Source organism: Oreochromis aureus, linkage group 7 (assembly GCF_013358895.1).
Source record: "Oreochromis aureus strain Israel breed Guangdong linkage group 7, ZZ_aureus, whole genome shotgun sequence".
NCBI classification, from domain to species: Eukaryota; Metazoa; Chordata; class Actinopteri; order Cichliformes; family Cichlidae; genus Oreochromis; species Oreochromis aureus.
The window spans coordinates 34,190,544-34,417,992 of NC_052948.1; the positions used below are offsets into that span (position 1 = coordinate 34,190,544).

A 227,449-nucleotide genomic window follows, 5' to 3' on the forward strand; every position below is an offset into this window, starting at 1 on the left:
AACCAGAAGCTTATTCCCAAATACCAAAAAGGTGCAGATATTCCCAGAAACACATCCTTCTTTCTGCTGACTCACTCTCTATTTTGTGAGGAATGCTCTGCTGTTGTGACCCACAACAATCAACCAGCAAAAATTGCTTTTCAGAGCACTGTAAGTCTGACTCACAAGTTTCCACTTACATGACACTTGCATTTTGAAATAATTCACACTGTGAACATGCATGAACTCCCACACAAACATGTTAATGTTCTCCACTGACAATGCTTTAAGCAAGTTATGCTTAACCCTGTGTGGTCTAATGATGGATTTGGTTACATTGCTTACAGTTCCTACAGACCCCTTTCTGATTTCTAATTTTTCTGCATATTTTTCAGACTTAACGTTTCAGATCATGAAATTAATTTAATATTAGTCAAAGATAACCTGAGTAAATACAAAATGCAGTTTGTAAATGATGATCTCATTTAATAAGGGGGAAAATCAATCCAACCCTATCTGCCCTCTGTGATATACCTATGTAACCCTGTATGACCCATTAATCCATGAAATAACTGTGATTAACCACATTTTTTGGAAAGCTGATAACTGCCAGACCTGTTGAATCAAGAAATCACTTAAATAGAACCTGTCTGATAAAGTGCAGCCTAAAAAAAAAAAAGACCTCAAAAAGGAGCAAAGAAGCAGCCAAGGAACAAAGTCATTGAGTTTTACAAAGCAAAATCTTTGTAAAGCTTTAAGACTCGAGCAAACCAAGGTGTGAGCAATTATCTGGAGAGATGGGCTAAAATGGCATCAATAGAGACTTCCAACGAGAAAGCCACTGCTGACCAAAAAGAACACGAAAGGAGGTCTCACATTTGCCAGTAAATATCTTGATGATCCCAAAAACTTTTGGGAAAACATTCTGTGGACTGACAAGACAAAAGCTGAACTTTTAAGAAGGTTCGAGCCCTGTTACATCTGACATAACACTAACAGGGTATTTCATAAAAAGAATATCATAGTAATAGTCAAACATGGCAGTGGTACTGTTATGGTCTTGCTGTTTTGCCAGTTTAGGACTTGGACAACTTAATGTAATTGATGGAACTATGAATTCTGCTCTCTAACTTATGGTCTGCATTCTACAGTCCTCCAGAAAAATCCGGATTAAATCAGGATTTGTATGTGTAAAAAGAAGTTGTGTGTGCGTAAAAAAGATTTGTATTTGTAAAAAGAATTTGTGTGTGTGTAAAAAAGATTTGTATGTGTAAAAAGAATTTGTGTGTGTGTGAAAAAGAATTGTATCTGTAAAAAGAATTTGTGTGTGTGTAAAAAAGATTTGTATTTGTAAAAAAGAATTTGTGTGTGTAAAAAGATTTGTATGTGTAAAAGAATTTGTTATCTGTAAAAAGATTTGTATTTGTAAAAAGAATTTGTGTGTGTGTAAAAAGAATTGTATTTGTAAAAAGAATTTTGTGTGTGTGTAAAAAGATTTGTAAGTGTAAAAAAAATTGTGTGCGTAAAAAAGATTTGTATGTGTAAAAAGAATTTGTGTGTGCGTAAAAAAGATTTGTATTTGTAAAAAGAATTTGTGTGTGCGTAAAAAAGAATTGTATTTGTAAAAAGAATTTGTGTGTGTGTAAAAAAGATTTGTAAGTGTAAAAAGAATTTGTGTGTGCGTAAAAAAGATTTGTAAGTGTAAAAAGAATTTGTGTGTGCGTAAAAAAGATTTGTAAGTGTAAAAAGAATTTGTGTGTGCGTAAAAAAGAATTGTATTTGTAAAAAGAATTTGTGTGTGTGTAAAAAATGATTTGTAAGTGTAAAAAGAATTTGTGTGTGCGTAAAAAAGATTTGTGTGTGGACTTAGCCAAAAAATATATGTGAAACATCTATTCTCTGATTGGATAGTTAAATTTGTGATTGACATGACATTGGCCAATCAGATGAAAGGAAGAAAAATAGGGTCAAAATTCGTACTTGTAACTTGAAACTTGAGTGCAGAGTTTCACACGTATTTTTTTTGGCTAAGTCCACACACAAATCTTTTTTACACACACACACAAATCTTTTTTACACACACACAAATTCTTTTTACACATACAAATCTTTTTTTTACACACACAAATTCTTTTTACACATACAAATCCTGATTTACAAGTACAAAACTGATTTACAAGTACAAAATATTTATGACCACAATTTGAGCCCATAGATTTCATCCATACCCGGCGAGTAGCATAAGAACGTGGGAGGTCACCTTTCAACGTTCCTCAGGAACGCCTCGGTACTTGACAAATCGTCACTATATTACGCCTCGGGAGTGAGAATGGGCTGACAATACGCACCACGGAAAATCACCTTGAGGTCAAACAAGCATAGAGATCAGTTGGTGACTCCCTGACAACGACTGGTGATTAGGGGAAAATATGTATTCCCCACATGTTTGGCAGTGGTTTCTCGAGGTTTCTGGCTCTCCTTGGCCGAAATTGTTTACAAAGTAGGTGCTATATCAAAAAACCTCCAAGTAATTGCCAACATGAAATAGTTTTAATTCATGTTGTTTCCCAGCAGCCAGAGCCTGATCTTTAACAGGTAAAAAAGACAGTTATGAGCAGGTAGGCTTGTAAAATTCTAGCCTCCATTTCCACCTGGTTTTAAACTTTGCTATGTGTTGTCACTTTGTGTTCAAACTTAAGCACTAAAAGAAAAGATGCCCTCGTTATTGTAGTCTATGTATCATTTTCCCAGCAACTGCAATTAACAATTGCAACTGCAATTAATCCAGTAACTACTCTGAACTGGTCAAGGAATACTCCTTTTCCCATGTAGGGAACCAGTGTTTCCCAGATTGGTACAGACTGGTCTTAGACAAGTGTCAGCCAACTCAGACAAGTTAATGTCATTAAACTAATTAAACTGAAGTTCTGGCAAAGCTTTAAAGTTGCATATTGGAGGGTTTTTTTTATGTTTGTTGAATAAATTCCAAAAGTCAATTAAAGTGTTCTCCACTATGACCCTTGAGTAACATTATCAACCCCCAAAGTCAATATTTAATAATAATTAGGTAATATTTTACTATCTCCTTTGTATGTTGAAGAGTTTCTTCTGGATTTTTTTGTTGTTTTATTTTTGTTCCCAATTTCCAAAACTTCCCACCTCATTAACAAATTATTCCTTCCACAGATTTTCAGCATGATTCAGTTTGAATGGACTTTGTTGCTGCTGATTGACTCAAAAATATATACACTTGGGATTTCTAGTCTAGACACTCCAGTCATTTAAATAATTACATACTGATGACAGCACTTTCTTGAAAATTGTAGGTCAAATAACCCACGTTTGCTGTTTCTGGCAGATGCAGAACTGTTTCACAACAACAGGACTTGCTGCTGACCCATAAGGTTTAATCTGTTTATTGTCTCATGCTGTTTTTCCTGTGATTAAATCTATCTTCTTCTTTAGTATTTTCTCAAACATGGACCACAACTGCTGTATAATCACCCAAACCATCTGCATTGAAAAATTAGGAATCCTGACTCCAACTTATTGCAATTTGTTAGTTGAGGGCAGATGTGCAGAATGTACCTGCAATGCTCTGGCATTATTATGGTGCACACCTTATGCTCCTGTACCCAAGAGCATACATTGATTCTGCAGGCAGCCAGCCAATAACCCACGTAAGGCTGCAGTCATTTACTAGTATCCAGGACGTGAGGTAACAAGCTCTTCTGTGAAAATCTGCATGTAATTTTATAAGGAAGGGTAATTGCCTGGGGATTTGTGACTTGACCAAGCAAGTCACTGGAATTAACAAAGGATTTCCTCCCATTGCAGATGTTTTACTGCAACTCCTTAGTTATTTGAATTTCCTGGAAAGACCTTTGAAGAAAAGAAGGTTACACCATTTCACTGGGTGTGTAAACCAATTTTCACACTCAATGTGACCCGGTGTTTTACTTTATGTGGGACTGAACTTCATTTTCACTTGGTGACAGTGGAGTGGAAGAGCTACCTATTAACAGGAAAAGACCTCCAGCAGTACTTTAGCCGAATAGTGCTGCTCCGATTAAAACCCTGGATTCTGAGTTTGAGTGTGTTTAACTTTTAAGTTACATATATGACATATTTCAGACTAAATCTCAGCACCCACACTCAGTTTGTTGTTGTTTTTTTATGTGGTCAGCCTAATTAAATAATACTTTAAGCTGCTTTCTAAGTCCTCTGGATGCCAAACTGAGCCCATGTGAGAATGTCCAAGATATATACCAAGTCAGAAGATGGAGTGTATCCCTCCTCACAGTGAAGCCTTTGCCAAAGCCAAACACAGTATTTCCAGAGGTGAGAATGTTTCTCACACGGTGCTTTGAAGATGTAGCATTTTGGCAAACTTGAAGGCTAAATTTAATAATACATTTAGCTTATTACAAAAACTGGAAAGTCCCAACGATAAACTTAACTGCAAACATCAACCGGTCATAGCAGATGGCTGCCCCTCTCTGAGTCTGGTTCTGCTCCCACTTAAAGGGAGTTCTTCCTCCTCACTGTGACCAACTGCTTACTCATAGGGCTAAATCACTGGGCTTCTTCTTCTGGTATTGTAAGGCCTTTACCTTATATTATGAAGGTAAAGATCCTACAATTGAGATGGCTCTTGTTGTGAACTGGTGATGACAATTACCTAGCTGAATATCCTCTATCTCTACATACACAGAGTATTATCTGGAATGTTTATCTGCCTGTATATTCAGTCTTATTTGTTGCATGATGAGCTTAACAACTCTGGACTGTTGCAGTTATCGCCTCTCTATCCTTGATGCATTATAACCTTGTGATACAATCCAGTCTTGCATCCAAAGTTTGAGACTGTTTTAAGTTTGTTCTAGTGGATAAAAGAAGCCTATTTTTTAAAAACAAATTTCTTCTTGCTGGAATCTGATTGTGAGGTTACGCCTCTCACATTATACAACATTTTTTCAAACACGACTAGACATAGAGAAAAGACGGTCAGTCAGCGGTTATTGAAAATTAAAAAGTCTGATAGATATGAATAAATCTGAACAAAAATCTTTAACCTTCACCATCTCAGTTTTTTGTCAAGAACAGTTAACAAACATATAAAAGACATAAGGTAGAATTAAATTGTTTTTATTTTTTTAGATCTCCAGTGATTTTTCTATAGATACACACATTTTTGGATTAGTTTGCAACTCAGTGTAAGGTGACTTGATAGCTATCCTCTGTTTGGACTCCTTGAGGAGAAGAGCAAACTGTCCTACACCTCCCAGCATGGCCGATACACTCGTCCCACCATGCACCTCATGGTGTCCCTCCTGAGGATGGGGATGGTCAGGTCCTGTCCGACATCTTTGTGCTCGACGACCTGGTTGTTTTCGTCGACTCTCCGCTTGTAGAGGGGTAGCCCGTTGTGCAGCACCCGCAGGTCCCTCCACAGGTTTGCATCAGCGGCGATGACGATTACCCTCGGAGCTCTGGATTTGGTCATGGAGGACAGCTCTGCATCGCCTAGGCTGTTTTCCGTGGCCTCATCGTTCAGCAGGGAGGTAAAAGCATCCTGCTCCAAGGAGCCGTCTTCAGCCTTGGCCATGGGTAATGCCACTGTCAGAGCGTAGCACTTGAAAAAGAGCGCTGCAGCAAAGATGATAGACAGGCGCGACTGCCTCATGGTGAAGATCTTCCAAAAGGTGTACCGTGTTGGCTTGCGTGGATGAGTGTCTTTCCTGAAGCCTTGCCTCACCGTTCTGGCTCGCAAATCATACCACTGGGCTTTTATACCATTTTGGACACACTGAATTGGCCACGTTGCATAGTTTGCCATCACAACTTCTCCTGTTGGGTTCTGGAAATTAGTCACAAGCATTAAAAGACAGTTGTGTGGAACTCTTGCAGTGTTCGAGTATGTTGTTTTCATTAAAAAATTAATTAAAATCTCCGATGTAGTGGCGTATATTAGACACATAACAATGAAACAGCAGGAATTCTTTGAACAGGTAACACAAAAGAAAAACTAATCCAAAATTACTGCCCTTTAAAACAACAAGGATGGATTACCCACCCGTTAAGCTCTTGTGCTCTCAGATACTCGATGTTCTCTCATGGCATTGTCACAGTGCTGTTCAATAAGAGATTTAACCTTGGATTAGTGCAGATAAGACAACCGAATGATTCTGAAGTGTTTGTGTCTTCGTGGCAGCAGCTCTTTGTTGGCATGTGAAAGAAGAGAAAAAGTTAGTTTTTTGGAGAATATACAAGACATCTGCTCCAAAGGCCCAGAGGTGGAAGCTCAACTGCCATGTGATTATAACCCAGCCTAATTATGGTTTCCAGATGGGTGCTGCAGGAAGGCTGCGCACCTGAACCTGCATAAGATCCATTAATTAATGTAATTTATGCAGGTGGCATTTGAGTGAGATCAAACCTGGTGAGAAATTGACAAAGTTTTAATTTGTTGTGTCATCTACAGTTGTACGATTATCCTTACAGCTAAGGTCCTCAGAGCAAATGCTGTTTATGTATTTATTTGGTTTTTCTATCAAAAATTGGTGAAATTCAATGATTTGTTATGTCGGGACAGCACGTTAACGATATATGATTGCGATTAGAAAATAACTGAAGAACAATAAAGAAAAAAATTTGAAAAAAAATTGAATAAAACTAAAAGGTTAAATGACTCCTTGGCTTTAAAATCCAAAGAGCATTTGGTGCGGATCAAATAATCTTGTTTTCAGATGGAGATGGGAGATAGATTTTTAAGCTACCAGTTTCCTGCAACACTGTACTGTAGGTAAGATTCTGACTGACATCTAATTACAGGTAGAAAAAGGATGTCTGCTTTTAAATAATCAAAAGGAGGCTTCCAGACACAGGACTGGTTAGCGAACTGTTCAACTCTAGCCTTTACCAGAACACATTTGATATTTTACTGACATCAATTGGCTAGACACATACTTTCATGTCTTTTTTTAAAAAGTATGCTTATTTTAGTATTGGTAATGGGCAGCGGGGCAATTCAGATGGGAAGTGCTGTGAGCCATTTCTTACTGAAAACCATGCCTGTGGTTTTGAAAAAGTCTGACATCTGAGAATTATCTACACCCTGTTTTTATTGCCATGTGAACGGCCTGAACGGAGGTTTACTGGAGACAGACAGTTTACCTTATCTTACATTCCTAGATGACTGATATTCATATATTTAACTGATGGGATGGGTGGAGCTCTTCCTATGCCGTTGGCTTTAACGGTACAAATGGGCCTATCACTATTTTTAAATGAAAACCACATGGATCTGTAAGACAGAGGTGTTTTAAGAATACAGAAAATAATAGCTGTGTTATCCCTAAAGATAATACTTTTCTGCTAACACTTCAAATCCACAAGGTCAACCGCCCAGTAAGAGGAGTATTTAATAATAAAAGTCGTATAATCTCTCGCCTTTAACATACTCAGAATAGTTTCCGATTTATGCATTCTCACCTTAGCTGCAGACACATTGTGGATTTATCATGTAGTGGCTACAGAAGTGTTAGAAACTACTGATCTAATTCATCTTCTGGAAAAACGGTATATTGTATGTATGTATGTATAACAAAGGTTTTTCAATTCAATTCGATTCAATTCAATTTTATTTATATAGCGCCAAATCACAACAAAAGTCGCCTCAAGGCGCTTTATATTGTACAGTAGATAGCACAATAATAAATACAGAGAAAAACCCAACAATCATATGACCCCTATGAGCAAGCACTTTGGCGACAGTGGGAAGGAAAAACTCCCTTTAACAGGAAGAAACCTCCGGCAGAACCAGGCTCAGGGAGGGCGGGCCATCTGCTGCGACCGGTTGGGGTGAAAGAAGGAAAACAGGATAAAGACATGCTGTGGAAGAGAGACAGAGATTAATAACAGATATGATTCGATGCAGAGAGGTCTATTAACACATAGTGAGTGAGAAAGGTGACTGGAAGGGAAAACTCAATGCATCATGGGAATCCCGGCAGCCTACGTCTATTGCAGCATAACTAAGGGAGGATTCAGGGTCACCTGGTCCAGCCCTAACTATATGCTTTAGCAAAAAGGAAAGTTTTAAGCCTAATCTTGAAAGTAGAGATAGTGTCTGTCTCCCGAATCAAACAAACTGGAACAGAAGAGGGGCCTGAAAACTGAAGGCTCTGCCTCCCATTCTACTTTTAAATACTCTAGGAACAACAAGTAAGCCTGCAGAGCGAGAGGCGAAGTGCTCTAATGGGGTGATATGGTACTACAAGGTCATTAAGATAAGATGGGGCCTGATTATTTAAGACCTTGTATGTGAGGAGCAGGATTTTGAATTCAATTCTGGATTTAACAGGAAGCCAATGAAGGAAGCCAAAACAGGAGAAATATGCTCTCTCTTTCTAGTCCCTGTCAGTACCCTTGCTGCAGCATTTTGGATCAGCTGAAGGCTTTTCAGTGAGTTTTAGGACATCCTGATAATAAAGAATTACAGTAGTCCAGCCTGGAAGTAATAAATGCATGAACTAGTTTTTCAGCATCACTCTGAGACAGGATATTTCTAATTTTAGAGATGTTGCGCAAATGGAAGAAAGCAGTCTTACATATTTGTTTAATATGTGCATTGAAGGACATGTCCTGGTCAAAAATGACTCAAGGTTCCTCACAGCATTACTGGAGGCCAAGGTAATGCCATCCAGAGTAAGAATCTGCTTAGATACCATATTTCTAAGATTTTCAGGGCCGAGTACAATAACCTCAGTTTTATCTGAATTAAGAAGCAGAAAGTTAGCGGCCATCCAGGTCTTTATGTCTTTAAGACATTCCTGCAGTTTAACTAATTGGTGTGTGTTACCTGGCTTCATGGATAGATAGAGCTGCGTGTCATCTGCATAGCAGTGAAAATTTATGCTATGTCTTCTAATGATGCTGCCTAAGGAAGCATGTATAATGTAAATAGAATTGGTCCTAGCACTGAACCCTGTGGAACACCATAATTGACCTTAGTGTGTGAAGAGGACTCTCCATTTACTTGAACAAATTGGAGTCTATTAGATAGATATGATACAAACCACTGCAGTGCAGTACCTGTAATACCTACAGCATGTTCTAATCGCTCTAATAGGATATTATGGTCAACAGTATCAAACGCAGCACTGAGGTCTAGCAGGACAAGCACAGAGATGAGTCCACTGTCAGAGGCCATAAGAAGATCATTTGTAACCTTCACTAAAGCTGTTTCTGTGCTGTGATGAGCTCTGAAACCTGACTGAAACTCTTCAAATAAGCCATTCCTCTGCAGATGATCTGTTAGCTGTTTGACAACTACTCTTTCAAGGATTTTTGATATGAAAGGAAGGTTGGAGATTGGCCTATAATTAGCTAAGACAGCTGGGTCTAGAGATGGCTTTTTAAGTAAAGGTTTAACTACAGCCAGCTTGAAGGCCTGTGGTACATAGCCGATTATTAGAGATAGGTTGATCATATTTAAGATCGAAGAATTAATTAATGGCAGGACTTCTTTTGGTTTTTGGTGTTTGAAGAACAGTGCCCTGATCCTGGGGTTCTCATGTTGAGTTTTGGATTTTTGTTTATTATTTTTGAGCCTTTTATTCCTGTTTTACATGATTATTGATTTGTTTTGGTTTTATCATTACAGTTCCCCCCCAGCGTTTCCCTGTCTGTGTTATCCCTGCATGCTCATTCTCTCTCTGTTATTACATTTAAAGTCATGCCTTTTGTCTTAGTTATCTTTTATTTTTTATTATTTTTTGAGTCTCATTTCCAAATCAATTCCCACTTCATTAGATAAACCTTAGTAACAAGTTGGACCCCTTTTGCCTTAAGAACTACTGTCTTAATTCTTCATGACATAGATTCAGCAGGGTGCTGGACATATTCCTCAGAGATTTTGGTCCATATTGACATGATATCATCACACAGTTGCCACAGATTTGTTTCCAGCTGATCCATGATGTGAATCTCCCATTCCAGCACGTCCCAAAGCTTTATTGGATAGAGAGTTGGTGGTTGGCTCACATTTCCATTAAAAGCAGTTGAACAGGTGTATCTGATAAAGTGTATGGATTCCTTTCTTCTGTTAGCGCTTCATCAGTGTGACTGGTAATGTTCCCTGTTGTGCAATCCTGTTTGTTCCTTTTTTATTGTTGTTTTAATTTATTCCCTGGCTCTTATGTTCCTGGACCTCTGTTTTATTTCACCTTCTGGCCTTTAATGTTTGCTATTTTGTATCAGCCACAGTTAAGACTGACTTTTTTGTTCTTGCATCCTGCATTTGTGTCCTCTCAATGCCACTAAGATGCCCCAGTGGTACCTTCTTTCAAGCCAAGGCAAGTAGCACTACTTGGTTAAGTTCAAGGAAAGACTGTGGCCAAGGCAAACAAATGTTGCTCGTGTTACTGTTTAGGCAGTTATGCATTTAATTAGTGGGTAGCCAAAAAGAACCAAAAGAATCATAAAAAATTTAATTTAAGATGATCAAATTTGGGGTTTTATAAGCAATTAAATCTCTGCAACTGCTAAGTTGGAGAAAGGAAACACTAGCTGCTGGATAGAGATATAACGTTAATCCTGCTCCCTTGTGTTCACATTACACAACCAACTACTCTCACCATCATTTGCTCAGATGGTTTGTCCACACTGACTATAATGCACATTTAGTCAGAGTGACTGCATGCATGCACGTAAAGTGAATGAGAAAGGACACAGGTTTGCTCTGGGCCATGTGGACTGACGCATCATAAATTTGGAAATATAAAAGCAGGGCCTGGAATAAATAAAAAAAGCTCTGCGTGTGTGTGTGTGTTTTGAGTCATGAATTTTGCTTTGGGTCAGACATTCCCAGGATAATACTGTACCTCCTCTCTCCAGTAAACAACTGTAGATTACACTGGATCATGTGAATGTTGCATCATGTCACACTAACCACCCAAACCACACATCTGCCCGGATCCACGGATAACAGTAATAATACTTGCTGATCGCTAGCAAGATGTCATCAAATGAGCACCTACCTTTTTTTCTTCTTTTAGCTAATGTTCCAACTGAAATGACTTAAAAATAGAACGGTTTTGCTTAACACGAAAGTACTTCAATAAATGCCAGTTTTGTGGCTTTTTCAGGCAACTCCGATTTCATGAAAACCTGCACGGACTGCATTTAGCATTTGTGTGGTTAATTATCATCAGCTGAGTGGCTCCAGTTCAGCATTTTTCCTCAGAAGGCCAGATTGACTATTATACAGCGAGTAAAGCACTACACACTGAAAAGCCAAATAGAAACACAAAAAGTTGAAATATAACATGAAGGATCACTTTTAAGTAAGTCGGGAACTTTGCACAGCAGACTGACAGATGCAATCATTCTAAATGGTTAATACATTTATATAATTCATGACTGCATCAGTGAACATGACCAGAAGTCATGAACGTAAATTAAATCAGTTTCTGCTCTGCGTACCTGAGCTAGACACCTCCGCATCACTTTAGCCTAATATTTACTGACACATGCACATTAAGTATATTTTGTGATTTTATTTTTTTTCTGGGATCAGTTTACGATCAGCCCAATTCCAACACTCTTATTCTGAAAGCTAACCAGTTAGCACAGAGCCTCCCTGCCTCATCTTTCCCCATCAGGAGGCTCATCAGGTTGCTGTTGTTGGACTCATCCATGAGTCTGACAGACTAGTCCGTCCGTGTGCGCATTTCCATTTGGATGGAGAAGGATTTTTACCCACCACAAACATGTTCCCATGCAGTCGTCCAAAATCTCAACTGGGAATGTTAGAAAAAAACAAAACAAAGACAGGGCACCCAGGTTGCACAGCATACCAAACACCAGGACAGGGCCACAATGTCATGAATCGAGGTTCTCACGAGAGCTGGACCCAAAAGCAGACTCAATTCACTATTGACAAGACTTTATTTACAGAATGAAGGAGATCAAAACAAAGGCAAACAAGAGTGAACGGGAGCCAGTGGAAAGGGGGATGGCCATGGGGAAGGCTGTCCGTTGAGGTCACAATTGGAACCGCAGGTGTGCTGCAACAGAGGAATTACTGGCAGGTAAGGGAGCAGGTGAGCAGGGTGAATATTATGGAGGTGCTGTTGGCTTACGTGCAGGTCCAGACTGAAGAGCTTTGGAGAGGGTTTCTGTGGGAGAATCCAGAGAGAAGAAATCTGCAGTGCGAGAGGGGAGGAATGGCTTACCAAGAGCGTCGGAGGAGGCAGGAGGACAAGCAGGCGAAGCGACAGGATGATGGTTTTCCTAGCAGGAGCAGATCACAGAGGTATAACAAAGGAGCCAGCACTGGAACGAGAGTTACCACAGGCGATGCGTCCAAGATGGGATAGTGTGGAGATCTGTACACAAGGAAACAGAGTTTAGCACGAAGAAAGGGAGCGGTAAGAGTGGCGTGCAGATGTGGCCTAGCTACCACTGTGGGTGGCAGAATGAACTGGAGACAAGTAGCAGGCAGTGCTGGCTTAAGTAGTCCTCCTGTAATTGACAGCAGATGGAGCTCAGGTGTGATGCAGAGACTCCGCCCGGGCAAGTAGCCAGGGACTCATCCTGATAACAAATGAAAACCCCTCAGCTGCTCCCACGGATCATGACACACAAGTTAATTAACACACAAAACACCACACACGCACATGAATCCTGGAAATAATGTCAGCTACTTCTGTAGTTTATCATCATAGGCTCCATGATGAATCCAACCTGGCTCTGAGGCTGTGGCTAGATCCAGCAGTACTGTTGCAAACTGCAGTTTGAGATGAACAAGCAGGAGTTTGTCCAAATGATGAAAAAACTCACTAAAGATGGCTGATATTTGCTTCATTAATTATTGTCCCATTGTTTCCTTCTTTCCACATTTTTGATTTGGGACAGATTTTTTACACCAGATACTCGACAGATTATTTTTATTATGAATTAAATAAAGTTAGGAGACCTTCTGAAATGTCTAAAAGTGCACTCCTCCATGTCATTTAACACTTTGTTCCTTGTGTTAATAAAATAAGCCAATCATTTTTATTTAAATTCCTGTAAAAGCCGAGGCAGGGAACATTTTCCGTGTTTGGCTTCATGTGGGACGGAGCAGATGTCTGCTCAAGGTGTTTTTGTTTCACAGACAGCGCTACACCTCAATGAATAGAAGAAGAAGAAGAAGAAAAAGAAAAAAAAAGAGAAAGGGGATTTTTAAAAGATGTGATGACCAGCTGACTATGCTGATGGGTGCCAGCCAAAACATAAGACCTTGGCTCAGGAGTTCGAAGGGAGCACAAAAAAAGGGCAGTGGACATAACGCCATCCCCCTTAGGCACACAGTGGCGCTTTATTATGGGCCCCATGGGCCACACGGCGCAGCCTGTAAGTGTTATTCCAGCTAGATAAACACAGGACACAGATCTGACAGTGCTGAATGTATTAAGAGGGGCAAATTGAATTATGTTGTTGAAATTCCAGGGCGCTTTGCTCTGACAGCTATTTCTGAGGTCTGACCGATTGAAATATCAGTTTTCGTTTGCTCGCAGACAGGTTAAGGATTTCTGCACCGCAACATGCTCAGAGGACTTCCTTAACGGTGCTTGTGAAATTTACAGAAACTGGCGAGGTTGGCTCTCACATCGAGGCAATAGCTGCTTATATAACGAATATTTAATTACTTTACTTGAGTAAGACAGTGGATGATGGGTCCTTCTACATATTTAGCAGTGGATTTTACATAAATATTAATCTGGATCCATTCCTTTTCCTTGCCCTGTTGTTCCATCTTTTCATTACTTTTCACTTGTTCCCGATTTACCTTTTTATATCAGCACTGTGGGGAAAAATAACCCTTGCAGTGGGGTTGGGGAAATTGTTGAGATAATCCACCTAAAATCATTCTGATTATTTTACTGAACTCAGTGGCTGACCAGCAGATGTATTGTAGTCTTGGGTCACTGCACCTCTTTCTATAGTGTATTTTAACTGCTCTATATGCTAATTGGTATGCTAGCCCCTGATTGGAGCACAGGTCCAGTCATATGCCTTAAAATGCAATCCATTATTTATTCTTTTCCTTTTTTTTTTTATCTAGAGGAGTCATGTGTAGCTGTCATGCTTCTCTTAAAAGTTGCTTTTTCTTTATTTGCTTCGTTATGTTGAGTGCAGGGCACCCCACCCCACCTCCCTGCACTCATTTCTTTTACAGTGTTTTTCATGTGTGCATTTTTAAATGAACCAAACTATAACCAAACCACGTGGACCCAGTTAATTAACACTGCTCATCTTCCCCCTAATGAGCCAAGGTCATAAAATGGTCTATTTCAGTTACAAGCTTATTTAAAAAAATACAAATAAATTTTAAAAAAGGTCCTATTCTACACATGTAAAAAGTTTAAATGGCCTTAAATTGTCTAAAGATGAGCGCAGGGTGACTCAGATTCCAGAGAAGTCTATGAGATAATTACCCTCTTGCTCACACTTTTCCTGATGGGTTAGTGGTCCTAGCTGCAAGTTTCAGGTCTTTTTTAATACAGGATGATGTTGACTTTACACATTTGGTCCCAAATTCCATAACTTTGGGGACAAGGCGTAAAACTCAAAACAGCGTTATTCCCATTTTCATGATTGGTGTGATTACATGAAAGTCTATGCAGTCCATGAATTATAATGTCTCAACTTCAGCTGCAAATCCAAACTGTGTCATCAGCTCGGACTCTGTCTATGCCACCGATATTTAGTAATGAGGGACAGGCTGTTTGAGGTTAGCTCGATCTATGTGCTGTAACTTCACTTTTAGATAGAAACAAGAGAAAAGGCCAGTAAAATCATATGACTTTATGGTAAGTTCTGAAAAATCCAAAGGTTGCACTCCAGATCTTGCTTCATGTTTGTTATAAATGCACCATTTGTCACATCCAACACTTATTTGTCACATTCGGTTACAAAACAACAAGATTATGGTGGCAAAACGCTCAACTGAGGCTTTACAACACAGCCTCACAGCAGGTGGTGAAACACAACATCTCATCAACTGACTGCCCGGTCTCGTATATACCGTACATGTCGATGTACGCAAACTTAGTATTTTCCACTTTTAAAAGCTGGAAAAGTAATCCACATCTGGAGGATGGAGGGGTTGGCGGTGGATCCCCAAGTTTAGGTAATTCACGCCACAGATTTTTTACATTTAATTTAATTCACTATCACTAAAATCAGCTTGGTTAGTCGACAAACAGATCATGGTTGGGGTTAAAAGAGAAGGGTTTCCGCTTCATTTAAAGCTCTGATTTCTTGGTTGCTATGGTGATGCATTCCCACTGGAGATTCTCGACATTATACATGCTTGTCGACATGAAAGGCATTCGTTACAAAGTCTGACGTGACGATTTCTGTCTGTAAACATGCACATGTAGATTTTTCTGAGACCAGGATGTCAGTCACAGACGTCACAGTTTGCGCTGTTGTTTCAATAAAAAACTAGACTTTTTTTTTTTTCATCAGCTTCCATAAAACAGCATTAATGTTTTAATTATTACACTGGGTGTCTGATTATATGCTCCTTTAACTTGAAGTTCTACTCTCCGATGGATCTCTGAAGGAGATATTTTATTGAACGGGAGGAAGACGATGTCCCTGTGAGTCACCACACCACTGCTGATTGATCCTCTTTAGGGTCGTGAAATAATTGCCCATCTCAGACTGGATTGTATGTGGTTATGTGCAAGGCTTTTGAAACCGTAAAACTATTGTTGCATTTTTCAGATTGTTTAGCTAAATGGTTCATTCTTTTTTTAAAAATGTTTAAAAAAAGAACAGCTTTGGCATCGCATGAAGGTATACTAAGGATGATAACGATGTCACGCAACATGACTCCATCCTTGAGGAGCCTGAAGATGAAAGCCAACGACCGCTGTTAGTTATTTGAGGCTCATATTGGGAGGGTGTGGGTCGGTCTGGGGGTCAGGATGTGACTGCAGGGGAAGATGAAAGTAACGAGATGAAAGCTGATGTGGTGCCAGGTCTTAGAGTGATTTGGCTAAAGAGAAAAACAGACCATCACTCTCATGCCTCATCAATATATCTGCAGAGATGCTGGTAGCCATGGAGATGGTCAGTCAACATGTAATCACAATGTGGTACAAAAATAGCAAGCGCTCTGCTTGCTAGTTAGAGACACAGAGAGAGAAAGCCTTGGAAGAACTTCCTTCTGCAACATGTGTTGTGGAATCATGAACTACATGAATTGGATTTGGGGAATCTGATCCGAGTCCAGCTCGCACTCCCGCCGGCGTGACCACACATGCTGTAAGCCACAACGTTAATGACGGGAGGAGGGAGAGTCCTGCTCCAGGCTCCAAGAGTTTTTATCTTCTCACATGCTTTACTTGAAAAGGTCTGAATGCCTCTGCCGTGGGAATAAATACATTTAATTTGCTTTTGGAGGTATGACGTTCCTGTAGAAGCACAGAAACGAAGGATTTCTACTACAAACACGTCACACCAGCAGTAGTTTTGTCATTTTGTATGTGTACTGTATGTGAGATTTATAACCTGTCTATACAGACCATAGACATTTATAAAATGTGACATAATTATGCCACAGAGAGCAAACAAAAAACTTCTGAGTCTGAATTATTTTCTTAGTTTTCAAAGATTTTAAAAATCCAAATAAGGCCAGATCCCCTTCAAATGATACTCGGTGGATCAGAAAACTCACATCATTTGTAGAGTACATAGCATCACCTCCTGTCCTTCTCTTCTCTTGTGGGAGAAAAAGGATGTTACAACATTGACTGATAGTCTCCACCTAGAGAGGATTCGATATATCCTCAGTGTCAGACTGGAGGACTTTGTCCATTACTCTGTTAAAAGGAGGAAAAGAACAAATTGCTATGTAAACTTGATAGGTTTTGGTCTTTGCGTGGTTATTTCTAGCATCGTTCACCGACTGTCTGGTTAAAGACCGAAGCATTAATTTCAACCTAAAGTTTAGAATCTGTATTTTGTGTGCTTCTTAATTAAGATATTTGAAACTAGACAAAAACTTCAGGACATATTATGTTACATGACCACCAAACCACCACAAGGATTACAACATTCATGCACTCACAAACAATACTTCTGTGGTTGTGGGTACGTGCAAAGGCATCAGTGAGTTTGCTGCAGTGTAATTGTCATGATCCTGGGTCTGTCTGAATTTTTGAGGTCAGATTCTGTGTTTCGTGTTCATAGTTTTGTTTATTGATCTTTACGTTTTCGTGAGCATTTCTGGAGTCTTCAGCTCTTGTTATAACTTAGTTTTAGAGGTGAATTTGTTGCCTCAGTGTTTGCTTTCCCATCCTCTGTGTCATCCCTCCAAATGCGTGTTTGCCCGTTTAATTAGAGCTCTCACTTCCTGCTTTATTTTGATAGTTACTTGTCCATAGTATCAAAGAAAAATGGGATACGGAGGTAGATAAAGAAAGCAGAAAGGGCTAGTGGGAAGCTAGGCGTATGGCAAAGAGAGAGGGGCAAAGCCACAGGAAAAGGCTTACAGCAGGGGTGTCAAACATAAGGCCTGTGGCCAGAATGAGACCGGTAAAGACTCTACTCCAGCCCACTTGATGGCTTTGGTAAATATGATGGAGGGCATACATTTTTTTGTATGAGACTGTATTGACTGTATTTTTAAGTTTTACAGCTTGTACTGCTGATAAAGACCTCAATCCATCCAGAGCCATCCATACTATATCTAAGTAGTTAAGTAATAAATAAGTAAATGACAGAAAATTTCCTGTTTTTCAGTGTCTACTGTAGAAATTTCCATTTAAAAAAAATTTCATTGAGCAACCAAAATATTGTAGGACAGTCTGTGGCCATTTAAGATCAAAGCAGGCTCTATGTGGCCCTTTATGTAGAAATGAGTTTGACATCCCTGACTTACAGTGAGTTGTATTTACAGTCTAGTAAGGAAGGAAAAAAAGGACCCGTATCAATTGAAACAGAGAGGCTGAGCTAAAAAGGAAGTGCAGAAGGTCAGGGTGACCTGGGTGACCAGACCTCCCCAAAAGGTCAGAGTTCACATGATGGAGGCTTTGGCTACTTTAAGCTATACCTCATTCTCCTCCAGTCTACTGTTGTCTAATTGGCTTTTTACTTTTATATAGTGATATTAATCCACTCTCTTTCTTTAAATTCTGTTTAAAGTACATATTCCACTTTTCCTTATCCTTGGACATTCATTGCATCACCACCAGTAGGTCCTGCATTAATTATTTTGGTTAACACCGTGACATTTTAACAATCACAAAAGTATATTTTATGCAAGAGCATCAACAAAAAGCAAATTAAAATAGTCATAGAGTGGTAAAGACTGTGTGTTGATTCAGGTGAAAAGGCACAAAATTATCATTAAATACCTTAAATCTCTGTATTTGATCTTATACCAACTATCCTCTACAGCTTGAGACGTTATTCCTTCTTGATAAGCCCAATTACTCCCATTTTATTTTTATTTTTGTATCCTTTCCTGCTCTGTTAAAGTTACTGCAGTTACATTCTTAGAGCTCGACATTTTCTTTAACTGCTTCAAATTAAATCCCCTTCAGAATTTCAGTAGACAAAAAACATTCATTTGTATACGAGGATTTTATTGTGAGGTACTTGCAGCACTTCACAAGACTGTCTGTGGATATGGCATTAAAATTAATGAGTTATTCCACAACACCTGAGAATATGTGAGGGAGAGACAGATGGAGGCAGTGGGGCATCTACCATATTGGTAAAGAAGAGGAAAACAACACATCCAGGTAGAGAAGACAGATGTGAGGAAGATTCAGCAGCTGATGAAGAGAGCCCCAAGAGCACCAAGACACATCCCTATAGCACTGCATCTTTGACTATTATATACTTGATTCTTGTTTTTATGCATATGAATGTTCCAGAAAGCAGCAGAGAGTGGGTAACCCTATGTTTTTGCTATCTTTCCTTTGTCTTTTGCCTTAGCGGAAAAAAAAAAATAAACGCAAAAAACTGAAAAGCAATAAATTCTTTAAAGTATGTCTTTCTATAAAAGTACAGTCTTTGATGACTTCATCGCTCCACTGCTGCTTTTCTTCCAGTGCAGCACATGTGGAATATGCAGCCATCATATAGTTGAATAGATATAACCTAACGGGTGGAGGACACCTATTAGTTTGCATGCCATGACGAGGCATAGTTTGACAGTCGAGCATCCATAAAACATTGATTTGCTTTCTGACTGTGCTTCATGCCGAGGGGGTAGACTGCTGCAGACACTCTGGCTGTCTAACAGTGAAAACTCCTCTCGCTGTTTCTCAGCAACACTCTCAGTGGTTTGTTTTTGTGGTTCATATCCACGGTAACAAGCACTGAGCGTTAAATTTGGCAGAGTTTGCATGAATAAATGGTCCATGATTTGATTGCTGACCAAATAACAAAAAATCAAATTGAGGTTTGAGAGGGGCTTTTTTGTTCCAGTGATGGAGTTTCTTGATTTAGAAGCAAATTGCATTCACCTTCAGATCAAAAGGGCTGCAGCATCACGTGAAAATGGGAAACAGTGTTCTGCTGTAGGTGGTGGGGAAACAGAGGCCATGCACTTACAAAGCAGTGATAGGAATGTGTTAAAGAATACCAGAAAAGTAATTAAATAGTTTTTGGGAGTCTGTGGAGCCTTAAGTGGCCATTTCAGGAGCTGCCAGGGCAACTGTAGGTACGTGCACTGCACCAGGGCCTGCCCAAGGTGTTATGGGGCCCTGAGCAGAATTCGCATTACGGCCCCCACCTCTAACTATATACATCACCAATCACCCAACTCAGCATCTCCACCATTACCTCGTTATTGCCCTTGCTTGATTAATTGTGGACTGTATGTCTTAGACGCCCTTACCATGTATTTTTATAGTGCTGGAAATTGATAAAATATACCAGCAGAGCACGACTTAAAACAACAAATTAACTATTTTAATTGATTTTGAAATGTGCAAACCTAAATACTATTACCCATTAAATAACAAAAATACAAACTATTCATTATAGCAAAGGTTCTTCACTTGACATCTGTAATCTGATCAGCTGTAGAGGCACTTTGAGACAGAATTCCACAATTCCTCATTCCTGTGCAATATCCCATCTATCCATCCATCCCATCCCATTCCGACCCTCATGCACACATATACAAATACTCGGCACTCACCCAACGTGAAGACAGACACAAATAGACCCTGTACACACGATCACACTCCCCAAACATACTCTATGCCCCAGGTCCAGGTACCCTGGACCTGGAACCACACCTAGACCCAGGAGATGTTACCCTTTTCCCTGGGGTGGAGACAAGCAGACCACCCCCGGCTCCGCAGTAACAGGGAAGCACCCCAGAACCCAATTGGACGGCCAACTCCTCCTCCCAGCCCCTCCGCCCCAGTGACTAACAGAGAACGAGAGTGTGAGAAGACCCCCAACGTCTTCACTCACACACTCACTCACACCGGTAATAGCACTGGCTACACACTTTGTGGTTAGTTTAACTTCTTTATTTGTTAATTAAATTTCAAATGAAGAGGTTTTTAATTGTCATTTGCTGTGCACCTCCCTTCCTGTCATGGTTGTGTAGCCCAGTTTGTGACACATAGCATATGTATTGTGAAACTGTCTGCTGGGCTTTGTTTATTAAATCTAGAAGTATATTGCTCTGGATGTGTGGATCAACAGGTTGTAAATGTTCCGAAAAATCAGTCGCTTGTACAAATGCAGAAATCATTATATTTTCCAAAAATGCACAACATGCCATGTACAGTTTGAAGCACCTTACTGACAATGAAAGTAAGTGCTTTCTAGTGTACTACATGACAATGTATCTGAACTGAGACACATTGAAGTATTAAGGGCTGCATTTGGAGTCTGTCAGTCTAAAAAAGATATAGATTCTTTATAAAAATCTGCCAGTATCAATCATATTAATACAACTATACTTTCTCATGTTCACTTGATGATTTATAGTTGCTGTTTCACTGTTCACAGCTGAACCAATCTCTGCCTTATGTAATGGAAGAATAAGAGAGTTCAATAGAGGGGGAGAAAAAAATTCTGACCTGAAATGTTCCTCCAATGGCAGCACAACCCTTGCTCAGCAGGATGGCTGTACCCGTAGATGGATCAATCAGCGAATGGCTGTAAAGCCATTTTACCAGGTGATCAGATGACAGGGGTGTCGTCTTCGTTCACTTTAATTGCACCCCACGGGACAGCACTTTCTTGCTCAGCTGTCTCCTGGAGACTAGAAGCTCTGCCTCTGTGCTCACCTGAAAGAATGTGAAGAAGACTGTCTTATTCACCTTTCATTCTGAAGAAAGCTTTTTAGCTCCTCTGTAACTGTGGATGATATTTGACAGACTATATATAACTTGAATAATAATAACTTTATTTATACATGGCACCTTTCAAAACAAAGTTACAAAGTGCTTCACAGGACAAGATGGGAAACGGAATGAAACAACATAAGGAATACTGGCAACAAATGGAGATAAGAGCAAGGAATAAAGAAAATTGGAAATGGAAAAATAGGTAAATTAAAAGCAAATATTAAAAAATGAATTAAAAAGGATAATTAGGAGAAGGTGATAAAACAATTATTAAGGAGAACATAAATGTAAATTAAAGTGGAGGCACAGAAAACAGCTGCGTATGTCTTTAAGATGGATTTAAAAGACGACAGTGAGCCTTCTTAGGAAGCTTGTTTAAGAGAGTGGGTCCACCGACGGAAATAGCTGGATCAGCCTTGGTTTTCAGCTGAGATTGTGGGATGACCTTGGCTGAGGACCTCAGGTTAGGACCTGGAACGTATAGTCCCACAGTTCGACAGCCATCTTAAATCTTAGCTGTTTTGAAGCATTGTCTAAATTTAATTGAATTTCAGTTGCTACTGGGCTATAAAGTAGAATCACCAGCCAAGTCTGATTAAAAATGTGGGTTTGCTAATGTTGGCCCCAAATAAGGTTTTAAAATGCATACCACCCGGAAGTTTACCTTTTCTTAGAACGTGCTACGTTGTGCATTATTGTTGTTGTCATGGCGACGCTTCCGTCGAGCTAACGCTGTTGCTAAGCGATGCTCGTAAACATTAACTTAGAAAGACGATCCCGAAGCTACCCGCAGCTCCATTCACGTGCGTTCAGTCCAATTTCATAGTTTTGTTCCCGTTATGACCGAGCAGACAGCCGCTGCGGGACATAAAGTTGGAAAACCGATGTCGCATAACTGGGTCGAAGAGGTGAGTGCCGTGAACCATTTACGAGTTTTAGCTAATGTTAAAAGTTCACGCGAGACTTCTTAATGACGTTTGCCAATTTAATTTAATAATTAATATACCTGGAGCTAATATCGGGTGTCTAGTTAACCATATTTGAAAGACAGAGTCCCTGACACAGCAAGTATATGTTATAACAGGGATTTCAAAGTCATCGTCACTCAGGGCCACACAATTAGGTACACCTTGCTAGCACTAAGTTGGATCCAATTCTACCTTCAGAATTGCCTTAATTCTTCGTATGGTCTGCTCCTGCTGTAGCCCATCTGCTTTAAGGTTTGCTATTTTGTGGAGTATTGAGAGATGTCCTTCTGCATACCTTGCTTATGACAAGTGGTTGTTTGAGTTTCTGTTGCCTTCAGCTCAAACCAGTCGGGCCATTCTCTGACCTCTGGCATCAACAAGTCATTTTACCCGTGAGAACTGCTGCTCACTGGACTTTTTTTTTTTCTTTTTGGACCATTCTCTGTAAACCCTAGAGACGGTTCTGTGGGAAAATGTGTAGATGAGCAGTTCCTGAAATACCCAGATCATCCACGCCATGTTCAAAGTCACTTAAACGACCTTTCTCCCCCATTCTTAGGCTTGATTTGAACTTGAGCAGATCATGTTGACCATGTCTGCATGTCTAAATGCAGTGAGTTACTGCAATGTAATTGGCTGATTCGATATTTGCATTAAAAAGAACAGGTGTACCTAATGGAGTGGCCAGTAATTGTGTATCAATATAGTTGTAATTCCTCAACAGATAATTCAGTGCATTTGTAAAACCATTTGAATTAAAGATGAAAGTCTGCACTTCAGTCATGTCTTGATTGTCTGAGTTATAATCCACTGTGGTGGTGTACAATTGCAAAAGTACAAAAAATTTTTACTTATCCAAAATTGTAGATTTTTATGGTTTTCCACCCAATTAAAAAATCCTGTGATTGATCACTCAGAGAGCCAAGATGGAGTCTGTGACTACGCTGAAAGCAGCTTATGTTGTTCCAAAGAGTCCAGTGGTGAGGTTACAGGGTATGTGTCTTTATCCTTCACCAGCCAGAATGTAAAAAATTGTTGAAACCCATACCATTAAGAGCTATGTAAAGAATAGAGAAGCATTTACAAAGAGCTGAAAGATTTTATTATTTGCTGCTGTGACCTCTTTTTATTTCAATTCAAAAAAGTTATTTATTTTGGGGGATGGTTTTCTATGCATGCCCTGTTCATCCTCTCTTTTATATTTTCCTCGGTTCAGGCATCAGAGGCGAGCTGCTGAAAAAACACACTGCCCAGATGATAAGGTAAATGAACTATGAACAAGTCTTTTGATGTTAAACGAATTATTTCTGGAAGTGGTTTGTTTATGGAGACGAGGAGCACTGACTGACCATGTCTTGAGGGGAAGGTGATGTAATATTTACATGTCGGGGTTTGTTTTACTGTTCAGTCGCAGCTGTGATAGCTTTTAAAACAGACTTTATGGTGTTATTTTACACAGGGGCCAGTCACCCTTATGGGGTTTATAAAGTCCATCCCCGCAGAGGTGGTTGTTAACATCCCACACACGTTAACAACTCATAAAAGCCTGCAAAGCATAATGTCTTCAATGAAAACTTTTTGACTAGTAGTAGACAGTGTGTCATCATTTGATTTTAAATCATACACTAAATTTCCTGGGTTTATAAGCAAACACCAACGGCCAATAGCCTTGTATGATTTGGCTGATTGGCTGTTATGTAAAGCACAACACTGTGTATAAATAATCCTAGCCAGATGGGAGATTGGCGGAGTATCAAGCTTTGGGTTTCATTTCAGTCCAGTATGACATATTTTATATACTATATGTAATACCACAGAGCCACTGAGTGTCGTGAAACGATACAAATAAATGATGCTTACACCAGGAGCCTTAAACGCCCTGCATACCATCAGCTCACCCACGCATGTTTGCATTTATTAGAGCTCTTCGCTAGACTGTGTGGGCATGAGCAGACTGCGCCAGGCTAATAGTGCTTCTTGCTCCTGCTAGGGCGAGACGACTTTACTATTTCCAGTGAATGCAACGCTTCAGCTTGCGTGCTATGTTCAGTCAAAAGATTTGGAAGAAAGCAAAAACCATCCTTGTATGGTCAGACATCATTCCAGGATGGCTAATCTTAATAGCAAATGAGGCAGATGGATAATTGCATATATTTTTTTTTAAAAATCACTCCTTTCAGAAGCAGTTGATTTTATTTTCATTTTATGATACTAACTTTAGCATTATGAATGAATTCTGAATATTTTCTGAGTTGCAGGCCCTACACACAGGAGTTAAAGGCAAATTTGCTTCTTAAGTACATGAAGCAGCCATGTGAAAATTTCAGGAACAGAAAAACAAATTTAAGAAAATGGAGAAAACTTGAAAAGGTGTAAACTGGGTAATTGGATGATTAAAACAAGTTCTGGTTCTTACATACATTTTGTTTCCAAAATACTTTTCTAACGTGCAGCTTATGGCTGTGAAATAGTGTTCTTTGCATGTTCTATATGATAACTTGGACATGTTACTCAGACTTCTGTCTTTGTTCAGACTGCAAGCTTTGTGTATAAAACATAAAAATATATTGCAGGTCTGCTGGATATCTCTTGTACTTGAAATGCAATGGTCTTCAGAACTTCTGGGAAACAAGAGAGAGCACAGATCTTCAACCCACATCTATGTGCTTTGCAGGCCTTTACCTCAGAAAATATTTGTAGGTTGAAGGTAAAATTTTTGTGTGGCTTATTTCAATATATTCACTCACTATAGGAAAAAAATCATCTGTTTCTGAGGAGTTCAGATGGAAAGCACTGATTGATTTTTGATGGAAAGACCTAGAACCATCCATTTTCTGCTGTTTATCTGGGTCTCGGTTGTGTGGGCAGCAGAGATGTCCAGACCTCCCTCTAGCACCTCCACCTCCTCTAGCTAATCTGGGGGAAGCCAAGGCATTTCCAAGCCAGCCAAGAGACATAGTCTCTCCTCAGCATGTACTGGTTCTGCCCAGGGGCTTCACAAACCTCTCTGAGGAGACGCCCAGGAAACATAGATGCCCAAACCACTTCAGCTGGCTCCTTTCAAGGTCCAGCAACTTTCAGTAGATTTTATAGTAAATAGGTTGTTTACAAAATCATTTAATTACATCATGCTACACTTAAAAAAAAAAAAAACTGTATATGCTGGATCACAGACAAGTGCTGCTGCTTGGTACTTAGATTCTGTCTTCTTGTTTTCACAGTGAGAAGATTCGTGCTGATCTGAACCCACAGACTCCCAAAACGGAGTACTGCTCCACAACCCAGAAGGATTTCTGTGTGGAGGGATTTGTGCCTTTTAAACCTGAAACAACACGTGTATGTAGAGTTATAAACTTTGTGTGCGTGCGTGTGTGTGTGTGTGTGTGTGTGTGTGTTTTTAATCTCCCCAAACAGCAACAATCTGATTTCAAAACTACAAAATAAATTTCCATACTTTTATTTCCTCCTCTTTGAGTTGTTTGTATTTTGGTTATGGGAAATACACAGTTGCTATGAGAAGCAGAATATCTAAAATAATAAGTAGATCATCAGCCTCTCCTATAAAAGCCTGAAAATCTTTCTGACATTTTACTGGTCTCATTTTTTTCAGGTTCATGACTACAAAACCGACCAGGCCATCACATTTTGGAGTGAAAACTGCCAGCGGATACAGGTGAGTCAGACTGCTTTATCTCTGGTAGTGGTTTCTTTTTCTCTCCTTTAAAAAAATCCGTATTTAAATTCTGTTTAAGTGATTTATTTATTGGCTAAAAGTTATATGTGATCGACAGCACAGCAATTTTCCCCGTCTGATGATGAACACTTGTGTTTGCGGTCTGTCCTTAGTGCCTGAGCAGCTGTTTTCTTCTCTTAAAAAATACCGTTTAGCCTCTAATAGCACCATGAAATATGTCAGGGAACACACAACAGCAGCAGGAGAGTCGCACTTATCCACCAAGGTCAAGAGGATGATGACTACAAACTGTGTTTGTACTCATTAATCACCTCTCTCTGCGCTGTGGATTTGCATGCTTGTTATTTTCTGTCAGATCCTTTAGTCGTCACTCTGATGAATTTAATTGACTTCTAATCAAGAAGTGATTAGTCATAGTGTATTTTTGTGTCACGTCACAGGGTGTGACTGCCGCCCGGAGCTCGAAGGGACCCTTCAGGAAGTCGGCTCTGTTCAGCACGCCCATCACCGAGCGGCTGGATGAAATTGATCTCCCACCTGACAACTGAGACAGTACACCAGTGTGCTGTTCTGCCACCTTGTTAATGATTTTTATTAAAATGGTAATCCATTTTAAAGGTTAAGTTTAGTTCTTCATGATAGTGGCACCTCAAAGGATTTGTCTTTTCTTTAAGGCTATTTTTTTTTTATTATTATTATTATTATTATTGGCACTCATGTTGGTTAAGTGAACTGCCATCGCCAAAACAGCAGTTAGAGCTGCACGACACTCACTGTGTGTACTAGACATTATAAATCCTATGCAACAGCTAGGAGACCAGCATATATTCTGTGTACCCGACTGTCAGTGTATTGACAACAAAGCTGACTTGGATGAGATGAGTCAGCAGTCAGTGTTTGAAAAGATGCTATCTAGATGCTGAGTACCATGACCGCAGCTGTATTTACATCTGCACCATGAACACGTCACAGGATTGGGAGGAAAGAAGGATGTTTTGAGTGTGTAAGTGGACCCGTGGGATGTCATTATTTTCTTATTACTGAGCAAGTATCTCCGTGCCATCAGTGGAAGAAACTTCAAGCTGCCGGGCATGACAGATTAACTCATTCTCAGTAATCTGCCAATCAGATTTAATCATTTCAGATTGTCCCTGCCCACTTTTTTCCCAGGTAACAACAACAAATTGACTAGAGGGTTTTTGAGATGCTAAAGATGGCCCCTGGCTGCAAGGAGTGAATTACTTCTAATCAGCCAATCGTATTGCGTCACTCAGCATATGAACAGGTTCATAACTGTCTGAGAAGCCAGTGTTTTCAAAGTGTGGACACTTTGTTGTGTACACCTAGCGCTGCGTTGGACCCTTTTTGACTCCAGAACTGCCTTAGAGTAATTCTTCTTCATGAAGATTTTGGTCCACGTTGATGTGATTTGTTGGCTCCCACATCCCAAAGGCGCTCTGATGGATTGAGATCTGGCGAGAAACCAGAGGCCTCTCAAGTAAAGTCTAAGAATATCTGTAATAAGTAAACCTTTCACCCTGTCTCTCTCAGACTGTTAGCTGTGGTCCCTCCATGCGGAGGATGAAGCAGGTTTCACTGATTGATGGGTGTGACAGCAACTTTAGTACTTTCTGCACCTGACTGTTGTGTTGCTGTGTGCACCTAGCCAGGGGTTTGTTTACATCTTCTGTTCATCTTTTTCTGTAATATGTCTGTGCAGCCTTTTTGCAACCTGTAATTATTGCATTCAGTTAGTGCTGAGTGGCAAAAAGACACTCTTTTCTCTGACACCGGGTAAATATGTCACCCTTAAAGAGGAACAACAGCTTCTTCACACACATGTGCTGCTACAGCATGCTGATTTAAAACAATACATCGCTGGGAGTCACACAGTGTATGCTACAGATTCATGTACGTCTTGTGTCAATCAAAGGACAATGCCGGGCTCTGCTGATCCTTTCTGGGCTTTCAGCAGGGATTAGTAGGTGGTAGCTATGGCGACAAGTAATTTTTAGCGTATATCGCTGCAGCTTTTCTCGCCAAACATTTCATTATCTCACAGCATCATACAGGAAAACCAATTTGCCTCTGAAAGACAAGGGCTTGCAGCAGATTTGTACTCAACATTTGAAATGAAATGTGATACAGCAACTGTCATTTTGTTTCAGCTGTGCTATTTATGCATGCCGAGCTATGCTGTACAATAGAAATCTACAGACAATCCAGACAGTGAAGTCATTTTTAGGTCAGAAGGTAATGTTCTGTTCCCATAAGTGTGTAACTGCTGTTTTAGCATAACTTAAGTGACTGTATCCTAGTGCTGACCAGGTCCTAACCATAGACTATGTATACTATGACATCATTTTGAGTCAGTGGCCATATTTGGACAAGAAGGCAGAGCGCTTAGTTATCAACCGAATGGCAGCAAGCTTGGTTAGAATCCATAAACTGTAAGGGTGCAACTCACAGACACATGTCTCCTAATTAGTGCAGTGATGTCTCATGATATTAATCAGCTAATTTATTTTTATAGAAGGCTTAAACTCAAACCAGTTAGCAGGGGTCAGTCCTAGGAGACACAGCAGGCTGTAGCTTTAATTAGTCCAAGCGCCGAAGCCCTGAAGCCTCAATAAAAATTGAAGGATGAGTTCCCAGACAAAAATCTAACCTGGAACAATCATTTTGAAGAGGTAAATTATATAAAGGGACCAAAACGAGTTTTTATACCACTCTGTAAACCAAGTGTTGACCTGCAGGGTTAAAAAATGAAGTCAAAGTGGAAGTGAAAACTGCAGTTTTTCTACTGGCTGCTGGAGGCACAGTCTCCATAGACTCCCATGGTAAAAGTACAGTACTAACAAATAAAAATAGTGTATAATTAGCAAGTTTATTATCATTAGCGAAAACTAAACCAAAACAATGATGTTACATCCACTTCAAAGAAAGTATCACTAATGCTAGGGAACAGCAGCTAACAAGGGTTAACAGCAGCAAGACAGAAAAGCACAGGAAAATACAAAACCAAAGCTCAACAAGAGTCCATAAAAGTTCAGGAGGTCGACCCTGACGGCCACACAGGTCTCAAACAGGTCAGGGTTCATGACACGGCAATGGCGGCGGTGCAGGCAATCATTTTCAGGAGGCCGGCCACTTGAAGGCAGTGGCGGCCACGAGGCAAACAGTTCGAGGCCGACCGTAGCACACGGCAACGGCGGCCACTGAGCAAATCCGGAGGTCTGCTGCAATGCCAGCAGCGGCGACGATCTCCCTCGGAGGCCGACCGACGGCACAGCAACGCCATCTGATAAGAGGCCTGGAAAATGGCCGGCAGAGGCGTGGCGGAACAGGATGAGCTGGGTCCCATGGCGGTGTAGCAACCGCAGGACCAGGAATATGGCAGGGCCACACGAGGCGGGCAGGCGTGGACAAGGCAGGGCCAGGCGAGGCCGGGCCAAGGGATGAGGCGTGGACTACGGGCCAGCGGGGGCGGCTGCGGCTGCATCACCGGCGTGGACGAAGCTGCGGCTGCAGGCGTCGGCGTGGGTGATGCAGCTGATGTCCTCATCAGCTGCATCAGCTTTGCAGGCGTCACGCTGAGGCCCGAGCTGGACCAGGCGACGCTGAAACTCGGAGGCTGCTGCTGGCGTGGCTGATGAGGCCGCAGGTGAGTGGATTTTTGAGGCGAAGAGGTCGCGGGTGTGTGAAGCTGAGCGAAGAGCTCGCAGGTGACGGCGTTCAGCGAAGAGGCCGCAGGTGGCGGCGTGTTCGAGGCGAACGCCAGGTGACGGCGTGGAAGCGGAGGCGAAGATCTCGCAGGTGACGGCGTGGAAGCCGGAGACGAAGAGGCCGCAGGTGACGGCGTGGAAGCCGGAGCGAAGAGGCCGCAGGTGACGGCGTGATTTTTTATTAAAATGGTGACGGCCAGCCGGAGGAGAAGTTTAGGTGACGGCATGAAGTGGGGCGCTCAGCTGGCGGCGTAGATGGTGAGGCTGCGCTGGCGTGGATGGTGATTATTGCAGCTGGCGGCGGCGTGGAAGTTGGTTAAGGCGCTGCAGCTGGCGTGAATGAAAGGCGGCAGCTGGCGTGGAAGCCGGAGACTCAGGCGCTGCAGGCGGCGGCGTGGACATTATAAAGCGGTGGCGCTGCAGGCGGCGGCAGAATATAAGCGGTGGCGCTGCTGGCGGTGGCGTGAAACCGAAGCGGTGGCGCTTGGCGGCGGCGTGAAGTCAGAAGCGGTGGCGCTGCGTGGATGGTGAGGCTGCAGCTGGCGGCGGCGTGAACCGAAGCTGAGGCGCTACGCTGGCGTGGATGGTGACGTCACAGCTGGTGGCGGCGTGGAAGAAGGAGGAGGCGTTGCAGCTGGCGGCGGCGTGGAACCCGAGGGAGGCGCTCAGCTGGCGGCTTATTACTGAGCAAGGCGCTCCGCTGGCGGCGGCGTGGAAGAAAGGCGCTGCAGCTGGCGGCGGCGTGAACAGATTAACTCGGGCGCAGTAATCTGGCGGCGGCGTGAATCGATTTCAGGCGCTGCAGCTGGCGGCGGCGTGGAAGGTGAGGCTGCAACTGGCGGCGGCGTGAAGCGGTTTTGAGGCGCTACAGATGGCGGCGGCGTGGAAGCGGAGAGGAGGCGCTTCAGCTGGCGGCGGCGTGGAAGCCGGAGACGCAGGCGCTGCAGCTGGCAGGGCGTGGAAGTCTGAGAAGGCGCTGCAGGCAACGTGCCCCTTGGACCCTCCAGCGACGACAGCAAGCAAAAGGCGGGTTGGGCCTTTTGACCCTCCAGCTGGCGAGTAAGCAAGCAAAAGGCGGAAGATTTTGGACCCTCCAGCGGCGACACGTTGATGGCGGACGGGTTGGACCCTCAGCGGCGACAGCAAGCAAAAAGGCTCGGATGGATTGACCCTCAGCGGCGACAGCAAGCAAAGGCCTCTCAAGGACCCTCCAGCGAATATCTGTAAAAAGGCGGGCGGTTTCGGACCCTGTCAGCGGAGACTGTTAAGGCGGAGCGGTGCCGGACCCTCCAGCGGAGACACGAAGCAGGTTTCACGGACCCTCCAGCGGAGACACGAGGCAAAGAGTCCACTAGCCGACATAAAGGCAGCTGGCACTGTTGAGCACTGGCTTTGCCCAGGCAACACTAACATGGAGGAGTTCTCTGAGGGCTGCTTAATCTTCAGGGGTCCAGTAATAGCTGGGGGTGAAACCTTTCTGGGAAGCCCTGGAGTGCATTAGTCGCCTGAAGCAGCTAAAGAGCAAGAATCTCCTGGGTGGAACTAAGACTTTCTCCCTGCCTAAAGCGAGGTGTGAGACTGAGCTACGGGGACCCATGTGCTGCTACAGCATGGGGCCTGAACTACAGGCGGCACAGGGGCCTGGGCTGCGGGTGAAACTGGGAGCACTGGAGGCTGGGCAGCTAAGTGAGCCACTGGAGGCTGGGCAGCTAAGTGAGCCAAGGCTGGGCAGCTAAGTGAGCCACTGGAGGCTGGGCAGCTAAGTGAGCCACTGGAGGCTGGGCAGCTAAGTGAGCCACTGGAGGCTGGGCAGCTAAGTGAGCCACTGAGGCTGGGCAGCTAAGTGAGCCACTGGAGGCTGGGCAGCTAATGAGCCACTGGAGGCTGGGCAGCTAAGTGAGCCACTGGAGGCTGGGCAGCTAAGTGAGCCACTGGAGGCTGGGCAGCTAAGTGAGCCACTGGAGGCTGGGCAGCTAAGTGAGCCACTGAGGCTGGGCAGCTAAGTGAGCCACTGGAGGCTGGGCAGCTAAGTGAGCCACTGGAGGCTGGGCAGCTAAGTGAGCCACTGGAGGCTGGGCAGCTAAGTGAGCCACTGGAGGCTGGGCAGCTAAGTGAGCTGAAGGTGTGGAAATGAAAACTACACCAGTCCGTACTACAAGGAGAGAATGTAAGTGTGGTTGGGTGATGATGGACAGGTTGCATTTCTTCTTTAAGGACGGATCAAAGCGATTTGGCGATAAACCTTGGCAAAAAATGCTGCTGTTGTTGAGAGCACCAAGTGGCGAGGGCCTCCAGGAGAACAACTGAAGACCAGGTCCTGGGCCGCCCATGCCAAACAGTTGAAATTTAGCCTCACTCTTAGAGCTGTTATAGTGTTTGAGTCCATTTATATTCAGAAAACTGATAGTCAAGGCAGTGGACGACAAAAATTATCAAAAATACTACCTCCAACAGCCTCTTGTCGGGGCTCGCTGCGTGGGCTATCCTCCAACAGTAATCCCATAGGTGCGCGAGAGGCTCTCTCCCTTGAGGCAAAATGTGAGTCCGCTGGATCCATACTGGTCGCGTCGTTCTGTCAGGGCTCTGTGTGCAGGCGGATGGAGAGGTGGATCCAATCGCAGGACTCAGACACTGAATTGTAACTTAAACCTCAGCTTTATTGCTGGCACGAAAACAAAACATAAACTGAGCAATGGTGGAGTACTGAACACTAACATGGAAACACACAGGCATAAATTACGCAACACCGGGTTGAGGAAAACACAGGGCTTAAATACACAGGGTAGTAATGAGGGAATGGGCAACGGAAGGGAGACACAGCTGGGAGAGATCAGAGCTGGAGACGGGGAACCAAGCTGCACACACTAACATAAGACAAAGACTTTCACAATAAAAGCAGGAAACATGAATTACTGAACAAGCACGCAGACTTAACACTGAGAGACAGAAAATACCACATGGAACTCAAACAATACATGAAACCACAAATCCTAAAGCAGGGGAATAAAACAGAAACATGAACTCTAATAATAACCATCATCACCACCACCACAAGAGAATGAGAAAACAATCCAAAACACCAAGATAACTGAAACACAAAGTACCAGAGAAACATAAAGAATAATCCATGATGCTCAAAAGTTTTAAAACATAATAAACTCAAAATACTTCACCCATGGACCCAGAACCGTGACATAGACTGGCAGCATTCCACAGATGGGGAAAAAACTCAAGGGCCGATCCAGTCCAAACAGTTATAGAAACACACCGGCCATAGCCAATACAGTCTAAATTTAATGTTTTTGATCTCTCTTGGCTGACTAAAACATGTTTGTCTTATAGCAGGTGCCATAGCTAGGATTATGCACTTGAATGGTGATAGGTAAGAAAACAGATCTTGGTTCACTGCAACTGGCAAACTACTGAAATCTAGTGGTGAAAACATTTAGGCATTGTAACTTTAAAAATGACCAACATGTTTACAGCCTGGAACAAACAGAAATTTATATAAGTAGTTTATGTTGGCATCCGCTTGGCTTCATCTCCATAATATTCTAGTCACTGAACTGGATGTCTCAACTGTGTTTGTGTTGTTGGTGCTGTGATATCTCTGAGTGGTGGATCAGCCAAGAAGTCTGGGCTTCAGTTTGGGTCATAGACAGTATAAAACATGGATGTAGCGTCGAGGTCAGAAAATGAGACCAACGTGAAAGTGCCTTAAACCTGCAATTTGTCTGAAGGCCATCAGATGGCAATAGTTGTGGTTGCACAAACACTTGAACCCATAAAGGTTACATGGAAAACGATTTTCTGATTTGGCAATAACAGCAGCAAAAGGAGCTTTAGTGTATGGGTGGGGATTTGACTCACTTTTGGATAAAGTCCCAAGTGGCCATCAGAGGAACTGCAGCCTTTTGCTTTTCAGCCTCAAGTTTTTCCCTTGGTAGTGGCTAGAATTGATTTTTGCTCTATATTTTAATCTGCAGAATTTTGGCTTTTACTGTTTCTGTGAAACTATCTGTAAAATCCTCAAAAGCTTTAAACCACTGAGATCAAAGAAATTCTGTGTTCAACACAACAAAACACGCTGTCATTCTTACAGAGACTGCGGCCAGAAATAGCAATCAGAAAGAGTCCCTACGAAGCTAAAAAGCTGATATTGCTCCTATTTATAGTTATATCGTTTTTTAATATGCATATATCTTGCATCTGGAAATCACCAAAGCTGTTTTCCAGCGCTTAAAGAGACACAAAGTTACTCTGTGTAAACTCGGAGCAGTTCGTGTAACAAAAGGTCTGATCTATATGTGGCAAAAGCAGAAAGTAACAGATGATAGGATGACAGCCAGGTCAGCTGAGGGAAGCTCGGCGTGGGGTTCAGTGGAGACCCTCAATTCCCTCTGTGTGGCTCTAACTGGCGTCAGGATGCGGCATGTCGCCGCAAGAAAGTGGGCGGTAATTACAGCCGTGCAGGAGGGGAAGATGCTATCCTGCAGAGATGACAACGCACGAGCGCTCGCGCACACACACACACCCGTGCACCTGCTCCAAACCTGATGAGCCTCTAATGAGCGGTGATGTCATTACAACCAAAACACAGCTGTCTGCTGCCAACTCATGTTTCCTCCTCGCTGTCTGTCCACAGGCTGCAGATACACGATGCTCTGCTTTACTGAAGCGCACTCGGTATTTTAGGGAAATGTAAAGTGATAGACTGGATGTAAAAAATGGATGCACCCATTACACCCATTATTTAGTGAAACTCAGCAATACTGCTCATTCATAGGGTAACAACCTGTCAATCATAAGGTAGTCCCGTCCTAAAGCATGCACTAATTGGGACCGCAGTTTACAAAATTAATATCAGATGTGTCCTCTCTCATCACCATCTCTTCCAGGCCATCTAGGGGAACAACAAAGCATTCCCAGGCCAGCCAAGAGATGTAATCCCACCTGTCCTGGGGGTATCCCAGGGTCACCTCCTCCTGGTGGGACATGCCCAGAACATCTCACCCTAATCAGATGCTTGAACCACCTCAGCTGGTTTATTTGAATGTGGAGGAGTAGAGGCTCTAGTCTGAGTCTGTTACAAATGGACTGGACTCCTCACCCTACCTCTAAACGAGAGCTCATGACCATAGGTCAAGGTGGGACGTAGAATAGAGGAGGAAAAGAGAACCACAGAGAAGATTCGTGGATGTAGTGAGGGACCTGCAGACGGTTGGTGTGACAGAGTAGCATGCTACAGTAGAGACAGGGTGAGGTGGAGGCAGACGATCTGCTGTGCTGACCCCTCAAGGAAAAACATGAGGTACTGCTCACCTTGGCAGGGTGGATGTATAAACATTTTCTTTGCTAAAGGGTCTGAGTATCATTGAATAATGTTGGTTTCCTAGTACAAATAAACATATATTAATAAATGAAATATGAAAAAATGTTCTTGGTCTTGGAAACAAAACTGAAAAGCTGGCCTGAGACATCTGCACACGGTCAATTACTCCGTTAGTTCCTCTGAAACTGAAACAGGAAGTCAGCTGTTTGTTTGTTACTAAACCAAATCAATAAAAAAAGTCATGTGACTGATTTCAATTTTGTTTCCAAATGACAAATTTGGAAACGAAAAAAGAAAACTCACTAGTTTGGTTGGTCTTGGGTAGACAGGAAGTAGAAGTTAAGAGAAATAAATATGAAAATAAAAGCAGACAACAGAATAACCTGCTTTGGAACAGCTTCGGTTCAACCTATCTCGTTAACCCATTAATCTTCCAAGGTTGACAGCGAAGGTTAGAGTGCCTCTCTAGTAAATTGGTTGCTGCACTTAATTTTTTTTAAAAGATGCAATGTTTTAGAGGGACACTCGATATTTTGGGAACAGTAGAAGGTCACCTATGAATTGCTCCTGAGTTGAAAGTGGGTGTTTGTCAGGAAGATGTTGTGTAATGCTGAAAATAAAGGGCTCTTTTCTCACATTACACCCTTTGTGAAAGCAAATATCAGTAACACCACAAAAGAAATCCAATAATGTAAAAATAGTCCCTGATCCATAAAGAAAAAAAAGTGTGTTTTACTGAGTTTATTGAACAAAATATTTTACAGTATCTTGGATATACATATATACATATTATCTCATACTGTGTAACACGGCTGAACCTCCTGCAGTGACATCGATTGCAGCACCGTGCCTCCACACTTCAATGGAAATAGGAATACATCATTGACTTTCAAACACATTATACAAATTTTAATATAGAAAGCACAAAAAATAAGAATTTATCAGTGAAAAGTACCCACTCTCAGGACAGAAATTCTTCATACAAAAACAACTTTACAGTTTTAATCTCTCTCTTTTTTTGCAGTTTCAGTATGCAGGTAATAAATATACCTGGAATTCCCTCTTTGTTGTTGTTGTAGGGTGTCATTCACCTTTCCTCTGCAGGGAAATCACCATTAAAGACTTATTCTAGAACAAATAAAAGAAGTGGCTCGGCCACTGGAGCTTCTGCTGGCGTCTCCACCACTGCTGCTCTCACATTATCAGCAGGCCTCTCAGATAACATACACATCAGTCTTCTCCCCAAGAAGCCAGTACGTTCTCATTTTGCCTTTGCCCTGGAAAAACACAGAAATCAATAGGTTCATCAATGGAGATGAAGAGTGGATGGGTTGGTATCCTCTGCTGACCTTTGCTTAAAAGTGACACTATAAAGCTTTTAAGTCGCCCTTTACTCACATATGACACTATAAATTATATATTCTGACTATGAATAAATGTGAAAGGATGTTTAATCCTAAATGGTTTATCTCTCAAAATTATTAAACCACTTTTGATTGCTGCTTTTACCTTCAAGTGTTCAAGTTAGCCTTACTACGAGGTAACCAGTTCATCTACATTTTATTAGGTACACGTAGGTAGTAATGGGTTGGAACACCTTTTGCACTCAGAGCTGCTTTAATTCTTCATGTCATAGATTCAACAACGACCTGGAAACATTCCTCAGAGATTTTCATCTATTCTCCATCAACTGCTGCAACCATCAAGCAGTTGCTGCAGTTTTTGCCAGCTGCGCATCCAGGATACAAAACCTGTTCTACCTCATCCCAAAGGCAGAAGAGATCTGTTGACTGTGAAGGCCATTTGAGTACAGTGAGCTTATTGTGATGTTCAAAAAAACAGTTGGAGATGATTTGAGCTTTGGCATGGCACGTTACCCTGACAGAAGCAGCCATCATAAGATGGGTACGCTCTGTTCATAAATATAAGGACATGGTCAGCAACATTACTCAGGCAGGCTGCGGTGTTTAAAAAAGGCTCAGTTGGTACTAAGGGGCCCAAGTGTGCCAAGAAAGTATCCCCCACACCATTACACCACCATCAGCAGCCTGAACTGTTGATAAAAGACAGGATGGATCCATGCTTTTATGTCATGTATGCCAAATTCTGACCCAACCACCTAAATGTAGCAGCAAAATCGAGACTCATCAGACCAGGCAATATTTTCGAATCTACTGTCGTCCCAATTTCTGTGAATGCTAGCCTCAGTTTCCTTAGCATATAGGAGTGGCATCTGGTGTGGTCTTCTGCTGCTGTAGCCCATCTACCCTAAAGTTCGATGTCATGTGCATTCAGAGATGGTCTTCTGCATACCCTGGTTGTAACAAGTGGTTATTTGAGTTACAGTTGCCTTCTTATCAGCTCGAAGCAGTCTGGAAATTCTCATCTGACATCAATAAGGCATCTTCACCTGGAGAACTGCTGCTCACTGAATATTTTCTCTTTTTAAGGCCAATCTCTGCAAACCTTAGAGATGGTTCTGTGAGAATGTCATAAGATCAGCAGTTTCTAAAATACCCACACCAACCCTTCTGGTACCACCAACCATGCCACGTTCAAACTCACTTAAATCACCATTTTTCTCTGATCCTCGGTTCAAGCTTTAGCATCTTGTATTCGCCATGTCTACATACTTAAATGCGTTGAGTTGCTGCCATGTGACTCCAGAAAATCATGATGACATTTGAACATTTAACAATACGAGTCATAGATAAAAGAAATGATATGAATATTATAAACACAAATACGCTGTTGAAAAAAGTATTCTAGTTGCTAATAAAACAGTTTTGTTGCTCGAGGGTTAAAAACACATGGAATCTGCTGTGTTTCATTTATTTACCTAAGAACTTGTCACATTTAAAGATATTGATCTCTCCTCCTCGGGATGTTAAAATCAATCCCAGCATCCTCATTAATAGTTACAGCCTTGAGTTTACAGGCTGACATATTAATCAGTTAATTAAACCAATAATCCTCGGGCTGATCTATAATGAAAATCATTTGTTGTAGGTTTATCAGTGACGTATCATGCATTGCTCTTCATTTATTTTTATTAACATTCACAATACATATGAACTCACTTTGAAGGCAAATGGTTTAACTTGGTTTCATTCAGATGACGGGTTCCTACCTTCATTTCTACGTCTCCTCGTAATTGGAGATCAAAGTAACCAAACTCATCGAGCACTTCTTTGGTGGCCGAGGACACGTGGATCTTTAAGGCTGGAAGAGACATCAAACACAGCGTGAATGACAAATAACAGCTCACATATCTGCTTTCATCTCCAACCTCAAGATAACAGCTCACAGGAAAACTGTGGAGATGAGCCAATGCATCAAAATGCTAACAGTGATGAAAATCTGTATTGTTTTGTCCTAATAATGCACACAGTGCAGGGATGTGAGATGCGATTCTTGCCCATGAAGCTTCATGCAGCACTGTTAATCGCTGGCTAAGGGCCCTTAGCTGTAAGTGCCATCAATTATTTAGCAGAGGAGGCACAAAACAGGAAGGACCTCAGCAGTTAATCGATACATCTGAAGATTCACTCGCAAAATATCCAGTCGTAGATTCATAACACTGTACTGCTGTCACTGCCAGTTAAGAAAAGAAATGTCAGCACGAACAGCATCAGACGCAGCAGGTCACCATGGCTTATAATTAGCTCACAAATCTGATTTTTTCCTCAGGAGTGCTTCCATCAAAACTCATTAAGAAATGAGTCAGAGACAGAGATGAACAGGTCCTGTGTACGGTGATAAAGGGTCTATTATTTACTGCTGTTAATTCTGGTAGTCTGGTTCTTGTTTGTTCAATGGGATATGTCCAAAATGTCAACCTTAGTGTTGTTTCTCTATTTGCCAGCCTACAGCTACAGCTAAAGCATACATGTTTAATTAATAAAAAAAATCAGTGCATAATTTAATTTTGGATTTTCTCTAAAGTAATTAAAGATGTATGCTGTACAATCATTCCACCCTGGAAAAAGAACAGTTCAAAGAAATCATTACAAGCCCAAAATCATTATGAAATTCATGCGCATGATGGTTATAAGTAAATGTTTGATTATAACTGTGTCTCACATGGTGATATGACCCTTTACAGTTTACCCAAAAGGCATGTTTTGAAGTTTGGGGAGAGTCCTCTATCTCAGAAAAAAAAACTATTCTAAAGGGGTGAGGTGGGAAGCACTGACTACTTTTTCATTACTTATAATTTAAACATCAACGGGCCCAGGATAGATCCTTGTGGGATCCCTGTGGATTTTGCAATCTGACAAATTGAGATCTATTTCGAAATATACGGTTATATCAGTTTAAGCATTAAAAAACATAAGCTAGATGTGGAAAAAAATAAAGTGAATACAAAGCCGCCAAATTTCAACCCACTACTATATACTAGGAAGGTCTATAACTTGGAAAACGTTAAAGTTATTTTACTTTTAAAAAATCAGCCTATTCTGAAGTTATATACTTCATCATATACTTATAAAAGTTCTCATTTCAGTTTCCCATTAAAAAAGCTTTTCAAATATTCAACTAAACCAAATGCAGTACCAAGTTTGGGATTTTCTATATGTACAGATGGGTGGCAAATTACAGGGAAAGCCAACCGTAAGAGTCAAAGACAAAAACAACTGGATCGCAATAATTCATCCTTAAGAGACTAATGTTGCGTTCAGACCAAACACAAAGCAAAGTTTTTCTGCAGCTTAGTTCATTTTAAGAATTTATGCAATTTTTCCCTGGCTGATGTCAACAGAAGCAAACCTCTGTTTGTGTAAATATTTCAATTTTAAATTTGCCTCACACTACAGTGTGGATTTGCCCGACACATCCGACAATCCCAAAACTTTATCTGCTTTGTTAAGCCTGGTGTGATTTCCAAAAGCCAAGAAGCACATCAAGCTAGATGTTGGCCAGTTTGTTCCTGCATTTATTTTGTGTTTCTTATTCTGTTCTTTTTCTTCTATCCAATAGTAGCTTATTTTTTTCCTGCCATCATACTGTAGCATGTTTGCACTGGTCGTCTTGGTTTTCAGTTACTTCTAGTCTTGTTTTTGCTCATCTTTTGTCTTTCTACTGTCTCTGTGGCCACGTTTAGTATTAGTAATATACCAAAACTTTCGTCTTTTTGTTATTTCCTATTTTAATTTGAAGATAAGCTTTCTTTTATTTCCTGTTTCTGTTTCCCTCCTTTGTGAATGTCCGCCCCACCTTCATTGTTTTTACTTGTGTTTAGTCTTGTGTTTCACGTGTTTATGGCATCTTTTTAAATTCAAGGGTACTTTTAATTAAATTGATAACATGGCTTGATGCTTTCTTCACACACCAACAAACAGGTAAAGAAAGTTTGCTCATCTACAATGAGTTGTTGCTATGGTTAATGTATTCCAGCTGTCTGCCACACCTCTACATTAAAGGTAAAAGGATATGCATCTGTGTCTTGCTCCTCTCTTCTCTGTCCTCATGATCCATTTAAGACATCCTTCATCCCGGAGTACTGAGATTAACTTACACAGGCACAGGGAGAAGGACGGAGGAGATGAGGAGGCACAGATTAGAGAAATGGGGAAGAAGCCTTTAGTCCTGTCTCCGGTTTTCTTTTTGTCAGAGAGTCGCCTTTCCTCCCTGCTAGCCTCCTGTTTTTAGCTTCTGTCTTCCGTGCTTTCATGTTTCCCAGTTTTTGTTTTCTCCTTTTGTTGTTTACTGTTGGACTTTGGCTTATCGGCTTTGTTTCTGTTTGAGTTTTTCTTTATGGACCTTATCACCAGCAGTGCACAGTGTTTAAAAGAAGTGAAAAGTTAATTAAATACAGAGCAGCTGCAATACAAGAATAAGAATAAGCTGCAAGTCCTTTTTAACTTCAACACTGAAAAGATTTGTACGAAGCGTGTTCCTCCTTCTGTTGAAAACCCAGATTTATGTAATGACGCCGGCTTTACATCCAACAGACAGCAGAGAGGAAAAACCCAGTGACACTCACCCTCTCCATTCGACTCCATCCGGGATGCCGTGTTGACAGTATCTCCAAACAAACAGTATCTGGGCATTTTCAGCCCCACCACGCCGGCACACACCGGGCCTGTAAAACAAACACTAAATATAGTCAGATTTTACCAAGGAAAAACAATCATCATACCTGAGGAGCTGGGAAGCTCTGTCATTACCACACCTCAGGGGAAATGTTAAATATGAAGACAGAGGTGTGAGTGAAAGGAAACTGCTCTAAATTACAGTGACGACGCTGAGTGCCAGCCTATGCATGCTGGATCGTTTCAGCTGCTGAACTAGAACATAAACAGTGCCTCTATGAGCTGACGCAGTCTAAATACTGTGCAAGAAGCTTCTTATAAGTTACGTCAAATTAAAAAGAACAAAACAAGGGGGGCTCTTGTGCTCATTTCCAGCTCCTAATTTCTACTCTTGGACTCTGACATTTTAGACATTCATCTTCTGTCTGAAATAAGACATTTTAGCTCCTCTCCTTTTAAGCCAACTTTCTTCATCAGCCACTTCGGAGCACAGAGTTCCTGAGATGACCATATTAGCAGTGTCCTTTTTCATTGACATCATACGGAGCTAAGAGTAGAAAAAATACTCTAAACAAAGCATTTAGAGCTGTTCAGCTCACAGAATCTATTTGTAAATATTTCATTGTCATGTTTAAGATGAGCCTCCACCACTCTGGCAATGCATATATGACAGAAAATGAGTAAAAGAATAACGTCCCCCCCCTTTAAACTCCATCTGTTTGGGTATTCGAAGAATGGAATTTACAAAGGCTCTGGATACTGTCAGCTAATCTCATGCCCTGGATAACACATGTTCCTTTTATAGTCCAAAACCTATTAATTTATTTTTTATGTTTTTGCCAGGATACACATGAAGAATCACTCAACAGTTATTAAAAAGCATTTAAGTGGGGGCGTTCAGAAATCAGAACCCGGAGACTTAAAGAGACACACGAGGCTGACTAATTTTATTGCATGAGAAGCAGTTACAATAATTCAGCCTTTCTACAAGCGCCTCGCTCATCTAGTTTTAGAGGAGTGAGTGTGTGGAGACAGAGAAATGTGCCTTGCTTAGTTCCCAATAATGTCTGAACAAGCTGTCATAATTGCAAGATTCAGGTAGCCTGATTCAGCTTTTTGAAGCTTTGATTTGTTCAAAAAGGTCGGGGTTGTGCTTGTTACCGGGGAGCTTCCCATCTGGGGCCAATTAACTTTCGATAGACTCAAAGAGCATTTAATAATGAGATTGTAATCTTCTGCCACGGTGGGAAAAGTAGCCACATCAATGGAATAACAGCAACAGAAAAACGGTCTCAAAAAAGCGGGCGAGCATGGAAGAAATCAATGCAACTGTACCTAGCGCTTGTTTTTATTCAGTTGTCCCATATGTGATCTGATCGGGTATTGTCGACTTATTTAACCTTTCAAGGCAAACATTTTAGGGTTTCCGATAATCACTCTGATCATCGATGACCCTCAAAGTGATCGTTAACTATTTGCTGGTTTCCTATCCATGGATTTAATCTTATTATAATTGAACTATCATTTATTATTAGCTTAGCATTAAATTTAATCTGCCAGTCTGTAGTTTCATGTTGGTGTCTACTGACTGTGATTGCCCGTTCAGTACCATTGTTTCCTCCTACGCCTTTCTTCTGCCACCAGTTGAATCGACTGGGAGAGAATGGATCATCTCAACCACCAGCAGGTGTTTTGTAGCAGTGAAACTGACAAGCAGTGCAGACACACCAGCACAAGTACAAAATGCTGGCACTGGTGGTGGTCACTTGCATGGCCTATATCACCGAAGTCATTTTATATCATAGGCCACATAAAACCCTGGACTAAAGAGACTCCCCTTTCTGTCAGCCTAAGGAAGTTTAACTACGTATTAGCTACCTATTATAAAAAAACAAGTTTCTAGATCTTTGGAAAATGTGAAGGAGAACATGCATTCTGGACTTTTAACTATATTTTCATAAATTTTACAGCTTGTCCTGTTGATGAAGGCCTCAACCATAGGTTTCCATACTAGACAGAGAAGTTCATGTTTTTTTTATTAGCTACAGTAGAAATTTAAGTTTTCATTTAAATTAAATAAATAAATAAAATATAATTTTTTGTGAATTAAAAAAACCTTTCTGTTTTATAATTAAAGGACAGTATGGGCAATGAGAACCTTTAATTTAACACATTTATTTCTTTAAATTTAAGCCCAAAGAGTCATGCTGTAACATTTCTTCCATTAAGCAGAGCAGCATTTCTTCATATAGTATCACAATATCATATAGTAAAACTGAGACGTGCTGTTGATATTGCACTTCTTTATATTGAGATATCGCAGGGATTAAATTCGCAGCTAAACGGATTTGCACGGATGGCCCTGATGTAAAATGAATTTGACTTCCCACTCTTAAATTGCAGGAAAAACATAGAAGAAACAGTAATTGCTGGCACAAATAATACTTTGATACCCCTGTGACCTCCCTGCTGCTGATAGTATTGGATATTGACTGGATATTGACTATACAGAAGCTCTCCCAACTCTAATATCGAGGATAAGGCTTCCTGTTCCATCTAGCTAACGGTCTCTGTTTAGAAAAGTACATCTAATTAAAGCAAAACTATTGCGATGACTGTTGATGGCATTTCATTGCAGATGCAGTCACTCATTTGCTCTTCATATGTTTTATGTGTACCTGCATGTCACTAAATCTTGCTGCAAATGCAAACCTTGAAGCTTCTGATACTAAAACTGGACCAAAACATGTTTTTGTGGTAAAGTAAACAAGAAAACTGGAACCCTGCAGGTTTTACATTTTCCACTGGCCACCACCTTGTGAGTTAAGACTCACCTGTGTGTATGCCTATCCTGAGTCTCAGCTGGTCGTTGGGTCTGTGTCGGATCTTGAACGTTTTGACCTGCTCTAACAGGGCCAGCGACATCCCGGCGATCTCTCTGGCGTGGAGTTTGCCGTTCCGCACCGGCAGCCCAGACACCACCATGTAGGCGTCGCCGATGGTCTCAACCTGAGGGACCAATCACAAGAAGATAAGTTTTAACCTTCAAGTAAATAAGTCAACTAATTATTTCTATGAGCTGCTGTGATGTTTTTACTTTTAACATTATCTGCTTTGATTTTTGCCTATCAAAGTTGGCTGAAAGGGAGATAAAACTGCTTATTTCAGACAGAGGATGAAGGGAGGGGCTACACACATGTCCTTCTTATGCAAAGCTACTATAGTAGACTCCTCACTGATTATCCCGACGTACCTTGTATACATCAAAGTTGTCGATGATTGCATCAAAACACGTGTACAGATCGTTGAGCAGCGTGACAACCTGTAGAGAGAGAAGTTTTCATGATTATGTGTTTTCAGTGCAGCAAGAAAAGATAAGAGGTGGAAGTTTTTAGCTCATATCCTGTTTCTCAACCCAAAGCATTATGAGTTAATGAAAAATGTAGAAGTGCACGCTGTAAATCCAGCACTGGGCGCCCTGTTTTCTTTTGTTGAAAGGCTGACAGACTGGGAGACGAGCGCGTCTGTAAAAACCTCAGAGCCGCTCGCATTATTTCTGTCCCTGGATGATTTCCAGGCTTTGAGGCTTACTGAAAAACACAAATACGAGACGATAAATCAAATCCGCAGATGGAATATTACAAACGCACAATCTGTCTTAAATTTAGGAAATTGAATTGGCTCATAATAGTCGAAATGTAGCGGTAATGTCACCGGCTGGCTGTTTATTCAGAGGCCATTATTATTATTTGTGCTTCATATTAGATGTTCGGTTTTTTATTCCTTTTTTTTTACAGCTGCTTTCTGAACCTAAAAATAAAAACCCATTTGAAGCAGGGACATTTGGTCCTGAGTGAACTGTGATGAACCAGGATATAATTTCCAACCTATTTGTTGTCAAGTTCTTGAGTTTTATAAGTATTACGTTTTGCTTGGGAAGTGGCCTGGAAGTATCTGCGTGGCAGCTGGATTAGGAGCTCGTTGAATTCTCTAAATATTAAGAAAAGGTGCTTCAGTGCTTTGTTTATCACCTCCTTTAGCAAAGGATGCATTAAACCACCCTTTATGAAAGGAAAGCTCATGCAGTTGCATAATTCAAAGACACATGAAATTAAATGACCAGTATAACCGACATCATGTAAATTACGGCTGTATTTTCCATCTTATGGTAAAACCTGATAATATGAAAATGTGCTCTCTATATAAAAACATCTTTTATACAGATTTTCTATTTGAATATTTTTTTTAAATTACATCTTATAAAGCTCCGGGTCATGGGAGCAGCAGTCTAATGGTGAATTTATGTCACAGCGCTTGTGTCCACTGTGTAGGTCTACACAGGGAGATTTGAAAACGTGCTTATGTGCAGTTTCCAAAAATCAGCAACACATAGCTCGACATTGGATGAGTGTAGGTCAGATGCTAATTGGCTGATAAGCTAAAGAGAACTGAGAAGGGAGCGACAGTGGAAGTTACCATGAAGAGAAGAAATCTCAAAGATTTTTAAAAAAGCACCTCGAGAAGCACAAATGTATGGAGGGCCACGAGTGTCAAAGTGAATTAAACTAATACATCAATAAATAGTAAATAAAATGTCTAATTAAATGATTAAAATTGGAAATTTATTAAACGTTTTAAATCAAATGAGTTTATAGTTATTTATACATGTAATTATTATTCCCAATTTTAATTAATTCAGGACATTTAATTTATTATTTAATTATGCATTAGTTTAATTCACTTTGGCACTTGTGGCCCTCCATACAATGATGATGATCTGCAGTGACAACAACAACAACAACAACAGCAGCACAATTAAGAATCGCCCAGAGATAGCCCAGAGACTACAAACAAGCAGTCTCTGGGCTACTCTTGCTCATGCTGTTTGACCTTTAGCCAGCTGTGGAGAAGACAGAAGTTACAACATCTAAAAAGACCTTCCTTGTAGTAAAGTGAAGCTGAGTGTTACAGAAACCATGATGCCAATACCTGACTGCATACCGACTTTGCTGTCGTCGTGGAAGTACAAGCGCAATGTGTGAAATATTGTGGAAAAACCTGAAAACACCCTTTGATTTATGTGTATACATGTCACTGAGTGTGCTAGTGGAGCATCAGAAACAAAACAATGACCCGTTCATCACAGCGTTGCTCTTTGCTGAGCTGCTGGTCAAAGCTCTGATAATTACAACTTTTACACTAGGAGTGAAATATTTCTTTTAACATAGTACTCCCGGGTTAATTACTGCTTTGTTTTGTCTGGAAATGTGTTTGTACTCTACTATTGTACCCATATGTAATTAATTTTATTTCATATTTTACTGTTGAGAAGCACTTTGGTGTACCTCTGGTCTTTAAATGTACTATATAAATAAAGTATTGATTACATGATTTAAATTACTGCTTATCTGTGGCATTTACACTGTAGGAAAAAAAAAAACAGCTGCCACTTAAACACCAGATTAATGATTTCTGTGGCCCAACACATATATCTGTAATCCACACACCTTTCAGCTGCATACAGTATATTTATACCATATATAGCTTCATTATAGAGAAAATCTTGTGGTAGGCAAGACAGCTGACTCCTTCATTTTACTGCAGAATCCGCACTGGCTGACTCTGGATGCAGGTGACATCCATCACATGTCCAAAAAAAGCACTTTGGGTGAATGATGATCCTCAGGAATAATCTACAGCATTCTGAAAATGGCTGTTTGGGTGCACAGAGAGCCGCTATAATTACAGGTCAAGACGAGGTGAAGAGTTTGATTGACAGGGGGATTTTGGCATTGTGTGTGTATGACCTGACAGGATTGGCTCCAGAGCTTATCCAGGGCTGGGGAAAGAAAAAAGTTCCTTCACCTCCGAAGTACATTTTTTCATTAGAAGGAATATAGATGTAATATCTGAAACTACTTCTTCTTTAACCCATGTTGTCTCCTAAGCAATGTATTTTTTCTTTATATAGAAATTAGGTGTTTGTAAGCAGTTCTAAATATTTATTGTGTAACAGGGAACAGTTTTCCTGTGGGTGTCAAGCAAAAGCCGAAGGGAATGTGTATCTGCAGTTCCTCTAGTGGCCACTTGGGGCTGGCTCCCCCCAAAAATTGAATTCCCATAGAGTCTCGTGTTGAAATGCCCAACTTTACTATTGCTTAGCGAGTAGTTGCAGCGTGTTTGCAGGAACGTCGGCATCTTTCATGCAAACTACATACGACCACGGCAGTCTACTATTGACCAAAGCAATCACAGGAATGTTTTTCCATTCTGGACCTTATAAATATACATCTTCCCCAACTGGTAACCACTTTCCAACTAGTTGGGGAATACTCATTTTTTCCTAGTGACTGGTGGTTGCCAGTAGGTTGCCAAGCAGTCTCTAGCATGACGCTAACACAGCAGGGGTAAATCCATCATCTACGAGATCCTGTAAAGGGGATGCGGCCACAATTAAAACATCTGTGCTTTCTCTGCTTTCCCTGTGAAAAGTCAAGATGTCTGCTTTGGAAAAAGGTCTACAAGTCCTTTTTTATTCTTTCTTTTTTAGCTTTGTCAAATAGCATAACCTTTTCCTCTGCACACTGGAAGAGAAACACATTTCTGTTTTTTCTCAGGGTGATTCCAGTTCATCTTAGAGTGTGAGATTGTCCATTAGCAGCAGAGACATATCTTCCAGATGAAGTCTAGAAACCACTTTGGTATTTAAGTGAGAGGGAAATATGTGGTGGCATAACGTGACTCAACTCTGAGTCAACGTACTCTACCATCTAACAACTGTACTATTTTCAGTTGCGGCCTATGTGTGGGAACACACACTATGAGACACACTGTAGATGGAGACCCGGTGAGCACTTTTCATGCATGAGTAGAGAAGGGAGAATTCACTGCAACTGCGATCACGACCACTGATTTCTTAAAAGCTTTAAGATTAGCTTGAAATTCAGAAAAAGGAGAAGTTGACACTTAAATGCTGTCTGAAGCAGACAAAACTGAGGTTTGCGATGAGGCATTGATCGGCGCGTACCTGTAGCGGCGTGCTCTCTGCAGACATGGATGTGAAGCCCACGATGTCGCTGAAGTAAATCGTGACGCTGTCGAATGCCTCTGCCTGCACAGTCTCCCCTCTTTTCAGCTGTTCTGCTACAGAGCTGCATAAACAATGACAGAGAGAAAGAGAAAGCAAGAATCAGAAAGGCAAAAACAAGATGTATATATTTTAATTATGTTAAGTGTTTGAATTAAAATATAATCAAAGATATGTTTCTTTGAATCACAATTACATCAATGCCCCGGAGGCTCAATTATAACCAGATGTCAGTTTTTCTTTGCTAATTCTGCTGACGCTAATTTCCTGTTAATCGAATGGTACCAAAGGCAAAAAAGAAAAAAAAACACAGTTTACTCAATTGACACGTATGGTGAGAAATGAAATGTGTCCTTCCTCTCAGGCCTTTCTCTGACTGTCTGGCTTTGATGGAGGGGAGGCAAGAAAAAGCAGATAAGTGGGTGAGAAAGATGGGATTTGTTCCTGTGGTGTTATCCAAATGCCTAAACTCGCTATCACGTCTGATCTGCCGGCTCACTTTAATGAGCGGTTCGCCTGTCAGTTCTCTGTGTTCCCTTTCATCTACAGTGAGATGGCACCGCGGGGAAATGTGTATTCGTTAATAAAATGCAGCACTGGGAGGAATTCGGAGTCTTTAATTAATACAGGGATTTAACACAAATGACAAAGTGTCATTGAGACACCCAATTTGCTGTGTTCGAGTTCACTGGGAGTTTTAAGCTTTTGGCTGTGAGGACAAAAATGTGAACGCTGTTTTTTTCTTTCTTACTGTGGTAAAATTTGATAGAGGAGGTTTTCAGCTTTCCGTTTCTCCTCAAGGTAGGCCTGTGTTCGCTCCTCCACCAGGTTCTCCAGGTTGTTGGCATACTGCTCCATCCTGGACAGCAGGTTGTTCAGAATACTGGTGCTGCCCTCTCTGTTGAGCACACAAACAAACACACATAACATGAACATAGCATTTAATATAGGGCCATCCATTTACTTCCCAATGCTCGTCTGGGTTTGAGTAAGCAGTCCCTCGCCCCTTGTTACCGCTGCAATCATGGCCCTTCACATTTATTTTATAATTATAGAAATCATGTATTGTATAATGTGTGTTTTTTTTTTCTTTTTTCTCTTGAGATTTTTACATTCATATGCTTACGCAAACGCGCGCACACACACACACACACACACACACACACACACACACACACACACACACACACACACACACACACACACACACACACACACACACACACACACACACGCGCGCGCACCTACACACAAGCATGCTGGTACACGCATTTACTCCGACGGAGCAAGAAGGTGAGTCAGCCACACCATCATGGCGGCTAAAAGCATCAATGTCTGGCATCCTGCCACATGTCTTCTGGGTCAAGGATCCTACACACACCCACATGTTTAAGTTTAAAGTACAAAACATCAGAGGGAGACATGAAAGACTGATGAGTATCAATGCACTGAATGCAATCACACAGGCCAAGCACTGTTTACTGCAGTGCGCATCACAGACATCCATATTTTTCCCACCATTCATCCAAAACTAACAGTAATGCTGGAAGCTGAGAAGAGCCTGGATGGCGAAGAGACAATTCAGTTTGGTTTTTAATTTTTTTTTTTTTTTTTGATGAATGTATCAAATGTTTGGCACGAGCAGGGAGCAAAATTAAATTTCACTTTAGTAAGAAGACGTCTGTTTCCATCTGCAGTCATTTACATTTGATGGCGTAGTAGAGTCTTTTCTGGCAAGTTCCGCTCAATCGCATGGAAACCCCAAGATCCTGAGTTCTTGTGACATTATCAAGTTTTAGTTCCTGTTTTGATTTTAGTGTTCCCTTCTTAGTTTGGTAGAAGCTTTTCTTTTTGTATCACCTGCACCTTAACTTCCTGCCTTTGTCTTCACAATCATTCCGGGACTCCATCACAGGCCACTTAACTCTTTCTGGTATGCACTACTTCTGAAGCTCCATAAAGTGCCCGTGCTCCACACACCACATGTTTGTCTTTAATCTTTTTTCATTTATTTTGTTATTTTATATCATTAGCGGAAACAGAGTTGGTGGAATATCATTACAGCATTAGAAAACTCATTTTCTCTATTTTTTTCCTTTGGTTGTCTAAATTCCACCCACAGTGACCCCACAGACTGAGAACCACTGGGTTTGTTTGTTTTATAGGTTAACTTTATAGCTTAACTTCTTTTTTTTTTAACAAAGCCCTCGGTTATTAAGGTATCTGCCATCTGGTAGTCTAGCCTTGATGAGCTCTGTGCAGCAGCTACAGGTGCTCCCTAAAAACCTTGCTGGTAATGATAAAACAATTAGCCTGCATCTTTTATACAAAAGATGAGAGATGTCTCTGCTTCCTGCTTGTGATTTTTTTTATTCCCTTTTTCAGACCTCCACCTTTCCTTTGACTGTCCAGTGACGCTGGGGAATTGTCTTCCATTTCGTGCAGATAAGCAGTTACATACTACGTGCCTTACTGAGATAGAGAGAGGCAGGCTCCATCTGTGTGCGTCTCGTGAGAGTTTAAGGACGCTGTGGTAAGAGCAGACAGTCTAGTCAAAGAGTCGTACCTGATGCATGGATCTGGAGATTTGTCAGCTCGATCCTGCTGCTGAAACTAACACCAGGCCAAAATGTCCCTTGAGACCGCCGCAAAACATCCATATCCACTGCCTGTGTCTTCTCCTCTCTGAGTTCCCTCCTTTGAGATTTTCCGCACGTGACCTCCCCAACTATTTCTACATGATTTTTTGATTAAATATCCTGTTCTTGTTGTAAAAACCAAAATTTTAATAATTTAGAGGTCTGGCATGTTTGATATGTAATCTTTTCCCTTGCTTTGTGACCTTTTTAAATATACAACGAAAACAAATCGCAGCAGAACTGATCCAGTGTAGCGCCAGCCTTTCAGCAATTACAGTCTCTGGGTGTTGGAGACCCTTAACTGACCATTGTCTACACCTGATTGGATAAAGGGATGCCTGAGGTTGGCTTGGTGGAGATGCCACTTCTCGCCTTCATTCTCTCTGGGCTGTCATTTTAAGCTGAGATTCTTGAGCGGTTTAAAGTGGAAGCAATGTTTCTTAAAGTCTCGTATCCGTCTCCACTTTATGTTTGAGCCGAGTTGTAACAATAAAAATTCAATGCAGAAGTAAATGTCACGTCACTTTGCTTCCTGTTTTACTTCTTCTATTCCTGTCATTCAGGAGGAGATTGCAGTGACTCCTCCTTAAGCACTGGTATAAATAGTGAGAGAGCTGTGATGATGACAGATTTAGTGCATGTGATAACCATAAACAAGGCTTGAAACTTGCCGTTCGGCGTCTGGCGCAATCAGCTCCAGCATCAGTGTCAGAACCGCCGTATTCCCGGGGTCTGGTTTGTCTGTTTGTGCTCTGCATGTTTACTTCTCAGTCCTTATGCTCCTTGTGGATTCCTTTTGTCTCATGGACTTCCTGGATCTTGTATTTGGTATCACCACGTTTTTTAAATGCACATGGAGATTAAATACAACAAGCATTTCTTTTCTTAAAACAAATGTCAATAGTTGCACAATCTTGGCTCTAGCACGTTGTCTCTGAGTGCTTTTTTGTTTGCAAAGAGGCTAAACATTCTTCGGGAAGTAACATTTTGGCTGAAAATGTGTGGCTACATTAGGGTTTGTGTGTGTGAGCAGTGTCAACAAAAGACACAGACGTGGTGGGAAACAGCGAGAGACTCGACGTGCACGGTATCGGGAATCAATGAAGAGCAGAGTGAAAAGTGGGATAAACTGAACAATTTACTGCTGAACGCCCCTCTTGTTACTACACTGTTCAAGCCCCTGGCTCTCCCCCAAACACACACACACACACACACACACACACACACACAGACCAAATATACCAGCTCATCCATCATGTCATGTCAACAACATACATTTACCTAATGAAAATAACCGGCAAACAGTGCATTAGTGTACGAGCCTCAGAGGTGAAGGGCTTCATACACGTGAGGAGGGACTGACTTTCAGCTGTCAAGAGCATCGCTGAGTGCTTCTGAGGTTATCAGTCATACAGACCTCTCTACTTCAGGCCACTTCAAATGGAAAGCTATACATCACCGGGCTCATCCTGTGCTGAATTACACTGCTAACGGAGGAAAGGTCAAACTGAGAGGAAAAACACACAACAGTCATACAGATGTTTGTGGAATCAGACCCTAAACAGCTGATTTTAGAGCATACAGATTCCATACTCATTCCATAATCCATGCTTATTTATGGCTCCATATTTTTATTCTTCGACTCAAAAATCCATATTTATCTTATGCTGGACAGTAGTGCAGCTAATGTCATCTTTAAATAAACTTTCTTCTAATTAGATGCCCCTCGTTAACAGCATGTAGGTGGAGCTTCTGTGATCGCAGAGCACCTGGGGAGACCTTTTAAGGATACCGCCTCTTTCTGACATCACACAAAGCCAGAAATAGAAAAACCTGTTTGAAATTCTTTTAAAATTCGGCAAAGTGAGCAAGACTGCAGTGATACCTAATCGAGAACTGGTTCCACATATTTCCACTGAAAAAGTAGAGAGGTGAAACTGCTGAGCTTGTAAGACAATTAGGTCCTAATTTTGTCCATTTTGGAAAATTAACTGCCCTACTCTGACTGGTCACCTTTGTGTTTTCTCCAAGTTTTCCTCTGCCAGCAGTTACTGATGTTGAAGAAAAACCCAGACAAAGGAAAGGAGAGCTTAATGATTTTTCTTTTCCATAAAGAGAATTCAACTGCACGCCCACTGCATGCTGTGACTGACGCCCTCCATTAAAGCGAATGAAAGGCTGTGAAAATGATTACTTTGGCTATTGATTACAGAGCAGCAGTCCCCCTATCGAGCAGTAAACCTTCCCACCATCACTCAATATCACAAAGTGAATTAAAGAAAGTAAAAACAGTAACCGTGAAGTCTACCGTTAAGTACACATCTGTCAAAGGGGTAACCACAGGTGAAAATCAGCACTCGCTTGTAAATCAGTTTCTTTCCTGCTGCATGGAGCGACGCCAGCTACCACACACCATGAGCTGCAGAAAGCAACGAGCTGCCTCTCAGAGTAATGAACCATGACCCGTGTTTTGATCTTTATGCCACAAGTTACAGGACGGGAGGATCGAGTGCAGTTGGCAGGCAAAACATTACAACCCCCTGACAGCTCTGCAGTCACGCAGGAGCTGTGTTTAATCTGCTGAAGCCTGATTTTTTTACTCCTTTAACACAGCACACTTTCTTACTGTATGAAATATTATCCTCACAGTGTTGCTTTGTTCACATTTTTTGAGTTAGTGAAATATTAATATGCCCAGCCGAGCAGCCTGTTAGGCCTAAGTTGACACTAACATCAGTAACTCTTTATTTTTTTATACCAGCCATTCCTATTTCTTTTCATTTTTAATTCTATAATTCAACTGAAATATCTTGTTAAGCTTGTTTCTGTTAACCATTTACCACACCCAGAAAGAGTTGGAAAACACTATAACCAAGTAAAAAAAATGGAATAACAAATCAGGGAAAAATTATGAATGACTAGTTTTACCTGATTAGCTGCACTCATGTCCACTAATTAAGGCAGGCTACATCATTCATCAGTGAGAACAAGCTTAAATTTGATTCAGTGAATTCTTGAAGGTAAATGGTGTGTGTAAAAACTCCCAAATCCCAAATATTGTTTTTCTATCTATAGTGTTTTATGGTTTCATGTGATTGAACAAGCCACATTTTCATTTGAGTACCGTGTGTGTTTGGTGTTGTCACCTCACAGCGAGGACCCAAAGTGGGCCAGGAAAATAATCTTCAAACAATTACACCACAACCACCCCCCTTTCCAGTTCTTAGCTGACAGGAGTGACACTCAGTGTGGTCTTCTGCTGCTACATTCTGTGTTCATAGATGCTCTTCTGCAAACTTTGGTAGCAACAAGCAGTTATTTGAGTTACTGTTGCAGATGGCAGCAGTCTGGCCATTGCCCTCTGACCTCTGACCTCAACAAGGGAGTTTCACTCAGAGAAATGCTGCTTTTCTCTTTTCTCATTCCTGTGCTTTAATGGCTTGCGCAGTCACAACATCTTAATCCAACAGTACAGCTTTGGGATGTGGTGAAACGGGAGATTGTTGAATCTATTCCCATGGAGCAGGGTGTGTTGAACTCCAGGCCTCGAGGGCCGGTGTCCTGCAGGTTTTAGATATAACCCTGGGTCAACACACCTGAATGAAATGCTGTTAAGTTCATTCCTCACAGCCTCTGGAAAACTGAAATAAACCAGACATGTTGAGTGGAGGTAACTTATATATAGCTCATTTAAATCAGCTGTGTTGGATCAAGTACATACCTTAATAAAAACATCTGAGAAAACCTGCAGGACACTGGCCTTCGAGGAGTTGGAGGGCCGGGGAGGGAGGGGGGCGTTCGGAGTCCGCTGTTGAGTTTTGTGCCTGGGATATAGAGAATTACACCGATGGTGATTTCACACCACTTTTTTAAAACTCCCAAAGGTTTCCTGAAAACACCAAACAAAGCACGCACAAGTACGCATATTGATAAAGGTGCAAAACTGTTAGAAAATATGTTTAAATCTTCTGGCTGTTAAATCACGTGAATGGGCCCAATATTTGATTTCACACCATTTTCCCAAAGTTAAAATAGAAAATATGTTTAAATCTTTGGCTGTTAAATCGTGAATCATATTCTCCTTTTAATTTCTTTAATCTCTGTGCTCATTTTAAGCAACAACAGGTGTTGGATCCTTTTCATTCATATATCGAGAATAAATGGACACAGTCACTCAAATACTAAAAAAAATAACTCATGATAAATGCAGTGCAATTAGGGAGCGATTATGAACCGTTAGTGGGTCGTTCAGTCACTGTCAGACAAATCTGATCAAATCACTCCCACACAGTCCAGACGAGGTTCATTTGTCACTTATATTGTTGCTTTTTTGCAACTTTTTTGGTCAAATATGCTGATTTTCATCCTAGATGTATTGCACTCGGCTGAAACCACCTCATTGCAAGCTGGCTGTGATGGATTGATGCCATCGGATGCGCTTTAGTGTCACTTCACTTGATATAATCTCACAGAGCTGCCCTGCTCAAGAGAAAACATAAGCTTCCTGTTTCAATATGAAACTCAGACCCCAAATAAGCATGTGAATGATTCACTGGAATATCGAAAACAATACCAGAAACATGGATTCACTCCCTCCCCCTTTCTTACACGAACACACACTCTCACCGATACATAAGCACTTCCTGTCGAGTGCAGTGTGTGTCATGAATTACAAACAGCTTTTTATCTGAAATTGTCTCAGCCATTTCCAGAACATGATTCTTTTTCCTGTTTGCCTTTTTGAATCTCTTAAACCTATCAGCTCTCCTGGCAGGGACTCTCAGCACAGAGCTCGCTTGTTGGGCAGGGAAGACGCTGATAGCCTGGGAAGACACGACCAGCGTCACATTCAATTTGTCCAATTATACCGGCTTCGATAAACAGGTCGGATGTGTAGAAAAGGTTGAATTTGTGAAGAGGGCTTCCAGCTTCTACTGTTTCGGTGTAATTTTATTATCCTGCGAAAGGTCAGTTTTCCCAATTACTGAAAAATATTTTCTCATTTTCCCCTTGTAGTTTGAAGCAATGCAGACAGCTTTGGCTTTGTTCACTCAAATATCTGACTTTTGAGTTTTTCTGCAATGGGTATGAACTGACCCTGTAAGCATTGTTTTCTATGCTGTATCTGGTCAGACATTAATATCCTTGAAAATGAAAACAGCTAAAAAGACTTAAATTCACATTTATCCACAGTGTTACAGTCTGATTGAAATAGTTTTTTTTATTATTATTTTGTTTCTGTTATTTCCCATGTCATAGTTCTGGAGTTGTTTAAAAAACAGAAAAAGAAAAAAGAAAATTAATTAAAATTCAGAGAAAAAGTTTTGAATTTTCTAAACTAAAATAAAAAAAATGTACAAGAAAAACAATGACCAAAAACTTTATGAAGTTTTTTTTTTGTATAAATTTGACAGTTTTTATTTTTAGAAACTTACAGAAGCATACATTTTACTATTTTTCTTCATAATTTTGAGGGTTTTTTCTTGTTAATTTGCCCTTCTCCCTGTAATTCTTTTTTTTCCTCATAAATTAGTCATTTTATTTGTTGTAAATTTGCTTTTTCTTTTTAATTTTTCCTTGTAAATGTATTTTTTTCTCCATTCTTTTCTCATAAATTTGGTATTTTATTGCTTGTACATTAGTGATTTTTACTTGTAAATTAGACAATTTTTTCTTATGTTTTACTTTAATTTTTTTTCTTTTTTTCCTGTGTCTTGTTTTGCCTTATGTTTTCATTCCTTTCTGTCCTGTTAGCTTCACCTGTTTTTGTTTTTTCTTCTACCTGTGTCTCGTCCCCAGTCACTCCTGTGTGCACTCTGTGTTTCACTCTTGAGTTCCTCATACTTCTTATCCCCCTGGTTTTGGATTCTTGTTTAGTTTTTCTGCTCTGTGCCTTTGTGTCCTAACTCCTGCCACATTACATTTGGCTTAAAAGAAAAGGGTTAGTAGACATCTACATCACACCTAGCTGTTTCAAATATGCAAAGGTATGTATCTGCAATTGAGCTGGCTGTGAAATAGGTGTGAACAGACTGCCATAGGGTGGGACTCACTTGTTGAGTTTCGCCATGTAGATCTTGATGTGGCTGAAGTCTGGCCTCTCTGCAGGGTCCTCGGCCCAGCAGCCCTCCATCAGGATGGTCAGCTCCTCTGAATGGTATCTCATGTCTGTGGTTGGCCGAAAGTATGGCTTCTGACCGTTCCTCACCTTCTGAACGATTTCTGGAGATGAGAAGAAAAAGTGTGAAACTCAGCAGGTTATTATAATAGTCAGGACACAATTGAACAGCTGAAAACCAACAGAGACAGATACAGTGATCAAATATTTGCCTCCTGATTTTATAGTTTTTTGCATAGTAGTCACATTCACATGATCATCAATTAACTGTGATTAACCACATTTTTTGGAGAGCTGAGTTCAATTTCAGCTACACCCGCTAAATCAAGAAATCAGTTGAATAGAACCTGACTGACAAAGTGAAGTAGAGTAAAAGATCTCAAAAAGCAACACATCATCCCACAATCCAAGAAAACAAATGAGATGAGATGAGAAACAAAATGACATCTATCAGTCTGGACAGGGTTACAAAGCAGTTTCTTTGGGACTTTAGTGATCCTTATCCATGAAAGGAGAAAACCTGGAACAGTGGGGAACCTTGCCAAGAGGTACTAAAATTACTACAAGATTATGACAAGAGGCCACTGATGACTCATCCAAGAGGTCACAAAAGAACCCAGAACAACATCTAAAGAACTGCAGACCTCACTTGCCTCAGTTAAGGTCTGAGTTCATGATTCAATAATAAGAAAGTAACTGGGCAAAAATCACATCCATGGGAGATGCAGAAACTAACACAGCATTTCATACAAAGAACATCACACCAAGTGTCAAACATGATTGTGGTAATGTGACAGTCTGGGGCTGCTTTGTTGCTTCGGGATGACTTGCTGTAATTGATGGAACCATGAATTCTGCTCTCTACCACAGAATTCTGAAGATGAATATCCGGCCATTAGTTCATGCCCTGCACTGATGGCCAGAGACAGAAGCACTTTGGTTATGCAGCAGGACAATGATTTGAAACGCAGCTGCAAGTCCACTGCTGAATGGCTCAAAAAGAAATAAAGGTTTCGGAGTGGCCTAATCAAAGTCTGGACTTAAATCAGATTGAGATGCTTTGGCATGGTTTTAAACAGGATAGAAAACCTCCAAGTGTGGCCGAATTAAAACAATTCTGCAAACAAGAGTGGGACAAAATTCCTCCACAGGAATTTGAAAGACTGACTGTCAGTTATCACAAACGGTTGACTGGAGTTCTTGCTGCAAATGGTGGACCAACCAGTTGTCAGTTAAGTGGAAAAATGTTTCCCTTGTTAAAGAAAATCATCTGCATTCATTTTCATTTCATTTTCATTTTCATTCATTTGCATTCATTTTCAACTGCATTTTGTATTTACTCGGGTTATCTTTGTCTAATTATTTTTATTTTATCTTAAACATTTAAATGTGAGAAACATACAAAAAATACTGGTGGCTCCCAGTGCTACCCCTCAGCCTCCTGGTAGACACACCAATAGTCTCAATTTCAAAATCTTACGTTGCCTTGTTGTCAAGTTATCACATTCACAAGTTTTCAGAAAATGTAGTTACTTGAGGTCGAAGTCACTGAGATTGACACTCATCCAAGTAGATACACCAATGGTGTCAGTTTAAAGCTCCTATGTCACCTTATTCTTGACTTATCGCATACATATGCCTTCACGTCGCCCACCCAGCGGGGTGGCAACATTACCCAAAAAACTAAGAAATCAGGAAGGAGGCAAACACTTTTTCATAGCACTGTACACCATCTCAACAAGGAGCATAAAGTGCAGCCTTTGTCAGTGCGCCCCAGGGTGGCTGTGGCTACAATGTAGCTTGCCATCACCAGTGTGTGAACGTGTGCGTGAATGGGTGGATGACTGGATGTGTAAAGCGCTTTGAGGTCCTTAGGGACTAGTAAAGCGCTATACAAATACAGGCCATTTACCATTTTTTTGGGAGCAAGTGAAATTTAATAGGCGTTTCTCTAGGTCTTATTATAATATCAGCAGAAAAATCCCCAAAAGTCCAAATTTGGTAATCGGTATTAAATGTTTTTATAAGCTGTAAGATCTAAGTCATCATCAATAATGAGAAGTAGACTCTTTTCTGAGAAACGTGGGTTGTCATCATCTGTTCTAAGAGACATAACTGGTGTGTTGGATGTTGTTATCTTTGGGCAGACCCAGGATATTTCTTCCTCTTTCCAGTTTCTCTGCAGTATTTCTCAAATTTATCTTACTTCCTAATCTTGTGAAAGTCTATAGGTCATCTCAGAAATGTGTTATTAAAGCTTAAAACAACAACTGATGTGATGTCACTTTAAGGACATCAGTTAGTAATGGTAGGATATACTCAAATGATTAAATGATTGAGAAGGAATTCATGACATAAAAAAACCAACATTACTTCATTTCACTGCTGCTCACCCAGGAGGGTTCTCTCATGTTCTTTTAATAAAATAATTTGTCACACTGCCAGTCTGGTAACTCTGGACTGTAGGGACCCCAACACTGTGCTCTTTATTTATTAATTTCATTAATAAATAAAGCAGCTAGATCTTTGGAAACAATGCTGGGCGCAGTGCAAAGAAACATCATTTATTAAAACAGTGGACTGGCCAAAAAAGAATTTATTACTTTGTAAAAGCTAAACTAAACTGCCTCGCTAGCTTCACACCACAAAAACACCCTGACTGATGACTTCGTGTTCAAAGGAGTATTTTTCATATTCTTGGTTATATTTTGTCCGCCACATGTAAACTCTACTTAAAGCTCAATGCATTGTATATTGATAACAGTTTTCTACAGTTTTAACTGAATTTGATGCTACTCTCATAATGTTTCAGATTTATCCGGAGCGGAAAATGAGGAGGACTCATTTTTTCTCCTTTCCAGTTCTAAAATTTTAATTCTTGGATCCTACTAGAGTAGCTTCACATCATTCAAACTTTATTTATGTTTACATTGGGTCTTAGTGCACGCCCTAAGTCTGCTGTCTGAAACCAGCAGTTTTAGTTGCTTTCCCTTTAAGCCATCCTTTTTCTCTGATTGGCTGCCCCTCACAAACATCAGGTTTGAACACCTTTGCTGAGGATGGCTTCACTACTCACAATATCCTCTCCCTATGACATGATACAGAGCCATAAGTAGGAAAAAGAGTGTTAGAAAGCGAGTGCTTGGAGCAGGTTAAAGTCTTTTAGCTCACAGGGATATGAAAAAGTTCTGAAAACAGGAGTTGGCGAATCCAATTCAAGATCATCTTCTTGCGCACCTCTGGATCGTTTTCAGCACAGCTGCTATTTTCAGATTTCTCATTGGCCGTCCTGTTGTGTTCCCTAAGCCTTTATTATACTTTCCACATCAGCGAGTCTACTTGGGTCCACTTGGGTTCAAGTGTGGACAGACTCGTCTGCGGAGAATTTATGCATGTGCCTAAGGTGACAGACTCCATGTGGACTTAATTAAAACAGGAATGATTACTCAGCTGCCGGGTCTACAACTGTTCATGTCTGCAACACGAGTGTAATCAAGCCTGCTGCTGGATCTCCTCCAGTGTGTCCCAAGTGCAATCCTTTAACTCAATTTTTATTTTCAAGAAGTGGACGGAGTCGTAGGGAAGCAAAGCTCATCTCATCGTGCTACGGCACACACAAACACAGTTTATATTGTTCCTGCTAAAATGTCTCCACCAGAAGTTCCCTGTTCAAACCAGGTCATGGCAGATGGCTGTCCCTCCCTGAGCCTGGTTCTGCTGGAGGTTTCTTCCTGTTAAAAGGGAGTTTTTCCTTTCCACTGTCGCCAAGTGCTTACTCATAGGAGGTCATCTGATTGTTGAGTTTTCTCTGTATTATTGTAGGGTCTTTACCTTACGACGAAAAGTATCTCGAGGCAGCTGTTGTATAAATAAAATTGAACTGAACTGAATCGAAGATTCTCGACATAAAATTCAGGTTAATTCGAAGCATAAAGTTGATGTGAGTGGTCAGAAGGTCACTTCCAGAAAGCGATCTAAAAATATCAGTCATGTTGGAGGCAATCTGAAAATGCCCAAGAGCACAACCTCGAATTTAAATCAGGTAAGGCTTTAAAAACTTTGTTCATGTTTAATATGAGCATTCACCATTGTAGCAAATGGAAAATATTCCCATTAAGACAGGATGCTATACTCAGTGAGCTAAAACAGAGTACATTTTTATTAATATTTTTAGTACACCGCTTCTTTTATTGTGTTATCCTTATGCTAATGTGCTATTTCTGTTGTATAGCATTAATTTATTCAGCAGTGCTGATTGACTCTTTATAGTTGCTGATATTTTTTCCCTCTTTTATCCATTATTCATGTCATTATAAAAGTCTGTAAGAGACATCCTTCCCCAAACGATTCTTCCACATCCGCTCTTTTGTGTTAGTATTATCATCACGAAAGAGCCCTAAGAGTAATTTGAAGACTCCACTGTTATTTTAAAACCACAAAATCACAATTTCACAACTGGCTCCAACAGATCTGAACACTAGAGAGCAGGTGCTGGCTTTCACTGCTCACAGCCTGTTACAGATGAGCGTGAGCCACTTGTACGATCAGTGTAGAGCGTGACTGTGAATAAAAGGTTAATGAAAGCCATCGCACAGAGGAGGCACTCCAGGAGGGTTTCATGCATCCACTTTGGATGCGCAGAAGTTGATCTGGAGTTGCTCTAGATGTTGTTCCTGATGTCACTAAAGCAGAAGCAGCAGAGGTGCAGGCAAAAGAGGGAAACCAGGGAAACTGGTCAAACCGCAATAGGCAGTATGTGTGCAGGAAGAGCCAATGGGTCAGCTGTGAGTAGTTCACTTCAAACCATAATAATGAAGATTTAAGATCAGTCTGAAATGGTGTCATCTAAATATATAATTTTCTGCCTGTCTTGGAGCTCAACCTGCCAATCAAGCACACAAATATATAATTTTCACACAAGCATATGAAAGTTTTCACACGGTCAGTAGTCTGAGTTTTTTCCTTTTTTTTTTTTTTTTTACTTTGCTGCTGCTTTTTTTTTTTTCTTTTTTCTTTTGTTTTTTTTAACCTGTCCCGTTTGGTTCTTTTGCCATCAGAATTATTGTCTAAAGGCGAAGAAAGATGCCCAACGGATTTACTTTACCAAATGGACCATCCCAGCCTTGCCGTAATGGTCCATTTGATTCACCTTTTATTGTTTATTTTATTTTCACTTGCTGAATACGGGACAGACTTGACTGGTGGAAAGAAAGGGGAGAAAGAAAGAGGGAAAGAAAAACAGCTGAGAAGAGGGACGGGGAAAAAGGGCAAAAACCAAAAACCAACAGAATAAGCAGACAAAAATACATATATCGATCACCTGGATCACCTGTTGAGAAAGAAAAAAAAGAAAGCAAGCAGAAGAAAACGAGAGTAATAAACAACATCACAATGATATATGGGAATATGACAGTAAATACTAAATATTAAACATTATTGTGCAGCACGTGAGATCGACAGCGCACAGTGTGCTTTGAGGTAAGAGCCAAAAAGGGGGTGTAGTTTGTGTGTGTGATCACCCGTGTGTGCACCTGTGAGCATGAACGCGCTTGTTTTTAAAAAGGTTCCTTCATGTAATGATCTGCTAGAGGGTGTGGGGGCCACTGCCCCGTCCTCCAGGGCATGAAGCAGGTATGGAGGAGATCAAAACTCCAGACATCCAGAGGCCCCCAGAACACAAGAGACCAAGGAAGACCAACAGAGGGGCAGCGCGCCACTATCCCAGAAAGAGCTGAGGAGAGTCCCAGATGAGGGGTCACTCAGCAGCCGCGGAGCAGAAGCCGGGGGGGGTTGCAGTGACGTGCCCGTGAGCTCCGCCGGCAGCCAGCTGTGCCTGAGTGACCGAGCCCCGGGCCGAGAGGCCAAGGGCACCCCATCCCCGAAGTGGCCCGAGCGAGCCCCAGGCTCCAGGCCCGATAAGCAGCCGCCAAGGAGTGAGCCGGTGGGTACCTGGGCGCCCACCCCGGACACAAAGAACCACCAACGCACCGATGTCTGAGGGCGTCTGCCACCGGCAGGGGAAGTGGTGGGGGGAGATGGGCCTCCAAACCTTGGAGGGCCTGAGATGTCCCCAGAGAGGTGGCGTCTGATACCCAACCTGACATATAGACACAGACAAACAGGCACACACAGATACAAACATCTATTCCCACCCTCATGCTCTCATATACAATTACTCAACACTCACCCAACGTGGAGACAGACATAGAGAGACACTGTACACACAATCACACTCCCCAAGCGTACTCTAAGCCCCGGGTCTAGGTACCCTTGCCCCTGGAGGGGGAAACTGCGCCCAGACCCAGGTGATGTTACCCTTTTCCCTGCGGTGGGGAGAAGCAGACTGCCCCGACTCCGCAGCAGCAGGGAGGCCCCACATTCCAGATTTGCTGCTGCTAAAAAGTAGGGTCACCTTTTTTCTAAAAAACCTGTCCTGAGGTAACACTTGTATATGTGTTTTCCTTCATCCTGATTGGAGTAGCATTAAGTCATGTGACACAAGTTTAGGATTTTATTGAGACCTATGGAGGAAACAGGTTTCCTGCAAAGTTTACAGAGACATACTTAGAGAGGAGACATCTTCATCACTCATCAAATCTATCAGATAATTATGTGACATGAAGGCTGTGTCCACAATGGAAGCGAGTCACTCGTCATGCATCGCTTTGAAGCTGACGGCCTTTCGCTTAAGGACAATCCAGGCTCTGGTTGCCTAGGCAACCCTCTAATGTATTTACTACCAGGCCGGATGTCAATCATGGGCATTCATGACTCTTACCGGTCATTCAGTCTTGCCCACTTCACGTCGACAGCAATTATTTTCCTTGTAGTCGCTCAAAATCATCAAATATTATTTCACCTTCTTTTGCCTCATGTCTCTGCGATTCACTTCCAGTGTGGTTGGAGACCACAGCATGACCAAAAAGCAAAGCAACTGTCGTGTGCCAAAATGGCCATAATATGGCAATAAGATGGAGTCTGTAACTGAAAGGGGTGAAGGTGGCAAATTATATGTAGTCTGTTTGTGATAATACGGCAATTAACTCAGATAAATCAGAAAACAAATCACAGCTTGTTTAAAATCTATTGTATTATATAACTCCTTTCATTCAAACTCCAGCCAGAACCTCACAGATTTAAAACAAAAATACATGAATTCTTCTTCTGTAGAAGAATTCCACGGGAAGCAGAGTTTTCAGCTGCTCTGCTCCCAGGCTGTGGAACTCTCTACCCTCGGACATAAGAGACATTGGTTCTCTCCCCCAGTTTAAATCCCAACTCAAAACCCATCTGTTCAAATCTGCATATTCATTGTGAACCCATTGTTTGTTTATTTTATCTTGTGCTTTTTTTGTTTTTATTGTTTTTCATTTTGTCATTTTTCTATAATGTGTTTTATTCTATTGTTAAGTGTCCTTGGGTGTCTTGAAAGGCGCTTTTAAATAATATTTATTACTATTATTATTGTTGTTATCATCATAAAGTTGCTGCAGGGTTACAACTGAACTGCAAAATTACATAAATACTTGGCAACCTTGCATTTATGTAAACAGAACACAACCAGTTGAGTTGAGTCCCTTGCTGCAAAGAGTCACCTCGCAGACGAGTTGCACTCATTCAGATTGATTGCAACATGTTGAGAGCAATGCAGTCAGTCCAACCAAAATAAAATTGTTTAGCCTCACCTCAAAACAGGTAACCTGTGCAATCACCTTCCAATCACAAGTGGTCTCCCTTGCATGCTCAGACTGTCTGGGGGCTCAGTGCCTTGTCCAAGGATACTTGGGAAATTGTTTCCCACCAACCTTCCAATTGGTGGAGGACCAAAGAGATAGCCATCCTATTTTTTTTTTTGCTTTGGTGTGACTGAACAATTATAATGACAGCTGCTCCTAAAGAGCCAATCAACAGTCAAAACAGGGGACGAATAAGCAAATCACAACCATTTAATGGGTGTGATGGGAGACAATTGTACCATTTCACAAAGTCTTGTTTTCTGTAAAATTAATGTTGTCTTGTTTTCAAGTGCACATTAATGAAGCTGTGATAGAAGTAACAGGAAGACGTGTTTCCACCCTTATGTTGAGAAAGTCACCAAATTTTGTAAACTGATTTAAGTGGTGATTTTACACATGCAGTTCAAAATGATTGAAGTAACCCACTGGTCCATCGGTGATAGTGAAAAGTTGCATGGAATTATATTTTAAGCATCATAGGCTTTGGCTGTTTTGTTATTTTCCACTTCTATCTTTATCACTGTGATGTTTTACATCGTGGCTAAGAAATCTAAAAAGTGATTCAGAGACATTCTGAATACAGCAGACATGCAGACCACTGACAAACAGGGATGTTTCAGGGATCTTTGGACACTGTTTGCGGCCCAGTTAACCAAATCCTCTCTCTCTGGTCTCTGTGTTGATGATGGCAGCTTTCAGAAGCAGGTGCTTCTAAACCAGCCAAGTCTGGCACAAAGATCTGTTAGAACCGTGACGCTAAAACACCTTTTGGCTGAAAAAACACCGACAATCATAATTGATGATATTACAGCACAATATCTGCGCTGCGATAATTAATATTGAACAGATGGGCTTTTGGATGTAGCGCTGTTTTTCTTCATACATTTAACTGTTTATTATGTTTTATTTGTTTATACTTGTGGCTCTGGCTCTGGTTATCTGTTAGTGGTGCTACCCTGTAAGAGTTGGGCATATTATTTTAATAATGACACAATAATAATAAAATAAACTCTGAAAATCATGTCGTTGCATATTGTTGACCTAAGGGAGACGTATCACAGCTAAAGCTGCTTCGAGACATAACACACATGACCGCTTGCCTTCAGTTTCCATTTCTGCACGATCTCTGGATCGCATCTTCATTTAGAGTTGACTATTTTTTTCATATCTTGGACTGATTTAACATCACATTGTGTTTTTTTTCTGCCTTGACATCTGGTCAGCACATGTTCTTTGTGTACATGGCTGCACGAAAGGGTGCTCTGACCTTTCAAAGACATTGCAAATGTATTTTAATTTTTTTTTTAATCTTTCTCAAAGAAAATGAGCTGAATTAAACTACAAGAACAAATGTTTTAGTTTACTGGACATTTGTTGCTGCAGGTGTCAGCTGACCTGTTTAAGACCCATTAAAAAAAACTGTTGTGTTTACCTTTGGGGCTGAGGTCCATGCCCTCCACATAGAAAGGTCCATTCCTCAGAGCTATTTCCTGCAGTATGATGCCAAAACTATACACATCACCCTTCTGAGTCCCCTGAGGAGGATGGTGGTCGTATATGAGCAGCTCAGGAGCCGTCCAGAGCTTCTCTAGATAAAAACAGAACAACCAAAACTTTTAGCAGAAAGTTGATGTTCTTCTTCTCAACTATGTGACTGGATAAGCATTGCTGCATTAACTTACTTGCATAGAGTGAGTGCGAGTCGTCATTTTCACTGGACGTGCGGAAGCTGACCAAGCCGAAATCTGTTATTTTCAAAACGAATCGACTGTCCACCACGCAATTAGATGACTTCAGATTTCCATGGCAGCCAAAGTAGCTGTTGTGCAGATAGTTCATACCCTGGTGCAGAGAAGTGCAAGGACAAGCATTACAGGGTGTTTTCTGTCTGTTTCTGCTACTTTCCCCATGTTTACAGTAAATCTTATGTTCAGACATGTGGAAATAATATGATCTGACAGACAAACGTATGCTGAAGAGAACATTTTTCAAGGACAGGCGCTTTCATGGGGGTTATTTCTGTAAAATTACTGTTAAACAGAAAGGCACGGTGGGTACTGAAGTACTCGCGTTGAATATTTTGTGGAAACGGTGAGTCAATCATGCCTCAGAGCTTTACCAGCGCCTCTTCTCCTGCAAAACGATGCTATCTGCGTGGAGCAATTTAGCCGAAGGGCTTCGTCGTGCATGTCGTTCGGTATCGCCCTGACAAAAAGCCTCTTTGTTGGGACAGATTAAAAAGGAGTCCTCTAAATCATGTCCATGATTAGTTTTGATTAAGCTGGAAGGAAAACTTCTGCAGAGTTTCTCTCCTGCTTTACATTATAGGATGGAAACATTTACTCCAGTTTCGTGCACTGCACTGTGCCAAAAATACATTTTTGTGCACATTTCTCTCTCCCTCTCTCCGTCTAGACTCTGAAAAACTGCCCATGAGAAACCATGGTAACCCAGACATTTTCTGTGTGCATCTCCAAAGTGCACAAAGCCTCTTTTTTCAACACTAAGAAAAAGGGACAATCTTTCAAAAACATGTGTGCCTTTTTAAATCAATGCCTGTTCACCCGGTCTGACAGCGACGTACCTTCACGATGTCATTGATCAGAGAGTAGCGGAACATCCAGTCCAGGTTGATGCTCTCATTCTCTAAAATGTCCTTAAATAAAGAAAGAATAAAAAGCAAGAACAACTCAAAGACCTTTACAGATATAAGAAATGCCTTATATATAATCTTCTGTCTGTCTTGAGGTGAGAACCTACCAATCAAACATGCAAATCTATAATTTTCACACAAAAGTACAAAATGCTCCAGAAAGACTTTTTCTTTTTCTATCATTGCTGCTAAAGTATGTCTGGAAACACTCATGTGTTTGGTATGAGTTAAGAGTCATTTGTCGTTGTTGTTATTAATTAATCTGTGCCTAAATTAGATTACAGGTAAACCAAAGCTAGTCCAAGTTTGAGTTATGGTTCTAGACTTTTAGGTTTTTTTGAGCTTTTTAAACCTGGTTTTGATTTTATTATTGTTTTAGTGACTTTTATGATATTGCTGAGCTTTTAGCTTCTGTTTTAATTCACCGTATAGTATTCCTGTGTCTCTGTATCATGTTAAGTGTGAGTTTTCCTGCCTTAGTAGGTGTGTTCTGGTTGGTTAGTTGTCTGATTGTTTTCACCTGTGATTACATGCATCTGTGTCTTATCCCTAATCACGCCCCAGTGTATATATATAGTCCTGATTAACCCTTAATCTGTGTAAAGTGTTCCTGGGACCCTGCAGTTGCTTTTACAACTTTACGCTTCATCTTTAAAGCATAAAGTCAATAAAAGTTCCAATAAAACAGACCCTGAATGCACCAAAAGTACAATTCAAAAATAATTATATATTTATAAAATAAAAAATTGATATTTTTATTCATTCATTGCCGTGTTTGCTTTTTGATTAATCCATTTTATTTTCATTTTGAATTTCTCATGTTTATTTTTAACTGTACAGGGCATGTTTATTTCAGGTGTTTTTTTTTTTTTTGAATAAAAAGACACATCAACATTTACGTGTCACCCTTTAGCTTTACTTTAAGAGTGTAAACTGTGAATTTAAAAAAAAAAATTATTCATCCCTATTCTCATTTATGAGAGATGAATTTATTTATCTATTTTTATTTGCATTTTACCCAAACCCATCTATCTGTTAATTATTTTTAATTATTTATCTACTTTAATCATCTTATTTTATTCATTATTTTTTACTGTTTTGTATTTATCTGTATTAATTACCCTAATTTTCTACATATTGTCTACTTATTTGTCACATTTATTTATTGCTACATTTTTTATGTATTTATTATATGTAATGGTTCCATAGTACAGTGGTTCACATAATCACATGGTAAGCCAAAGGTCTTGGTTTCTTTGTCTCACCCCCAACCGGTTGCACCAGATGGCCACCCCTCCCCAAGCCTGGTTCTGTTGGAGGTTTCTTCCTCTTAAAACGGAGTTTTTTCTTCCCACTGTCACCAAAAAACGTAATCATAGGGAGTTGTCTGATTGTTGGGGTTTTCTATGCTTTCTCTGTATCACTGCAGGGTCTTTACCTTACAACATAAAGTGCCTTGCGTTAACTGGGATTTGGCGTTATATTAATAAAACTGAATTCAACTGAACTGGTTCGATTCCAGACAAAGACTCAAATCCCTCTGGGGTTGGATCAGGAAGGGCATCCGGTGTGAAACTCTGCCAAAATTCAAAACATGTGGAGCTACTCTGTGTCAGCGCCTTGTGACAAAGTAGCAGCCGAAAGTAGCTTTTCATTATTTATCACATTTAGTTATTATTGCTATGACTTCATGGAACACTAATTTCTTTTTTCTTTGTTTTTTACTGATATTTACTGAAATCTGGTCGTCCATAATCAGCAGCCAAGATGGTCTTAAAGTTTATTTAAAGATTAAATGCAGAAACAATTCCAGAGCTGACAGTTTGTCCTTCCCGGCCTCTGTTTCAACATCCAGCAGCATCACATCAGTCACACATATCTGCCTTTTACGCAGAAGACTTTCTTTAAAGTGTGACTGATAAAAGTCCATGGCTCCGTTTTTCGTCATTTCCCAGCCGTCCGTTTTAAGGAAGCTTCTGGCGTGCCAGCATCTCGGGCCAAGATCAAGTTTGTTTAAAGCATCATGTATTTCTTATTGGAACAAAAAAGACAAATCGCAAATATTGAACCTGGGACAAGGACAAAAGAATGTGTGGACTTTTAATGGTTAGCTTGGTAAGTATTGTAATCTTGCTGCAGACTAAATAAGGTGATTTAAGTTGGTCTTGCAGAGCTCAACAGACACAAACACTGCCAAGAATACAGCTTAATCTAACAGTACTTCACGGAAAAATCCATCAGCTGGCTTTTGTTAGATTTGTTGTTTGAGTCCTCATTGTCTGTCTGTCTGTTGTCATGTGAAAAAAACAAAAATAAAAAATCTCAGAAGGTTTTCATCTTCGTGGCGTTCAACTTTTAGAAAACACTTTTAGGCTTTGAAAGGTCCCAACCGTCTGTTCAGTTATTTTTATCATTGCTTGTTAAATTGTATGGGATGAATTGTTTAGTCTGTAAAACATCAGCTGACAGGACAGCTTTCAGTGCTCCTTGGCACATGATTATCCAGGTCGCTTGAACTCTACTGGAGGGATGAACACCACTATTCCAGAAGACATTTCCTTCTTTGGTGTCTTCGTGATAGTGGTGGAAAGCTCTGTGTAACACATGAGGGCCCGCTGGGTTTGCGTCTGCAAATGCAGATTGTCTATAAATTGCAGTCTAGACACACGAGCCACACACTAAATACAGCTTCTGTCTATCTGTCAGTGCAATCTGGCAACACACAACCTGATTCAAACGGTGTGTGCAATGGACCTCTGCACAGACACACCAGATATTTGCTGTCTCAGCTGTTGTTTGTCCATTTCACCTTCTGACCATTTTACTAAAGCTGTAAAAACACAAATGACACATCTTTTCAAGGGTAGGCTGTGAGTTAGGGCTATTATTATCACAAAAAGCAGAGTTATTACAGTTTTGTAATTAGCTTGTAATTAGTTTTGTATTTTTTATCTCATTTTGACTTTTTGTTTTTAATTCAGTTTAGTTTCAATTTGTTTCAAGAGTGAGTTTCACGTTTCAGTTTAGTTTTTATTAGTTTTAGTATTAGGTTTAGTGTTTTTGAATCATTCTAGTATGGGTGGGATATGTCAGAGGCAAGATTTACGAAAAATCAGTACAGGTATTACAGTAAAAAGCGTTTTGAAAACAGTTGACTCACAGTGTTGTAGACATCCAAATTCACAATAACAATGTCTCATCAATTAAGTCGTAATAACATTTTTTACCAAACAAACAAATATAAAAAATGATGATACTTTATCCATCATATTAATGATGATTTTTCATTCACATTAGCTTTCAAAGTTCACAAAATTTCACTTGTTTTTTTTTAAAAAAAGACTATAAGTAAAATATTTTTTTTTCAAATCTAGATTTAGTTTTAGTTAACTATAGTAACCTTGAAAAGAAGCAGCCACAGACGTGCCAAATGTTTAGTGCAGAAAAATTTAAAATGCTGACATGAAGGCTGAAATATACATTATGAAAATTATTTGTATAGCTACATTTGATGTTAATTATGCAAATCGAGTACACAAATAAAGTACACTGTCTTTTGATTCTAGGGATTTGCGTACTAGGACGTAAGAAAACCTTAAATGAACAACAATACAGAACTAAACTGCTTTCATAGTAATTAAGAGGATAAGATGCAGCCAGGTGCTTTTAATCAAATGTATGTGATAAACTGATCATCAGCATCTGTAAAAAAGCAGATGTTTTGGCAGCTTACTGGTCTGGAGCATTCAGGTGTGTGCTAACACACCAAGAGGAAAGACGGCATCAGCAGCTTTAGAGAAGCAGTTGCTGCTGCCCATCATTCTACGAAGGCTTATAAGGCGATTTCCAAACAATTTGAAGTCCATCATACTACAGTGAGAAAGATTATTCACAAGTGGAAAATATTCAAGACAGCTGCCAGTCTTCCCGGGAATGGACGTCCCAGCAAATTCAACCCAAGGACAGACTGTGCAGTGCTCAGAGAAACTGCAAGGAGTGAAATCTAAAGGCCTCAGTATGTTAAATGTTAACGTTCATGACAGTACAGTTAGAAAAAGACTAAATAAGCATGACTTGTTTGGAAGGGTTTCCAGGAGAAAGCCCCTTTGCTCTAAAGAGAACATGGCACAGTTTAGGCTTGCAAAGCTGCATCCGAACAAACTACAAGACTTCTTGAACAATGACCTTTGGACAGATAAGCGGTGATGATTTGGGCTTGTCTTGCAGCCATGAACTCTGAATAGTAAAGTATTATAGAGGCAAATGTGAGGCCTTCTGCCCGACAGATAAAACCTGACCTAAACTGGGTCATAGAACAGGGCAATGACCCCAAGCACAGCAGCAAATCTACAACAGAATGGCCGAAAAAGTGAAAAAAATATAGGTCTTGCAATGGCCCAATTAAAGTCCAGACCTCAACCTGATTGAAACAGGCCAAAAAGGTATTGTAAGCTTTGCATAAACAAATGCCTGCAAATCTCAATGAAGTGCATATTACTTCAAGTTACTGGTGGTAGAGGTGGTTCCACAAGCTAATGAATCGTAAAGTCTACTGATTTCTTTTTTATATACTTATCTTCATTTTGGCTTAGTTTTTGTGAAATAAATAATAAAAGTGTAATATGCCATATGTTGTTCATCTGAGGTTGTATTTAAAATTTGAAGGTTAAAATAGCCTGTGCTCAGGAACTTTTACACGTGCACCATAGAGAGCATCCTGACGGGAAACATCTTAACCTGGTTCGGGAACAGCACCATGCAGGACAGACGAGCTCTACAGAGGGTTGTGCGATCAGCTGAGCGCACCATCCGCTCCGAGCTCCCTGACCTCCCTGAGCTCCCTGACCTGCACTCAATCTACAGCAGGCGGTGCTGGACCAAGGCCAGGAAGATCGTGAAGGACCTCAGCCATCCCAACAACGGACTGTTCTCTCTGTTGAGGTCAGGAAAGCGATTCCGCTCCCTGAAGACCAACACAGAGAGACTGAGGAGGAGCTTCTTCCCGCAGGCGATACGGTCTCTCAATCATCACACCACCACATAGAACGGACCCACATATATGGTTCTTACACACACACACTGGACAGTCTGGACTTTGTTTACACTTAATCACTTTAAGCATATTTGCACTGCACAAGACACCTACAATGTGGTTTGCACAACACTGGACATTATATTTCTCCATTTCCATTTAATACTTGTAAAATGCTGCTGTTATTGTATATATATTTATATTTCTTCATACATTCTTATATATTTCTATACTGTGTATTGTGTATTTTGCTGTACAGTTATTTTATTTTAAACTTTAATTCATATATATTTTATCTTATTCCTTCCCAGCTAAATTTACCCTTCATTCTAATTTGTGTTGTACAGTTATTTTATTTTCAACAAATTCATATATATATTTTATTTTATTCCTTCCTAGTTAAATTTACCCTTTTTAATTTTCATATTTATTTCCTGTCTTATTCATAGCCCTTTCTTTTTTCCTTAGGTCACGAGCAGTTGTGTAAGCATTTCACTGCATATCGTACTGTGTATGACTGTGTATGTGACAAATAAAAATTTGAATTTGAATTTGAATTTTGATGACCCTCTTCAGCTTTAGAGGGGTTGATAAATCATTGGTTACCTGCAGGCTCCCTCGGGGACAGTACTCCGTTACGATGCAGACGTTAGGAGGGTCGATGCAGGCCCCGATGAAGCGAGTCAGATGGTTGAACTGAACGTCTCTCATCTGAAAATAACCACACACAAACACACAGCAACTGTGAGTGCAACTCTTTCCAAACATCACATTCCCGAACCCCATGGAAACAGAGGACGAAGGAGGGAGGACTGACGGCTCGTTTATGTACAAAGTTTTGAGAATAACGCTGCCAGCAGTTCATCAAAATAATCTATTTGCAGTGGGCTAACTGGCACCGTGTCTTTTCCTACGTGTTGAGACGCATTCCTGCTCGGGGCACCCAGGTGAAACATGTGCGTGTGCATAAATTGCCCTTGGAGGTTATGAATGAGCCAGTGTGCTCAGGGCGATGAAAAAACTAACATAAGGTTGAGGTGTTGAGAGGACGTACGAGCAGGAATATCACACTGGAACAGGCTGAATGTGTAAAACTGCTTTACATGGAAAATAATCCCTCACTGGTTTTAACGACACAAAGCGTCTTCCAAAGCATGAATCACTCTGTATGTTCGAAAAAAGGAATGAAAACAGAAACCTTTGGTGGCGATTAAGCAGGAACGTTTCATTTTATGAGAATGTGCGAAGTGGAAATAAAAAGGAAGAAGAAAATAGTAATTTTCTTTTCTAGAAACACAAACGGCTACGAGTGCTAACAAAGACAGCGTATCTTTCTGCAGCCAGTCCAAAACTTCGAAAATTCATCCTCGGTGAGTGACAGAAGCTCTCACATCAAAACCAGGGTGTTAGTTGCTCGTGTTTCACGGCTCGGGGGATGTTAGGCTACCCTTTGGCCTATATAATTTCCCCCGCTGCACACAAGCGAGGGGGGAGGAGAGAGCGCTGGAAGACAAGTGGTTAAGTTTCCACTGGCAGGCCTGTCTCTTCCCCCCATCTGGTCGGCTTTTTCACGAGCTGAGGTTTGACAGTCGATCAGGCCCCCGGGGCGTCTGAGAAGCTGCCAGCTGAGACAGAAGCCTCACTCCCCCGTGTGCCTGCCGACTGACCGAGAGGCCACAGAGGCGTCCAGGAAGCCTGAACTCTCCTCTCCTCTGAAGGACAGCAACAGAAAAAAGGCCAAAAAGCACCAAAAGAATCCGAGCTGGAGAAAAGAGAAAAAATGGCCACAAGTTTTCTCCACAACTTTTCATTACCACCGGTGCAATTTCCGAGTTACGGGTTTCCCTTTGCCACACAGTGTTTCCATCACCAAACCACATAAATTGCTAGATTTTATGTTTTTCCCCCTTCAACCAGCTTCCTTATCGCTCACTCGTAAACATCACCCAGCCGAGGAGACCTTTTCCATCAGCAGCTGCACTCAAATACATGTTTAAAGGATCTGAACTCTTTGCCGTAACATCCTGCAGTGGGTCTTTGTAAACACTAACACAAACCTATCTTTCACGAGATAAGCTACAGAGCCAGAGAAAAATACCCCAAACTAATATGCTGAAATTGTTCCACTTTAAAAAAAAACTCCTTTCATAAAGCAGGTGGAGTTTATGAAGGTCTTTCATCTAAACAGTTGCTTCATTTTGGTGAGCAAATAAATTACCTGTTGAATACAACTAGCTGAGATGAAGGGGTTTTTTTCTGTCCTCCAAGGTCTCACTCAGTGTAAAGCTCTCTTCAAACAGATGCCACTGGAAGCACTCAGAGATGCATTTTACCTCAAAATACAATTTTGTTTTCCCCTTTTAAAGAAAGAAGAAAAACTCAAGAGTGACGAGAATCTGTTTCACCCGCAGACCGTGTATAAAAGATCGAGGTAGAGTCTGAAAAGTGAAGGCAATGCATTTCGTCTAGTGGTCAGCCAGCAGGGGGCGACTTCTCTGGTTTCAAAAGAAGTCCAGTTGTACAGAAGTCAATAGGAAAAGACCCTACCTTTCATTTGATCTATGACCTTCGTAAACACCTTCCTTATGAGCTTTTGGGGTCAATATGAATATATATGAATATAATGAAGTTCATTTTTATAATTTACAGTTGATGTTAGAGTGAAACAGAAGGATAAAGTGGGATGTGCTTTAGGTCAGGCCTACCCCATCAATACCCAATCCAGTGCATTCCTTTCCTTTACTTAGCAACTCTAAGCTCGCTCACTCCCTTGCTGTTTAGTTCAGCTTGAACCAAGAAAGCTAAAAGACAGCGATGAAGAAATCAAAAGGAAGTAAAATTCATTTCTTTTAATTTGCACATGAATTTTATACATCACAACGTCAGAGAAAAATCTGAACTTACTCAGAAGGTGGCTCGTTACACCGAACTCAATTAGTTCAATAGTTCAATTAGTTCAATTCAATTCCATTTTATTCAATCACGTCTCCATGTTTGTTGACCTTTTTGTCTATGTTGAATTTGTGTGTCTTAGTCCAGTTTTCAGTGATTGTTACTTCCTATTTTTTGTATTTACTTTAGTCCCTCGTCTCATGTGCATTATGTTCAGTTTTGCCTCCAATGTCTCAATAGTTAGACCCAGTCTGTCCAGTCCGCCCTTATCTCTTCCTGTGTGTACATTGTCTGCATATCCCTCATGGTGTGTGAGCTTCCATCAGTCTGTTGTCTGCAGTCAGTTTGTCCACGTCCTGCTTTGTTTTTTTGAGTTCTGGGAACCATCCCCAAGCTTTTGAATATAATGTGTACATTGTTTTTTTGTCTTTTCTTTGCCAGCTGTGATTGTGAGTTTAATTCCATCTGCCAAATCCTGCATCCGGGTCCACTCTCTGGCAGCAACACGCCCATCTTATCATTTACTGTTTTACTTATAAATACCAAGTTAGAAAATTTGAATCTTTGAATGTATTAAAGTATTTTATTTTCATAAAGTTATGAAAGCAAAAACCTTAAAAGTACAGCAATGATTCTCAGTTTCTTCCTCGGAGTGATAAAGCTCGTTCATTTATAAGCCTTTTATGAAGAATGGCATTCACTAGATTGAGTGCCAAAGAATATTGATCCTTCCACATAAAAGAAGGCAAATGAAACATCCCTCTAGATTCTGATGGTACTTACATGTAAAACTGGGTCAGATGGGTTGTACTAATAATAATATAACATATTTTTAGATTTTTTTTTTTTTTTCATATTTTATATTCACTGAACACAGAAAACAAATAAAATGAGATGAAAAAAAAGAACCAGGCCAGGAAATATAAAATTGTGCGAGTCAATTAAAAGTCACTTTTTTAGAAAGAAAACAGAGCTGCAGCGATACAGATTGTGAACAGTAATAATCCTGTCGCACTTGTACAACACAGGCTTAGTAGGTCAGAAGTGTTGCCCCAAGCCAATCCAGTTACTGCCATGCTTACTTATGAGTGATTAATAGGATTTTAAACTTTATTCATTAAGGAATTAGAAACCCATGAAAGCATCCCCCTTTCTCTTTGCAGTTTATTAATTATTGCCTTTGCTGTCTGTGCTCAATAATTAGAGAACGGACACACAGATGGCTTCTCCATTTTTGTCTCTTTTTTTTTTTTATATAAAAATAACAATTGAGAGTCACATGCTGCACTTTCTGTAATTCCCTTTGACACACAATAATAAAACATCTCCTGCAAAGGAATACGTTTTGGGACACTTACATGCTTGAGCTCCATTAAAACTTGTCTTGTCAGCTCTATCCTCTTCTTGTTGACGTGCTTGATGGCCACCAGGTTCCCCTGTGTGCAACACAAGACGAGCGGTGAAGCCAGATTTACACAAAAGCTTTCATCATATGAAGAAAAAAAAATCTGGATGCACAAACAAAACATATGAAATTAAAGGGAATCAGTATTAAGCACAGAGAGAGAGAACAGCACTGTAGCCTACAGGTACATGTGGGGTCGACTGCAGCTGTGCTGCAGAGGAAGACTTGCGTCTGTTGTTTCCAATGTGATGACCAGCACATGAAGGAAACGGAGTGAATTCCTCAGAGCCACAGATGTGACAGACTGGAGAAAAATGCTGCTGTAGCAACTACGAAGCAAGGCCGGCAGTTTGTGTGGGAGTTTTAACTTTTATTCAAATGAAATGCACAGTTAAGAGCTGAAAAATGCTGAATAGAAAGGTTCTCTTTGTCCAGCAATTATTGGCGGTTTCTGGTGTCAGATTTTATCACCTTTGATCTGTACTGACTTTCAAGAGGCGTATCAATAACCCTGATTATAAACAAGATGTTCAATCTGTATCCTGACATCAGCATTTATATAAAAACCCTGCATCATTCACCCAAAAAAGAGCACAGCCCGCCATCTCGTTATTCAGCAGCCTCTTTTTGTCACATTTCCTCACACCTCTTCAATCTGAAACGGACAAATTAACAGCAGCAACAAGTTGATGTCCAGACTGCAGGCGGGAGTGTAGAAACAAAGACACACACACACACACACACACACACACAAAAAGGCAGAGAGAGAGAGAGAGAGAAAGAAAATTGACGCATTCTGCAGCTCACATTAAAACCAACTACCTAAATTCGCCCACACTCTCGCTTTCTCTCTCCTCTCTTCAGTTTTTCTCTGCGAGTGTGCACATGTGTGGGCGGGAAAGGAGTGCGCAGGAGTTGAAAATGTCAGAACTCGCTAAGCCTTACCTTAAAATAGCCCGTTTTTGCAAATAGCTGATATTTTCCATGGGCAGTTATCAAGGAGCCGTAGCTGGAGCCTCTCTGAGAAGGTGGAAAGGGATAGTGAGAAGAAAAAAATGTCAGTTAGTGTGCGTAGATTAAAGCAAAGAGGATTAAATCATGTTCACTTTAAGACTGTGCTTCTACTTCACTGCAATGTAGATTTCTAAAATGGTTCAACTACCCAAAAACATGCCCCACTTCTCTGCGTAACATGAAACCGCCTTTCACTTATATTTGAGAAAATAAAGTGCTTTCAGATTCCAGCTCGAGTCCTTGGGCAAATGTCTGCAGAGCACACAGAGTGAATAAAAATCAAGTGGGCGCTCTGCATGCATACAGCCAACTACACATTTGTATAGAATGCAAATATTGGCAACACACGGCACACTGGAAAACACTCTAATTTGGAAAATTTCTGTGTTTTCCACTCACACACACACACACACACACACACACACACACACACACACACACACACACACATCCCAGGAAACGGACAAAAAAGCAGTAATGAAAAAGGTGTGTACATGTGCTTTTCATGAACACTTGCACGTGTGGGATGAAACAACCCAAAGGAGATGCATTAACCCTCAGACAACAGAACCAGATACTAAGAACGTAATGAGGTATTATGTATATAGGAGTGGGGGCCAGGCGAGGGCTTATTTTAACAATCATTTAATATGCCACTGCAAACCCAGCTACCTTCAATAAACCACCAGGAAAGCTTTCAGGAATGTGTAAACTCACAAAGGATTTGGACTCTCTTGGGGCAGCAGCTTTTGCTTTTTCTAACAAAACCCACAAACTGCTTTTTAATACGCAGCACACAGTGTGTAAACAGGAGGGAAGCTCTGAACTTCAAACATGTCCGATTAGCATTTTGAATCCTGGAGGGTCCAATTTTACCACAGTGACATGTCCATACTGATAATCAGGCCTGTATGAATGAAAAATACCGACCAAGCATGCAAAAATAACCTGCCAGATGAGCAACTTGTTTACCCATTAACATCCACCAGGTTACAATTAACGAGGGGCAGGGTTGGGTTTTGTTTTAGCCACGTGCTAAATAGGCAGATTTTCAAAACTGCAAGTCTCACCCATTTTCACATTAACCAAACTCAAATCATAGACAAGTGCAGAGGTTGATAAATGGTGTGACAAGATAAGTCCAGGCATGCTTTGGGGTTTTTATGGTAAGCAAATATTATTATTGCAGCATACGACTGCATAAAAAACTGTAACTGTTAGGGTTCCCTAAAACTGTTTGAGGGACGATGTTGAATTATGAAAGTGTGACGCATCAAAATATCTGGCATCATGTTAATGCAAGTGCAAAGAACATAGCACCTAAAAAAAGTAACCAAAAGAAGAAACAAAAACTGTCAATAACACCACTTTTCTCATGGGTTCAGCTGGACTGGGGATGTCAGCAGGCCTCACTCTGACAGCTCATCAGTCAGGAAATGCTAACTGAGAAATACTTCTTGACCTAATTGACTCGAGTGTTGGATCTAAACCACAGACATTAAGACTGTTTTTTAACTGTGTGAAGCTGTTTGATAGCGGGATAGACAGAAGGTGTAAGTGGAAGGGTATATTGGGGTGCTAGTTACAGATGTTGCAAATGGGCTATCAAAAGTACCCCCATCCGACATTACAGTCAAAAGAAGCATTTTTTTGCAGAATGAATACATCAGTGTTCAAAATTTTGGCTGACCCCTTGATAAGTTTTTGGTAAAAAAACAAAACATTGAAAGCCACTGTCCTGGTGGATGCTAAGAGGAAACTGTGATGGGATAAAATAAAAGACTGTATATAAAAAGCTTGCCGAATCTACTGTGATTGGTGGTTTGATGACTGAAGTGACCACATTTGGATGGTGTGGTGGAGTGCTAAGTTATTAGCCACATTAGCAATCTTCATTACCAAGACCCATCAACAGTCTAGGGATGTTACTTAGTGATAACATATCAAATAAAAGAGCATCATTACACTCAAAACTTCTGTTAGTACAATTAAAAACACAGTAACCTATGCTATTTGTTAGAAAAACTTGATAAAAACCTGCAAAAGTTTCCAACATGGTCAACATTTCCAGTTTAGTTACTTGAATTTGCTGCCACAACCCTAACTTTAATTTTTATTTAACTTTGCAAGATTAAGATAGAAAAAGGTAAAATTCTTTTACTCTAGTCATAAAGGGGAAAACTGGCTGAATAAACCAAACTCAAAGCTGTAAACATGATTATTTCTGCTGTAAAGTTGGATATTCTAAGATGAGCGTCTATAAGGATTGGCTCTCTTTTGGAGCTGCCCTCAAGTATCCATTTGAGGAACTGTAGTTTTTGGTTCTTTCACATTGGCTTCAATAAACATATTCCTACAAAGCTTCTTGACAAAGTAGCAGAGAGAATACAAAGGTGGGTAAATGCTTGCTATGATCAAGACTAAGAAGCAGGAGAGGACTATTTATATACATGAGGGTAATTAAGAAGAGTAGAAACAGATGAGCAACAAGACACTGCTGATTTCAATCAAAACAATAAGACAGCAGGAGGAAGTAAAACCAGGCACAAAACTCAGTAGACATTTAATGGCCAAACTAAAACAGAGAGTAAGCAAGACTAACTAGGCAAATAAATAAACTTAGTGGAAAAGACACAGGAGAATGACACAGGAAGCACTGAGGGAACAAATAAACTAATACAAATTGGAACCAGGAACTCAAGACTGTAAAGACTAAGAAAATATATGAAAAACTAATAAAAAAAACAAGAGTTAATTAGAATAAAACTCCAAAATACACAGAAACCGTGAGAACAGAATAGGGACCGTGGCACAGAAAACAATTTTCTAGGCCTCACAGATTGCAGCCTTATATAAAGTGATAAAAAGCTCAGAATTATGAAGATTGTAAAGTTTAATGGCTGCTAGCTCTCATATGAGATCGCGTGGGTGTCATTTCAACATTTTGCATCATTTTCTGCACATAAATCTGGTGATCTACCTGTGAGAGGGTGAGCCGACTGCCAGCACGCTTGTGGTATTTATTTGGGCTCTCGAACTGAAGGTCCTCCCACCGAATCCTCCACAGCATTCCCGCCAGTTCCTTCTCCAGCTTCAGTTTCCTGCAGAAAGTTAAAAAGCAGGTGGTGAAATCGACAAGGTCACGGCAGCACAAACAACAGGAGAACTAGACCGGTTTGGGGTTGATGCAAAGGCCATGAGGTGATGTTTTCACCACAAAGCTACACCAGCTGGAACTAAAGCAATGATTAAAAGTCCTTCGGAGCCAAGGTGGTCTGCAGGAGAATTATAAGTTATTAAGCAAGCTGGATTTAATCTAGCAAGTCACCTTAAAACAAAATGCAAATTAACTCCATTTGTTACCTTTGATCTCTGTCTTTCCTGTTGGTATTTCCTGAGATAGCGGTCTCAGATGTGATTACAGAATGCCTCACATACAGCATTTACGTGAAGTTATGTACATTTGGTGATGCATTTAGGCCTGTGTTTATTTTTATTAGATTTTAACTTTACTGGCTCATATGCTCTACTTATTGACGCTTGGCAGTGAGGCACTATTTTAGGGGGAGTATCTTGACTCTCCTGAACAAAGGGCTCTTTCTTCCAGGCAAAATACAGAAACATGGAACATTTGACAGTAAACACCCAAACTGCTATTTAGTGAAATCAACTGAGCATGAAGTTAGTGTAAATATAAGTTCATAAAATGATTTCTTTAAAAGGATTGTCACAGTGCACATTGTCCTTAGTTTTCCTTTGGGTCACTTTTTACGGTGCCTTCTGTCTCATGGGCCTTTCAGTTACTTCCTGTTCTATTTTGAAAGTTATTCCCTTGTCCAGCTTACTTTTTTCTTAACTTCCTGTCTTTGTTCTTTTCCCACCATTGTTTTTGTCTGATTTAGCTTACTTTACTTACTTTTCTTTCCCTCAACTGTGTTTGTTCTTGTAGTGCATTCATTAGGTAAAACAAATTTTCGAGTGGGAAAATTCACACAAACCAGAGTTAAAGCAAGAGGAAACCTTGGGTTGCTGAGTTGTTCTCTCAACAACATGAGAGATAAATGTACATATTTGCATAATCATAAGAAATTTTAGAATAATGGTGAAAATTCATGTATTGCATAGAAATGTTTTGCTTATGTTTGATAATAAGAGTACAATAGAACAAAAGAGTACATGAATGCAGGGTTTGCACCGTTCCTCTTTTTTTGTCATTTGGTCAAGGTGTCAACTTTTTGTCTTATGTATTTCTCACATTTGCATTTCCTAGTAACCTTGTTGAACTTTTATTATATTTTCTTGTTACAGCCACCTTCCTACGGCACCTTTCATTAATCATGGCAACATTTATGTTACTTTAAATTTTGGAAAGTCCCCTTTCCCTCTCTGTCTTACAACCCTCAAGCTTAACCAGGTTATTTTAGCAACTAAAATCACCACATTGCATTTAAAACAGGAATGCTTCAGTTGATAACAAATAAAAAATAAAATAATTTATTTGTGTCTGTCATTCCTTAAACAGTTTAAATTATGTTTAAGTAAAAAGGAGTTAACCCAATATGTCTGAGTTTGTTGAGCTATTTTCATAGTTACTTTGGTCATTAAATATCTGCCTCGAGGCGTCAGCCACAAAACCTTTTGCTGCTCTAGGTGTGTTAGCCATTGTTCACTGCAAAACTACATAAAAAATATTTCCAGGTTCAGAAAAGATCCCAGATAACTTGCGGTTATCCTTGCCACACTGATGGCAAACTATGAAAAGTTTGGTAGGAAAATAACAAATTCATGGTGAGAAATATTTTTACAATTAAGGCCTAGAAACCTGTCTGTACTTCCTGATGACCAACAGTCACTAGGCAAAAATTTATATTCCCCAACCAGTTGCCAAGTGGTTGCTGAAGGTCGGTTGCAGTCCTTGCAATTAGTTTTATAGCTAGCAGATTATCTTGCCCTGTTCGATTGATAGTGTTGAGAGTGTCACAACAGTACATATATATATACACAGCAGTCACTTGAAGGTTAATCATCAATCAATGTCCACTATATCCTCTACTTCAAGTAATGGTACAGTGCTTTGCAAATTTCTTGGACCACCTTTAGAAATCTGTCAAAAGGTTGCTTAAAACAAAAAAAAAAAACTTAATTTGCTGAACTGAATTTGTTGAATTTTTATACCCAAATTTGATCCGGCACACTTGACTTCTCCAACAAGTCAGAAAATAAACAAGCATAACATTAAACCACTAAAACTACGTTTTCTGTTCAGGAATGCAAGTAAATAATTGTGATTTGGCATCTTAATCAAAAGTTAATAATGTGCTTTACTAATTTATTTCTGATTTTTTTTTGTGAACCAGTAAAGTTTAAAATCATTGATAAAAACAATAATTATATTTCAGAATTAAAAATATTTCGAAAAAAAGAATAATAATTTCTTTAGGTACCAATACTGTTAATTTATGGCATAAACTAACCATTATATTGGTTGGTAGAATCCACTTCACTACTACTCTTTTATGTTTTTACTCCCTGAATTTCAAGCCATAACTGTACTTTAGTACTACAACTGTTTCCAACTATGTTTTTTAAAAGAACTCTAAAAGTTATGGTCTCCTAATGTTACTCTTCAGACCAGTTAAACAAGCTAGGGTTAAGAGCTTTAGACTACGTGCAATTTACAGTATTTTACAGTTGTTTTGGCTCAGCGTGAAAAATGTTTTAATTAATTTATGCCTTTTTCAACTGAGTTAATGGCAATGTTTAACCGAGCATCGTAATGTTGCAGTTCACCGAAGGGGGTTATCATAGAGTACACTGAAATCATGACTTCTGGCAACAGTAAAAGCCTGACACAGTAAGCCACGATGTATACCACAGAGCTCAGTGTGACATTATGAAGTGGAAATAGCATTTGTGGTGATTACCAATCATCTTAAATTGTTGCTCACCTGGGTAAAGTTAAAATAATGGCATGGTCTGGCCAGGCTTCCCAGTAATAATCATTTAAAGTGCATTAGCTACTAAATAATACCGACCAAGCTTTAGTGTCCTGCCTTTTGTGGTTCATAATAGGAGTGTGGCAAATCAGCCTGTCTCTTTGAATTGCCAGTTTTGGATACTGAATTGCTGTGATAAAGCTAAAGCAACTGAAAAACAGGGTTAAGCGCTTGTTCAGTGAAGAAGATAAAATCACTGAACATCATCCAGAAAGGTATTTTATGTATGCAATATATGTGGTGATTTCTTCTGCCCTCGTGTCCTTTAGTCTTGGCTATCTGCTAAAACAGAGCTTGATCCAATTCTTTTATTTATTTAAACACTGATTAAAGATGTATTTGACACAAATAAGAGCTGCAGCCTACTTAACTGACACTGCTTATTTCTTGCAAATGACTTGATCCAAATACTGAAATCCTGCAGGGTTTTTCCCGGCTGAGAATAGGCGAGCGCCCCTGGAAGCACAATCAATCTGTGTACAGTAAAGGCAATGAGTTTGTGTAATCTTAAAATGGCTCAAATCTATGTTTTCAGGTTATTATTAAAAAAGCGTGTCCAGTCTGTTTGACTACATGAAATTCCAATTAATATTCAAAAGAATTCCTCTCTCAGATTGCCATAAACATCTCTATGCATGTAGAAAAAGACTCTGTCCTGGTGCAGAAATGTTAGCTTTTGAGCTTCAGTTATTAATAGACTATAAATTAAAGCTTAAATAGAGAAATAATTCCTAAAATTACTTGTCTGTTGTTCTGTCTCTGATTTGTCAAAGCACTATAAATTATGTATTGATCTATTAATAACAATATTGATACAATATTTTGATATACTTCTACTACTAGTATACAAAGGCAGACAGGCAAACAGATTACTAAAAGAGTCGATTTAAACAGAAAGCCAAACATAAAAGTCACATGAGAAACATACAATTAAAAAATCAGACGCACAGGACTGTATGATTTAATTTTAAAACAGTGAAACAAGTTTCTTTGCTGAACTAAAATTAGACAAAACAGCTGCAAGCTGATAACCATATAATCAGATGTAAAGTCATCACATACAAGCAGGTCTATAAAAATTAGTTTTAAGAAGGGATTTAAAGGAAGCCAGTGAATTTGCTAGCCTTATCTCCACAGCCAGGTTGTTCCAAAGCCGAGGGGCCCTGATAGCAAAAACACAGACACCTTTAGATTTAAGCCAACTGAGGATCTAAGGGCTGCGAACTAGTTCATAGGCAGGTCATCACTTATGCTCTGCAGCTTGAGGCCAGACCCATACGTGCTCTAAAAGTGATCAGTAAAATCATAAAATCAGTTCTAAAACGAAGCGGAGACCCTGGAGAGAAGCAATGATTGAGATGATGTCATTTCAAATGTTAGAACCAGTAAGAAGCTGATCTGCTGCTTTCTGAACCAGCTGGAGGTGAGACAGCGACTCTTCGTTTACGTCAGATAGGAGGGAGTTGAAACAGTCAAGCCTATTATTAAATTACTCCTGGATTAATAAGCAACAGATGGCCTGTTGTTGAAGTCTGTTGTCTTTCCCCCTTGGTTCACCTAAATTCTTGACTCCAGCCAGTCTTCTTTTGTGGTGCCTAACATGACTCAAGTTTGTACTACACATAACCAGAAAGCCTTCTTTTCATATATACTCAAGGAAAGATCATGCATTGGTTTAAGATACACCTTTCCAACCACATTGTTGCTTTTTGCTCTCAGAGTAGAAAAGTGCCATAAACAAGTCCATTTACTGTGTTGCATTTTATAAAGCCAGTCAGGCCAGCTTTAAAGACAAGTTTCTTTTATTTGAATAACACCCTCAATTATGAGAGTAGAGCACTTTAGGAAAGACTATCTAAAGGGACAGAAAAGCAACATGATTGCTATCCAAACGACAGATTTAATGACCAAACCAAATGAAGGCTTTGTGCTACACTGGTCATCTTTGTACACTGTAAAATTTAATAAGTGGCTTTCCTTAAAAAAAAATAATGAAAATTCATTCACTTAAGAAATTCAAATTGTCCTGGCAACCACCTGTCACTGGGGAAAAATGATTGAATACCAACCAGCTGTAATTTGTTGCTGGTGATTTCTGGCAGTCAATTACTGGTGTAATTGGTTGCTGTACCAAAAACCACCTTGCGATTGCTTTGGTCGCTAGCAGATAGCTATGGCTGCCAGTAGTTTGTTTTGAAGACAGTGACTTGTCTGCAAACACTTGTCAGCTGCTCGCTGAGTGGTAAAGAAACAGTGAAAAGTGTGATGCAAACCAGAAACAGAGCCGATTCTCACCTTCAAAGTAAAAGTTGCGCCTTTTAAAACATCTCGTGAGACGAAACCTTTACTTGAAGGTAAATCTTCTCCATTTCCAGGTTTCACTTCCGCTTGGTGGTTAATCAGCAAGTGTTTGCAGACAAGTCGGCATCTTCAAAACAAACTATCGCCGACCAAAGCAATCAAGGAGGTTTTTGAACATAGCGACAATTTGAGGGGCGAAACGCAGACGTTAAGATTAGCGATTGTCCAATCTGCCCCAACAGCCACGGCCACGCAAGTGATCAAGAGAGAAACTACAAAAGCATACAAATTTATCAATTAATCAGTCTATTCTGCCCACAAGCTGTGGGTCATGGCCGAAAAATCAAGCGTGGTATTGAAAGGAGCCAGATAGTTTGGGCATCTGTCTAAGATTTGTCCTGGAATCCTCCCAGGTGAGGTGTTCAACCTGAAGGAGATTCCAGGACAGAGACACACTGGAGAGATCTCAGCTGGCAGGTGAGAAGGAGGTCAAAGCATCTCTGATTAGCTTTTAGAAGATGGATGGAGGGATGGAAACCTTGGTAAATGCAGAGCTTTTTAGCTCTAACGAAGGAGCCTTTAAGATACATTGAACAGACTCCTGATAGACTGGGAGTGTCTAAAAGCTTTCCAGATGATGTTAGATTAGGATAAGAGTTGCGTTAGTTTAGGTTTTGTTATCCTTATTTCACACACATGTCAGCAGGTTGTTAAATGAAACGTTTTTCGCTAATGATTGTGGTGTTTAATTTGGCGCAGAGAGGAATTTCCCAGATTGAGTTTCCCATGATTTACTTCTGTCTCCTATTTCGTCCATTAAAGGTGGATGAATAAAAGCAGATATGTGAAGCAACTTCTCCACAATGGTAAACAACCAGCAAATGTCTGCAAAGCCCAACCAGAGTATCGAATCTCCTAATTTTCTACTCAGTGAACTTTGTGACAAGTTTCTGAGTGTTGCTTTTTTCAGCATCACTCTGATAAACATGGCACCATGGAGAGGAAGAGGCACTCTAGCGAATCAGCACATCTGGGGGAAATCTCAGAGGAGCTGATGCTTCTTGACAATTCACGATTTACGACAACAATAAATTTTAAAAAACGCAGGAACTTTGTGCGTTTTTTTTTTTTTTTTTTTTTTTGCAAGGTGGCAGTGGATTCATTGGCAGACTGAAACACTTAGAAATGAAAAATGAGCAGAGCCCCACACATTCCAGCCCAATCTAAAAAGGTGTAAAACGTTTCCAGATGGCTTCAGGGAAATTATTGTAGCGTGTGCATATCATCATCTTTTAGTCTTTTCCCCCAGAATATCCCAGTTGGCTCCTAAAGTGGCTCATTATCATTTTTTTTTCCTTTGTCACTTTTTCACCAGAACAAATTGTGTCGCTGGAGAGTCCAAAAAGTAAATTCTGATGTTTGCTAGTATTTGGCGGACAGGAAATGCCATTAAAGTACCTCAGCCTTGTCCACTACTAAAAAAGTACTTTTCTATTTAAAGAGCCTCGTTTAGAGACCTCTGGCAGCCAGAGGGGCAAAGTGTGAGTCTCCACACTGGGCCTATTGTTTGGTAAGTCCCATTTGTGAATACCTCCACAGGACCAGCCCCTCCATTAAAAACAACAGAGCCACTGCTGCTCTGCTCAACATCCCCTCACGCTCGCTGCTGCTGCTGCTGCACAGCAGCCTCCAAAATCAACGGCAAGCAGCTGACAGCACAGCTGTTTAAATCTAAAGCACTGCGGGGTGAAGTTTGAGAGAAAAATGTGGCAAAGTTATATATCTACATCTGAGCCATTAACAAGTAAGCTGGTCTGTTTTCTGAGCCTAAGATGTTATAGATCATGTTTTACTGTCTTGTGAGAGGACAAAATTAAATTGAAGGCTGAATTTGGTTTGATGCATGCATTTCATCAGAAAGCAATACAAAGAAACATATCACTCAATATACAAGTTTCTTCTTTATTAAACTGCATAGCCATCAGTTTACGTCTGTGTACATTCTCTGGCATGTCAGAAGAGAGATCTGTTGTCAAAAGATTTCTTAAAACAAATTCATTTTATTCAACATTTTCTGCCCCGTGAACTAGATTTAGATCCACCCCCAAATTAGGATATTAAAAAATTAGTTAAATGTATTAAAAATAAACATGTAAGCAGCAGTAAATATATATCATCTTTTAAAATTATATTTTTTCTATTTATATATATATCTTCTTATTAAAAATATAAAAAATTAAATAGTAATTTCTCCTTGGGTAAATCACTTCTCAATAGCTACTGATAGTGGCATAAACTCCAAAATGTTTTTAACATTTTAGTGGTGTTTCTGTAGGTCAAGCACTAAAAGCAAAATGGAGGCCGCTCTGCAGGTGGTTGGTCTTTAAAATGGCCACAAACAACTCTGCTGTCCGCCTCTCTGTCCATCAGCAAAGCCCCAGTAGTGTCTGCAAAAACAGGAAGTCATCTGTTAGCTTTATATGAGACAGAGCCAACGATGAATAAGCTCCAAGTCATGGTGTGCTTTAATAAAGGAGAACCTATTAAGCAGGGCTCCAGATATAACACTGTCATTTATGTACAGAGATTGAGTCTAAATATAGTTTGAGAGCACAAAGTTCGAAACTGTAGGTCAGGAACAAAAATACATCACAGAGTTTCCCATCACAGAAATAGATATTTGTTGTTCCTAAATCCAAGAAAAGAAACTTACCATCCAAGAATCCAGGAAAACTAGTTAGCTACTTGGGAAACCACAGTGTGTTTGTGGATTTGGGCGCTGGAAAAAACAGAGACGATCAAGTTAATTCTTTTCAGAAATGAGCGCAGGCTCTGCATCTAATTATCTGCAAGTTAATAATTAATGGGCATGATCAACTCAGATTCAGGTTTAGTGGATTTACCTCAGGCGGACAGCCGCTCCTCCGTCTTTCTTCCACCATTCGTCTGATCAAAATCCATTCTGATTGGCTGGTGATTAACACTTGTTTGTGTTAATGGTCAGTATTAGAAAAGGGATCAGATTACCGGTGTGAATTATTAGTTTGATTTGTTAATCCTTCTTAAAATCAGTGCATTTATCAGGGAGAATATCCTTAACTGCCTAAGTAAAGACACCTCTGAAGACGTGAGCAAAGAGGGAAGAAGAATTTTCTTTCACTACATGCAGATAACACCCATGATATTAACCAGCCTATGGAAATCTTTCCAGTCACTTTATTTCCCGGGGCATGCATGATTTACTTCTTGAGTAATTAAATGAGGCTTAATGTTACAACATAAACCATGTACACTGTGCCACTTGGGACAGAGCAACAATTTCATTCGAATTGTTTATACAGCTGAATGCCGAGCACAAAGTTAGAACCATCAGAAAAGCAGCAGGCAATTACTTTTTCCCTTAAATATACAACTAAAAGAAAGTGCTCAGGGGCAGCAGTAACAATTAAACACTGACGCTTATTTAAACAACTAATCGCATAATGTTCAGTTCTGTTTATTTTTAACTTCAAACTGCAGGAGCATATATAGGGTGTGACAGTCTCTAGGATTTCTTTTTGTCTTTTGCTTCTAAAAACATTTAGTGAATATGCTTTCTATAGCATCCGAATGGACCATGTTCAGCGTCTCCATCGCCGAAGCTGCTGCATTGAGCTGCGGCCGCAAGGTGGTTGGTGCCTGCCGTGGTGGTAATCCCCGAACCAAATGGTGGACACCAGAGGTGAAGGGAGCCACCAGGCTGAAGAAGGAGTCCTATCGGGCTTGGTTAGCCTGTGGGACTCCGGAGGCAGCCGACAGGTATCGACAGGCCAAGCGGAATGCGGCTCGGGCAGTGGCTGAAGCAAAAACTCGGGTGTGGGAGGAGTTCGGAGAGGCCATGGAAAAAGACTTTCGGACTGCCTCGAAGAGATTCTGGCAAACCGTCAGGCGTCTCAGGAGGGGAAAGCGGTGCTCTACCTGCACTGTGTATAGTGCTGGCGGAGCGCTGCTGACGCCGACTGAGAAAATTGTCAGGCGGTGGAAGGAATACTGAGGACCTCCTTAATCCCACTGACACGCCTTCCGAGGAGGAAGCAGAGTCTGGGGATGAGGGAATGACCCGCCAACCCGGGAGCGAGGTCACTGAGGCAGTTAAACAACTCCTTGGTGACAGAGCCCTGGTGTTGATGAGGTCCGCCCGAGTTCCTGAAGGCTCTGGACGTTGTAGGGCTGTCCTGGTTGACACGCTCTACAATGTTGTGTGAAGATCAGGGCAATACCCCTGGACTGGCAGACCGGGTGGTGGTCCCCATCTTTCAGAAGGAGACCCGAGGGTGTGTTCCAACCACAGGGGATCACACTCCTCAGCCTCCCTGGGAAAGTCTATGCCAGGGTGCTGGAAAGGAGAGTTCGTCCGCTAGTCGAACCTCGGATACAGGAGGAACAATGCGGTTTTCGTCCTGGTCGCGGAACACTGGACCAGCTCTTTATCCTCTCAAGGATACTTGAGGGTGCATGGGAGTTTGCCCAACCAGTCTACATGTGTTTTGTGGACTTAGAGAAGGCATTCGACCGTGTCCCTCGGGGTGTCCTGTGGGAGGTGTTGCAGGAGTATGGGGTGTCTGACCCATTGCTACGGGCCATTCAATCCCTATACAACCGTTGCAAGAGTTTGGTTCGCATTGCCGGCAATAAGTCGGACTCGTTCCCGGTGGGTGATGGGCTCCGCCAGGGCTGCACTTTGTCACCGGTTCTGTTCATAATTTTGGCTGGAGAGAGGGATGTCTGGGCTTCTCTGCTTAGGCTGCTACCCCCGCGACCCGGCCGCGGATAAAGCGGATGAAGATGGATGGATGGATGGATGCTTTCTATACCAGTGCTTCTTATAATTTTTTTTTCATCTACCCCACAGATGTACTCAAAACATTTTTCTCTTCCCCCGGACAGCTTTCATGTTCAGATGACAAACTGTGTAAAATTACTACATTAACAGTTCATCAACTACTTTTAGCTACTTCTCCATTTAGCAACTATTAATTCCTATTAGAGTTTATGTTTATTTAACAATATAACTTGTGCTGTCAAAGATAAATGTTTACATTTTTAGCTATCTTTCAAGTGCTAATCTATATTTTTAGTTAACAGTTTGACCTTTCTTTTAGCAAAAATAACTTTAGCTAGCTACTGTTTCAATCCTAAATTCATTAGGTTTGCTAATAATTTATTTTGAACAGTAATCTGAGAATTTCAATTTAAACTATATCTATTTTATTAAGCTAGCTATTTAATTGGTTTAGCCATACTATTAGCTAATAATTCTATCTCTTAGCCATGTTTTTAGCTACCTACTGTAATTATCAGTCACTACAAAAATAGCTATAGTTTTACTCAAATGTGAGGTTCTACTTCTGTTAAATTCAACAGTATTTTCATATAATTTCTTAACAAAGTTAACCGTTTATCTGTACTTCATATTAATCCATAAAGTTCTAGAACAATTTAATTCATTTATCCATAGCCCAGTATTAGTTAATAACTTTAAAAATATTATCACTTTATACTAACAGTTCCAACATTTAGTCACAATTTTAAATAGCGTTCAACCATTTATTTATTTGTATTTTTTTCAGCACTAATCTGTTTTCTTTGTTTATGTATTTCTTTTGGCTTCTGTTCTGCTCGTCTGTTTCTTTCAGTCAACTGTTGATTTTTCTTCTCAAACTTGTTCAGCTTGATTCAGATCTTTAAATAATTCTAATAATTGTGCCAGTCTGTCCTTGTACACCTTGGCAGTATTCTGCTATGGAGGTACTGTTTAGGCAGTAGTCAGGATTTTTTTTAATATCGAGGTCCCTGAGGGGATTGAAAAAACATAAAACATTTCTCAGTATCAGTCCTGACAATTTTATTTACTTATATTGTAAACAACATGAAATTTTAATTTAGCTTATTTTTGCTTCTTTTGAATATTATTTTGCAGGGCTTTTATAATCCACTTGTAATCCTTTGAGAGAGGCGCAATAATCAGCTCAAGTGATGTTTTCCACTTGACATCACCAGTGTGTGAATTATTAAAATAAGCGGCATTTTTCCTGACTTCAGCGCAAAGAAAATAAATTTAACAAACACACTAATGATCATTAAGTGAGAGTGGCAGTAAGTGTTGTTTGGAGCCAGTATATGAGCTCACTTGGCAGCTTAAACACACTTCACCACCGCTTTAATGCCGTCACCTGCTGAGCGGTTGCTGTAGCAACAGTGCGTAAATACCAAACTACCACCTAAAGCAGCACAATCCATAAATCCTGCTTCAAACACGAGCCTGCCTCTCGCTCTTTCTCTCAATCTTTTTTTTTCTTTTTGTCCACATTTGTGCTGTTTGAGCTAAAAGCACCACAGAGAGGAAGCGTCAGCTTGATGCGATCAAACTCACCTATAAATGAGGAAACTGGAGATCCCAAAAATGATGAGTGCTAAGCCAGAACCCACAGCTACAATACCCAGAACTGGCAGATGACCTGAAAACAGGAGGAAAAACAAGGAATTCACACTCTCATTTGTTCAGCAGATGTCCACAATCATATCTTTGAAAATAAAGGAAAAACGCACAGATGTGACTTCCTGAAGTACAGCTGTAGTGCTTTAGAAATGTCACCCCACAAACACACAGCCACACTCCCAACGCACAATTAAAACCCTAACAACGATTAATAATAACACCTGCTGGAAAACGTAGTCGGTCGGTAAAGTAGCAGAGGGGGTTTTAATCAGTTTCAGCTTCTCTGGTGTTACTGAAATTAACAGCAGGTGCACTACAGGAGCAACAATGAGACAACCCCCAAAACAATAATCTTCATCTTTTCAGACTGTTTTTTTACTAGTTTTGCATATGGCTAGGGTCAGTGCCACTATGGGTAGCATGAGGAGATACTTGGACTCTTCAGGAGTTGCACAGGCAGTCCAACTCCTCTAGGTTCACACATTAATACGTGCCATTACCAGAAGTTTTGCTGTGTCTTCCAGCACAGTCTGAAGAGCATGGAGGAGATTCCAGGAGATGGGCAGTTACTTTATTAGAGCTGGATGGGTAGTTAACCCATCAGCAGGACTGATATTTGCTCATTTGTGCAACAGGAAAAAGATGAGCACTGCTGAGCTACAAGTGCTGCATGACCGGTTTGGCACTGGGTCAGTGATGGTCTGGGGAGGCTTATCCATGGAGGGACGCACAGACAAAAGCCAGGGTTCAGCATATCAGGAGGAAATCCTCAGACTCATTGTCAGCCCCTACGTTGGTGCACGGTTCCTGGGCTCATGGTCAGGCATGCATACCACATGCCATACCATTTTTTTCCCTTTTACTTGGGTGTTTTTTTTTTAATTCAGCCCTCTGTAGGTTGATCATTTTCATTTCCATCAAACAATGTGGCATCCTTTCATTCCTAACACATTACCCCGTATGTAATGCAATTTCTAAATTAAAAACTAATAATAAATTCATTTTAAAAGGCCTCTGTTTTTTCTCTTTTGAATAACTACTATTGCTCATTAATAAGACTGAAGTATTTCTATTATCCGATTACTCAATTATTTAATAAAATTGAATATTTGATTACTAATATAATTTATAGCTGCAGCCCTGATCCTAGCAGGAGTAGTAGAGATGACATTGCTCTTCTAAGGAGCTTTGCTCTTTCTTCTTGTAAAATGTGCACTGGTCACCCATTGCTCCAACCAACCACCACATGTAAATTCTCAGCTTTATCCAAAAAAAAAAAACACAAAAAAAAAAAACAATCTATCCTTCAGTATCCCAGGCAAGACTTGCTTATGAGGGCAGTGGGAACGGGTTCCAAATCTGGCAATTTGTCCATGATAACAACACCAAGCCATGAAGCACAGCTTGTAATGTCACTGTTGTTCTCGCTTTGCATTTTTTAAACTTAATTAAAGTCCACCCCAACAGTTAAACACAGAAAAAACAAAACCCACGAGCAGTCTGGTGACTTTTTATTTCTTTTGTTTTCTGATGTGTTTCAGAATGCTGCAATTATCAAACTTGTGATTGTACACTGTTTTCTCTGGCCAATTAATTACAGGTTTCAAACACTTATAATCATCTCAATTATCCAATTCACTCCAAGCTGAAATTGTGAAACTCTTAAGTGTTGATGTGCTTCTCCAAATTCCTCAGCATTCATCATCCTTGGTGTTGAAAGTGAGCACTAAAAAAAGGCGACATCCAGGCACTCAGTTCTGCAAATTATTTGCGGTTGCCTTCAGATTTGGGAACACAGACAGATTTATTGTGCCTCCATTCATTATCCTGTCTTCACACCACAATACATTTTAATTGCAGTGTGGTTTTCCTTCTCTGTTTATCATCCCTGATAGAAAAAAAAAAAAACCCAAAAAGTGTCACTGTTCAACAAAGACAACTTCCTGTGCTCATATTTCACTGCCTGTCACTCAAGTAAATACTCCACTTCACCCATTTACTTTATAGACACAAAGAGCTGGGAAGGAACTGAAGAAAAACAAGGCATTTATCACAGTAGCTTTATTTAAAATAGGAACAGTGCATTAGTGCCCTGTAATATCCACCTGATTACTAATTCCATCCTAACCAAGGTCATGAAAAAATATGCTATTAAGTGCTGTGTGTGAACTTTTTATCATTCTTGTCATGAAATCAGTGTCCATTAGAAAACCTTGTGCTGCTCGTTTGTGACAGGTATAATCACCTGTAGGCAGGTGGAAAGGGGTAAGTGTCTTATTACATTATGACGGGTCATACCATCATTACAGGAGGGGTCATCAGTGGAAAAGACGCAGGGGGGGTTGTCCAGTGGTGGGCCACCACTGGGCCAGTGGATCTTCTCTGTCTGGGACCAAATGATGTCTTTGGTGGTTCCATTGTAATATGCAACAACCTGCAAATACAGAGGAAAAAAGTCTTAATGTAAAGATGCTCAGATACACCACCAAATGTTTCTTCTCTTTAGCCTCAAAGTGGTGGATTTAAATTTTAATTAGTCCAATACTTTTTAACCAAATACAAAAAAAAAAGTGATAATCATAGTGACAATGATGAGTCAGGTGAATAAAGGCCAAAGACTGGTCTACAACCATCTGGCAATCACCAGTTCTGAGGGAAAAGTATGTCTTCCCCAAACTGGCAAGTGGTTCCTGGAGGGCGAAGGGAAATTGATTACTAAAGCTACAATCACATAGGCCTAGAGGTCAGTCAGTGACCTCTGGCAACCACCAATCACTAGAGAAAAATGTGTTTTCCCTAACCAGCTGGCAAAACCTTCCTGAGATTGCTCTGGTCTCTAGCAGATTGTCACAATTGCTCATAGTTTGGCAAAATCGAGCTAGAAACACAAGTGTCGGCCAGGAAACTGGAGTTCAGCTCACGATTGGGACCATTTTTAAGTTTGTCTTATACTTAGTGTTCACTTTTTAGTTTAGGAAAAAGAATTGAAGAGAATTGTTATCACACCAACAGTTTGTGCATGGATGGATATGTTGATAGTTAGATATGATTGAAAACATAATAACCATGGCTGCAAAATAGTATCAACCCTCCACAGGCTGCATGTTACCACCATGCCTGAGGAGCTGGTAATGTTTAACCTCGCAAGCATACTTGCTAAATATAAGTATTTAAAGAGGATAAATATAGTGAGATCTGAAGCTACAAAGCTCGTAGGCGACTAGCCTTGAAAAGCATAAAGACAGGGAACCAGGTACCTTTGTTCTTCTCTAGTGGTGCTTCTAAAATTTGTCAAGGTGACAATGCTGTTATTTTATTTTATACCAGAAATGAACAAGGAAGGTAAAAATGAAAAGACCCAACTGAGTTGATATTACAAGAAGCGCTGCTTGCATGTTTTCCCTCAAGTCATATAACAGATAAGGTTTTCAAAGAGTCTTTATTACCCCAGTTTTAACTTAATTATCGTATTACCTTCTTTTAAATTACTTTCCTGCAGTCACAATTGTACAAAGGTATTTATTTACCCCAAGATTATGTGACTGTCCTTTCTCTGAATCAAAATATCAGCAAACCTATCAACATAATTAACATATGTTTTGCGTTACTAACCCCCTAACCCGGTATAACATAGGTGATCATTGCATGCCATGGAATGTAATGATTAAAGGAATTTATAAATTAAACGTTCAAGAGAAAATCAACATCCACACAAGCAGCGACCATCCTGAAAGGCTTGTGCGTGAGGGAGAGAGCTTTATTTTGACAGCTCCATGAGCAGCATCTGTTGTCCTGCTGTGAAACATGACTCCTGTGTTTCTAACGAGCCGGAGGAAGTTTTATGCTTTCCACCCCTGATCCCAACATGTTGTGTCCTCTCTGCTAAAGGCTTCAAGGCCGTCGCCCCTACACAGGGTCATCAAAACAATGCAGAATGCGTTCAGTGAAGAGCCAGAAGCTGCACACGCTGAAATAGCTCCAGTATTTTGGTGCAGGGGCTGCCTTTACGTCACTCCACAGCCAACAGAATCTTTGGTGTGCTCTCTTAAAACTTAATATCATAAAGTTCATAAAATATCATTACATTGTAAATACCTAAACATTACACCCATATATTGCAATGATTGGTTTTGCTGAAGAAGGCTATATGTAAAGCTGTAACAAAACTTGGTCCCTTGGTAATATATATAGCAATGCTGAAAGAAAACTAATTAATTAAAGTGTACCAAATTAAAACATTTCTTTCTAGTGGCCAGCAGGGGGTGACTCCTCTGGATTCAAAATAAGTTTTGAAATCCATCCATCTTCTTCCGCCATCCATCTTTTAAGTTTATGAGAAAATTACCGTACTTCTCACTTGATTTATAAACTCCAACTCTTCTCTGATAAGTTTCAATTGCTGATAAGTTTGGGTATATTTTGGCTACCTTGTGATTGGCAAGTTGCATGCCATATGAGCAGGGTGATGGGCAAAAGTCTCAATTCGTAGCTCAAACCTGAAGTCCACAAACCAGTGGGTAACAATGCTATCTGTTACATGATATACTGTCTACCATACATATGCATTTGGAGTACCTTAATAAAATGGAAATACTTCATTTAATTATACCAAAGTCATGCTAATGTTACATTTTTTAAATCAAATCTAACACAAATCCACTTATTAACAGTATAGTTTGTGTTTATATGTTAATATTACATATCTTCAAACATTAAGCTGAGGTAAACGACAGAGGATGTTACAAGAACACTTCCACAAACAAATTTTGTTTATACGAGAGGTTCTGTTCAGTGGAAAGTAAATATTAGTTAATATTCTGTTTCCCAAAGTCCTCTGATATAATATATAGACAAAATCATTGGGCCACCTACACATACACCTACAGAAGTTGCTAACCCTTGGAAACCGATACTGAGAAACTCCAAACGCGCAGCTTTTGTGCTGATGTTGCAATTATTGAGTTAGCGGACTGTTGATGGCTTTTACACAATATTCTCTTTAACGCTTGACATGGCTAAGTGTTTAATTTTATACACCTGTGACAATGCGACTGAAAAAAACTGAATCAAAGATGAGAATACCTTTTGTTCATATATGTATCAACAAAAAACTTCTAGCTATGTTCAGTTCAGTTACAAAAATCTGCTTCTTATTTTCTTAAATGGATTTTTTCCCTTTGTGCAAAGATGAACAAAGATTTTTATATTGTTTTATATTGTTAAGGTTGAAACCTAAAACTGCTCATGTGATGTTTTCATCAGCCTGCTGGTCAATATGAATCCACCAATTAAAACCCAGGGATAAATGAGACCAGGAAGTCACACTGACAGCCTCTCAGGAGCACTGTCAAATTCTAATTGAAGTCATGTGTAGCTAACCCACTTCTTCTGCCCTCAGGGAGGAAAAAAAACACACTGGAACCGTTCACAGCGGTGTTTGCAGAGCACAACATACAACAATATTTTCATCGGACTGTTTGGGGGAACTGAGGTTTTATGCATCTTATCATTAGAGAGGTCAAGACCCCAGAATATCTAACAAACAGACCACTTTCCATGCATGATTTCGAACATTTTATTTCACTGCGTCTACAGCCAAACATGAGGAAAGGCTGTGGTTTAAAACTGCACATAATGCTGAGAAGAATTTTGTGAAAAATGTACAGTAATTAGGGACACATTCAGTAAATTAGTCTCTCGCTGTCTGCAATTTGCTTATAATTTGGTGTCAACATCTCATTTTGTATGGAAATCTCATAAGTGTAAATCAAAAGTGTTCAGTAATGGGACTATTTTGTAGGAGGCAAACGTATAAACTTGGAATATTAAATAAAATGTGAATTTGTTTTGCATTCACTGCAGTATTTCTGCACTAAACTGCTTGTGACTCTTCTCCCAGGCAGTTTATTTAAGGGATAAACCAATAAAAATTGATTATTAACCACAGTGAAGCTTGCTGTATGCAAAAACACTGCAGTAGAAAGAACGACAAGGTTTATTTAAAAGAATCTGAAAACACTCTGTTTGGTATCATTAGTTCAGTCCCAGTCATATTATGTATATTCAGCAAATGTATCTATCCATCTGTCTAGAGAAGGGGATGGTAAACTTTAGTATATCAACAAGAACATTTTTGAATTAAAAAGTTCAAATGAAAAATACAATTAAGAACTTTTGTCATGTGATGACTCCAAATGACACTTTTTATAATGATTCAGTACTAAAGCTGTATTTTCATTACAATAATATCATCTTTTATGAAATTATACAACTAAAATGATGATGTAAAGGACTAAAAATAGCTATCAGTTTGTTTAGGTCTAGTTTGCAGAAGCTATAACGCTTTGCCTCCTGTGTTTTTTTTTTTATCTAATAAAACTAAACCACTTTGATAATAAATTAAATATAGAAGCCTTAAAATAATTAGGACAGTTTAAGTTTAATCTTGACTTTTTCAGCACCAGAAGAAGACAAATCTGTGCACACCCTATTAAATCCTCTATTTTCCCTACCTTTTACTTTTTTCCATTTGCTAGAAAGTAAACATGGCTAGGGCACCAGCTGATGACACAAGTTCTAAATAGATGAACAATGCTACAAATTTTTACAAGTAAACAATCTACAGAATTGCTAACAATGATAAATACAATTCAAACGCTAAGGAAACTTTTATGTCGTTGTTCATATTTATTTGGCATTTTGTCAAAGTCACAAGAAACTTCTAGAGATGTGCAACAGAGGTGCATGAATCTCCTGAGCTCCAGGTTCATGACTGCAGATGCACAGCTGGAGATCAAAACTCAGCCTCTTTTGGACCAAATTAAATTTCAAATAAATCCTCATTTTAACACTTGGAAAGGCTTGTTTGGAGTTTCCAAGTTTGGAGTGTGTTTTATGCCTTCACTAGAAAGCCAACTGCGTAGAGATATGAAGAAATGAGGGTAGCGGGAGCTGGGGAACAACATGCAACAAATGTCTCCGCACACCAGTAGGTATGCATCATAAGTCTTTGCTCACTACACTGTGCCAAAAACTGGTTTAACAGAGAAATGAAAGTTTATATTTCTGAAATAGGTTTGTGAGAAAATGATTGTTTGGTAGTGAAACGTATTAGACACTCGTGGTCAGCCCAGTTAATAAAACTGTGCCAAATCCCACTGATAACTGTGGCAGCTCTGTGATACTCTGCGTGCCTCTAGGTGTTTCTGTCATAGACGTGCCATATGTTAGAAAGCACTTCCTACATCTTTAAATCTTTAAATCTCCCTACTGTGCAAAATGCACAAATTTAGTCCGAGTCTTCGTGGAGCCTTGCGGGCTTATCACAGTAAAATCCAATAAGGTGTTATCACAGATTAACATCTTCATGAGCAGCTAAAATAACTTTCAAAACCCTCAATGAAACTATAAAACCATGCCTTACCCCGTACTCCCCTGTCTCCTGGTTGGTCATCGCCCACAGGTCAACGTCAATATTTCTGGCATTTTTTTCATCTGTGGAAACAAGTCCGGTCACACCTGAAAACACGAAGAACGGCCACATTAAAGATTTGACAGTGGATCACGATCTGTGGTGCTTTAAAACAAGCCAACCATGCACACAGGAGTTTTCATATTTTTCTTTCAAATGCTCATAGGCAGCATTTTCTCTAAATTGTTTATAACTAGGAAATGTCATGAGCAACAGTCAGACTAACAGCAATAAATCCTTTGCTGATAAGTGAACAACAAGTGTGAAAATCCTAACGGTAACCGTGACTTGTGTTTAATATAATAATTGCATGACGGGAACTCCATTTGCAGCTTTTACGCTGAGTATTCTCCTGACCAAAAGCCTTTTGTGTAACCTCTAAACAAAAGAAGTGCATTTGTTGAACCACAGAGGCACTGCTGATAGCTTAAAATGGTCCAAATTCAAAATGTTTTAAATCAATGATGTATGAAATAAAAATAGAAATGAAACTGTGACATCTAGGATTCAAAGCTGGGTCTCTGGTACATCAACTAGCCCCACAACATCACAATGTGGACTTTTTCCCAGCTAATCATCTTGTTTCTTTTAAACGACTGTTGAAAACTCATTTCTATAGGTTAGCATTTCCTTAATCTTTAATGTTCTTTAACCTTTTACCTTATCTTTAATATGGGACTTTTTTTGTATAGCACTTTTATAAAGTGCTTCACTGTTTGGATAAAGTTATTATTATGGTTATTATAAGAATAATTTTTTCATAAGGGTTCAAATATCTGGAAACGAGGACACTGAGTTTATAAAAATTTTGCTGGAAAAACTATTACACATGAATAGTCCTAATAAAAAAATGGAGAATTGCAACACAACTGAAGCACCTTTTGAGTGCCTGCACATAAACTAAAACAAAAAAACCAACAAGAAGAGAAAGCATTGCTGCATTTTCAAAAGATGAGAGCTTTCATCGAATGTTTGGACCCAAAAATCGCTGTTATGTCATCACTTAACAGGCAGACAGGATATTTGAAAAGCTTTTGTGTCCATCAAATTAGGTAAAGTTAAAGGAAAATTCGCTATAACGCCAGGAAAGTTTCTATTACATCCTCATCGTGCCCCCTATTTTCTTGCTTTTTTCTCATCATGCTGAGAAAAAGAAGCTGTTGAACTCTTTCAAGCCAAAACAACTAAATCCTATTGCTCTGCTTATTTCCATTTGATATGAGTGCAGATCTGGCAGCTGATAAAGTAAACAAGGAAGTGTGTGAGCGGGCACATCAAGCATCAAATGGCTATTAGCAGGAGTGTTGTGTGATAACGGTTCAATTATGCTGTAATTATTATGTTGAAAGGGCACATTTTAATCGCATTCTGGGTTCAACAGAGCTTTCCAATATGTGCAGCTGGTCACTTGGCCTCACAGCAAATACTGTTCCCTGTTATCTGAAGTGCGGTAATGGCTTTAGGGTGAAATGAATGGCAGTGTTCAAAGTGATGGTTGAGACCTAAATCCATACTTTAAATTAGGTCTCATGCATGAATATTGAGCGATAGATGCAAGATCAAACAGTGACAGAAAAGCTCACTGTCACTGTCTCTTAGTTTCTGAAACCATTGTTACAAATTTACAGAAATGAACTCACCCCAGAACTGGCGGTTCTGTGTCCTCATTGTGATGTTAATGCCGTCATTCTGGGCTCCCCCCTCCGCCAGCGTCTCCTGTAAGGCCATTGCATATAGTATAAAACCATCATAGAAGCTGCCAGCGATGTAGTCCATCTGCAAGAAGAGACCAAACAGCAGCATGAGGATATTCTGCATTACACTGGGCCCTTCTAAACATTCAATAATACATAATACAATAAACATCATTTATCATTAGGTGCTGAAAATGACACAGAGCAACTAGATTTTTTTCTGCACAGAATATCTGAAAAAAAGATTAAGTAGGTTACGATTCTAATCAGAACTCAGATATATGTTAAAGGTGATAACTTACCAACGATGGCTCCAAGTGCACACCAAAATCCCTCTGAGCTCTGGCATGGAGTTTCTTCTGAAAGTCTTTGTATTCTGGATTATCAGGAGGCCGGTACGTTATGACGAAAACAGACTAGAGGAAGCACAAAGACGGAAATGTTAACAAAGAGTGAAGATAGATATGAGAGATGCATTCTTAAAAATACTCTACATTTCCCTGGTGGTATACACAAGCTTCCATAATTAAAATATCAAGAGGTGTGCTTAGAAAGGTCAAAATGTTTTAGATGTGTTTTGCCGTTGTTTGAAGTCATCTTCACTGTGGAAAAAAATTTAGTATTACATATGCGCTGGGTTACAAGAAGTTAAATAAAGGTTTGCACAAAAAAAAAATAGCTAGCACAGTGACCGTAACAATCATGATCAAATGCTTCAATCATCACTTCTGCACAATTTGATGTGCTTAATCTGAGACAACATCATCCTTCCATAATGAATGCAGTAACCAAGTAGGTCCATAGAATACATCTGAAATGAGACACGAAGACCCGCTTTTAGAACACTTAAAGTCCTAGTTGACTCAAACTAGCTCAATATTCAGCTATTCATTCACTGGGTGTTGCAATTCTATCATAGTAAAGTAGAAAGAAACACATACTAAATGTAAATGACAACAGCTTGGCTGTGTAATACCCTGAGTTACCTAATGTGTAACCACCTAAACATGCAGTCTGTGATAATTCAAAAAAAGAATGTTGTTAAAGTTGTTGAGAGAAATATTAGTGAAACACTGAACAAATCCAGCTTGTTTGGAAGGGTTTTCTAGGACATGGAAGCACAGCTTAGGTTTACAAAGTTGCATCTTAACAAACAACACGAGTTCTTGAATAGTGATGAGACCAATGTGGAGATGTTTGGCCATAATGCACAGCACCAGATTTGGTGACAGTTAACACAGTGGTGGTTGTTTGGGCTTGTTTTGTGGCCACAGGACCTGATCCTCTCACAGTCATTGAGTCGACTATGAATTCTTCTGCATACCAAAGGATTCTAGAGTCAAGTATGAGGACATCTGTCTGACAGCTAAAGCTTGGCACAGACTGAGATATGCAACATGACAATAATCTCAAGCACATCAGCAGTAGGTTCACAACAGAATAGCTGAATGACTGAAGGTGTTGCAATGACCCAGTTGAAGTTCAGACTTCAACATGGCTGAAATGGTTTGATGGGATCTTAAGATCTTAGAATATCTCCCCCATAATCTAAGCAAGAAAATAAGTCAACAAGATAAGTGTTTGGTGGTGTGTACTTAGTTACAGTTAGCATTCATAGAGTCCTGTGAAAACAGTATATTCATGGTATTAAATGAAGCCCAAAGTGAGTGTCACAAAGACACACTTAGCTTGTGTTTCAATGATGCAAATAACAAAATAAACTGTTTGAGTGTTACCGCTATCATTGTGTTCACTGTTAAGTAATTTACTGATTTCAGGTATGTGCCATATCATATCATATCATCCGCAATAATACTGGCATAAATTTCTCCGTGATAGAAAAACGTTATACAACAACATCAACGACATAGAAATGCCATCACCTTACTCTCCCTAGCACACACAGACAACAGCTTGAGAAGCCCAGTCATATCTGACAGCGAGAGCTACGAGTCAGCCAACAACTAAACAAGAAGGGAGCTACTTTAACAACCTCCAACAAAACACAAAGACTTGCAAAATATTCAAGAAACGGTTATCGCTGTTTTAAAACAAGGTACCAACTTAAACATCAAATATAATGAAATACATGTATGCTTATTATACATAGATATTTATTTGTATTAAGCAACTAACAAAGATTTAAAAGGCCTGTTTTTCATCCATCCACCCATTTTCTACCTAGACTCCAACATAACTCTCCTCACACCTCTGTCAGCAACTCATCCCTCACTCTGGTGACTAATTCACATTTTATTCAGTAAAAAACAGGTCCTAAAATAAAGCAGCTGCTTAGACAAAACCCTCTCCAGTGTGGAATATGTGTTTCGAAAAAACATAAAAACACTATTGGTCTTATAATTCGTCGTGCAATTACAAATACAGCCTGACAGAGTGTGTTGTTACTTCTTTAATGACTTCGAAAATTGGTTCAATACAAACTGCTCTGCAGGCACAAGTGCTGACAGAGACCTGTAGTCTAGCAATCAAATTTTGACCCAGATGTTTCAGTGCAAATGTTTACCTTTGCTGACCTTTGATTCTGTCGATACACTCTTAGTCACAAAAACCAGTTTTTGGCAGAAAAACAAGTTGGTTTTTTTTGCTCTTATCTGGAAATTCTACAGCTTGGTTTTCATGTTACAACAGTTACTGGAGACCTACCACAAACTTCCACAAGCAATTATTGCTGTGAAGGAAGCATATTACGATAATGAGACCTGTTACGGCATGCAGACAAATTAACACCGTTCATGATGAAAAATATCAGATCCAAAAATGTGGCTTTACAGCTCAGAAGGTTAGAAGAAGTTCAGATTCAGATGAACAGATAGAGACACAGAGTGTTTCCCAGTTCATGCTTTCAACATTGCAAAACAAGCAATTCCTTTCATTATTAAATCTTCTCTGCGATCTTAAAATTGCTTCCTTCTTGAAATAAATCCAACCCTTGTGGACAGGTATACAGATTAAATACCTTATTATTTGTTAAGATTAAATCTACACTTTTGCAATACTAATTATTTTTGTTAAACCCCTTGAATTAAAAAAAACAAAACAGCGAAAAACTGTCTAAAAACCGTGCTGTAACATAAGTCTTACAAGACTGTACAAGAAGATTTTCCAGCTATTCAAAGTTAATGTTTTATCTTATTATTGGCAATTTAGGCAAATATATGCTGTACATTATGTCTTAATCTACTAATTATTATGCAAGATTTATTTTACAAAGGCTACTCTGCTTCAAAACTACTGAAAATACTTCATTAAGAGAATTAGGGGGAGCCAGTGTGACATTTAGGGGGATAAATTAGTCGACTGACACATTTGTGCCTACATTCTTATTTCTCAGTGCACCAATTCATAGGGCTAAAAGGCTTCCTGTAAAAACACATCACCCGATTCATTAATGTCATGCAAGAATTTCCCTCTTTAAAGTGGTCAAAGTGTCTGAGAAGAGGGACAATTTGTGTCATCTGAGACTGAAGAGACCAAATTGGTTCAACTTTGTAAGCTGAACCAATCTTACCAGCTTGTAAGAGTATATGCAAGTCTTTCATTTACATGTCTGTCATTACCATAAAAGCTTCACATGTTTTTAATTTCCACAGCCATGCTGAGTTTACTCAGCCCAATGGACACCGTAATTGAAACATGGTAATGCCACTCAATTAAGCGAGATTACCATTTCCCATGCCAAATGGCGGTCTTGTGTGATTTCCAATAGCAAAGCAAGTGAAACAGTGATGGCAGCATCTAATAAATCCAAGCATAAACAGGTATGTGTTCATTTTACCTTAAAAACCTTGATGGGATCAGCCCAGTCAGCTTTCTGCCACGGTTTGCGATCCGCCAAGATCTCAGCAAACACATCCAGATAGAAGATAGCATAGTTTTCTGGGTCCTGGATATCATTCTGAAACTGTTCCATGATGGTCATAAACGTGTCCAAGGGCCCACAGATGTACACGACTGTGAATAGAAAAGCACCAATCAATCACTTTTTAATTTTCTTCAAAACATACCAAAAAAAGTCCATCTTGTGCTGGGTTCAGACTATATCATATTTTAGCAGATGCATGTCTGGTGTTAGATAAATGATCACTCATATCATGTAATTTTTAACACCACTTAGATTACTTAGATCAGGGGTGTCCAACTCCAGGCCTCGAGGGCCGATGTCCTGCAGGTTTTAGATGTGTCCTTGAGCCAATGCAGCTGATTTAAATGGCTAAATTACCTCCTTAACATGTCTTTAAGTTCTCCAGAGGCCTGGTAATGAACTAATCATTGGATTCAGGTGTGATATCCCAGGTGATCACCCAGGGTGATATCTAAAACCTGCAGGACACCGGCCCTTGAGGCCTGGAGTTGGACACCCCTGACTTAGATTGTCTGTTAGCACATCTCTCAATTCCCTAGTGCTCTATGCACTATGGCAGGGGTGGGCAATTCCAGGCCCCGAGGGCCGGTGTCCCTGCAGGTTTTAGATCTCACCTTGGGTCAACACACCTGAATCAAATGATTAGTTCGTTACCAGGCCTCTGGAGAACATCAGGACATGTTGAGGAGATAATTTAGCCATTTAAATCAGCTGTGTTGGTTCAAGGACACATGTAAAACCTGCAGGGACACCGGCCCTCGGTGCCCACCCTTGCACTATGGAAATAAATGTTCTAACATGCTAATGTTTTTTGTTGGCATTGCAGAAGGTGCATTTTGTCTTCAACTACGGTACCATGCAAAAGTCTTGAGCCACCCCTCACTTATTTACATTTTAAACGTTGAAATAATTGCACCAATTTACTGAAAAATGTGCAAACATAAGTGGAAATACAGTTTAATGGAACTGGACTGCCACTGATGCCAGTCCAGTTCTTTGGTTTGTTGTACAGCTAAACCTTTTTTCCCTGTTTCCCATTCTTAAGAAGCAGCAGCTCTTACACTGAGATTATTCAGATGAGGTTTCAGTGAACAGTAGAGGATCAGCTAAAGAGCCAGTCATCTCAGGTCATGTATCAGGTCTTTGCTGGCTTTTTCCTGGGTTTTTTTGTGTGTTTTTTAACCACATGACTTCCAGATAAGGTTCATCTTGTGTCCTCCACTGGTCCAGTTTTTTCAAATCTCTTAAGGACATGTTAGATGGCATTCTGAGATACCCTAAGTATTCAGCTAATAGCTTTCTAAAATTGATTTGTTGGTGCAAAAAATAATATCTTATTTCTGTAAAACTGTGCCATCTTTGGATTGTTTTAAGTAGATTCAACTAAACAAAATTTTTGTACAGGCTGTTAGTGCCTAAATATACAATTTACAATGGGTTCTTTGTAAAGTTGTTATACAGTATGTAGACACAACGCTGGATCATCCCTTGAGTTAGGTGCTTTTTATGCTTAAATGAACAGTGTTAAGTGGCTTAACAAACAAACAAAAAAAGGTTCCTCTAAAACTCGTCAGGACTGGATAGGACAATGAGTGAAAAAACAGCCAGTGACCAATGACAGACTTGGAAAGACCTTCAGAAAGCGTGGGGAACTACTGCTCAACACCACTTTAGGGTGGGACGTCAGCTCACAGTAATATTGGGGGAAACACACTGACATTTACTTTACTTGCATTTTTTTAACACTTACTTAATGTTCATGCTTTCAGATGCTGCTAGACATTCATATCAGCACATTTCCTGTGGTTTTGATTAAACATGTATACGGTTCCTTGAAATCTAATTGATCTCTGTTTGCTATCATTGTGACAACACCAATAATCTCTATTAAAACCAGAGCAGTGTGACACATTTTCCAGTTTCTTGTGGTTTCACATATTGAAATGAACAGCACAGTCTAAGTAGTGGGTAATACACTTCGACAGCTGGCGTTTATTTCAACTTTTGCAATGCCTGATTCTAATAAATGTCAGGCTTCAACAAAATGGTCTGTAGCAGAAAAGAATAAAAAATCACGAGCAAGCCAAGATGGAGAGAAAAGCTGTACAAAGATTGGGGTGGATATTAGTTCAGAGGACCTCAAACAGTGGAAACAAGTGAAGAAAGAAGAATACTGGACTAAATATTATAAATATTTCAAGGGTACTGGAGATAAAAAGTATATTTGGCAATACTCAAACTATAATCCAAGAGCTTTACATAAATAAAACTGTCAAAATATTTACTAGAATCAGAAATGGTTTTAAAAAAGAAAAAGCAAACAAAATTACAACTCACCCATTCAGTCCCAAGTTTTAGATCAAGATTCAACAAAGGGAACATTTCCCTTGGTTTTGTGGTTAAACCTGATGTTTTCAGACATTTCCAGGTCTCTGAGCCAACTGAGAGTTAAAAATGGTCCAAATCCATTAAACTCCAATAAAATGATTGGTGCAGCTAATCTCCAGGTGTGACAATTAAGTTTAACATCTGGGAGTCAATGAAAAAAGGGATTTTACAAGATTGAGATTAGTCAGCAGTTAGCAATTATTTATATAGGTAAAGATATTCTGGCCGTAGATTTGATTATTGCAAAAAGAAAAAACAAAACAAAACAGAATTACATAAAATGCATAACACTAGGGTAATCAGACACTGCACCAGGGACACAGACATAATAAAGATAATAATAAAATGTCTAAAACCAAAAATGAATAGATTAGGGCTCCTGACTTTTTCGTGAACATGAATAAAGTGTATAAAGTCCTTTCTTCCCATTTGTCTTTGTCAGATTGTCTTTTTGCCCTTTCATGTATTTTTGCTGTTACTTTGGTCAAACCTACTTATCAGCTTTTGCGTTATTGGGGTTTTTTTTTTTTACTTTTTGTTAGTTTTGATAAAACATACATTTTGCTTTTACATTGTTGCATTTTCTGTCCATGTGTCCAGTCCTGATAGAACTCTCAGGTTACCTTTAAACTATTCAGTTGATCAGAGACTCCAACTTGAAACCTTTTTTTAGGTTGTGGCAGTGTCTCTACCTACTACCTTCACCCTGGAACCTACACCCTCCTGCTGTTGACTCATTTATTTAAAATAAAAAAAAAAACAAAAAACAAAAAGTTGCATTTTTTTTCCATTAGTAAGCTCCCAACTAACAGACATTTCCTCATGTTTTAGAGCTGCTGCTGCTTCAACCCCAACCCTCAGCTCTTCCAGCTTGGGTCACCATGCCAGGTAGCTCTGTTGTCTGCTGGACCGATCCCAAAATAAACACGTTACACAGCCAAGGGGAAAATGTCCGCTTGTGTTGCAGAAGTCACTGTGTTTACAGAGGGTTATATAAAAGTACCTAAAAGTGACTCTAAAGATTGTTTTTAAACCAAAATCTTGTTTTTAAATTCTGTTTTGTTTTTTAAAGATGGCTTCATGATTCACATAATCACGTTTCAGTTTTACCTCTAACAGAAAGGTTGTGTTTTCAGTGCTCTGTGTTTTCTTTTTTAGAAGCATTACTAAACATTGCAAAATAGAACATTTGCTATTGTGTCAGGATCTTCTGTGTTTTTACAAATTGGCATGCGCCGCCTATCCTGCAGCATTCTGTTTTGTTCATGCACATATTTTGACACTGACCCAGATCTAAACACAAACAATTCTCAGTATTTTCTCCTACTGAAATAACACATACAGTAACGCGTGTATTTGTGGCGGGTGTTCGTACGAGCTCCTTCCTATTTACCCTCCAAACAATCCGTTTCAAGATAATGATGCTCATTTTAAAAATAGGCTTAAACCAAAAAACTTCTCTTTAGGAAAACACAGAAAATGTGATGTTTATGGTGTTTCAGTCTTAAGAATAAATATGCAGAAACTGGGCATAATACCACAATTATCGAGAGCACAGTTAAAACTTGTTAATGATACATTATGTAATGATTTGTATGACTGTAATTAATTTTGGTAACTTGTAGATTTAGCTATTAAATATACTTGTGCTGTAGGGTCCACTTGACTTTCATAAGATTCACATCACATAGCGAAGTTTTCACAGGAAACAACAAATGTAGTATTATACAAAAAACATGGGATATTTCATCATTTAGTCTTTTTCTACTTTTCTTTATTAAAACATGATGTGATGGATCCTTACGACTAGAAATATTAGTGCTTTTATGAGAGCAGCTGCTGTGTCTGCTACCCAATGTTAATATACGTTGTTTTAAATTTCACTCGGAGCTTTAAAAAAGAGAACCAACATCTCTATTCTATATATATCTTTTAATGCTACAATAATGAGTGTGTTAATTTATAAGTCAGTAGGTGAAGGTTACTAACTAAAGTATAAACTACAACTACATTTGGGGAAACATTTTAGTTAACTGAAATACAATTTTAAAAAGTAGGGTTTAGCGAAGAAAAATAACTGAACAAACTAACTAGAAAAAAATGAAAACGCAGGGAAAATGTCCTTAATTTTAGTCTTTTTATGGTCAAATTTGGGAACGCAATCTGCTTAATAAAGTTGTGAAAACTATAAACTTTAAAATGAAACTTAAATCAGAATAAAATGCAGAAAATTATTTTTTTATTAATTTATTTTGTGATCTTTATTTGACCAAATCACCTCTGCAAGGCGAATATAAGCAAAATGGTGTAAATGCATAGTTTGTCCAGCAGAGCAGCTCCACCTGCAACACGTGCTGCAAGAGTAACATCGCATTTAACAACTACGTCTTTATGTTATTTTTAAAACTATATTGCTGGAAGATCAATAATTAGTGATATTCTCTTTTTAGGTATAATTCTAACATAACCACAGTGTAAGGCATAAATTTCAGACGCAACCTCAGAAGCCGATGTCTGGGAGTCAATGGAGAAGTGGACTTCAGCTTAGCATGTGCAGCTTGTTATCAACCAGTGTTTTGTTAGTTGAGTGCTGACTTCATCTTCATCAAAAAACATCCCCCATTTTTTTCTACCCTTATTACAGCTGTTCTGCGATCCATTTTATCTCATTAAATTACCGTATCCGGTTTTCCTACCTAAATTATGAAGTCTGTAATGTTTGGTTTATGTTTCAATCTAAATAATACAAAACAACAGATAAGGCACTACAAACTGAAACCCCAACAATTATTGTGTGTTTTAATTTGACTGCATTAGTTTAGGTGTATTTCATAAACAGGCAACGGGTTGCTGATTAAGGCTTCAGTGAGTGGTAATTTGAGAAGTTGTTCTGTTATTTTCTTTGTTCACTGAAAGGTGTAATGTCATACAGCTGTTATTTCTGGATCCATAACGAACCATTTTATGTCGGGGATTTGTAACAGACAGCACAAGACTGCTGTGCATACTATTATATTTTTATTTATTTTAAATTCTTATATTTTACTGCAGGTTTATCGTAGCTCTGTAGTGTGTATATGTCTCTAAAAAGGAGTTTAACAAGTTAAAATATGAAAGATCCACCACTATGCCAGTTATAGAAGTCCCTTGCATTTTTATACCTCTTGCAACAAAATAAGACAAATTATAACATATGACTTTATTGACTTAGATTCTAAATCGCACTATGTTTTGTTTCACTCTGTTTCGGGGCTATTTCACTGTTTTGGTTGCTGCATAGGTAATCACATGCAAATGCACAAACAGAAAGGAAGCCAAGAATTGCACTCAGTGTTTTTGTTGCCTGGATTATGCAGGATTTTCTAACATGTGCCATGTTTGTCTTGCAGATGAATCTTTTTAAGGTGGGATTACCCTCTCCAGCTCTTTGTTTGTTCATCTTCTGATCTTTATGAAAGGCTCTCGTCAAATAAATGACTTGTAGCACAGCCTCTAGCCTTTCTTTACACAGAAAACTGTAAAGCAACATGCAGCTCACCAAACCTACAATGGCTGAGGATGTTTCACGGGAAACAGGATTTCTGTAATTACACTGAGGCACTACCTGAGCTTCATTGTGAAGAGACACTCTTTTCATCCCTCGATCAGAGCTGAAAATCACTTGCATATGTACTTGAAAAAGAAAAAAAAACACATCAGGGCCTGATGTGATTGCCGAAAATTTCCCTCTTGTGTGCCATTAACAGAGTAAAAGCATCAAGACGAGTGGGAAATGTGATGGGAGCTGGAATATATTCAGTGTTTAGACACTGTGCTAGATCTAAAAAAAGTGGTCCAAAACCTTCCAAATCACAGAGGAATAGCAGAAGCTAGTCATGGAGGTCATTTTTTGACAGTTTGTGTAACACCTTATGGGTGAAATTTCAATGATGGTGCATGGAGCATTGAGAATTTACATGAAAAAATAAATAAAGCGCAGTATTTATCTCAAGAAAATGTATGGTTGGGTTTTGTTTTGTTTTTTACTATTTCTATTTTATTTTTAACACGGCAGTTTGTGAAACTGCCACAGCTTTTAATTTACTGATTTGTGTTTTCTTTCAATCTTTCTTCTATTGGTGATTTGGTTGAACAATCCCTTTGACTAAAAACACCCCCTGACAAGCCTCAATGCACTGAAGTTAAATGTTTTTCAGTTTACCAATAGCCAGATAAACAGGGTAACAAGCCACTACTCCCACTATGCTAATGGTTCTTATCAAAGGTCGTCAAATATTGCTGGCAATCTGCGCAAACCAAAAGACAGCTATCCTGTTGTAAAGAGCTATTCAATTCAATTCAGTTTTATTGATACAGCACCAAATCGCAACAACAGTCACCTCAAGGCACTTTATATTATAATGTAGACCCTACAATAATACATACAGTGAAAAACTCAACAATCATATGAACCCCTATGAGCAAGCGCTTTGGCGACAGTGAGAAGGAAAAACTCCCTTTTAACAGGAAGAAACCTCCGGCAGAACCAGGCTCAGGGATCCATCTGCCACGACAGGTTGTGGTGAGGGAAGGAAGGGTACAAGCGTTATTATATATAAAATGAACCAAATATGAAAAAAACTGTTTCCACCCACTCATAATCAACTTGACCTTCATATGTGAGCACAAAGGTGAAGATTTAAATTTGGCGCTTCTTAATTTGTCTTATTTTTTCCAGCATTCTTGAGCCTCAAACATCTACAAACAGGATATATCATAGTTTAAAACCCAAACTGCATCAGTTTAATATCTATGACAGAGAATTACAGGAACAAGCACTCATACCCGGATGTTTTTTTGGAAGGTTGGGGGGTGCATTTTGGGTACATTTTAAAAGGTCCTATAAGTATGTGGAATAGATGGTTAGTAAAGAGAAACTTGTATATCTGGCTCATCTTTTCGCTGTGATTCCTTCTCTGTAAAAATAATTGTGTTTACCCACTGGCACTAAAACCTGCATGGAAAAGATTGTGGTTTGGGTTCAAATATGCTCCTCAACAACATCAAGTCTGCACATTAAAAAACAAAAAACAGGCATTCCGCTGTGTGTTTAAATGTTACACTGAGGGCTTATTTACCAGTGTCCGTTCGCAAGACCCATCTCATATTTCCCACAGACACCAAGAGTTACCTTGGGCTTAATTTAAAGACAACAAAGGGGAGCAGAAGCTTTAACAAAATGGCAGTATTTTACTCCTGGGAATTAGACTGGGCTGACTATGCACTGTATATGTTTCCTGTAACCTTAAAAAAAGTCCAAATACTAATCTCATTTATCCATATGTGCACTCACTGAGTGATTGCTTGAATTTAAGTCCAAAGCTGCTGTCATATTTTAGTGTGAAGGCTTCTCCCGTTTCCTCTGTTTCCCCCACAGAACAAACCTTCACTAAAAAGAAAGCCTAATCCTAAAACAAACTAGCAAAGTATTTTATCCTATGCTAATCAGTCATCTAAAAGTGGTCCTCCATATTTCATTTAATTTCCAACTAATCTGCAGGCTTGAGGAAAAGAAATCTCTTAAATCAGTTTTGTGTTTTAAAATATGGCCTGCAGTCAAACAAAAGATTTTCCTTTACAAAAGTTAAAAATATTTTCCTCCTCTAAGATTTGTGGTCAGTTATAGTCTACTGGGTGGTGATGTTACACACCTATAAACTGAAATGGGATTGAAAATGGGATGGCTGTGACTTGTCTGTGTAGGAGTCTGGTCAGTCATATTTTGTTGAGCCTGACCTATATTGAACACTGGCACTCATGACATCATTGTCTTATAAACTTAAATACATGAACTTAGATTTATATACTTAAATAATAAACTTAAATGCATAAAAACCTGGTTTCCGGCTTCTTGAACTAGCCTTTGACCATATACCAGTACAAAAGATGGACGTAGCCACTGTGACACCACTCATCCACGCAGTTTTTTAAGCTCTTCCACAACAAACTGGCACCTTCAGCCTGTTTGTCCAAATAGACAAACTCAAGAGGTACACATCACCAGATATACACATCAGGGTAAGAAGAGAGGCAAGATGAAGTGATGCACCCATCATGCCTAGTGCCTACTGTACAAGCCAGTGTGTGCTCCAAGAATGAGGTCAGCTGACTACCTGACTATACTGAATGACCATCAGTGGGTTTTTTTCTTCCCTGATGGCACGGGCATATTCCAAGATGACAATGCCAGAATTCATCGGGCTCAAATTGTGAAAGAGTGGTTCTGGGAGCATGAGACATCATTTTCACACATGGATTGGTCACCACAGAGTCCAGACCTCAACCCCATTGATAATTTTTGGGATATGCTGGAGAAGGCTTTGCGCAGCGGTCAGACTCTATCATCATCAATGTAAGTTCTTGGTGAAAAATTAATGCAACACTGGATGGAAATAAATCTTGTGACATTGCAGAAGCGTATCGAAACAATGCCAAAGATAATGTGTGCTGTAATCAAAGCTAAAGGTGATCCAACAAAATATTAGAGTGTGTGACCTTTGTTTTGGTGGCGACTTTTTTGGGGGGGCTAGGCAGTGTATTTTATGTGCTTGTATTTCAGTGATGCAAAATATACTCCAACAAAGAATAAAATGTCCTTCTTAACAGAAACATACCACCACTTCTTGAGTTACTTCCCCCATCTAAATTTTTTGGATATTAAAATCAGGAATTTGATGAATTAGAGGTCATAGTGGAACAGGTGAAAGGTTTTTTTTTGTAACTTCACATAGCATGCAGTAACTTGGTAAGCTATTAAACCTCCAGTGATATAAGGCGTCACATTAAAAGCCTACATTTTCTTTCTCGTCTCAGCCTTTGCTTTTTGAACCCAGTCTGCAGTCAGGTGACTAAACAGAGCTGACAGCCCGGAGGATATCTGCCGGGACGAAAGTGAGTGCTGAGCCACAACAAGTCCTGACAAAACCATTAGCTCCTCTGACCTCCAGCTCACTGTGGCAGCTCCACAATTTATTTGGGGTGTGTGCGTGGGGGTTTCAGCTGCCAACACGTTTCTCCTCCTTTCCCTGCTTGAACTACCTTTACACTGTGTTTATCCCACTATTTGTTGATGCTGTTACTGTAACAACAGATTAAGATGTTTAAAGCTTGTTTGCCCGTGCCAGAAACCATAATACTCAAAGGTTTACCGCTTGAAGCAGATTTTGCTCTGACTTGCTGAGTTAATCCAAAAGTGATTCTGTCCAAATGTTCCTGCGATTATAGAGAAATGAATAATTTGCAAATATACACTAGCACTATCAGGATACATTCCTGAAGACCGAATATAAAGACCGCATGCAACGCACTTCGCTCAACGTATTACAAACTGTGCAACAGTCAAAAAAAGTCACATATTTGTTTGTGTTCTTGGACATGATTTTTTTTTTCTTCTTGACAGTGAAAATTACTTTTTAACCCAGTGGTTCCCAAACTTTTTTTGCTGGGCCCCCCTTGTTTAACAAGAAAAATGTTCGCGCCCCCCCACCTCCGCGCGTGCACGCGCGCACGCACACGCACAAACACATCCTTCAACCACGCACACCCATATTTTGCTCCATTGCGGTTTATTTCAGACCTCAAACATTTATTAAACAATTAAGCAAATACAAATAATCTGCAATAAATTACAGGTAGTAAGAAAATAAACTACCAACTCTTTTACGCTCCGTCCGCACCTACACGGGTATTTTTGAACGCGCAGCTGTTTCGGGCACATGTAAACGGCGTATCGAATCACCGAGAACGGAGATTTTTTAAAACTCCTTTTTTTTTTGCGTTTACGTGTGGACGAGGAATACAGAGTTCGTCACGCAATGTCAAAGGTATGTGCCTTTTTCACGTCACACTGTGCGCCACGTTATTGTTTACATGAGATGAATTGCAGAATGGCAGATAGAGACAAAATACTGTTAATCTGACTCTGCAGGTTTTACACGCTTACATATACAGGCCATTACTGTCCCTGCATTTAGAAAGGCAGAGGCATCACGGTGTAATTATTTTACATGTAGTTGTTTTTTTTCCTGTGTAATAATGTTAAACATTGCTGTCAATACATTTTTCAAAAAAACCCTCTACAAAATGGGTTCAAAAACATAAACAACTGTGGGATACTGTTTGTCCGTGATTTGAACAGCCCAGCGCTGCTCCCGATGCAAGGAAAACTAATTCTGCAGGGAGACCTACCTCAGCACTTGTGCAGGTGAAACCAAAGGGAAGATATGCCTCACCATATTTTCTAGTCTTTGGCTTAGAATGAAGTTGGTTTGGAAACATATTCAGCAATGCTTCATCTCCTGCTTTTGCTTTGGTGTGGGAGCCCGTGCTAGCATTGTCCAAGCGTTGTTTTTGTTTTTTTTCCCCTTTTCATGCCGCGCCCCCCCTGCAATAGCTCTGCGCCCCCCCTAGGGGGCGGGCCCCACACTTTGGGAACCACTGTTTTAACCAATGTAGGAGGCATATTTTGAGACTGGCAGCCAAGAAAACTGCTTTTAAATGAGCATTAACCAAATCATCAAAACAAATTCTAAACCTAACCAAGTCGGTTTTTTTGTCTACACCTAGCACCGGGTGGTATATAGGACATACCAGTATTGCAGTCTAAATTTCATGTGTGCTATGATTTTTAAATATATTCAAAAACAGACAATATGCTCTATTTTATGTTTTTTTTTAATTGTTTCGACTCTGTGTATGTTTTTTCCTTATTATTGTGGACATCTAAGTGCTTTATATTTATGTGTACTTGAGAGAAGATTGAGCCGTTGTAAGTCTATGTACAGTAAAGGCCCCGTTATGCATTAAAAATACAAATAATAGTAATAGTCATACCAACCAGCACTACTTAAGGCAAACCAGGGAGTCTTCAATGCCTTAAACCAAATTGTACTTTTTACAAAGCAGCTTTTATTTCCTGAAGCCAATCAAAGAGTCTGAAATGCTTAAACCAAGTGGCTCAACAGAGCAATCATTAGTTGCTCTGTGATGGCATGGAAATGTTTGCTTTCAGCAACTAATTGCAAGTAGTTGCAGCAACTAACTGGTCACCCAGAGGTTAAGCATGCAACACCCTCAATCACCCTGGGCTACCAATTTCAAAGCAAATGCACAGGTTACCTGGTGGAGTGGACAACATGTCTGTAAACAGACTCAGTCTGACACAGACCGCTGACTGACCACAATTATTTTCAGACACTTTTGCAGAAATCTGGAAATAACTGACATCTAGATTCTAAACAGACAGATTTCCAACACTCGGCAGTAAATTTGTGTTTCTTATATGGTAGATAAAAGAGATGTTGTCAAGTACTTATGTCATTTTCCAAATAATTATGTAAAATTCTGTTTAATGTGAATTTCTGCAAAAGATTTGTGATTTTTTTGCTGATTTATCACAGTTAATTTCCATATTGTCACAAACACGTAATTGTCATTAGCACACTGACTCCGTCTTACTGCTGTTTTAATGCCGTCGTGGCACACCAAAGTCGCTTTAAAAACAGCAACTGATTGCAAGTTGCTGCAGACCCGTCACTATTCTAGAAACAACCATTTCACAGGCAACGAGATCACAAGTTTGTTGCAAACGGTCACAATAATATCCACTGTTTTCTGTTGTGTGACTGTAGCATAACCAAGTCGTTTTTATTTTCTAGCGACATAGTTTTTATTGAATACAGCCAAATAGTCTTTAATGATAACATATTTTAAATTAATAATGCATACATAATGTATTTAAAATGATACAACTTAAGTGTTTTCTCTGGTGCATGGAGTGAAATGATTACATCCACCACCAAACCCCTCCAACCTCCAAACGTTGCGTTCTTTCATCCCTTAAAAAGTGGAAAATACTTATTTCTTGTACACGGATGCGTATCAATACAAATGAGACTGTACAGATGAAGAACTGGGTTGAGGGACTTAAAAATAAGAGTTGGAAATTCTAATATGATTTAATATTTAAATAACATATTAGGATCTAATATGTTGTCTAAAGTGAAGAACAAAGTGTTGACTGATCCAATGATAACCTTACCATTCAGAAGACATTCAACCACACAAATGCACTTTCACAAGAGCAGTAATCATCAAGTCTGCCTCATGATATTTCCAGTTCGTAAAGCTTAAGGACAGAAGAGTGGTGAGAGATTTAAAGGCCTCCTTCTGTTACCTTTAAAGAAATAGCGGTATTATGATTTGTTGACGTCTAGATGAATGGGGTTTTTTTTCAGTGGGACAAAATATTTCAAGGTTGAAGCTTTAAGTCTATCTAATAGTCTGCTGACACCGTGGCGTTGTTGGTATCGTCTTGTTCCAGCTCTTCTACTGGCTGCAGTTTGTTTCTGTTTGTTTCCACTGAGGGAAAACTGTGTTTTCATGTTTCATAATGCCCCATAATTTAATCAAACGTGGAGTGGACCCCAACCTTTTCCATCTCCTCTACACCCACAGCCCTGGACTCCAAAATACGTCTCTCTTCAACATTTTTCATTTTCAGCAAACTCATTTAAACCTGTATCTGCACAACTTTCAGCTTTCCATTCCTGTACTATCCATCCATCCATTCGCTTTCGCTTATCCTTTTCAGGGTCACGGGGGTCCATTCCTGTACTACTAGCAACTATTACTATACTGCTGCTACTTTTGCTGTAAGCTTATTATTTCAACCATTTATGTACGGTTTGTAGCTTTAACAGCTCTTCATATCATCAGCTTAGCTAGAAGTTTCAGTTTTTACTGTTTATTTATAACTTTATGTTGAAAATGTTAGCCAGTTACTTCATTTCAACTATTAATCCAGTAAATTTAGATTACAGTTTTATTTGGACTTTTAGCAAACAGTTTCAGTTGTTTATCTATATTTTATATAAGGTGCTGCGCAAAAGACTCGAGTCATATAGCCAGACTTTTCTGTCAGTTTTTTTTTAACCCTATCTTGAGCAGCAGTTCTCCAGGTGTGATAGAGGTCTTTCAAAGTTTATCATTTGGCTGCTTTTTCACTAATTTTCCATCCAGTCCTTCACCTTACCATTTTGAAAAAAAAAAAGTTATTATTTGGTGAACCACTTAACATGACCTCCGAATCATTCCAGGACTAAAACAGGTACCTAACTAAAGGGATGAAACAGTGTTGTGTCTACACATAACTGACAACTTTGCAAAGAAGTATAAAGAAGTATAATCTTCGTTGGGTACTTTATTACCAGCAACCTGTTGAAAAAACACATAATGTTCTCATTTCTTTAGTTTAAGCAATAAAAAATGTGAATAATAGCACAGTTCAACAGACATAACATAGTATTTTGAGCCCAACAAGTTGGGCTTCTATATGCATACTTAGCATGCTATGCAGTGTGACCTTAAAAGCTTTGAGGACAAGTCTGAAACACTATCTAAAACAGATGAGAGAACAAAGACCGGACACAGAACTTAAGGGACGGATCTCAGGACAGGTGGCTGTCAAGAAGCCATTTATAAGGGTGGGAAAAGACTGAGGGACATCAAATTACACAAGAACTGAAGTGAAAAGTGGCAACAGGTATGAGGAAGTGATGAACCCAAATGTGAAATTTCTGGTTCAGATAAATGTTTGGAAGAGGTAAGGAGACAGGTACAACAGTGGGTGTCTACAGCCATCTGTAAAACACAGTGGGGGCTCTATCGTGGTTTGAGGGATGTTAGAGATTGTGACAAGCTTGATGGCGGGATTAACACAGGACGGTGCTCTCTTCAGGATGGCAATGATGCCAGGCAGATTCTCAATGCAGTAAAAGCATAACTGGATAGAAAATCACACAAGGGAACACTATCAGTCATGGATCGGCCTCACCAAGAGCCCGGATCTCAAAATTACTGAAGCAGTGTGAGATTATCTTGATGGAGAATGGAGCAAAAGGCAACCAACATCCAAACAAGAGCTTTGACCATCCTTCGTGAAGCCCGGAGAACAAGACTGCTTAAAGAAATTAAAAGAAAACTTTCCTAAGAGAGTTCAGGCTGTGCTAAAAAACAAATGTGGTCACTCCAAATATTGATTTTTCAAGCTTGTTAGACTCATACAAACTCTTTTTTGATTTATATACTGTATTTATATGTAAGTTTGCACAAGTTTCAATAAATTTGTGCACCAATTTCCTATTTTCCTAGCTAAATATGAATAAATGGGGGGTGGCTTTAGACTTTTGCACAGTAATGTAGCAGTTTGAACTGCATGAACTGGGAGTCTCTGTTTTTGGGTCCCTGTGCAAACCCCCCGAACAGCTTTGCTATTTTTTTTTCTCTTTGGAAACTTTATCTCCACGTGATTTTTAAATAATTGATATAAACCTAACTTAACTGGCTGCACAGCAAATATTGACCAGGCTGAATTGATTGTAAGCCTCCTTTATATTCTCATTACAAAGCAAGCAGCACTGTTTGGCTGCAAGGACACACGCTTACTCACAACTTCTCTCCCTCTCTCTGTGTGTCTTTAAAAAACACAGGTGGTGGTCCTCCACAAGGCAATAAACCCAAAGCAGCAGACTGCCCACAGCCTAAACATTCCTGTGTAATAACTCCCGAGTAAACAGGCTTTCCCTGCACCTATTCCAGTCCACCTCTGTTTGTATTCACATCACCAGTGTGTGAATGTGTGCGTGAATGGGTGAATGACTGGATATGTAAAGCGCTTTGGGGTCCTTAGGGACCGTAAAAGCGCTATATAAATACAGACCATTTACCATTTATCTTCTTAGGAAAAAACTTCACTGTGACCTCATTCTGGGAGAAAAAGCAAAATGCCTATTGTGGACATCTAGTTATTTCCACAACGGTCTGATGCACTTAAATCATTTCGAATATAGATTTTTTCCCCCCTCAAACAATTGGGAAATAAATCTGCACGCAGGCAAACTTAACCAAATTGTTTCCCATGCAGATCATCCAGTATGATGGAAATTTCGCTTTCCATCCACTGACATTATCTTTATAATATCCAGCTGGAGATCTGCTTTACTTCAAGATAAAAACGCACAGAAAAAAAGATACACACACACACACACACACACAAAAAAAAAAAAAAATTGGGGGGGGTTTTTAATCATACTCTTTTAGAGCTGGTGTTTCTGTTGGTTTGTAAGATACCCATTTTTAACTTCCTAGATTTCAAACTTTTAATCACACCTCCCTCAGCATGAACTTACTTCTCCCGCTCTCCTTGATAAAAGTAATGACATCCTTGTGGTACTTGTAGTCCTCCTGGTACGGGTGGGCCCCCACTGTAATGTTCATCTGCTCCTTCAGGTTCAGGTAAATCCCCTCAGAGAGGAAGTAGTGCGGCCGATCGTCCTGCCGCCGGTCGTAAAATATCACCACTGCCCGGGACGTCCAGTTAAAGTGCGTGTGCAGGACGTTGGCGAAGTCCCCCAGCTTTGTGGTGGACGGTCCGCTGCGCACAATGGTCCGGTACTCCTCCCGCTTGTCGAAGCCGTACGCGGGTCCACCAGCGGTGATTAGCGGGATTTTCCAGTGGGATGCGAATCGCCCAACGGAGGCAAGCGGGTACACGCACCCGGGTCCGAAGAAGGCGTCCGGGCGGATGTAAAGCTTGGCGTCCACGGCCACCACTTGCGCCCGGCTCTCGGCGCACGACCCCGCCGCGGGGTCCTCCGTGCTGTAGTTCAGGATGTTGATGGAGCGGTCGAGCAGAAGCTTGTGTTTGACGTGCAGGTCCTCGTGCGCCATGAGGAGTGCCGGGAAGACGCGCGGAAGAGCCCACGGGTACTTCTGGTGGTTGTCCGGGAGCATCACGGCCACGGTTATGTTACCTCTGCAGCCGGGAAGGAGCCAGCAAGACAGTGCGGCGAGCACGCAGCATCCCAGCGCGCCTCTGCATCCCATTTCTCGTCCCAAAGAGAAAGCGCACGGCAACGGAGAGCGCACCGTTTGGAGAGAAGACACGGCCGGATGTGGCAACCTGACACCAAACCGTCTGCCTCACTTTGTCTCCTTCTCTCTCTCTCTCTCTCCCCCTCTCTCGCTCTCTTTCTCAATCACAAGTGCCACAGAGTCGGTAAATGCGTCATCTTGTCATCGCAGTCCGGTTGTGCCATGCGTCTCCGATGCGTAAAAATCCACCGCTAATGAACTCGTGGTACTTCCAAAGCGACTTTTCTCAGAGCTGCGCAGTCCTTACGCTTACAGTCTCTCGGAGAGTGATAACACACATCCAGATGACTCCAAGTTAAATCAGAGCAGCCCTCTGCTCGGCCCCCACACGTCACACACTGCAAGAAGTGGGCCCTACAGTGTCAATAAATCAGCGTGTCCCAGTTTATTTTCTTTATTCAGGTAATTTTTAATGTTTCAGTGAATTAAGATGATTCCAATACAGATTATAATAAATTTTAAATCTAAAAAACCTCATTGTGCCCACTTAAATGAAACACGGCAGACCCTGACTGTCACTTATGTGCTTGGAAAGATGAAGTAAAATGAACTGCATCAGGAAGAAGAAGAAGGTGCCCTGAGTCACGATTATACACGTGAAGTGTTCACAGAAGATGACAAATCCAAACACGTCAAATCGCCTGTTAAAATATTTGGTATTTTTTGCAGTGTATGAAGAAACAGCCCATTAAAAAGCGGAGTTAGCTCGCCCCCTGCCTGCCGTGTCACATGTTACAGAGCAAGCATGTTTAGAAGGAATAAGTTTGGGACTGTTCTTGAGGCTGCTCAAACTGTCAGTTTTAAGGTGCTGGTGTTACTAAACTGATTTAAGGTCTTTCAGGTGAGCTGGTGAAGTCACTTCAGTCTGCAGATGTTACACCTGAACGTTGCTGCTCCTGTTTTGGGCACCAAACTACAACTTTTTCAGGTTTTTTTCGTTCTCCTTAGCTTTAAAGGTTATGATTTTTGGTTGTTTTTGCTTTTCACTTTGTATCTCATGTGCATTACTAGTCTGTGTATTTACAGAGACATTCTTGGAAGGGTAAATTGTTCCTGTTTGTAAGTAAAGTAAACATACTCTTTGTCTGTGTTTTGCTTGTTGGGTTCTGGTCACAACAGGGGATCAGCAAAGTCCAGAATTTGATTCACTTGGTAAAATGAGTGTTTGTATAAAACGTCACAGAATTCATTCCGGGCATTAAAAAAGCCCATCTACAAGGGAGGATAAGCTTAGGAGCCTCGTGATGATGAAAATGGAGTAAAAAAGTTCCTTATATGTGTAAAATAATGAATATTTTCATGTTAAGGGAGTTCAAAAACTGAAAATGTGAGGCTATATGGAAAAAAAAAACTCTTCTCCCACACTGAAGTAATAGATAAGCAGATAGAGTGTTTACTTTATACTTATTATAGGTATTTTATAGATATATTCATCAAGCATCGTGGACAGGGTCCAAGAAAACCTGTGAAGGAAATTTAATGTTAAAATGAATAAAATGTCCAACACTTTGTTTTGTTTTTTTAAAAGCTACACACATACTGTATTTTCTTCAAGGCAATTCAGGCTCTTCATCGCTGCTTTTGTAAATGAATGATTCATTAATGTTTAAGTTAGCGATGTGCGATACCACTGATTTCCTATCCGATCCGATACCAAGTAAAATTCAGGGTGGTATCGACGATACTGACCCGAAACCGATACTTAATGTGCTATTGTATTTCAAAATGATTACAGGACATCAGACTAGTTGTTCTTATTGTTTAAATATGAAGAATTATCATATAGAAATCAAAAAACCTGAGGTTGTGTGTTAATTGACGCTACTTGAACACGTATATCTTGTCATTTAACATGTATATACTTGCCTGGACATTTCAACAAAAACATTCAGCATTCACACTTTCCCTCATTCACAGTACTGCCGTGCCACACTACAAATTTTGGTATCGATCCAATACCAAGTAAATACAGGGCCAGTGTTGCCAAAGTTATTCAGGCAGCTAATTGGACGAGAGGAGTGTGCTATGACTTATGAGATGAATTCTCAGTTTGCAAATTCTGAACACATTTTAATCACCACTATATCACTGTGATTGTTACTTTCCACAATAATTAGTTAACACAACAAAACACACCTTTCAGCTTTTCATGTGTTTTGAAACTGGGTTTTTGGAGACCTGGAATGTAAACCTTTCGGTCTCTAAACCACACAATTTTCATAGTGCATGTTTGAGGTTTATTTGTTCCAAAGAAATAATTAACACAGTTCAGCAGGCTGCATACTGAACTTGCTAGTATCAGTCTGATACCAATACTAGTGTTGGTATCGATACTATCGATATTTGGATCGCTCTGCCCACCTCTAGTTTAAGTTTACTTCTTTTAATTATTTGTTTTGCAATTGTTGTACTAAGTAAGGTTGACACCTCTTTGATATTTGACTCTACCGTAATGGCTTTTCCCGCTCAGCTGGAACTTTACTCCTCAGACTATAATCTGAAATGTGGCTTGTGAAGAGGCAGGAAGAGGTTATATGCAGCAATTAAAATAGCTGTTTGCTGTTTTGATGCTGCATCTTACAGGGGTTTTTTCTGCACAGCTGTGATCACCTCTACCCACACTGCAGCACCTTGATTTAGACATTCGTGATTCATTTAACACCTTTTCTGCGACACAAAAGACAGTAGTCAAGGTCTTTATACGCTGCAAAACCAACCATAGAATTAATTTTGCTTGTTTGGCATAATCATTATAACAGAACTGTTCATTGCATCGTAGTATGTTAGAAATACAATTCAATAAAAAAAAAAACCCTCACAGAAAAAGAAGCATGTTTGTCACATTCCTTTAAGAGATAATCTCTCAAAAATCATCACCGTAGACCAGAAACACTGCGGGCTCAGTGCTCTGATTATTCCTACTGTTCCGATATCGCCCAGAAAACAAGACGAAACTCATTAAATTAAATAAAAGTAAAAAACAATAAAGCTCAGTAGGTGGCAATTGACTTTATGTAGCGATATTAAATTAAACAAATCAACAAGCCAGCCACCGATTTTAGAGTTAAGAGTATATTTTTGTTACTAGACAACAAAGTTTCTGGATAAATTGCTGGACTTGGTCTGTGGCTTGCTGTGACTAAAAAATTGGTAGTAATCAGAGTAATTGTAATCAGAGTAATGCTGTAATCCGAGTATTTGAATAATCTGATTACTCTGATTACCCAAGTACTCAGGTAATCTGATTGCACCACTACTCTCATAACTAGGTATGCTGCTTGCAATCAAATTAATGTAATCAAATTACTCAGGTACTTGGGGAATACTGTAATAGAGTATTTAGGTAATCAGATTACTCAGTTAATCAGAGTACTTGGGTAATCAGATAATACAGTAATCAGAGTACTCATGTAATCTGTTTACGCAAGTACTCTGATTACACAAGTAATCTGATTACACAGGTAATCTGATTACCTAAGTACTCTGATTACCCAAGTACTCAGATTAAACAGGTAATCAGATTACACTGTAATCAGAGTACTTAGGTAATCAGATTACTCATGTAATCAGAGTAAACAAGTAAATGATTACACGAGTACTCTGATTAACAAGTAATCTGATTACACAGGTAATCCGATTACCTAAGTACTCTGATTACACAAGTAATCTGATTACCCAAGTACTCTGATTACTCAAGTACTCAGATTAAACAGGTAATCAGGTTACACTGTAATCAGAGTACTTAGGTAATCAGATTACCTGTGTAATCAGATTACTTGTGTAATCAGAGTTAACAAGTAATCTGATTACATGAGTACTCTGTTTACGCAAGTACTCTGATTACACAAGTAATCTGATTACACAGGTAATCTGATTACCTAAGTACTCTGATTACCCAAGTACTCAGATTAAACAGGTAATCAGATTACACTGTAATCAGAGTACTTAGGTAATCAGATTACTCATGTAATCAGAGTAAACAAGTAAATGATTACACGAGTACTCTGATTAACAAGTAATCTGATTACACAGGTAATCCGATTACTCAAGTACTCAGATTACACAAGTAATCTGATTACCCAAGTACTCTGATTACTCAAGTACTCAGATTAAACAGGTAATCAGATTACACTGTAATCAGAGTACTTAGGTAATCAGATTACCATGTAATCAGATAAATGATTTGTGTAATCTGATTAACAAGTAATCTGATTACACAGGTAATCCGAGTACTCTGATTACACAAGTAATCTGATTACCCAAGTACTCTGATTACCCAAGTACTCAGATTAAACAGGTAATCAGATTACAGTGTAATCAGAGTTAACAAGTAATCTGATTACATGAGTACTCTGATTACACAAGTACTGTGATTACACAAGTACTCAGATTAAACAGGTAATCAGATTACTTGAGTACTTTGATTACAGTATTACAAGTACTGATTACATTATAAATCTGATTACATTACTTGACTGCGTTAGTATCTGATTACTATCATGTAATCAGACATAAACATTACTCTGATGATTACTAACGCAGTACTCTGATTAACAAGTAATCTGATTACACAGGTAATACTGTAATCAAGTACTCAGGTAATCAGATTACCTGTTTAATCAAGTAATCTGATCAGATTACCGTGTAATCAGAGTAAACAGTACTCTGATTACCCAAGTACTCAGATTAAACAGGTAATCAGGTTACACTGTAATCAGAGTACTTGGGTAATCAGATTACTTGTGTAATCAGAGTAAACAAGTAATCTGATTACACAAGTACTCTGATTACATGAGTAATCTGATTACACAGGTAATCTGATTACCTAAGTGCTCTGATTACAGTGCTCAGATTAAACAGGTAATCAGATTACACTGTAATCAGAATACTTAGGTAATCAGATTACTTGTGTAATCAGAGTTAACAAGTAATCTGATTACATGAGTACTCTGATTACACAAGTACTCAGATTAAACAGGTAATCAGATTATATGAGTACTTTGATTACAGTATTACCAAGTACTCTGATTACATTATAAATCTGATTACAAATTACTCTGACTACTTTAGTACTCCGATTACTATCAGAGTACTAACGCCTAGGTCATTGTGTCCTTGGGCAAGATACTTCACCTACCGCCTACTGGTGATGGCGCGCTATGGCAGCCTCGCTTCTGTCAGTCTGCCCCAGGGCAGCTGTGGCTACAACTGTAGCTTGCCTCCACCAGTGTGTGAATGTGAGAGTGAATGAATAGTGGAATTGTAAAGCGCTTTGAGGGTCTTGAAAAGCGCTATATAAATGCAATCCATTATTATCATTATTATTATTATCTGATTACAGTATTACTAATTATCTGAGTAATCTGATTACCTAAGTACTCTATTACAGTATTACCCAAATACACTGATTACCCGAGTAATTTGATTACACCATTTGTCTGATTACATTGGTAATCTGATTACACAGTACTCTGATTACAGCCAAACTTTAGTCACAGCAAGCCACAGACTTTATGTCTGGTAACAAAAACATACTCTTAAGTACCTATGTAATGTGAGTAGTGGTGCAATCGGATTACTTGTATAATCAGAGTACTATGGTAATCAGAGTAATATTGTAATCAGAGTACTCATGTAATAAGATTATCTATGTACTCAAGTACCTATATAATGAGAGTAGTGGTGCAATCATATTACTTGTGTAATCATAGCAGGAAAAAACAAAAACAAAACTAAAAATAATAATACACACAGTCAAAGGAGTTTGCAAAGAAAAGCGTCTGGACTTCTTTGAGTTGCTTGAAGACGTTTCACCTCTCATCCGAGAAGCTTCTTCAGTTCTAAGGTCAAATGGCCGAGAGTCCCAGATTTAAACCCAGTGGGAGTATCCCCCCAAGGAGGGACAAAGGACCCCCTGGTGATCCTCTAATCACATGCGCCAAGGTGTGAAAGTGGGTGTGGGACCTAATCAGCCAGGGTTTCGGGTGAGCCCATTGTGAAACCTGGCCCCACCCTATCATGTGATTTCCTGAGGTCAGGTGGCCCAGGATGTGAGTGGGCGTTAAGGCGTCTGGGGAGGGAACTCAAAACTGGATTATAGATGGCAGACAGTTGGTGTCGTAAACCACCGCCTCTGTTCAAAGATGGTCGCTCACAGTGGACATAGATGGCCTCTTTCACTCCTCTTTCAAACCATCTGTCCTCTCTGTCCAATATGTGAACATTGGCATCCTCGAAAGAGTGACCTTTATCCTTAAGATGCAGATGGACTGCTGAGTCTTGTCCCGTGGAGGTGGCTCTTCTATGTTGTGCCATGCGCTTGTGAAGTGGCTGTTTGGTCTCTCCAATGTAGAGGTCCGGGCATTCCTCACCGCACTGTACAGCATACACCACATTGTTCAGTCTGTGTTTTGGAGTTTTGTCTTTCGGGTGAACCAGTTTGTGTCTGAGTGTGTTGCTGGGTCTGAAGTACACTGGGATGTCATGCTTGGAGAAAACTCTCCTGAGTTTCTCTGATACACCGCTACATAGGGGATGACAATGTTGTTGCGTCTGTCTTTCTTATCCTCCCTCGCTGGTGTCTGATCTTCTTTTCTGTGCCTTTTGCTGGCTTTATGAACGCCCAGTTAGGATAACCACATGTTTTCAGTGCTTCCTTTACATGTGTGTGTTCCTTCTTTTTCCTTCAGGCTTAGAGGGAACAAGTTCTGCCCGATGGTGTAGGGTCCTAATTACTCCAAGTTTGTGTTCCAGAGGGTGATGGGAGTCAAAGAGGAGGTACTGGTCGTGTGTGTGGGCTTCCGGTAAACTTCAATGTTGAGGTTGCCATTCTCTTCAATGTGCACAGCGCAGTCCAGGAAAGGCAAACAGTTGTCCTTAGTGTCTTCCCTGGTGAACTTGATGTTTTTATCCACGGCGTTAATGTGCAGTGAAGGATTCCACTTCTTGTGTCTTGATTTTGACCCAGGTGTCGCCCACATATCTGTACCAGTGGCTGGGTACTCTCCCTTTAAAAGAGCCAAGAGCCTTTCTTTCCACTTCCTCCATGTAAAGGTTGGCTACAATAGGTGACACAGGGGAGCCCATGGCACAGCCATGTTTTTGTCTGTAGAAGCCTTCGTTGTATTTGAAGTATGTTGTGGTAAGGCAGAGGTCTAACAGTGTGCAAATCTGATCGGGTGTGAAGTTGGTCCTGTCTTCCAAGGAGCTGTCTTCTTGTAGTCGTTTTCTGACAGTCTCCACTGCTTCCATCTGCATCTTAAGGATAAAGGTCACTCTTTCGAGGATGCCAATGTTCACATATTGGACAGAGAGGACAGATGGTTTGAAAGAGGAGTGAAAGAGGCCATCTATGTCCACTGTGAGCGACCATCTTTGAACAGAGGCGGTGGTTTACGACACCAACTGTCTGCCATCTATAATCCAGTTTTGAGTTCCCTCCCCAGACGCCTTAACGCCCACTCACATCCTGGGCCACCTGACCTCAGGAAATCACATGATAGGGTGGGGCCAGGTTTCACAATGGGCTCACCCGAAACCCTGGCTGATTAGGTCCCACACCCACTTTCACACCTTGGCGCATGTGATTAGAGGATCACCAGGGGTCCTTTGTCCCTCCTTGGGGATACTCCCACTGGGTTTAAATCTGGGACTCTCGGCCATTTGACCTTAGAACTGAAGAAGCTTCTCGGATGAGAGGTGAAACGTCTTCAAGCAACTCAAAGAAGTCCAGACGCTTTTCTTTGCAAACTCCTTTGACTACGATGACCTGGATGACTGAGAACCTTCACAGACAATAATACACACAGTTACAGATCCGAGTGAATGACTTTATTTTCTCTGGAAATACTTCACATATATCAGACATTTTAGGATGATTCATACAGATATATTATTAGTAGAGATAACTGACTTTAGTTAACGCTGATCCTACACACCCAGAAGTCACAATGAAAAATCTGCTTTTACACTCTCAGCGTTCGGCTCTATATCAGCCCCTGATAAGCTCAGACAGGTATGTATGATACTGAACTCACTTTAAAAATAATTAGTGGATACATGTGCAGTTTGCCATTTCAGTTGCTATCATGACACTGATCATAAACAATAGAAAAAGGCACAAAACGAAACAATTTGTGGCTTTTATTCATTTTTCCCCCTTAAAGGGGTTTTTAGCGAGCATGCCCTGTCAGTTGGTCCACCTCTGTTCTGGTCCAGATCATCTCTCTTCACTCCTTCAGCCAGGTGAGCAGCTGAGGTGTGTAGTAGGTGATGATGATGTCAGCGCCTACATCAAAGAGCAAGGAGAAGCTATTAATATTACCCAAATCCAGAGCAGAACTAACACTTAATTAAAGCTACATAGAAACTGGATGTAATTTTCCCCTCACTTGGGCCCAGACCAGAAGACCAGATTGTTATTGACCCACAAGAATGCAGATTTAATTACTGCTAGACTAATCTACGAGAATAGTATATTATTAAATGTATATTTTCTAATATAAAAATGTATATTAGTAACTGGGGAGTGGACCACACTGCATCAGACCCTACAGCTCCTCCTGCAGGTGGTGGGCCGACCTCACACTTTCAGGCTGAGCACAGCCAGGCCCAAGCTACAACATCGGTGTCTTCAAGCATCCACCCCGGGTTGGGTGGAAGAGATAGAGGTAGTGGCTGGGAATCTATGCTTAGTGCTGTACCAATGAAAGGACCCAAATAAGCAGCAGGTAATGGATGAAGAAAAGTAAATAAAGCTTTAAAATACATGTAGCAGTGTAACCTCTGTGCCTCCCTCTAGACTCTGCTGCAGGTACTGCTGCTAGAGAGAGACAGGATGGATGCTATCAGTCTTTGCCAGAGTTTACAAGAAATTCAAAGACTGCAACAAACTAAATGTGTTATCTGTATTCTGCTTTTACTTCAGCTTCCTCTTAATTCAGCTGACTGCTGTGGACATCCTGGTCCCTTTCACCACAGACTGCATCAATGTGAAAAGTAAGCAGCTAGCTAAATGAAAGAAAAATGATTTGGAGCAGCTTGTGACTCTAAAAGTAAAAAATACTGGCAGCGGCCTACTAGTAGATACTCCTTTGGTATCAATCTGAAAGTCTTATGTCACACACTTCACAAACTTTGGTGTTCACATTGCTCATCCGCCCAGCATGGTGATGACAACACCATATACCCCATATACAGCTGAAGGGTAAAAAGTAAAGAGACCAAAAGTTGACTCCTGTCTTGTCTGGATTTGTGAGGAGTGTTAAAAGAGAGGTGACACGTTGCAGACAGTTCCTCCACAGGAGTAGTACAAAAAACAAAAAACAAAAAAACAAAATCAGAAATCTGTTTACGTATTTAGTTGTTCACACCCTGGGTTATACAGTCAGGTCCATAACTATTTGGACAGTGACACAATGGATGAATCTAATTTCTAAACCAATAATGCAACACTATCGTTAAACCCCTTGAAATAAAGCTGAAAGTCTGTACTTCAGGCACATCTGGATGGGCTGATTTGAAATCCACTGTGGTGGTGTACAAAGGGAAAAAATAAACAGGTAAATTAGTGTCACTGCCGAAACACTTACGAACCTAACTGTATCAACTGTTGTCTGAAAAAATAAAACATAAACAGAGGTTCAAAATAACACCTGTAACATCAGACTGGGGCTTTAAAAGCGCAGTGTTCTACACATTAAGAGATTTTCTTTGAGGTAATTAAACGCTGTCAGAGGGTCTCACCTGCCCTGCGGAACGCTGTCATGGCCTCCATCACGGCCGCTTTCAAGTCAAACGCTCCAGCCTGTGCGCCATGCCATATCATAGCAAACTCCCCAGACACATTGTACACTGCCAAGGGGTGAGTGGGGAACTGAGGGGAGGAAACCAAAGAACATTTAATATTTTAAAGTGTTGCTAATTACCTGAAGGAATTTTAAGTATGCTTTATTTGAATTCTCCTGCCCTCACTGGACTGGTACATGAAATATAGCTGCTCACTTTGTCTTTGACTTCCCTCATGATGTCAAGATATGGCAGACCCGGCTTCACCATCAGCATGTCCGCACCTTCTCTCACATCTCGCTCCTGCAGCACAGACCAACAGCTCAGGATCTCCAACAAGTGTTTGAGTCTAAAAAATTTTTTGCCAAACAGACGTGTCCACAAATCATTTACCACAGCTCTGATGGCGAGCCCTCGCGCGCCAGGAGGCAGCTGATAGCAGCGTCTGTCCCCGAATGCAGGCTTCGACTGTGCGGCATCCCTGTATATGAACACAGCAAGGGGTGGGGCTTAGGCCTCGTCTCACTTCAAAGTGTCTCTTGACTGATCTGTTAACAATGGAGTTTGGAGCTCACTTACCTGAAGGGACCATAATAACAAGAAGCAAACTTTGCACTGTAGCTCAGCACTGAAACCTGAAAAAAAAAAAGAAGAAAAAAAAAAAACACAAAACAAAACACAAAAATTCAAGAAGATTTTATTTTATTACAGTTTTCATCAAGAACCTTTTTTCCCCGCCGATGATATAAAAACTAATGCACGGGGACAAAAAATGATGAAGAGTATTGACAATTTCGTAGATGAATAAAAACAAGATGAAAACGGTCTGGAGAGACGAGAGCCAATCAGAACTAATTAAGACATCTTAATTAGTTCTGATTGTAGGAAGCAGGAAGGCGGGACGAGTTCGAAAGTGATCCAATCAGAAGTAATCTCATTGTGCAGAAAGGTCAGACGCGCACAATGTGATCAGCTCCTGACAAACAGGGTGGGAGTTCCTCGTGGAAACATGACAAAATGTCAATGCTTGGGAGGAAGAGAAGAGTAGAAGTATGGACACATTTTGATTTGATGTCAAGGAAAATAAGATTCTTGGTAAACCATGTGGAGCAACTCTCTCTGGTAAACAAACTTTAACATTCAATTTTTGGATGTAATCTACTATAAATCATATGATGTTAGTCAACTAAAAGTAAAAGAATTTAGATGTCTAAATTATGACTAAAAGGCGCTGACTAAATCTGAATCACAATTTCCTGTCAAAATTAACACCATATAAAAATAACAATGACATAATCCAATTACTAGTCACTGTCTGTGTATCATGAGTGTAACACCCACTCCTGCAGCTGATAAGAATGACTAAAAATAACTATTTGTTATGCAGAAGAGCATCTCTGCACAATAGCAGCAGAAGACTGTACTGAGGCTACAGTTTGCATGGGTTCATCAAAATTGGACAATAGAAGAAGAATGTTGCCCGGTCTGAGGAGTCTTGATTTATTCCTGGAGAATAAATCTGTTCTGAAATTCACTGGAGGGAACATCATTCTCAATTTTTAGCATTTTCCACATTCTTTCCCAATAGTAAAAGGTAGGATCAGAGGTGAATGGTTATACTTTGATGAGCCACACTATGAGACTAGGTCGCAGGTTTCTGAGTTGCATTTAAATATTAATAAAAGTCCCTGTACATTTACCTTATTTCCCAAACCGTTGGAAATCAGTGCTTGTTTAATGGCTCTAACTCTTCCATCCATCATATCAGAGGGAGCGATGATGTGACAACCTGCAGAGCAACATACGACAGACAACGCGATGATTAGTGCACCAAATGTAGTCTAGTGTAGTGTGGCTTTAACTTTGCCTTACATTAATAAAATTTAAAAAAGAGGAAAGGAGAGGATGAGGAGGTTTCCTCCAGTTTGTCACACTAATAAAACAAGCACAATCATGAAAAAACAAAGGAAAGATTTACCAGCACGAGCGTACGCCAGCGCTACTTCAGCCAAACGCAGACAGCTGGCATCATTGTTCAGTGTGCCATCATCATTCAGGATGCCTGCCAAGAAAAATAATAAATAAATAAATAAATAAATAATATGACAACACAAATATATGAACTTTTTTAGGCTACTTTATGAGGACAAGTCACTGACCACAGTGTCCATGTGACGTGTAGGGACACAGACAGACATCACACGCCACCAGCAGCTCCGGGAACAAAGATCGGATTTTCTTGATTGCCAGTACTGCCGGTGTATCGTCGGTGTCGGCGCCTGAACCCCTCTCATCCTGAAGGAGGAAGCATGAGAGATCAGCGAGTCCAAGTGTGAGGGAACTGAGTCATGTCAGTACAAATCCTCGGGCAGTAACGAACAGCTATAGCAGGATGTCAGGCTTTCCAGAAAACTTCTGGCTTCAGGAATTTGCTCCCATTCAGGGACAAAATATCAGTGAAGTGAATCCAGTCTAATCATTTCCAACAGAAACTGAATGAATACACAATAATAGCCTCGTACTGTAGCTTTAAATCCAATATAAAAGACTGAGCACACCGCACAAGACGAGTCATGTCTCTGTTCACTGATGAACTTTTAACAAATGACTTAAAAAGTCTACCTAGAGGTTTTTAGCTCTTCATACCTTTGCTATTTTTGCCGGGACACCAAAAATCAGCACACATTTCAGGCCGTTATCCACAAGTGGACGCAACATTCCCTCCAGCTTGTTCACTCCATATCTGCAGGTACAAATATAATGACAAAAGCTTTTTGTTAGTGAGGTTTCTGCAGGAGGCCAATTCACATCCTGCAAAAAAGTACAACATATAGAAGAAAAATGACTATGATTCATGTTTAGCTAAAGCTCTTGCAATTCAGTGCTCATCTTTGGGAGTTACTTTGTAGCATTATCTGAAATAATTTCAGTTTCAATGCGTCAATGAGAGATATAAATGAAATCTGATGAACATGATTAAAAAGTTTGTCCCAAAATTAACTTTTATGCTTTTTAAAATCTAAACTTCTACCATCATCTTTGCCATTTATTCCACAGTGGTAAATTCAGGATTCTTTGAAGTCTGGTTTAGCTTCTGTGAGTGATGTACACAGCATCTCTACTTTTAAACTTGAGTTAATAAACATTCTCATAGGGTACAGGAATGTTTCCATGGGTTTCATCAGTGTGACTTGAATTGGTTCTTAGTTTCATGCACAAAAGGAATTGTATATTTGGTTCAACTGAAGCCTTTTCAAGGGCTTTTTAGGACAGCCCGATAATGAATTACGATAGTCCAGACTAGAAGTAATAAATGCGTGAACTCATTTCTCAGCGTCACTCTGAGACAGGAGGTTTCTAATTTTAGAGATATTGCACAAACGCAAGAAAGCAGTCCTATATAGATGCTTAATACGCACACTGAAGGAAATATTGTGGTCAAAATTGTCTCCAGGACTGAACAGTGTTACTGGAGGCCAAGGTAATGCCATCTGACGTATCTGGTTTGACATGATGTTTCTGAGATTTTTTTTTTCCTTTTTCTTTTTTTAAGGGCCCAGTACAGAAACCTCAGTTTTGTCTGAATTTAGAAGCAGGAAATTAGAGATCATCCAGGACTTTATGTCATCAAGACATCATTCCTGCAGTTTAACTTATTGGTGTTTGTCATCTGGTGTGTCATTTGGGTTTCATGGAACCCAAATGACACACCAATTACACACTAGAAACCAGAATGAATTTCATTACATTCTGTATATATGGAAACATTAATATTTACATGGTAAACAGATATTTTAATCACTTTTCCATCTCTATGTCTTGTTACCAAGATGCTCCAAAAATGTAAGTAGAGGTTTTCATTTTGGGAGGTACAGGTCTAACGATTCTCGTCTTATCTTGGTCCAGGTCCAGTGTTTGGCTCTGGGTCCGCCCTTCCTGACTGTTTTTATCTGGAGACTACACCCTCAGTGGTTTCACAACTGCAGGGTGACACCATACGCCATATGATTTTTGTTAAAATGAACACTTCTATAATGTAATTATTCTTTTTTCAGTAGGTTTTTGGGCTGTTCTGAAAGTGGGTGCTGCAGCTGTGAAGACTTGACGCTATTGATGGCTGTGGACCTTACCTGGCCTGTCCCGGCAGGCTGCCAATGGGCTCTACTGCATCTGCACCATCTCTGTAGCAAAGAAGACCACGTAACAAGAGTGAGAAGATTTGAATGAATGTAGTGACCTAAACTTCTTCTGGTCAACCCAAAGTTATTTTAAGACTTACGTAACAAAGATTGGGTAGATAAGATTGTCAGGTCTTAAATCGGCAATGCAGGTCTGCCAGTATCGTAGGGTTGGGTGGAAGTAGCCACTGTGGAGGATTGATTCTGCAGGCGTCTGCATCTTTACACTGAAACAGGGAAACCATCAGTGACAAAGATCCAAAATATTCCCCCCTCTGTCACACATTCGCCCATCAGCTCGGTGACCGTTAACACTGATCAAGCATGCATGGAGCTGATTCTTCAAACAGCAGCTCAGCTCAATCAAACTGCAGAGTCAACAAGCCACAGCTGCCTCCGAAATGTTATCTTAATAGGCTGGACCAGCTTTTCAACACGAGATCTTAGGGTTATGTTACGGTCTTGTAACTGTGCCATGTGGACTTGGCCTGGCAGGACTATCTACAAGAAATGAGCCAATAATCCCTTTTTCATTACTCTTAATTGTTCTGTTACATTTATTGTTACATATTCAAAAAATACATGTGTTCCTTTTGAATTTTTAATTCTTCTTAGTATATTTCTAACTTAACCTGAAATATAAGACCCCTCCTAGGCAGTAGGTCTGGAAATGGGGTCTAAAATGAAAAATAACATTTTACAAAATGATTGTCTTATAATAAGAGTACTATGAAGAAACTCCAGAATTTTGTTTCTTCAGATTATCTACTGATAATTTTATTTTTTTTGTGGTACAATTTATTATGTTTGCTCAATCAACTTGAATGAAAATAGCATTTTCTTCATTTTTGTGACAAACAAGTATTCTATGTGTGTGTGCTCAAATATGAGACTTTTACGAAGACTGCTTGAAATTCAATGTCCGGGGGAAAACGGCCAGAGAGTGGGTGGATTTTATTTTTCCTTTAAAAAAAAAATGGAAAAAAAATGAAAAAGATATTGATATATGAAGCTAAAATTTCACAGCAAGTATTATTTATGTGCAAATTTTAGGCAAATCTAGGATGTAAAAATGTAATGATTTCAGAAAGAATAACTCCACAGTAGAAAGGGCATAGTGGCATCTTAACACAGTTACTAATAATTTTCTAACCTTGTTTATGATCAAAGTGAGAACCACAAAGGCCAAAAACGCACTTTACATGAGACGTTATTCTTCTGTGAACTTTAATTCAAGCTTTTCACTGAGCAGGTACTCTCTTCTTCACGTATAGTTATAAAATATAGTTTTAACTGATTGGGTAACTATAGAAATCACCGCTAACCGCAGCTAATGTCATAAATATGTTATAGTTGTTTTAAAAGACATGAAAAAAATGAGCAAACGTTAAAATACGCCAATAAACTCACCTCTCAAGACAACAGCTTCTTACTTGTCCGCACTTAAGTCAACTTACATTGTGTCTTCTTCGATGGTGTCGATTTTAGCGTTATGCTATCGCCACCTATCGACTGCAGTTCTGCTTGTAATAACCTTGTCTATTATAATTATACTTTTATTTTTTAGAAAATAATAACACAAATAATTATTATTCATGTATCTGTAACTGTTTGATATATCTTTGGACATTTTCCAACAATATATAAATAAACGCAAAAAATTAGCCAAAATTAGCCTTTAAGGGCCACCGTACCAGCCTGAGGGGCTGGGGATAGTGTTCTCGCGACATCTCCCAACAGCAAGAAAATAGAAGGGACAATGCTAACAGCTTGTTAGCCTCATTGGTTTCTAAAATTTCAGACATCTAGAGTGATGAAGAAGAAGACTCGCATCTGTTTCTAAGGTAAATAAAAGTGTTATACCATAACACATCTTGTGTGTGTAAACAAGCGCACTGTTAGTAATTAGAAGCTCAGTATCATTTCTAGCTGACTGGCTGTTAGCTTAAATTGAAGCTATCTACGTGATTGCCGCTGGATTCTCTGTATTAAATGTTATTTTTGCAGTTATTCTCGCATCAGACGTGTTTACCTCACTCAGAGCGGTAGGGCTGATATTAATAAGAATAGTTATGGAGCTGTCAAGGTCTGGAAATCAGGAGGGAGTGGACGTCAGTGGCGTTTGATCAACAGCCGTATATCTATAAAAGATGGGGGGGGGGTTGAGGGCCCTAAGCATTAAAAAAAAAGACTGCGAGTAAACAAAGTGTAATAATAAAAAAAAATCATGTACACTTTTTAAAAATATATTTAAAACACACTGTAAAATAAATAAATGACAATAAAACGATGCATACACAAAAAATTTGTTAAAAAAAGAAAATCATATGTTATTAACACTACTATTGCTGAATAATCATAATTACACATTTTTTAAAAATATAAGTGTGTGTGCGGGGAGGATAAATAAGTAAAAGTTGCAAAATAATAAAAATGTGCTTGTTCAACTGTGCTGGGTGATCCTATTATCAGTTTTGATGAGTGAAGCACAGTATGTTTTGAAATACATGAGAGGGTTTATTTCTGAGAAATTAATTCAGGGATATATTGAAATAAAGTTACATGGAAATACAAAGTATGTATACAGAGAGAGAAGTATTTAGGAAGAGTCAGTATTTGGTGTGACCACCTTTATTCTTCAGCACGCTCTGAACTCTCTTAAGCATGTTTCTTTAAGTGCAACTACAGTACTGTGCAAAAATCTTGAGCCACCCCTCATTTCTTTACATTTTAAAATGCACCAGTTAATTGAAAAAATGTGCAAACACAAATGGAAATACGGTGTGTGTATATAAGGCAGCGAGCAATATATGCATCAAATGAAGGGCCAAATATGTCAGGTCTTTAATAGATTTTTTTTTTTTGCCTCTTAAGGGAATGACTTACAGAATACTGTTCATCTGCTGTAGATCTCTTTTTAGGCCTGCGACTGCTTCACTTGTCCAGATTTCCTTTGATTTTTTTTTTTTTTTTTAATTCATTTATTTTTTTAAAAGGACACCCTGCACAACATGCCAAGATTTGCCAGGTTTTTGGATAATTTGGGAATCACCTGGTAGGTGCCAAAATACAATTTTGAACTTGTCAAATTTTGTGTTGTTGTTTTGTCTTGTTTTGTTTTGTTTTTGGGTTGTTGTTGTTGTTTGTTTGTTTTTTGAAAGAGGAAAGTTAAAATTGTTTCTTTTTTTAAGTAATCTGTTATGTGTAGGCTCATTGGTTCATCCTTAGTTAGGATTAGGGGAGGTTAGGGTCAGTGTATGAGTGGCTTATCATAAAAACAAAAAACATTCCTCTGAAAATGGTCGGGTACAAGGTTTGAAAATGGAAAAAGCAACCAATATCAAAATGAGAACGTTGAAAGACCTGGAGTGGTGTTGCTCATGACCACTAGAAGAAAATGACATCCTTAAAACAAAATATAAAGAAATGAGGGGTGGCTCCAGACTTTTGCACAGTACTATATATCTGTAACAAATTAAAAACTGTGCCAACACTCTGGCTAAGAGTTGAGATTGCGTAGTTTAGTCTGTAAAATGTAAACAAATGTTTAAAAATAAGGCAGTAAACTAATTTAATGACAAAGCTAGGATCATCAGTAGCTTTTTCACTTCTCCTATTGTTGTTCCCAGGGTGGATCTGAAGATGTAGCCTACAGTGTGCCACCTCTCCACCACCTAACCACTCCTGCCCTGGGATAATCAGCCCTCTGCCACCCTCACCCTGGAGTACTTTGACCTGCATCCAGGGCTGCCCTGTGTGTGACTTGGCCATCCTCAGTCACTCCGTCCCCAACGTCCTTCGCCATGCTGTTCTCCCTTAGGGAGCTGGTCCAGTGGCTGGGCTTCGCTACCTTTGAACTCTTCCTCCACCTGCTGGCTCTGATGGTCTTCAGCATGTTGGTCGCCCTGCGAGTCGACGAGTTCACCCGCGAGCTAAGCTGGTGGCTGGTGTTCGTCCCACTGTTTGCTGCAGATGGCCTCAGCACATACTTCACTGCCATCGTGTCCATCCGGCTTTACCAGGATAACGAGAAGCGCCTGGCGGTGCTGCGGCTCCTCTGGGTACTAACGGTGCTCAGCCTGAAGCTGGTGTGTGAAGTTCTGCTGTGCCAGAAGCTGGACCAGCAGGAGCAAGCCAAAGACCTGTGGTTCGGCCTCATCGTCTCGCCGCTTTTCATCCTCCTGCAGCTGCTCATGATACGAGCGTGCCGTGTCAACTGAGGAGGAGCTGAAGTGTTTCATCTAACTGACAACATAGAAGCAGAAAGCAGCTTTGGGTACATCCACACTAATAGGTTTACATTTTAAAATGTCCGCACTACTCCAGCATTTAAAGACCCCTAAAATATGCGAGACTGCCCTCGTATATTTTATCCATTCCTGCGTACAAAACATTAAATACAACTAACATGTGTTGAATAGCCTATTAAAATAGATACATTATAATGAGACAAAAAAAAGAAGAAATCCGCAAAAGCAGCACAGTTAATAAAAAAGTGAAATAAAATCTAAAAGCCCAGCAAATAAAATGTAATACAATTAGCATAGAAATGAGAGGGGAAAGAAATACGGAGTACACGGGATAAAGACTTCAGGATGATATTGTTGGGGCAAAGTCCTCTGCTGCCTGTATGTCAAGATTTTGTGTTGTAGTCTGGACGGGCAGAAACCGAAACTTCTGAAAGTGCTAATGCAGACACTAACATTTCTCATAGGGCCACAAAAAGGAAGTGAAAACTCTGTAGCTCGACTTGGAAACCATTTATGATTACATTCTTTATGTCTGTGAAAGGTATGTCTTCATTGTTAGCCGTTGCCAAGGGTTCTTCGAATGTTTTACTTTATCACAAATCCCACAAGTTACTTTCAACATCAGTTCTACCCACAGGAAAAAAAAAAAACATAAAAGGTGAATGTAGCTTCTGGGTCTTATAAAAAACTGAAGCTAGTGCTAAAGTGCCTTAAATCTGCCACCAGAGGGCAATTCCTTTTGGTTTCAAAATGACTTCTAATACTACAAAAGCCTGTGGGAACACATCGTTTGACTCCCTTGCTCTGTGACGCATGAATTTATTTGTTAAATTGGTAGTTACAGGTCTTATTAAATAAAACATAAAGGTAATTTTCTCATTTTTGGTCATTATTGGGTCAGAAATGTGTTAACTGGTGAGCTTGTGGCATTCCTCAGTTTCTTAGTCAGATCCAAACTTCTTAAAATGCAAGTATTGTGACACACCTCAAAGCTTAATAACAGAACTTCACTAACCAACAGGTGAAGTCACAGTGGCTACATCTATCTTTTATAGACAGTTTATGCTTCCACTTTATTGTGAGTCCAAGTAAACAACCCTGTCTTTACGCTCTGTCACTGCTGTTCTTCCCCCATAGTATTTTGCATAAGATTTGTTTCATCTTTACACTGGCTCAAGCACACACATTAGTTCTTAGTCTTCACCATTAAGAAAAATCCCAATTTCCATTAAAAATAAATAATCCTAAAAATCTTATCTCATTATTCCCCCGTTGTTGTCCAGACTGCACAAGTGAAACATGTTGGTCTGGACATGGACATTTTCTGGTTTAAAATACAAATATGTTAGTGTGGGTGTAGCCTTCATCTGCCATTAGATATTTTAAAGCATAACTTTGTTTCATTTTTATTTTTGTTTTCTTTGGTTCACTGGCACCTTTTCCCCCCCAAAAAATGAACGTTTCACATTTCAGGAAACACACAGTTATTTTCTAATTGGTTTAAAATGCATAATAAACCTTACATTTCCTTGCCTGCTTGAGTTATTATAAAAAAAAAAAAAATTCTAAAGAAGAAGCACACTCGCAGGATATATTTTGGTGTGCAGGTTTTGTGATACATTTGAAAGAGCTTGTATTTGGACCATAGTGGCACATCTGCACTGAGCAGTCAGTGGTAGAAAATTTACTCCACGTGTATCGCTTTAATGCACATGTGCACTCTGTTAAAAGCCCCAGGCAACCTTTTTGAGCAGCTTTCATGACGTTGCTGCAACTTTATTGATTACTGTTTCCCTCCTTGGACTAAGAAACTGCTTGCCAGCAAAAATGTGTTTAGGATTTTAATCTCACTTTGTCGTGCGTGTTCATCAAACTCCGTCACAGAGAAGTGGTTTGGACTTGATAAGAAGCTGGATGTGAAAACTGTCGGGGCTCAGGGGGATTGTTTCACACATCATCCCTAAAAAAACAAACAAACTGCTGTTTACTTTGACAACATGTAATGTATTCAATCTATTTTGGGTCCTTTGCTGTCTGTGTACTGCATGTATTTAAGGCCTCACTTTAGGGTAAATCCTGATGTGAAATTCTGTGTATATGTCGATTTTTTTCTTTTTTTCTTTTTTTAAAAAAAAATAAATTAAAATGTTATTTATGTTATTTTTTTTCTGTGCCACCTTTTTATTGTCATCTGTATATACATGTAAATAAAATAACATTTAGTGGTTGTCCATTAAATGTTTTGAGTCTGTGTTCTCTCTGACCACAATGGGGCGCTAGTTCGTGGGGTAAAGGTCTAAACGTTTATCTCACAGCATAATTGAGTCAAATGCAGCCATTTTTTCTGCATATAGAAGTCAAACAAGTATGACTTTTTTTTTTTTCTTAAGCAGTTTTAATAATTGGGATTTCATCTACCTAACCATGGCACTGTTAACACTGACCTACATCCTAGGATATGTTTGTACATCCATCCATTTTCTTCCCATTCAGGGCCACAGGGTACCTATCCCACCTGTGACAGGGTGGCAGGGTACAGGGTCACTAATCAAGCTAACTCTCCATCAGATGCTTTTGGACTTCAGGAGGAAGTTAGAGCACAGAAAACCTGCTCAAGCACAGGGAGAACCCAGCCTGGAACCCATCCTTAAAGCAAACATCACATCTTTAGTGTATTGTAATGCGTATTCTAATGTTTAAAATTATTTCTATTAGATTTGATGATGACAATATGGGAGGCTTCTCTACAGGTGAACAAAAGCATAATATCCGGCTGCATATCAGTTCGGTGTGGTGTTCCTGATTAAAGCTGGAACTGTTTCCAGAATGGCCTCTGCAAATGATAGAAAATCTGTTTCTGAAGCTGATCTGCAGAATAATGTGGAAAAATTCCTGGTTTGCAGATTTTGTGTTTAAAATGTATATACATTTAAAATAATTAAAGAAACGGATTTATGGCTGCATACGCTTGATATACTTTACAAAAGACGCTTTTTATGCCTTTTTGCTGCAAGCCCTGGTTGTTGTGTTTTCTTAGAGGTGCAAAACTGACCATTTTAAAATAAAGATAAATAAAATACCAAATATTAGGAAGGCTTTATGTCGTTCTTTTGTTTAGTTTTTTCTCTGCATCTTTCGGTCCTGCTTCAAAGGGGAAATAAGGCACACTCTTAACCCTCTTCAGCCCTGCTCTTCTTAATTATTGCCCCGCGATGAATGTTTTATGAGCTACAGTAATCTTTTGTAGTACCCAAGAATAGCCCTCTTAGTGCTGATTCATGTGCAGCAGACTCTTTCCCAGCTCATCTGATCGCTGCACGCGGATTATCGACAGGTGGTATCACCGGCAAATACTGAATGAACCGAGGTTAAGTCTTTTTAACATTCCGACATCAGAACCAAAACCATTTAGAATAACCTGATTCCTATCCAGTGAGACTGGGGATGAAAGCTGTGGAAACACCACAAAAAAGAAGAATTTTGAACACTACTGGGACATAATAGGCGGTAAAGTTTAAGAAATGTTCCCTATTTAGTAAATACAATAAAGGTAAATTAGGGCTTTAATTCAATTTTAACAACAATAATAATGTGTAGTGGTACTGTGTTATGTGAACGACATTTTTGTTGTGATTAACTACAAATTAATGAGCGTTTTTGTAATTAAACATGCAACACAATCTATATTTAATCACATAATGTAAAAATATCTTGAACTTGAACGCAGCACTTTTGATTGGCAGGTCTAATTTGCTCTGTCAACAATAGAAACGGGAGGGAGGGGCGTGTCCAGAACGCACAGCGACCAATCACAGACGCTCGGGCTGCCGCGGAGGGGGCGGAGCCGCGTTCAGGGTCCTTTGGGGAGAAAGGGAGCCAGACAGTGTGACAGCAGAGGGAGAGGAGAGAGAGGAAGAAAAAAGGGATGTGTGTGAGTGTGCGGTGATCGGTGCTGCAGGTACAGTCACAGCCGGAGATACAGCTTCAAGAGCCGCACCGGACCGCGGCAAGACCGCCTCGGAGCCTGCCTGCCCCTCTCTCTCCTCCTCATTTCTTCCAGTAACAACCCTCCGCGATGTCCGGCGGAGGAGAGGTTCGCGTCCTCCGCCAAGAGGGCGGCCAAGAGAGCCCGAGGATGCCGGCCTGGAAGCGAGAAATCCTGGAGAGGAGAAAGGCGAAAGGCGGCGGCAGCGGGGCTGGGGGAACCGGTGCTCCGGAGGCTAGCCCCGGGGGAGCGGGCCCGCAGCGGGTAAACGGCGAACTAACGGGGAATGTGAACGGTGGAGGTGGTGGCGCGACCGGGCGGAACTACACCATCACCCCGGCCACCCAGCACTTCTCCCACAACAAAGAGCCACAAGCGACGGCCGCGGCGACACCGAGGGAGGAGGGCAGACACGAGAGCCTGGTGCTGCAGGAGAGCCTGGGGCCGCTGGAGGAGAACCCGTTCATCAAGCTGGAGAAGGAGCGGAGGAGGCGGCAGGAGCAAGAAAACGCCACCCGCCCGGTCCAGCACATCCTGGAGCTGTACGGCAGTGTCCCCGGCATACGGACTATCCGAGCGGAGAACATCATTATCATCGAGTCGGACCCGGATTACTTTCCGGAAGGTGGAGGCGTGAAAAGCGAGTGCCAATGGCAGCAGAACGGTGTGAGTAGTTACAGCTCTCTAAACGACCTTCTGGACCGCAGAGGGAGTGCTGTTACCGAGATAAGAGCCAAGGAAGTCGTCATTTATGATACCACGTTAAGCAAGAGCGAGGAGAACCTGAGCACCCTGGGCCGTCCTGATCAGGAGGTCCCCTATAATACAGGTGAGGGTCAAGGTAGGGTCAGCCGGATCCTGCAGAAGTTTGACAGCAACTATGGGAAGCTGCAGAAGAAGTCCCACAGCACAGAGAACCTCCTGGACCTGGATTGTAGTGCCAGCAGTAGGCCAAGACTCTGGCCCAAGACGCAGCCAGATCTGGTGCCAAAGCCCAGGCCGGGTCCACGGGTCAGCAGCCCGGGCAGTAGCCAGCCATCTTCACCTGTCTTCCAGGGTTCCTGGTCTTCCAAACCAAAGCCACAGCCTGCCGTCTCTGGGCTGGGCAGCCCCCAGCGTTCACAGCCCGTGTCTTCCTTCCGTCAGCGCTTTGAGGAGAGTGGAGTCCACCACAGTGCAGCCGTCACCCCCAGAGATGAGCCGGACAGGGGGACAAACAAGCCCACCAGGGAGAGAGACTGGGAGGCCGCTGAGGTGCCCCCCAAACCTAAGGTGCCATGCTCTCCGGAGACCCGCCGTGCCCGTGCCGAGGCCCCCTTGAGCCCTGTCTCATCCAAGGTGACCTGCTCCTCACACGAGTTTGAAATCCATCCCGCTCCAAAGCCAGACCTCACCCAGATTCCTGATGGCGACACCCAAGCACGGGCCCTCGCAAACCTGCGCCTCCAGTCCCGAAACTCCTTCATGGTGATCCCCAAGCGCCATTTGGCTGACTCATCTTCAACAAGTGGCCCCATGGTGACACCTGGCCCCATCAAGTCTTCCCCCTCACACAGAGCAGCAGAGGTGCCCACACCTGGAGTGCCAACCTCCCCCATCCTGTTAAAGAAGAAGGAGGAGGAGAAGGAGGTGGAGAGGGTACCAAGGCCATCCAAACCTGAACCATCTCCTCCCACTGTTGCCACAAGTCCTGCTCCTTCTCTCTCTGAACCTTTATCTCCATCCCCTGCTCCCACTTCTCCACCTGTCCTCTCTTCACCCCCCTCTTCTCCAGCTATCCCATCTTCACCTCCCTTCTCTCCCACCCAGTTAGTGTCTCCTCCAGTGCGACCTCCCGTGGATCAGCTGCCAGTAACAAACATTGACGACATCGAGGTGGAGCCCCCACCCCAGCGTGTCCCTGTTCCAAGCCCCTTGGTGCAGAGGAGGAAGGGGAACACCTTCACTGTGGTGCCTAAACGTCGGGTGGAGCCTGACACCCAGCTGAGCCCACCTGAGCCCCAGCAGGAAGCCCCGAGTGAAGCCCCTCCGGGGTCAACCCCTCCCCAGGCCCCCTACGCCCAGCTGGGTTCCCTGTTGAAGAAGCGCTACCCTGCTGTGGAGGAGATTGAAGTCATCGGCGGGTACCTCTCCCTCGCGAAGTCCTGCCTCTCCAAGACGGGCTCCACGGGCAAAAAGGTGAGATGAAACAATATATTTAATTATTTTGGTGATTTATAGCACTCTAACACTACACGCTGCATTACAACAGGCCTGGGTACATGCATGCAAAAAGCAAGCAAATATGGGCTATTTATGAGCACATTGCCTTACACATGAATGCTTTACTTCATTACAATGATGCCGTGCATGACACTGTGCAAACAACTGAGACAGTAACCTCTCTGCGAGACCATCAAATCATGGCCTCTGTTGCTGACACATGCAGGACAGATGTTTAATCAGCTGCAACCTGCAAAAAGTGTATTTGAGCATACAGTTAAGTGCACAAATATTTGCATGGTGATTGAAATTATGCAGCATTGTGGTGGATTTTTGGTTTATTTTGCTTTTTCAGCCTCCGTCACTTGCATCCACATCTCTGACCTCACATTTAGAGGTCCAGTGAAAAGCTACTGAATACAAGCTCAGCACATCTCCAGATCTTTTATGTGCCTAATTTCTCTTGAAGTTAAGACGGAGCAGGCCTCATCTGGCCATTAAGGTGTCTGTCCAAATTAAATGGGGGACTCTGCAAAAACATGGCTGTAATTCCCAAATGGTTAATGCAATGCATTTGTGTTAAACTCCTTGAATCAAAACTGAAAGCGTGCACTTGATTTTAAAGTCTACTGTGATGGTGTACAGAGGGAATACTGTCTGTATGAGCGGGGCATCTTCTTTTGGAATAACATTGCAGACTTGCAGTCCGTAGCCTCGAGGTTCATTAACACAATGCTGGTTTTTATCTATGTTTGGGGTCTTATTTAGTTTTTCTTCTAGGACGTCGGGTTGTATTTTGCCTGTGTGTGCTTGTTTGCTGAAAATCTCTGGGGTTTGGACTCTTCATAGATCAATCAAACACACAGGAAGTACTAATATTATTGTTGCCTTGCAATCTCATGCCTAGCAGCCTTCCCAGGAGACTTGCACAAGTTTCATGTGATCTAAATTTAGCAGCTGAGCGTCACAAATGCAGCAGCCGCTGTGTGTGGGGTTTATTTTTTCTTCTTTCTTTTTTTCTGTGTGGGTTTTTTTTTTTTGCATCCTTACCAAACTGTGGTCACCTGAACTTTATTTTGGAGGGTCGTTTTCACCTAATGCTGACCGTTTTTGTCATGTTGGGCTCCTTTAAATGGCCCATCACTTGACCCGCTGCCGGCTTAAGTGGATTAAAAGCGTGTGTTTACGCAGTCACTTGGAACAACACGCTGTGGACTTCTGTCCAACAACAGCATGTTAGTGCGGTATTAGGTTAAATGGCCCTCCAAGCTTATTGGCTGAACAGCTGTTCTCAGTTTTTTGTCCACTGTAGGTACAAATATATTGCTGCTTTTGTAAAAAAGAGCTGAGATATTCCTAATCCTGGTCATGAATCATAATTAAATCATAGCACATAGCATGTTGGAGGCATGTTCATATCACATTAATGTATCTGGTGAACGTCCTGCCTTGTTTTTAACGGTTTTAGGGGTTTAATTAAATTTGTGGCAATGTTTCTATTTAATTTTGCAAGGTGCTGCAGGCTGCATCCAGAGTCTGTGTAATGTTAAGCGTGTTGGTGTTTATGTTGCTCGGGTATCTGCAATAAACGGAGAAGGGAAGAGAGCCTGTGGCTTGAATTTGAATATTTTATTGACGTCTTGGTGGTTCAGATGCTGAGGAGGGGGTGTGGTATAGAACCTCAGCAGGCTGTTGCTTTTCAGTGTTCTGCTTGGGGAAAAAAAAAGAAAAAAACATTGTTTCTGTTTCAGCCCCTGAATATTTTTAGCTGTTTGGCATGTCTTCGATGTAGGCCAGTGTTACAGCATCTCAGACGTCAGCCTGCAGGTGTGCTTCCTCGACCCGGTGAACTGTAATCTCTGCGAGTAAATCCAGCTACCTTTTACAAGCAGGCCAAGAAACCTGAAGCTCACAACTCTACCATGTGTTTTTTAGCATAATCGCTGCATGCTTGGTTAATTATGTTCATAGCCATCATAAGTATTAGCAGTCATGTAAAAGAGAATATTGGCTCCCTGTTAAATCCAGAGTTCAGGAGTTTGGTCCTAAAGACCTCAAACTATCATATTATCCTAACAAAGCACTTCATTCCCTTCATGCTGAATGTGAGGCAGAGCTTTCAGTTGTCAGACCCTTCTCCTGTGGGACTAGCTCCCAGTTTGGGATCAGGAGACAGGAGGAGGACCCCATCTGCTAATATGTCATTACTTTTATGACATTACTTGATGTTGTTTCTCTTATCTCTCCTCACCCCTCAGCCTGGTTCTTTTCCTGTTAAAAAGTAGTTCTATCTCCCCACCATCACCACATGCTCATAGGGGTGATGTGATCATCGCAAGGGTGGTCTTTCCACGATTGCAGGCCCTTTACCTTACAATATAAAGAACCTTGAGAAATCGAAACAAACACCATTGTATTTACTTAGAATGCGATTTATTACGATAAGTTATCCCTCATTTGTCCATGTTAGGAACAGAAGCTCGGTGCACCTGCTGTTGTTTTGGAGGGGCAGCCAATCAGAAGAGAAAAGTGCAGCTTATCCTGAACTATGGGGCTGTTTAAAGCTGTGAGTCACGCAAAGCAACTCGAGTAGAGTCTAAGAATAAAAAACATGGAGGTGGAAATGAGCAAAATGAGTACCTGTTAAGTTACTGTACCGAAATAAATAAATAAATAAATAAATAAATAAATAAACTGACGGCAGTATTGTCAGTTATTTTTGCCATGTTGAGTCAAAGTGAAACAGAAATTTGTAGCTGCAGTGTTGTTTTAAACATGAATTTAAAGCTCCTCAGCAGGAATTTTTCCACATGTTCCTGTAACTTGTATTTTTAGTTTCAGTGGAAACTCCGGGTGACTGCTGACTAGAATAAAATTATCTGGGTTTTGCTCTGATTTCATTTCATAAAACAGATAAGGAAGCTGCAGACATGTCCGTGCAGCCTGGTTGTGACGTGTGTCTGTGTTTTTTATTGTGTGCACATGTAGACCATGGCAGCAACACATGATCACATCCTGTCCTTTTGTGTCCAACAAAAACACTTTATTCTTTTGTTTTTCTGCCCGCTCCTCTTGGTCATCATCAAGGCCCGGATTTTTTGGGGGTTTTTTTTTTGTTTGTCCTCTTCTTCTTCTTCTTCTGCTTCTTTTATTTTCTGGGCAGGGCTGCACAAGCAATTACAAAAGCATCAAGGCTCGGCCTAGCCTGTATAATTTGTGTGGAATTTTTGTTCAGGGCTGCTTCTGTGTGAGAGCAGCCTTTCGGAGAACGGCCTCAGCTTTGAATTATGGGCTGGGATTGGTTTTTTTTTTTTTTTTGTTTTTTTGAGCTCTCTTTTTCCAACAAACCCAAACCATTTAAATTTTTTTTTTTTTTTTTTATGAGGAGCTTGGCTGACACTGAATGATCCACATGTACGTCAGGAACAGATCATCAACTCTTCCGCTAGATTTTCCAAGAATCTTTTTACTGGTTTTCTCCCAAGACTTTTTGGAGCACATCCAGCAAAGACTCTCCTGTTAGTCTTCTTCCACTCTGCTTTGTTTCCCCCCACCTCTCTCTAACCAGTAAGGCTTTATTCCTGTGTGGTGGTGGTTAATAAGGCCTGTCCCCTTGCTCCTAGCTTCCTCTGATCTCCTCTCTGTTGGGGAAGGAATTGTGGAAGAGCTAGAGTAAGTAGGTCAAGTGCAGCTTCTTGTAGCACTATCACTTCTGTATTTGCATAAAAGCGACTCAGGGTTTTCGACTCACTTTCCAGCTGCAGTTTGATTGGATTGGCTCTCTTGGCCGATTTTTTTTTTTTTTTTTTTTTTTTTGGGAGAATATTTTTGTTTCCTCGTGGTATATGCTGCAGCTCTTTGTGAAGCATAGATGCAGCTGGCAGTGGGACACAGGAGGAGGTGGAGTGATTTGGGGTTTTTTTTAAGTTGCTGCTCCCTATGACTGTTATTATGGGAAAAACGAGACCAGCCAAAGCGTTTGTCAGCATAACATCCAAAGAGAGAAAGGGAGAGAGAGGCATTTCTGTGTATTCGCCACAGACTGTATGTAAAAGATGGACAGAGCCACTGTGAAGCTTTAAATGGCTGTGCAGAGGTCAAGTCAAGAAATACACATTTGCACTCTAACGCTAATTAGGACAAACAAAATTATCGTGACCATGTCCCATTAACTTGCAGTTTCATTGCCTTTGAAATGATTTCTTCGAAGATGATAACCAAGAACTGCGACTACTTGCAGTCATTTGCCATGCTCAAAGCGACTTTGATGCATCAGGACAGTCATAAATAGCAATAAGATGGAGAAATTCCGTTGACAGTGGGATTAACTTTATGATTTTTTTGTCCTGTTTGTGAAAACATGATGATTAACTGTGGTAAATCTGCAAAAATTGCAGTTCTGGAGCCAGGAACTGCAGTTTTTGCGCTTTTGTGTTTGCTTCATATCCTGGGTGTTTCTGCTTGGTATTCACAGAGGAAACGGTAACGCTGCTAATATTTAAACTGTTGCCGCATATTTATATGTAATTATGATCATTCTGTCAATTAAACCTGATTAGGTTTTAGTGAAGACGCTCATGCATTTGTGACCGAACGGGATGATTATTCAGATGAATGAGTGTTATTATCATGGAAAGCAGATTAGTTATGTTTTTTTTAGTCAGTCTGTATTAACCTGTGATTGGATGATTGAATGGCTGGAGCGTTGGGCTTGTTTGGCTCAGTGAGTTTACGCTGGTGTAAAAGCTCTCAGCTGAGCTCAGTTTAGGACGACCTCAGTGTGGTTTAAAGCTGTATGAATTTTGGTTTAAATCTTATAGCAGATACGTGTAGTTTCAAAAGGTAAAGTATTATTAGAAATGCTAGCTGATCATGAGAACTGGCTGGGAACTGAGCTGCTTTCAGACCACATAGTTCTGCACCCGCTAAGCTTTCAGTGGTTGTTAATGGAGCATCACCTCTTCTTGTGGTCTTTTTTTATTTTATTTTCTCTTTCAGTCTCTTCAGTTTCTCTGTAGATGTCCTCAGCTGTGTGGTGGGTGACAGGTGGCTGAGGGGAATTTCTCATGAAGATTTTTAGAGTTCCCTCTGATGATTAATAAACCCTGGGCTTCACTCGCAGTTAACTTCTCTGGAATTTGTTCTATCTGTTTATCAGTGTTAATGATTCTTTGTAATTTAGTGGTGCTGCATTCATATATTCATACACCTACACCACTCTTGCTTCCTTATATGTTAGGAAAGCACCTACTGTGTAGTGGGAGGGGGAAAAAAGACCCTAAAATCAGTTCTAAGAGCCGCGATGGTCTGCAGTTTCTTCCGGTGTTACTAAGTTTCTACGTATGTGTAGCATATTCATCATCAAATCTTCCATCTCAGTAGTCATACTGATCATTTGTCCCTGCAGTGACACATAGCAGTACTAGTGCAGCAAAGGCAGAGTTAGGAGGAAGTTGGTGCGGAGGGTGCTGAAACGGATCTGACTTATTTTGACTCATTTTTAAATTTAGCATTTAGCTACACTTTAATTTCATTTTCAGTCACTGTTTGGTTAAGTGTAGGAACAAAACCTACTTGGATGGGAAGGAAAAAACGAGTGGTCACATTTTGTGTTTAAACAATGCTAACAGTTACCTCTGTATAGAAGTCTGGACCGGCTCTCTGTTCAAAGAGTCCGAGTGTCTGATTCTAGGGGTATTACCACAGTAGGTTAACAGAAACTGATTTAAACCTATGATTGGGGGGATTCACCCAGCACTCATTACTTCCGTCTGAAAGCCTACCCTGCAGTCTGCTAGATGTTGCAACCCTGAGTAAGGTGCAGTCAACAGCCACATTCACTAACGGTGGCTCCCTCCTAATGATCTCTGGCACTTGCTGAGATTGACTTTAGTGGCTTGGAAAATCTTGGAAAGCCCCAGGGATCTGTTAATTTTAAAAAGCCAGAATGACCTATAACAACCTTACAAAGGTAAATGTTTATACTCATACCCAGGTTTTACGTTTACATTTGAAAAGAATGCAAAAAAGGGAATGTCCAGTTTTAAGACTCAAAATTCAAAGAAAAGTGAAAATTGTAAAAATGTAGAATAATTCAGTCTAAACTGCCGCTAAATACCTGTTGCTGGTTTTGATGAGGTTTTGGTGGGGGAGAGAGAGAACACCGCAGGAGTAGCTAAATTCCCTCCATGCTGGATGAAAACAGTTTTGGTTTTTTTGGTTTTTTTTAGGACCTAGAACCCCTTACAAAGTTCCCAGAGCTTCCTGTAAGTACCAAACCAAGGTTGGCAGCAGTGAGCAGATCAAATCTTAAAAAATTGTGAATTTGTAATCCACAAGAATAGCAACATTTACAGCTGCAGAAGCTTTGAATGTGTTTCTACACTAAACATTTTAAATATAACACATCAGCATGTTTAGATTTTGTTTTAAATAGAAATATGGAAGCAAGTGAATTTCACTTGAGTGCATTTGATGGGGATATGGGGTTATTTTGGGGCTTAAAAAAAATGTAAGAACCACTTTTCTTAGCAGTCTGTACAAACAGTATAAACACACACACAGTTAAATATCCAAATACTTCCTGCAAACTAACAGTACAATCCCAGACAAATTTAACAGCGATTTACTGTAAAATTGCAGAATCCTCTTTGTAAATTTATAGTAAAGTTCATGAGGAAATTTTAATCTGTCAACAAGACATTCAAAAAATACAAAAATTCAGAAATTGTAGGGTTAACATCATTAGGGTAATTAATACTTTGGAGTTAAGTGTAGATCAGTGTGCAATAATGTGCCTGTCAAAATGCAGATTTCATGAAGTAAAAAAAAATTTTTTTCCTCTTCTTGAACAAATATTTTGTGTGAAAGTTTAAAATGTACAAGTTCTAACGGATCAAATTAGATATCGAGGTTTAGTATTACAGATGTCATGAAGTAAAAATACAGTTTGTGTACTGTAAGTACTCAGGAAGTGAGCCAGTTTGTTGTCTTGACTGATAACATGCAAAGTTACTGCTTTTTATTATTATGATAAAAGAGATAGAAAGAGACTAAAGTAACATTTGATAAGCATTTTTTTTAAAAAGTGAAGACGAATACTGTCATCTGATTATCTGCTGTATCTGCAATAATGAAGACTGGCACCAACAAAACTGATAAACGTGCTTCCCGTCAGGCCATATAACTTCATTTTCAACCTCTTGGCTTGAATGCAAGAATCAGACTGTGACTAAAAGTCATCACGGTTTATTTTATGAACAGTAAAAGCAAACAAAATCAAAAACATGCCAGCATGTTTTACAAGTCCTTAAGGAACTTCAAAGTCATGCTTCTGCAGCAGGGAGCACATTGCATGAAATTGAAGTATGTTTCCTGCATGTGGGGTTAGAAAAACCACTGCTGTTATATTTTGTGTGTGTGGTTAAATGTCATGGAAGCAGAAAGTTTAAAAATACCCAAAGTTAAATAGTTAAAGGCTCCCTGTAACACAGGAAGGCCAGTGAAAGGGCACACTCCTACATTTACATTGTGCTCCTGGACTACAGGTGTGAAAGTCCATTGTGTTTAATTATTTACCACTCAGCAGACATTTCCCACCTCTCCTCCCTTACACTTCCTGAAGATTTACCACCCAGCCTCCATGCATTGAAAAAGAAGGCCCAACCTCTGTACTGTATGAGTGCACCTTTTATTTAATCAGGCCAATATTAATTTAGTTGATTATATGCATAAGCACCATACTATACTTCATATAAAGAAGCTGATTCTGGTCGCCACTTTATAAAGTTAATTGCTATGACTGGTGTAGTTATAAAGAAAGTGAAATAATGCGTCCTCGTAGCTCCACTTCCTCTAACTTGTGTATATTTAGATTATTAACCTGTACAATATTAGTAAATGCTGTTGTAGTAAATCCCAGAATCAGATCATATTGATAAAAATTAATTTAATTTTGTACGTTATTGCCTTTAAGAGTCAGATAGGAGGATTATTTCAGGAGAAGGATGCCAGAAATTTAGTAGCCAGCACCAATAAAACTGTTCAATTCTTAGTTTGATACCAAAAGACAAAGATGACCTCACATACTTCAACAATGACTCCTTTATTAAAAAGCTGTTTTAAAACACTGATGTGATGGCAGATCATTGAATTAATATGCTAACGACATACTTTGTAGACAAGACACAAACAAAAATGTGAGGATGGTTGCAGACTAGTCTACTAATGTAACAGTTGCATTACATTAGCATAAGGATTTTATGTGAGGCTTTGCAAATGAAGCCTTTGGAACGTTGATTTCACAATCAGAGTGTTGGATGTCTCAAACAAAATAACGGCGTGCATTTCAGGATTCTTTGAACAGATCTGGAACAATTTCCTCTCTTGGTCCAAAAAACACAACATTGTTTGCATAGTACCTTTTTTCCAAATGACTTATCTTTAATTCGACTTTAAGCCAATTCTGCCTTTATTCTCTTTAATCAGTTGCCATCTTCCATTTGTAGTTTTTTCCTGTACTTGTGTGCTTCCTTTTTTCTTCTTCATCGATTGACAAACTGCTGTCACTTCCAGGTTGGCCCTGAAAGTTGCCTCCTACATCAGAAAGTAAAAGGCAACTGTGTACGTAAAATCGGTGGCAGTCTATAATTTGCAATAGACTTTCAGCAGCAGTTGCTTCTAAAGAAAGATTTTGTATCTCAACGTCTCTCACATAAGAGAAGAGCTACTGCTGTTTTTACAATTCATGTCAAAGGTGGTGAAAATGTGGTTTCTCTGTGTGGCTGCAGGATGTGGACAGGCACACACAAACTCACAGAGAACACACTAACAAGTCTAATTTCTGTACAGGCATTACAACATGTAGCTATAGAGAGATGTAGACTCATGAGTTTCCCGCACAGCCCTCAGACACACATGTGCACCCCTGCAAAGTCAGTGTAATTAGAATTCAGCCAGCAAAGCCCCACTATCATAGTCATGTTTAATTCATTGTGTGTGTGTGTCTTTAGAGTACATGAAGCTGAAGATACTAAAAGCACAGGACGCTAACAGACTGGGCTGTTTTGGAAGTTTATAAAAAGAAACCAGAGCGGGGCGAGTGTAAGGAGCAGGTAGAAGATGCTCACTTTTGTCAGCTGCACCGTTTCCCCCGCTATCTGTTTGAGATTCATCGTTTCTCTGGGTTTTAACTGGCTCAGCATGGACCTTTTGTGGGGTGCTGCATAAAGTGAAGGCAATAAGGGTGTTATTTACAGGAAATGCATGCCTTTTATTGCAATTCTTGGTCATTTTATAAACAAAAATGTGTTTTATAAATGCAAAACTGTGTTACAGTTCTGGTTGGTCTCCTTTAAAGAGGAGGTCAAAGCCTTTGTTGATTCCTGGATTTATTTGTTTGCTTGCATTTCTAATTAAGCAGGTAAAATCATCTGTGAAACCCACCACGCTGTCACGATAACTGAACAATTCGGCCTCTGCTTCCTTGATAACAAATGCAAAACACAAATTCTGGGAATGCGTGAATTTGGTGCCTGATGTAAATTTTATTCAAATGCTCTCTCCATGAAACCTGTGTGCAATCTGCCTCAGTGTTCCCACGGTTGATAACGTCAAGGCCACGGATCGGGGTGTCCTGTATGTAAATTGTGTTTCAGTAGCTGCTCTTAATAATTTGCTTTCCTCTTTACACGATCAAAACCTGTGTGCTTCTCTGCGTCTCCGCTCTCTCCTTTCCCTCGGTCACACATATTCATGGTGCCTGTCACCAGGGCAACAAGAGCCGCGGCCATTCAATCCCGTCATTAGGATTCCTGGATAAGGACACAGACTGTCTCTCCGACTCTCTCTCTCTCGCTTCGTCACACACACGCACACACAAACGCATACATTTTGACGTCAGCATTGATGTTGCAGATCGTGTAATTTGTAGGTAGGTGGAGCAGCGTTTCGACGTGACTGACGTAAAAGTAAAACGCAGCCTAATGAAGATGTTGGGCGTCAAAGGCGAGCCAGTTCTGTAATCAGCAAAGCGGAATCTGTGTTTTTTGTGGGTGGAGATGCAAACAGCTCAGCGCTCTGATGTTTGAGGGCTGTGCAAAGCAGAGGTTAGTTCTTCTGCTGCATGGCTTAAAAATATAATAAGAGAAGTAAAAGATTCTCATGCATAAACACCCAACCCAAATTCACATTTTAAGATCTTAAATCATTGTTCCTCTTTACTTCACTGTAAAGAAGTTTAAACACTCAATCTGAGATTTCTTAAGAAGAGGAAGAAGGGAAAGAATTTTAATAATACACCTCAGCTTTTTTAGGTTATAAAGAAATGCTGATGTAGTAAATCTGAGAATCCCATAAGAACAGTTCAGTTGGCTTTGATTTTAAGTGAAATGTGTAAAATTATTGAACAAGTACTGGCAGCACATCACTTAGATTTTTTTGCCTTTTATTAGACAACAGAAATTAACAGAAAATATCAGTTTTGTTGATTTTGATTCCTCAAATAATGGAAAATAAAGAAAAAAAAAACGATAAACTTTTGTCACTTGATGCTATATTAACAATAAAAAAAACACCTAAATTATCTGTTACTTACATATTGTGGTGTATGGTAGGCCATCAATATTCTGTTTGCTTGTAAAACAGACAAAAATACAGATAAAAATCCAAAATCTATGACCTCCTTCTTTGCATCCTGCCATCCCTCGCCCAGATTAAACCCTGTACTGGGTTCTGGACCGCGAGCTGTTCTGTATCAGCATTAACTTCATCCTAGACAAGGAGGAGATGCAAGTACACAGTTTCCTTAATTATTTTTAAAAATGCCCATATTTGTCAGAAATCTTTTATTCCTATATGCATTGAGTTGCTGCTGTGTGATTGGCTAATTAGATATTTGTGTTAAGTGGCCGTCTATGTATTTGTAAGAGGTGCATCATTAAATTGCACCGATATCTCAGTGTAGTTCATAAACTGGGCATTTTACAAAAACATAAATTTAGCTAAAAACTCATCATCTGTAATCAGCTGTGTTTGTTTCCACTGATCCTTTAAAAACATCAAATTTAGTTGTGAGGGGTGTTAAGTTTGGAACATTTCCTACTAACAAACACATCTCACTGTGCCTATTCGTCATTAGTTGTTTGGTTTCTAACGGCGCAGAGAAGATGGCAACAGAAGGGAAATGCAAGCAGTAATGACGGGAATATGAGATAACTAGCAATACTGATGATACTGGGCAGTCTGATTGTTACACTGATGAAAGATCATTCCATGACGTTAAGTTATGTTTCCTGTAACAGGAAGTGTGAAACAGCACGTACGAGGTGTTTTATGCCTTAAGCTAGACTTTTCACTTTACTTGCACTGAACACGTAACTTAATCTAGAGCAGCGTGGAAAATGCAGCATTGTCACTGTTCACTTTTCATTAGCACTGATTTTTTATTTTTTATTTTGGTCGTTGTAAATAATGGCCCAAGTAAAAAAATTATTTTTTACAATAATTGCTCTTTATTTTTATTAGCTGAAGTCTTTAAAAGTTTAATGGGGAAAAGAGTTAGTGGGGGTGGGGGGGGAACAAATCTAGCTATTACACTTGCATATAGTCAACAGTTTGTTTTTAATGATGTTGAACTTTGACCCACCTTGGATGTACATGGTGTTCACCTTTTTTGACTACGTGATCTTTCTCATATGCCGCCTTGTAAATGGGTCACTCGCTGACTCATCTCAGATCCCAAAGTTCATTAATACAATGGCTCCAACTGGCCGTCCTAACCGTAAACAATGCCGGATGTGTTCCTGTAAAAAGATTTATTTAATCACCTGCTAATAAATGCTCATCAAATCCACGGGGAGCCACCGGAGATGGGCAAAAAAGCCGCATGAGGTGAGTTTGCAGCCCCCTTCATCATTTAAGATTTTAGAAGATGGATAGTGAAAGCTTTTTAAAAACAAGGGGGGCAAACATGATTGTGATCCAGCAGATTTCTTCACCTGACTAATATTCGTCATCGTGTCATGTGCATTGTCTTGATTGTGGCTTTCCGGACACACCCGACCATCAGTACTTTCAATGAGAGTCCAGCAGAGAGCTTTAAATGGCCTGACTGCTCCCACAATGACCATGTTTTCGTGCGCTGATAGGTTTCGATCTCCACCCTGCTGGTGTCACCTTTCATATAAAGTGTGCGCAATTACATTAGAGCGTGCCACGTCACCAAGTGAGCGAAAGCATCCTTCGACGGAGCAAAAGGGTTATTAAAATGATCTCAGGCTGATCAATAACAGTTGTCGATTCAAGGAAATAGAAGCAATGTCTTCCCTGTTGCATCTCATTTCTTATCTGTGAGATAACCTGTGAGCACTGATAGCACAGGGAGGATTAAATACACAAAACATACATGCACAAGGCTACAAAGGGCATACTATTACAACTGTGACTCACTCAGTCTTGAGGCATGGCAGTGTAAATACTGATTTTCACATTTGGCTCTGTTTGCTGCCCACGCTGCCAACCCCAGCCTCGAGTATCAGCCACCTACACGCGAGTTTCCACATTTATATCAGTGTTGTCATCGCTGATGATCACTTGAAGCGCTTCCAAATGCCGGACCATTTCCAACTCACACGTGATGCAAAATCTACACAGCTTCATAAGAACCTGCACATATTTCTTTTTGTTTTACTTTCTAACCAAAATACTTTAGGCCACTGGTATCCCAAAGGTTTGATATTTGGTCCAGAACTGGGCGTTGAATCCAACAAGTTAATTTATCTGCTGTCCCTGTTGTAAAATTATTGAATGTAATTTGCTGCTGGGTGGTGCTGGCATTCAGCAAATCTGACTCATAATTACTGCATAGAGGTTTGGGTATTGCACCAACATTAGCTAATGATTAAGAAAAAAATACAGCACGTTTCATTTTTCATGCGTTAAATGAAAAGCTTGTAGAGTGATTTCAAAGTGCACTTTTTGTGTTTTCACCAGTTGGTTGTCAGAAATTAACATTCAGGGTAACATTCAAGAGTTCTCCGAGCTTACTGGAGGTCTTTTCTTTGGACAATGGCTACTTTTACACTCATCTTCAGTCCAGTCCTTTTACCTGACCATTTTCAGAAGATTGTTAGTTGTTAGTTGAGCCACATTACACTGTCCTATGAATAGTTCAAGCAGAAAAAGAGATGGACCAGTGTTGTGTCTTCAAATAGCAGACAGCTTAGTAAAAAAGCAATTCTCAGTTGTATTATAAGCCAGTATGACAGGGAAGAAATAATATTTTCCATGTGTCCTCAAAATTTGAGGAAATTGGACAAGTGGGTGACAAGAGAAGAAGTGTCTAAAAACTATAGTAGATGAACAGTGTCTGAAAGTCACGTCCTCAGGAAATAGGAAACAGCAAAGACCCGATGCAGGACCTGAGAGATGCATCTGGTCCAGTTCATTCATCTACTGTTCACTGAAGTCTCAGTGGAAGGGTGGTTGTCTAGAATTAGGAGAAAAAGCTCATGTATGGCAGATTACACAAGAACTGGACTGAATATCAGTTGTAACAGGAATCCAACTTTGTATGGAGGAAAACGGGAGACAGGTGAGCGTCTACAGCTGTGTGTAAAACATGGTGGAGGCTCTGCCATGGTTTGGGGCTGCAATGTGTTGGGGATCTTGTCGAAACAGATGAAATTATGAATGCTGAAAAGTGCATTCAGATTTTGATCAAACATGTAATACTGTCTGAAAGGCTGAAAAGCTCCCCAGAGCCTTGACTTCAACATTACTGAAGCAGTGTGGGATAATCTTGACAACAGCAGAGAACAGCAGCCAACATCTAAATAAGAAGTTTGAATGTCCTTCAAGAAGCCTGGAGAACTATTCCTGAGATTACCTAAAGAAATTACAAAAAAAGCTTTCCTAAGAGAGTTCAGCCTGTGTTTAAGAATAAAGGTGATCTTGCAAATATTGGCTTTGAAGCTTGTTAGAGTTGTTTATTTTCTTGTTTCAGTACATTACTGCAGCTATTTCCCATTTTCCTAGCAAGATCTAAGGAAATGAGGGGTGGCTCATGAGTTTTGCAGTATAGGGGAAAAATGAAAAGATCATTCTGATAGTTAGGGTTAAGGTTATCACCAGAGATGACTCCATCAGTTGGTGATGTTATGGTGTTAATTTTTCTTAGTTAAGGTTTTAAAAATAAATCAACAAATCTTCTGTTGAATGTATAAAGCAGGTATTATTAGCAAGTTTGGTGGAGTGAAAGTGTCAAAGCTAGTAAAATAGAAGAGTTCCTATAGAAACGTGAAAATGTGATTATCCTCTGTTTGATAATGATGCACTTACTACTTTGTGTTTTTTCTAGTTGGCACTAGTTATCATAACCAGCTGAGTGGTGCTTTGTTGGTTAGGTTTTGTTATCTCTCTTCTTGGTGCTATTGCCTCTGCAGCCAAACTCTTCAGTCGGGTCATTGTGGTGCTGTTCTAATATTATCTACCTGGCTGGAGATTAGCTCTAATCAGGCACCAGGTCAGTCTTCTTCCAGCAGCCTTGCATGCGTGTAGTCCTTGTGGTGGGCATCAGTGTGCCAACATTAGATCCAGATGACTTGATTTTATGTGTTATTGAATGGACAATAGGTATCAAACACTCTTCTACACATATTATAAATGAACAGCCGCATTGTCAATACCAACATGACTGTACACGCCGCGCCCTTCACCACCTGGAAATACCGACACAAGACTGGCGCACCATGTAAATACAAACACGCCCATGCTGCGACAACCTCAATAGGGCTGAACTATTGTGCTGAAGCTCTGCTGTAAGTCGGCAGCCTTCCAGTTCTGTGTGTCCATTCAGCAAGAGCCACTTTTCACCAAACGAGGACACGCCATGCTGGGTGGCCTGGAAAAAATGCGTGGCACTGCTCCCATCTTGCTTATTGGCCGAAGCACAATCATAAAGACATAATCTCATCAGCTGGCTTGCCTCTTCCTTTTCTCCCTTACTTCTTTTGTTTGTCTTTCTCTTGCGTCTGTTTGTGCTTCATAAAGCATGAACAACAAAAAACACAGCTGATGAAACTTAGGGTGGAAAAAACTTGTGGAAGAAATCTGATTTATTGAGCTCTAAATGAAATGTATATATTTTTTTCTTCAGTGCAAGAAAAGCATCAACCACACTGCTGAAATGATGTGACTTCACCTATATCTTTCAGATTATCAAACAAATGTTAATATTAGACAAAGATAACCTGGTTAAATACAAAATACACTTTTTAATTGATGATTTTATTAATTAAAGGGGAAAAAAACAAACCAATCCTACCTGGACCTGTGTGAAAAAGTACTGGTTGTGCCACCGTTGGCAGCAACAAGGGTAATCAAGTGTTTGCAGTAACTGTCAGTGAGTGTTTCACGTCACTGTGGAGGAATTTTGGCCCTCTTTTCTTTGCAGAATTGTTTTAATTTGGCCACATTGAAGAGTTTGCCAGCACGGCCATGGTCATGCCAAAGAATCTCAATTGGATTTAAGTCCAGACTTTGACCCAAAACCCAAAAGCGTTTGTATTATCCTGCTGCATAGCCCAAGTGAGCTTGAGCTTCAAGGCGCATGAACTGATGGTCGGACATTCTCCTTCAGGATTTTCTGGCATTTTTTGGGTGGATTTTCAGAATTCACAGTTTCATCAGTTACAGAAAGCTGTCCTAAAATAGCAAAGCAGTTCCAGACCATCACACTGCCACCACCATGTTTGACTGTTGGTGTGATGTTCTTTTTATTCAACACTGTGTCGGTTTTATGCCCGATGTAACAAGAAAAAGTCCTGTGAGCCCACAGAATGTTTTCCTAAAAGTCTTGAAGATCATCAAGATGTTTCTTGGCAAACATGACACGAGCCTTTGTGATTTTATTTTTTTGGGGGGGGGGAGGGGGGCAACAGCAGTTTTCTCCTTGGAGCTCTGCTCTGCAGCCCATTTTTGGGCAAGTCTCTTTCTAATTGTTGAATCGTGAACTCTGACCTTAACTGAGGCAAGTGAGGCCTATAGTGTTGAGGCCTATAAAACCTTTCCACTTAGAATAATCAGTCTTCTCTCAGGTTGTCTATGGCAGTCTCACACACTGTCCCATGTTTGTGTGCTTTTTCAGTTCAGATCAATCAGTAACTTTGCTTATAAAATGCACATCATCATCTGACTTTTGATCCACGAAGTGAAAGTACATCAGCCTTCCAGGAAGTCTTCATCATAATTAAGCTAAACTACTGGTTCAAAAACAATTAATCTTATCACACAGACAATTCTTTACATTTGGTCTACCTGCTGTGCACGCTGCTTAGCAACAGCATTAAAACCACCTGTCTAATGTAGTGTAAGTATTTGTCATAGCCCTAACTGCAGTTTGTGAAGTCCTGTTATGAAGCCTCAAGTGTTTTTGCCATCTCAATCTTTGTGTTTTGAAGCCTGGCAGAAATCTCACTGAAACGGCACTTGTCAGTGACAAGTTGTTAGCCAGCAAATATCCCCTCAGTAATCCCCCTTTATGAGACTTTAGTGAGATTTATATTTCCACATATGTGGCCTCTCCAGAAATGTCACTACACGTGACACATTGACATTGACATGAACCCGAAGAAAATGGGGCACTAATCAGCTGCACAGTGTTGATGTAGGCTTCCACAGGTTCCACTAAAGGATGATGGTAACTTAAACTACTCTCGCAGTCTTTTTTTGATACATGGGTATGTGTAGCCCGTTGGAGGTAATTTTTTAGGACTCTGGCAGTGCTCGATCTGTGCCTCCTTACACAAAGGAGCAGATACCAGTCCTGCCCAATGACCGGAAGTTGCCATCGGGTTGCTGAGTGCTTTCTAGGCCTGTGTGACTGAGACCTAAATTGGACCCTGCCTTACTCGCACGTTGTGTGTGCAGCTGTTAGTATGTGCATCACAAAGTGAATATAAACACAGCCTAGAAATACCCAGTTTATTTGAAAAAATGAAGGAATACAGAGGAAAGCTCAGATGTCCCAGTCCTACACTGGGACATGAATGCAGCTTACATTTGTGTATCTGTGTGTTTCATGTGATTCGTGCACTCGTGTTTAATTTTTTGTAAGTGAGCAAGAGGGCTGTCAAGTGCATTTTTAGGAATTTGTATGCACAGGGAGCTTTTTGAAAGAGAAATTATCCAACTCATGAAGCTGAAATTGATCAATTCTGCCTAAATTATAGTTTACAAAGGTCAAATTACTTTGTATGTGTGTGTGGATTGAAGCATGTGCTTCAAAAGTTACACAGAAATCACTGCAAATGTTTGTAAATCTTAGTTTACATACCGTACACGTTTGTAACCTTCTTGAGACATATTTCTCTCTATAGTGGGGAGGCCACTGCTGTTGGGGAGTGTCATCGCTGTGGGTGTTTGTGTGCTGGCTCAAAAATGATAAGTGCCTGAAGATGACTGTTTTTGTAACGTTAAACTTTATCAGTAAATAATATAAAAGTAGACTATATCAAAAGATACCCTGCTGAAACAATGAAAAATGAAAAGCGTCTTTCTCAAGGCAAAGTGGAACTTAATCTAAACCAGTGTCCTGTTTAATGGCGTCTGTTTGGCACCCTGTGGTGAGCAAGGAGGACAGCAGGCATGAGTGTGGCCTGTCCCACAGCCTCAGGACAGAAGACGAATCACTTCTGCCTCCATGATGCAGCCTTTTATCATAGAAAAAAGAGCCACACAACTAACTGCAGCAGGAAGGGAGCGGCCCCTAAACAAACATCCCCGTTAAGTTGTGGTCTTTATTAAATTGCACAGAATTTCGTTCCCCTTTCTTTTCTCATGTTACGGAGAAAAGAAAGGGCAGCTAAAGCAGCAAGTCAGAGAGAGAGGACGCGGAGTAAGGTGCTGCAGAGGAGTCTCGTCTAACCGTCGAGTCTCATGTGAGAAGACGAAAGACAAAAAGAAAAAGTGAAAGACTGTGAAAGGGGAAGCGAGCCCAGCAGCAAGCCTGATTTATTGATGGGACGTGCTGTTGGCATCCAGAGACTTCCTCTAAGTAAGGATGCCAGTTTAGCAAGGAAAAGCTTTTTTATGTGGGGTAAGATTTAACAAAGGAACTAAAAAAAAGAGGTTTGGGGCTAAAAAAAAAAAAAAGAGATTTCTGGGAGCGAGGGCCCTTTTCAGAGATGTTAACACACTGTGTCAAAAGTGTGTATACACAAGATTTAAGTGGCATTGTGGTTTCTGCTGTTACTACTGCTGAATACTGATGTTTTGTCATGGCTGTCAGGAGGAATATGTGGGAAAACAGTACTCATGATTAGTTTAAAAGTCACAGACTGAGGTTTGACCCCATAGACTGTATATAAAAGATGCGCATAGCTTCCAGGTCTAAAGTGAATTACGCTGGCATTATCTCTAATGAACAGCAGGGGGAGACCCATCTAGTTGTAAAATAGTTGTATAGAAATCTATGACAAAATGACCTTTTAAAAAAAAAATTATACCTTAAGCACTCTCCTGATTAGTTTTGCTTCTCATTCGTTAGCTCTAAGTCTTACTGAATTCAATGTTAATTTTGTACATTATGGCCCACTAAGAGTAAAAATGGAGGATAAAATGGGGCATGCTTTACCACATGGTGATGCCTACAAGCATGCAGTGCCTCTCGGGTCCTCAGTCAGACCCACCCTTGGCTTGTCGTGTCCACACCAACTGTGGCTTTAGCTGAGGAGGTAGACTAGGTCGTCTGCTAACAGGAGGTCGCTGGTTAGGTCACCAGCTCCTCCAGTCTGCTCTCAAAGTGCAGAGCAAGATGCTGAACCCCAAGTTGCCATCTAATACCATGATCAATAAAAAAAGAGTCTAAAGGCATAAATGATGATGTTTATGGATTTAGCTTGTACTGTAAAACTGAGTGTTAAGAGGAAGAAATAAGTCCTTTTATTTAAATGCTAAAGTTACTGAGGGCGATCGTGGCTCAAGAGTTTGGAGTCCGCCTTGTAATCGGAAGGTTGCCGGTTCGAGCCCCGGCTCGGACAATCTCAGTCGTTGTGTCCTTGGGCAAGACGCTTCACCTACCTTCTGTTGGCCAGAAGGGCCGATGGCGCGATATGGCAGCCTCGCTTCTGTCAGTCTGCCCCAGGGCAGCTGTGGCTACAACTGTAGCTTGCCTCCACCAGTGTGTGAATGGGTGGATGACTGGGTATGTAAAGCGCTTAGGCGGGGGCTAGTAAAAGCGCTATACAAATACAGGCCATTTACCATTTACTGTTACTTACCTATTAACCCCCACCCCCCACACCTCATTTGTTTTGGACTTAACATGGATTTTTGTGCCATATTAATTTATTTCTTAATAATATTTTGCCTTGAAAAACAGACAAGACAAAACAAAATATTAAAAGCATTACACTTATCAGCTGATCACTAATGTGCTTTACGTGACATTAATACCAATAAGATTTGTAAAATATGCACAAATCTACTGATATCATTATCTGAATACATGTTGTTATTTTTTTTTTATGAGCTTCTTGTTAACCTTAATCAGATATTGGTAACTGTCATATCATCAGGATATGATAACGGACGTACAGCAGATGTGGTTTGTCACTAAACTTCAGCAGTTAAAACTGATTTCTAAAGTTCGAAATCTCATAGATACTGGTCTGGATGTTCTCACGCGTAAACACTTGACAGGAGTCGGGGGAGTCGGGTCACGATTTTTGGCCTTATTCTCAAATTTCAGCATTCATCAATATTTTCTAACCTTAACTACCATAATTACCAGTTTTCCAAGCCAATGTACAGAACAATAAGGAATTAAATGTACAGCTTTAAATAAGACGTTTTTATATACCTATTCTAATAGGCAGCTCTTTCACTGAGGTGTGATCATACTTTGGTTTTCAGTGCTTCGTAAATACAACAAAATTCATTAAAGACTTAGATTTTTGTTGGATGTCATCACTTACACTGTCGCCTTTGGCTATAACCCATTTATAGATGTTTTTTTTTTTTTTTTTTTTTTTAATCATCCTCCACCTGCTTCCTCCTTTTGCTCTCTTTTTGGCATCAGCTTCTTTGTTACCTTAGCCAAAGTGCACAAGAGAGAGTAATTGTCTTCATAGCGTACACTACAAGAATGAAGATTTTTGTTTTTCTATACTGTGTATGTCTGTATGGATGGATAGATATACCTGCTTGTATTTTTTGGGTAGTGTAAGAGGTTATAGAAACACTGTAGGATTACTGATCTACTGGACAGGTGGATATATTTCTGTGTATAATGCTGAAAATAAACAAACTGAACTCTTTCAACCAGTTTACAAGTGGTTTAGTATTATAGTTCGGCAAGATTTCCTTATCCTCTGTGCCACGCCTGGAAATGCTCCTGTTCTCCACTGTCAGAGAGGACATAAAGGATCTGGGGGAAAGAAAGCATGGCATTTTATAATATAGGTTAACTGCGAGCTCTGAATGGTGGAGGGCGGCCTTGTGATGGAGATTAGGGCAGATTTAGATCGCGGCCCGCAGAGTTGATGGAGCCAGGTACAGCAAGTTAAGAGCAGTCAGCTGATCGACTCGGGGAAGACACAGACAAACCTGCTGTTTTGTTTGTGTGTGTGTGTGTGTGTTTCAGTTTTGAATGCCATGGCAACTCAGGGGGAAAAAATACAAGCTTTTTGAGTTTGCAACGCCTACATCCGACCAGAAGACATAAATAGTAACTTATTATAAACCATTTATAGTCTTTCTGCCAACTTCAAAATAAAGCCCTCAGGAAGAGAGCTGCACACCAGACTCCAGAAAAATCCTATGCAATAGGCATGTACTGATGGCAAGATGGTGTCTTTGCATATGTTTGTGCTTTTTAATTCCTGTTAGCTTTCAGAAATGGAAGATGTATTGCAGTTAATTTGTATAAACTGGTGAGCTAAGCTTTTTTTCTGTAGCCACAACATCTGACATGCACACAGTAGTATGTGTAAATGTGTACGTGTTGCTACTAATAAACATAAAATGCATTCAATGAGCCAGAGGAGGCGAGCTAATGTTGATAAATAATCAAATAGTCAATTCACCTTCAATGCAAAACAGTCGCTGAATGACACAAAGTGCAGAACAGGAGAAACACATTGGCAAAATCTGAGGATATATTGACAGCGGTACTGACACAGGTGAGGCCCACACACAGTACAAGAAAAGCCAAAATGGATGTTTCCTGAACTTGCATTTCTCTGAATAGCCAGCAGGGTGTCTAGTTTTAAACATCAGGATGTGATGTTACGGTGGCTACGAGCGTCTTTTACATCCAGTCTACAAGGGAAAGGTTTTTGAGAGCTGTGAAAAATGGGCAAACGCATACAGAGATACCTGGATTTGTCGGCAAGATAGACAGATCTGATTGCAGCACAGCTGATGCACATACATGTTGATCACACCACCTGTAGATTTCTCTTTCCACAGGTGGTGAGATGTCTCCTTTTAGAATAAATGCTCCCCAACAGCTTAAACCTCTGTTGCATTCATTACACAGCCCAGCAAAGTGCGAGGGCTCGTCTCACCCCGCGGATCTGTGTTTGCGAGCCTCTGAAGCATTGCCAGACAGGCGCGTCTCGCCGCATACTCTGAGACAATCAATCACAGGCCCTCGAGCTCCTGCAAGGCTGCCACCTGTCCCACTTAGAGGGCACACAAAGTACAGCACACGTAGCCTCAGTTGAGTGAACAAACTGCAGCTGGCTCTGCAGGAATCCTAATTAAAAGCTTTGCTGAATAAGTTATGAAGAAGTGGGTTTGCATCGAGTTAAACTGCCATGACTGCAGTGTCATCAAATGACTGAGACACGTGATGCTCAGTATCGACAGTATAATTACGCAGCAATAAGGAAGTAATAACCTGTTCAGTTTAACTGGGCTCGTAAAACGAAGCCCTCTTGAAGGAGCCTGCTGCGAGTGTCAAGTTCAAATCTGTGCTGGGAAAGGAGAAGTCTGGCCTGTAAACAAATCAGGTTTATAAGTCAAGGCGGCGTTGCATCAAATTATTCTGCCAGGAAGTAAATAAATGCATGTTGGTAGAATCTGAGGTATTTCAATTGTGGAAAGTGAATACAAGAAGCTCAATGCTGATTTCAACCAAAAATGCTTGAGTGAGATGCTGAATCTGGTGACGAGGTGTTATTGGTTTGTTTGTTAGCATTAGCAGTATTTCCAAGCAAATGACGAAGGGATTTGTATTCTTTTTTTTTTTTAGTTTATTTTTTACCAAAGATAGGAAGTTACTCCAATTTAGAAGAGATTAATTTGTGTAGATGCTCCTGATCCAAATCCGGGAATTTTTGGAAAGATTCTTTATATTTATTGCAGGATATTGTGGGGCATAATTGGACATTTCACATCATATCTTCGCAAAAACATGAAGTTAGGAGACAGGAACTTAGCTCTTTAATAATGGTCATACATGTCTGTTTCACTCAACATGAAACATACATGTATGACCATGTGGATTTACAGCAAAGGACTTTATTTTTTAACTAAGAGTTTAAATATTCATAAGTACAGATGTTGAAAAAGAACAGCAGGTGATCACACCCATTTTTCTGCACGTCTTTCAGCTGAAGATCTCCTTCAACGAGTCTAGCCTCCAGAGCACCTACGAGTATCCATCAGAAAGCAGCGTGTGGGACAGCGGGGAGGAGGAAGAGGAGGACAAACAAGATGAGAAGCCGGCGGACGAACAGCCGAGCATGGTGGGACGGATCCACATCCCTCGAGCCAGTTTGACCGGCTCGCCCTCCCACACCACCAACAGCAACGGTGAGAAGAACTGGTTGTCAAATCTCCTTTATATACTCATGATCCTCAGAGGATGACGATGATGATTATCATTATTATTATTTTATTTATCATCATCACAATGTACCCTAAAATCCACTGGCTCAGATTGTACTTAATGGCACAGCTTGCAAGATAAGTGCATTCGCAGTCGCGCTTATCTTGCAGGTTTTTTGTCTGCAAGGACAAACTGTGTCAGTTTTAGTTTTAGTTTTAAATTAAATTCTCACCTCAGATGTTAGAGGGTTACCTAGGCAACCAGTGCCTGGAGAGTTTGCAAGCGACCAGCCTTGTAAATCAAACTTATCAAAGCGAATCACCTTTTATGATTGATCCGGTATTTTTAGTTGTGGGAGAAATTAACTACCTTTAAAAAACACACCCCTACTTTGTCTTCACTCTTGAGCTGCATTTACTGAACTTTTACTGTGAGCTGCCCCCAAATTAACTGAAAAACTTTACAGCAGTTTGCTTATCATGACAAGTTATATCACTTAAAAATATCAGGTTAGCCTGTCTGCATGAGCTTGTTTGCTCAGTTTTCATCTTTAAGGCTTTAGGCTTTCAGTGCGAGCATATTTGTAATGTGTGTAGCCTCATAATAATTTTAGAATGAGTTAAAAATCATGTTAATTGTTGCCAACATAGCTATGCTTTTAGGGTTTATTTATAATTAATTTAGGCTAAAAACACCTACCAGACAGCGCACGTGCCACATTCTGATGCAAATTACGGTAGATAAAGCAGATGTTAACAGAACTAAAGGTTTAGCACTAAAAAACACTGCATGTGGAGCAGAGATTAAAATGGTGAAGTGTATTCGCATCCTAAATGAACTGAGGCTAGGCTAGTGGTATTTTTATCTATTTTTTTTCTTTTTTTTTTTTAAGAGGGCTGGTTTAGTTCTTTTTTTCATGATGTTTTCTGCACTTTCCCACAATGGCAAAGTAAGAAGTTCAGAGAGACTGGAAACTCATCAGGTGTTTTTGTTGTTGTTGTTGTTTGTTTTGGTTTGTTTGGGGTTTTTTTGTATTTATATGTCTGGGTAAAATGGCACTGAAAGATCAGACTGCTAATCTGACTATTTACCTACAAACATAGATCCAGTTTTATAAAGCTTTTAGCATTCTGCAAGTTCATATTAATAAAACAGCAGATTTCAAAACTGAAGAATTTGCGAGCGCTTCCAGAGATTAAAGAGAGCTGCCGATGTGCAGAAGGAAGGGGAAGATGCTGTGTAAAGTGCAAAGCTAGTCCAATCAGGTCATTACTGCTTTGTTTTGCCATCATCATCCTCCTCATTTGTATGGAGGTAAAGTGAGTATGTAAGCCATAATAGGTGTGGTGGCAGAGCCCCCTACTGGTTGTCCTGTTTACTACATCTGAGAGCAGCTGACTCACTCAGATATAATAAGCCCTTCAGCTAACAAATGGATCCAGTTATAGCAGCATTTTTGGCCTTTTTAGGTAAAAAAGAAAAAAAAATGTAAACCGATGATTTTTGTTTGTTTGTTTGTTAAACGTGATGACTATCGTGTCTCCTCTGGGTTACATAATGAACTATATTGTGCTTTGCCACTGGAAACTCAATAAGGAAGCTCATAATTGTAGCTCTAAATCACCAGATTATGTTACGCCCCTCTTCAACCTCTACTGAGGCTGTGCAAAAGTCTTTGGTGTTGCTTAGTAATTAAAATAAAACCAGTGTTTCTAAGAACTCTGCTGTCACAGTCTCCACTGTGGTGCAGCAGGGCTGAAGCAACCTATTGTGTGAAACGGCTTCATCCTCCAAGAAACAGTGGCCACTGTAGTGATTTAACAACAGTGTATTCACATACTGTATCTCATAAAGCACTGGCATTAAAAGCAGCTCACATTCTTTATACCAAAAACACACTTGAAAGCCTAAATGTTGGAATGACTTGGATAAAAATAAAAATGCAGGGGGGGAAAGTTACACAGTTAATATCTGATGTGTTTTAGTTTTATTTATTTATTTATTTTTGTCTGCAGATCTGTCCAGCTACATTCCCAAGCACTCGGTAGACTTCAGCGCCTGGCAGGAGCACAAACACGATGACGGCGTTAACCAGGAGGATGCTGCCTCCCAGCAGACACAGATAACTGAGGAGGTCATGGTGAGGGAAACGCCTTCGGTTGCCATACTTAAAGTTGGGTTTCAGACTCCACAGGAGGAGATGTGACTCCCTGTTTTTCACCTCCGTCTATCAACTCAAGTATTTGATTTACAAATACATGAAACAGAGAAAAGCAGCATATTTTACATCCATGACAGTTGGTATGTTGCCATCTTATGATTTAATGAATTTTAGTTAAAATTATAGATGGATTATTGATTATAAATGGCACATTAAGGTACTGGGTCCTAAACTGAAACTTGTCATACTTCAACAATTCAGACTGTTATACACGGCATCATTTTATAGAGTTGTAGGTGATAAATTCAATGTGATGATAAGGAAAAGTTCAGGCTTCAGAATGCATTGAACAAACAGTTTCAGACAGTGTTTTTCTATTCCTATTATCCATGAATCTTCATTCAGAGGCATAGAGACTGGTTGGCAATTGGTTGCTGGCAGTTGCTGGGTGAAATTGGTTTAAGAGAGGATGCTGCACTGTAAACCTCTGTGTGACTATTTTGGTCACTTGCAGATTGTCTTAACCGCCTGTAGTTTGCATTGAAGTTGCTGTCTTATCTTCAGACACTCGCCCTTTACTCTCTGAGCTGCAGTGAAACTACAGCCAGCACATTTCAGAAGGTGAACGTGTGGTTGTCACAATGGAGAGTAATTCTTCAGATTAGCAATAGGTGGATCTCAGCTTCCCAATTTCAATTAAAGTCAAAAACACAAAAATTACAGGAGAGGAGCAAAGTTCTATGCCAGCTGTTTTATTGAACAGTGCAGCTCAGCAAAACAGAAGGAAAAGCAAAGCTCCCCTTACGTGTTCGCCGTAAGCGCATGCAGGTAGGGACCAACCCACGGACAGACAGCAGGAAAAAGCCCCGAGGGCTTTCCCAGGCTCCCTTTTAAAGGTACCAGTAGTCCCACCTCCTGCTGCTGAGTAACTTTCCCACACGCCCAGGAACAGCAGGTGCACGGTCAAGTACGGGCCAGGGTTCGGGCAGAGCTCTGGCTGAGGGCCCGGCCCAAAGTGACACCCCTAGGTTAACCCTTTGCTTTGCCTTCTGACAATAGGTCACACCATGGTCAAAGGTCACACATTAGTACAGCAAATAGCATAGTTTTTGTGATAATCTTATGATATTCATGTGAATAATACTTGACCTAACTACATCAAATATATGAGTTAAATGCATTACATAAAAATAAACACTCCAGTGTAGGTTTATAGTGTGTGTGTGTGTGTGTGTGTGTGTGTGTGTGTACAGGACAGTGATTTCATTATGTTGTTTTCAGTATCTCTGCTACCATGTAAGAGAGATGCCTCATGAGTGTGCTGCATGAAAAACATTTAGTGTGTGTGTGTGTGTGTAAACCACCGCGTGCCTAAAAGCGCCATATGAAAGTTACAAAATATATATAAATATATATATATATATATATATGTGTATATATATATATATATATATATATATATATATATATATATATATATATATATATATATATATATATATATTCAGATAGATATATAGGTACAAAAATCCACCACATTGGATATATAGGTATACATGTCATACAAAAATCCACTACAAACGGTCTCAGTTACACTTTTTCAATTTGTCTGCAAACATTTGAAGACAAGAAGCAAACTACTTGTAATCACAGCAACCTGCTAGCAACCAAAGCAATCACATGTAAGATTCTAGTGTGACCAACTTCATTCTAGTGATTGCAGCAACCACTTGTCAAGCAGTTGTCAACCAGTTGGGGAATAGATCTTTTCATCTTGCAACCAAACTCATCTCTAGTGCCTAATATAGTCATTTTAGGCACTGAGGCCCCGCCCACCTGCTGTTCCAGCCTTATGTCTGTAAAGGGGCAGCCAATCAGAAGAAAGGTGACTTAAAAGTAGAGGACAGAAGGTGGACTGAGGCGCTGCACCAAAACTCAAATAGTAGTTTGATTGTTTCTAGTTTCTTTCTATTATTGTAGGGTGTCTTAGATTACATAACTTTATCTAATTCAAAATATTTCTTTCTCTTTTCTCCTCAGCTCACGCCGGCGGACAGCTCCTCCCTCACCGACTACAGCAGCGAGCCCGCTCTTTACTTCTGATCCGCCTGACCAATCAGCTGTACAGTAGCATCGCAGCATCTCACCTGTGGGACCAGACTGCCTCGACCTCGACACTCCAGCCGACTATAAGCACATCTTCCTGACCAGACAGGAAACGTGGGTGTTTTATTTTTGTTTTTCTGGCTGATTTCCTGCCACGGCACCGCCACACGCCACGTTACCAGCTGCACATCGGAGCTGCCGGGTGGCTGGCGTGGTGTTCAATGCCCACCTTCTTTCTGAAGCTGAAGCAACAAATCCTAAAAAGAAAAGAAGAAGAAAAAAAAAAAAAAAAAAGCAGCTGGGCTGTCTTTCCCAACCCGCGATCCTCTAACGGACAGTTGATCTGTCAGCGTCCAGAATCTTCCTCCTCGCCACGCTGTAGAAGAAGTTTTTGCTGCTTTCGAGGTTTAAATTTAGCTTCGGGTTTTATTTTATTTTATTCTTTTTGGAGGATGTCGACGAGGGAAGGAGCCGACGGAGTTCAGTGTTATCGTGGAAGCGTGTCATTACAGCAGATTGGCGGCAGATAAACATAAAAATGGTGAAAGGGTGCCACAATTGCATTTCTTTGTTTTCTTTTTTTTTCTTTTTTTATCTGCATGTTTTGATTTGAATCCAGCACTTCTGTTGGTTCTGTCTTACTGTAAAGCTTCTCTATGCCTTTTTTTTTTTCTTTTTTTCTTTTTTAAGTTTTGTATATTTTCTGGCAGACTATGCTGTACTGATTGAAGCTGCTGGATATTTTTTTTTTTTTTTTTTTTTGGCAAGCAAACTTCAACACGCTTCACTTCTTCACGTGACGAGGGAGGAAACATATGCACCCCACCCCCCAGGATCAGTAGCACCTCTCATTTCTTATTAAATGCTTGATAAAGTGACCTTGGCCAACAATGTCTGTATGTCCGTATTGCTGAAATCACGTGTCCGTATATCCGCTCTGGAAAGCTGGTAGACCTCCCGATGCCTTTCCTCAGCTCTTTGTGTATTTATTCCTGCTTAACGTTGAAGTTTGCATGTCTGAAATCTGCTTTGTTTTTTTTGAGGGGGGGTCGTTTTGTTTGTTTTTGGTTTTTCGTACAGATGTTTGCTGGTGAGGGCTCCGAAAGATCCCCGCCAGACCAGTCGGACCTCATCTACTTTCACATTCCACAGGGAAAGAAGGTGGTCCACTTTGAAGGCAACAGTGATTGTGATTGATCATTAAAAGGAAAAAAAAGGCGTTTTGTGAGAAAGAATGAAAGTTTGTGTGTGTGTGTCTTTTTTTTTTTATTATTCATATTTTTTATATGCACATAATGCCAACTGATTAAAGAGTTGCTGTAAAGGCCTCGCATCCACTCTTCGGCCAGTATTGTTGTACTGTCTCCACTGGGATTCATCTCTTCTGCTCATTATTTCATGTATTTTTTACATTTTATTTCTCCAATCAGATGCAATTTGTTTCTTTGCCGTCAGGAGCTTTGTCTTTCTCTCTGATGGATTTACGAGTTTTATGTTTCGTCCGGGAGTCTTGGTTGATAAATGTCTTTGCACTGTCATGCTTTTAGCTTTGTTTTGCACCTCATGAGGAAGTAAGAGTGGGCTGTAGAGGAAATGTGCACTTAAAAGAACGAGAAGCCTATAGACTGGTGACAGATTAGAGGAGAAGGTTAAAAGCGTCTCAGTGACGTGCTTCCAAAACACGATGATGTCATCTAACACGTCGGAGACTGTAGCACTTGATTCTTAATGATGTCATCCTCATAAATCCATTCAGTAAGACTCTACCGGTTTCCTTTCAAGGTGGGGGAAGGGCATTGTCATTCTGGAAGAGACCACTTCCATCAACCATGCCAGCAAAATTGCCCCCTGAGGGCATATATGGGGTTAAAGGGTTCAGGCTTTTCCCTCAATTTGTCACCAACCTAAATTTGGTTGAAGAGTTACATTTCAAAGAAAAGCCTGCCTTAAGTCTAAGTCAGGGTTTTGATTGGGGTGGACTGATATATCAGTTTAGATTGCACTGACTGATATTTAGATATTCTGAAAGAAAAAAGGTGGGAATAATCTGTGCATTTCTAATTTCAATCCCATGGTTTCTCTTTTCAATCGGCATGAATGAATTAAAATTTGAAATGAAACTCTTCAGCCACACACGATTGAATGCATCGCGATGAACGCCATGACCACTTTGTTTTCTTTTGCCACTCAAGTTTTTCAATTGTTTGGCCTTGTCACTGTGACCAAAAACAGCAGCCCGAAGTGCAGTTTCGCCACACAGGTCCACAGGGACTTCATCTTTGTCTGCCTACAAAATCTCTCCAACCCCCTGCTGGTGTACACAGATTTGAAAGAACCACTAACTTTGGATGTTTACTTCATGCGCTCAATGTGACTGCTCAGCAATGCTTCTGTTTCAGAAGACTGAATGTAATTTTTTTTTTCAATAAATTTCCTGTGGTATGATTATCAGCTTACCAGAAAACATCACATTGAACAGTGAGCCCTATTATTGTTTCTCCAAAATTTAGCATGGCTGGATTTGACCTTCAATACATTTCTCTGAAAAGGTCTCAAACTGGCAAAAAGTTTAATTTGAATCACAAGATTATGAGTCTGATCCAGAGTTCCACACTCCAGCCTTTAATAATGAACACATTTCCATCTATTGCAGTATGCATTTTGCATGGTCTGGTTCAAAATAGCTGGACTTCCTTTGTGTTATGTGGCTTGACAAAGCCTCAGTTCCCAGTCAAGCGATAAAAGCTTTCACAAAAGCAGTTATCAGCTTCCTTTATTAGTCCAAGTTTTCTGCTTCAGCCTGTGTGTGCGCTCACGTACAAGAAGGCATTGGACACACTTTGGCTTTCATTGTGCACATAATCAATCAACTGAGCATATCCTACTGATATTTTAGATATGAAAAGAGAGAAAACTTACAAAAAGACCCAGAAGTCTTCACTGGTGCTGCTTAGTCAAGAGAGCCTTTCTGCAGAAAATCATTTAAACATTAAAGAGTACTCGGCCTGATGAAGTAATAGAAGAGGAAATCAGTTTAGCCTGTGGTCAGATCAAAGGGAAATTCATTTTCCTGACTGAATATTCTCAGTGATCAATAGCCTATAGTAAATGTGTGTTCTAGCAGCTACATTTACACATTCATAAAAACACATTAATGCACTTTTTCCATCACCAACTAAATATGTGCAAATTCCTGCAAGAAGAAAATGCTCAATTTGTGCTGCTGTAACTTGAAAGCACGGCTTCATTCAGTGTTATTGGTAATATGGCGCTCACAAGATTGAAGGTGTAAAATATATGAACTTGGAATACAGATAACCTTTAAATTTAGTTTACCAGATATAGATTAAGCCTAGTTCAAGACTGTAAAAGCAAATTTAGCCCATTGAACCTCCATGCCAGGGAAATCAAGCCTAAAAGTGAATCAGTAAATTCTGAAACCAAAACCCGTGAGGTTGGCTGCTCTGGAGCAGGTTATGTGTCTGGCTTTAGTTACTAAAAGAAAGCCACCTCTGAAAACACTAAAAACTATGCTGGATTATACCTTGCTAACCCAATATCCTCCAATCCTGCAATACACTCGATGTTTCCCTGTCACTTGTAGCTGTGCAAACACAATCTACAGAAACTCGACTACGGTGTGTAATGAAGGATCGCCTCAGAAAAAGCGAGGACCACTGATTGAAACTTGTTGTTCACTGTGGTGTTTACAGAGTGCTCTATCATATCATGAGAGGAAATAAATGGAAACTGCTTGAAACACAAAAATCTCGGGTATGTAAACGAAAACACCAAAAAATGTTAAGTATGCTTGATTTGTTGTCATGGAGATAAATCCTCCAAACACACTGATTAAAGGGGACCCATAATGCTCGTGTCCATATTCCTATTCGTGGAACCTACCAGAATAGCTGTGCATGATAGAGAGGTTAAAGTAATTCTTAGTCTGAAATAAGCTGATTTAACTGCAGCTTACTTCTGATTGGCTGCCCCTCACAATCAACCACAGGTGGGAGGGGCCTCTGTGCTTGAGATGACCATATTAGTGATATCCATGCTTCTCTGATATCAAATAGGGCCAAGAGTAGAACAAACTGCCAGAAACTGAGTGTTTTAAACCTAAACTTTTGTCTCTCAGAGTTTATGACCATAAAAGTATTGTGGGTCCCCTTTAACTAAGCCCTGCTTGGACCTCCTTTGGAATTGTGGCTAATGGTCACATGACACGCCTGTGGATCCATCAACCTGTGGTAACTGCTGCCTCTGTTGACCAAAACCCACTCTGCGGTACTCTTTTTGCTCTCTCTGTGAACTGAAGGACCAAACTGTGGGCAAACTTCACTCATCTTGTCTTAAATGGCACCAGCAAGAACTTTTCTGATGGCCAGAGACGCAGCACTCAACTTTAGCGCTTCTGAAGTGTACACACCGACTCTTGCCGCAGTGTCCCAACCCTGTCTCTGTCTGTGCCCGATGCAAAATGAGCAGTTTGTGTTGGTCACTCTGTAACAACACTGTGGTAGAAAGCTTGCTCATCTTTTAGTTTCCACCCTCCTCTCGTCTGTAAATCTACATCGCAGCAGATGTGCTTACTGTAAAGTTATTGTCAATGATCTGGGCAAGTGAAAAAAAAGTGATGTCATACTTGTACAAATGAAAGCTCAATAAATAGAAGACTTGAAGAAATGCGAGTGCTCTAGCCTTTCTTGTCTATGTCGAGAGGGAAAGGCAGGATTAAACTATGCACCAAATATGACTTCTATGCATATAGTTAAGGCAAAGAGTCTGGGTTACTTTATTATTTGGGAATGTCTGATGGGGAAAAATAAGCTCAAATCCCTTAAGAAAAAAAACAAACAAAAAAAAACTGTCAGAAATCTCAGTTCTAAAGTGGTGGATGACCCACATGGGAACAAACATTTTTATACACAACAAAACAAGGATATTAATCTAGAACACAAATAGGAAGGAAAAAAACCTCAGTGGGTAGAAGAAGCCCTTTTGGAGCCATGCAAACAGAATAAATGTGACAAAAGGTCCACTAAAGAGGCGACAGCGTCCCCCCCCCCCCAAAAAAAAGGGGGGGGAATTGTTTGGTGAACTGAGTAGAAACCATCGCGCTCTCCTCAACTTGCACAGGTAGTCTTCCTCCCCTCACCCCAACTGGTCATGGCAGAGTGTGGAGGAGATCCCAGGAGTCACCACGCTACTTGACATTGGCATTCACCAGCAATATGCTTTCCCAAAATACCCATTGACCCACTGCCAAACCCATCACGTGTCATACGGTGTGAAGTCTGCCACGGCATCTCCAGACTCTTTCAGGTCTGTCACTGACAGACCTGCCACTGCTGGTGGTCTCTGGAAAATGCCAATTAAGCTGAATGAGAACCAAGGAGTCCTGGCCTATGCCTCTCACTCAACAAGCAAAACAAACAAATTGGAGTTTTAACACAAAAAAAATGTTAGGAAATACATTTATTGAATCCAGAAACTTACAACAAAGGTTTAAATATATTAAAAATTAGTCCAAAGTGGGGAATAAACTGCCTCAGAAGCCACAGTCAGGTGAGGTCAGGTGCACAGTTTTGCTCCTGGCCTTCAGTGCTCCGTCCTCCGAGGCTCCGTGGCTTTACTGAGGTTTCCTGCCTCCTGCTTTAGGACGCTCAGGAGAGACTGGGAGCTCTCCAATATCTGCAGGAGTTAAAACAAAAACAAAACAACATGAACTAACTTGTGCAGAAACTCAGAGGAAGTGTGGCGTGCACTTTAGAAGCAATTAAAGAAGGGGTCCAGGCTTGGCCGACTTGTTGTTTTTTAATCAGAGCAGCTCAGGAGTGTTTGTTTACAGTGATTAAGTGAGAGCACAAAGGGAGTTCAGCGTCAGCAGGTGGGATCTTACTGACATCCAGTACAGCAGCCAAAAGCTTCTGTGGCCATACCCAACTTTTAATTAGTTCTTGAATCAACGCTTGAGACTAAGAGGTTTTCTGGTTGATGCTGACAGTCCAACAAACAGCTATTGTTTTAGCATCTTATAACCACTGATCCATTACTCATGCACTAATAAAAGTATCCCACCCCCCACCCCCGCCTCTCCTTCCTCCGAACGTCTGCAGCTGGTATTACCCAGCAAACTTGGGTGAGAAGCAGTTGTGGTATGAGGCTGTTGTGCCAAAAATTACTTGCTATTTTGAGTTAGAAAGAACATTTCTGTCACAAGATAGAAGCAGCCATGGTGCGACTACATAAGATCCTTTATATTACAAAGACCCTACAATCAGACGACCTCCTATCAGCAAGCACTTGGCAACAGTGGGAAGGAAAAACTCCCTTTTAACAGGAAGAAACCTCCGTATAATGCAAAATAATATATAATACAGAACATCAATCAACATGGAAATTCTTGCTGGACTGTAATGATACTTTTTTGGTGTTATGCAGAGCTCCGTTTGTTCTCCATTCACCATGCACCTGTTATGTGATATTGATTAACTGTGCAGAAGAGCCACATGAATTTCAATTTTTTTTTTATTTTGCCTTTATAAATACCTGTGTAAACAAACAGTCAACATATGAAAACCACTGCAGGCTCGGTCATTGACGCACCTTGGTGTATGCAGCCTCCGTCTCGGCGATGGTGCGGTCGAAGGTGGCGCGTGCAGCGAGTCTCTGGGTCAGGCTCTCATTGACTCGGCTCAGCTTCTCCGAGAGGACACGGATGTCATGCTGCAGCCGCTCCTTTTCCTCTTCCTCTTGCTTGATCTGTCGGTTCAGCTCATCCCGCTTCGAGCAAAGCTCCTCGATACCTGATCGGGAGGGAAAGGTGGGATTAAACTAGAGCCTCAGTAGATCTCCTCGGGACTCAGACAGATGATTTCTGCCATAATTACGCAGCCCAAACACAGACATGGATATAGTAAACAGAAAACAAGGGAAACCTTCACAGTGATCTGAAATTAAACACACTTATTAGGTAAACAACAGTAAAATACTGGTCTTAAATTTCATTTGTGTGGGTGAAATGGCTTAGCCACTTGCAGGTTAGTCGCTATCAATACCAGGACTAAAAAAGTAGGATTAGTGCTTCCCTAATTCCAGCAGACCAGAAACAGATTAACCAACACCTGACAAGTGACAAGCTTCAGCTTCACCGGGCTTTTATCTTCTAATACTTTTGAGAGAAGAAGAAAAAGTGTCACATGGACATACAGCTAAACTGCAGCAAGCACTCAGAGCTGATACCTGTTAACACCATTCGCGCCAGTGCGGAGTGCGGAGTGCAAAGGGTTAAAGGTGATCTGAGGAGGTTAATCAGATTATTAGGCGAGGTGCAGCATCACAGGTTAACCTCTCAAAAAAGCACTTATTTTCAGTTTTAGACAAAATTACAGGCAGCAAACTTTGCTTTAACACAAGGGTGTCAACATTGCAGGCTGGGGGCCAGAACCGGCTCCCCAAAGGATCAACTCCGGCCCGCAGAATAGCTCATTAAAATAAAACCAATATGACAAGACAAACCAGCTGAATAAAAATGCTACAAATTACACATAAGGAGGACACAATAAACTTTAACACAAGAAGGAAATCCGAGTATTGTTCTCTGGTGACAGTGCAGGCTACAATATGCTTGGTCTACATATTCTCTTGTGAAATTAAAGCGCGATAGTCATTTAATAGGCAAAACCAAGAGGAAAATATGCGTAATTCATATATTAACCAGTAATTATACTATAATTTAAATTTAAACCGCTAACACTGTTATGCTAATCAGTCTAATGTGTTATTGACAGTAAATAGGCTCACTCACATTTGACCAGCTCGTTGTTGTAGGTCTGCAGAGCTGCAGCTTGTTGGGTCATGTCGAATTTTAGGTCAACCTTCACCGGATTATATCTGACTTTAAACGCGAGGTACTCGGTCGGCTAGCTCGTCATCTATCCCTAGGACCTAAACAAGCCGGGGTGGGCCAAATATTCAGCACTGTTTATTCAGCAAACCTTATGAAAGCAGAGCCCGTACATGGCGAGTTTCCCAGACAACTCAAACCCAGGAGGAACTACCGGACACCCAACCAGAGACGACAACTTGGAAGAGAGTCCACTTCCTGTTAAAAACATTGTGTGGAAATGAACTGGAGTTTAGAAGGTTGCCAGCAGATGGCGCACACGACCAAGACCTTAGGGAATAGGAGTAATTATAACGAAACAGCTAAAGCAATCGTTTGCAAATGCTTCTACATAAACAGCCAAAATGTTATTTTAGTTTTGTTCTCCAAAGCAATAATAATGAATTCGAAATTATATAATATCGACTCGTTACTGGAACCATCTCATGAGCGCCCCCTATCAAACCAGAAGTCGATAGAGTGAGAGTTCTTATATTAAGAGATATCTGACTTTCTTCTCCACTGTGTTTAACACCGATAATGTCCGGCTTGCGCCCTCTGGCGGATAACAAAACCTACTATTAAATTAAGTTGCTGTTAAGGATTATCCAGACATCCAGTACTAGAACAATCCAGAGTACACATCTGGAGAAAGTAAAAATATTGGCTGCTGTCAGTGCTACCCCACAGCCTCCTAGCAGATATACCTGTGGTATCAGTTTCAAAATACTGCATCACCTGAAGTGATCACACTTACAAGATTTTCATAAAACTTGACCACTGACCTTGAGTAGATCTTTAGTAGATCTATGGTATAAATTTAAAACTGCTATGTCGTCTAGTTCTCATGTTTTCGGATTCACGACGTTTGGGAGATTTCTCAGCAGCTGCTACTGAGAAAGAAGCTATATTACTGAGTACATGACAGACAGGAAGCAGTATGTGAGGGTGTCCAGTGCTCTGTCTGACTGGTGCAGCACAGGAAAAGAAAAAAATCCTCTATAGCGATGTGCGAGACTGATAAAGTCAAACAGAAAATGATTATTTAAAGTTATTGCTGCTAAAGGTGGCCCTACAAGTCACTGAATCAGTGTTTTTCACACACTGCTTCTGCATTTTAGGTTTTATTAAATAAATGATGACATGTTGTAACATTTCACACGTTACTGTTCAACTCAGGTTTTATTTTAATAATTTTAGATTTGCAGTTTGCCTACCGGTCTGAAATTGGTGTCGAATTAGGGTGGATGACGCTGTCATGTACCTGTTGCAGCAATCCCTCACATACCACAGTATGTGAGGCTTCATGACTGTGTGTCCGACGTGGTAACCTGCAGCACGCGGGGCACCACAGGGCACGGTTTTCTCACCCTTCTTGTTCAGCCTGTAAACTTCTGACTTCTATTATAATTCAGACCATTGCCACCTACAAAAGTTCTCCGATGTTATGGCCATCATCAGATGCGTATCAGATGGAAACGATCAGAAATACAGGAGGGTCATCAGTGACTTTGTCGGCTGGTGTGAGACCAATGCTCTCCAAATCAACGCTAGTAAGATGAAGGCGATGTACATAGACTTCAGGAGGAAGTCACCCCCTACAACACTGGTGAACATCCAGGGAAAAGACATTGAGACAGTGGACTCATACAAGTACCTGTGTGTTAACCTCAACAACAAACTGGACTGGACTACAAATACAGACGGCCTGTATAAAAAGGGCCAGAGTCAACTCCACCTGCTGAGGAGATTTTATGACACTGTGGTAGTATCCACCTTTTTCTATGCAGTGGCCTGCTGGGGGAGTGGATGCACAAACAGGGACAGGAGGAGCAGGATTGGCAAACTGGTGCGGAGGTCTAGCTCTGTGCTGGGATGTCCTCTGGAGTCTGTGGAGGTGGTGGGTGGGAGGAGGATGCTAGTAAAGCTGACATCCATCATGAACAACACACATCACCCTCTGCATGAGTCTGGGAGTGCGCTGAGCAGCTCCTTTAGTCAGAGACTGAAACACCCTCACTGCAGGAAGGAGTGCTTTTGCAGATCATTCATCCCGACAGCAGTTAGACTCCATAACTCCTCCTCATGATGTCATGATCATGCATCTTATATATGTATGGACGTGTGCATGTATATGTGTATGTATATATATATATATGTGTATATTTAGTGTGTATGGATGTATGTGTATTTCTATTTCTTGACTTTATATTCTTGGTATACTCTGCATTCATCTGCTATTAGTACCTGAGCTGTGGTAATGCACAAATTTCCCCACCGTGGGATCAATAAAGTCTTATCTTATCTGATTTTTTAAAGTTTTAAATTAGCTTTGCAACTTTTTAAATAAAATTTCTGACTTTGTTCTCATAACTTTGAGAGCTTTTCTTGTGTTTTATCCTATTGACAGTTTTTCCTCATACATTTTTCAATTTGTCCTTCTTTGCCCCTTGTTTTGTCCTTCATAGCCTCTAAGAGTCTAAGATAAGATAAGATAACCTTTATTAGTCCCACAAGTGGGAAAATTTGTTTTGTTAAAGCAGAAAGTGGACAGTGCAAAGTTACAGTAGCAAAAATTAAGAAAACACACTGGAATAGGATACGATAATAAGAATAAGATACTGTACACAATAGAATAGAATAAAATGCTATATACAACAGAATAAAGTACAATGTTGTCAGAAAAAGAGAATTGCGCTTAGTGTTATTGCACATGTGTGGATGTGTGTGTTTGGTCAGCTGCAAAGTCTTTGTTGTGGAGTACAGAAACCTTTCAAAAGCAGAATGTTTAATAAGCATGATTTGTACGTTTTATTCCTAGAAATTTGCAACTTTTCCCTTGTTTTCCCCAAATTTAGTAAATTTGCCATTTTTTCCTAGTAAATGTGTGACTTTGTATTGTAATTCTTTCTTTGTTAATTTATTTTCTAAATTTTTGTTCTAAATTTTGGTAACCGTTTCCATTTTGTCTTCGTAAATATTTAATTAAAAAATTTCCATCTAAATTTGCAAAAAAAAAATAGTTGTTGTTCTCAGAAATTTGAGAGCTTTTCCTTGTATATTTCCAAATTTTGTTCTGGGAAATTTGCCGTTTTTTCCCCATAAATTGTTCGACTTGCCCTCGTTTGTATGGAGTTAAATCAGGGCCATAATGTTTGTTTAGTTAAAAAAAAATTTGAAATCGAAAATATGTAAACTCATTTTGTCCTTCGTAGCCGTTGATACCCCGTCTTAGTACAGAAGCTCTTCAAAAGCAGCCTTCAGGTGTGGCTTTTGTAACTCAGTGCGCGCATCAATAAATGTGACGTAATTCCACGGTGGGCGGAGTTTACGTCCAGGCACCATGGCTTCGGTTGGGACCGAGGTGAGTGTGTGAGCTTTTTCTGCGCCAAGCTTGTTTTACTTTTGCCCTGTTTTCCGCTCCTCGGAAAATATGTTTTGTCCCGACGGGTGGACCACCCCCCTGAGAGCGGCCGAGCCGCCGGTGTCGAACTGTCGGTTCGCGTTAAATTGGCCGCTGCCAGCCTTGGAGTCTTTTGCTTTTGTGCTGGACCGGAGGGCAACTGAATGTGCAGGAAGATGCTGCGCCCCGGAACATGAATACTCTGCGCAGGCACGTTGTTCGCTTTTTGCCGGGGTCTGATTATACATGGTGCCGGGTTGTGTTACTGTCCTGCCTGTGTCCAGCTTTAGCGGTTCAAAATAAACCACATACACACCTTAAACTTGCCTTTTTAGCCAATATTCTCACAGTTCTTGCTGCACTGTTTGTCGCCGGCTCACTGGTGGCTAATTTGTACACTGTTTTGTAGCTAGCTGTTAGCAGCGATGCTAGCTAACAGCAGAATGCTCACTTTTAAATTCCTAAAAAAAAACCCGGATTCCTGCGATTGTCCCCTTTACACCGATCGGTCTCCATTTATTCCCTAACAGTGCGGCTAAACGCTCGACTGATAATGCTATCTCCACGGTGGTGTGCTGTAACTGATGCAGTCAAATGAAGCCAGCACTGGCAGAGCTGCAACAGCCTCCCATTGCATACATATGGCGCCAGATCCGGATTCACCTTTTCACTCATTATTTATCTTTTTTAACCTTTTAATTATGATTTGAATTATTCTTCGAGTGAAGGCTGATCTGTGTTGGATATTGTCACGGCTCTCCGTGCTGCTGGCTGTTTTGTAGGTGCATTGATTTGATTTGCTTTTACAGGAAGGTTTTATTGGTGAAGGTGGATCATTTCAGCTGATCGGCATGTACAAAGCTGCCACAGCTTCATTCTCTGGTGCTTCATTTCTTTTTAGTAGATATGGTCGATATGGAATCCTTGCTTTGTTCGGCAGAGGTCGCTCCAACAGTGCTGAGAGTATCTCGAGGTGTAGCAGAGAAAGGTGTAGGGCATTGAGCTGTGCAGCCACTTCCGTTTACGCGCATAGCTGGTGTGTGAGTGACTGTTTGTTTGTTATTTGATGCATTTGCCCTCAAACGGCCACTTCACCTATTTTAAAAAGGAGGAAAATGAGGAAATATGCGCGCCAGTCTGATGCTTTTAAGCTGATAATTTCAGGCACCATGTTGGAGTACAGTCGGTGGAATTGGAAGGCTTTATTTTTCATGTGATAGAAATGATATGAATGAAATGTTGGACCTTTCATTTTAAAGATTAAAAGACACATTGGTTATCAGATTGGTTATCAACAGGCAACCTGAATGAATGTTTGAATAAATGAACCAAACTAAATCAATTTTACACCCACTTCCAGAGTCACAATCTAAACCCAGAATCTTATTTGTATCACCAACTTTAAGCATTATCCCTGTTTGAGTTTTAAAACTGCACCAGTTTAGGGTGGGACTATAGTTTACGTGTTCGCGAGACCAACAGGGTCTGTGTGGTTCCCTGTGATATAAATTTCATCATCAGATGGTGAGTGTAGTGTGAGGGTTTGTGCCTGGCTGGCTTTTTTGTTTTGTTTTGTTTTTGTTTTTTGTTTTTGTTTTTTTTGCAACCACATGCACTTGACTTCAGGTGGACTTTCAAGCCATACAACAAAGAGGACTACTTGGCTGTTGGGTTTCTGTGTCTGCATCATAGTGTAAGTGAGGCATTAGTATCTGTAGCATAGAGTAAATACTCACCGAAACGTCACGTCTGGTTGTTCAAGCCATACTTTGGTTTCGTTTGGGCTTGTTGTGCAATTTTTTGTAAACCAGCATAGTTGGGTTAAAGACATAAGCGTTAGATGACTATATTGATGCAGCAGTATTAAAAATGGTGATAGGTTTGTGGTGACACCACTGTGTGCGGCACAGTCAATTTGGGGGCCATAATGTGCTCTTAATATTATCTGATAGTTCAAAGGAGAAAACTTGAAACACTGATGGTCTGGCATTGCTATGCCCAACAGATCAATGGTCAAAACATGTTGTAACATCTAAAAGATTTTTTATTTATTTATTTATTTATTTTTTAACCTACATTTTGAAACTGGTAGGGTTGGGTACTACGCTTTGTATTTTAGGGGTACTGACTGAATTGTATTTATCTCATCGATCTTTTGGGAATGTGCATAGTTAGGGGCAGGAATGTCAGAAGGTTTTAACCCATTTAATTAGTTGAAAACAAACAATAAAAGCTGAAAAACACTGTGAAAGAAAGAAGCCAAAACAGGAAAAATGTGGTCCCGCATGTGTGTTCCTGTAAGGAGTCGAGATGATGCATTTTGGACAAGTTGCAGATGAGAAAGCAGAGCCTGGCTGCCCAGATAAAGACTATTTCAGTAGTCAAGCCTGCATGAAATGAAGGCATGAATTACTTCCTTACAGTCAATGAAAGAGACAACGGGCTTAGACTTTGGAAGGGCGCTCAACTGGAAGAATCTAGCTCCAACAACAGCACTTATTTGTTTACCAAATGTGAAGTTGTTGTCAGTTTTTTTGCAAGGGACATTTAGAAATTATCCAAAGGGCCAAGACCACATTTAAAGGACGCGTAAGGGTCCGCTAAGGAGGGCTAGTTCCACTTCTGTTTTTTCCTAATTCAGATTCAAGAAATACAACTTTGTCTGAAATTGGGGCTGTGGTATTCTTTTTGAGAGCAAGATAGATTTGTGAGTCATCTGCATAACAGATGACTCACATTGGGATATATTTTCTTTGAAATTTTCTTTGAAAATGTATCCCAATGGGAGCAGGAAAAGTGAAGAGTACTGGATCTAGGATGCATCCTTGTAGAGCCCCACTTGTGAGGGGAGCAGGTGATGATGAAAAGCTAATCAACCTGGTGGTGAAACCTTTGCAGAGTTTCTTTAGTACAACTCACCAGTATAAAATCAATAAATGATCTGATTCTGTGCCATTATGTGTTTTGAAACCAGACTAAAATGTTTAAGTGATGCCATTTTTTTTTATCGGAGAACCTGAAACTCGTAGAAAACAACTTTCTCTAGCACCAAAGAGACAAAAGACAGGTTAGAGATCAGTGTAAAATGCCCAAAAAAGGTATAGCTGGGTACTTCTACTTAATTCCAGATACCAGTTAAAACATGAATTGTACCCAACCCCCCCCCCTTTTTTTTTTTCTTGGATACTAAAGATTTTATTAAACCTAGCAGTGTCTATTTATTTTTTAAATAAGCTACTGTAAATGTGTAAGACAGATTGTAAGTTATGTAGCACCTATAGAAATGGCCGTCACCACCCCTATTGCCAACATTTTATAGTATTGCTAGTTCATCCCCATTTAACCTCATAACCACATTGCTCTGTGGTCATTATTATGCCAAAACATTAGTTGATGGTGGAGTTTCTCTTCTTCGTCTTCTTCGTCTTCTTCTTCTTCTTCTTCTTCTTCTTCTTCTTCTTCTTCTTCAAGATCTTCATGTTTCTTCTTCTTGGCGCCAGTGTCCGGCAGCCTCGCCTCTGTCAAGCAGCTGTGGCTTTCTCATTTAGTCAGTTGACTGAAAAAAATGGTATCAGAATAAAATGCAGGCCATCGAGTTAACCAGAAGTCTGTTTAGGAGGAAATGTTACTTAATGGGCCAATCCCAGTAACTGAAGGCTGCATTTATGTAATGTTATTTTTTTAGTGAGGTGCATGATGGGGTGTAGGGGTTTCAACCCTCAGCATAGATATAATGCAGAAGGATCACCTGCTGATTCTTTGAAGTTGATTTCACTGTAAAAGTGAAAGCAAAGTGGGAAAATGTTTTATTTCCTGTGTGGCAGCCCTGCTTTATAAGAACCACTTCACCAGCCAACTAGGTACCTATATATCCAAAAAGAAAACCCTGACATGAAAGAACCATTTGAAAACTAAGGGTAGCATGGTGGACCAGTAGTTATGACTGTTGCTTCAAAGTAAGAAGGTTTTGTGTTTGAACCTCATGGTTGGCTTTTTCTTGGTGCTGCCACTTTAAAGTGTTTGCATCCTGGGTTAATCCGGACATCAGGAAAACACTGGGTGTGTGAATGGTAAATGGCCTGTATTTGTATAGCGCTTTACTTACCCTAAAGCGCTTTACACTACATTCAGTCATTCACACATTCACGCACTGGTGATGGCAAGCTACATTGTAGCCACAGCTGCCCTGGGGCGCACTGACAGAGGCGAGGCTGCCGGACAGTGGCCCCACCGGGCCCTCTGACCACCACCAGTAGGCAACGGGTGAAGTGTCTTGCCCAAAGACACAACGACTGAGACTGTCTGAGCCGGGTCTCGAACCGGCAACCTTCCGATTACAAGACCAACTGCCAACTCTTGAGCCACGATCGCCCGTGTGCTATCTTGTCTGACTCCTTTGCAGAGCTTCAAATCACACTGGGTGTGTTTAGCCTGTAAAGATCAGGCAGGGCAACTAATTCAATTTTAATGTAAATTAATGTTTTGGCTTCCAATGATTATGAAAACCAAAATAACAAAGCTTTCAACCCTGCCAGAGGCTCAGACCTAGTTCAGCTCGAGCAAAGATGACTAAAAGAGATCTTTCAGCCAGCACCATCTGTGTTATGACATTTTTCGATTGTTTGATGGCCTATTATGAAGCCTTTAGCTGATTGTTTTCATAATTTTATAGCCCTTTCCCCACCTGCTTGGTTTGACATGGTTTCAGTCTGTAAACAAAGCATGGCAGACTTGACCACATTTTTACACTTTTCAGCACTTTCTGTTATTTCCAGTTGTTATAACTTGCGCATGGCGGCAGCTTTTCAGTTGCCAGCTAAACACACCACTAACAACAACAGGACCCAGTTCATTCTGCTTTTAAGCCGGTGAGGCGTGATTGCTGATGCCGCTCAGGTGTGTCCGCCTCCCCTGCAGCCACACTGCAGACCACGCCTTGCCACATACCCCCATCGCCTAACTGAGGCCGGGGAGCCATCCGGGCGAACCTATTCAGCAGCAGGGATGTATTGGTTCAGCTGTGTGGCAAGTGCCGTTGGCGCAGCAGTCGTGGACGTGAGCCGAGGTTCGCAGGCGGCCGGCACGCAGGGTCCCACCGCACGCTGGCCTCTGGTAGAAACGAGGCAGGTCCAGCTGGTGCGCAGGTCCCTCCTGCACTCTGACCTCCGGCTCTGGCTGAGCAGGACTCTCCCTAACATCGGCCTCCGGCTCTGGCTGAGCAGGACTCTCCCTAACGTCGGCCTCCGGCTCTGGCTGAGCAGGACTCTCCCGCATGCTGTCAACCAGCTCAGGCTGATCAAGTCCCTCTGGCGCCCCGATCCCCAGCTCTGGGAGAGCAGGTCCCTCTGGCACGCTGTCCACCACGTTGGGCTGAGCAGGTGGTGGAAGTGGAGGTTGCTCGGCTGCCCTCCTCCAGGGAACAGGAACAGATACAGGCACCTGCTGGGTACTAGCCACTCCCACCTGAGGAGTCCGTACTGGTGCGGAGGTAGGCTGTGCCTTGGCTGGCCTCACCCTGGGGACTGGCAAGGGGTGCCGGAGCAGAACGGACACCAGCCACTGCCATACGGTCGAGGGATGCCGATGGGGGAGGCGGCAGTGTCAGCCAGGACCCGATCCAAGCTGCCAGACTTGCAACAGCTGCATCCGGCACTCTGCGGTCCTGCAGCTGTTCCCACTGGCGGCGTAACACCGCCACCTGCTCCCTCCGCTCTCTCGGCCACCATTTGGTTCAGCGCCAGTCGCAGTTTCGCCATGCCCGATTTCTGGGTTTTGGTGCCACTGTAAACGATGATTGCAGATGGCGGTCAGGTGTGTCCGCCTCCCCTGCACCTGCGCCATAGACAATGCCCTGCCACACAGTCATTTTCCATTACAATCAAGTACCATTTAGTGCGCGTGGGGTCCTTATAGAAACGCAGCTGAAAGTCCAGTGACATCATTTGTATGCGACACAACACCACAACAATGGAGGACATCAAGACGTCGGTATACCTGCTGGTTGGTGTATGACTTTTTGTTTGGGGACTACGGTATTCTTTCTTTGTGCACCCATTCCCGTCATTGCGAAGTTTCAATAAGAGTGGTTTTGATTTTCAAAAGAGAGACTCTTTCATGACTCATCGAGTGACGCCACTGAATAGCCAGTCGGTAGCATGCAGACTGTTGATGTCACATTTTCGGATTGCCTAAGATCACGTGGAACCCCAGCTGAGTAGGTAATAAAAAAAAAAGTACCTGGTACTAGGTGCTACCACCTAGTGGAAAACCCGAGACGAGTAGGTACCAGTGGAAAAGGGCTATTTGTGTTTTGAACCTATACGTGATATGTGATGGATGGATATCATGGTGAGACCACACACTGAATAACAGCTTGTGATTCATGAGTTATAGCCTAAGTCCTTCTTTCTGACACTTACAATGAGTGTTTACAAAGTCATGGAGCAAATGAGCCAAGAGTTGGTTTTCCCAGAGGCTTCTGCATAGACAGAGGGGGTTTTTTTGGGGTGGGGGGTGGGGGTGGGGGGTTCTGACAGCAATCTACTTGCCTTTGCGAGATGGGCTTCACTGTCAAAAAGACCCGCTAGTCCCGGCCCAACTCATCGTCAAATGAACCTGTGTCATGTTTATTTGATTTTCAGTTGAATTACATTTAAAGCTAAGAGAATCCACTGTTTAACAAACATCATGCAGTAAACATGTTCCTGTTGAAATAATAGGTTCACTCACTTAGATTTATACTCTGTTTAAAAAAAAAAAACCAAATGAATAAATATATTAGGAGAATATAGAATATCAGTGACATTCAGCAACTTCAGTTGACGACAGGTGAGCGATTGAAGTGTCTTACCAATGGGAGTGAAGGAGACCATTGACTGGCATGTATATTGGAGGGTTACCCACTCAGCTGGATATTCAGATGTCTCCTGGTGGTAAACTTTCAACTAGGGCTGGGCCATATCATACCATTCACGATAATTCCGGTATAATGTTAGGCAATGATGAGAAAATGAAATATCGCGATAGAATATGGGTAAAACGCGCATGCGCAGTGCCTTTGCTTTCATACACACATGTCGGAAAAAGCATGGCAGCAACAGAGAATGAGAAGGGCGAAAGCGGAACGTTGTATGAAACAGATGAACCAGAATTGGTTTGTAAAAATGGTGCAACTTCAGTGGTGTGGAACTGGTTTGGCTTTCTCCAAAAGTTGAATCTGTTCATCTGGACGTAGCGTTTTGTGGGAGAAACGTTTCGTCACTCATCCAAGTGTTCCCATTGTTCCCTCAGTGGGCTGGTTTCAGTCATTATGCAAATGTACTGTTTATAAGGTTTGGGGAAACCTGCAGTCAGCTGAGACTGAAGAAGTCACTTGGATGAGTGACGAAACGTTTCTCCCACAAAACGCTACGTCCAGATGAACAGATTCAACTTTTGGAGATTTACTTTCCTGGATGATTGAGAATGCATCAAGATGGTTTGGCTTTCGTCCGTGAGATACACACCAAAGCACAATTTTTGGTAGAGCATGCCAGCAGGCCGTCGTTATTACCATGTTTTTCGGAAAATAAGGCACACTTAAAATCAATCCTTTGATTTTCTAAAAAATTGATAGTGCCCCTTATAATCCGGTGTGCCTCATCTGTGAATTCTGGTTGTGCTTACTGACCTCGAACCGATCTTATGTGGTACACGGCGCTCAAAAATCTGTCAAATGTTTTAGTACGACTTTCGTAAGTTACGAAGCCGTAACGCTTGATGGATTGTTGGAGCATTACAGCTATCGTAGTCAGGAGCCTCACAGAGTAATACGTACTGTGCGTCAACATAATATTACCGTATTGTGTGTGTAAACCTCTTTTAAAGTTTTGTGGATATTATACATGGTTAAGCTCAGGATATGTCGGCCAGTTTCCACTGGAAATGCCTTTTGGTTAAACTGTCAGCAAGGAATTTGCATTTGCACTGTTAAATTTTATATAGCTTTATTGCACATAAAAAAACAGCTGCTTGTTTAAGTGAAAATACACTGATGGGGTTTTTTTTTTTTTTTTTTTTGCACTAATAAAGTTGTGGAGTTGTAAAGTATTTTGTCTCACGTCAATTATATCGTCAGTTTATATCGTTATCGCAGATTTTCAAATATATATACTGATAAATATTTTGGCCATATTGCCCTGCCCTACTTTCAAGTACAAAGCTTAAGACTAGAAAAGCACTATACAAATGCTAGGCCATTGCCAATTCCATTATTAGGTCTTTAGCTGGGTGAAAGGGGCTTGGCATTATATTGTACAGGTGTTTCTAATTTCCTCTTTACTTAGTGTACACTGGTTACATCTGTGTCTCATTCAGACAGGAGATGACGTCGGAGAACAGCCTTGGACAAATGTCGAGCAGTGCTTTGGGCTCCTGTGGTTGATTTTATATTGTCAAGATGAAATTGCCTTAATAAGGAAATCGTGATGCTGCCAAATGGTTCTGTGTAGCAGGCACACTTATGACAAATATTCTAAAGATTTCAAAAAAGCAGACACAGATTTCAAAAAAGCAGACACGCTAAAGCCCATGAAGTCATCTATTAAGGTAAAATAACAGATGTGTGGTATTGACTTTTTAAGGTGTATTGATACATTTTCAAATAAGATATATGGTAAAATGGTAATGTTTTTATTGATTCAAATTTGATATTGCATTGTTTACATTTTTTTGTGTCTAAGCCGTGCCTATTCTGAATATATGCACGTAACAGGTTTCATTTGGTCTTCATTGTCTTATAACATGGTCTATGCTGTTGTAGGGATTTTGTAGTATTTGTAGTAAGTTGTTGGTACTATTTGACCCCTGCAGCTGTTGAGCATCTTGATTAATAGATTTGTTCAGTGCACATGCTCACTGATGATGCACTGTTGTGTTATTGCATGTGCTATATGCTAAAACTAAAACACTCAGATATCAAGTTAAATTTGACAATTTCAAAAACTCTACACAAGTATTTGAAAACTGTTAATAAAATTTGAAAACTATTAATCATATTCATCAATAATGAATCATGTTGCTTAACTGAGCAGCACCTCGCATCGTGGATTATGAACAATACGGTCTATTCTCGAAACAGATCCAGATATCCGGAAAACTTATAAATGTGCTCTGGATTATAAATGGTGGATGTTGTTCGATTTAAAATTCAAGACAACCACTTCAGTTAAACTTAAAATTAAAATGACAAAATGATAACTCATCCATCTATCAATTTTCTGCCGCTTATCTGAAGTTGGGTCACAGAGACCTCCCTCTTGCCAGTCACCTCCTCCAGCTTATCCGGGGAACATTGAGGTGTTCTCAAGAGATGTAATCTCTCCACCGTGTCCTGGATCTACCCTGGGGCTGCTTCCCGGTTGGACATGCCAGACCAGAATACCTTACCCAGGGGATGACCGCCTTAGCTGGCTCCTTTCGATGTAGCGGAGTAGTGGGCTATCCTCAGCCTCTACCAAATGACTAAACGCCTTACCCTATAGTAAGGGAGAGCCCATCCACCTTTTAGAGAAAGCTCATTTTCCCTGCTTGTATCTGCAATCTCATTCTTTCAACTTTAAAAGAATTAATGACAATGATGTTAACAAAAAGATCAGGCCTAGAGTAATAGACTTATGGAATTTCTCAACATCAGTGCTCCACCTGGTGGCAGATGACTGCATAACATTTAGGACACAGCAGTTTACCGACATTGGGCATCAAACTACTAGTTCATCTGGTACTGACTAGTTACAGTAGCAACGATTAGTTCATAGACAACTAGTTGTGCACATCCCTACTACACCATACCATTGTGTTGCCCAAGATCCTGGGTCCAAATCAAATGGTCAGCTGTGGGCTGTCTGTGTAAAGTTTGTATGTTCTAGCTGTGCTTGGTGGGTCCTTTACAGGTACTCCTCCCACAGTCCAAAAAAATTCATATTAGGCTATTTGGCAATTAAATTAGCAGCAGGCTTGAATGTGAGTGTGAACAGTTGTCTGTGGGTTAGCCCTGGGACATAGACTTTATGACCTGTCCAGGTAGACTCTGGACAAGTCACTAGTCTATTCCTGTTGTCATGGTTGAGATGGGCTCCAGATCCCCCGAAACCCTGTACTGGAGGATAAGCGGTTGGATAAGAAACATATTAGAATGTACTGTGTGACAAATAACAGAACAAACCGATCAGCTGCCTCTCCATTGAGTCTATCATCCTTCTGATAGACTTCAAATCCTCTCCAGACTTTGACTGCAGCTCGTTGTCATCCTTTTGCTCTGCTGTCTCAGTGTAGGAGCTTTACACTTGCTGTTGGCTGTGGTTTAACTCAAAACATGAGCCAGGAAGCAACATAGCTAGGTGTTTAACAGTAACTAAACTTTCAAAATAAGGGCTACTGTCCACTATTGATTTGATCACAGGTGGCCTGGTTCTCTCCGATCAATAAAAAATGAATGTTTAAACGTCTCACTAAATATACTTGAGTAGACAGCATACTTTGAACGTTCTCTGAAACACAGTCTGTGCAGTAACACTGATTAGTGTAAAGGCATCATGGTCCACTTGAGTGTGAAGAAGCTACACGTGCCAGATGCTTTTTGCATAGCTGACTTATAGCTGTCTGGTTAACAGTCCCTGCCTTGTGGTTATTGCCAAGCTGTTGTCACACTTTGGCAAGGTATCTAGCTAGCATTTTCACAGTTTTTATATTAGAGGTATTTTGCTAGCACTGACATCGGCAAGCAAGTGAAGTTTAACCAGAGTCCCTCTTTTGCCACTTGGCAATGCCCTTAGGCAATTATTTTGAAGCATCTATCTAGATAAAGGGGGAGAGATGTATAACTTTTAATTCACAGGCATGTACAGAGTTTCATAATATTAAAGCTTTATTAACACTCTGTTTTCTGCCTTTGGCTGGTTCATTGTCGTTGTGACAGACCTTGATATAATTCAGCTACTTCTCTACTGAAGATCCCAGGTCTGGTATACTTGATCTCAACCAGGACTTTATTTCTAGGACTGAAGCTAGCAACAGTAGTCCTTTCTTCTCTGGAGGTCAGCCAGAAACGAACACAGTGAAATTAGTGTTTATCAGCTTTTGGAGAGCAGTTAAATTCTTTATCTGGGTAGTTAGTGTAACATTTTCCTGTGATGTGACCATCTCAGAACATAAATTTATTTCTTGTTTAAAATACCACACTGATGACGTCTTTGAGATTGTCTTTATTATTTCTCTGATGACTCTGTTTTACTTAGCATTTACTCAATGTAAATAATTTAGGCTTAGCAGTCTCTTTTTAGGATTTTTAACTACGGGGTCTTTTCAAAAACACATTTTTGTAATAATGGATAATAATAGATTTATCCTGGACAGCTTTTTAATGAAGGCTTCCTAGGACCCAACAATTAGATCACCTCTCTAATATTTTTTTTAGGGGTCCCTTTATACTCCTAGAAAAGCTTAGACACTTCAGGAAATGGACGTAGAGCCTCTGAGGGTGTGTAGCTGTGTCTTATTATCAGAACTTTGGCAGCAGATTCTTTAACTTCCTCTGTGTTGGGTCTGTATGAATAAAGTTTGTTCCATCAGTGCTCAATCAGATTGAGATTTGAAGCTTTTTATTTTTATTTTTTTTTATTTATTTATTTTTTTTAGGGCCACATTGATGCCTTGGGCTTTTTTTATTTGTAGTTTTTGGAGTGTGGAGTGTGGTGGAGTGCTTGTTTTGCTGGCCTACACACGTGTTCATCAGGGAGAGTTGTTGGCAAGTGAGGTTGTCTGGTCCCACTGAAGAACAAATGGAATTTGTGCTTGAAATGCTAATCTCTATAAGATATGACAAAAATGGGTGTCTCCCAAGCCTACTTCTGCTGTCATTGTCCTGGGCATGTTGCATAGCTTGCATGTCAGGGTTGTCTTGTTCTGTTGACATCAAAGAGTCAAAGCTATAGCTCTAAATTGGGTATTCTGTATATTTCAGAAGTCTGTTGATGAACTAACTGGTTTAATTTCAATAATTTAAGCCTTTAAATTACATAATGGCTTGAATCTTTTCACCCTTAGTTGGTTTTGGAGGAGGTACATAGTGGTCCTTCCCAGCTCCCTTTCGGTCAAGGTACTACCTGTTAGTTTGAGCTCTTGCTGCCTTCTCTTGGAGATGGTTTCTCTCTGTGCAGTCCTTGACAGATACCTGTGTTTGCCAACCACTATTACAGAACCAAAACGTAAGAATAAAATGCTACTACTATCTGAATGGAAAAGTGTGTGGTATAGTGAGATTGAATGTTACTATACAAACAAAAGATACATGTAAAGCTTAAGTTGTCAAAAAGGTCCCTGATGATGAGTTGAGTGGTTGTTCGAGGTTTGTAGCAGTCATGGTGAAATCAGGCCATGTCCACACTAATACGTTTTTGTTTGAACACTCATCTTTTTCTCTGTGTTTTGGCCTTCCGTCCACACTGAGATGGTTTTTTTGGACAAGGAAAACCGAGCTTTTTGGAAACGCTCTCCAAACTGGATAAATTTGAAAACGCTGTTTTCGCGTTGCAGTGTGGACTGCGAAAACCGAGGCTTTCGAAAACAATGATGCATTTTAGTCATATAATGCAGTCATGTGACCAATTCAACTAAGAAGCAGGACGGTATTGTACAGCTGTTGTTTTGTTTGATTAATATCAGTTTGTACATGCTCCAGATAAAACTTGGTACTTTTCCTCGACATTTTGCCGCAACATTTCAAAGAGCCGGAAAGTAAATAAACGGCAGACGGAAATGATGCAGGTTGAATGGTCTTATGTTTCACGCATGCACAGTACAGGAACGTAGCGTTTTCAGTATGGATGAAAACGATTGAAAATGATAGTGTGGATGTGGAGCATTTTTAGGCGAAAACACCGTTTTCAAATTTATTTGGATTAGTGTAGACGTAGCCTCAGTTGCTAAAACGTCAATCATGCAGGCCTGGACACTCCTCAGTGACCCCTTGGCAACCACAGTTTGCTAGGGGAAAAATGTGTAACGTATTTTCCACAACTGGTTGGTGAGCTGTTGCTGCAATGCAGTTGCTTGTAGTTTACATGGAAGATCCTGACTTGTCTGCAAACACTTGTCAACTACTTGCAGAGCAGTATGAACTCGTCCATGCAAACTACAGGTGATATCTTCCAGTATCTTCAAACAAAATCACAAGGAAGGTTTTGATGCAGCAACCTCTTTGCAATCAATTTAACTTGGTTGCAGACAGCAAACACTTGCAACCAATTGGGGAACACACATTTTTCCTGAGCCACCAGTGGTTGTCAGGGGTCACCAACTGGTCTCGAGGCCTTATGCTTGTCTCACCATTGCGAAGGGTGTCAAATGACAAAAGCGACGTCACATCCGCTGGTGTAAGCCGTCCTTTGGTGTCGTTTCAGCTGGTTGCACATTTAAGTTAAATAATAGCAGGTGCAGTTATTTTCAAAATGGACATGTTTCAGGCATGACTGTGTGAGCAAGTCCACCTCTACAAGCATATATGACACAACGAACATGGGAGGACAGAAATCGTGGAGAGGGATTACTGCAGCAGTGCCGAGTAATTTAACGAGTACAAATGGATGTGGCTGTGTGATGACGTCACCTGATCAGCGCACAAAGCCATTGTGGTGAGCATAAATGGATCATTAAGCCGATGTCATTTGAGAGCAGGTTTTGGGTGGTGAGTGATCTTTGAAGAATAGCTGAATAGCTTCTTGTGAAAGAGTACTTTTTAAAAAATATTTTTATTTTTTTATTATCATCAGGGACTCGCTGAGCTTTTTAGGTGGGGCACAGATGCCCTTATATAATGGAAATGGGAGTGCTTGATTTGGAACAGGAAAAGGAAAGCTTTGTAGAGAAAATTAATACAAAGAGTAATAATTATGTCCTGATTATTTGGCTGTCATAATTTAGAAGTCAGAATCAGAATTAAAGTTAACAATATAAAGTATAATGCTTTCTGTTATAACTATTTTTTTTCTTTTTATTCATAATAACTTGAGTACTGTCATGTTTTAGACACGCAAGTAAAATGTCAGAAAGGTATGAAGGTATGCCTCCCAACCCTGCTTCCATTGTCATTGTCTTGGGCATGTTGCATAGCTCACATGTCAGGATTAGCTTGTTATTGTTTAGCTGTGAAACAGTAGAAGCTGCAGCATTTCTACGTCTGCATTCCTACATGTCCAGGAAGTTCCCCAATGAACTAACCTGTTTTTATGTTGGTTTTTTTATTAATTGTGAGTTAATTGTTGGCAGAAATGCTAAAATAAATTGTCAGGGTTCGTTGATATACTTCCTTGTAATGGCATTGTTTTTTTGTTTTTTTTTATTGGATAGATGATGCAATCCATTTGATCACATTAAAACACAAAGTATGACAAAGACAACAAAAACAATGATGGAAAACCTTTGTACTGACATATTATGCTAAGTTTGTTTGATCTCGTAGGCTGATATCTTTAGGTCCTTTTGTGCTTTCCTTTCTAAGTGTTTCCAGGCTTCTTCTTTAATGGCTGCTCAGCCTTTAACTTAATATCTGTTTCATGAGCCTGGCAGGGCCATGTTTAGTGGTGTTTGTTGGCCTCGGGCTGAGTGGAGACAAAAGACACTCCTGTTGAGAGGTTCAGAAAGTGGCCTGCTGTCTATGAAGAAAAACAGTTTGGTTTTGGGCCTCATTTCTTGCACCTCCTCCTTCCTTCTCTCCATTGCTCCTCCTGAAATGGCAGTGCCTGCATACTATTGAGGCTTTTTGGAGCTTAAAAATCCTTTACTGACGAGAAGATTTATTATTTTTACATGAAATGATTAAAGGAATTACAAAATATGTATAAATAGAATAAGTGAATTTGGCATGAATACAGGCATGATTTGAGAAATAAAATCATCTGTACATTCAGGTTATGCAGGCTTTTTCCTCTTATTCTTGTTGGGTATGAAGCCTTTGGGTGGTGATTTGGGTCTTCGTTAGCAGTGGGGGTCTTCCAGTTTGGAAAAAAAAAAATGGAGTGGTGTTACAGTTGGAAATGACTGAGCATGCTCTGTGGAGACCCTCTGACGGAGAGGACCGACAGAGGGAGCCACCAGGTCACATGACCGGTGAGGTGAATGTGCATGCGGGGAAAGAAAAGGAAAGGAGGAACAATCTGTTCGACAGATCCTCGCGCTCTCCCTCTCTGTCCTCCCCCCTTCCCTCATTCTCTCTCAAACACACACTCTCTCCCTCACTCACTCCTTCTCTGCCGCCTTCTTCTTCTCAATGGAGGCCATGAGAAGAAAGCAGGTATGATGCTTCCTGGAGGCACAAGAGAAACGACATGTTAGCTTTGTATTCTTCACCCTTAGTTGGCTTTTAGTGGTCTGAGGAGATGCATAGTCTTCCTTCCCAGTTCCTTTTAGACCAAGTTACTACCAATTAGTTTGAGCTGTTGCTGTCTTCTCTTTGAGAAGGTTTCTCTGTTTTTGTTTTTTCTTTCTTTCTTTTTTTCTTTTTCTTTTTTTAAATTTAAGACGCGCTCCTCGAGCTGCTCATCTGTCAGTAATTCTAATCTGTCAGATTTCTCTGGATTCAAGAAATCGAAGACTAGTTCTAAAGGACAGAGGATTTGTTTGTGCATTTATTGTGTGTGGTAGCAGAGAGATTTGATTATGGCATGGATGGATCCTGTGACTGGAGACGGCTCCTTTTGAATTAGAGCAATCACTTCATGACAAATGTCAATTTCAATATGGGAAGATAAGCGTGACCTCCTGAAGATCTTGAAATTTACCTGATTTTTCTAAAGTGAGGTCCAGCCACCTTTTTTGGTTATACCTTTATCTTTAATCCCTTCTCTTCTTTGCTCTCTGTGGTCAGTATGTAGTAATGAGGTCACTGTGGCCCTTGTCTAGGCTACAGTATGTTCAGATATATACTGCAGATGCTGCTTATTAATTTAGAGGAAGTACTATTGGGTGTGATGTGAGCTTCCATGTTTACCAGCTGCTGGATTATGGCTCAGGGTCATTGGTTCATTTGCACAATGTGTCCCATGGCGGGTTAATTATTGACATATTCATAAAGGTTAGCTGAAATTTTATGCCAAGTTTTTTTTTTTTTTTTTTTTAAGATTATCTTTGCCTTTTTTATCTAGACAGTGGACAGCTGGGAAACGACAGGAAATGAGCAAGAAGAGAGGCTGCATGACAGACCACCCAGATTATTCAAACTGAGGGTTTTTTGCAATTACAGTCTGCAGCTTCAATCCCTAAACCACCTGAAAAAAGAGCTTCTTTGCCAGATTTCTTTAGCACAGTGTGAGGCTGTGACTGTAAAGTGGTAGCAAGTTAAATGTCAGGGTGATCTGTACGATTGGGCATTTTTCATTTTTTTAGGATTTTTTTTTTTTTTTATTAGCATGTAAGCAGATCACAGCAGAGAACAGGTTTTACAAATTGGTTCTTCATTCTTGAGGGATCATTATTAGGGTTCATTATTGTTTTTTCTCATTTTTCTCATCTGGGTACTTAGGTACTCGGTACTTAGTGCCAGCCCCGGCAGCCTGATAGCTGCCTGTGTATGGTGTTTGTGGTTTGGTAGCTCTCTCTGACTTGTTTTCAGGTCTCTTTCAGCAGATCTAAAGATAGGTCACATCAGCACCTGCCTTGTCACATAAGAGGTTCACATTAAGTTGTATGGACAGGAAAGGCTGATCCTTTATAGTGCTATGAGCTTCTGTCTAATATTTATAGTGTAATATCACTAGTAAGTCCAACCACTGGGGCCTTCATTGTGCACTCACAGTTGCAGCTTAGGCTCTGATTAGCTCTCACAGCCTTGGTTTCAGCTTTGGAGCTTCTTTCAGCAGCCTCCATATTCCCATCTATGAGCTTCCAGACCCCTTCAGTCCCCATCTAGTGGAAAACTGCTGCAATGGCTGCGCTGTGTCAGTAAACAATCTGGTTGCGAAATGGCGGCGATCTGCAGACAGCCTTCTCTGCCTCCCTCCCTCCCCCTTCTCCTGTCTCCACTGTGTATGTTCCACTTTTCACCACTAGGGGGAGGGCTGAGGCTTGTGTGTTTTTGTGTAACTGGCTTTCTTCAAACCATGGGGGGGGGGGCTAAAAGATTCTTCTTCTCTTGATGCTCACAAGTGTTCACTAGATTCCTCCATGTAGATCATACACCAAAGAGGATTGTCCCAGACTAGATGTTCTTTGGGGACAAACCCTCACAGACCAGTCCTTGGCCTGGACTTGTTGCTGATTGATTAGGTTCATGTTTGGCTCAGGAGCATGAACAGGGACATGTTTCCTGACAGTTCATTTAGTTGGAGTCTCGGTTGTAAGCAGATCAGGACTCACACAGTCTCACTGTCTGAGCCATTGAGGAGAGGCTTTAGAGTAACTGACTGAATCCATTAGCTTATAGTGGCCTTATTCTCTCTCAGGTCTTTTGATTGGGTTTGTGTGAGAAGAAAATGTGTCCTCTGCTTTCCTTCATAAAGGTTAACTGATATTTTATGCAAAGTGTAATTTTTTTGGATAGTCTTTGCCTTTCATCTGGATGGTGGACACTTGGGAATCAAACGGGGAGAAAGGATGCATGGCAGACCACTCAGACTATATTTGATTGGCTTAATGTGAGAAGAAAATGAGTCCTCTGCTTTCCTGGGGCAATCGGCTTCAGTACCTGACTTACTTCTCATCAGATATGACCTCTCACCACTGATCAGCACGTGTCTGTCCCTAAATATGCCCTAAATGAGTCTTATGAGGTTAGGGAAAGTGTAAACCTTTATTTTCTGTGCTGGTTCTGTGTAATTCCTCAAGGTTGAACTGGCCTAGATTGACTAAATGTTGATATTTGAGCTGAAAGTGAAGGCTTTGCAACAAAGTAGACCTTAATAGTAAGCATGAGAGTGAAGTCACAATGATTTTTCCTTCAAGGCCTCCAGTTTCCTTTGGGCCTGTTTTTCCAGAGTGAGCATGAAGATGAGGGTCTGCTTCGGAGGAAGAGTCTTTATATTTCCTGCTGTTATTTCTGTGAAATGTAAAGACAGTCGATGGGGGATTTGGTTTTCTTTTGAAGCTGTGGCAGGCGTCTGTTACTCCACTGGTTAGTTGTAGCATATAAGGAGAGAAGCTGGAGACAATGAGAGTGCATGGGGGTGGCCCCCAATCTCTTGGCTGGCTCTACAGTATTCCTGACACTGATACATTACTGAAAAGCACAAATAAAAAGGGAATTTACACAAGATTAGGTGCATCGAAGGATGATTGTTTAATTCAGAGATATGCCTGCTTAGGCCTGGATCACAAATGTGGCTTTGAGAATCTAAAACCAGAATATTTTGGGTATTTTTATCGAGAAATAAATGTCTCTACACTCACTTTTCAGATAGTGTCTTAGGCTTTAGGAACACTGGGGGCCTGTTTTTAGACACATTACAAACTAAGCAGCCACTTGATAATGTTATCCACAAAAAAAAGTATTTAATAAAGCTTAATTTAACAGAGTTTCGCTCATATGTACTTTTTTTTTTTTTTTTTTCGTTAAATCAGCCCGCTGGTCTAGCCAAGAGCTGCGTGGATAAAGGTGGCTCCACAAAGAAAGAGGGACTCGATCCAGGAAGCAATGGAGAAGAGAAGTCAGGTATTTGTCTAAATACACTTGAAGGTATTTTATTTGTGTAAATGATGGGTTTACATTGTGATTTTATTTGTCTTGTTTGGATGCGTAGATGGAGACAAAGAGGTAGCAGACAGACTGGGCTCTTCCCCTGCAGCAGAGGTGATGCTGAACGGCACCGAGAGCGACGACACAAGCCACAAGGACCTGACAACAGGAAATAACAAGACTGTACTGTTGTTAAATGAAAATGGCACGTCTGACACGGAGCCACCGCATGGTTCTGTTACTGGAAGCAATGGATTCATTCTCACTAAGCAGCAGGAGCAGGATGGCAGCGCTGCAGCGGCGCCAGGTTTGGGAGTTTCCCCTCACAGGACTAACTGGTTGCCCTCGGGCTCACCGACAGGGGGGCATGCAGCCAAAACCCTCCCTGCCTCGGCGTCTGGGAGTGCACAGAGTCCAGGTGCACTAAGGACTGCCCCCAGTACAGGGACTAAGCCGGGGCAGGGGACACGAGACACTAAAAATGGCACCAGTTTATCTCCTTCCCCGGTTCCAGCGCCAGTCACCGTACACAGAGCGCGGAAGACCATGTCCAGACCTGCTGTCAGCCCAGCACAAAAGGTGAACCATCACCAAGAGCAAGGGATTATCATGTCTGCTTTAGATTTGTGTTTTTTCGACACCTTAAGGAGTAAAAATAGTTGAAGGCCAAATTGGAAAAATCTGTAATTCAGAAATACCCTTACAATATACAACTGGTTTATCCCTGCAGCAACTCTTATAGTAATACAGCTTATATTGCCCTGTATGCAATTTCGATAGCAGTTTCATAGTTGGGGTACTATTAAACTGCTAGAGGCTTGCATTATTCTTTATATCAGCAGCTCTATCATACATCAACACAGGAGTTCTCAGATTCCCAGCTGGCCAAGAGGGAGATGCTAAAAATCTAGGAAAAGATGAGATGTTCTGCAGAAAACATCCTCCTCATACATTTTGTTTCCTGATTGAACTTTTCCTATTTCTGTTCCAGTGCTGAAGCGTGGTCATTTCTGTCTGAGTATCCACACCTTAGCATTTGGGTGCCTCACACTTGAGTGTGAATGGTTAAAGCTGCGTTAAAGTAGTAGTTCATGCATGCTGCAACACATCAACCCTAATCCTGGTGTTAGAGCTTACAGGGTTAGTCTGCGACTATAAAGGCAGGTATTAGAAGCAATTTGACCACAAACACATTTCCTCTGAGTAACGGTGTGTTATTCATTTCATCCCAAGGGTGTTGGATGACCTTGATGTCAGTGACTATGTAGGCCAGCCCAATTTTCTTTTCTTGTGTCTTCTGGTTTTTGCCTTCATTTGACTAGGCAAATCATAAAGAACAATTTCTTTATAGATCTGGCTTTGTGAATGTGTATTTTGTCCTGATGAACCAGAAAAATGGCTTCCCCAAACTCAAAGCTGCGAGCTGTCGAAACAGGATTATATAATTGTGTATTTGAGCATGACTGCTTCCTTTTTAGACCTGTGGCTCTTTTCACAATCTTATCTTGCCACCCTTTGATACCTGAAATGTCACTAAAAGTTCCTAACTCTTAAGAACTGTTTACAAAGGTGCTGACAGGAACATTTAATAAGGAGCAGAGTGGAAATGTAAGAGATTGGAACCTTTGTGGAACTTTGTTTTGAAATGATTGTCATTGAAACACCTCATTTGGATGCACATTTTTCCATAAGAAGAATTACATGCAGCACTTGTGCAAACCACAACACATGTAATGGGTCTCCTTGGTGAAAAGTGAAACTTTTAATTGGAAATTGAACAAAAACCCCAAAACAATCTGATCAAATTTGATTTTTAAATCCTACCTGATGAGACCAGTGCCTGGAAAATACACTATAGTAGGGTTTTTTTGTTTGTTTGTTTTTAAACCCCTCTGCCCTTAAAGGCTGATGGGTGTCATCACCCTGCTGGCCAGCGAGGCAGGCGACATGGAGACCCAAGTTTATGAATGACATGACTCAAGAACGAAGCAACGTAGGAGTTTTAAATTGATACTCCACTAGGAGGCTGAGGGATGTCATTGGCCGTCGGCAATATTTTTTTTGGTTTAAAACAGGTTTCTTGCATATTTTTCAAAGCATTTTACTTAGCTGGATGTTGTCCAAGTAGCTCTTATTTTCATCCTCATCAGAGGTTGTCTGATGCATGGTGGAATCTCGTTTTGCATGCTGTGTCATTGATATCTGGATATGACATTTTTCTATCACGTAAAAACGTATAATAATAATAATAATAATAATAATAATAATAATAATAATAATAATAATGGATTGGATTTCATATAGCGCTTTTCAAGGCACCCAAAGCGCTTTACAATGCCACTATTCATTCACTCTCACATTCACACACTGGTGGAGGCAAGCTACTGTTGTAGCCACAGCTGCCCTGGGGCAGACTGACAGAGGCGAGGCTGCCATATCGCCTCTGCAGTGTTATCCTGGAGAATAGGGGTCTAGTGCATGATTATTAAATTTAATTTTTTATTTTTCAGCCAGTTTGATAACAATTTTTAGCACTTTAATGGGTTGTGGTTCTGGCGCCTGAACTTTTTCTGTCTACTTACTTTTGGGCAAACATCATAAGGCATATCTTATACAACATAGAAAAAAACAAGGAAATTGTTCCTCAACACTTAATTATTTATTTATTTTTCTTATCAGGCAAAACTTGTTAGATGTGTAAAAATGTAAACATCTTAAACATTTCCTGAAATATAGATGAGGCCTTTTTGTATTACTTGTCTGCAGCAGGAAACAGGCTTAATTCTCAGACCTTTTGGTTTGATTAGAAGAAGCGGACATGGGGCACACAACTTCTTCACTCTGAAATCCTCCCATTATTACTGTTCATAATGGGCAATAACAATAGTAGTCTCTCTGTGATAAGCTTTAACAACAAACATGCGATTTTACCCACATGCATGCATCTGCACTAACATGGGGAGGTTCATCGAGCCAGCTGCTCAACAGGCGGCTTTTCTATTCGAATATGAAGGCAGAGGATAAATGATACGAATGAACACGATTTTAACAAGAGCAAATTATGTGGGAATAACATCTTATAGCAAACACAGGGCTCAATGGTAAAAGTCCAGTAAAAGTAAAAGTTAAGCCTGCATTCTTGGCCAGCATCTGGTGACCAGTTTTATACAGCCTCAGTTCCTCGTCCTGTGACCTCAGTAAAAACCTTGAAGAATTTATGGGTTCAGTCAGTAGTTTCAGGCTGTTTAAAACACCCTAATTTGATTAAATTGCAGTCATTATTGAAATAAAAGAGGAGGATTATCTAGGGTGTGCTCTTTGGCTACTGGGTGTGCTGTGACCATCGGTTTCACAGTCAGATCCAGCCCCTTGTTTCAGTTTCAAAAAGCCAAGATGGCTGACAGCTGAAGGCTTCACAGGCTTCACTAACTCTTGCATTTGTGACACTGATATTGTGCTTGGACACGTAAAACCACTTTATATTTCTTACAGTCAGTATTTTCATGCAGTGTACCTGGTTTAGCAGGTGACCCATAAGCTGGAAGCCTACTGCAGAAGCCCAGGCTCAAGTCAGCCCTGAGCTATTTACTGCTTGTCATTTCCTGTCTGCTACTCACTTGGTAAAGGATAAATGCCTAAATTAAATCTTTATTAAAAAAAAAAAAAAAAAAGAGCAAGAGATTGACAGAGAAGTATTTTTTGCTGCTCCTTTCCACTACTGGCTTGTTTTACACAGCGACAGCATTACTGCATAAGGAAGTTAAAATATAATCTGTGCACATTAACTTCTGGATCTTTGAATAAAACTTAGGATATTTCTTAATAAAATAGCTGCAGGCTGGAATTAGCCATCCTGGCTCTCTAGCAGGAATAGCTGCAGCCTGTGGAGGGGAGTCTAGAGAGTGGGCGCAGGGTTTACTCCAATATATTTGTTTACACACTTTAGATACTCAGTTATAGATACAGATTAACTAGCTAGCAGTATATAAGGAAGTGTGTTTGTGCAAAAGTTTGAGCAACTACTCATTGCTTTATGTTGTCAGGAAAGTGGTTCAGTGATGTATAGAAACGTGTGCAAATCTAAAATGAATATAAGTCAAAAACAGAGTTACATGACCACCTTCATTTTTCAACACACGTTGGCCTCTTTTAGAAAACCTTCTAGTAAGGAATAACTCTCTAGGCTTCTTGAAGGACATTCAAAGTTCCTTTGTCGGCAGCCTTTTAGTTATTTTCTGTCACATTGATCACACACTGCTTCAGTAATGTTGAGGTTCAGGCGTTGGGGAGGCCAGTCCATGGCTGATAGTGTTCTGTTGTAGTATGTGTTTTCATGCTGAAAAAATGAAGCTATTGCCAGTTAGAAGTTTTGCAGATGGTAGTGAATGGTGGTTCAAAATCTGATGGTACTCTCCCAACACCACTGGCTGAAATGAAGCCCCAGGCAATGATGGAGCCTTCGTGTATTTGAGTCTTCTACTTGGAAATATTTAATTGAAAGGTTGTAAAACCGTAGCTCACTATGTGGACATTACAACACTAAAAATGTTGGCTTTATTTTACTTAGTGTGTGTATATTTAGGTTTTATTTAAAAAAAATAAAATAAAATTAGGCCTTGTTTACTTTCCTTATTCTGCCATAAATATACTGTTACAATCATATCCTTATATTAAGCATATCCAAAGTTTCACATAATGAGGTCACTGTTTGTAGCTCAATTGGTTTACTTCTACAAACTCAAGTTTGAGAGAGTTTTTCTGTTCTTGGCTCTTTATGTCAGTGCGTGCAGATTTCACTTATGTGGACATCTCAGACCCACAGCTCTGATTGTGAGCACAGGTTTAAAGTTAGGACACAGGATGAACTGATCAGCTGAACCAGGGCTTAGTATACGATAAATATGGATTATTTTGTATTTGAATCATGCTAAGCTGCTCTAATGAAGTCCATGAATAAGAGGGGGGATCGGATCCTGGAGCTGGAACAAATCCATTTGAATGAAAATTGGTTTTAAAAACAAGGAAATTAAACAAGAACTAACCATGAGGAAACCTTTTGTAACACATTGATCCTACATGCTTTTGTCACTCTGCAGCTTCTTAACAGGGAATTAAGGGAAGCAAAGAGTGCCAAAATGGAGTCTCATGTTGCACCCGACCTGCAGAAATCCTCACCGCAGTCACCCTCTCAGAACCACCTACCTCAGAGTCCACCAGATACGCCATCTTCAGCACAAACTGCATCGTCAGCTTCACCAGCACCTGTTCCTCCACCACAGCCACCTCTAGGTCCTGCAGAACCGGCAGCTCCTTCGGCTTCTCCAGCTCCTGTCCCAGCCAAGCTCCAGCTAGGTTAGACTGACTCCAGCGACACATCACAAAAGCTAACGCACTAAAAATTGGAGCAGAGTGTAATGTTTGTCTGCGGTAACACTCAGCTGTAAATGTGGTGTTCTCTTGTGCTCTAGGCTCTTACTCAGGAGCGCTGTCATCCCGTAAGAAGAAGAGGCGAATGGGAATGTACAGCTTGGTTCCCAAGAAGAAAACCAAAGTGCTAAAGCAGAGAACTGTGCTGGAAATGTTTAAGGAACTACAGCAGACTGCCAAGAGTCCAGAGGTCTGTGCTTCTCATCTTTTCAAAAATTAGCAAAATTAAAAGAAAGTGTAACACGTATTCATTTAGGCACATCTCATACATTGACAGTGTTTCAGTCTTATGCTTCTCATGCACTTTCTGCCCTTGAATGTTGAAAAAATTGCCACATGTGGAATTAATTACTCCAATCATTGTCCACTGAGACATAGACGATTAAAAATAAGCCGTTTGCCACACAAACCCTCAACTTTTCTCGACATGACCCGGTGGAGCTGTATGTGAAAATGCAAATGTCAGACCCTGTTCTGTTGGACGTCAACCTTCAAGTGAGTGGGAGTAATATATGATCCCAGCTCTATATATATATATTAGAGACGCCATTGTATTTTTAAGAACAGAACATCTTTCAATCAACATCTCCGACAACTTTCCCTAGTGTTCTTTTTTTAAACACACCAGGACTGTTGGTTTGGTAAGGTTAATGGGAAGTTGTTCAGGTTCATTTATGACCTCGGAAATGCTGAGGTGCTGCTGTTAAGGCATGCAGTTTAAGATGAATGAGTGTACAGTGGCTTGCAAAAGTACTCGGCCCCCTTGAACTTTTCCACATTTTGTCACATTACAGCCACAAACATGAATCAATTTTATTGGAATTCCAGGTGAAAGACCAATACAAAGTGGTGTACATGTGAGAAGTGGAACGGAAATCATACATGATTCCAAACATTTTTTTTACAAATAAATAACTGCAAAGTGGGGTGTACGTAATTATTCAGCCCCCTTTGGTCTGAGTGCAGTCAGTTGCCCATAGACATGGCCTGATGAGTGCTAATGACTAAATAGAGTGGACCTGTGTGTAATCTAATGTCAGTACAAATACAGCTGCTCTGTGACGGCCTCAGAGGTTGTCTAAGAGAATATTGGGAGCAACAACACCATGAAGTCCAAAGAACACACCAGACAGGTCAGGGATAAAGTTATTGAGAAATTTAAAGCAGGCTTAGGCTACATAAAGATTTCCCAAGCCTTGAACATCCCACGGAGCACTGTTCAAGCGATCATTCAGAAATGGAAGGAGTATGGCACAACTGTAAACCTACCAAGACAAGGCCGTCCACCTAAACTCACAGGCCGAACAAGGAGAGCGCTGATCAGAAATGCAGCCAAGAGGCCCATGGTGACTCTGGACGAGCTGCAGAGATCTACAGCTCAGGTGGGGGAATCTGTCCATAGGACAACTATTAGTCGTGCACTGCACAAAGTTGGCCTTTATGGAAGAGTGGCAAGAAGAAAGCCATTGTTAACAGAAAACCATAAGAAGTCCCGTTTGAGTTTGCCATAAGCCATGTGGGGGACACAGCAAACATGTGGAAGAAGGTGCTCTGGTCAGATGAGACCAAAATGGAACTCTTTGGCCAAAATGCAAAACGCTATGTGTGGCGGAAAACTACCACTGCACATCACTCTGAACACACCATCCCCACTGTCAAATATGGTGGTGGCAGCATCATGCTCTGGGGTGCTTCTCTTCAGCAGGGACAGGGAAGCTGGTCAGAGTTGATGGGAAGATGGATGGAGCCAAATGCAGGGCAATCTTGGAAGAAAACCTCTTGGAGTCTGCAAAAGACTTGAGACTGGGGCGGAGGTTCACCTTCCAGCAGGACAGCGACCCTAAACATAAAGCCAGAGCAACAATGGAATGGTTTAAAACAAAACATATCCATGTGTTAGAATGGCCCAGTCAAAGTCCAGATCTAAATCCAATCGAGAATCTGTGGCAAGATCTGAAAACTGCTGTTCACAAACGCTGTCCATCTAATCTGACTGAGCTGGAGCTGTTTTGCAAAGAAGAATGGGCAAGGATTTCAGTAGATGTGCAAAGCTGGTAGAGACATACCCTAAAAGACTGGCAGCTGGAATTGCAGCAAAAGGTGGTTCTACAAAGTATTGACTCAGGGGGCTGAATAATTACGCACACCCCACTTTTCAATTATTTATTTGTAAAAAATGTTTGGAATCATGTATGATTTTCGTTCCACTTCTCATGTGTACACCACTTTGTATTGGTCTTTCAAGTGGGATTCCAATAAAATTGATTCATGTTTGTGGCTGTAATGTGACAAAATGTGGAAAAGTTCAAGGGGGCCGAATACTTTTGCAAGCCACTGTATATAACATTACATCCACTTTTTTCCATTTGTTGTCTTGCAGGCTAAAGAGGTGGCCAGCATAAATGGGGAGAAAGTTGGAAATGCATCTGAGGATGAAGAGTCAGAAGATCTGGAGTCTGAAGAGGAGGAACAACAGCAGCCATCAGAAGAACCGGAAAGTGCTGCGCAGGAAACCTCTGAATCCATCGCTCAGGTTGGAGAATAAAAGTTGTTTCTTTTTCTTGAAACCTTGTGTGGTTGTTTCTTTGTGGCATCTCTGAATAACTGAATGCAATGCGTTGCAGTGAAAGTCTTACGTGTTAAATGCTACTGATGAACTCTGTTTGCTTTTCCTGGTGGAGGTGAAAGATGAGCAGGAGTCTGAAGAATCTGGAGAGGAAGAGTTGGAGGAGGAAGGCACTGAATCTGACTTGGTAAGACCCGCTCGCCACCACTTCTCCAACTGCATCTCATACCACCTCTTTTAGCTAAAAATGGAAGAGAGTTGATGTGTTTATTTTTTTTGTATGTTTTTTGTTTTGGTTTTTTTTGTTTCTCTCCGTTGTTAAAATCATCCCTGTGGCTTAACTCACCTGCATCAGAGCACAGAGTCGGGTCTGAAGAAAAAATTGAAAAAGAAAACAAAAGCAGACAGCGCATGGCTCCGGCCCTCCAGGAAACGAAAAAGGAGGATGAAGTCCAAAGGTGATCGTTGTTCCTCTATATGCACATCCACCCAATCACCTATCTCAATATTCTCAGGCTGACTGATGCTATTTCTTGAGAGAAACATGTCACAAGTGGATGACAGTAAGTAATTCTCTGAAACCGACATTAACCCCAGAAACTGAAACTATGTACTGCTGGGTACATGTTCAGCAGTGAACTGATTTTAGCCACCTAATATTTTCAGTATCTGTTTATACACTGGCATTATTTAGATTATTTTCTAAATAAACTTTTCACCTCTTTACCTGCTGCCAGACTGACAGAAACAGTAATTTTAGTTCAAAGACATGTGAATTGTTTGTGTGCCGCTCACCTCGATTGGTGAGTTTATTTCTTGACTTAGTAGTTCAGATCTGAACTACACATTCACAAAATAAACAATAAACAAAGCTCTCAATTGTTGCAGCAGCTCTGTCTGTCTCCTTGATTCAGGTTCCTTTTTTAGAGGGAGCTTGAAATTCCATGTGAGAGGTGGAAATGGCTTTACTGGCAATATTGTCATTATCTCTTAACCCAACCCTAGGCCAGGTCTCCAGCTGTTTGGTAGCGAAAAATACATATGTATCTGGCGGCAGGCAGTATTTTTCAGTATGCATGCATGCAGCATTACAGCACACAGTTAAGTTACCTTATTTTGGCAGAAATCTGTGTATTTTTTGGCCATTTTTGAGTATTTAATTTAAAAAGTATATTATATTTGTGTAAATACTTGCTCAATTAATAAAATGAGCTTTAAAAATGTATATAATCAGAGTGCCGGTGATCTTCTGGGTAAAAATTAGATTCTTAAAACGTGAGTTTAAGCCTCTGCTAAACCCTAAAATCTGAGACTCTACAGGGTCATGGCTTTGGCTTTTATTGACTAAAATGACAAAAGTTACATTGCAAGCTGACTAAAACTTCAGATCCATGTTGGTCTGAAAACATGGCACAGTTCAAACCCAGCGCCCAACTGGTTGCACTTGTTGTTCCTGTTTGATATATATCTACACTTCTGCAGCTGCTTTGAACTAGGTGAAAAATGTTCAGACAAGATATAATTATGGCATTTTTTCTTAAGGCTCTTCCTTAAGTATTTTCTTATCCTTCGTCTTTCTCACAGAGCCGGAGGTGGCTGTTCAGCCTCAGGCTCCAACTCCAGCCGAACCCCATGATCACAAGGAGTACACGCAGATTGTCCCACCTGTCAGCCTCAGCAAGCCTTCACCCAGCAAAGGTGAGATTCAATCTAGTTTAGTCACTCCAGTTACCAGAGGTAAGGCCTCAGACACAGATTGGCTCCACCTGCCTGTGCCACAAAACCTGTCGAAGCATCTACACCCCTAACTCCATTATCCAGGTGGATGAGTTACTTACTAAAAAAACAAAAAGCACCACTCAAGAGTTGTTATCGAAGTGGAACCTATCCAGATGCCAAAAGTGTGTTCATAGCAGGCTATAAACATGCTTATTTCTGCTGTGAAGTTGGTTGTTAATATGGTTGCTGGATCTCTTTTTCTTTCCTTCCCTTCATGTCAATCAGGAGCTGTTTTAGTGCACACATTCAAAGCAATGGAGCCACAAGGTTTTAAAAGACAAAATCCTACAGGACTGAGAGTGTGGTGAAAATCGAGTTTTCGATTTGCAAGTTTTACACCCAAAATTACAAAAAAAAAACCCAACAAACCTCCAGACGGCTTCTATGATATTTGGGTGATAAAGGGTTAAATGTCTTGTTTTGTTGATTTAAATAGTTTTCTATTCCTTATGAGACCAATGTGGCTGATTTCATTGGCCGCGCTCTTTTCTTTCTTCAGACACTTCAGGGTCGGCGGTCGAGGAGGCTCAGGAGCTTCCGCTCTGCAGTTGCCGCATGGAGACCCCCAAGAGTCGAGAAATTCTCATTCTGGCAGACAGGAAGTGCATGGCCACAGAGAGTGTAGATGGACAGCTGACTCGCTGCCAGGATGCTGTAGTGAAACATGAAATGATGCGTCCTTCCAACTCCGTTCAGCTGCTCGTTCTATGCGAGGACCATCGCAACGGCATGGTGAAGCACCAGTGCTGTCCGGGCTGCGGCTTCTTCTGCAGAGCGGTGAGTGAAAACTGTGTGCCAATCAGTTTCAGGCCTCTGGCTGCAGTTTAACTGGCAGCTACTGTCACAAATGGAACAATTTACACAGATGAAAAACTTACATGGTAAATGGCTCTGCATTTAGACGTTTTTTTTTTTTAAGTGTTACTCTGATGATTGAGGAAGCTGCACTAATCTCAGTTCTTTGGGGTTAATGAGGCTTTCACACAGGACACAGCATGTGATGCACTTGCCATTTCTCGATGAAGCCACTGAGGTTTTCTGTTTTCTCTGGCTCCTTTATGCATACCTCAAGGCCTTTTAATAGATCTGTAGAGCTCCTGTGAGGAACATGTAACTAATCCAATAGGTTTATATACACAGTACGTTCACAGGTACAGGTACAGACCACACAGTTTAGTTTGTGCTTGACAGTCTTGACTAAACACTTTCCTAATTTGTGCCTCAGATTTCTAAGTGTGAGTCCTGGATGACACTTGGATGTCAGCAAGTCTTTTCCCTTATTAAGTACACGCCATGATTCAGTATCGTGAAGAACTAACTTTATCAGGAGAAACTTGAAGTAATTGTTTTCATTATGGCGGACTCTCACATCATTAACCATTCTTCTTTGGCAGATGTTGGTTGTGGGGCTCTTCCTCCTTTTGGCTCTTATAAGTGAATATTGCAGGTTTACAGAAGCAACCTAGACACTGTTGTCGTGTGAGACATGGTCAGAGGACATGTGCTTTGTGAATGTTTGTTTACAGAGACTGTTTGTTGTTCCTGCACAGGGGACCTTCATGGAGTGCCAACCAGACGTCAGCATCTCTCACCGTTTCCATCGCGCTTGTGCCTCAGTGCTGAAAGGTCAAAGCTTCTGTCCTCACTGCGGAGAAGAGGCCAGCAAGGCCAAGGAGGTCACCATTGCCAAGGCTGACACCACCTCCACCGTGCCCCCTGCTCTTGCACATGGGCCAGCCACGCCTGGAGCCCTCGAGGGCCGAGCAGACACAACCACTGGCAGGTAAAAATGCAACTTTGGAACTGTTTTGTTTGTTTCTCACAAAATGCCGAACTTGAGCTTTGTTCTCACTTGTTTTCTAGCTCCTCTTGTTTAACTGTGGGGGCTGAAGTCAGTGGCCGGGCTGACAGTTCGCTGTCTGTTCGTTCTGCACATGGATTCGACACATCTGCTGTTCCTGGGTCCTCCAGGGCTGCCCCCCTGCAGGCTGGGATGGCAACAACAGCCCTGTCTACACTCACTCCAGGACCCAGAGAAACTCTAGAGAGCATCCTGGTGGCTCTCGACACAGAAAAGTAAGTAAACCCACCTTAATTCACCTAAAAGACCACAAGCCATTTACAAGCTAATTCATTTTTTGTGTCTGTTTGACCAGACCCAAGAAACTGCGCTTCCACCCTAAACAACTTTACCTCTCTGCCAAGCAAGGAGAACTGAAGAAGGTCCTGCTCATGTTGGGTACGTAAATCCCATTCAGGCTCTGTCATCTGAACTCCTTTTCATTGTTCACCTTGTAGTGATGTCTGCCAAAACTAGTTTTGCTCTTTCTTCCAGGAAACTGGTGTAATTTTCATGACCCTCAAATTTTATTATGAATAATTTTACCACATGCGTTTGTAAGTTTTCTGTGTTTGTCTAATGCTACCAAAGTCATTGACCCCCAGCCTAAATACACAGTCCGCACACTGTATACAATTTCAGCCCATCTGTCACCACAAGCTGGCAACGTCTTGTCACATGCATCCAACATGTGACAAGAAGTTGCAGACTTTGATCCAGATACTAATTGTAAAATCACAAATGATCCCACTAAAATACCAAATTCTCCATCAAAACTAGCTCTGCTCTAAGCCGGACAGCTGGCACAGTTTACACCAGGGGTAGGCAACCTTTCTGATGGCGAGTGCCATTTAAAATTTCCTCAGAAGTCAGTGTGCCATATGATTGCATTAGCAATAAATTTAATAACGCTCTATATGAACAGTTGCACATTATATAGAACCACTTTATAGAATTATATTTGTTTGCAGATGTTGGCAGCTATCAGCAAATAGTTATCAGCTATTTTGAAACAAAAACAGACACTTTTTATTCATAACAAGAACTCCATAACAGCAAATGAACTGTACAACAGAAAATACAAATGCTATTTATGGTCTCCTCACAACAATGATAAGAAAAATAAACTGGGCCAATATGGCATGTTTGTTAATACAGAGACACACATGTTAATGTGATCTCTGGTCTCCCGCTCAGAGACACAGGTCTCCGAGTGTCCAACATTCAGACGACTACCTGAGGACACTCATGTGAGAGAAAATCTGCTCACACAGATATGTAGAGCCAAATACTGTCAATAAGGCCTCTGCAATGTTCTGAAGACAGTTAAACTTGTCAGGTAGTGATGTCCAGCAGGTGAAAATGCAGCTCCATGAACACGCACAGCTGTAGGTTCCAGCTGCTTCGATGTCGCATTAACTGGCATTAACTCAGCCAGTTAATGCCAGACAAATCTAGCTGCTCATTAAAGATTTCTGGTTTGATCAGAAAATAAAACATTGGTCCATACACCTGAAAGTCCCAAAAATGCATTGTGTCTCGAGTCTATGGATGCATTTTGACTAGAGACCGGCCCACCAGATATTAAAGCCATAAAGCCTTTGAATGAAAACAAACGCTGTTGTGACAGTGATGTACACTGTCTTGTTGGTAAATGTATGATTTCTATTCATTTTACGTCAGATAAAAACTTTGGTTGTAAGCTTCAGATAATTATTTAATAACAGCCAGACATTTTAAATGAGAATAAGAAAGTATTTCTTTGTGCTCCCCTTTCCCTGTTAATGCCCTACCTGGCCCCCTGGCAAAACTTTGCTAGATCCGCCCCTGCACAGTTACCAGCTGTCAGCTACATAGAAAAGGATCCTGGTGTTATTTGTCTCTCAGAAACAGCTCATAACTTCCCTTCAACTCATTCATGTCACCTAAAAGGTAAACCTGTTTCTCCATCACCTGTTCAGCTCTGATGATTCAGTAAGGACATCTCCTGGTTTCATCTTCATGTTTCCCTCTCACCACATATCCAAACCGATATCATGACCAGCAGCTTTACAGCTGTGGCTCCAGCAAACATCAGCTGATACTAGAAATTAATATTAAATACATTCTAACAACAGCTGATCAAGCTTAAACGTGCTGCTGTTGTTTAGTGCGACATCCGGCAGTTCTGGCGCAAAGTGGGCGATAAACAAACAAGAGAGAAAAGCTGATCAGCTGATCATTGATCAGTTTCATGATTGAAGTAGCAACAGGAGAGAGAGGGGAGAGAATGAGAGGAGAAGAAGATGCAGCTGTGCAGCAAAGACACAATAACTCCAGCTTTGTGTCTTTTTCCATCCTGGCTGAAGTACGGGACAAACTGTGTTCCTTCTCAGCTCAACACGAAACGCGTAATAATTTCTCTGAATGCAGGACGATTCCGTTTGTACGGGACGGTTGGCAACTCTACTAACTAACCTTATGAATAAAATAAAGTTCACTATCAATAAAATCATAGCACCTGCCCAGCTGTATATAAACTCCGTCATGCTAGCTAGTACGCAGCACGAGTTATTGTAACTGACTGTAAAAAGTCAGCACAACGAAAATAAACTGCACCTAAACTTGGTTTATATCTGACCCAGATAGACTGCAGGTCATAACTTCGTACCTGAAGTTCAGTTCACCTGACGCTCCGACCGGCGGCTGCCTCGGGTCTTTCCTCCTCCTGCCTCCCCTTCCCTCATCCACCTGCTGGCCTCCACCACTTGTTAATTTTACTGAATCTGTGGAAGCTCCGCCATAGCCACCACCAAACAACTGAGTTATTTTTACACACCAACCAGCGTCTGGCCAATTCACCAGCAAAATAAAAAATAAAAATAAAAAATAATTGGGCCACCGAGCAAATGCCCTTATGCCCGATGGCCAGTCCAGCTATGGTCGTGCGTGCCATCAGTTAACCCCGTTGGCACGCGTGCCTAGGGTTTCCGACCCCTGGTTTACACAAACTGTGGGGGGGGTGGTGGATTTTTTTTAAACATAAACGTTGGCAGGTATTTTCATGCATCTTACTCGCCTTCCTTTACCTTCCAGTGGACGGTATCGACCCGAATTTTAAGATGGAATCGCAGAATAAACGCACCCCGCTGCATGCAGCAGCTGAGGGAGGTTACAAAGACATCTGCCACATGCTTGTTCAGGTAACATTGTGCTTCACATCTCTCCAACGGAAATATTAAACTTTGAGTAACTTTCTGACAAAAACCTTAAAATAAAAATCTTAACCAGAGTTTTATACTAATATTAATGATTCTGATTTTGTGGAAGCAGTTTTACATTAGCTGTTTGTCTGATGTTTCAGGCTGGTGCAAACTTGGACATGTGTGATGAAGATCAGCGGACTCCTCTGATGGAGGCCTGTGAGAACAACCACATGGAGGTGGTCCTGTACCTGCTCAGAGCTGGAGCCAGTGCCATGCACAAGGTAAATATGCATCAGATTTTTCTCTGAGGTTCCCATCAGCCAACTAAAGATCCAGGTGAAATGTTTGTCTAAACCTGAATCAATAATTAAATCCTCTGCCATTCTCAGGATGTTGAAGGGTTCACGTGCCTCCACCTAGCGGCCAAATCTGGCCATTACAAGATTGTTGAGCACCTTCTGTCCACTGGACTGATTGATATTAACTGCCAGGTTAGTACACCTAAAAATGTCTGTTGTAAAAGAAGGGGAGAGGCTGCAAGATTGAAATGTACAGCTTCAGGATGCAGCACTCTGCTGTCTATGTGTTAACTACAGAGCCATGGGTAGACTAGCTTAGCTTAGCTTTAACAAGCAGTGAAAAACAGCTATCCTAGTTTATAAGAAAACAAAAAACCATGTGTGCTTTTACTTCAGCTTTCCATAGTCACCCTGTTCCCAGTCAATTTCAACCTTAGCAAAAGGTTGCTTTTCTGGCTGTAGTTCCATGATTGCCTTGTAGATGAGGGGGTATCAAGCTTCTGATCCATGGGCAAAGAAACAGATGGTGTCCAGGTTCCTGAGGGTCCTTAAGTCTCAAATGCATCATTAATCAAAAATAAGGTCTCAGTTTGTGTTAAGATATCTCAATGTCTTTTTCTAAAACTGCAAAGAAATAATTTTTCTGACATTGTTATTGAAAATGTCCAAAATATGTTAGCCTTCCTTTCTTAGCAATGAAGCAGAGAAGATTTGAAACCTGGAAATTGATGCTGGTTGCTTAAATCTGATGGTTTAAGCAGTTCTGACAAGCAACATAGATGAAGTTGTTGTGGATGCTCATGAGTACACATGAAACTTGTCTCAATCCTAGAGAATTTATACAGTTTTCAAAATTTCATTTTGAGACATTAAAAATAGAATTTAAAAAAATAATCCTAAATTTAGCTATATTTGTTGAAACCCTGTAAAAAATTTCTATCCCCCAAACTGTTTAAAATACTTCCATACCAGTCTTTTAAGTTTCTTAAAATTTCAGATCTGAGAGGTGATAAACAAAGTTTTATATAATAGTAATTCCCGTTAGGATGTACGTTCGTATTCACTTTATTTATTTATTCAGTTTACTGGCTACAAAGCAAACATTTGGCACTGAGCTAAAGTGTTTTGGTTGACTGATGTCCTCTGCACTTAAAATTGTTGCTCCCAAAGCTCAGTAATGAATAATATGTTTCATATGATCTGTAACTTCCATTAAAAAAAATTAAATATTCATTGATTTACTTGTTTTCCATTCATGTGACACACTAGGATGGATTTCCAGTGTGTATTTTTTACTGTAAAGCACTTTGTAACTGGGCTTAAAAGGTGCTCTGGGAATAATTGATGCATGACGGGCTGCACTCTGCTGCATGCGTCTTGGATTAAGATGTTTGAACTTGCTATATGTAGCATCAGGACAGCTTTGACGTAACGAAGCAGCCTTTCCTCTTTTACTACTCTCTACTCAGGAGGACTGAAAATTAAAAGCTGTGCTTTTCTTCTTAGTTTTTCTTTTTTTTTCTTCTTTTTTTTTTCTTAATAGGAATTCCAATATGTAGTTGGATTGATGTTGTTTCAGTATTTCTTCAGCTGATTTTCAAGCCCATTATTAATTTTCCACAGGATGACGGAGGCTGGACACCCATGATCTGGGCCACAGAGTACAAACATGCAGACCAGGTGAAGCTGCTTCTTACTAAAGGAGCTGACTGCAGCATCAGGGACAAGGTTAGCGTAGAAGTCTCTCCACCCCAGGTTTGAAATCCTTTGCAGAAGAATTAAATGCTGGCTAATTGTGGGTTTATTTGGGTTATCTTTATTTAGGAAGAAAACATTTGCCTTCACTGGGCCGCATTCTCTGGCAGCGTGGAGATAACTGAGCTGCTGTTGAACGCTCACTGCAATCTGCAAGCTGTCAACATCCACGGAGACTCTCCTCTACACATTGCTGCTCGGGAGAATCGCCTGGATTGCATCACGTGAGTTGCCAGCCCCACCTACTGAATAAAAACGCCGTTAAAAAGTCATTGTTGTCGTGGATGGTTGGTAAAATTGGTTCTTTGTCTCATCAGGCTCCTCCTGTCTCGAGGAGCAGATGTGTTTTTGAAGAACCGCGAGGGAGAAACTCCCCCAGACTGCTGCAGCCACAACTCGAAGGCCTGGGCCGCTCTGCAGGCCAACAGGAAGGAGAGGGATGCCAAAAACATTAGGCTTAGTCGAGCAGAAGAGAAAGCCCTTCACAGGTTAAAGACCAGGCTGGGAGTGATAAAGCATCATAAATAGCGATGTTAAGATTCTGTCCACCTGTTTCTTTCAAATTAAAGCACCTAAACTGTCTCTCTGTCCATTTACAGCGACATAGCTTTAGGGCAGGAGCGAGTTCCCATCCCCTGTGTCAACGCAGTTGACAGTGAACCTTACCCAGATGACTACAAGTACATCCCTGAAAACTGTGTTACTTCCCCCATGAATATTGACAGGAACATAACACACTTACAGGTAAGCTAAAGGCCATCTGAGTAGGCTTTTAACATTACTTAAAAAACCCAACAACAAACGATAAAGAGACAAACTAAAAGGAATCTGTCTGCATGAAGAACAGCAAGTTCAGATTTACAGAAGAAAACCCCGTCATCAACACAAAGATCCAGTATCATCAGTACAGTTCAAGAAGAAAACCTTTTTTCCTTTTACTCAAAAAGTTGCAGATGGATTTGCGTTTCCACTTAGAAGTGATTTAACTTTTGGAAGCGATCCAGATTTGGGCCCAGTAATCTATGGAAGATTCTTCAGTGTTGCAACGTAACACAGAATTCACATCATAACTTACAATGTACTTACGTACATGTATTTAAGTACTGTATTTAAGAAAAAATAAATTTAAAAAAATCACGTTGTGAATCCACAAATACTGGCTCATAACTACCAAGGGGAGGAAGGGTGCAGCTGAAACCTGGAAACAAGTTACCGCACATTACCAGAACTTCACAGGAAGTCCTGTGATTTCACTCACTTATCTCAGTCCAATTTTTTTTTTTCCCTTTTTTTTTTTTTTCCCTTTTTTTTTTTACTACCTCTGTGTAAAAGCAACATTGGACCATAGAGCTCCAACTCTCAGTAAGCCTTGCTACCATTTCTAAGTTTTGGTGACATCAGGAGAGAATCTGCAGAATCCCCACAGAGATTTTTGCCATGCAGCATGAAGATAATTATTTTTTATTTATTTTGCTAAGGTTGAAATCATTTAATTCAGATCACCTAATTTCGCGGACACATAAGTTTACTTTTGGAGTGAATGCATGATCAGACTGTTCTGGCACTTTCTGTTAAATGTTTTAACGTCTTTTGTGTTGCATTTGATCCAAGCCATCAGTAATACAGTGACATTTTAAAAAGAACTATAGGTTTTTCTTTGCATTGTGAAGTGACCTATGTTATTTTCCACTCTGTTGCAGTACTGTGTTTGTAAGGAAGACTGCTCTGCGAGTATCTGCATGTGTGGACAGCTCAGTCTGCGCTGCTGGTATGACAAGGTAAGAACGGGCAATCTGCGAGTCTGAAAGTGTGCGAACACCTTAATAAAATAAGCTTTACCCAACATTAAATCACTACAGTTTAGTTTAACTACCATCTTTGAAACCATCAAGCTTATAGAGAGTCCTGCATGTGTGTATTGTCCTGTTTAGAGTGGTCGACTTCTACCTGAATTCTGCCGAGAGGAGCCTCCTCTCATCTTTGAGTGCAACCATGCGTGCTCCTGCTGGAGGACCTGCAAGAACCGCGTAGTGCAAAACGGACTCAGGTGATTTAACAAATAAAAAGACTGTTAAAGGATTTGTGGCTTTGTAAGCCAGCATGTGTATATAATGGAGTTGATCTGAAGAGCTGCACTACTTGCTGTGTGAAGGTAAACAAGACGAGTGTTGCTTAAAGATGTTTCTGGTCCTCTAGGACCAGACTCCAGCTGTTCAGGACCAGTAAGAAAGGCTGGGGTGTCCAGGCACTGCAAGACATACCACAAGGGACCTTTGTATGCGAGTAAGTCAAAGACAGCCCAATAACACTTGTTTTGTATGGATCCATCCTTCAGTGTTTCCCAGCATAATTTATAGTTTGAAAACAAGGAGAATAGTGGTCATGACTTTGTTTTATCACTTCTACTTTCATTTTGGGAAAAATTAAAATGCTATTCTTGCACGTGCAGCTTTATCTTTATCTCCTGCCAGATGGTCCCAAGACTGACCCAAGACGACTGTCAGTAGTCTAAATGCAAGTATTACACATACAAAACCAGATGTTTGGTTAAATTTAGTTTTAAACAGGAGCATGGAAGGATCTGAAAGATCTCTTAGCAAAGGAAGCGGTACATCACGTCTGACCAGCACAGAAAGTTATAAATGACTTGGATTCCTTATCTACAGAAGTCAGACTGGACCCTGGCTGAAATCACTGCTTTTCAAAGAGGAATCGGTCACGAATAATGTGCTGCCCCTTGTTTTATGGCCATTCGGTGCACTGCAGTTTGTGCCTTATGTGACTGATTTTTCTGAATGTGCTTTAAAAACTCTTCTAGGGACGGGTGTTATAAACCATCTTGGGCTGTGAAGTCTGTGGTGTGTCGCACTGTTCATGTCACAAACTTGTGAACAAAAGAAGAATATTAAAATGCCCGTCTGTTTTTGAACAGGTATGTTGGTGAGATAATCTCTGAAGCAGAAGCAGAGATGAGGCAAAATGATGCTTACCTGTTCAGTCTGGATGACAAGGTGAAGTATAAGAAAAATTTGAATAGATGTTGGACTGTTTTCTGGTTTTATTCCTTCTGTGCAGAATTCCTTTAAAAAATTTATTTTGAGCCTTTCATTTATTTTATTATTCCCCCTTCTGCAAACCACAGGATCTCTATTGCATTGATGCCCGTTTCTATGGAAATATCAGTCGCTTCCTCAACCACATGTGCGAGCCCAACTTGTTCGCTTGCCGAGTATTCACGAAACACCAGGACCTGCGTTTTCCACACATTGCCTTCTTTGCCAGTGAAAACATCAAAGCTGGAGAGGAGCTTGGGTAAGCTTTAACAAGTTATTTTAATTTATGTTTATCTCTTTTTCTGCAATTTTGTGTTTATGTTGTTGTTGTTATAACACAGTCCCCTGTTTCTTTTGTTTCCCCCCCCTTAGAAAATCTGAACAAATAAAACAAACAAAACCAAAGTCAAAAAACAACAACACTTTACAAGACAGCAGAGCAAAATAAATGTGTTACTGGGGGTCTAATAATCTAATAGTGATGAATTGCTACAGATCAGCATGGATATTTAAGAGTTTTAGTTTCAACCCTTACGTATAGGAAATGAGCTGTGGGTAGTGACTGAAAGGGTGACATGATGGGTCAGGTGGCAGAAATGAGCTCCTGGTTTGTGGCCACCATGGTACCATCGCCATTTATACTGGCTCTTGAGACGTGCCAGACTTGCTGCAGTTTTCTCCTGAATGATCCGTGTCACCATTCAGAACCCCCCCCTCCCTCCCTCCCTCAGCAGTTGAGGGCAACAGTGGCATGCAAGAATGAGGCACGGGGCCCTGGGTTGACCCACTGCTTCTCCACATCACAATGAGCTAGCTGAGGAAGCTTCCTGGGTGGGAGATCCCAGGACACACTGGAGGGATTGTCTCTCTGAACTGGTTTTGGAATGTCAGCTGAAGAGCTGAAGGGGATCTGGACAGCTTTGATTTGACACTGCCACAGTGGCCCATACCTGAATAAACAGAAAGTGGATGGACCATTATGGACCATTTATAAAAAATGCGAAATTTATATTTCTCCAAAAGTTGAATCTGTTCATCTGGACGTAGCGTTTTGTGGGAGATTTAAAAGGTTCCTTCATGTAATGAACTTTTGGAGATTTACTTTCCTGGATGATTGAGAATGCATCAAGACTAAATTTATATTACACTACTACTTCTTCCTCTTTTTTTTTTTCTTTTTTTTTTTCTTTTTTTTGCCCCCCTCATAAGGAGTATACATTTGGAATATACATTTTACAGAAGATGACCCACTCTCTCCTGAACCACTGCTGACTGTTTTTGCAAGCAATATTTGAATAAATTACCTTTTAACTGCTGTGAATATTTACATTTAGAACTGCTGTGAACCACCGAGAAGCTTTCAGCTGTAAGATGAATGTAGTTTTGGTTGCATATCAGCACTTTTATGTAAACATTTCCTTTCTTCTGTCGTCCTCCTCTCAGATTTAACTATGGTGACCACTTCTGGGAAGTCAAAAGCAAGGTGTTCAGCTGTGAATGTGGCTCATCCAAGTGCAGGTACTCATCAGCGGCAATGGCGTCCCTGCAGGCGGACAGCACACCCGAGGACCAGCAGCAGCCCAGCGCGTCGCCTGACACCAGCTCTTCCAACAGTCCTTCCAGTCCCTCCTAAAGAAACAACAACAAAAAAAACAAAAAACAAACGCTCCACACACTAAGTTTGGCCGTACTGACGGACACACGGGGACGCCAGTCCACATCCTCTTTAAACTTTTATTGGTGAACTTGTACTGTATCTCCACTTTGGATTGAAACCACGGACCACTGACCTTCGTTGAGAACCTAAAGACGAGATGCACAATCACATCCTGGATTAACCTCCTGCTCTATTATTCCGCCGTATGTAATGTGAACAGCAGGGGGTAATGTCATCACGCACAGTAAACGCCACAGAGACGATAAAACGGTCTTTACATTTCATACTTCACTTTGCTGGAAAGCAGAACTGTGCGTTTTTGTTTTTCCTTTTCACCCCCCTTTGGTTTTTTTTTTTTTTTTTTTTTTTTTTGACACAACTGAGGATTTTCAGTGGAAGTCATCAAAGAATTTGAGGTCACTGATTAAGGGTAATATTGTCTTTTGCAAAGACAGCCCCAGTGCACAGCTGGGTGTTACTTTTCTGACCTTTTCGGTTATTTACCATGAACCATTCCAGCAAAACTAGCTGATGAATATTAAATTATGTTGCCACTTTTTTTGGTGTCATTCATCTTTGAGTGTTTCAAAGGACATTTCAGACATTTTCCACGACACCTGAAGATGAATTTACTAAAGAGAAAGAAGTGGACTGCTTTTAATTTGCTCCTCAAGTGGTTATAGGTTGTAAAGTGGAACAATGTTAATCCATTCCTCAGCATTGAGGCGTTTCTAGTCTGAATAAATTGGCTGACCTTTTTATTGAGCATGTGTACGGATTGTGAAACGTGCCGGACGTTTTCGCCGTTCTTGTTCACGAATTGATTTAAACTGAAAATGAGCAAGGAAAAAAAAGAAAATGGTGCTGACACAGGTTTTTACTTTTGTTTTCATTTTTATTACCCAAGTGAACATAATTTGTAAAATAAGAGAATGTTTTTAAGTTTTTTTTTTTTAAGTTTAATTTTATCTCCAGTTTTCTAATTGTAGTTGCCGTAGTCTATTTTAGTTTCATGATTTTTGCCGACAGAAGCCAACCTGTCATTTTAAATGTTGTTAGTAAAGCAGTGACTGTTGTGCTAAGTCTTGAAAGGTATAGGTGGAAAAAAAGGTTATAAAAATGCACTTCCATTATGTTCTGTTACATATTTCTGGACCGTGAACCATCCATCTGATTGGTTGTATCTTTTTCAATAAATTTAATACTAATGCATTTATCCTGTTATGCTTCATTTGTTGGAGTCCACTTGAATGCATTCCTGAGAATGTGCTAGAACAGTAACTGCTTCCTCTTAGCTTTTATTTTGTCAACCACAAACGCATTACTCAAAGAGGTGAAGCCTGCAGTCACTTTGACCCAGCACAAACTGAGTAGCAGCCCAGGTTTGACAGATGGGCTTAAATATTCAGCACCCGAGAGGCTGACACTTCATACGCAACCTCCTTTTAATGAGTTTAGATTTTTAAAGCATCTTGTTTGTGTCATGAGTTCATTTCTGTAGCGGTTTTTAGACTGTAAGTACCAAAATCAACTTATTCTAACAGAGCTCTTGCTTTTTGATACAAGGAACAAAATGTTCTGGGCTTTCTGGCCGATCAAGTCTACAAAAGTCATGTAGTTAAACATTATTTAGTGCTCGTGTCTCATGTTTCAGTTCAAATGACCAATGTGTGACCTTTTGTTTACTTCATCTTGGTCGGTACAGCCCTGTGGGGGGGGAGAATCAGCTACAAAGATCAGTGTGCAAAGCTTTGTGTCATGCCAAAATATACAACCTAAACTAGGCATGATAAAATAGGATCTTCTCTGGGTTGTTTGTTTTTTTTTTTTTGGGGGGTGTATATTGTGTGGAATTTCTACATTCATCAAATATTCATCATATTACAGATGTGACAACTAATCCACACATGCACATTCATGATGGGAATCTCCTGTTTACCACATCCCAAGGGTGCTCTACTAGCCATGCTGTCATGTTGTTTATCCCCAGTCTTGACCCCACTGTCTGAATGTTGGAGCAAAAATCAAGACTCAATTTTTTTTTCCAATTTCCAAACAGTGGCGCCCAGTGTGGTGGTCTGCTGCTCTTCTGCATACGTTGGTTGTAATTGGTTGGTTGGTTGGTTTGTTTCTTCCTATCAGCTTGAAACATTCTGGTCATCCTCTGAACTGCTGCTTATTGGATTTTTTTTTATTTTTTTCCAGGCCTTTCTCTGTAAACCCTAAAAATTGCTGTTGGGGGCATATTGCAGCATTCAGAGATACAAAACCAACAACCATGTCACATTCAAAGTCACCTTTCTTCTACATTCTGATTCTCAGTTTACCACGCCTTCATGACCATGTCTACATGCATTTCACGCCCATTGGATTGTTGCCATGTGATTGGCGCTTTAGATATTCAATAAGTAGTTGAACATGTGTACTTAAAGTGGCTGGTTAGTGAATATATTTGACATGGCAGCTCTGTAGAGTTTTGACACCTCTACAGAGCTGCAGCTAGAGAACAAGTCAGGAA

General features: G+C 40.5%; 8 protein-coding genes and 1 long non-coding RNA gene across 16 annotated transcripts; 4 read left to right on the forward strand and 5 right to left on the reverse strand.

Annotated features, from left to right (window-relative positions):
• Positions 1-5,147: 5,147 nt before the first annotated feature.
• Positions 5,148-6,092, reverse strand: pmchl (pro-melanin-concentrating hormone, like). Its single transcript, XM_031745713.2, has 2 exons — positions 6,056-6,092; positions 5,148-5,839 (listed from the first exon to the last, which is right to left on the reverse strand). The coding sequence occupies exon 2, from the start codon at positions 5,816-5,818 to the stop codon at positions 5,255-5,257; it is 564 nt and encodes a 187-aa protein (XP_031601573.2). The 5' UTR covers positions 5,819-5,839; positions 6,056-6,092; the 3' UTR covers positions 5,148-5,254.
• Positions 6,093-11,912: 5,820 nt separating this feature from the next.
• On the reverse strand, positions 11,913-22,149 carry LOC120440893. Of its 2 annotated transcripts, XR_005613602.1 has the most exons (4): positions 22,030-22,149; positions 21,096-21,305; positions 12,126-12,371; positions 11,913-12,050 (listed from the first exon to the last, which is right to left on the reverse strand). It is a non-coding gene; the product is annotated as an uncharacterized LOC120440893 (long non-coding RNA). The 2 variants fall into 2 exon arrangements; XR_005613601.1 differs by lacking the exons at positions 21,096-21,305; positions 22,030-22,149 and having other exon boundaries at positions 12,126-12,495.
• Positions 22,142-28,996, forward strand: spag8 (sperm associated antigen 8). Of its 2 annotated transcripts, XM_039614376.1 has the most exons (7): positions 22,142-22,273; positions 23,251-23,326; positions 23,550-23,595; positions 24,907-25,029; positions 25,555-25,669; positions 25,944-26,006; positions 26,468-28,996. In XM_039614376.1, the coding sequence occupies exons 1-7, from the start codon at positions 22,205-22,207 to the stop codon at positions 26,573-26,575; spliced, it is 600 nt and encodes a 199-aa protein (XP_039470310.1). In that variant the 5' UTR covers positions 22,142-22,204; the 3' UTR covers positions 26,576-28,996. The 2 variants fall into 2 exon arrangements, with proteins under 2 accessions (XP_039470310.1, XP_039470311.1); XM_039614377.1 differs by lacking the exon at positions 24,907-25,029 and having other exon boundaries at positions 26,468-28,991.
• A 6,820-nt stretch (positions 28,997-35,816) lies between these two features.
• On the reverse strand, positions 35,817-122,190 carry LOC116324894 (atrial natriuretic peptide receptor 2). Its single transcript, XM_031745668.2, has 22 exons — positions 121,133-122,190; positions 105,432-105,607; positions 101,938-102,051; positions 101,582-101,717; positions 99,894-99,988; positions 94,769-94,904; positions 92,405-92,489; positions 80,676-80,796; positions 77,627-77,701; positions 76,635-76,712; positions 72,991-73,095; positions 67,284-67,355; positions 66,382-66,541; positions 66,132-66,287; positions 56,899-57,067; positions 48,958-49,104; positions 48,147-48,270; positions 44,373-44,441; positions 43,954-44,128; positions 41,071-41,169; positions 38,215-38,306; positions 35,817-36,361 (listed from the first exon to the last, which is right to left on the reverse strand). The coding sequence occupies exons 1-22, from the start codon at positions 121,827-121,829 to the stop codon at positions 36,299-36,301; spliced, it is 3,144 nt and encodes a 1,047-aa protein (XP_031601528.1). The 5' UTR covers positions 121,830-122,190; the 3' UTR covers positions 35,817-36,298.
• A 7,495-nt stretch (positions 122,191-129,685) lies between these two features.
• alad (aminolevulinate dehydratase) lies at positions 129,686-137,964 on the reverse strand. Of its 2 annotated transcripts, none has more exons than XM_031745653.2 (12): positions 137,874-137,964; positions 135,943-136,068; positions 135,794-135,844; positions 134,310-134,406; positions 133,823-133,958; positions 133,642-133,725; positions 133,364-133,452; positions 132,243-132,298; positions 132,057-132,144; positions 131,880-131,966; positions 131,622-131,751; positions 129,686-130,164 (listed from the first exon to the last, which is right to left on the reverse strand). In XM_031745653.2, the coding sequence occupies exons 2-12, from the start codon at positions 136,059-136,061 to the stop codon at positions 130,106-130,108; spliced, it is 996 nt and encodes a 331-aa protein (XP_031601513.1). In that variant the 5' UTR covers positions 136,062-136,068; positions 137,874-137,964; the 3' UTR covers positions 129,686-130,105. The 2 variants fall into 2 exon arrangements, with proteins under 2 accessions (XP_031601513.1, XP_031601512.1); XM_031745652.2 differs by lacking the exon at positions 137,874-137,964 and adding an exon at positions 137,252-137,381.
• Positions 137,520-142,334, forward strand: tmem203 (transmembrane protein 203). 2 transcript variants are annotated; one of them, XM_039615184.1, is made up of 3 exons: positions 137,520-137,685; positions 138,838-138,896; positions 139,471-142,334. In XM_039615184.1, exon 3 carries the CDS (start codon positions 139,645-139,647, stop codon positions 140,059-140,061), a length of 417 nt encoding a protein of 138 aa, XP_039471118.1. In that variant the 5' UTR covers positions 137,520-137,685; positions 138,838-138,896; positions 139,471-139,644; the 3' UTR covers positions 140,062-142,334. The 2 variants fall into 2 exon arrangements, with proteins under 2 accessions (XP_039471118.1, XP_031601514.1); XM_031745654.2 differs by lacking the exon at positions 138,838-138,896.
• A 1,633-nt stretch (positions 142,335-143,967) lies between these two features.
• On the forward strand, positions 143,968-178,065 carry tprn (taperin). The gene is made up of 4 exons (XM_039615206.1): positions 143,968-146,254; positions 168,895-169,096; positions 171,128-171,252; positions 173,314-178,065. The coding sequence occupies exons 1-4, from the start codon at positions 144,167-144,169 to the stop codon at positions 173,374-173,376; spliced, it is 2,478 nt and encodes an 825-aa protein (XP_039471140.1). The 5' UTR covers positions 143,968-144,166; the 3' UTR covers positions 173,377-178,065.
• Positions 178,066-178,840: 775 nt separating this feature from the next.
• On the reverse strand, positions 178,841-181,462 carry ssna1 (Sjogren syndrome nuclear autoantigen 1). Its single transcript, XM_031739040.2, has 3 exons — positions 181,190-181,462; positions 179,989-180,188; positions 178,841-179,073 (listed from the first exon to the last, which is right to left on the reverse strand). The coding sequence occupies exons 1-3, from the start codon at positions 181,239-181,241 to the stop codon at positions 178,981-178,983; spliced, it is 345 nt and encodes a 114-aa protein (XP_031594900.1). The 5' UTR covers positions 181,242-181,462; the 3' UTR covers positions 178,841-178,980.
• A 3,080-nt stretch (positions 181,463-184,542) lies between these two features.
• On the forward strand, positions 184,543-225,267 carry ehmt1b (euchromatic histone-lysine N-methyltransferase 1b). 4 transcript variants are annotated; one of them, XM_031738985.2, is made up of 26 exons: positions 184,543-184,631; positions 203,256-203,346; positions 203,435-203,949; positions 208,467-208,722; positions 208,839-208,987; positions 211,178-211,330; positions 211,479-211,550; positions 211,719-211,821; positions 212,948-213,061; positions 213,642-213,919; positions 214,693-214,925; positions 215,006-215,218; positions 215,299-215,381; positions 218,058-218,164; positions 218,326-218,448; positions 218,557-218,658; positions 220,090-220,194; positions 220,291-220,445; positions 220,539-220,709; positions 220,821-220,965; positions 221,922-221,999; positions 222,153-222,268; positions 222,418-222,504; positions 223,154-223,232; positions 223,364-223,533; positions 224,718-224,907. In XM_031738985.2, the coding sequence occupies exons 1-26, from the start codon at positions 184,611-184,613 to the stop codon at positions 224,905-224,907; spliced, it is 3,909 nt and encodes a 1,302-aa protein (XP_031594845.1). In that variant the 5' UTR covers positions 184,543-184,610. The 4 variants fall into 4 exon arrangements, 3 of the variants coding, with proteins under 3 accessions (XP_031594845.1, XP_039471029.1, XP_031594844.1); XM_039615095.1 differs by lacking the exon at positions 184,543-184,631 and adding an exon at positions 184,647-184,880 and having other exon boundaries at positions 224,718-225,267; XM_031738984.2 differs by lacking the exon at positions 184,543-184,631 and adding an exon at positions 199,938-199,995.
• The last annotated feature ends 2,182 nt before the right edge of the window (positions 225,268-227,449 follow it).

Coding starts and splice junctions, on each gene's coding strand:
- tmem203 (XM_039615184.1), top strand. CDS start 139,645: ATGCTGTTCTCCCTTAGGGAGCTGGTCCAGTGGCTGGGCTTCGCTACC.
- ehmt1b (XM_039615095.1), top strand. CDS start 184,701: ATGTTTTGTCCCGACGGGTGGACCACCCCCCTGAGAGCGGCCGAGCCG. Junction 218,165..218,325: donor TCTGCCACATGCTTGTTCAG/GTAACATTGTGC, acceptor CTGATGTTTCAG/GCTGGTGCAAACTTGGACAT. Junction 222,000..222,152: donor TGCGCTGCTGGTATGACAAG/GTAAGAACGGGC, acceptor TGTCCTGTTTAG/AGTGGTCGACTTCTACCTGA.
- ssna1 (XM_031739040.2), bottom strand. CDS start 181,241: ATGACCCAACAAGCTGCAGCTCTGCAGACCTACAACAACGAGCTGGTC. Junction 180,189..181,189: donor CAACAACGAGCTGGTCAAAT/GTGAGTGAGCCT, acceptor CCTCCCGATCAG/GTATCGAGGAGCTTTGCTCG. Junction 179,074..179,988: donor CGGAGGCTGCATACACCAAG/GTGCGTCAATGA, acceptor TAACTCCTGCAG/ATATTGGAGAGCTCCCAGTC.
- alad (XM_031745653.2), bottom strand. CDS start 136,061: ATGCAGACGCCTGCAGAATCAATCCTCCACAGTGGCTACTTCCACCCA. Junction 134,407..135,793: donor AGCCTGCCGGGACAGGCCAG/GTAAGGTCCACA, acceptor TTGTACCTGCAG/ATATGGAGTGAACAAGCTGG. Junction 131,967..132,056: donor GGCTCGCCATCAGAGCTGTG/GTAAATGATTTG, acceptor TCTGTGCTGCAG/GAGCGAGATGTGAGAGAAGG.
- spag8 (XM_039614376.1), top strand. CDS start 22,205: ATGACCGAGCAGACAGCCGCTGCGGGACATAAAGTTGGAAAACCGATG. Junction 22,274..23,250: donor CGCATAACTGGGTCGAAGAG/GTGAGTGCCGTG, acceptor TTGATCACTCAG/AGAGCCAAGATGGAGTCTGT. Junction 23,327..23,549: donor TCCAGTGGTGAGGTTACAGG/GTATGTGTCTTT, acceptor TCCTCGGTTCAG/GCATCAGAGGCGAGCTGCTG.
- tprn (XM_039615206.1), top strand. CDS start 144,167: ATGTCCGGCGGAGGAGAGGTTCGCGTCCTCCGCCAAGAGGGCGGCCAA. Junction 146,255..168,894: donor CGGGCTCCACGGGCAAAAAG/GTGAGATGAAAC, acceptor CACGTCTTTCAG/CTGAAGATCTCCTTCAACGA. Junction 169,097..171,127: donor CCACACCACCAACAGCAACG/GTGAGAAGAACT, acceptor TTTTGTCTGCAG/ATCTGTCCAGCTACATTCCC.
- pmchl (XM_031745713.2), bottom strand. CDS start 5,818: ATGGCAAACTATGCAACGTGGCCAATTCAGTGTGTCCAAAATGGTATA.
- LOC116324894 (XM_031745668.2), bottom strand. CDS start 121,829: ATGGGATGCAGAGGCGCGCTGGGATGCTGCGTGCTCGCCGCACTGTCT. Junction 57,068..66,131: donor CATGGACCTCAGCCCCAAAG/GTAAACACAACA, acceptor TCTCATCTCCAG/AAATCGTTCAGAAGGTGAGG. Junction 48,271..48,957: donor CTCTATCAAATTTTACCACA/GTAAGAAAGAAA, acceptor TTGTTTATGCAG/CTCTGTAGCAGAACAGCTGA.